The 209,893-nt window shown below is 53.8% G+C and overlaps 5 protein-coding genes and 1 long non-coding RNA gene across 16 annotated transcripts in view; 3 read left to right on the plus strand and 3 right to left on the minus strand.

Annotated features, from left to right (window-relative positions):
- The first annotated feature begins 21,788 nt into the window (after positions 1-21,788).
- Positions 21,789-112,188, plus strand: AGRN (agrin). 6 transcript variants are annotated; one of them, XM_048326524.1, is made up of 38 exons: positions 21,792-22,342; positions 28,278-28,539; positions 49,135-49,155; positions 61,007-61,054; positions 67,968-68,183; positions 69,335-69,559; positions 71,307-71,531; positions 72,674-72,880; positions 77,653-77,874; positions 80,019-80,213; positions 81,037-81,237; positions 82,709-82,854; positions 82,965-83,070; positions 83,410-83,523; positions 85,023-85,187; positions 85,559-85,702; positions 86,315-86,439; positions 86,710-86,815; positions 87,346-87,729; positions 87,851-87,985; positions 89,329-89,456; positions 90,978-91,092; positions 91,403-91,522; positions 93,008-93,352; positions 94,389-94,581; positions 95,067-95,282; positions 95,948-96,177; positions 97,008-97,142; positions 97,255-97,351; positions 97,557-97,721; positions 97,833-97,944; positions 98,830-98,841; positions 99,680-99,796; positions 100,911-101,100; positions 102,966-103,053; positions 107,480-107,704; positions 108,287-108,390; positions 109,602-112,188. In XM_048326524.1, exons 1-38 carry the CDS (start codon positions 22,148-22,150, stop codon positions 109,757-109,759), a joined length of 6,192 nt encoding a protein of 2,063 aa, XP_048182481.1. In that variant the 5' UTR covers positions 21,792-22,147; the 3' UTR covers positions 109,760-112,188. The 6 variants fall into 6 exon arrangements, with proteins under 6 accessions (XP_048182485.1, XP_048182481.1, XP_048182482.1 ...); XM_048326528.1 differs by lacking the exons at positions 107,480-107,704; positions 108,287-108,390; positions 109,602-112,188 and adding exons at positions 103,701-103,724; positions 106,185-106,863 and having other exon boundaries at positions 21,789-22,342; XM_048326525.1 differs by lacking the exon at positions 98,830-98,841.
- Positions 112,189-113,982: 1,794 nt separating this feature from the next.
- LOC125337163 (tyrosine-protein phosphatase non-receptor type 11-like) lies at positions 113,983-139,777 on the plus strand. Its single transcript, XM_048326530.1, has 16 exons — positions 113,983-114,055; positions 122,058-122,180; positions 127,746-127,940; positions 129,074-129,266; positions 129,347-129,466; positions 129,770-129,883; positions 130,912-131,008; positions 132,755-132,834; positions 133,310-133,465; positions 133,961-134,092; positions 135,432-135,586; positions 136,141-136,208; positions 137,458-137,609; positions 137,852-137,952; positions 138,473-138,568; positions 138,881-139,777. Exons 1-15 carry the CDS (start codon positions 114,042-114,044, stop codon positions 138,555-138,557), a joined length of 1,785 nt encoding a protein of 594 aa, XP_048182487.1. The 5' UTR covers positions 113,983-114,041; the 3' UTR covers positions 138,558-138,568; positions 138,881-139,777.
- A 941-nt stretch (positions 139,778-140,718) lies between these two features.
- RNF223 (ring finger protein 223) lies at positions 140,719-146,671 on the minus strand. 2 transcript variants are annotated; one of them, XM_048326532.1, is made up of 3 exons: positions 145,388-146,671; positions 143,257-143,362; positions 140,719-142,945 (listed from the first exon to the last, which is right to left on the minus strand). In XM_048326532.1, the coding sequence occupies exons 2-3, from the start codon at positions 143,306-143,308 to the stop codon at positions 142,098-142,100; spliced, it is 900 nt and encodes a 299-aa protein (XP_048182489.1). In that variant the 5' UTR covers positions 143,309-143,362; positions 145,388-146,671; the 3' UTR covers positions 140,719-142,097. The 2 variants fall into 2 exon arrangements, with proteins under 2 accessions (XP_048182489.1, XP_048182490.1); XM_048326533.1 differs by lacking the exon at positions 143,257-143,362 and having other exon boundaries at positions 145,388-146,665.
- A 10,274-nt stretch (positions 146,672-156,945) lies between these two features.
- Positions 156,946-169,083, plus strand: C22H1orf159 (chromosome 22 C1orf159 homolog). 5 transcript variants are annotated; one of them, XM_048326535.1, is made up of 12 exons: positions 156,946-157,010; positions 158,215-158,323; positions 160,028-160,156; positions 162,791-162,899; positions 163,148-163,267; positions 164,223-164,298; positions 164,733-164,837; positions 165,175-165,240; positions 165,997-166,131; positions 167,482-167,507; positions 167,836-167,866; positions 168,380-169,083. In XM_048326535.1, the coding sequence occupies exons 4-12, from the start codon at positions 162,873-162,875 to the stop codon at positions 168,463-168,465; spliced, it is 672 nt and encodes a 223-aa protein (XP_048182492.1). In that variant the 5' UTR covers positions 156,946-157,010; positions 158,215-158,323; positions 160,028-160,156; positions 162,791-162,872; the 3' UTR covers positions 168,466-169,083. The 5 variants fall into 5 exon arrangements, with proteins under 5 accessions (XP_048182492.1, XP_048182491.1, XP_048182493.1 ...); XM_048326534.1 differs by having other exon boundaries at positions 156,952-157,010; positions 158,212-158,323; XM_048326536.1 differs by having other exon boundaries at positions 156,952-157,010; positions 158,212-158,323; positions 163,148-163,238.
- Positions 169,084-202,035: 32,952 nt separating this feature from the next.
- The window catches only part of TNFRSF18 (TNF receptor superfamily member 18), a 21,813-nt gene continuing 13,955 nt past the window's right edge, over positions 202,036-209,893 (minus strand). Inside the window, exon 7 of the mRNA XM_048326541.1 lies at positions 202,036-202,202. Coding sequence (XP_048182498.1) covers positions 202,183-202,202 — 20 coding nt within the window. The 3' untranslated portion in view covers positions 202,036-202,182. The remainder of the gene's footprint in view (positions 202,203-209,893) is intronic.
- On the minus strand, positions 203,517-203,626 carry LOC125337168. The gene is made up of 2 exons (XR_007207985.1): positions 203,579-203,626; positions 203,517-203,546 (listed from the first exon to the last, which is right to left on the minus strand). It is a non-coding gene; the product is annotated as an uncharacterized LOC125337168 (long non-coding RNA).

Raw genomic sequence — 209,893 nt, forward strand, 5'->3', positions numbered from 1 at the left:
AGGAGCAGCCGGCGTTCCGCAGCCGCAGAGCCCCGCACGGCTCTGCCGGGGGCTGGGGAAGGTGGGCGGGATGGGACTTGCACGACCCGGAGCCAGCAGAGGCGTGGGCAGCAGCATCCCCGGGATGATTAATGCGGGGGGAGGCGGAGAGAGCCCAGGAGGGAGGGAGGGAGGGATGGCGGAGACAGCGACAGTGACAGCGAGGACCCGCCTGTCACTCACGGCGACAGTTCCCCCCCGCCCCGGGAGATGATAAATCGGGTTTGCCACCGGCTCCCACCTCTGCTGACTCCAACCATGGGATACCTGCGCGGCCGGCGCTCCCACTCGGAGATTTTCCAGGGTTTATTTGTTGGAGAATGGTAATTCACGGGAGAAAATGGAAAACCTCTCGCGGCGCCTCTCCCACCGCAGCTGCCTCTCAGGTCCTGGCAGCTGAGGGGTGAAGCGCGCCAGGACCAAGCTGATCCCTAAAACCTCGCTTCCCGAGGCTCTGGAGAGCCGGATCCTGCAGAATTCCCTCTGCAGCCCCCGGGATGAGCGTGGGGGGCAGGAATGGAGAAGGGGAAGTGTGGGATGAGCAGAGGGGGAACTCTGCAGGGAGCAGCTCTGGGGTGCTCTGGGGATGCTCCTTCTGGTCCAGGACCTGGCAGGACCTGGCAGCTCAATTAAGTGACTCATCAGCAATCAGTGGTTCCTCCCTTCTCATTATGGCAGGACCTGCTGCCGGCCCCACAGGCCGGGAGCCTCCGTGGGAGCCTCTGTGGGATCGGCAGAGGAGCTCCGGTTCCTCCCGGGGCTCCACGAGCAGATTCCCGGGTTGGGATCTGCGGCCGCCCCCTCCCCACCGCTGCCTGCGTTTGGAATATCAGGTTCTCAGCGACTGCTGACGGTCTCACCCCCCAAGCTGAGGGGGAACAGGGCCCCCAGTGGGGCGGGCAGGGACCCCCTGGGAACCGGGGTTTTTCCCCGGGGTCGGCCACAGCTCATTCCCGGCCTGCGGGGGGATGGATTCAGCCCGGGACGGCGGGGACAGCCGGGGCTGTGAGGTCGGGCTGGGCTCTGCGGGGCTGCCCCAGCCCACGAGGAGTCCCGGAGCCGTCCCGGAGCCATCCCGGAGCCATCCCGGAGCCATCCCGGAGCCATCCCGGAGCCGCGGCCGCTCTGCGAGTGCCCCCGCGCGGTGCCGGGCTCGGGATGGGGATGGAGCCGGGAAAAAAGGGTGGAGATGCGGGTAGGGATGAAGCCGGGCTGGGCTCCTCATTTGTCTTCCCGTTAATTGGACCGATCCCGCTGCTAAACGGGCAGCTTGAGCACGAACAGCCCGGCCCGTCCCCTCCTAGGGTTGGGAAGTGCAGGAATCACGGAACAATCAGGCTCTTCCTCTTCCTCGCTCCCTCGACCCTTCCCAGCCCTTCTGCCAGATGGGAATGGGGCCCCCCCAGTGGGGTTCGCCCGCCGGCCCCGTCCCCATTCCCTGCCCCTTCTCCTTCCTCTCCGCCCGGCCTTTGTGCCAAGCTGGGAAAGCCGAGCACGGCCTGGAAATCCCTCCCTTAACGGAGAGGATTGGGAATTCTTGGCTCTTTATCCCATCCTCTGCTCGCCTGGATTTCCCTCCTCCACCCTCTCTCGTTCTTTGTTTTTCAGTTTAGGATTTTTTCCCCCCAATTTTTCTCCCTCGTGCTCCTCATCCCCGTTTTTCCTGCGCCTTTTTCCCTCCAAAAAATCCTTTCCTGTTCCCCTTTGGTGGCCACCAGGGGCCGGGTTTTGGCTCGACAAAACTTCTCAGTCCCGGGGGAGGGTGTGTGAAGCAACGGGGCGCCCATGCATCAATTAATTGGGAAACGATGCACAAATTAATTGGCCGACATGAATAAATTAATTCCCGTGCATGAGTTAATTGGGCGCTCATGCACGAAACAGTTGGGCGCTCATGCGTGGCATAATTGGGCGGCCGTGCAGAAATTAATTTGGCACGCGTGAATGACGTCATCGGGCGACCGTGCATGAATTAATTGGGTGACCGTGCATAAATTAATTGGGTGACCGTGCATAAATTAATGAGCGCCCAGGTGTGATGCCAAGGTGGTCCTGGCTGGGAGCAAAGAGCTCCCACATGAACTCATCGAGCGCTCGAGCACGGCCTAATTGAGCAATCAAACATGAATTAATTGCGTGGGGCTCATCAGGTGCTGTGCACGTGCTAATTGGGCCCTCGTGCATAAATTAGCGGGGTGGGGCTGGATGGATTTGGGATCCCCCTAGGGATGCTCCCCAAAATTCCCTTCTTGGGGCCAGAGGGGTTTTGGCAGCGGGAGATGTCAGCTGGGTGAGCTCAAGCAAGAATTCCCAAGCATTCCCTTCTCCAGGCTGCATTCCCGAGCTGTCCGTGGGATGGGGAGGTCAGGGCTCGGCTGGAAGTTTGGGAATCTCTGCTTCACTAATGGATCCGTAATTCCTGTGTCAGGACACACCCACAACCTCTGGAGACTGCCCTGGTTTTGGGAATCTGAACCAAACCCACCCAGGCCGTTCAAACCAACTCAGAGGCACTTGGGGGATCCAGAGGGGAAAAAAAAAGCTCAGTAAAGTACGCTTAATTAACATTTAATTTATGCATTTGGTGGCTTTCCGTGTTCCCAGGCAGCGCCCCGGGTCTGCCTCGCACGACAGAAGCAGAACTCGTGGAGGTGGAAATCTGGGAACCTTTCCGTGCTTTCCAGCAGGGATGGATCCCCTTTTTCACCTTTCCCATGGGATGTGAATCCTGGGATAGCAGGAGATGTCCCTACCCGTGGCAGGGGGTGGGAACACGAGGGGCTTTAAGGTCTCTTCCCACCCAAACCAGTCTGGGATTCTGGGATTTTATAATCTCCTGGAAGCCTGGGATTTTCCTGCACGTCCAGAGGTCTGGAGAGAGGGACTTTGCATGGGCGGAGCGAGGCTGGGAGAGGTGGGAGAGCTTGGAGAAATCCTGACTCCAAGTCCTGGGACACTCCCGGCGCCACCTGTGACAATTCCTGGCGGAATTCTGGCCGGTTGGAATCCTGACCGTGTGCTTCCTGCTGGCTCCTCTTCCCCAAAAAAAAACCCCACAGATCACAGACACGATCTGACCTACGGGAATTGTAACAACTCCCCAGCACAGCACTGGGAATATTCTTATGGAATTCATAGAGAAATTCCCGAGCCCAGTTCCTCCCCGTGGGACACTGGAAGTGCATCCCAGCCTCTCCAGGCTCGACCTCCCTCTCCAAACAGCTCACGAGCGCCGGGGTTTGGGGTTTTTTTTTCCCCCCTTCCCTTTCCATATGGTGTCCAGCCCACCTTGGGCCAGATTCCCGCCTGGCAGACAGCTGGGAACAGAGGGAAAACAGCAGCCGCCGCTCCTGGAGCTTCCAAAGGGCCACAGCAGGACGGGAGAGGGATGCAGCGCCGGCAGCGTCTCCCTGGAAACCGCAGCGTGGGAGACACAATGCGCGGGGTCCCTCCCTCCTTCCCTCCGCCTGCTCTGTAATTCCTTCCTCATCTTCCTTTGGATGAGGCCGAGGAGTCCCCCCCCAGCCCCAAAGCCCGGCCTTTTGTGGGTTGGTGACACCCGGCCTTAGAAAAGCTCGGGTTTAAGGCAGCTGCTGCCGTAAGTTATGGAGAGGCCTCGCCGGAGGGGGAGGGAGAGGGAAGGAGGTCATGGAAAGGGTGCCGCGTGTCCCGGAGGGGATCCTCGGGAAAAGCAGGGCGGGAAAAAGTCCTCGGATCCCGTTTCCTGCTCTTTCGGCTCTTCCCAAAAATAAAAACGGTGTTTAAGTGATGTGTTTGAGACGGGGACATCCAAAGGCGCTCCAGGACGGCTCCACGGGCTGGAAAACCGGGATGTCCCCAGCCTCCAAAGGCAGATCCCAACCGGTGGGTTCGGGGAGAGGAAGGACAACAGCCCCGAGGTCCCCGAGGAGGGCGAGCTCATTGCTGCTCTCGAGCCTGGAGCTGCACCCTGGGAGAAGCTGGGAGTTGGAACCAGGAGGGAATTCTGCCCTGGTGCCAGGAGAGCCGAGGAAATCCAGCTCCATCCCTGGGGGATCCCTGGGAGGTGGAACCTGGAGGGAATTCTGCCCTGGTGCCAGGAGAGCCGAGGAAATCCAGCTCCATCCCCGGCGGATCCCTGGGAGCACCTTCCCGGGGCTGTGGTGCTCATTCCTGGGATAACAGCATTCCCAGGACATCCTGAACCCCCTGTTCTGGCCCTGAGCCCCATGTCCTGCTCCTCAGCAGCGAGGATGGAGGGAGCCGCCTTTGGAATCCCACTCCAGAGCTCTCCGGAGGGGAAGGAAAAGCTCCTGCAGCCTCCTGCCCTCGGGAGCAGGGACAGGCTCGGGGTGTCCCGGTGTCCCTTTGGAGCCCGGCCCTGTCCTGCCTTGTGGTGCCTCAAAAAAGGGGAAGTGGCCACCAGCATCTCCTACCCCCCAAAAACGGGGAGAAAAGGTTGAAGTAAAGGAAAATATTCCTGGCAAAGTGGGAGAGAGTAAGGCCGTGGCTGTGGCGGGGCGGTCGTGGCCCAGTCAGGGGGCTCAGCAGAGATTTGGGGTCTCAGGGGGCTCAGCAGAGATTTGGGGTCTCTGAGTGACTGGGGCTCTTCCCCTACACCCTGCAGGTCACTGCTGACCCCAAGGCTGGACAATGACCTCCCCTAATGCCAGGCCTGCTCCTCTCCCCCGTTTCCCTGTTGGATAAACCTCGGAGCAGCCCGGGGGGAGCAGCCAGCCCCTCCAGGCTGGAATTGCTCGCAGGGAAGAGCATCCAACCTCTTTCCCAGAAAAAACGGACCCACCCCTGGAGCTCAGCCCAGCCCCATCCTTTGCCTGCTCCCTTTTTTTATCCTTTCCCCTTCTTTTTTTTTTTTAATTTTTTGTTGTTGTTTTTATTTCAGAAATGAATCTTAAAACCTGGAATCACTTTTCCCTTCGGGGTGGGGGATTAAAATCCTTCAGCATTCAAGCTCCCGGAGCAGGAAGCAGAGGGGATTTTTTTTTCTTTCCCATCCGTTTTCAGCTCGGGAAACCGCGGCACTGAAAGCCCCCGGCTCTGAATGCCCGCGGGCCCTGAATGAGGAGCCTCTCAATTAAAAGTTTCCCATTGATGCCGCCTGAATGGAGACCTCGCTGGGGAATTCTCCGACCCTCAATGGCCCCGGCCCTCATCAAATCTTGAGGGGCCAAAAGATTTCCCACAATATTTGTACACCTCCCTTTGTGGGGATTTTTCCCTCCGCTGAACCAGAAACCTTTAACACATCCGCTCCCAACGCGCTGCTCATTAGGGCCGGGCTGGCGACAGTGCCACCCCCGCGGCCACCAGGGCCAGCCCGCGGGGCACGGGAGTGGCCACCTGCTTGCATTTATCCCAGCCGAGCCGGGAATTCCATGGAAAAACGCGAGGTGGGGTAGGGGGGGAAAGATGGGAGCGTCATCCCAGGGCAAAATCCCGGCGTTGGGAAGGGTTTGGTGGCATTTTGGTGGCACTTTGGTGGCGTTTTGGTGGCCCCAGGCAAAGCAGAGCTTCCCCTTCCACTCCCGCCCGGCACAAAGGGGACTGAAATTGGGGACAAAAGCTCCGGGACGCTTCAGGGCCCGGCTGACAGCTCTGATTGTCACAGCCTCATTAACGATGCTAATTAGCGCCCACGCCGCGCGGCCCGGCGGGGGTGGGCGCGGGCAGCGAGGGGTGGGCTCTGCATAATTTATTCTCAATTAATCTCATTAAAGGGGGATAAAAAGAGGAGGAGAAAGGAGGGTGGGGATGCGGCGCGCCGGGGGAGAAGCTGCTCCGGCCTCTCCTGCTTCCGTGGGACTCGTCCCGGTGTTCCAGGTGGGGACAGGAGGGGTTGGAGGAGGGAGCTGAGGCGGCTCGGGGAGAGCTGGGAATGAGCCCAGGGTGTCCCCACATCCTCACGCCTTCTCCTCAAGCCGCTTTCCATCCCTGCCTTGCTCCAGAGCGGGATTGGAGAGGCTCCGTGGGCTTTTCCTGGTGCCTGGAGCAGGATTTCCTTGCCCTGCCTTCGTGGCCAGCTGGTTTGCAGCCTCAGATTGGCGTGGATGGGAATAACTCCATGATTTCCTCCCCCCCCAGGATGGAAATAGTTCCGTGATTTTCATCCCCAGGATGGAAATAATTCCATTATTTCCACCCCCAGATGGGAATAACTCCTGGATTTCTGCTCCAGGATGGGAATAACCCCTGGATTTCCCCTCCAGGATGGGGATAACCCCTGGATTTCCCCTCCAGGATGGGAATAACTCCTGGATTTCCCCTCCAGGATGGGAATAACCCCTAGATTTCCACTCCAGAATGGGAATAACCCCATGATTTCCTCCCTAGTGTGGGAATAACCCCTGGATTTCCCCTCCAGGATGGAAATAACCCCTGGATTTCCCCTCCAGGGTGGGAATAACCCCTGGATTTCCTCCCTAGTATGGGAATAACCCCTGGATTTCCCCTCCAGGATGGGGATAACCCCTGGATTTCCCCTCCAGGATGGGGATAACCCCTGGATTTCTGCTCCAGGATGGGAATAACCCCTGGATTTCCCCCCAGACTGCGGCCAGACAAGCCCCTGCCCCACTCCGGTCTGAGTGAGGGGCGCAGGGGGTGTGACCTGGATTAAATTAGAGTTTAAACCGACTGCCCAGAGCCTCAGGAATCCCAGGAAATTCAGACATTCCGGCATAAATCGGGGTCAGAGTAAAGCAGAGTGAGGAAAGGGAATCCTAGCTGGGTTTCTCTGCCTGCGTTTTCCCCCTTCTCTGAGAACCTTCCCTCTGCTCCACAGGGGCTTCGTTCCACGAGCTCGGCTCCGGCCGTGGCAGCTCGAGCGTGAGGTGGAAAGAGCTTTTCCCGAGGGCTCCGTGGAGAGAATTTCCCGGAGAAATCCCTGGAGAGGGACGGGGCATGTGAAGGGTGGGAGCAGCAGCTGGTGCCTGACGCCCCCGAGGTGCCGCTGGGGTGGGTGGGAGCATCTGGACATCAACTGGGAGGTCTTTAAGATCCCTCCCAACCCCGATTTTCCCATGATTTTATTGTTTTCTCTCTCTTTTTGCACCGCTTTTCACCTGCTCTGCCCCGGGCCGTCGGGAATGTGGGGCCTTTCCCACCTGGAGTTTGTGCTCCCACCTGGAATTCGTGCTCCCACTCAGAGGTGAGGAGGGATCTGGCTCTCCTCGGGCTCAGAGGGAAGGACAGCACCAGTGCTCCCTGACTCTGCCTCCTGGGCAGTGCTGGGGGCCAGGAAAGCCACATTCCAGTATCCCTTGGAGCAGAAGGAATCGCCATTCCCGCCCTGCAGTGACCGGGAAGTTGGGAACAGTGGCTGGAAACTGGGAACACCTTCCTGAAGCAGCAGCAGCAGCAGCAGCGCTGGAGTCACCGGGATTTATTGAGGGGATCAGGCACCTGTTCCCGGCCCTAATCCCGTGCTGATCCCACTGCCGGCTCCACGGATGCGGGAAAACCTGGGAATCACCTGGGCTTGGAGACAGGGAAGGGAGTTCAGTCGGGAAGGGGGGAGCAGAGCCAGGCCAGTTCAGCAGCTCCGCTCCCACCCAGGAATGGGGTGGGACAACTGGGGGGGCTCATCCTGGAGAGGGAAGCTCCAGGGAGACCTTGGAGCCCCTCCCAGAGCCTAAAGGGGGCTTAAAACCGGTGGGAAGTCCCTTTTTCCAGGGGCAGATGGAGATAGGACATGGAGAAAGGGTTTGAACTAAAGGAGGTGAGATTTAGATGGATTTTTAGGAAGGAATTCTACGCTGGGAGGGCGGGGAGGCTCTGGCACTGGTTATTCCATGGAAGCCCCATCCCTGGAAGTGTCCAAGGCCAGGCTGGATGGGGCTTGGAGCACCCTGGGATGGGATAAGGGGATGTTTAAGGTCCCTTCTGACCCAGCCCATCCCTTTGCCCGCACCATCCCAGCTGGGATTTAGGAGCCTGGGGATGGAAGCCAAGCACAATTCCAGGCTGGGAGTCCCTCCCAGCCCATCCCGGGGCCGCAGCGCTGCTCAGGGAGTCCAACAGTAGCCCTGGCAGAGCTTCCCAAGCCTTCCCGGCCTGCCCTGCCCTCCCTGGGGAGCCATCCATACGGGGGGCGTGAGGGATTCCCGGTTCCATGTGCTCCGCAGATGTCTGCAGCACGTGGAGGGGAGGATTCCGAAGCCAAGGGAGGCAAATAAATAAATAAATAAAATTAATAAAATTAATTAAATTAATTAAATTAATTAAATTAATGCCCGCGTTGAAAAAGCTTTAATCAGCCCTCTCGCTCCCAGGCTTTGATGCTTTCCTCAGCCTCTGGAGCTTCCCTTGGGCTGCGGGATGCAGATGGGGCTGAAGCTTTGAGGGATCGGGCTCGGAGCATCCCAGGAAGACCCAAGGGTTTGTGGAATTGGATATCCAGGCTCCTGCCTCAGGGGGAGGTTGGGAAGGATGGAGAAATCCCGGTGTCTCCATCTCACCCACGGAGAGGGTCAGTGGGAGTGGGAAGGGATCCACAGGGATCCGAATCCAACTTTTATCCCTGCCCAGACACCCCAACAACCCCACCCTGTGCCTGGGAGCGGTGTCCAAACGCTCCTGGAGCTCTGGCAGCCTTGGGAATGTCCCCATTCCCTGGGGAGCCCAGTCACCCTCTGGGGAAGAACCTTTCCCTAAAATCCATCCCAGCCTCCCTGGCACAGCTCCAGCCCTTCCCTGGCTCCTGTCCCTGCCACAGAGAGCCGGGATCGGAGCTGTCCCTCCTCTTCCCGTCCTCAGGAAGCTGCTCCAAGGGCGCACACGCCAACATCTGCGAGCCAGGAGCTGCTCCAGCGCCCGGGAAGGCGCCCCGCGGCTCCATGGATCGGGAACAACCCCGCTTTTTATGGAAGCACACGGCTGACAGCTGGGGGAACGGCGAACAGCGTTGTCCCAGCAACGCCTCGTCCCCGCGCCGGGTGTCCCGCTGGGAATGCCATGGGACCGGCGGAGCTCGGGAATTCCGAGGCCGAGCCCTGATGGATGGGCCGGGCTCCTGGGGAGGACGGGATTAAGGAGCGCCGTGGCCCCGCTGTCCCCTGGCACCGAGCCCCGAGGGACGCTCCGATGGCTCCGTGCCAGCAGCCGCCTCCCCGAGGAATCCCGGGAAGCTGCGGGATTTTGGCTCCCGGCTTCCTCCTTCCCTCGGACAAGAGCGGGGAGCTGAGGTTTGGCTTTTCCCCGTTTCCCCTCTTTTCCCACCGCATCGCTTCCCTCATGGGGCCGCGGTGCCTCATCCCTGTGCCAGGGGAGGAGAGGAGGGCAGGGAGTTGTGGCTCTTCCTTGGAGATGGGGCTTCCAGGCTGGAATGCCGAGGGCAAAGGAATTCTTTGGGGCAAATATTCGGCGTTTTGGAGGCACCCGATGTGTTTTCTTCGGGCGCCGTGCGCCCCAGCGAGGGGCGGGCGCGTGGAATCGTGGAATGCTTTGGGTTGGAAGGGACCGTGGGATCCCGTCCTGCCACATTTCCCACACCTTCCACCATCCCAGGCTGCTCCAGCCTGGCCTTGGACATTCCCAGGAATGGGGCAGCCACGGCTTCTCTGGGAAATCCATCCCAGGGCCTCCCCAGCCCCCCAGGGAAGGATTTATTCCCGATATCCCACCCGAACCCCTCTCTGCCAGCCTGACCTGGCGGTGCCCTGGGAGCTTTAAGGGGCTGGAAATTGGGAATGTGCAGGACCTGCCCTGTGCCCTGGCCACCCTCTCACATCTGGGCTTCCCGGGGGGCTTTTTGGGAATGGGAATGCTGCCAGTGGATCCCGTCCCCTCGCCGGTGGCCGCTCCAGCTCCTTGCTCTGTGACAAGCAGGACCCGCGCCAGCGGGAATCTCCGGAATCCCTTCCCAGAGCTCTTCCCGCTGCTTGGGACAAAACAATTCCCGAGTGCAGAGCTCAGCCGTGTCCTGCTCCTGTCCCCTGTGGAGCGGCCGGGAGCTCCGGGAATGCGGCGATCTGGGAATGCGGAGGGAGGGAACCCCGCTGGTTCCTGTCCCGGCTGATGTTTCAATAACGCTGCTGCCTGAGATGAGCTGAAGCCGGAGCTCCGTGTGCTCCAAAGGCAGCGGGAGTTTGGTTTACAGCCGCTTTTATCCAGCTTGGGGACAAGGAACAATCCCAGGGATGTGGCGTGGATCCATGGCCGGGCGGCCGGAGCCGGCTCCGGGCAGGGATTGGGGTCGGTGCTGCGGAGTGACCGCCCCGTCCCGCGGGGCTCCCCCCGGCTCCGGGCAGCCGCGGGCCGCTCGTGCCCTCTGCCGGTCCCTTCCTGATGATTCCCGGTGATTCCCGGTGATTCTTGGTGATTCCTGTGCGCTGCTCCCCGGGGAGCGGGGATGGATCCCCTGGTCCCGCCTGTGGCTCCCTGATTTATTAAATCCCGCTTGGCTCGGCCCTGCCCGTGCTCCGGGTGCTCTGCGGAGCTTGGGAGAGCATCGGGAACGTCAGAGATGATCCAGAGGGGATCGGGGCTGGATTGGGATGCAGGTGCAGCCCAGCCGTGGGAATGCTGAGTGACAGAATCCTGGAATGGTTTGGATGGAACGAACCTTAAAGCTCATCCCATTCCAGCCCTGCCATGGGCAGGGACACCTCCCACTGTCCCAGGCTGCTCCAAGCTCCGTCCTTGGACACTTCCAGGGACGGGACAATTTCTGGGCATCCTCACAGGGGAGGTTTTCTTCCTCGAATTCAACCTAAACCTCCCAATCCACGACCCTGTGGTTGTCCCATGGATCTGCTGGAGTAGCACTGCCTGGAACTGCCCTTTCCCAGCTCTCCTGCAGCTCCTGCTCCGGGATGGGGATGGACACCTTGGAGTGCCCGAATTTCCCTGCTCACATCCCTCGCTGGCTGCTGCTGGCAGGACCTGTGTGCCGCGGTTCCCGGGGCGCGGTGCCCGCCCCGGGGTCCCTCTGCTGCTCCACAGCTTTTTTCCAGGCGCGGCGCAGTTTTCCTGCGCTTTTTCCTGGAGCTGCAGCACAGTTTCCATCCACGAGAGGCCACTTTCCCCTCGCGTTTGCTCCTGCGGCGCCAGGGAAAGGTTGGGAAGAGGGACCTGGAGGTTTCTCCCAGTTCGTGGCTGGTTGGGCTCTCCTGCCCGGCTCCTTCCCGGCTTTTCCTCACTGCTCCATGCCAGGAGGAGAGGAGTTGGTAAGAAACTCCTCCGGAGTTTTTCTTGGGGTTTTACCCCCTGCCCGGCTTCCTTAAAGAATTCCTTTGGCGTCGCAGAGCAGTGAGAGCCAGGTGGGACCAGAGAACCCCTGGAGGTTTTCATCCCTGGTCAGCAAATCCAGCGTCTCCCGCCGTGGGAAAACCTCACCTCGGAATCCCGGAATGGTTTGGGTTGGAAGGGACCTTACATCTCATCCCATTCCAGCCCCCTGCCCCTTCCAGTCCACGCTTCTGGAAGCATCTGGACACGTTGTCCTCGCGGATGGCCCTGCAGAGAGCTTGGAGCAGATCCCAGATCCACTGCAGTCCCTTCCAAGCTTTCCCAGCCCGTGATTCCCACTATGCCCTGCTGGAATGACCCGGGGAAGGAGGGCAGGAGCCCCTTCAGGTGGCTTTTTGTGCCCAGGGGAGAGGAGGGCACCGGGAGTCGGAGTGGGAAGAATTCAAAGCTTCGGGGGGCGGGAGGGAGAACTTCCCTGGGCAGGAGGGAGAAATTCCCTGGGCAGGAGGGAGAACTTCCCTGGGCAGTGCCCAGCCCCGAGCAGAGACCAGAGAGGGGTGGGGATATTCCAGAGCCAGCTGGGCACCATCCCGTGCCCTGTGCTGGGGGATGGCCCCGCTGAGACGAGCTCTGGGGTCCCTCCCAGCCTGAGCCATCCCGGGATCCTGTGAATCCCGCTGGGGAGCCGAGGGAGGCTGGGCTGGTCTCACCCTCCCCATTCCTTCTCCTCTCCCGAGTGTCCCCCCTGTGCCAGCACCTTCGTTATCCCAACCCCCCCCCCCATTTCCGTGCCTATCCCAATCCCTGGGAGTGGAACCCTCGCACGTCTTGGCACTGGGGCTGTTCCCACTGCTCAAGGTTTATGGGATTTCGCTCCACTCAGCTCTGCCGCCGCCAGGGGCCCCAGCCAGCCCTTCACTTTAGCTCCATTAAATCTCCTGGCTCAGCCCCGTGCTGATCCTTAATTGAACGTTCTCTGCCCGTCTCCCTGCTGCGCATCCAGCCTTGGGCTGCTTCCAGGGCTGCGAGGAAGGGGAAGGATGGAAGTGGCACTGGCTGAGCCGGGGACAGCGCCTTCGAGAGGGACCCACCCTCAGCGGGGCTGGAGGAGGGGAGTGAATCCCTTTCACTGAGCTCCTGAGGAAAACGGGATCAGGTGACAGATCCTGATGGCACTGAACAGGTTTCCCAGAGAATCTGTGGCTGCCCCATCCCTGGAAGTGTTCCAGGTCAGCTTGGGGCAGCCTGGGATAGTGGGAGGTGTCCCTGGAAGGCAGGGGTGGAGTAGATGATCCCTAAGGTCTTTCCCAACCCTACCCATTCCCTGATTCCATGAAAACAAGTGAGGGGATTTCACCTGGAGAGAGCTTTGCCTGCTCCGCTCCGGGGCCTCTTCCCTCAGATCGCTCTGGCACATCGGACTTGATCCCTTCTGATCCCAAATCCAGGCCCAGCACCGGGATTGGGTGCATCCTGAGGCATCTCCTTGGCTTTGGCAGAATTTCGGGAGCAGGGGAGGGGGCAGAGATGCTGCTCCCAGCTGCCTCCAGCTCCTGCTCTGTCCTGGAGTGACCTGGACCACCCAAACTGGGAGAAAACCAGTTCAGGAAGGATCAGCTCCGCTTTAAGCTGGTTTTTGGCTGGGGTGGAGCAGGATATCAGAGAGTTTCTGTGCCGGGCCCAGCAGCAGCAGCCAGCCTGGTTTGGCCATGCTTGCTATAAAAAGCAGAGGTATAATTTAATCTTTGCTCCCTGCCAGCCTTTCCCAGGCCGAGCTCAGCCCTGCTGCTGCTTCCCTGGGAGCAGCATCCCTGCAGCGGCCGCCTGCCCCTTCCCTGGCGATTCCCAGGCCGCTCCTGCTTTCCAGCAGTGGGTTGGATTGACTGGATTACAAAGCCAGAGGAGAGAGGGAGCTGCTTGCAGCAAATCCGGCCTGACTGGACTGGGAGCAAGCCCTGGGCAAGGCTTTGGTGCCAGGCTGAGCTTTGATTCGAGCTCAGCAAGGCCGGATTTGTTTCCCTTTCCTCCTCCCATCAAAGCCTCTGGATTCAAACCTCTGCCTCTGGTCCATGCTGGAATATTTTCCTCTGTTTTTTTCCCCTTCTCGGCCATCCAGTGAGTGGGATGGGACCACTCCCAGATCCGGCAGCTCTGCAGGACAGGATCCTATTCCCAGTCATGGGATGGGTTGGGGTAGAAGGGGCTTTTGAGATCATCCCATTCCCACGGGCAGGGACACCTCCCACTGTCCCAGGGCGCTCCGACCTGGCCTTGGACACTGCCAGGGATGGGGCAGCCACGATTTCTCAAGGAAATCCATCCCAGTGCCTCCCCACCCTCACCTAGAGCTCTTTTAGCCCTCGAAAACGGGGGGGGGAAGCGATCCAGAATCCCTCCTTGGAGTGGGAGCAGAGCTCCAGTGGCTGCCATCAGCTCACCCGGAGCCTCCCTCCTGCCCCAATCCCCTCCTGTGCCCCCCTGGCAGCAGCGGCAGAGCCCGCGGAGCTCCCCGGGCTGTGAATGGTGCCACTGTCCCTGCCCGGGCACGGGGACACGGGCGGGGCCGAGGAGCTGCCCCGCTCCCAGCGCCGGGAATGGCCCGGCTCGGCTCCGCAGCCGGGATTATGTGTCTGGACAAGCCCTCGGCAGCTGTTTTCCAGCTCTCGCCTAACAAAGAGCACTTTCATGGACAAGAACAGGACCGGGCTTTGCAGCCGAGCCGGGAGCAGAGGGGCTCCGGAACCCCCCGCGCTGCCCCTCGGGGGGGTGTGGGCACTCGGGGTGGCACCCACGGGCAGAGACAGGCTCTGTCCCCCTGGCATCCCCCTCGCTGCCGGCCCCAAAACATTCCCGAGCTTTCCTGGACGCTGCACCAGCCCCGCTCTTGCTGCTAAAACCGAGCCCAGCCTGCCCGGGGCTGGGAAATTCGGGTGCTGCCGGGTGGGCTCAGCTTTTCCCCCTCACAGCCTTCACCCTCCCCTCTCCCCGCCGCCTGTTCGCCCCTTTCCCAGCTGGAACACCCCAGCGGAGGGGGAGAAGGGCCAGTCTGGAGGGGCTGAGTCAGAGCAGCCCTAATGGATGAGGCTGCAGCTCCCTGGGAGCACTTTGGATAATTGAAAGGCTCTGCCAGGATGCGCTGCCCTGACAGCTCCTGAGCAGCTGACGCGGAATCCGGAGGCTCCGGCACTGCTGGGCTCGGCTCTTGGCTCCTCTCCCGCTCCCTGCAGCAAACTCGGTGGCCTTGGTGGGACCGGGGTGCTTTTCCAGGTGGTTTTTAGCTCAGCTGGGAGTTTAGGGCAGGTTTGGGGACTGGCAGGGGTGAGAGGGCTTCCCTCGGGTGCGGCAGCGGAAGGAAAATTCTCTCCCGTGCCCCAGACTGGATTAGCAAAGGAGTTTTGGAGGGGAAGGAATCAGAGAATCATGGAATGGGTTGGGCTGGAAGGGACCTTTAGGGGTCATCCAGTCCCACCCCCCTGCACTGAGGTTTCCCCCGGATTTTTCCCGTCCTCTCCCGCCGCTTTTTGTAAAATTCGGATTCAGCACTTTACAGCGGATCCAAGAGGCAGATCCAGGGAAAGGAGGGTTCTGGGAAGCCCACTGGGCACCAGCCAGGGAGGATATCCTCATCCCTCCATCCCTCCACCCATCCCTCCCTCCATCCATCCATCCATCCATCCATCCATCCCTGTGTCCATCCATCCCTCCATCCATCCATCCATCCATCCATCCATCCATCCATCCCTGTGTCCATCCATCCCTCCATCCATCCATCCATCCATCCATCCATCCATCCATCCATCCCTCCATCCATCCATCCCTGTGTCCATCCATCCATCCATCCATCCATCCATCCATCCATCCATCCATCCATCCCTCCATCCCTCCATCCATCCCTCCATCCCTGTGTCCATCCATCCATCCATCCCTGTGTCCGTCCATCCATCCCTCCATCCATCCATCCATCCCTGTGTCCATCCATCCATCCATCCATCCATCATCCATCCCTCCATCCATCCATCCATCCATCCATCCATCCATCCCTGTGTCCATCCATCCATCCATCCCTCCCTCCATCCCTCCATCCCTCCATCCATCCCTCCATCCCTGTGTCCATCCATCCATCCATCCATCCATCCATCCCTCCATCCATCCATCCATCCATCCATCCATCCATCCATCCATCCCTCCATCCTTCCCTCCCTCCATCCCTCCCTCCATCCCTCCCTCCATCCATCCACCCCTGTGTCCGTCCATCCATCCCTCCATCCATCCATCCATCCATCCATCCATCCCTCCATCCATCCATCCATCCATCCTTCCCTCCCTCCATCCCTCCCTCCATCCCTCCACCCTCTCTAACCTCCCTCTGGCCATTCCTTGCCTTTTCCCGACACTGCTGCATCCCTGCAGAGGGGATTCCTCCCCAAATCCCGCTCATTCCCAGGCCAGCAGGTGCAGAGCACCCTCAGCTCCCATTTTCCTGCTCCCTGCACGGCCTGAGCTGAGCCAGGAGTGAGGCTGGCAATGATTCCCGTGCTTTTGCTGCCCTCCCAGTGGAATTTCAGCCTCTCTGGGACAGCACCCTCGGCGCTGTCCCCATTTTAACCAGGAAAAAGCAGGAGGAAACCGGCCAGTGCCTGGCCCAGGGGCAGAATCCTGGGAAGAGCAGGCAGGAAGAGGTTAAACCCCACTCCCCACTCCGTGTGTGTGTGGAATGACGAATGCAGAGCCGAGCTTTGGGCAGGCTGAGATCCCCGGCAATGAAATATTCCCTGGTCATTCCCGGTGTGTGACTCACAAACTGATTTCAGAGAGAGAAGAAATCTTTTCAAAGCTCAGTTTCGATTCTTTTTTCTCTTTTATTCCCCTCCCTTCTCTCTGTTATTTTTTTTTTTTATGCCCACGCAGCAGCTGCAGGAAGGGTTTTGGATAAAATTCCGCACAAAAGCCTCGATCTCCTGGAGAGCCTGGCCCAATAAATCCTGCTTGGAGTGCGGAATGGGGTTAGGGGAGTGTGAAACCACGGTTTGGGAGGGTTCAGTCCCTCCGTGCCCACCCCTGGGCATTCCAGCCCTGCCGGGAGAGGCTCCAGCAGCTTCCCAGGGGTTGCCAAGCGCCCTCGGAGGGACTGGGAAAACCTTGGCTCCTTCACTCCTCCAAAAAAAAAAAAAAAAAAGAGGGAGAAAGGGAAAATCTGGATCCCTGCATGCTCTGAATCTTAATCTTGTCTCTTTCAGGTCGATTCCTGCTTCCCAGCACGCTCCGTGTCTTCCATCGGGGAGCTCCGGGAAGCTTTGGGGGTCTTTATGGGATCAGCCAGGGCCAGGGATGGCTGTGCCCGCTTACCCCACAGCCCTGGGCACCCAGGAACCTCCTGGGATGCCCCCTGCCAGCGCAGGGAATGCCACTGGTGGGAACTGGGACTGCCCTGGGTGGGGCATTTCCCAGATTCCCGTGGTTTTAAAGAGCTGGTGGCAGAAGGAAATCAATGGGATTTGCCCGGAGGAGCTGTGGCTTCATCCCTGGAAGTGTCCAGGGCCAGGCTGGAGCAGCCTGGCACAGTGGGAGGTGTCCCTGGAAGGCAGCGGGTGGGATGGGGTGAGTTTTAAGGTCCCTTCCCACCCAAACCATTCCAGGATTCCCCATTTCCCCGGGACAAGATTCCATGGAGGAGCAGGGCCGGGTTCTCGGCTCCTTGGGATGAATTTGAGCCAAATGTGACATTCCAGCCATCTCGGAGATGGTGACATCCTCCAAGTGTCCTTGGCATGGCGTGGCCAGCCGGGAAATCCAAACCCAAACAGCTGGGAACACACTGGGACAGGCCAGGGAATTCTGGGGTGGGATGGGAGCAGGGCTGGGAACGTCCAGTTCCAGCTGGAGAAAATTCCCAGTGCCCCTTACACCGAACGTGGGGTCCCAAATCCTCTGGAATTTAAAGCAGGAAAGGTTTTAGGTGTTCTACTGCAGATATTCTTCCTCTCTGCATCCATGGCCCCCACATCAAATCCAGGGAATTCTGGGGTGGGATGAGAGCAGCGACTGAAGATGCCCAATTCCAGCTGGAGAAAATTCCCAGCGCCCCTTACACCGAACGCTGGGTCCAAAACCCTCTGGAATTTAAACCAGCAAAGGCTTCGTGTGTTCAATTCCAAATATTTTCAGCCCCACCCCTCTGCATCCATGACTCCCACCCCAAATCCTGCTCCATAGCCCTGCCCCAGGGCTCTCCCTCACCCCCTGAGCCTGGAAGAGCTGAATTTCCCCCTTGCTGGGAAGGCAGAAGTGCTGCGGCTGCACTTTCCCTGCCCAGCTAATCCCATTTGTCTTCCTTGCTGCTCCCGAAAACCTTTTAAGGATTCCCAGCACTGCATCTGAGAAATCCATTTGCCGGCTCGAGGCAGCCAGGAGGGGAATTTTGATTTCCCAGTTATTAGTGGATGACAAGGTGAGGGAACCGGGGGAAGATTGATCGCCCAGAGAAGCATTTTCACTCTCCCCAATTAATCCTGGCCTGATTGTAATCAATCCAGGGAGGAATTAGGTGGGAACGCTTCCCTCTGCTGCTGCCTGTCGGGGTGGAGGCGGGGGGGAACGGATGGAGAGACGTCTTTCTCCTGGAAGTGGCACAGGGAAATCCACTCAGCTGGGATTTCTGGGTGGGAAAAATGGCTATCAGGGGCCAGGAAAGGTTTTTCCTCTCTTCTCCCTGCACCCAGAGCAGATTGAGGCCATCAATCCACATTAGGGAGGCTCCGTGGCCACGGAGAATTCCAGCAGGAGGAATTCCACCGGCCCCCAGGCGTTGTTGAGGATGGGATTTGATCCCGGGGCATCCTTTGCCCTCAAGTCCACGCTGGATTTTCCTTCTGCTTCTTTGCCTTCTCCCCTTTCCGTTGTGGTTCACGGAGCCCTGGTGCTTTTGTCCCCAAGCTGGGGTTAAGTTCTGAACCCTGCCGGAGGTTCAGCCCTAAACTCAGCCCTAAAACACCTGCAGGGGCGTGGAGAGCTCTGATCCTCAGGATTTGGGCCCAAAAGTCCCCCAAATCCCTGGGGGACCCCAGCCCTTGATCCCAGCCCAGGCTGGATTGCTCCCACCCTGTCATTACAGCCCAGAACCCGCCGTGGTTTGGGGTTTTCTCCCGGAGTCCCGGCAATTTGGGCACATTCAGCACAATTCCCTGCTTTTCCTGCCTGTGCAGCAAAGCCTGGATCCCAGTGGCTCCCATCTGGCATTCCAGGAGATCAGCCGGGAATTTTTAACCCCGTTTTTACCCCGCTTTTCACCCAATCCAAGGCTGCCAGCCCCATTTGGGGAGGAAAACGCTGAATTCTCAAATCTGCCTCTCCAGGATGTGACAGACCCCTGGGTGTTCCTTGATTTTTTTGTGGAAAAGGCCCAATTTTCCTGTCCCCCAGCGCAGCAGAGGGACAGAGTGACCCCTTTGGATGCTGCAGGGGCCGAGGTGAAGCTGCTGTGGGGTGAAACCCCCGCGAGCGGGGCCTGGCCCAGCCCTCAGCCCCGCTCCAATTAACAGATTTACTAATTTAGGAATCATTACCCGGGCAGACACGGAGCATCCCAGGAGCAGCCGCTCCGGAGGGACATCCAGAGGGTTCCTAACAGGGCACAAAAGGAGCTTGGCAGCAGCAGGAAGAACCAGGAGGGATTAAACTTGAAAGAAGGGGAAAGGGGGGGGAAAAAAAAATCACATTAAAACACGTCTGGGAGCTTATGGAGATGGAGCAGGAGGGAAGGGAAGCTCATAGGGAAGGAAATCGGGATGGGGACGCTGGAAATTGGGGATGGGGATGCTGCTGTCACCCCTGGGGCCGGGTTTTGCTCTCTGGGACTCCGAACCCTGAGGGGTTCCTGCTCTGACCTGTGGGCAGCTCCAGGCCCTCCCTTCCCTTCTCCCCTTCTCCCCTCTCCATTTAGCCCCCACTCCCTCCAAAAAAACCTTGGAATCCCCACCCCAAAATCAAGCACAACCGTGAGGAAGCAAACCCTGCCTGATTCCTTGCGGATTTTCCCAGGATATTTTGATTTTCCACAGCCAGACCCAGCCGCCTCCAAACACATTCCCGGAAGTTTTCCTGAGCCCCAGGTTCACCAGGAAGAGCCGGGACAAACCCCAGTGTTTTGTGTATTTTTGGGAGCTGCTGTTTATTTGTTCTGGGCTCTGATTTGCCGAGGAATTCGCCTCAGTTTTCCCACAGAAACGTCCCAGGTTGGTTTTTTTTTTGCCTGTTCCTCCTTTTATCAGCGTGAGGTCCAGCGGGAATGTGCTGCTCCCCAAAAGGGTGCTCGGGGTGATTTTATTCTTTTCCTGCCTTTTGGAAAATCCTCCTCCTTATGAACCCCATAACCCTCCACGATCAGAGCGAGCTGCTCACATCTCACCTCCACCAAAAACCACCCCTCGAGGCCCAGTAATTCCACTGCAACCACACCAGATTGGGGCAAAAACATCAAAACAACAACAACAAAAAAAGCTGTGAAATCCATTTCTCTCCTCACAGCCCAGCCCTGAAAGCAGATGGAGGGGTGGGGCTAAAAGGAGACAACTCAAAACCACAAAATTGTCCAAATCCAGCAGAAATAATTCCTGCCCTCTCCTCCCCACGAGGTGCTGGAGCAGGGAGTCCCAGCTGGTTCCTTCCACCTCGAGCTGAGCTTGTTCCTGGGATTTCCACTCCAGCAGAGCTCAAGGAATACAATAAAAATTAATAATTAAAACAGCAGGGGAAAAAAGAAAATCAGCTGCCAGGGCAGTGAAATATTTTTAGCTGATTGCTGGAGTTTATAACAACAAAAGAAATGGAGTAATGGAGCTCCTCTGCCAGGATTTGTGGGGCCTGGGCTTGGCTTTGGGGGATGGAGGCTTCCCGGTGCCCCCCATCCAAAAATCCAGGCTTTTTGGGGAAGTTTTCTGGTGAGAAAATGGGATGATGTGGATTTTCTTCGAGTCACTTTGTGCTGGAGCTTCTTGGGGTTTTACAGGAGCGGGAAATCTGGCAGGTTTGGAAGTTATTCCCTACTGGGTTTCCTGCACACCTGAGCAGGCTCTGGGCCACTTTTTTTTGGGAGGGAAAAGGATCTCCCTGAAAACGTTTTCGATAGGGCCTGAAGCCACCACTGGTAAGGATTTTATCCCTGAGGTGATCAAACCCTGCCTGCTTCAGATCAGGAGCCTTCCCTCGGCGCTGGGCTGGGGAATTCAGATTTCCGGGGGAGAAATGGAAGTTTTGAGTGGAAAGAATCCTGGGAGGAGCTGTGGGGTTACCAGAAGAGCCCCGAATGACTGTGGGAACGCCGCAGAAAATGTCCAGGGTGCCTTCCCTGCAAACCCCACAGGAACTGGGATATCTCCAGGCAGATTTATGGGATCTCTGGCGCTCCTTTTCAGGGAGCCTTTGGAACACTCAGCAAGGTTCATTTGTTTCTAGAAATGAAATAAACGAGAGGAGGAGAGGGAAAGGGAGCGCGACATCCACAGGGGCAAACAGCACGGAGCGCTCGGGATAATTTAGGGGCGGTTGGGGAATTTCGGGAGGGACGGGATGCTGCTGCTGGTGAAGCTTGTTCGTGGCGGGAGGACACGGGGACACGCCATGTGTCACATCCTGTGCTGGCAGGTGCCACCCGGCGTGGTTAAACTTCACCCTGGGATCAGCAGCTCGGCCCGGGTCACACGCGGGGCTTGTTTAGGGCGAGCGAGTGGAACAGCCTCGTAAAGCGCCTCCGGGGCCGGCTGATTTATGGAGGGCACGAACAACATTCCCTCCCCCGGTGCCACTTAACTCTTCATTTATATCTGCCCTAATTGCTCGGGACATCTGGGGAAATCGGCCCGCAGCCCCCGAGGGGAGCCGGGGCACGAGGTCGCGGTGCTGCGGGGGACGGACACCCGCAGTCCCTGCGAGAGTCCCAGGCCAGGCTGGACGCGGCTTGGAGCAAGCTGGGGTGGGGAAAGGTGTCCCCGCCCAGGCAGGGGGTGGCATGAGGTGGTTTTTAAGGTCTTTTCCCACCCAAACCACGATTCCACGCGGGGCACAGCCCCGGGCACCGCGGTGACAGCGATGTGCCCCGGGATGGAGCCGTGGGGTCCCTGCGGAGCAGGAGCAACCCTGCCTCAGTTTCCCCGCAGGGAAAACCCGGGAGTGGAACTGGGGGTGTCCGGGAGGGAAGCGCCGGGGTGCGACCCCTCTTTGAGCATCTGTGGGGTGCGGGATGGAGGGGACGGGGCTGGGGACAGCTGCTGCTCGGGCTGGGGGGTGACAGGGAGGCAAAGGCCGGGGTGCCACCCCTCTTTGAGCATCTCGGGGGTGCGGGATGGAGGGAGGGACAGCCCGGGACAGGGTTGGGGACAGCTGTCGCGCAGGGCTGGGGTGGCGGCGGGGCCGGCTGCGGTCCCTACACCTTTAAAAGTCTCCTCACGTTGCGGCGCTGATTATCCATTAACCGAGGCGAGCTCCTTTCCTGGGGGCGGCGTTCGCACCGAGCGCTGCCAGCAGGGCGGGCGGGCGGCCGCGCTGCCTTCCTCCCTCCCTTCCTCCCTCCCTCCTCTCCCCCTAACCCCCGCTCCCTCCTTATCAGCAATTCAGATTGCATGCAAATCTGCGCGCTTTCTTCCAGGGCCACGGCAGCGAGCGCCGAGCGCTTCTCGGGGAGCCAGATCCCTCCTCCTCCTCCTCCTCCTCCTCCTCCTGGGATTTTCCTCCTTCTCCCCTCCCCTGCTCTCCCCTCCCCTCGCTGCTTCCCTCCCTCCTCTCTTTCTTTCCTCCTTTTCACCTCCTGGAACAAAAGTGGCCCTTTCGGCTGCGCCAGCGCTGCCTGCGAGCGGGGCCGCTTTGTCTGCGCGCAGCGCCGGGGCACCGGCACCGGCACCGCCACCGGGCCGCCACCGCCGCCGGGACCATGGGGACACCGCGGGCGGCCGGGGGCCGGGCGCTGCTGGCGCTGCTGGCGCTGGGAATGGCACTGGGATTGGGATTGGCGAGCTGCCCCGAGCGGGAGCTGGAGCGCAGGGAGGAGGAGGCCAACGTGGTGCTCACGGGCACGGTGGAGGAGATCATGAACGTGGACCCGGTGCACCACACCTACTCCTGCAAGGTAAAGCCGCGGGGGGGAACTTTGGCCCCGTGCGGTTTGGGGTGGAATTGGGGGTTTTTTAGGCTGCGGAGCGGCTCCCGCAGCTGCGGCCGGCGGAGGGGGGGGGGGGAATCTCCGGAGGTTGCTTTTTATGGGCATTTCCCTCTTAGGCGAGATGCGGAGCTGCCTCCCAACTTTCCGTGCCCGGCTGCCGGGAAGGTGCTGGGAGCCTCTCCTGCCTCCAGCCGCTGCTCGCTGTTGACTTTAGCAGCATCTCGAGTTCCTGCAGCCCGAGCTATTGTTTAACCACCAACCTGGCCTCGGGCTATGGGGTTTTGTTATCTCCCCCCGAAGCTACGAGGCGGCGAAGTCCCGAGCAACCTGAAATCCCACCCGCCCGCTTGACAGAAAACGTGCCGGGCGCCTTAACCCTTGCCGGGGCAGGAATCTCGCCTGCAAGGACACGCTCTTCCCTTGCCTTCTCCTCTTCTCCCCATTCCCCTTTTCCTCCAAAAAAAACCCCGCGGTTGGCGCCGAGCAGGGCCGGGGGTGATGCTGTGGTGGCAGAGGGGAAGGCGAACTTTCCCTGGAGCATCCCCCGAGCATCCCCCAGCCCCTGCCCGCCCAGCTGGTGCCCGGTGCCCGCTCCCAGCGCCCCCCGACCCATCTGCACCTCGCGGATGGGATCGCAGCCCCTCCAGGCGAGAGCAGGCACCGTCTGTTTGCAGTGTCTGGCACATCCTGGGTGCTCCGCGGAGAATTAATGAGCTGCTGCCAGCAGCGGGGCACAGATGCCTGTGGCCACCTGAGGCCGGCGCGAGGTTGCCACGCTGGTGGCGAGGCAGAAATGCCCGGCTGAGAAAGAAAATCCCTTTTCTCCCACCGCAGACTCGCAGCGAGGTGTCTGCCTGGCAGAAAATCAGCCTGCAGCAGCAGGGCAGGACTCTGGGCCAGGGAAAGCTGGGATGGGGAAAGCTGGGATGGGAAAAGCTGGGATGGGAAAAGCTGCCTGCTCAGCAGCTCTGCCTTTGCAAGGTGCAATCCAGCCCCATCTGGAGCAGCCGGGATTGGAATGGAGCTGCCCATGGTGGCTTTGTGAGAAGCACAATTCGTATTCCTGAAATTGGGAAGGGAATCTCTTCCCAGCGTTTCCCTGAGCAGTGCCCAGGAGAGGTTCGTGCTGCTTGCTCTGGAGTTTGGGATTTTTGCTCCTGCCCATTCCTGGTCTCCTCAGAGCACAGAAGGGCCGGGATGTGCTCCTGAGACACCATTCCAGCCCTGGAGTCGTGTAAAAGGGAAAGCAGGAAAGCTTTCTCACCATCCCATCCCATCCCATCCCGGCAGTGCTGTGACATTCGGGAATTTCCCCAGGACAGTGGTTCCCTGTCCCTTTCCCTGCCCTTCAGCCCATCCCGTGGCATTTTTAGTGGCGTCTCACGGTGTCTTTGCAGGGAAAAAAGCTTTGGAATGGGATTTGGGGTGTCCCAAGGAGCTGGACGCAGATAAATCTCCCGTCACTGCAGTGACTTGGGGATGTGCAGCTTTGCAGCAGCTCTTGGCTTCTCGCCCTCCTAACATCTCCCAAACTCTTGGAATTGTGTGGATTTGGCTGGATTGGCCACCCCTACCGTTTATTTTGTTGCGGTTTTGGGGTTTTTTTAACCAAACACCTAAATTCCAACAGCAACTCGGGATTAAACCTGACCCCCGGCTCCTGCTGTCCTTGCACTGCCCCTGCAGAGCTGGGATAAATCCAGGACCTTGCTGCTGAGGAAATTCCTGCCCCAATCCCCGCTGTCCTGCCCTGGTCGCTGCTCCCCAGACCCCGCCGTTATCTCCTGTCAGGTTCTTCCTTATCAGCAGAGGAAAGGCGAGGGCCCAGCATGTGCGGGGAGTTCCACACCCAAAATCCCGAGTATTCCCGGAGCTGGGTGGTCCGGGAGGGAGCGGGCACGTGGGGATCTGTGAATTCCTCACTGGGGCATTGTTCTCCCCAGCTCGGCTCCCAACCCTCCCAGCTGAGGGCTTTGATGGACGCCGATAAGCGCGAGGAGAAACGTGAAGTTAAGGTTAGATAAACACCCCGAAATCGCTGCCAGCCGTTCCTGCGCTGCCAGGGGAGCTGGGGAAGGCTGACAGCATTCCCAAAAAGTGGCTGCCGTGCTGTTTTTCCAAGGGATTTGACACTCCTGACTGCAGCTTCTGACTTCTTCCCAAAGCTGCTGCTGCGGCTCGTCTGTGCTGGCATTGTCCCTCCCTGCTCTGACCCCCTGAAGCGCCTTTTTCTGGGCTATCCCGATGTGTAGGAAGGCAGCTGCTATTTATAGGACAAATCCAGGTTCTGTGAGTGCTGTAGGAAGCGTGGAAAAGGATGTGGATCCTGTTCCGGACAATAGAGGCCAGGTTTTGGGGGGTTTTTGTCGGGAGTTGCTGGGTCCTGGGGAACGGGCAGGGAAAAGGCCCAGAGAGGGACAAAAAAAGGGAGAAGGAAGGGCTGGAAGCGGAGTGGATTCTGGCTTTCATCTCCCAAAACTGCCAAAATTCAGTGGCGACCCCGAGTGACAGCTCCTCCAGAGGGGACTTTGCTCCAGCTTCTCACCCGGCTTTACAAAGCCAAGCCTGGCATTTCCCGCAGCGTATTCCCGGCGGGAATGTTCCTGCACAGGTGGTCCCCTTCCCCACCATGGGATACACCCCGTGGCACGTTGGAAAATCCTTTCATTTCTGTTTATTTCATTTGTTTTCCTGCCCTTAAAACCCGCCCGTGCAAGGATCTGCCTGGATAAAGTTGTGGCTGCTCTTCCTCTGCCTCCCCGGCGCTGCAAAACCCCCTCAAAATCCAGCGTTTTCTGCTCTCCCTGGAAAAACAGAGCGCTCCGGGGAAGGGTCCTCCTCCAAACAGGTCCCAGCCCCATTTTTTTCCTCCCTCTCCCTTCCTCTTCCCCGCGATCCTCGCTGCCGCCGGTGAGTCAGCGGTGACAAAGTCTTAATTGTGCGGCGCTGATGAATGGGATGCCCGCAGGTAACTGCGGGGCTTTGGTGCCTGCGCATCCATTCATTAGGGAGCAGGGCGGGGAGGAGGCCGCCGGACTCTTGATGTTCTCGGGGAGTGCTGTGGCCTGGCTCGGAGCGCAGCAGCCACGCCAATTAACGCCAATTAACGCCAATTACCATCTGCTGCTGAGCTGGGGGAGAATTCAGCTTTTTTTTTTTCCCCCCCCTCCCAAAAAGAAAAAACCCAAAACCGAGCTGTGAGAACGCCCCGCGCGCGCCTTTCAGCGCCAGCCTCGGGCTGTGTTTTCTGCCTGCTGGAGGAGGTTTTTCCCTCCTTTTTCCTCCTTTGTCTGGCAGGTTTTTCGCCCTGGTTTGCTGCTCACCTCCTCCGGAGCCTGCCCTGGGGCTGGAGCAGCAGCAGGAGGAGGTGGGGCTGCGGGAAGGTGTCTTGACTTGACTGCGGGGAGAGAACAGCTCCAGCCCGGGGAGGAGGCTGGAGGAGCAGCTGGGGAGGCAGGAGGGGGTTGTGCGCGCAGGATTGAGCCCTTCACAGCTTTTCCAGGCTCACCTGGGCTGCCACGGCCGCTGGTGGCCTCGGGAGGGGCTGTCCCCTGCCACGGATGTCGCTGTGGGTGCTGCGATCCCTGTGGGATCAGGGAAGATCTCCGAGGCTTCTTCAGGGAGTCGCGGGATGGTTTGGGGCAGGAGGGACCCGCAGGGAGCAGAGTCCAACTTTTATCCCCGCACAGTCCCACCCTGGGCATCCCTGAGCGCTCCTGGGGAAGCTCCAGTGCCCCACCACCCTCCGGGGGAAGAAATGTTCCTGCTTTCCACCCCTAAACGTCTCCTGGCACAGCTCCAGCCATTCCTTCAGGTCCTGTCGCTGCTCCCAGGGAGCAGAGATCGGAGCCGCCCCTCCTGAGGAAGCTGGAGCCTTTCAAGACCCTCTCATCCCACCCCCCTCCGCGGCTTTGCAGGAGGTGCAAAACCTGTCCTTGGCCCTTGTCCCTTCTCTGCAGCTTGGATTTGGGCTGTGCGGGGAGGGACACATCCCAGGGAGGAATTATCCCGTGTGTTTTGGAACTGGGGGGCCACCCCCGTTCCTGCTGGAGGATGAACGGGTGTGGGGAACACGTGGCTGCCCCGAACGGGGCCGAGCTCTCCACGCCTGGGAGCAGCCGAGGCATGTGCGGCTGCTGTCACAGCCCTGCTTACACCTGGGCTGCTGGTGCAGCTCAGGTATGCAGGGGAGAAGGGCAGGGTGCAGTTGTCGGGGTCATAATTGGGGTAATTTATTGCCTTTTTGGGATGGCTGCGCTGCCTGGGAGCTCAGACCCCCCCCCCCACCAAGGCCGGGGTTCCGCTCCAAATGTTTCACCAGAGGGAGAAAGTGTGAGGAAAACAGGAGAAATAAAGGCCTAAACTTGGTTCTCAGCCTTGATTTGTGCCTGCAGGGCACAGGCGGTGCTGGATTCGTTCCCTTTTCCTGCTCAGCAGGTGAGGCTGGCACAGAGCAGGAGGCTCTGGCCCCGTCCTGTGGCTCCTGTGGCCACAGGGAATGTGGGAATGACCCTGTTCCCGTCCTCCCAGTGCTGCCAGGGACGCTGTGCAGGAGCTTGGCTCAGGGTGAACTTTGAAGCCTCTTCGATCAAGGCTGAGAGCTGGGCTGAAATTCAGGAGTCAGGGCTGCAAAAAAAAAATTCCGGGATTGATGACGGATCACAGGATTTGCATTCCCCAGAGCCCCCAGCGAGGCTTCAACCCCTGATCCGAACTCTGGAGCCTCAGATCTCGCCTGGAGACGCCGAGGGAGGGGATGGGGAGGAATTTGGCAGAAAAGTCTCTGTGTCTGAACAGCCCCTCGGATCCAGGGAGGGGACACCTGAAGGGCCACCGGGGCAGAGGCAGAAAACCAGGAATGGTTCCTTTTCCAGCGGGATTAGATCTGCTCTGGATCTAAATCCCCTCCTGGCCCGTGTCACCACCGCCACCCCCCAGTGTCCCCCAAGGGTGGGGGATGCCTGGCTGCCCAGCCGTGTGGGAATATCCATTCCCTGCCCCTTTTCCCTCTTGGGAATGACACTCTGGAAGCAGGGACGGGTGTCCTGACTTGGAGAGGGGCTCCAGAGCCCGTTATCTCGGAGCCACCCGTGTTATCTCGGAGCCACCCCCTCCCTGAAGGCCTTGGGTGCTGAGGTGCCCTCGGGGCTGTGGCAGGAGGGACACCTGTGGTGACAGCGATGTCCCAGCACAAAGCCCCGGTGAGCTGCTCCCATTCCAGGGATTCTGTGATTCCCTGCTCGGGGGACCCTGAGCTGTTCCCATTCCAGGGATTCTGTGATTCCCTGCCCGGGGGATTTCTGACCGGCCAGGACAGGATGGGGACAGGATGGGGATGTGTCCCCTGTGTCCTGTGTGCCCTCAGAGCCACGTGGCAGCTGCTGCTTCCTCTGTGTGGGGTGGATTTCTGGGCGCAGGTGGACGAGCCAGTCTGGGGACACTGGGAACACTGGGAGAGGGGACTGGGAAGGGCTCCTGTGGCCAGGATTTATTTCTTAAGCCTGAAGTTTGGATGGATAAAGGGAGAGGGGCTCCCTTGGCTGAATCCTCCATGGTTTGGGACAGGGAGGGGAAAGAGGAGCGCAGAGAGGGGAAATGGGAGCCCAGGAAGGGGAAATGGGAGCCCAGGAAGGGGAAAGAGGAGCCCAGGAAGAGGAAATGGGAGCCCAGGAAGGGGAAAGAGGAGCCCAGGAAGGGGAAGTGGGAGCCCAGGAAGGGGAAAGAGGAGCCCAGGAAGGAGAAGTGGGAGCCCAGGAAGGGGAAATGGGAGCCCAGGAAGGGGAAGTGGGAGCCCAGGAAGGGGAAAGAGGAGCCCAGGAAGAGGAAATGGGAGCCCAGGAAGCAGAAATGGGAGCCCAGGAAGCCCAACAACCCCGTGACCTCTCTCCCCTTCCCCTTCCAGGTGCGGGTCTGGCGCTACCTGAAGGGCAAAGACATCGTGACCCACGAGATCCTGCTGGACGGGGGCAACAAGGTGGTGATTGGGGGCTTCGGGGACCCGCTGATCTGTGACAACCAGGTGGCCACGGGCGACACGCGCATCTTCTTCGTGAACCCCGCGCCGCAGGCGCTGTGGCCGGCGCACCGCAACGAGCTCATGCTCAACTCCAGCCTGATGCGCATCACCCTGCGCAACCTGGAAGAGGTGGAGCACTGCGTGGAAGGTGAGGCTGTTCCCGGGATTTTCCCGGGATTTTTCCGGGATTTTTTCCCCTGCTCTGCGAGGGGTTGGGTGGTTAAGGGGCGTCCTGCTGGTTTGGGTGTGTTCGGGGTGGGGGTGCTGGCACTGATTTTGGGGTTGGTGGGGATTTAGGGTCATCCTGCTGTTCTCTCTGTGTGTGTTTAGGATGGGTTGCTCTGGGCTTTGGGTTCTGGAACAGACTTTGGGGTCAGAGGTTGATGGGCAGGGGATTTAGGGTCATCCTGCAGTTTTATGGAGGGCCCTAATGGGATTTTGGAGCCCCCAAAGCCTTTGCTGAGTGTGTCCTGAGAGCAGAGGAGTGAACAGGGCCAGGAATGCAGGAATTCTGCTTGGACAACAGAAAAACCCCAGGACTGGCTCCCTCCTCCCCTCGGATCCACGGCAGGGAGGCCATAACCCCTTTTTCCAGCTGGGAATGCTGACGGGGGGAATGACCCCGCTCTGGGTCAGCAGCTCAAGAGAGGCTGCCCTGGATGGGATTTTGGGAGAGGGAAGGAGAATTTTTTGTTATTTATGAAAAAAATCTGGGGCTATAAATACAAAACACCCATAAAAATAGGGATCTAAAATTCCGCACTATCCGGGGAAGCGCCAGTCCTGCTCCTGCCTCGCTCCGAGGGAGGAGTGTGAGTGTGAGTGGGGCTTTTGGAGCAAATTTAGGGGAGGTTTCTGCCCTCCCCGCTGGGATTTGGGGTTTTTCGCACACCCTGCTGGGAGCTGGGGTGGTGCTGAAGGACGGAGCAGGAGAGGAAATTCCGTGGAGACCTCGGAGCAGCCTCCCAGGAGCTGGAGGATCTCACAAGGAGAAGGGTTCCTCAGCAGGGCAAAGAGCGAAGGGTTCAGGCTGGAACAGGGAATTTAGGCTGGATATTGGGGGAAAAACCCTTCCCTGCGAGGTGGGGAAGCCCTGGAAGTCGGTATTCCATGGATTCCCCGTGCCTGGGAGTGTCCCAGGCCAGGCTGGACAGGGCTTGGAGCACCCTGGGATAGAGGGAGGTGTCCCTGCCCGTGGAATGGGATGATCCTTAGGGCCTTTTCCAACCCCAACCATTCCACACCGTCCCTTCAGGCCCTCAGGAGCTGAGGAGGGATCGGGATCCATGGATTTGGTGTGGGATTGGGACAGGTGGCTGGGGCTGGCCCCAGCCCTTCCCTCCCATCCAGCATGTTTTGGGAAGGGTTCTGCTGCTGCTCCTGGGCATGTCTGGACTCTTCCCTCCGAGCTTTAATTCCCAATCCACAGGGATACAAAGGATTTCTTCTCATTCCCTGCCCTGTGCCAGCCACTGATTCCTCCCAACAATTCCCGGGATCATTTCCTGCAGACTTTGTCCCTTCAACTCAGCAATTCCCCCTTCCCCAGGATGCTGCTGCCGTGCCAGGGGGGCTGCTGTGGGAATGTGGGAACTGGGAAGGGCTGGAAAAGCACCTGGATACCCCACCCGTGCCGGAGCTGATTTCTCCCAACCGCTGGAATTGCGAGAAATCCCAAAACCGGGGGGACTTCGAGTCGCTCCCACCCCAGGGAGCTCTGGGTGCTGCTCAGGGCAGGTGGGATTTTTATTTTGGCATCCAGCTGACTCGGCAGCCGCTCCACTCTCCTGGGAAAGCCATTCCTTTGGGTCATAATTCCATGGATTTCCCACTCTTCCCGCACCTTGGAAGTCCCGTTCTCGCTGTGTTGAGTCCCCTCCCCTTGAGCCCTCTGCAAAATCCCTTCCAGCCCACCCAGCTCCTGGAAGTCTGGGAAAAGCCAGGCTTGAGGAGCTGCTCCTGCCACCCTGGTGAGCATTCCCGAGCTCCCAGGCTGGGAATTCAGCTCCAGGACTCGCTTTCCCATCGGATCCTCCAAGCAGAGCTGCTCTTTGCTGCACTTTGGAGTTTCCAAACAAACCTTGGAGGGCTTTTCGCAGAAGGAATTGGAGGAATGGAGGCAGCTGAGTGGAAAAACGCGGATGTTTGGGAGTTTATCCTCGTGTCCTGTGGCTCCAGCTTGAAAAATCCGAGACATCTGAGTCTTGTCTGGGAAGGGAGGTCAGCCCCAGGGCAACCCCTGGGAGGGCAGCGCAGGTTGGAGGGGAGGCAGAGGGGTTCCAGGAGGTTTAATCGTGGGTGGAAAGGCCTGAGGGGAATTTTTTGTGGGGGTTCAGGGCGACCGGGAGCAGCTCTGGGCTGGTTGGGGGACACGAGGAGCAGTTTTGGGGCTGGTTGGGGGACACGAGGAGCAGTTTTGGGGCTGGTTGGGGACACGAGGAGCTGTTTTGGGGCTGACTGGGGACATGAGGAGCAGTTTTGGGGCTGACTGGGGACATGAGGAGCAGTTTTGGGGCTGGTTGTGGGACATGAGGAGCAGTTTTGGGGCTGGTTGGGACACGAGGAGCAGTTTTTGGGGCTGGGTTGGGGACACGAGGAGCAGTTTTGGGGCTGGTTTGGGACATGAGGAGCAGTTTTGGGGCTGGTTGGGGACATGAGGGAGCAGTTCTGGGGCTGGTTTGGGACATCAGGAGCAGTTTTGGGGCTGGTTTGGGACATGAGGAGCAGTTCTGGGGCTGGTTTGGGACATCAGGAGCAGTTTTGGGCTGGTTTGGGACACGAGGAGCAGCTCTGGGGCTGGTTTGGACATGAGGAGCAGTTTTTGGGGCTGGTTGGGGACATGAGGAGCAGCTCTGGGGCTGATTTGGGACATGAGGAGCAGCTCTGGGGCTGGTTTGGGGACCATGAGGAGCAGTTTTGGGGCGGGTATGGGACATGAAGAGCAGATTTGAGGCTGGTTTGGGACATGAGGAGCAGTTTGAGGCTGACTGGGGACATCAGGAGCAGTTTTGGGGCTGGTTTGGGACATGAGGAGCAGTTCTGGGCCTGGTTTGGGACATCAGGAGCAGTTTTGGGGCTGGTTTGGGACACGAGGAGCAGCTCTGGGGCTGATTTGGGGACACGAGGAGCAGCTCTGGGGCTGATTTGGGACACGAGGAGCAGCTCTGGGGCTGATTTGGGACATCAGGAGCAGCTCTGGGGCTGGTTTGGGACATGAGGAGCAGTTTTGAGGCTGACAGGGGACATGAGGAGCAGTTTTGGGGCGGGTTTGGGACATGAGGAGCAGTTTTGGGGCTGGTTTGGGACATGAGGAGCAGTTTTGAGGCTGACTGGGGACATCAATAGCAGCTCTGGGACATTCTGAGGACACTGTGGGCGTTTTTGGGGCACTGCTGTGACCACAGTTCAGGAGCCTTTGAAATTCTGCTCCATGAAAAAACTCGGGATGTGCTGCAGGTGCTCCACAGGTGGAAAAAAGTCCCTTTCCTTGGAACTGCAGCCATTCCAGAGCCTTTCCCCGATTCCCATCCCTGTGGGAAGAGCTGCCCCTTCCCCGCTGCCTCTTTTCCCACTTTTCTCCTGCTTTTGCCCCTGCACAGTTCCCATTCCAGGCTCCTTCCCGAGGCTCCCAGGAGTTCAGAGGGCTTCTCTCTTCCCGGGAATTTGGGAGAGGTGGCTGGGGCTGTGCTCGCTTCCCGTGCTCTGCTCGCCCTTTCCACCCCTGCCATTCCATTGAATCCATCCCTGGCATCTCCCTGTGCTCCGGAGCAGGCAGGGAAGGGGTTGATGTGTGGGTTTTTTCCCTCCAAAAAGTGGTTTTTCCTTTCCTTCCTCCTCTCCCCGGCTCTGTTTTCCATCAGAGATAACGAGAGCAGCATCAACACTTCCATCCCAGGAGGGCCATGGAGTTCTCCAGCAGCTGGGAAATGTGGGAAACAGGGAAAAAAAAGGAGTGGAGAGGGGAAAATCCAGCCCTGGGGGTCCCTTCCTGCCGCCTCCTCCGGGGGCTGGAGCAGGTTTCCTCTCAGGGATGCCATGGAAAATGCTCTGGGAAGAGCCTGGAGGATGGAGGAGGAGAGGAAATTCCGTGGAGACCTCGGAGCGGCCTCCCAGGAGCTGGAGGATCCCACCAGGAGAGGGGGTTCCTCAGCAGGGGCAAGGAGCGAAGGGTTCAGGCTGGAACAGGGGGAATTTAGGCTGGATATTGGGGGAAAAACCCTTCCCTGCGAGGTGGGGAAGCCCTGGAAGTCGGTATTCCATGGATTCCCCATGCCTGGGAGTGTCCCAGGCCAGGCTGGACGGGGACTGGCCGCAGTGCTGGTGTCTCAGTGCTGCAGAGGCCACCCAGCCCTGTCCCAGCCCTGTCCCCAACCCCAGGGTCCCTCCCCTCCGTCTCTGGCGTGGCAGAAATGTGGAACATCCCCCGGGCCTGTGGCAGGAGCCGGGAAGCTCCATTTGTTTAGCAAATTCCTGAGGAATTTTAATCCGGAGTGGGAGTGGGAGGCTGCGGCTCTGCCACGGCTCCTGGGCCCTGCTCTGGCACATCCCGCTGCCCTTCCCTGCAGGAGCAGCTGCAGGGCCAGTGTCTCCCTGCCCAGTAGCCCTGGACTGGTCAGTGGGTGCCCAGTAGCCCTGGAATGGCCAGTTTTTATCTGCCCGGGAGCTCTGGACTGGTCAGTCTCTGCCCAGTAGCCCTGGGCTGACCAGTGTCTCCCTGCCCAGCATCCCTGGACTGGTCAGTCTCTGCCCAGTAGCCCTGGGCTGACCAGTTTCTCCCTGCCCAGCATCTGTGGACTGGTCAGTCTCTGCCCAGTAGCCCTGGAATGACCAGTTTTATCTGCTCAGGAGCCCTGGACTGGTCAATGTTTGCCCAGTAGCTCTGGGCTGACCAGTTTTTATCTGCCTGGGAGCCCTGGACTGGTCAGTGTCTGCCCAGTAGCCCTGGAATGACCAGTGTCTCCCTGCCCAGTAGCCCTGGGCTGACCAGTTTCTCCCTGCCCAGCATCCGTGGACTGGTCAGTCTCTGTCCAGGAGCCCTGGAATGACCATTTTTTGTCTGCCCAGGAGCTCTGGACTGACCAGTCCGTGCCCAGTAGCCCTGGAATGACCAGTCTCTCCCTGCCCAGCATCCCTGGACTGGTCAGTCTCTGTCCAGGAGCCCTGGACTGGTCAGTGTTTGCCCAGTAGCCCTGGGCTGACCAATCTCTCTCTGCCCAGCATCCCTGGACTTGTCAGTGTTTGCCCAGTAGCCCTGGGCTGACCAGTCTCTTCCTGTCCAGGAGCCCTGGACTGGTCAGTGTTTGCCCAGTAGCCCTGGGCTGACCAGTTTCTCCCTGCCCAGCATCCGTGGACTGGTCAGTCTCTGTCCAGGAGCCCTGGACTGGTCAGTGTTTGCCCAGTAGCCCTGGACTGACCAGTCCCTGCCCAGCATCCCTGGATTTGGGAACCCTTAAGAGTGTGAGGGAGACTCAGCTGCTTCTCCGGCCTTTCCCCCTTTCCCTTTTCCAGCTCTTCCCCCTTTCCCTTTTCCAGCTCTTCCCCCTTTCCCTTCTCCAGCCTTTCCCCCTTTCCCCTTCTCCGGCCTTTCCCCCCTTTCCCGAGCCCTCTCTCCCTGCCCCTTCCATGTTTGCACAACCTGTCCTGGCACGGCTCCTGCCCTGCCAGCCTGGAATTCCAGCTATGCATCCCTGGAGCGCCCCAGGATCCGGGGCAGCCTCCCTTGGGAAAGGAGCCAGGAGCTCCCAGGCGCTTCCCGGCCTCTTCCAGGGAATTTGGGCAGTGCCAGAGCTCGCCGAGGGCTGCGAGGGGAAATTTGGGGGGGGGTGCCACTGCTGCTTTTTCCAGGGAATTCGGGCAATTTCCAGGGGTGTGAAGGGAAAATTGGGGAGGCAGCACCGGTGCTTTTTCTGGGGAATTTTGGTAATTTCCAGGGGTGTGAAGGGAAAATTAGGGGAGGCACCGGTGGTGCCTTTTCCAGGGAATTTGGGCAATTTTGAGGGAAGTGAGGGGGATATTGTGGACCCCCACTGGAGCCTCTTCCAGGGAATTCAGGGCGATTCCCAGCGATGTGAGGGCAATACTGGGGAAGCACCTGCCTTGCCCAGAGCAGCATTTTTTGGGGGATTTTCCCCAGAATCCTGGATTTTTGGGCTCTGCTGCTGTGCTGGGAGTGGAAAACAGCTGCCCTGTGGTTTTTCCACGGAGCTCTCGCAGCCGTGCCCTCCACGGGCATGGAATTCTTTCCCACTCCGTCTCCCGGATGCGTCCCGTGGCGAGGTTTGTTTGGGGTTTTTTATCTCCCGTGGCCCAGCTTTGTTTTGGAGCCGCTCGCTCGGTGCAACATCAAAGGCTGGATTTTCCCACCCACTTCACTCGGGAAGAGCACGGGAAGCTGGGCTGGGTTTGGATGTGGGGAATCGCTTTGGACACCACAGGGATTCTTCCATTTGGAAGCCATGGGGGGGAAAAACCGCCGGGAGCTTTTTGGGGAGGGGATGCCCGGCGGCAGCAGCAGCATCCCTGCCACATTCCCTTTGAACTCCAACTGCATCCCAAGGCTCCTCCCGCCTCCAGCTGATCCCACCCCGAGCTCCTGCGGCTCGTGAGAAGCCCGGAGCTCAGCGCTGCTGGCCGGGCCCCAGTTCCCAGGCTGAGGCAAGGGACAGCAATCCCAGCTGGAATTGTTTTTCCAGACTGCTCCTTTCCCCTCCCCGGCAGCTCCCGCTCAGGCTGCAGCCCTGCTCACACCCTGCACTTGCACTTTCTTTGCCCCAGGGAGCCTTTTCCAGCCTCTGGAAGCGCCCTGGCTCCCTGGAGGCTGCCAGGGATGCCTCGGGAATGTCCCATCCCACAGCTCTGCCTGTGGATTTGGGGTTGGGGATGCTGTGGGGCTCCCTCTGGATTCCCTCCATCCCAAATTCTCCTTTTCCATGGGGTTTTTGCCCTTCAGGCTGGGCTTTTCCCAGCCTGGAAAAGGAGGAGTGCCGGAAGCCAAAGGGGTTTGAAGAGGGTGCTGGGACATTCCTGCAGCTGCAGCCTGTGGATTATTCCTGCTCCTCCTCCTCTCCGGGAGCATCCCACTGGGAGCCTCCCGCTGGCCAGGGGCACTGGGAGCACTGGGCCCTGGCGTTTCCACGGCCTCTGGGCAGCAGCCGCAGTGAGTGACCAGCGCTGCTCCAGCCCCGGGGGAGGATGTTGGACGTTCCAGCCCCTCCGCCCGGCCCAGGCGTGGGAACCCTTTGGAGAAGCGCTGGAATCCATCCCGAGAAGCAGCAGAGGGGGCTGGAGCTGCTGCCTTGGGGATCTTGGGGACCCTCTGGCTGCCACGTCTGTCGTGATAAGAGAAGATCCAGCTCTGAATCCCGTTCCTCAAGCAGAATCCCGTTTTTCACACACAGTCCGTGCCTTCTGCTCCGTTTTCCAGTGGGAATTTTCCCTGGGACCTCTGAACCCTGGCCCCGTGCCCTGGGATCTGCAGGACGGACGCTTCCCGGCTGTCCAACAGTCCAGAGGGCTCCCAGGGGGGTGGCCAGGGTAGGACAGGGGTGGCACTGAGGGGTGGGGACTGACCCCTCTGGCTGCTCCAGGGGCAGGGAGGGGAGGTCTGGGAGATTCCTGCTGGAAGCAGGAATTTAGGGATGAGGAAGGGTGCTGCAGTGGCTGTGGAAGGGAATTGGGATTGGGATTGGAATTGGGATTGGGATTCTCTTGCTGCTTGATGCTCATAGAGGGCCATGGTCAGGACAGGAGGGAGGGAATTTTTCCTCCTGTGGCATTCCCTGGATCCCAGTGTGGGATTCCAGGGCTCTGCTCCCTGCTCTGCCAGGTGCCGCTCCCGGGCTGGCCCAGGGCTCCCGGGATTGTCACAAACCCACTTCCCTGTGGAAGTGGCATCGCTGCTCGTGCCCCGTGCCCGTTCCTGCCGCCCCTGTGCCACGGAGGAGGAAAAGCGACTTTAAACCCCCCAAGGAGCAAAGGAAATTTCAGGAGAGGCCACACGGGTTCCTGGAGGGAAACTGGGACACTGGAAAGGCTCTGGAGCTGGGCAGGAGGGGTTTTGGGAAGTTGGGATGTGCTTCTTGGGGCAGTGTCCGTGCTGGGAATGTGGGCTCACAGAATTCCCACTGGGAGCTGATCCCGTTCAGTTCTGTGCCAGCAGCAGGAGGAATTTGGGGTCTCCGTGCTGGAATGGTGGAGGCAGGGATGAATCCTGGATCTGGCCTGGGGAGGGAAGGGTTTGTGGGGATCCCAGAGCCTGCCCGTGGCTCTGTCCCTGCGGGATAACGTCACACCTGACCCCGGACTGGCGCCCTTCTGCCTCCGGCCTGTGGGATCCGCGTGGGAATGTGGGAATGTGCCCGGCCCCGTGCGTGTGCCAGGAGGGAGCTGGGAGCAGCTGGCACTCATTTGGAGCCTGCTCCAGATGAAAGCCTTTCCCTTCCCAGGAAATCTCCCGTGTCCCGCATCTCCATGTGTCACATTCCCTGCGCCCTGGGGGAGCTCAGGGTCACCCTGGGTGCCGATCCCTGGAATCCAGGCCGTGGGTGGTGGGGTCAAGGGGGTGGGAAAAGTCACATCTCGCCTCTGGAATGGGCGGAGAATGGATAACTGGCTCCACTGGGTCCTTCCAGCTGCACCGCAACGAGGCGTTCCGAGTGAAAGTGGGGGAATTTCGGTGGGATATCGGGAAGAAATCCTTCCCTGGGAGGGTGGGGAGGCCCTGGCACAGGTTATTCCATGGATTCCCCATCCCTGGAAGTGTCCAAGGCCAGGCTGGAGCAATGTGGGACAGAGGGAGGTGTCCCTGCCCACGGCAGGGGTGGCGCTGGCTGGGATTTAAACCCCATCCAAGCCATTCCATGATCCCATAACTCATCCAGGGGGTCGGTGGCTGCTCCGATCCCAGCTCCAGCCCCGCACCTGCAGCTCCAGGCAGCTGAAATCCCGGGAACGCTCCAGGGGTGTCCAAATACAGCAATCATTGTTCCCGGGCCCAGAGCCGCCCACGTGGGAACCAACACCCCAAAATCCATCAGAATTTGTTCAGGAGAAGCCTGGATGAACAGAGGGAGTGTGCAGTGGGGTCCCTCCCGTGGGGAAGGGGCTGGGAGAGGGATGGGGCTGCAGAGGGGATGTTTGGGGATATGGGAGGAGCAGTGCGGCCTGGCCGGGGTGGTGGGGACCAGCTCCAGCTTCCGGGGGCTTTTTCCTGGAAAACGAAGGGGAAAGCAGCAGAATTCCAGGGGGAGAAAGCAGCAGAATTCCAGGGGGGGAAAGCAGCAGAATTCCAGAGGGGAAAGCAGCGGGATTCCAGAGGGGGGAACCAGCAGGATTCCAGGGGGGAAAGCAGCAGGATTCCAGGGGGGGAAAGCAGCAGAATTCCAGGGGGGGAAAGCAGTGGGATTCCAGGGGGGAAAGCAGCGGGATTCCAGAGGGGAAAGCAGCAGGATTCCAGAGGGGAAAGCAGCGGGATTCCAGAGGGGAAAGCAGCAGGATTCCAGAGGGGAAAGCAGCAGGATTGCAGAGGGGAAAGCAGCGGGATTCCAGGGGGGAAAGCAGGAGGATTCCTCGAGGCACTGGCTGTGGGATGTGGATACGGGATGTGGATACGGGATGTAGATATAGGATGAGGATATGGGATGTGGATATAGGATGTGGATATGGGATGTGGATATAGGATGTGGATATGGGATGTAGATATAGGATGAGGATATGGGATGTGGATATAGGATGAGGATATGGGATGTGGATATAGGATGAGGATATGGGATGTGGATATGGGATGTGGATACGGGATGAGCACTGGGGATGCTCCCGGGGAGCAGCGAGGCAGCTCCGGCAGCGCTGTCCCTCCTTCCCTGGCAGAGCAGAGCCGGGCACATTCCTGGGCCCTGACTTCAAAGGCTGTTGCTGGATAACAGAGCCCGGCAGCCCTGGCAACCCTGGCACGGCCCTTGGCAGCAGCTGCTGCCGCTGTTCCGGCCTCGGCCAGCCCCCGGTGTCCCTTCGGCCTCAGATTTTGGGGGCAGGAGCTTTTCCCTGTTTTTCCTCGATCCTCACTGCCCCTTTGGCCTCAGATTTTTGGGACAGGAGCTTTTCCCTGTTTTTCCTCGATCCTCACTGCCCCTTTGGCCTCAGATTTTAGGGACAGGAGCTTTTCCCTGTTTTTCCCTCGATCCTCACTGTCCCTTCGGCCTCAGATTTTAGGGACAGGAGCTTTTCCCTGTTTTTCCTCGATCCTCACTGCCCCTTTGGCCTCAGATTTTTGGGACAGGAGCTTTTCCCTGGTTTTCCTCAATCCTCACTGCCCCTTTGGCCTCAGATTTTTGGGACAGGAGCTTTTCCCTGTTTTTCCTCGATCCTCACTGCCCCTTTGGCCTCAGATTTTTGGGACAGGAGCTTTTCTCTGTTTTTCCTCGATCCTCACTGCCCCTTCGGCCTCAGATTTTAGGGACAGGAGCTTTTCCTTGGTTTTCCTCGATCCTCACTGCCCCTTTGGCCTCAGATTTTAGGGACAGGAGCTTTTCCCTGTTTTTCCTCGATCCTCACTGTCCCTTCGGCCTCAGATTTTAGGGACAGGAGCTTTTCCCTGTTTTTCTCGATCCTCACTGCCCCTTTGGCCTCAGATTTTTGGGACAGGAGCTTTTCCCTGGTTTTCCTCAATCCTCACTGCCCCTTTGGCCTCAGATTTTTGGGACAGGAGCTTTTCCCTGTTTTTTATCGATCCTCACTGCCCCTTTGGCCTCAGATTTTAGGGACAGGAGCTTTTCCCTGTTTTTTCTCGATCCTCACTGCCCCTTTGGCCTCAGATTTTTGGGACAGGAGCTTTTCTCTGTTTTTCCTCGATCCTCACTGCCCCTTCGGCCTCAGATTTTAGGGACAGGAGCTTTTCCTTGGTTTTCCTCGATCCTCACTGCCCCTTTGGCCTCAGATTTTAGGGACAGGAGCTTTTCCCTGTTTTTCCTCGATCCTCACTGTCCCTTCGGCCTCAGATTTTAGGGACAGGAGCTTTTCCCTGTTTTTTCCTCGATCCTCACTGCCCCTTTGGCCTCAGATTTTTGGGACAGGAGCTTTTCCCTGGTTTTCCTCAATCCTCACTGCCCCTTTGGCCTCAGATTTTTGGGACAGGAGCTTTTCCCTGTTTTTTCTCGATCCTCACTGCCCCTTTGGCCTCAGATTTTTGGGACAGGAGCTTTTCCCTGGTTTTCCTCGATCCTCACTGCCCCTTCGGCCTCAGATTTTTGGGACAGGAGCTTTTCCCTGTTTTTCCTCGATCCTCACTGCCCCTTTGGCCTCAGATTTTAGGGACAGGAGCTTTTCCCTGTTTTTTCTCGATCCTCACTGCCCCTTTGGCCTCAGATTTTTGGGACAGGAGCTTTTCTCTGTTTTTCCTCGATCCTCACTGCCCCCTTCGGCCTCAGATTTTAGGGACAGGAGCTTTTCCTTGGTTTTCCTCGATCCTCACTGCCCCTTTGGCCTCAGATTTTAGGGACAGGAGCTTTTCCCTGTTTTTCCTCGATCCTCACTGTCCCTTCGGCCTCAGATTTTAGGGACAGGAGCTTTTCCCTGTTTTTCCTCGATCCTCACTGCCCCTTTGGCCTCAGATTTTTGGGGACAGGAGCTTTTCCCTGTTTTTCCTCGATCCTCACTGCCCCTTTGGCCTCAGATTTTAGGGGCAGGAGCTTTTCCCTGTTTTTCCTTGATCCTCACTGCCCCTTTGGCCACAGATTTTTGGGACAGGAGCTTTTCCCTGGTTTTCCTCGATCCTCACTGCCCCTTTGGCCTCAGATTTTTGGGACAGGAGCTTTTCCCTGGTTTTTCTCGATCCTCACTGCCCCTTTGGCCTCAGATTTTTGGGACAGGAGCTTTTCCCTGTTTTTCCTCGATCCTCACTGCCCCTTTGGCCTCAGATTTTAGGGACAGGAGCTTTTCCCTGCTTTTCCTGGACCCTCACTCCCCCATCAGCTTTTTTAAGGACAGGAGCCTCTCCCTGGCTCTGTCAGGTCCTCGTTGTCCTTCCCACAGGGAATTTTGGGTTGTGGTAGAGGGGAAAAGGGGCTGGGCTGTAGGGAACAGGCCTTGGGGGGGCTGTGGGGTTTTTGGGGTGAATTCCTCGGGGGGCTGCAGCTTTTTTGGGGTGAATATCTGGAAGGCTGCAGCTTCTTGGGGTTACCCTCTGCTCTGGGGGACTGCAGATTTTTTGGGGGTGAATCGCAGCTTTTTGGGGTGAGGGTCCAGCTCCTCCCCAGGCCCTTTTCCCAGCAGGATTTTCCCTGGTCTGATCCAGCCTTTTTCCCTGTGTTTTTTTTTTTCCATGTGCTGCCCCGTCCCCCGTGGATCGTTCCTTAGGTAAGAACGTCGTTCCTCTCCTCTTTTGGGGCCGGCCCCACAAGGATGCTTTTGTGGGATTCCCAGCTCCGAGGGCGTGTGTGGGAGGAGGATTCCTTGGATCTTGGATCTGCCTGTTCCTGGCAGGTGGCAGCAGGGCATGGAAGGCGCAGAAAGAGCTCGTCCCTTTTGTCCCCTGCTGTGAGAAAAAAACCCCCTCTGTCCTGGTTAGGGTGTGGATAAAAATTCCCTGGCAAAAGCGGGATGTGCCCGAATCCCAGGGATCGTGAGGGTGGAGATTGGGATACCTGGAATGTTTTAAAGCAGGAGTGTTTGAACAGTGCTGCTGCCACCCGCACCGGGCATCCCTTGGGGATGGATCAGACTCTGTTCGGCTTTAGAGCTTCTTTTTGGGGAAAAAAGAATTCAAATTTGGCCTCCTCAGCCTCCCGTGAGGATCGTTAATTCTCCCTGATCCTGCTGATCCTGGAAAAGATGCCAGCTCCTCTTGCCGACCCTCCTGCAGGCAGGAATGGTGCTGATCCTTCCTGATCCTGCAGAAGTTTTGCAGGAGAGGGACAAGGAAGGGAAATTCCAGGAGCTGCAGGATTCTGGAGCAAGACAGGGAGATCCTGCTGCTGGGCACTGCCAGCCTTTTCCTCTGTGCCGCTTGCAGCCGTTTTTAACGGGCTTTATTTGGGATTTTTCCATGTTTTCCCCCCAAAACCCCGGAGTGGGCAGCTCCGAGTCCTTCCTGGAACCTCCCAGCCATGCTGGACCCTGTGGCTGACCCCAAATCCATTCCCACCTCCTGCTTTTCCATGGCTTTCGTGCCAGGCACTCTCCCAGCTGCTTCCTCATCATTCCCTTAAAAAGGCCCTGATCCCTCTGGGAGTTTCATATCCCAGGATCTGCCCCTTGGATTTTGCTGTTCGGGATGGACCTGGGAAGGGCTGGGAAGCTCCCCTGGATCCCAGCCCTGCTCCAGAAGATCCTGTGGCAGCAGGAGCTGTAGGGGGGGGGGGTGGGAGACGTGCTCCCACCTCGATGGATGAGGGAGGAATTGCCCTGGGAACGCATCCTCGCCCTGTGTTCCGTGTTTTCCTTGGATTCCCTCCGTAAGCCCCGGCCTCGGCGCTGCCTGCAGTTGGTCCTGGCTTGGACAGGGCAAGAGGAAACGGCCTCGAGCTGGTGCCAGGCTGGACAGCAGCAGGAATTGCTCCATGGGAAAGGTTGTGGAACTTCGGAATGCGCTGCCCAGGGAGGTTTGGAATCCCCGTCCCTGGAGGCGGCCAAGGAATGCCTGGACGTGGAAGCGCTCTGGGGATGGGGCAGAGCTTGGACTCGATGGGCTGGGAGGGATTTCCCAGCCTGAATGATTCTGGGATTCCTTGTGGAAGTGGGAATGTCCGGGGTGGGAGTTTGGGGTTGGATTCGAGGATCTTTGTGGGTCGCTTTTAGCCCAGGATATTTCCCATCCCATCCCATCCCATCCCTCTGAGCCTGCTCTGAAGCCCTTGTTCCTTTTCCAAGAAGGGAAAAAAAGACTTTCCTGCTGCTGGAAAGGGAAGTGTGAGCTTCCCTCCCAGCATCCCCTGGTAATTCCCTCCTGGAAAACAAACCCCACGTGGCTTTGGGATTTATGGAGCCTGCTCCAAATCCTCGGGATCACTTGGTCAAGGGGAGGACATTGGGAGAGCTTTGCCCAAGGTTGTGACACTTGATTAACTCCAGGAGTTCCGTGGGAAACCTGAGCCTGTCCCAGCAGCCTCTGGAGAGCTGGGAAGCGGCTGGGAAGCAGAGGAAAGCTGGGAACAGCTCCCAGAAAAGGGTTTGGTGGCCTTGGTGGCATTTTAAGAGCGCTAAAAGCAGCTCAAACTTTCGTTTTTTTACTGTTTTCCTGATGCTTTGTGATGGTTCCCTTAAGTTATTCCTTAGGTTATTCCTTAGGTTATTCCTGAGTTATTCCTCCCATGTCACAGATGCTCCAGGGAAACACAGTTTTGGCCTTTTAATGACAATTTGGAGGGATTTAGGAATATGTTCCTAAATCCAGGGCCATCTGTCCTAAACTTCCCAGGCCAGGGTTCCTCTCTTCCTGGGAATTTTAATGGGATGCGATGGGTCAGTGTTAGGAAGGGGCCAGGCAGGGAATGGGCCAAGCCTTTTATGGAATCATGGAATCCTTAGGGTTGGAAAGACCCCTGGGATCACAGAACCCGTGCAGGTTGGAAAAGACCTTTCCAATCACGGAACCATGGAATGATTTAAGGCTGGAAAAGCCCTCCTGGATCATGGAATCCAACCCTTAACCCAGCACTGCCGTGGTCGCCACCGAGCCACGCCCCAAGTGCCACCTCCGCGGGATTTTGGGACACCTCCAGGGATGGAGACTCCACCAATTCCCAGGGCAGGATTCCCTGTGAATCCCACACTTCTCCAAGGCCATGCTGCTCCAGGGATTAGCTTTGCCTGGATGCTCTCCCCCCAGCGCTTCCCAGTATTCCCAGTGTGCCAAGGACCATGGCCACCAGCACTGGGCATCCTGGAAGGGACCCTGGATGGTTTATTGGGATTTCTCCTGCTGGGATATCCCAGACCTCACTCCCAGGCTCAGGGAAGATGGGATGTGAAACAGAAATAGCTGGGGAAGAGGGATTTTGGGAATCCCACCCCAAATTCCGCTGAGGAAGAGGACGAGGGGCTGCAGTCCTGGATCAGAGCAGGATCCCATTATCCTGCCATGGGAATGCTGAACGGGTTGGAGGAGGCAGAGCTGCGGGATCGGTGCTGGAATCAGGAGGGAATGGGATGAGCAGGCTGCTGATGGAGAGGGATGAGGGATGTCATTCCAGGGTCTCCATGGAACAATTGACAGGGAATTTTCTCCGGAGTTAAGTCCCGGGAAGGAAGGCAGCTGCCCTACATGGGACTCCGGCAACGGCAATTCTCCGAAGGGAAAGGGAAATGAATTTTAATGGGATCTTGAAAGACTTTAAATTTTCATGTCCCCGTCAATTATTCAGGAAAAGCGGAAAAGCGACTTAAAAGCGGCGTAAAGAGCAGAGGAGAAGGAGAGGCCGCGTGGATTCCTGCAGGGGATTTGCCTTTCGCTCCAGTGCAGGGAAACTGGGACACCGGACACGGGAGTTTAGGGCTGAGGAAGCATGCTGCACTGGCATTCCAGGATGGGCACTGGGATTGGGATTGAGAAAACAGGAGAGTGGGAGCAGGAAAAAGCAGGAGAGTGGATAAAAAACCAGCGAAGCAGGCGCGTGGATAAAGGCCTGGCAAAGCAGGAGCAGGGACAAAGCAGGGCACCCTCAGGAGAGCCCTCCGGCCGTGCCCCCCTGCCCGCGGCGGCCACCGCGGCTCCTCCCCGCTGCTCCCGGGCTCGGGGGGCTCCTGGGGGGCTGCCCAGCGTCCTGCCCGTGGCACAGCTTTTCCTCGGCCAAGGCTGGCTCCCGTCCCGCTCCGTGCCCGCTGTCCCCCCGCTGTCCCCATCTGTGCGCGGGGCTGCGTCGCTGTCCCCGGCCGGCTGCTCCGGCCTCGCCGCCCTGCGCGGGTGCCCCAGCGCTGCTCGGGGGGCTCGGCAGCACAAACGGGGCTTTGATTCCCGCTGCCGGGAGCTGCCAGGCCTGGCTCCCTTCCCAGGAAACAGCGCCGGGCTCCAACAGAAGCGGCCTTTGTGTGAGCGCCGGGGCTGCGCTGGGGACAGGGGACACCGCTGGGAATGGGGGGACACCGCCCCACTGGGGACAGGGGACACCGCCCTGATGGGAATGGGGGACACCGCCCCACTGGGAATGGGGGACAGCGCTGGGAATGGGGGACACCGCCCTGATGGGAATGGGGGACACCGCCCCACTGGGAATGGGGGACAGCGCTGGGAATGGGGGACACCGCCCTGATGGGAATGGGGGACACCGCCCTGATGGGAACGGGGGACACAGCCCCGCTGGGAACGGGGGACACAGCCCCGCTGGGAACGGGGAGCCCCGCTGGGGACAGGGGACACCGCCCTGATGGGAACGGGGGACACAGCCCCACTGGGAATGGGGACAGAGCCCCGCTGGGAGCGGGGAGCCCCGCTGGGAACGGGGGACACCGCCCCGCTGGTGGCACTTGAGGAGCCCGGGAGATCCGCGCATCGCCACTGCGCCGTTCTCACCAAAAATAAAGCGGGTGCAGCTCCTCCTCTGACCCCAGCCCGGCGTTGTGCCCGGCAAAGGCGCCTTTGTCCCCAGGGCTGCGGGAGGAAACGGGGCCAGAGCGGCCGGGGTTGTGCCCCAGCCGGGATCGGGGTTGTCCCGGTGTCGGGAATGGCGCTCGGGACACGGATGTTGCTCAGGGAGGTGCCGAAGTGATGGCACCACAAAGGGCTGGTGCGGCTTTGTGTCCTCACAGCTCGGTCCTGTCCCTGAGGGATGCGTGGAGTGAGATTCTGGTGGGATTTAGGATCCGGGGAGCTGCTTCCTGGGATTTGCTGTCTGTAATCACCTCCCTTGGAGCCCTCAGTGGGCCTGGGGATGGCTCAGCCTGCCGGGATCCAGCACCGGGGGGACAGCAGGATGGCTCTGCTTCCCTCTGCTCCCCGAGGAGGGATCAAATCCAGCGCTGGTGGGGTGCAGGGAGGAAAATCGTGGAGAGGTTTGTGCCATAAATTGGGAATTCTGCGGTGGTTTTCTGTGGAGAAGTGGGAATTCAGCACGAGAACCAAGAGATGATTTAGGGAAGAGGTGGAAAATCGCCCCTGGTGTGGGGAACTCGTGCAGCACAGGAAAATCTTGGCTCTGGATGCCACAGGGCCTTGGAAAGGTCTTGGATCTCATCCAGTCCCTGCAGAAATTGTGAAACCTGCCTTGCTTTGGGTCTCCCTGCTCCGAGCCTGTTCCCTGCAAGGATCTGCCAGCTCTGATCTCTTGGATTTGTCCGCTCCAGCCCTGCAATCCATGGAAAACCGCTCCGCAGGTGGAGCACGGGGATGGCTGGGGTGGGGAAGCCTGGAGCTGCTGCCACGTCCCCGACCAGCCCCGGGCTGTGGGGCAGGAGCTCCCGGAGTGCCCCGTGCCCGTTTTCCCCCTCTGGAAGCCGGGAGGGTGCAGGGCACGTAACTGTGAGCCCATTTCACGAATCATTTGGCCGCGATGAGGCAGGAAAGTGGGATTTAGGCGGAGTTTTTCCAGCTTAATCTGCCGGGATGGGATCAGATCCCTCAGCCCCCGCTGAACAAACTTTCCCTGCCGCCAATCCCAAACGTTTGTGCAGCTCAAACTCTGCCCTGAGGAGTTTTTTTTTCCCTTGTCCCGGACCCACGGCAGCTCCTTCCGAGTGTTTTTGGTGGTGGCAGAGAGGGGAAACCTCAAATCCTCGCGAAGCAATTACCGCTAATGAGACACTTCCTACACATCTGGTTCCAATCCTGGCGGCATTTCGGGGACTTTCGGAGCTTGGGAAGGGAGGAAGGTGGAGGAATCCCGGCCTCTTCCTCTCCCTCCTTCCCGGCGTGGCTCTGGGGATGCTCCCATCCCAATCCCAATCCCAAAATCGCGGCTCTGCGGGGAGGCGGGCTCGCAGGACGCTGATGCGCTGCCAGTTGATTGATCTGTGTCTGAGAGCGGGTGTAACGTGCTTAATTAGTGTGTAATTAACAACAGCGCGGCCCCAGACTCCCGAAAATTCCTGAATTCATTGCCGAGCGCCAGGAAAAGGGAGGAATTCGCGGGCTGCGTTTGCGGAGGGATTTCAGTATGAAGTTGCTGGGAGCTGCTTGTGGCTATCCCGACTTTTCCCAGCCCCTGGACACTCCCAGGTGAGGAACACCCACCCCAATCCCATTCCCTGGAAGGCAGCAGCTTCCCTTCCGAAGGAAAACCGGGAAAGGGGCTCTCTGCCCTGCCCATGATTGCTCTGAAGCCACTTCCCAGAGCCTCCTTTCCAGGCCGGGGATCTCCAGGCAGGGTTTTCCCAAGGAACAACGTGCCTGGCTGAGCTTTGCCCCGTGCTTTGGCAGGGAAGTGGCCCGGGAGAAACGCTGGGAGTGACTCAGGAGCCGCCTCCGGGGGGTGGCCACACGTGGCTTCCCAGCAGTGCCACTTGTCCCAGACACCCCGAGTGACTCAAAGGCACATCCTGGGTGCCTCGGGAGGGAAGGGAAGGGAAGAGCAGGGAAGGGCAGCTTTGTTCCGGCACCATCCTCCTGCCCTGCCTCGCTTCCCAGGAATATTCCCTGCTCCGAGCGTGGAAGCGTTCCACAGGCGAGTGCCTGACCTTGGAACGGAGCCTCCCGCTCTCCTTTCGGGTTTTGTTTTATTTAATCCCGAGTAAAACAAACTTCTCTGCCTCTCCTTGATGTTCTCAGCGGCCTCGCGGAGCCGCAGCTCCGTGAAGGGGAAAATCAAAGCCCCGGGAATTCTGCTGGAGTTGAAGGGAGGGTCAGGCTCGGGGGTGGCTCGGCTCAATTGCACTTTTGTTCTGAAAATCAGAGGGGAACGTCTGGGCCCTGCTGGGCTGGGGGGGCTCCGAGAGACAGGGATGAACGGGAATTGTGTGGGATGGGGCTGGAATGTCCATCCGGAGCTGTGGGGGGATGTGGCTGAGCACAGGAGAGGTCTGGAGTCACCCCCGGCTTGTGGCTCTGTGGGGTCAAGTGTCCAGTCTGGCTGGGAGGGTCTCCTGAGGGACAGGGAGCCATGGGATGGATGGGAATTGTGTGGGAAGGGGCTGGGATGTCCATCCGGAGCTGTGGGTGGATGTGGCCGAGCACAGGAACGGTCTGGAGTCCCTGTGCGTGACCCCTGGCTTGTGGCTCCTCAGGGCCAAGTGTCCAGTCTGGCTGTGGGGGCATCCCAGGGCCCTTCTGGGATCGTGTCCCGCAGCCCTAAATCAGCGCCAGCAGAAAGGAAGAGAGAGGGGAAAAAAACAGCTGGAAAATATCCCAGAGCAGCCCAGGTTATTTTGGGATTTTGGATTTATAAAAAGAGGAAGGAAAACAGAAGCGAGAGCCGAGCCCCCGTGGCCTGGGGCAGGTGGAATATTTGTGGCCGGCTCGGAGTTCCAGCTCTGCCTCCCTCAGCTCCGGCCCCTCTAAATTCAAATTATGGGGATGGTGCTGCCTCCATCCGTGCTGCTGTCACCTGGCAGAGGAGGTGGCACCTCTGGCCCATCCCTCCATCCTTCCATCCCTCTACCCTTCCCTCCCTCCCTCCATCCCTCCCTCCATCCATCCACACCCCTGGGGCTCTGTGAATACAAGAGAGGGGCCAGGGGTTGGATTCCCCCCGTGGGACGGGGACCCCGCTTCCACAGGCAGCATTCCATGCTGGTCGCGGGAGTTCCCCGATTCCCTGGATGGACAATCCAGGCTCCTCAGGGCTGTTGAAATGCTCAGCTGCCAACCCTGGCTCTGCTCTCTCGTCACCTCTGCCGAGACCTCGTTTCATCCCCTGTTCCACTTCCCTCAGCCCCAAAAGTGCTTCCAGCCCTCTCCTTCAGAGGGGAGGGATCAGGCTGGGATGGGAGAGGGAAACATTTGAAGCCGTGACAGCTGCAGGTTTAGCTCCTGACTGTGGTTTGCTTTCAGAAATTCATCCCTTTGCCCAGAAAATCCGTGGAATTTAATGGTTAATGGGAGTTCTGCACCTGGGATATTCCCCAGCAGCTCCTCGAGTGCCAGCTCCTCGTGGATCAGATCCAGCGTGGTCAGGGTGGTCAGGAGTCACTGCTGGGACGCTCCTGGTGGGATTTGTGCTGTGCTTGGCGCGGTTTTGGTGTCCCGGAGCTCTTTCCCCCTCGTTTTGCTGAGCAGGATTTGTGTGTGGGATCATCGGGATCAGCAGGATCCGGCTGTTTCCCGGCTGCCGGCGGATTTGGGAGCTCCTTGTGCCACTCAGACGTGTTCAAATCCATGTGCTTGGAGGGTGGGGATGGGAATGGTGTCCTGAAGTGAGGGCTAACAGGGGGAAGAGCTGGGGTTTTCTGGGTGAGTTCTGGGGTTTTCTGGGTGAGCTCTGGGGTTTTCTGGGTGTTGCAGCTGAAGGCGGCAGTGCCAGTCCTGCTGTCCCTCTGCCCCTGGTCCTTCCCAGCTGGATCTGGACCACGTGGATGTCCCCAGGGCACAGCTTGGCCTTGGATTCCCTTCCAGGGCCTGCTGCACGTGGGGAAAAGAACCCAGGTCTGTTCCCTGGGAGTTCCTTTTCGCCTGTGAGATTTGGATCGCTGGGAAGAGGGAGAAAGAATTCCTCGATCCTGCCTGGATGTGGGGCAGGATCCAGCCTGGAAAGGGCTGGGAGAGACACCTGGAAGCACCTCAGGTGGTGGAGGGGGCTTGGGGAGGCGGAAAGCTTGGGGGCCGCTCCTGTTTTCCTGCTTCTAACTGATTTCTTCTCTCCTTTTTCTCCTCCCCTGCTTTCTAAAGAACATAGGAAGCTTCTCGCCGGTAAGTGGTGGGGGTGTCACACCAAAAAAAAAAAAACAACCCCAAATTCCCATTTTCTCCATCCACTGGCTTAGTCCCTGTCATCCCCATCCCTCGGGATGTGCTGGAGCAATAGGAGCCTCCCGAGGTGTGCAGCACCCCTGGCCCCTCGGGGCTGTGCTCACACCTCCGAGCCACTATTGCTGTTAGATCACAGTTTGGGGAGCTCCCGGCTCTTCCCTCCTTCCCTCTTTGGGTTTGTCCCCGGTTTGTCCCTGGTTTGTGGTGGTGGCACCGATCCCCCGGAGCGCTGGGGGTGTGGAACTGTGATCTAAGGACTCCTCACGTAGCGCTTGCCTCATCTTCCTCTCCATCCTCAGCCTCTCACCTTCATCTGCGGCCTGGGGAGGGCGGGCGGAGCTCTCGGAGCTCGAACTGGGGCAAACTGGGAGGACTGGGCTGCCGAGCTGGCCTGGGAGGGGGGGGGGAGGGTGGTTTGGAAGGAGGGAATTCCTGTCCTCGTCCTGGCTGAGCTGGGGAGCTCCAGGTGTGGGGCAAACGGAGCAATTCCTTGGGAATCTCCCAGGAAAAGCGAGGGAGGTGTGGCAGGACCAGCGGGGATGGGCTGGAGCTGGAGGAGGGTGGGCTCACACCGCGTACGAGGAAGAAATTCTTACAATGAGGGTGGCAAAACGCTGGCACAGGGTGCCCAGAGGAGCTGCCCCATCCCTGGAAGGGTCCAAGGCCAGGCTGGACGGGGCTCGGTTGCCAGAGGAGCCGAGGAGAAGAGATTGAGCCAGGAGTGCCCCAGATTCGGGCTTGGAGCTGCTCCTCTTCCCACTTTTCTGCTCACCCCAGGACCTTTAGGACCGCTGCTGACCCCAAAGCAGCTTTTTGGGGTGGTGTGGGGTGGGGCAAAGCTGTGCCAGCTCAGCTGCCCTCGGGTGCCAAAGGAGCCGGGGAGAAGGGATTGAACCAGGAGTGCCCCAGATTCGGGGTTGGGGCTGTTCCTCTCCCCACTCTCGAGCTCCTGTGCTCACCCCAAGACTTTCAGGTTTGCTCCTGACCCCACAGCAGCTTCTGGGGTGATTTGAGGTGGGACAGAGCTGTGCCAGCCCAGCTGCCCTTGGGCTGGGCATTGTGCTGGCAGTGCCAAGCCCCTGGAGCCGGGGAGAAGGGATTGAACCAGGACTGCCCCAGATTTGGGTTCGGGGCTGTTCCTCTTCCCACTCTTGAGCTCCTGTGCTCACTCCAGGACCTTTAGGATCGCTGCCGACCCCACAGCAGCTTTTTGGGGTGGAACAGAGCTGTGCCAGCTCTGCCCCCGAGTGCCAAAGGAGCCGGGGAGAAGGGGTTGACCCAGGAGCGCCCCAGCTGTGGAGGGAGCTCCATAAAACCGCTGCTCCTGGGTTTTCCACCCAAATTTCCTGGGAAGCCGCACGCTCCCGGCCGCGGGAGGAGCACGGGGAGCTTTTCCGAGCCGACAGCATCCTCTGCTGGCTGCCGCTTCCCGGGCCTCCCGCTCCTCAGGGATGCAGGGAATCGATCCTGGTGCCCCTGCTCGGCTCTGTGCGGGTGCCAGGTGAGGCTGGCAGGGGCAGGAGCTGGGGGTTGGCTGCTCCCGGCTCTCCCGGAGCTGGTGGGCAGCTGGAAAAGGGTCTGGATTCCTGCGAATGCTCGCTCTCCTTGCTGTGCCCCATCCAGCGCCCAAACGCCTCTGGGGGCGATTTCCCAGCTGCTCGGGAGGGAAGGGGAAAGGGTTTTTCCCCCCTTTTATCCCACTTCCCCTCCCCTTTTTTCCCCCCCTTCTCCCCTTTTTCCCTCTTTTTTTCCCCCCTCCTCTCCCTTTTTTTCCCCCCCCCTCTCCCTTTTTTTCCCCCCTCCTCTCCCTTTTTTTCCCCCCTCCTCTCCCTTTTTTTCCCCCCTCCTCTCCCTTTTTTTCCCCCCTCCTCTCCCTTTTTTTTCCCCCCTCCTCTCCCTTTTTTTCCCCCCTCCTCTCCCTTTTTTTCCCCCCTCCTCTCCCTTTTTTTCCCCCCTCCTCTCCCTTTTTTTCCCCCCTCCTCTCCCTTTTTTTCCCCCCTCCTCTCCCTTTTTTTCCCCCCTCCTCTCCCTTTTTTCCCCCCTCCTCTCCCTTTTTTCCCCCCTCCTCTCCCTTTTTTCCCCCCCTTTTTCCCTTCCCTGTCCCAGGGCAGGCTCAGGGGTGAATTTGGGTCATTTTTGGGCTCTCTCCGATGCCCGTGAGAGGTGCAGGGAGAGCTCTGCCCCTGCCCAGGGGTGGTGGCCACGGATCCAGGGACAAATCCCCTTGGCTCAGGGATGTGCTGGGCATTCCTGTGTCCCTCCACCCCTTGAGCCCCCGGGGGACTGGAATTGGGGGATTTTGCCGAGCTCCCTCTGCTTTATGGTCTGGGTCTGTGGCAGGAGGAGTTTTCTCACCAGCTGGGCTTTTGGGGCTCTACTGATGGGATTTTGGGGCTCTGCTGATGCGGGTTTAGGGTTCTGGCAGCCCCCCCAACCTGAGCCACTCTGTGGCTGCGGGATGTCACTCATTGCTTTCCCGCTGGGAAGGGATCCGGAGCGCCAGGGACACATCCTAATTTTATCCCGCCGGGGCTTTGCTGCAGGGAAATGCCCCGGGGTGGTTCCATCCCCGTTTTCTGCTGGTTCTTCCTATTCCCACCCACGACATCCCTCACATCCTGCAAGAATCCTGCGCTGCCGGCTGATCCTGGCAGCTGAGCCAGCTGGGAGGGTTTGGGAGAGGTTTGGGAGAAGGGATGGCTGAGCTCCGCGCGGGGAGAGCCTGAAGGCTTGGACCAGTCGCTCCCAGTCACTCCCAGTGGCTCCAGTAGCCTCACGAGGCTCTCTCTGGTGGAGGGAAACAGCAACCACCAGATAATAAAAGTTCAGGGCGGGTTGAAGTGTTGGAAAGGTCCCGTTTGTCCCTGTTTGTCCCCCTGTTTGTCCCTTCCTCCGTGCGGGTCCCCGGAGCTGCCCTGGGCCAGCCCATCCCTGTCCGGGGAGCTGCTCCGGGCTCTGCCCCGCTCCCTTTGGAGCTCCCTGCGGCTCGGCTGGAATTCCCGGCGGCAGGAGAGGGTCGGGAAGGGCGGCAGGTGGCGGTGTGAGCCCGCGGAGGAGCCGGAGCACGGCCGGGGACCGGGGGGGAAGCACTCAGGGCTTGTCCCCAGCCGCGCCCCGCTGTTCCCCTCTCCTGGCGCTGATCCCGGGAGCGGTGCCCGCTGAGGGGGTGAAATCCTCGCTCGCTCCGCACAATCCTCCTGGGAATGGGCTCCCAGCGCTCCGTGTGAGCCGCGCCCAGGGCAGCAGCTCGGCTTTGGGAAGGCACCGCTGCCCGGGATGCGCAGAGTCCTTGGAACAGCGGGAATTGCGCGGCTTTAGCTCGGAGCTGCTTCCCCTCGCTCGGGTGGCTTTGGCTTTGCTCCGTGTCCCCTTTGGGGCAGCGTTTTGTCCTTCCAGACCTTCCAAGCTCCGCGGGCGAACCTCGGTTTGAGTTTTCTGGTTTAGGGTTAAGGGTTCTGCTTTTTTAGGGGCGAGGCAGAGCCATCAGAACCTTCCCCCGGCTGGGTGGGATCTGGGGGGTCTCGCTGGGGACATCGCAGTGACGAGGCAGCAGGAGCACAGCTCTGGGGAGCACGGAGGGGTCTGCAGGGCTGGGAGAGGGGGACCTGGAGTCCCCAGGCACCAGATGCATGGCCCACTCCACGCTGGAGCTTTTTCCATCCCTTTCCCAGGCGTCTTCCATCCCTGAGCGCATCTGGAAGGCGCTGCCTGGTCCAGTGCTAGATCAGCTTCCAGACAAAGTTATTAAGTGGGGAAAACCCCTTTTTTTCAGAAGAGGCCGCGCTTATCCAGCCCTCCCTGGAGCGGCAGCGTTCATTGGGAATGTTTATTGGGAATGTTCACTGGGAATGGCGTGAATGAACATCCCCATCCCGCCCCGCACACGCCAGCCCCGGATCCCACTCCCGCTCGCTCCTCTCCCGCGGAGAGCCTTTAAAAGCTCTTTATTTCCAAGCGCTGCTCAGCGGGGAGTCAAAGCTGGGTCCTGCCAAGTGTTAAATGAAATAATTAAAATCCCCGCATTTCTCCCCCCCGTCCCGCTCCTCTCGCCGGTAATTAGCCGGGAAAACTGCGGGAGGGGATGGGGAAAGGAAGAAGGAGCAAACGCCTTCTACAGGCTCCCTCCTCCTCCTCCTCATCCTCCTCCTCCTCCTCCTCCTCCTCCTCCTCCTCCTCCTCCACCTCCCCAGAGGAAGCAGAAAACGGCTCTGCAGGCCCTGGGTGCTGTCAGATAAATCCTAATTAGCTCCCTGCCAAACAGGATTAGCGGGAAGGGAGCCAGGTGGGGAATCAGCCTGGCAACAGCAGGAGCTGGGTGAGGAGGGGGTGACTGACAGCTGTCAATCATCTCCCAAAGCAGCTCCGATTTTTTTTTTTGCGTGCTTCAGGCTGGAATCTGGGGAGGCAGAAATGGGAAGGAATTTAAGCCGAGGCCGCTGCTGGTGCCGTCCCTTCCCGAGGGAGCGGAGCGTGTGAGGCTCCCGCTGCTCGCAGTGCCCGGGGAGCTGCGTCTCCTGCCAGCTCCAGGCTCCGGGAACAGCGGGATAATCCCTCCCCTCTGCCCGGCTCCTCCAAGCCAGCTGCCCCCAGCCCCTCCTGTGCCACCCTTGGCACCCCGGCTGTGACAGAAACGCAGCCAGGAGTGGCACCAGCTCTGAGCTGCCCGCTGGCCACACGCAGCCCTGGGTGCACGGAGCACTTCCACGAAAAAATCCGGGCAGGGGGATGTGGATTAGCTGGGAGATGATGGATTTTTGCCCGGAGCAGGGGAAGAGAAGCTTCGTGTGAGGGGTTCAGTTGGCACCTGGCCCTTGTCCCTCCCTCCTCCCTCCTGGCAGCCGCGGGGACTTTGTGCCTCCTGTCCCTCAGCGGTCCCCTGGACAGCCGGAGGCCACTCCTAGGAGGAGGAGGAGGAAGGAGAGGAAGGCTGTCGGTGCAGGGGGGATGATGAGCAGTGGCTGAGGGATGAGGGATGAATCCATCCCTGCTCCATCCAGAGATAAATATCCAGGTTCTGGGCAGGCAAACCGCCCTGGATCCCTGGATTCGCTGTCCCCAGCTGCCCTCTCCGGAGCCAAAGGTGGCTTTTATGGCTTTTTTTTTGTTTTTATGGCCCTTTTTTCTGTTTTTATGGCCCTTTTTTCTGTTTTTATGGCCTGTTTTTTGCCATTATGTCCTTTTTTTTTTTTTGCTTGGCCGGCTCTTGCTGAGTTTTCCTGCCTGGCCCTTCATTCCCCACGGACACATCCCAAGCTGTGGGAAGGGCTGGATGTTCCTGGCTGGCCGAGGGAGCAGGTGGCACATGGGGTGTCCCTGCTGTCACTGTCACCAAAGATGTGGCCAGGACGTGGCAGCTGGACAGGGGCTCTCCAAGCAGCCGGCTCTGGGGACAGGGACACTGATGGACAAAAATGCCACCCCACACGGACAGGCCAGGCAGGTGCGGGGTCACCCCAGGGCAAACAGATTCTCGGATTGTCAAATCCCATCCCAAATCCTCGCAAGGGGCGCGGTGTTTGTCTTTCCTAAGAGGATGAGGAGCTGGAAGCTCCGGGACACAAAGGCTGCTCAGATCCACGCGGGGCTGCCCCTAAAAGCGGCCCCGCAATGGCTGGAGGGGACAGAGCCCCGCAGACCTGGGAAGAAAGGGCCGCCTGTGCCGGGGTGATTTGCATGTGAAAACACGCGCGGGGAGGATGCAAATGCCCGCGCTTCCCTTTGGGAATTGTTCAAAGCCAGGCCTTGGGCCCTATCCTGGATTGCTGGGGGAGCTCTGAAGCCCTGCCCGGATGGAACAGGGATGGTCCCGGAGCGGTGGCAGCAGGGCAGGGCCCGGGTGAGGGCATCGGGCAAGGAATTCGGCAGCTGTGTGCCAGGAAGGATGGAGGAGCTGGGAGTGGAAGGATGGAGGAGAAGGGAATGGAAGGATGGAGGAGAAGGGAATGGAAGGATGGAGGAGCTGGAATGGGAAGGATGCAGGAGCTGGGAAGGGAAGGATGGAGGAGGTGGGATGGAAAGGATGGAGGAGCAGGGATGGGAAGGATGGAGGAGCTGGGAATGGAAGGATGGAGGAGCTGGGGCTGGAAGGATGCAGGAGCTGGGATGGGAAGGATGGAGGAGCTGGGAATGGAAGGATGGAGGAGCAGGGATGGGAAGGATGCAGGAGGTGGGATGGGAAGGATGCAGGAGCTGGGAGTGGAAGGATGGAGGAGCTGGGGCTGGAAGGATGCAGGAGCTGGGAATGGAAGGATGGAGGAGCTGGGATGGGAAGGATGCAGGAGCAGGGATGGGAAGGATGGAGGAGCAGGGATGGGAAGGATGGAGGAGCTGGGAATGGAAGGATGCAGGAGCTGGGAATGGAAGGATGGAGGAGCTGGCATGGGAAGGATGCAGGAGCTGGGATGGGAAGGATGCAGGAGCTGGGAATGGAAGGATGCAGGAGCTGGGAATGGAAGGATGGAGGAGGTGGGATGGGAAGGATGCAGGAGCAGGGATGGGAAGGATGGAGGAGCTGGGGCTGGAAGGATGGAGGAGCTGGGGCTGGAAGGATGCAGGAGCTGGGGCTGGAAGGATGCAGGAGCTGGGAATGGAAGGATGCAGGAGCTGGGAATGGAAGGATGCAGGAGCTGGGAATGGAAGGATGGAGGAGCTGGCATGGGAAGGATGCAGGAGCTGGGATGGGAAGGATGCAGGAGCTGGGAATGGAAGGATGCAGGAGCTGGGAATGGAAGGATGCAGGAGCTGGGAATGGAAGGATGCAGGAGCTGGGAATGGAAGGATGCAGGAGGTGGGATGGGAAGGATGCAGGAGCAGGGATGGGAAGGATGCAGGAGCAGGGATGGGAAGGATGGAGGAGCAGGGATGGGAAGGATGGAGGAGCTGGGATGGGAAGGATGGAGGAGCTGGGGCTGGAAGGATGCAGGAGCTGGGAATGGAAGGATGCAGGAGCTGGGAATGGAAGGATGCAGGAGCTGGGATGGGAAGGATGCAGGAGCTGGGAATGGAAGGATGGAGGAGCAGGGATGGGAAGGATGGAGGAGCAGGGATGGGAAGGATGGAGGAGCAGGGATGGGAAGGATGGAGGAGCAGGGATGGGAAGGATGCAGGAGCTGGGATGGGAAGGATGCAGGAGCTGGGATGGGAAGGATGCAGGAGCTGTCATGGAAAAGATGCAGGAGCTGTCATGGAAAAGATGCAGGGGCAGGCTGAGCTGGCTACCAAGTGACCAAGCGGAGCAGAGGAGCAGGGCTCGTTTTTTGGGAATGTCTCGGATCCTTGTGCGATGCTCCAGGAGCTCCCAAGTGGTGCCTGGGGAGGCCTCTGGAGCCGCGACAGGGATTGGAGTTCCTGCTTGGAAAGGCAAATGTGAGGGGGGCTCCAGCCTCTCCCTGGCAGAGGGTTCTGAGGGGGCTCCTGCGGTGGATCCCGGTGGGAAGAACGGCTTGGAGAGAGTTTCCTGCTGAGCCCTCGTCGCTCCTGGGCTCTCCGAGGCTCTCCCAGCCTTTGTGTGAGTGTGAGGGGAACTTCCCAGCGGTTCACACCTCTCTGCGCCCGGGGCTCTCTGGGTGTTTGGGATGCAGCCCGTGCCTCCCAGTGCTGGGATCATCGGGATCGTGTTCTGCCAGTCCCCAGGGAGCCGGGCAGGTTTAAAGAGGAGCAACCTTGAGGTTTTTTCCCCTCTTTCCTCTGCTTTTCTTCTTCCTTGGAATTGCACCTCGGGACCGCCAGGATGCTCCCAGCCCCTGGAGAGGAGTGGGGCCGCTTTGTGGGGTGGCCGGGGAGCAATTTGTGTCCATCCCACAGGAAGCTGGAGGCTCCTGGAGCCAGGGGTGCCCTGATAAGGACCACCCAGTGTCCCCCGCGTGTGGGAGGGGAGGGTGGGTGGGTGGATTCCGTAATGTTTGTGTCCCTCGGGCTCCAGGCGCATTGCCAAGGTGAGGGGAGGATCCTTGGAAGGGCTGGGAGGGGAAGCTGCCCCTGGCAAGGGTGATCCTCCCAAGTTGTTGCCTTTTGGAGGGGTGGGAAGCAGGAATTCAGTGGGAAGCAGGAATTCAATGGGAAGCAGGAATTCTGCGTTCTCTGTGACCCCAGCACCTTCCTCCTGAGGGGTTTCGTGCTGCCCAGTTCCTCCCTGCTGAGGAAGAGCTCTGAGAAATGACCCAGCAGGTCCTGGTGGCCCAAATGTGGGCTGACAGCGGCAGGGAACGGCTTGCGGGGCGCTGTGTGTGTGTTTTGCCAGGAATGCTGTCCTGGTAGAGCCTCCACTCGAAGGGAGGGCAGAGTGAGCTCCTGGCAGCCTGGAATTGGCATGCGGACACCAGGAATCCCTGCCCGGGGCTGTGGCACGGCTCTCACCCCATTGTCGGACCTTCACTTTTGGCCCTGACCTCCCTCTGGCTTTCACCCGGCTCTGCTGGTGGCACCTTTCCCATCCTGGCTGGCAGCGTCCTGCCCGAGGGAAGCAGGGAAAGGGCAGGAACCCGCAGGGAGGGGACAGTTCATTCCCTGCGGTCCCAGCACTGGGTCCTGGTCCTTCTTCCGGCTGCTTTTGGGCAGGCTGTGCCCAGTCCGTGCCCCTCTCTTGCCAAAAACGTCCTAAAAAAATCATAACGGGGGTTTTTCTGCTCTCCCCGCGGCTCTGCCGTCCCCGGGGGTCTCTCGGGGGGCGATGCCGGCCGAGGCGTGAGCGCTCTCTCCGCCTCCCGGCATCTCGAATGCGCGGAGGGGCTGGGCCGGGGCGCTGAGCCCCCACCCCCTCCCACCCCCCCGAGCCCTTCCACCCCCTCCCACCCTTCCCAGCCCATCCCGGGGGGCTGCCGGGGGTCGTGGGGGGGGGTCCCCGGCGGGGCGGAGCCGCGCTGCCCGCGCCGTGTCCCGGGGGAGCGGCTCCTGCGCGACCCCCGCCGCCCCCGCTCTTTGTCTGCGCCGCGCCCCTGCGCCCCCGCTCCCCTTTGTTGGCGCTCGGAGGGGCTCGCTGTGCCCCCCCCTCGCCGGGGTCGAGCCGAGGGGCGGGCGGAGGGAGGGATGGAGGGAGGGGGGGCAGCTCCGGGGCGTGGGGCGGGCGCTCCGGGCTCGCTCCGCGCTGCCGCTCCCTTGTCTGACGCTGCGCGGGGGGCGCACGGAGACCACCGGGATTAAGGATCCACCCTCCCATCCACCCTCCCACCCACCCAGCCAGGCAGGGCGGCCGCCGCTCCCAGCGCTCCCCCGCCGCTCCATGCCGGGCTCCGAGCGGAGCTGGGGTCTCGCCGGGAAGGGCTGGCATGTCCCAGCGGCGTGAGGCGGGCAGCTGGCCCCCTCCGGCGAGGGTGCCCGTGCCCAGCGGGCCCAGCCGGGCCCCTTCCCGCTGGCCGGAGGGTTGGGAAGGTGCCGGAGAGCCGGCGCTGGGCTCGGCTGGGCAGGGGCGGCGAGGGAGCGGGGATGGAGCTGCCGCGGCTCTGAGCGGAGCCTCGGAGGGGGAGAGGGAGCGGCTGCCTTCGGCTGGAGCGTGGCACGACTGAGCTGCACCTCGGGCTGCTCCCGGAATCCCGGGGAGTCTTGGGCTGCTCCCGGAATCTTGGGTTTCTCCGGGAATCTTGGGTTTCTCCGGGAATCTCGGCTGCTGCCGCCTGCGAGGACCTGCGGAGGGTCAGAGGCTGCCGGAGCTGTCCCGCAGGAGCCGCTGGACAGCGGAGGGAGCTCCGCGTTCCCGGAGCGAGGTCGGCGCGGATGTGAGAGGATATCCCGGAGGATACGGATATTCCCGAGCCTGGGAGGGCTCCTGTCCCAGCGCTGCCGCCGGGAACGCGTCGCCGCCGTGACATTCCCACCGTTCCCACCCCAGCAGCGGCTCGTCCTTGTCCTGGTGGGCTCGGCCGCGGATTCAGAGCTTTCGGCGCCGGGATTTGCGTTTGCTTTCTGCGGGCAGGTGTGGATTGACACCCTCCGGGCTGGACCAAGGGCTCGCTGAGCCCTCCGGAGCGGGCTGGGAGCTGTCCCCGCGGCTGCGCCACTGCCATGGCAGCGCCGGGCACAAACTCCTGAAGGTGCCCTCAGCCCGGCTGCGAGCCGAGATGGGAACCTCTGGGACAACTTAGGCTGCCGAAAACCAGCGGGGAGGGGGGGAAAGGGATCCATGCGAGCCTCGTGGCGACCCTTCTGGGCTGGCTGGCCGGCGGGCGGGCTGTGACACCGAGCATGACAGCGTGCCAGTACCCCATGGCGCCGGGAGCCCTGGAGCGGGACCGGCTGTACCAGCACAAGGTGTCCCTGGTCGTGCGCTACTTCATGATCCCCTGCAACATCTGCCTCATCCTGCTGGCCACCTCCACGCTGGGATTCGCCGTGCTGCTCTTCCTCAATAACTGTAGGTGTCCCTGGAGCAGGGGAGGGCGAGGCAGGTGGCGTTTGGGGGGCTCCCGGTGCTGCCAGCGCGGCTTTTCCTGGAGCTCCTCACTCCGTTGGGGACAATCCAGGGATTGCCAGCTCCCTGCGTGGCTCTGCCCCACTTTCCCCTGTCAGATGCTGGCCCAGAGCTGTGAGGGCGGCTGTGCGTGGGCCAGCCCAGCTCCCGCCCGCTGCTGCTCCCGGCAGGGTCCCACCCCAAATCCCGGTGTGCTGGGGGTGATGATCCGGGGGGATGTGAGGATTTGGGCAGGGCTGGTGGGAGGTGAGGGGCAAAATGGGCTCCTGCATGGAGCCCTGCCCTGGCTCAGGAATTCTGGTGTTCCCTCATTCCCAGCAAACTGCTGGACCTTGGAGCCCTACAAGAGAGTGGGAAGTGTGTCTCCCAGGCTGCTCCAGGATCCTTGCTCTGAGGAATCCGCAAACAGGGGTTTTTTTCCCCCTGAGGTTTGGCTGTTAATCTGATCCCTGGTGCAGCTGAGTAGATCCCACCCTTGGGTGTGGATGCATCCAGGTATTCCTGTCAGGCTCCGTCACCTCCTGCCGGCACGGCTGCTCCCCTTCCCGACGCCTGTGGAGGAAAATTCCATCATCCAGGGCTGGCTTTGACCTCCCTGAGCTGGGAAGTGCCGAACACCTGCTGTGGGAAAAGCCCACGGAGGGCAGGCAGATCCTCCAGCCCAGCTTTGGGATGCGCTGCCGCTTCCCTGGGTTGGGAATAAACGCTGGAAAACACACGGATGGCTTCAGGGAGCCGGGCAGGAGCAGGGCCAGGTGATGGAGCGTGGTGGGGCGGGGTTATCTCTGCACGGCCTGGCTCTGCTGCCCTGGGTACATCACAAATCCCAGGCTTTGGGTGTTTCCCGTTCAGGATTTTGGAGCCTGAGTGGAGCTCAGCTCCCCCCTGCACCCCCAAACACAGAGGGGTGGCAGGTGACAAGGTGTGACCCTTGCCTGGGCCCTGTGGTCACACCCACGGCAGCTTTCACCTCCTGCCACCCCTCTCTGCCACTTTTTGGAGGCCTCAGCATCCCCGCTGCGCCCTGCTGGGGGATGACCTGCTGAGTCGGTGGCCAGGGGTGTGTTTGGGGTGACCCACAGCAGGATCGGCCTCACAGCCCCCGGGAGCTGGGGCAGGACAGGCCGAGGGCACATCCCAGCCCTGCCAGGCGCCGGGGGCTGCTCCCACATCCCACACCAGAGACGCTCCATCGATACCTGGGCTCCCAAACCGGCTTTTGGTGAGCCCAGCTCCCGTTCCTGCCGCTCCCTCCCGGCTCCAGCACCTCCTGGGAGTCAAACCTGCTCAGGAAGGGAGGAAACACCACCTCAAGAGAGGGCTGGGGGCAGGAGAGGAGGGGTTGTGCCCAGGAAGCTGTGACAGCTCCGTGTTTTTGTTCCCTTGCAGACAAACCCAACAGTTACTTCACGCAGACGCCGCCGCCGCCGAGGGATGGTGAGTGCAGAGCTGTCCCTGTGCCCGGGGGGATGTTGGGGACAGCGGGAGCCTCTCCAGCGCTGCCCTTTCCCTCAGGGAAAAGTCTCCCGAGCCCCCGATCCGTTTGAGCCCCCCAGCACATCCCTGCCAGCGCTGAGGGACGCGGGGTTTGGGTGCGGAGCGAGGGCAGGAGTCCCTCAGTGCTCCCTTTCTCCAGGGGTTTTCCCAGCTGGAAGCAGGGGGAGGCTGCAGAAGGTCCTTCCCTGGAAGCCCCTGCAGGCTTCCATTTGCCCTGAGCCATCGTTGCCTCTGGAATTGCCTCTCCCACCTTTCCTCTGGTTTCGCAGAGGAGGAACTTTGGTGGGTTTTTATTTTTAATAATGATGCTCTTATCAGCTTCAGGAGCTGCTGGATGCAGGGCAGGCAAGCCCAGGCTGAGATAAAACCATCACAGGAGCTTTGTTCCCTTTAAAAACCAGGCTTAAAACCCCTGCCTTTGCTGGCAGGCTCTGCCTCCACCTCCACGTGCACAGATAAGAGCCCAGCAGAAATCAGCAGCCAATTAATAACCCCGTTGTTGCCTTTTTTTGCTTTTTTTTCCCCCTGCCTCCCCTGCCGGGGGTGGGGAAGGAGGCGGGGGTAAAAAACGGATGCGAGATAAAAATGTGATTAATCTAAAATTGGCCCGGGGAAGGCATCTCGAGCGCAAAATAAAAACCTCCGTGGGTGGAACTCCTTGCTCAGGGCTCCGAAATACGAACGGCCCGGCCCAGCCAGATGCCAGACTCCCAAAAGATCCCTGGTGCCCCCACAGGAGATGGAAAAAAAAAAATATCCCACTTTTGGGGGGCTGCTAAGGCTCCCGGGGAGCAAATTCCTGGTGTGGGGTGCAGGAGGCGTTTTGGGGCAGAGGGGGACAGGGGACACGGGAAGAGGGTGGGGAAGGGGATGGGTTTTGCTGGTTCTGCTCGTGCTGGTGGTGCTCTGATCGTCCCTGGGGTGGATTTGATGTGGTTCTGAGTGTCCTCGGCAGGCTGGGACAAGGCTGAGCTTGGGAATGGTTGGGATTGGGCTGAGGTGTGCTCGGGAGCTGGGATCTCCTGGCCTGGGTTTGCTCTCAGGGTGCGATAAAGGGCTGTGGGAGCCAGAACTGTGCCCGGAGGTTTGGTGGGGCAGGGTCACTGTCCGGCATGGCAAAGCCAGAGCTGGGGTTTGGGGTGAAGGAAGGGGCTCCCTGCCCCGAGAGAGGCAGTGGGTGAGGATCAGGTGGGTCCTGGCAGGCAGGGAGTGCTTGGGGACAGCCAGCAGGGCCCCCTGGGCTTCTTCTGGGCTCCCCGAGCGTCGTCACCTCTCGATTTTCTGGGCCAGGTCCTCACCTTCCCCCAGCCTGCCCAGCTCTGCCAGCTGGGGAATCCCCAGTTTGGGATTTGGGATGGCTCTTTCCCCTCCCAGACGGGGCTGCAGAGCTGGGCAGGGTTTTTCCCTCCCTCCCTGCCCTGGGCTCTGGCTCTGTGAGGAATTTTGGGGCTCTCTGCGTGTGAAAACCTCCCAGGTTCAAACCTCCCTCCCACGTGGATTGTCCTGGTTTTTCCCTCCCTTCCTGACCCGGCCTTTCCATGAGCTGCCTCCCTGCTTTTGGTACCGTGAGGAATTTGGGGCTGTTTCTGTGTGTGTTGGGGTGCAGGCAGGTGGGAGCAGCTTCAAACCTCCCTCCCAGGTGGGATTTTCCTGGCCTTTCCCTGCCTCCCTGCTCTTGGCTCTGTGAGGAATTTTGGGGCTCTCTGCGTGTGAAAACCTCCCAGGTTCAAACCTCCCTCCCAGGTGGATTTTTCCTGGCCCGGTTTCAGCAGGAAATGGGTGAAAACGAACAAAACCAGGGCTTTGGGGACGTGGGGCCGGCGTGTCCCCGAGGGAGCAGAGCCCAAGGAGCGGTGCCTGGGCTCAGCTTTGTGCCGCGGGATCCGGCGGCTCCGAGCTTTTCCTGCCGCTGATTTCGGGCGCCGGTTGATGTCGGGAGGGGGGATGCTCGCCCAGGGATGAATTCCCGGCTCTTCCCGTGGCTCTTCCCAGCGCTCGGAGAGGGATTGGGCGGCTCGTCGTCGCTCCCCGAGGCGCGATGAATATTGATGGCAGCAGGGCTGGGCTGGGCTAGGCTGGGCTGGGGGACAGGAGCCGCCAGCGCCAGCCCAGCCGCTCTCCATGGCAACGGGCACCTCGCTCAGGCGGAATTAATGCCCAGCCCGGCCATTCCCGCTGCCCCTCTGGCACAGGGAAAGCCCCAAAAAGTGCCCCCCGCTCATCCCTGGGGAGCAGCGCTGGGCATGGGGGGAGATGCATCCCCTGCTCCCGGTTTGTGTTCCCGGCTGGAATGCTTTCCATGGCTCCGGCAGGGGAGCTCCCCGCGTTTTCCCCGACGGTTTTTAATCCGTGGAACAGCGCGGGGTTAAAGGGGTGTTTGTCACAGGCACGGAATTCCTCGGTCCGGGCTCTTCCTGGGAATTCCCAGGGCCGGCAGGGAATGCTGTGGATGCTCCAGCAGGTCCCAGGGGTGCTCCAAGGGGAGGTTTCTCCACCCCCTCCCTGTGCGGGATTTGGGGCTGTGCCTGGCAGCGTCATTCCTTGGGATCCTTTGCCTGCCTTTTCCCTCTCCCGGTGACACCCGGAGCCGTGGAAGCCGGTCCATCCCACCCTCCCACCCCTGAGCCGTAATTAAGCTCCCAGCTGTGCTTTCCTGATGGTTTTCCTCCAAGGGCTGGGATCCCGCGGGATCTGGAGCTGGGCCAGGCTGGCAAATGCCCACGGTGCCTCCAGCAGGCAGGAATTGCCTCCCTGTTTTCCCAACTTCCCCCTCATCCCTGAGCGCTCCGGGCCTTCCTCAGCCCTTGGCAAGGCTCCTGCTGAGGGGGAAGCTCGAACCGTGTGGCCACCAGAGCCCCTCTGCTGTGCCATTCCCAGTGCCCAGGCGCTGCTGGGATGCTGGGAATACGGGACAGACCTGGCAGGGAGCTGTGAGCAATCCCCAGACCGCTCCAGGAGCTTTCTTCCCCTCTTTTCCGTGCATTGCAGAAGAGCAATGTTGCCGTTCTACTTGTGATTGTTGTTATTAAGCTGCAGAAACATTTGAGTGGGAGAGCTCGGGGCTTCATTAACTCGAGCTCCTCGAGAGCTTGGAGCACTTGAAGGCAGCTTGGAGTTAATCCCTCCTCAATCCGAGCTCCTTCCCGGTGACCTGGGGGTTGTTTCCTATGGGATTTGTCGAGGGAGAGCCCAGCATGGGGAATGGAGCCGCTCTCCATCCTCCCTGCTCTGCACCAGGGGGCTCAGAGGCTGTTTGGGATGGGGAGGGATGGAGGAGCTGCTCTGCCTGGAGCTGCATTTGGGGAGGAGGGCACTGGGCAAGGAGCCTTCTCCCTGTGTCCGCACAGCAATTCCTGCATCCCCACCCCAAATCCTGCATCCCCACACTGACTCAATTCCACCATCCCCACACCAACTTCAGCATCCCCAAAACCAACTCCTGCATCCCCTCACCAACTCCTGCATCACTATTCCAGCCTCCCCACCCCAATTCCAGCATCCCCACCCCAATTCCAGCCTCTCCAGACCGATTCCTGCATCCCCAAACCAACTCCTGCCTCCCTACCCTGACACAATTCCAGCATCCCACTCCAATTCCTGCCTCCCCACCCCGGCTCCCCCCTCCCTGTGCAGAGCAGAGCTGTGGGTGGCTCGTGGCCATTCCCAGCGTGGCTCGTGGCCATTCCCAGGCTGGCCCTGCCCTTCCCCTCTGCCACGACAGCTCCATCCCGTTCCCAGCTGTCCCTCCAGCCCTGCTGGACATCTGCAGGCGCCGTCGGACGCGGGGAGGTGGAGCCGGTGCCATCTGCCCTGGCAGCTCCTGCAGAGCCCCAGCACCTGCTCGGAGAGAGGCCGAGCTGCCCCTTTGCAGAGGCTGCCCTGCTAACGAAGGTGCGCTAATTAGGGGTGTCTGAGGGGTCAGGTTTGAGGCTGGGTTGGTGTCACTGCCCTGGAGCTGTGGGGTGTTGTTCCTGCAGGAGCAGCTCGACTCTGGCGCTGCAGAGGGCCTGGATGGGGCCCCAGAGGTTCCTCTCTTGTCTCCTCCCTCCTTTCCCCCTTTTCTTGTGCCAGGGGAGGTTCAGGTTGGATTTTAGGGAAAGGTTCTTCCCCCAGAGGGTGCTGGGCACTGCCCAGGCTCCCCAGGGAATGGTGACATTCCCGAGGCTGCCAGAGCTCCAGGAGCGTTCGGACACCGCTCCCAGGGATGCACAGGGTGGGATTTTAGGATGTCGGTGCCCTTCCTTTTGTCTGGGCTGCTCAGGGAGAGGCCTGGGTGCCTTTTCCCAATTAGCCAGAGGACAGGAACCCCTCATTAACCTCATCGACCTCCTGCTCTGCTCTCTCCCTGCGGGATCAAAGGTGGATCCTCAGAGCTCCCCTGAGCTGCAGCCGGGGCTCTGAACCCAGGCAGGATTTTCCCTGAGCCTCGATCTCTTCCCAAAGCCCTTTTTGCTCGGGAAAGCTCAGCCTGGGGCTGGGGCAGAGCAGAGGAGCTGCTTTCCCTGCCCATGGAATCGCTCTGGATGCGAACACCGCCGGCAATTATTTCCAGCGACACCTTTGGCTTCCCCTCCCTCCCCGGGAGATGTTTTTATTGTTATTGTTGTTGTTATTTATGATCCTGTCCCTGCTCCAGCACTGCCGAGAGGCTCGGCTGGAGGGGGACAATGATCCCTCCTTTTATTCCCTGGCTGCTCCCCCTCATCCCTGGCGGCTCAGGAGCTTTGGGAAAGGGCAGCTCCGAGGATTTTTTTGGCTGCAGACGAGCGCAGATCTTGCTGTTTGCCAAACTCCTCGCTGTGCCCTGAGCCTGTGGTGTGGAGATGATGGATCCAGAGCTCGGGTTTGTGTCCAGAGCTCGGGTTTGGATCCAGAGCTCGGGTTTGGATCCAGGCCCTGCCCTCACCTCCTCCGTGGCCCTGCCGGGCAGCTCCAGAGCTCGGATTTACAAAGGGGAAGGGGTTTAAACAAAAAAAAAAGAGGTTTAGGTGGGATCTTGGGAAGGAATTCTTTCCTGGGAGGGTGGTGAGGCCCTGGCACAGGTTATTCCATGGATGTTCCCCCCCTTTTTTGTCCCATTTCCCCCCCTTTTCCCTTCCCCTCCCCTCTAAGGCAGCTCCAAGCCCACCTGGTGATGCTCCCCAGCTCCATTCCCGCTCCCCAGCCCCATTCCTCGGGATAAATCCCGCAATTCCCATTCCCCCGGACGCCTCCCCTGCACCCTCTGATTTTTACAGCTCATCTTTATTTTAACAAAAAAACCCCACAGAGGGGGAAAGAGCAGCGCCGGGAAGTGCGGGAGAGACTCCAACTCCACCCGGAGCTCTTCATAAAAACGATGAATCCCTTCAGATACCGGGCGGGAGAGGAGGAGAGTCCTTTTCCCTTTGATTTCCCGGGATTTATCTCGTGCTGGGTTCGCTGTCGCCGCTCCGGAATCTCCAGGCAAACGCTTGGGAATTGAAGTGTAAATGAGGCGCCGCCGAGCGCTGGATTTCGCCTTTTAGGATTCCTCTTTTCCCTCGTTATGTGGGTCAGGCTCTGTTTGTGGCCTGTGGGGTGTCCTGGGAGGGGGTACTGGCGATGCTGGTGCAGGGAACGCCTCAAGGAACGGCCGGAGCTGTCCCAGGGAAGGGGGAAATTGGATTTTAGGGAAAGGTTTTCCCCCCCAGAGGGTGTCGAGCACCGGAAAAGGCTCCCCGGGAATGGCCCAGAGCTCCAGGAGCGTTCGGACAACGCTCCCAGGGATGCAGGGCGGGATTTCGGGGTGTCTGGGCGGAGTCCCCTTGGACTCTGATCCCTGTGCGTCGCCTCCAGCTCAGGATATTCCATAATTCCACCGCTCCCTGATATTCCCCTGCCCACAGCGCCTGCTGTGGGTGCCAGGCTGTGCCCTGGGGCACAAACCTCTCACTGTCACCCGTGTGGAGTCACCCGTGCCCGCTCCACCGGCAATTCAGCTGCGCTGGCTGCGCTGATCAAGAGATTCCCGCATCCCTGATTTCCTCGGGAGGCTCCGGGCACGCGGTGCGGCTGCTCTTGGTAAGCAGCGAGCAATAAATGACTGAACTGAGCGCTGGGGGAAGGTCTGGCCCGCTCAGGTGAGGACGTTTCTCCCTCCCGTGACTCCCCTCTCGCTCGCCGGGGAGCAGAAAACGCCGCTGGGGTGTGGAGAATGCCAAAAAAAGCTTAGGATGGAGCGTTCTGGAGTGCTGGGGATGCTGCTCTCCGGTCCTCTGGGGCAGCGTGGTCACCCGTGTGGTCACCCGTGTGGTCACCCGGGCCACTGTGTCTCATCTGTGTGGGCAGTGTGCTGCCCTGGGGCTCTGTGCCCACCTGTGTGGGCCCTGTGGTCACCTGGGCCAGTGTGCCCATCCGTGTGTCCTTGTGGTCACTCATCTGAGCCCTGTGCCCCACTGTCTGTCCCCGTGCCCCTGCACATCCCCCATGTGTCCCCACGTGTCCCTGTGCCCCCTGTGTGTCCCCACGTGTCCCCATGCCCCCTACATGTCCCCTGTGTGTCCCCACGTGTTCCTGTGCCCCCTACATGTCCCCCATGTGTCCCCACGTGTCCCCGTGCCCCCTACATGTCCCCCATGTCCTCCATGTGTCCCCGTGCCCCCTACATGTCCCCCATGTCCTCCATGTGTCCCCGTGCCCCCTGCATGTCCCCCGTGTGTCCCCATGTCCCTGTGCCCCCACCATGTCCCCCATGTGTCCCCACGTGTCCCTGTGCCCCCTGCATGTCCCCCGTGTGTGTCCCCATGTGTCCCCGTGCCCCCTGCATGTCCCCGTGCATCCCCCGCCCACCCGTGCATCCCCGTGCCCACCGTGTCCCCGCGTGTGCCCGCAGGCTGCCGGGGGATGCTGTGCGGCTTCGGGGCCGTGTGCGAGCGCAGCCCCTCGGAGCCGGGCCAGGCCTCGTGCGTGTGCAGGAAGGGTCCCTGTGCCCCGGTGGTGGCCCCGGTGTGCGGCTCCGACCACTCCACCTACAGCAACGAGTGCGAGCTGGACAGGGCCCAGTGCAACCAGCAGAGGAGGATCAAGGTGGTCAGCAAGGGAGCCTGCGGTGAGTGGCGGTGCCGAGTCCCCAGGGCGGGCAGGGACACCCGGGATGAGCTCAGGGGGTGGGGACAGCGCTGGGGACACTGAGGGGATGGTCAGCGCTGCGTTGGGGGACAGCAGAGTGTGGCAAGGAGGGAAAATGATGGAAAAGGAATGGAAAAGGGATGGAAAAGGGATGGCCAAAGGCTGGGCCAGGGGTGTGTGACAGCCCCGTGAGGAACAGCCCGTGCTGGGACACCTCTGATGTCCTGGGGATGGGGACAGGATGGGAGGGGACACTGAGGGAATCACCAGCTCTTCCTTGGGGGTCAGCAGAGTGTGATAAGAAAGGAAAATGCTGGAAAAATGCTGGCCAAAAGCTGGTCCAGGGGTGTGTGGCAAATGCCGTGGGGACCGACCCCCTCTGGGACATCCCCGCTGCCCCCCAGCACCTCTGCAGGGCAGGAAACATCTGCCACAGCTGGAAGTGGGGCTGATCAAAGCCCTTCCCCAGGCTGGCATTCCAACTGCGAGCCCGGAGCTGTGGGAATGAGCCCTCTCCAGTCTCCTCAGCTCCCAGGAAATGAGCCTGACCTTTCTGTGTGGCTGTGCAGTGAATCCACACCCAGCTCCTGCTGGGGCTCCTGCGCAGGGGAGGGAGCAGGGAGAGACGGATTCCAAGTAATAATTAATAATCATCAGAAAGCCACAAATAAAGGGGGGAAATAAAAAGGTGGCAAACGAATTTGTCAGCGAGGGAATTGCTCCTGGAGCTCTTGCTCTGACTGGGGATTGCAGGAAGGGCCTTGAGGACCCTGGAGCTCTCAGGGAGCATTTGTAGGGAAAAGAGACTGCAGGAGAGGTGGAGAGGGTGGGAAAGGAGAGGAGAGAGGGGCCAGGAGGGGAGGGAGCTCCTTCCTCGTGTGCCGAGGGTTCGGAATGATCCTACAGCCCCCGTGGTGGGTGGGCACTGGGGGGGATGGACTCGCTGCTCAGGAGCAGGGAACAGCTCTGCCTCTGGCATCTGCTGGAACTGGTGGAAAACGATCCATTGCTGCTCTTTTTGGGGCACTCAGAGGGAATGGATCCAGGGGATATCTCGGGGTTATTCCATGAGAGGAATGAGACCGCGACCTTTGCCGTGCTCTCACCCGTGTCCCCTCCTGTGTCCCTCAGGCTCCAAGGACCCCTGTGCAGAGGTGACCTGCAGCTTCGGCAGCACGTGTGTCCCCTCCCCCGATGGCCAGGTGGCCAAGTGCGTGTGTCCCTCGTCGTGCAGCGGCGTCCCCGAGAGCCCCGTGTGCGGCAGCGACGGCCGCGACTACCGCAGCCAGTGCCACCTCAACAAGCACGCCTGTGACAAGCAGGAGAACGTCTTCAAGAAGTTCGATGGCCCCTGTGGTGAGTCCCCTGGCACCCCCAGGGGCTTGAAATATCCCGGGGATGAGGGGGTTAAAAATGAGTCCAGCTGAGGTGGGAATGTTGGAGGGAAGAGCGGTGGGAAAGAGTTGAGGAGAAATTTGGGTGGGTGCTTGCTGTCAGCTCAGAAAGGGCGGTGTGGGCAGGAAAAAGTCGGTTTGGACAGCAGAAAGGTCAGGTTGGGCACAAATAGGTCACTCTGGGCAGCAGAAGGGTCAGGTTGGGCACAAACAGGTCACTCTGGGCAGCAGAAGGGTCAGGTTGGGCACAAACAGGTCAGTCTGGGCAGCAGAAGGGTCAGGTTGGGCACAAACAGGTCAGTTTGGACAGCAGAAGGGTCACTCTGGGTGACAGCTGCTGACACTGAGACCAAGGCCCCCGCTTCCCTCGGGGTGTTTGTGCTCCAGCCCCACTGACCCAGAGAGCAGCTCCAGCATCTGTGCCACCTCCTGTCCCTCCTGCTGCTCCCTGGAGGCCCCTGGCTGTGCTTTTGGCACAGAGCCTCCGGGGTTTTTAGGGTGCAGAATAAGATTGGAGCTTCCAGGAGCTCCTGGTTTTAGCTGGGAAGCAGCAGGAGCTCAGGGAGGGCTGTAGGATCTGGAAGTGCTTGGAGGAATTTGGGCTCCTGGGTGAGCTGAAAGGTTTGGGATGTGCTTTGGGACAGTGGAGGTCACTTCATTTCTGTGCTAAAAGGGACAAATCCAGCTGGAATCCTGTCCTACACCATTCCCATGGGGTGTGGGGATGGCAGACAGGGAGGTCCCGATTACTGTTGTTGTTTCCTGCCCTTCTCAGTGCAGGGATTCCAGGGATTAAAGGGTGGGAATATCCCATGGTGCTTCTGGAATTGCAGACAAGGAATCAGCGCTCCCCAGGTGCTTGGCAAGGGAGGGAAAATCCTTCCGGATTAGGAGCAGTCAGCACCTGTTTTCCCCGTGGTTTTGGTGTGCTGAAGTGAGCTCAGCTCATCGGAGATGGGCATCCAGATAAACCTAGATTGGAGCCTAAACCTGGATTAGAGATGTGGGGCCCTGGCTGCTTCCAGGGCTCTCCCAGCACTTTGGGAAGCTAGGGAAGGATAAAGAGCAGGATGGGAGTCCCAAGCACCCTGCAAACATTCCTTGGATTCAGAAGGTTTGTGTGGGTCAGGAGAGAGGCAGAGGGGTGTGAGGGCAGCTCGGGATGGGGGAAAGGCAGAGTTTATCCCAGGAAAGGGGCAGAGGGGTGAGAGGGCAGCTCGGGATGGGGAAAAGCAGAGTTTATCCCAGGAAAGGTGCAGAGGGGTGAGAGGGCAGCTCGGGATGGGGAAAAGCAGAGTTTATCCCAGGAAAGGGGCAGAGGGATGCGAGGGCAGCTCGGGATGGGGAAAAGCAGAGTTTATCCCAGGAAAGGGGCAGAGGGCTGCGAGGGCAGCTCAGGATGGGGGAAAGGAAGAGTTTATCCCAGGAAAGGGGCAGAGGGGTGCGAGGGCAGCTCGGGATGGGGGAAAGGCAGAGTTTATCCCAGGAAAGGGGCAGAGGGGTGCAAGGGCAGCTCGGGATGGAGGAAAGGCAGAGTTTATCCCAGCGCTGTTCCCTTTGGAAAGGTCAGGTACCCTCAGTAAGGAACGAGTCCTTAGGGGCACAAGGGGATCTTTGAGGGGCACTTGGAGCCATGCAGGGAAGGAGCAGAGCCTGGGAAGCACCGATTTGGGCAGGGAATGACTCCCTGCTCCCACCTCCCTTCCCAGACCCCTGCAAGAGCGTCCTCTCCGACCCGAACCGCGTGTGCCGGGTGAACCCCCGGACGCGGCAGGCGGAGCTGCTGGCCCGGCCCGAGAGCTGCCCCCCGAGGAGGGACCCCGTGTGCGGCGACGACGGCGTCACCTACGACAACGAGTGCGTGATGGGGCGCTCGGGGGCCGTGCGGGGGCTGGACCTCCAGAAGGTGCGCTCAGGGCAGTGCCAGCAGCAGGGTGAGTGCCTCGCCATCCTCCTCCTCCTCCTCCCTCGCAGCGCTCGGGGCAGCGGGAGCATCCCCTGACCCCCATCCCGCTGTGCCCAGGGCGGGTGTGAGCGCTGCTGGCCTGTCCCTGTTGCCTTTTTCCCAACCTGGAAATGAAACTGGAGCTAATTGTAGTAAGGAGGTAAATTAAAAGTGGATCTTTGTTTGGAGGCCTCCGGGGGCGCTTACGGAGAGGGCTCACGAAAGCCCAGCCCCCACCGGGGGTGCACACAGTTTGATAAGTTTGGTGAATTAGCATAATTGACTAAAAAGCACCAATTAGGAGCACAAGTGGTGATGCAATTCCCCTGCCCCGGGTCAAGGCCCTTCTAAGTCTTCCCCCCCTCGGATGGGACTTTACTTTTGATGCCTTAGGTTTTAACTTTTCTATTTTTCAAACCCCGCGCTGCCTGCTGGGTCACTCTGACGTTTCCTGTGGCCTCTCAGCTGCTGTTCTCTCGTGCTGCTCAGCCATAACAAACTCTCTTTAGGTTTGCTCTCCAAGGACCCCCGGATTGTCCCAGGCCCCAAAATGTATAAACCAAAAGCCTCTGAAGAGCAGGGGCAAACTTGGGGTAATGACATCATTAACTGAGGTTATAATTGGAGAATTAACCCTGATATGCAAATGGACCAAATTTATAAAAGTGTGAAGGACCCGTGACCCAGGGTCTGTCTCAGGTGGAGCCTTTGGCCTGCCCAGGGTGCACCTTTGAAGGCCCTTCCAATAAACACCTACCTTTATTCCCTTGTTCTTGCCTGGCCTCTGTTTTTAGGTGGCCACCTCAGGCACCAGTTTTTTGGCACCCCAGATGGGACAACGAGGCTTCCAGAAACCCTCTGTGACTGAGAAAGATCCAGCTCAGCTGGATCAGCATTTTGTTGCTGGAAATGTGTCTGAAGAGCTGGTTTTGAGCCTTGGTAGCCAGGGAGAACCGAGACAGGATAGGGGCTTTGCAATATGCTTTGTCATTCCGCCTAGGGAAAGGGCATGGAAAAATGCTGGGAAAACCAGCCACCAGCACAACAGGCTACAAGTAAAGAATACAGACGATATACACAAAAGAAAAAACGGTACAAAAACCCCCAAAACGGCTTCATCCTCCCCCGCAGACAAATGCAAGGACGAGTGCAAGTTCAACGCCGTGTGCCTGAACCGGCGCGGCGCCGCGCGCTGCTCCTGCGACCGCCTCACCTGCGACGGCGCCTTCCGGCCCCTGTGCGGCCGCGACAGCCGCACCTACGGCAGCGACTGCGAGCGCCGCCGGGCCGAGTGCCAGCAGCAGGCTGCCATCCCCGTCAAGCACAGCGGGCCCTGCGGTAAGGACGGACTGCTGGGAGGGAGCCCATGGGAGTGCTGGGCCCTCCTTCCCACGGGGGTGCTGGTCCCTCAATCCAGTGGGGATCTTGGCCCCCAAATCGTCCCTCAGGGATGCTATTCCATGGGGATGCTGGTCCCTCTCATCCTGGGATGAGGGAGGGATGCTGATCCCCAGATCATCCCACAGGAGTGCTGGTTCCCCCCTGTCCTGTGGGAAATGCTGGTCCCTTGATGCCATGGGGATGCTGGTCCCTCACCCACCCCGTGGCGCTTCCCATCCCTCTCCAGGCAGGGTGGGATGCTGGGAAGCTGCAAATGGGTGCCCGCTGAGCAAGGCACGGGCTCAGCCTTGTGTCCAGCCAGCCTGGAATGTCCCTCGTTCCGTGTTTCTGTCCTTCCAGCAGCCCCGGTGTGTGCCCGTCTCGCTGTCCGTGGTCTGTCTCTGTCTGGTGTGTGACACGGGGGACACTCCGTGTTTGAGCCACGTGTCTGTCACGTCCAGCTGGTCTCTCTCACTCCCCACCACATTCCCTGCTGTCCATGCCATCCATTCCCGCTTCTCCCAGGGTAGTGCCAGTCTCCAAACCCCTTCCATGCCCTCCCTTCCATGCCTGCCTGCTTCTCTCAGCTCCAGGTGCTCTCCGCCGGGAACTCCTCCCACTGTGCTCTCTCTGGAGCTCTCACTGTGTCTTTGTCTCGTCTCTAGGAGAAGCTTCCCCATGGACCTTTCTGAGGAGGATGGGATAGGATGGGGCTTTGGATCCTTAGGATGCTGGGAATGTCCAGCGTTAAGATTCTCCCCCAGGAAGTGAAGGAGGTTAAAGCAGCCACTGGATTGATTTGGATGAGTTACAAGTTGTTCATTTCAGCTCAGTTTGGTTTTTCCCACCTCTGGAATCGTGTCCTGTTCTTTTGAGCTGATGTTTTATCAGGTATCAGCTGGATTGAACCTCCTGAAGTACTCGGGAATTAGAACTCCATGGTGGGGATGGGTTTTGTTGGCTTTGTGCTCCTGCTGGAGGTTTTCGAGGCTGCCAGACCCAGCTGCTGGAAAAGAGTTTGTCAGGCTCCCAAAATCCCACTCGGAATAACCACAGCTGTTATTTTTAAGCATCCATTTCCCCGTGTTTCTGATGGGGGAATGGTTGGGAGTCAATTCCCTGAGTTTTCCCTGTGGGAAGGGCTGTGCTCCCAGGAGGGGGATTTTTTGCAGCCCTGGCTCCCTGGGCTCTCTTCAAACCCTCCCCTGTGCCTCCTTTAGAGGCCAAAACTTCCCAAATTTCTGGGAAGAGCAGGGAATTCACGCTGCCCCTGAGCACCAGCCACTCATCGTTTCCGCCGTGTTCCGTGGCACAAGGCCAGGAGCTGCAGGATGTGCTCCTGCTGCACCTGCCGTTCCTCTCTCCATCTCCCTCTCCTTTATTTCAGCTCCCTCCCAACTCCCCTCCCTCCAGGCCAGCACACATCTGCTTCCAGGAGCTGCATCCTGGTGGGATAGGAGCAAAAAAGGGGGGGAATGAATCAAAGCCAGGGCTCTGTCTGCCAAAACCTGGGATTGCAGCGTGCCCGTGACAGCTCCGGGCAGTCCTTTGCCCGTCCCTGGGAGGTGTGAGCAGAATTTTGATCTCCGTCAGCTCAGAAAAGGAAAAGCTCTGAGCTCAGTGCTGGGGTGCTCATCCATGCCTCGATGCTGTGGGAATGCAGAGGATGCAGGGAGCTGGGAAAGGCAGGGAATGGGAGGGGCTGGCAGCACTTGAACCCCTCACAAGCAGCCGTCTGACAAACCCCGAGCTCTGCTGCCTTTCCCAGCAGCCAGGCCAGGGAGACAAAGCCAAACAAAGCCATCCAAGCCAAACAAAACCATCCAAGCCTTGGTTTTACCTCTCTCAGCGCTGTGATGGTGCAGCTGGGAAAGAAGGGATGGGATGAGGCCGATGTGGACAGCAGGGAAGGAAGGAAGGAAGGTGTCTGTAGTTGCATCTGTCTTTTCCTCCCTGCCTCTCTCTGCTCTCCTCTCTTCTCTTCTCCCTCTTTCTCTCTTTCTCTCTCTCTCTCTCTTTCCTGTTTCGTCTGTGTCTTGTGTTTTACAGTGTTGCCTGTGTGGAGGAAGGAATTCTGTCCTGCCACCACCCTCCTGCTCCCTGCCCGGACATCTCTGCTGGGAGCTCGCCTCTGCCCCTCCTCCGTGGCCAGGGCCACTCCTGGCCTCCTCTCACTGCTCCCACCTCTCTCTAGTTTGGCCTGAGAGCCCCCCAGGACGGAGAGGTTGCCCTGGGGTTTGTCCCATCCCTCGCCCCAAACTCTTCCTGCTGGAATGGAAATTGCTGGGCTCTTGTCCGATGCTTCCTTCGAGGCAAAGGAGAGTGGGAGCAGAGGTGGGTGCTGGGAGCCCTCCACTCCTCGGCCGGCCCCCCCGGGCTGCTGCATCACTCCGGACTGCTCCTGGTTGATCTTCCCTCTCCTCCTGCTCCCGACTAACCCCCCTGGCTTCCCCACCTCCTCCTTCCCGGAGTTCCTGCCTGCCCGGGGCTGTGGCGCTTCTCCCCGTGCTGTCCCAGCTGTGTGTCCTGCTTGTCCCTGCCAATCCCAGCTCCACAGAGATCCCGGCTCCCTCTCCCAGGCTCTGAGGAGCTGGCTGTGCTCGGAAGTGGTTCTATTCCGGGAATATTTACCCGTGGAGCGGTGCCGGAGCTCACTGCGTGTCCCAGGCGTGGATGGATGGGTTCCAAGGTGGCTTCAGTGCCTCTTCTCCATGGGCACCCCCAGCTGAGCTGGCAGGAGAGCTCGGTATTCCCTGGATATTCCCAGAATCTGGGATTCCCGATCCCTGGGCTTCATTAGGTGTCTGCTGGGTTGGAAGGGATCATAAATCATCTAGGTCCAGCCCCCTGCCACAGGCAGGGACACCTCCCGCTATCCCAGGTTGCTCCAAGCCTGGTCTGGAGCACTTCCAGGCTCAGCAGCAGGTAAAGGATCACGCGCTGGAATCACCCAGGGTGCACAAAGAGCGCTTTGCTTGCCCCGTGCCTCAGTTTCCCTCCCTCCAGGATGGGGAAGGGCCAGGAACCAAAGCAGGTCTTGATTAAAGCCCAGCCCAGCAGGTCCTCGTTGCTCCCACCCACAGCAAAGTTGGTGCCAACCCCCCCAGAGATGCCTGGGGGTGGCCCATGGCTGTGTGTGACGTATTCCAGGCTGGGATTTGGGAACTTTGTGTGCTGCATCTCTGCAGGTTTCCTGCTGGAGAAGGACAGGGAGTGTCAGGGCCGGGTTCCCCCATCAGGGCTGGCCTCTCCCTGTGCTCCCACTCCCATTCCCGTGCTTCCCGAGGCAGGAATGTGAGCCTGGATCTCAAACCAGGGATTATCTTTGCTTCATGCCCAGAAAAATCATGTCCATCGGAGGGAATTTCTCCATGGAAGCTGTGTCAGCGTGTTGGGGGGACGTGGAAAAAAGGGAGACAAACAGATGGGAGCAGCACCCCAGGGAGCAATTCCTGGTCCTCGGGAAGTGCTCAGAGCTGCCGGGAAGTTGGGGAGAGAGCTGGAGAGGGGCTGGAGCCGTGCCCCTGTGCCTGAACTGTCCCCCTTTCCCTGTTCTTTGCAGACCCTTGGCTCTAGGCTGTGACTTGGTAGGTGCTTCCCAGAGAGGCAGATCCCGATCCAGGCCCTTCCCGGCGGCTGGCACAGGGCTTCTGCCCGGCTCCTGCCCTGCAGAGGTGCCACCGCCGTGGTGCCAGCCGGAGAGGTGCCCTGGGCTGCTCCAGAGGGACCTTTCCCAGCTCACGGCTCCGTTCCTGCCTCGCTGCCGGGGCTGCGCTGTGTCTGCTGCTGCTCCATCTCCTCTGGGCTGCATTGTGTGTCCCCACCCGTGTCCTTGTCCTGTGTCCTTGTCACTGTCCAGCACAGATGGAATCCCTGGTGTCCCTTCCCTGCCCCAGCCCCTCGGGGCCGTTGTCCGGAGGGTCACTGGGCAGTGCTGGCTCTGTCCCCACTCCTCCCTTGGCTCCTGGGCGGTGGTGGGGGGGGATTCCTGGAGGGAATTTCTGGTTGGGAATAGGGAGGAATCCCTGGGATTTCCCTGCCAGCAGGGAGTGGGACACGGCCTGTGCTCTCTGCTGGCACTTTGTCACCGCTGAGCATCCCCAGGGGAGGTGCCACTGCTCGCCCGGGGTGGTAGATCCAGAGGGAATGCTGCTTCTGTGGGATTACCAATCCCTGGGAGCCTCAGGGCTCTGCTGGAGTCATTTCCCGAGGGCTGGGATGAAGGAAGGGCATGGGATGTCCCCATGCTGCCCCACAGCAGCTCCCTGGGGGATGAGCAGTGTGCTGGAGCTGCATGTGTCCTCTCCAGCCGGGTCCTGCTGGCGAATCCCACAAGGGGTGCCAGCATGAGTTTTCCAGTGTGATCCCAAGGGTGTGGATCCCAGGGAAGGGAGCTCTCCCTGTGGGAGCTTTGTGGAAGGTTCTGCCCAGGATGTAGGGGACAGGGGGGTGGGAATCCTGTTCCTGGCATGCGGGGAGACGATCCCATGCCTGCTGCCCATCCCTAACCTCCGCCACGCATGGAGACCGTGCTGAGCCGGGCATGGCGGGGTGGCATGGAGGGGATGGGGCCTGGGGGTGAGCCCAGCAGCTCTGTGCTCGTGCCACGGCTCGGGGCAGGCGGGTGGCCCCGCGGCTGGGGACGCTGGCACGTCCTGCTCCGCTCAGCGCCCGCCACCCGCGCCGGCACCCACCCGAGCCACCCGCGCCTGTCCCTGTCCCCTCTGCAGACCTGGGCACACCCAGCCCCTGCCTGGGCGTGGAGTGCTCCTTCGGGGCCACGTGCGTGGTGAAGAACCAGGAGGCCGTGTGCGAGTGCCAGCAGCAGTGCCAGGGCCGCTACGACCCCGTGTGCGGCACCGACCAGCGCACCTACGGCAACCCCTGCGAGCTGGACGCCATGGCCTGCGTGCTCCAGAGGGACATCAGGGTCAAACACAAGGGGCCCTGTGGTAAGACTGGGGGGTTCTTGTTGTTTTGTTGTGGTTTATGGCGTGTGCGCTCTCAAGAGGGACTCTGGGGTCAAGCACAAGGGGCCTTGTGATGAGATTTGGGCTGGGGGATTGTTTTCTTGTTGCTGTTTTGTTGTTGTTGGCCTGTGACCTCAAAAGGGACGTGAGGGTGAAGGTCAAGGGGTCCTGTGGTGAGGTTTCGGGTGGGGGTTGTTGCTTTGTTGTTGTTGTTGTTGGCCTGTGTCCTCCAGAGGGACACCAGGGTGAAGGACCAGGAGTCCTGCGGTGGGATTTGGGCTGGGCCTTGTTTTGTTGTTTGGTTGTTGTTGTTTGGTTGTTGTTGTTTGGTTGTTGTTGTTTGGTTGTTGTTCATGGCCCACGACCTCAAGAGGGACACCGGGGTCAAGCATGAGGGGCCTTGTGGTGAGATTTGGGCTGGGATTGGTGTTGTTTTGTCATTGTTGTTTTGCTGTTGTTGTTCCTCCTCCCTTCGCCCCAGCCCGGGCTGGCGCACAGGGACAGACAGTGACCCAAGCACAGAGGTGGCACTGCCCGTGGGGACAGAGAGGTTTGGGTTGTGTTTCAGCTCAAAGGAGGGTGCTGGGAGAGGATCCAGGCTCCACCCTGGGTGCTCCTTCCTCACTGAGGGATGTGAGGCAGTGGGAAAGCTCGGGATGAGCTGGGAGTTGTCCCTCCGTGAACACCAGGCCTGGCACTGTCCCCTGACCCAGCAAACCCTCCCCGAGCTGCCCTGCAGAGAAGGCTCTGCCTCAGGGGTGAGCTCAGCGGGCTCCATCCCGATCCCAAAGGAGAACCCACCACGGAAACGCAGTTCAGCCCTTCCCACGGCACAGAGCCACGGAATGTCCGAGCTGAGCGAGACCCGCAGGGATCCCTGAATCCACCCCAAAAATCCCACCCTGGGAGCGTTGTCCAAACACTCCTGGAGCTCTCAGGGCCGTGCCCATTCCCTGCTCCAGGCACTTCCATCTGCTCCCTGTGCCAGCACAGCTTTGCCAGTCAGGGTTTGCAGCCGGGCACAGCCTGGGCTAAGCTTGGTTCTCCCAGAACCAAATCTTTGGGATGTTCAGGCAGAGCTGGGCTAATTGCAGATTGATCAAATACAGATTTTCTGCCCCAAACCCTCTGGCTGGGAATGAGGAGCTGGCTGCCCTCAGCATCCCCTGGAGCTGCAGATCCCATACATGGCTCGGGATTTGTGCCACGGATAAAAACCTCCAGGCCACCAGCACGAACCGAGCAGGGGGCTGGTGCCTCCTCCTCCCCCATGCCAAGGCAGCAGCTGCTGTGTGGAGGAGAAAAAGCAGGAAAAGCACCTTGGAGCCAAATTCCTGGCAAAATGGAGGAGGCATGGGGCTGGCAGGGAGGGAAGGGAGGTGCTGGAAGGAGAGGATGAATCAGTGAACACCCAGGAGTCGGGGGCTGTGCTGCCTGGTGTCTCCTGCGAGGAGGGAGAGCTGCTTGGAGAGGGAATTTTTACCAAATAAAGGGGTTTTTGTGCCCTCAGCCTGGTTGTCAGCGTGTCAGGTGTGATATTCCACCTGCAACCAGCAAAGGAATCGAGCTGGAGGTGGAATCCCCCTTCCCACCGCCTCTTCCTGTGGGAATCTGCTGCCTCTCCTCCCCCCTCCCCGGAGCCCGTGGCTGATTTATTGCTCCCCGTAATTGTGCTCTCTCCCACCTCTTTAGCTCTGAGAGCCACAGCGACAGTGACATTTCAGCCCCTTTCTCCTGGCCCTGATGGTTTTTAGGAGGAGTTCTTGCTTTTCTTCCAGCCTCTCCCTGCTCCTGCATCCCTTCCTCGCCCTGGGGACATGCAGCGGGAGGAGGGTGCAGCGAGCTTTTCTTTCTGCCTTACTGGGGTTTAGAGCTGCGTGAGGAGGCTTGGATGGGATTTTGGGACTCGTTTCTTCGCTGGGAGGGTGGAGAGGTTGCCCAGAGAAGCTGTGGCTTCCCCATCCCTGGAAATGTCCGGGCTGGCCGGGGCTTGGAGCCAGCTGGGACAGCTCAAGGTGTCCCTTAAAAAAGATGAGCTTTGCTTCCAGACTATTCCACAGCTCCACCACGAGCCAGCAACGCCTTCCCCGCTGTTTTAACGCCGCTTTTGTCCTTGCTGTGCCCAGAGCGCTGCGGCAAATGCCAGTTCGGGGCCATCTGCGAGGCGGAGACGGGGCGCTGCGTGTGCCCCACCGAGTGCGTCCCCTCGTCGCAGCCCGTCTGCGGCACCGACGGCAACACCTACGGCAGCGAGTGCGAGCTGCACGTCCGAGCCTGCACCCAGCAGAAAAACATCTTGGTGGCCGCCCAGGGGGACTGCAGTGAGTGTGCCAGCGTCCCCTTTGTCCCCCGCGTCACATCCCGCAGGCAGAGGATGCTCGGCCCCGCTCTGGTCATCCCGCAGCGTGGTTATCCCGTGGGTTTGGTCACTCACGAGGTTTTTTCCCTCCCCTTGCCTGGGTGATTTTAACTTAGGAATGGTTGGATATTTTGAGGCTCTCCAGCAGCTTTTTAGCCCCAGCTGGTTGGTGATGCACAGAGGGGAGTGCACCCCGTGTTATTTGTCTGAGCCGAGCAAAGAAATTGGATTAATGTCCGTGGGGCCGAGTCGGGAATTAGGCTGAAAACGTGTTAACAGCCAGCGGCAGAACGGAGAGCACCAGGCTCCGTTTGATCCTTCCCTGCCTTTCCCTCCCCTCCATCCCCTGGGGTTAATTCCTCTTTGTTCCTGGTTTCCTCCCCACTCCCCAGCCCAGGGAGCCGTTTGGGCTCATTTCTTAATGAATTAAAAGCCCCGCTCGGCTTCTTCATTAAGCCAAAAGCTGCGGTGATGATTGGAGCCTCATAAATACCTGTCCAGCTGGGGCTGGGTGTTCCAGGGGTGAGAGATTCTCCGGGGGTTTGGGGAAGGAAGGATGGGTGAGGATGGCAGCTGACTTCCAGAGTAAATGCTTAAATGGGATTTATTTCACCAGAAGGAGCTGCTGGGAATCCGAAATGCTCGGGGTGGGCACCCGACCCTCGTAGAGCTCGCGTGGATTAAATAAGGAATAACGTGGCATTGGTGTCCCCAGCTCTGTGACACAGCACTGGTGGCCACGGGAGCCGCTCGGGTGGCTGAGCCTGTCCCTCCCTGTGCCCCAGAGTCGTGTGGCAGCTCCGTGTGCTCCTTCGGCAGCCGCTGTGTGGGCGGGCAGTGCCTGTGCCCACGCTGCGAGCGCCAGCCCCCGGCCCCGGTGTGCGGCACCGACGGCGTCACCTACGACAGCCCCTGCCAGCTGCAGGTGGCCTCGTGCCAGCTGCAGAAGAGCATCGAGGTGGCCAGGATGGGACCCTGTGAGGACGGTGGGTTGGTCCTGCTTCTTCGTGGGTCGGGGGAAAGGGAGGGAGGGCCGAGGGTTCCATGCGCTGAGCTTCCCTCGCTGCCCCGCTGTGCCCGGTGAGACCCCAAAAGCCCCGAAAGGGCAGGTCCTGTGCCAGCCACGCTTCCCTGCTGCCCCTCTGTGCGCCATGGAACCCCACTGTGCCCTGTGAGACCCCAAAAACCCCCTGCACAGCAGCTCCTGTGCCAGCCCCCTTCGAATTCCAACCCCCATTCCACCATCCCAGTTTTTTCCAGTCCTATCCAACCTATCCTTGGACGCTTGCAGGGATCCAGGGGCAGCCACAGCTTCTCTGGGCACCCTGTGCCAGGGCCTCCCCACCCTCACAGGGAGGAATCAGTTCCCTATATCCCACCTAAATGTCCCCTTTCTCAGTGTGAAGCCATTCCCCCTTGTCCTGTCTCTGCATCCCTTGTAAATATTCCCTCTCCAATGCCATCCCTGGCATCCTGGCCCCTGGCAGGGGTTGGGACTGGATCTTTAAGGCCCCTTCCAACCCATCCCGTGGCTCTGTTGACTCAGAAGAGCCCCAGGGAAGGTTTTGAGGTCGGCTGCACCTTGCTTGGTGAGCCTAAAAATAGAGAGCCCGCTGAGTTTTCCCACTCTGGGAAATCTCTGGGAATCTGCAGATTCCTGCTGGCACAGGGAGGGAGCTGAGGTTCCCTGGCCCACGGCACACATGGTAAAGGAGCTGGGAAGGACATCAGAGAGGGGGAGAGCAGACAGAACAGGGTGTTTGATCCCAGCCCTCCCCGGGGGATTCCAGGTTGCTGTCCCTCCGGAAGCAGAGCCTGAATAATTCTCTGTGTAATGCCAAAGCGCAGCCTTTGATCACTCCAGAAAAAGGGCCAGGTTCCCCTTCCCCCCTCTGCTTTTCCCCTTCCAGCAGCCTTTGAAATCAGCCACGTCTCTGCCGCTGCTGCGGCTCGGAGCATCCTGCAGAGCTTCAGGGATTTCAAACCTCTCCCTACCCCAACGTCCAAACCCAAATCCCAGCTCCACACCATCCACGATCTCCCTGTGCGTGGAGGGTTTGGGATGGAGGCAAGGAGCTGGGTCAGAGCACGGAGTGCAGTTGTCACCAAAGCAAGTGGCAGCTGTCCCTCCTGGCAGCTGGGCAACCACAGGGCCCTGGTTTGGCTCCTGCTGCGGGAGGAGAAGCTCAGGCCACCTGCCGAAGCCCCTTTGCAGTGTGATTGGCACAACACCGTGCCAGCAGTGGGACATCTGGGATCCTCCCTGTAGCCCCGGCATCAGATCCCACCCCGCGTGGGGCCAGGATTTTGGGGCTGAAAAGTGAAACCCGCTGAGGTTTGGGTGTCCTGGGCACATCCTCGAGCCAGGAGAGGGCTTTGTCCCCGTGCCCTGCGCGTCCCCCCGGCTCTGCCCCGCCGGGAGGGAGCCCCGTGTCACCGTGGTGTCCTTGTCCCCAGAGTGTGGCTCGGGGGGCTCTGGCTCGGGGGATGGCAGCGAGTGCGAGCAGGAGCGGTGCCGGCAGTTCGGGGGCTGGTGGGACGAGGACGCCGAGGACGAGCCCTGCGTGTGCGACTTCACGTGCCTGGCCGTGCCCCGCAGCCCGGTGAGCGCTGCCCTCCTCCCGTCCCCTCCCCGGGCAGCACAGCCCGTCCCCGGAGCGGGCACCCCGTGCCAGGGGCTGCGCTGAGCCGTCCCCTCGCTGTGCTGGCGCAGGTGTGTGGCTCTGACGGTGCCACCTACGCCAACGAGTGCGAGCTGAAGAAGACGCGATGCGAGAAACGCCAGGAGCTCTTTGTCACCAGCCAGGGAGCCTGTCGGGGTGAGTCCCCCCGGGGAGCCACCTGTGTGAGTCCCTGTGTACCCGTGTGTGTCCCCTGAGGGCAACCACTCCTCCCTGGTGGCTGTGTGCCCGGCTGTGTGCCCGGCTGTGTGCCCGGCTGTGCCCTCTCCCTGGGAACAGCAGGAACTGCTCACTGGGGACACCCCCCTGTCCCTGTCCCTGTCCCTTTGCTCTTCCCACTCCCGCGGTCCCTGGCCGAGGGTTGGACCTCACCTCCTGTCCCCAGCACCTCCACGAGGATTTGCGGGAATGCCGCTGGATCCACGCGCACGTGGCGGGTGCCAAAGTGACCCGTGTGTCCCTGTCCTCCCCCTGCAGCCCTGGCCACCACCCCGCCGCCTCTGCTGGTGCCACACTGCAGCCAGACCGTCTACGGCTGCTGCCCGGACAACGTCACCCTGGCGCTGGGTGTGGGAGCGGCCGGATGCCCCAGTGAGTGCCACCTCGGGGGGCACCGAGGGACCTTCGGGGTGGGCTGGAGGAGCAGCTAGAGGGAGGGTTTGGGGTCCTGTCCCAGGGGAGGCGAAGCTGGACGCTCCCCAGCTGCAGAATCGCGGGATATTAAAGTCGGAAAAGCTCTCCCAAGTGGCAGCACCGCTGTGGTCACCGCAAAACCGTGTCCCCGAGTGCCACATCCACAGGTTTCTTGACCCTTTCCAGGGATGGTGACTCCACCACTTTCCTGGACAGCCCGTTCCAATGCCTGGCTACTCTTTGATTGAACAAGTCTTCCCAGATATCCAACCTAAACCTCTCCTGGTGCAACTTTTCCTCCGCTTCTGTCCCTTGTCCCCTGGGAGAAGGGACTGACCCCACCCGGCCACAACCTCCCACTGCAGGTGATGCTCCCGTCCTTCCAAAAGCCCTGAGCCAACTTCCAGGCCTGAATCCCTTTGGAATGCAGGAGGACAGGGTGGTGGAGTCCCCTTGGGATGTCCCCAAAGGTCCCTCCAGGGCCACGCTGTGCCCTCGGTGCTTTCAACCCGTGGCTGGGCTCGGGGATTTCCACCTGCCTGAGTGACAGGAATATTCCATGGTGGGAAATGCCTCACCTGGGGACCTCCCAGAGGCCACCCCAGGCTCGGTGACAGGGGGGTGACCTCCTGTGCAGGAAGCTGAGCTGGCCAGTGGCTCATTAATATTTATTCCATAATTATCTGAGCATTTTAAAAGGCTCTGGACAGCTGAGGCTGTGGCTGCCTGGTGGGGGAAATACATCAGCCCATGGAGACACAATTCCTCGTGTTCCTGGGCTGGGATAATGGGGAAAGCAGCTGGATAATGGGAAAAGCAGCAGCTTGGGATGGCCTGCGTGTGTGACTTCAGCTTTGGGGGCTGTGTGGGGTGGGCTGTGGGATGGGCTGGGAGCTGCAGGGGTGTTGCCCAGGGGGATCCTCCAGGTGACAGGAGCATTTCCAGTGACGATCCTCAGGGTTTCCCATAAAAATCCTGCCCCCCCATCCATGGACTCAGCTTCCCAGCTGCCTGGAGCCCAGATCCCACCAGTCTGTGTCCCACCTGTGTCCCTGGGTTGGCAGCAAACATCCCTCAGGGGATGATCACCACTTAAGGAGCAGCTGGAATCCCCTGGGACAGGTTTATCCATGGACATTCCCTTTCCCTGGCCCGGCAGCGCTGGGATGTGCTCAGCCACCCCCTCCCTGTGCTCCCCAGGTGTCCCTCGCTGTCCCTTTCCCACTGGGACCAGGACAGCGTCTCCCTGTCTGTCTTTGGCTGCCTCCCCTCCATCAAGCTGCTCGTTAATGAATTAATAATCAGCCTCTAATGGCTTCCTTGCCTTTGATGTAAATGAGAGAGGAGCTCTCCATGACAGCGGGTTCAGCCCTAGGAGCTGGCACGGAGGAGAAGCGCTGGCAGCGGCGGGTGGCACCCGGTGACCACAGGGGTGTCCCTGCTCTCGCCGCCCCCAGGCACGTGCCAGTGCAACCCCTACGGCTCCTACGGCGGCTCCTGTGACCCGGGCACGGGCCAGTGCTCCTGCAAACCCGGCGTGGGCGGCCTCAAGTGCGACCGCTGCGAGCCCGGCTTCTGGAACTTCCGCGGCATCGTCACCGACGGCCGGAGCGGCTGCACCCGTGAGTGACCCGGGGGGCACGGGGACAGGGCTGGAACACCCCCTGTGAGGGTGGGCAAGGACAGGGCCACCACTTGTGAGTGGGACAGGGGTGGGACATCACCACCCCCTGAGCGGGGCAGGGGTGGCAGCAGCTCGGGACATCCTGGGCTTCTCTGGCCCCTTCTCCTCGCTCTTCCCTTGGATTCCTGAGGGAATCCCTGGCTCCACAAATCCACCAGCAAAACAGCGGGGATGTTCCCTATTTCCCACTCTGTAACTGTGGGGTTTTCCCCCTTTTCAATCCTACAGCTCCATTTTCTCCCTTTCCCACCCTGTAACGGTGGTTTTTCCCCTATTTCCCACCCTGTAACTGCATTTCCCCTCTCCCAGCCTGTAACTGTGACCCCGTGGGCTCGGTGCGGGATGACTGCGAGCAGATGACGGGGCTGTGCTCCTGCAGGACGGGCATCATGGGCATGAAGTGCAACCAGTGCCCCAACGGCAGCAAACTGGGCACTGCTGGCTGTGAGAAAGGTCAGGGGGTCCTGCATAACTGGGATTTTGGTGTCTGAGTAACTGGGATTTTGGTTCCTGCATAACTGGGATTTTGGTGTCTGAATAACTGGGATTTTGGTTCCTGTGTAATTGGGATTTTTGTTCCTCTCCTTGGGATTTTGATTGTATAACTGGGATTTTGGTTCCTGTGTAATTGGGATTTTTGTTCCTCTCTTTGGGATTTTGATTGTATAACTGGGATTTTGGTTCCTGTGTAATTGGGATTTTTGTTCCTCTCTTTGGGATTTTTCTTCCTCTATAACTGGGATTTTGGTTCCTTTGTAACTGGGATTTTTCTTCCTGTATAATTGGGATTTTGGTTCCTTTGTAACTGGGATTTTGGTTCCTAGAATTAGGATTTTGGTTCCTAGAACTGGGATTTTGCTTCCTGTACTTGGGATTTTGCTTCCTGTATAACCGGGATTTTGTTTCTGCGTGTTTGGGATTTTGGTTCCTGTACAGTTTGGATTTTGGTTCCTGTACAGTCTGGCTTTTGGTTCCTGTACAGTCTGGATTTTGCTTCCTGCATTTGGGATTTTGGCTCCTGCACAACTGGGATTCTCACTGCTCACCTCCTTTCCCTCCCCGCAGACCCCTCAGCCCCTACATCCTGCGAGGAGATGCGCTGCGAGTTCGGGGCCTCGTGCGTGGAGGTGAACGGCTTCGCCCACTGCGAGTGCCCGTCCCCACTGTGCTCCGAAGCCAACACGACCAAGGTTTGGGGACAGCACCCTTGGGGGGCTCAGGGACATTTGGGGGTGTTCTCATGTCTCTCCCCCACAGAACCAGGCAGGGGATTGTTCCCTGCTGGTGACATGCAGGTCACACGTGTCCCCCAGCCGGGGACGCTCCGTGCCCCGCTGGCACCTCCGAGCTGCTCTGTGCCCCACAGGAGCCCCCCCAGAAACACTTCCAGCTTTTAGGGCCCTGTTCCCGCTGCTGGGAGGGGCCCAGAGGTGCAGCTGCGGTGTCCCCTGTGCCCCCAGGTGTGTGGCTCCGACGGTGTCACCTACGGGGACCAGTGCCAGCTGCTGACCATCGCCTGCAGGCAGGGCCAGCACATCACAGTCAAGCACGTGGGGCAGTGCCACGGTGAGTGTCCCCTGGGCAGTGCCATGCTGAGTGTGCCCTGGAGAGTGTCCCCTGGGCAGTGCCATGCTGAGTGTGCCCTGGAGAGTGTCCCCTGGGCAGTGCCACGCTGAGTGTCCCCTGGAGAGTGTCCCCTGGGCAGTGCCACGCTGAGTGTGCCCTGGAGAGTGTCCCCTGGGCAGTGCCATGCTGAGTGTGCCCTGGAGAGTGTCCCCTGGGCAGTGCCACGCTGAGTGTCCCCTGGAGAGTGTCCCCTGGGCAGTGCCACGCTGAGTGTGCCCTGGAGAGTGTCCCCTGGGCAGTGCCACGCTGAGTGTCCCCTGGAGAGTGTCCCCTGGGCAGTGCCACGCTGAGTGTCCCCTGGAGAGTGTCCCCTGGGCAGTGCCACCCCCTTGTCCTGACACTGACCCTTGCCCCCTGTGCCTCTGGGACACCCCTGGCACAGCCAGTGCCCTTCCTGGGGTTTGTCACCCCCTTCCCGGTGCCATCCCAGCTTTTTCCCCCTCCTCACCTCCTGTGTCCGCTCCTTGCAGAGTCCATCCCCCACACGAGCCCCCCCGTGCCCCCCACGCCGCTGCCCACGCTGCCCCCGGACCGGCTCCTGCTGCCTGCACCCCCTCAGGCCACCACGCGGGCCCCGGAGCCCACAGGGGTGGCCACCAGCTCCGTGCCACTGGAAGCCAAGCCCACGGAGCGAAGCCACCCCACGACGAGGCGCGTGACAACAGCCAGGCCGGCCACCACGCCCTGGGTCACCCACGGGGTGCACAAGGCCACCATTCGCCCGCTGGCCACCGCGCCCGTGGTGGTGGCCACCAGCCAGCCGGGCTACGGCGAGTCCGGCAGCGCTGAGGGCAGCGGGGACCAGGACATGGGGACCAGCGGTGACCAGGAGTCCAGCGGGGCGGGCTCTGCCGGTGAGTGCCACCCCTGCGGCTCCGGGGGGCTCCAGCCAGCCCTGGGTGTCACCGCGGGTGGAGCCGGGGCGTCACCGGGGCGCAGAGGTGTCACTGCTGATGTCCCCTTGCTGTCCCCCAGGGGAGGAGGAGCTGGAGGAGGGCCAGGTGACATCCGTGCCTGCCATCGAGAGGGCCACGTGCTACAACACCGCCCTGGGCTGCTGCTCCGACGGCAAAACCGCGGCTGCCGACGCAGAGGGGAGCAACTGCCCCGGTGAGCTCGGGGCTGGGGAGGGGTCTGGGGTCGCTTTGGGGTCAGGAGTTGGGGATCTCTCAAGGGGAATGACACAAAGAGCTGCCCGGGTGAACTGGGGATGGAGGAAGGGTCTGGGGTCACTTTGGGGTGAGGAGTCAGGGATCTCACAGGGGGGATGCCTGAGTTGCCCAGCACGGTGCTGTGCTTGCCCAGGTGGTCTTGTGCCCACTCTGGTGTCCCTGAGCATGTCCTGAGCCCCAGGAGCTGGCAGGCATTGTCCCCTCTGCCACGGCCAGCCCAGGTGCCCAGGTGGGCACTGCTGGTCACCCCAAGAGCCAGAGCTCTGCCCCTCTCTCCCCTCAGGTGCCCACCCTGTCCCTGGACTGCTCCAGCCCTAAAACCCTGACCAGGGCTTTGCCCAGGCTTGTGCCCAATCACCACGGGCACCAGGGGGGATGAGGGAATTCCTTGGATTCCCTGTGTCTGTGAAGGAACTGGGATCGGGACCAGTTTGGTGCTGGTGCGGGCAGGGACAGCAGCTGGAGCCCTAATGTCCCCTCTGGGCTTCCTGGGGTTCCCACCGGTGTTTCCTGCTCCCTGATCCAGCTGGGATCTCCTCTCCTTTCCACAATTTGAGGAAGCACAGCCACACCTCTGCTCCGTTAGAACATCCTCGTTATCCTGAAAATTGTTCCTCCAGGGCCGTGTCCCAGATTTTTCCTCATTGAAGTCTTTCCTTGTTCCTTGGGGTTTCCAGCAGGACATCCCCTTTTCCTCTGGGAAAACGGCACTTTCCTCTTTTAACCCAACCTGTGTGAAGGGAGAGGGAAAAGGAAAATGGGAAGGGAGAGGGGAGGGGAAAAGAGAAAGGGAAAGGAACTTCCTGTGTGGTTCCCACAGCGGGATCTCTCCGTCCTCTGCGTCCCCAGGAAAGGATCCACCCCTGGCATTCCTGGTGCAGTTCCAGGCTGGTTTGGCAGGCCTGGCTTTCCCTGTGCCAGGACTCCTCCTCGCCCCCAGCCCCGTTTGGCCCCGCTGTGCCCCGTGCATGCCCGTGGGTGCCCCGGGCCGTGGCGTGTCCTCTAACGTGTCTCTCTTGTCACCCAGCGGTGCAGGGGGGCCGCTCTCGGGGCCGGAGCTCGCAGGATCCCGTCTGGTAAAAGCTGCCACGTCCAGCCTGGTCTTTGCCATCTGCTCCAGCACTAACCCTCCATGGCTGTCCCGTCCCATCCCGACTAACCCGGCACTGGCACTACCCCCACACTGCCATCCCCCTTCCCAGGGACTCTGGCGCTCTCCCAGCCCCTCGCCCCCCCCTGCCCAGCTAAAGGGCTTTGTCTTGTGTTCCCTCCCTCCTGCAGCCACCAAGGTGTTCCAAGGAGTGCTGATCCTGGAGGAGGTGGAGGGCCAGGAGCTGTTCTACACCCCGGAGATGGCCGACCCCAAGTCGGAGCTCTTCGGGGAGACGGCGCGGAGCATCGAGGGCGCGGTGAGTTCTGCGCCCCTCGCCGGGGGCACAGCTGGGATCTGGAGGAAAAAGGGAATTCTGGAGTCAGGGAATCGCAGGATCGAGGTTGGGAAAGCCCTCCAAGATCACCAAACCCAGCCCAGCGCCGCCACTTCACCAAACCACGTCCCCAAGTGCCACATCCTCACACTCCTGGAGCTCTTCCAGGGATGGTGATTCTACCACTGCCATGGAGAGCTTGTGCCAGTGCCTGAGACCCAACCTAAACCTCTTCTGGTGCAACTTGAGGCCCTTTCCTGTCATCCTGTCACTTGTTCCCTGGGAGAAGAGCCTGACCCCACGTGGCCACAGCCTCCCTTCATTCCATGCTGGGTCAGAAATCCTTTTCCAGCTTGGCCTCGATGTTGGGACTGTTCAGACACCCCTGAGATGCCCAAAGTGTTTTACCTCCAGGAATAAGCCCTGAGACAAATCCATCCAAACCCCCTTCTCCCTCCAGTTCAGCTGCACAACTTTGGGACACTCCTGGTGTAAATCCACTCTCCCACCTCTCAGGAGAACCCCCTGCACTTCCAGCTGTGGGAGCAGGTGGATTTTGGGTGGGAATTTGTCCGTTTGGGGATGCTGAGGCAGTGCTGGGTGGCAGAGCAACCACAAACCATCTTTGCAAGGGCAGGAACATCTTTGGAGCTGATTCCAAGCCCTTTGGAGCAGATGGACAGGGCCCAGATGGCTGCTGCAGTCCCCGTGACAGAAACAGCGTCCCCAGGTCACTGCCGTGTGCCTGAGGGTGGGAATGCTCCCAAAATCATTGCCTCACTCATTCCGGGACTCTGCTGCTTTCTGGTTTTCCATGGAAACACAAAACCATGGCACAAAAGCCACCTGTGGCTGCAGACCCCTGTCCCTGGTGCCACCTGCCTGATGCCACGGGTGTGATGTGCCCTTGGACCCCTCTGGCCGCTATTCCCGCTTGAAAGGGGAAAACTAAACCGCGGGGTCATGAATTAATTAATTCCAGCCTCAGCCAGGGGAAGGTTTGGTGGCCCTGGCTGTGCCAGAGCTGGCAGCGCTGGCACCGTGTCCTCCAGACAAATCCTGCAGCGTCCCAGAGCCAGCTCGAGAAGGCAGGCGGGTATTTAAGGATGCAGAGCAGGGCTCTGTGGGGTTTTCCCGAGTGCCTGAGCAGCTTTAGGTGGATTTGGGAGAAATCAGGAGGACTCAGATGCCACACAAAGGAAAATCCCAGGATGAGCTGCGAGGTGGCTCCGCTCTGGCTCGGTTCTGCTCCTGCTCACCTCAGGGGTGGTTCCCTGTCCCGCTTTATTTATGGATCCCGCTCTTCCCTTGGCCATAAGGAACAGGGACCAGCTGGAATTGTCACAGCACAGCAGCCCCTGTTCCCTCCCTGTCACCGGGATGCCTTGCAAGGGCTTGGAAGCAAATCCAAGGCTGGCTGAGAGTCAGGATCTTCCCCTGGCGGGATCCCCATCCCAGGTTTCCCCACTGACCAGGATGTTCCCTTTCCTCCTTCCCCCACAGCTGGATGAGCTTTTCCGTGGCTCTGAAGTGAGGAAAGATTTCAAGAGCATCCGAGTGCGGGACCTGGGGCAGAGCAGCGCTGTCAGGGTCATCGTGGAGGCCCACTTTGACCCAGGTAGGGCCATTCCCTGGGGCATTCCCAGTGGGAATTCCGGCTGGAGAACCCTGTGTGGGGAGGAGAAGGAAAGAACCATCCTAAAATTCCCTGGGGTTGTGCCTTCTGTCCTGAAAAACTTCAGTGTGAGCAGAGCTGGGAGGAGCTGCTCCCCTGAGGAAGCTGGGAGCATTTTCCTTGGGAAAGGAGGATTCTTTTCCTTGGGAAAGGAGGATTCTTTTCCTTGGGAAGAGGGATTTGGGAGGGAAATTCCTGTTGGAATCTTCACTCTTCCTTCCCTCCCTCCTTCCCCCCTCCTGGCTGGGATCAGCCACGTCCTACACGGCCGCTGATATCCAGGGGGCCCTGCTGAAGCAGATCCGAGCTTCCAAGAAAAAAACCATCCTGGTGAAGAAGCCCCAGCAGGAGCACATCAAATTCATGGATTTTGGTGAGTCCCTGGGGCTGTGCCGAGTGCCCCTCACTTGGTTCAGGCTTTCAAAATGCCGAGGGAGCTCTGCTGGTCTTGCCAGGGCTTTGCAGCTGTGGCACCAAAAGCTTCCCCAGGTGGTGCCAGGGGGCAGAGGAATCATGGAATTATGGAATGGTTTGGGTTGGGAGGGACCTTAGAGATTATCTGGACCATGGGCAGGGGTCTTCCACTGTCCCAGGGTGCTCCAGCCTGGCTGTGGATGCTTCCAGGGATGGGGCAGCCTCAGCTTCTCTGGGAAATCCATCCCAGGGCCTCACCACCCTCTGGGTAAAATCCCTGGGCCTGGAATTATTTTTCCCTCAGGAAAACCATAAAAGGGTTAAAATTACCCCCTTTTCCATGGAATATGGTCAGTGCCACTCAAGGACATGCAGCTCTGCCCTGGAAAGGGAGCCCATCCTGGAATTCCAGAGGTGGTGGCCAGTGTGGGAATGCACACACCGCAGAATTCCCAGGAAAAGCAGGGACACAGAGCCTGGAACAGGCACAGCCCTCACCTCCAGCATTCCAGCTACATCCCAAAAAAACCCCGAGTTTTGTCTGCTTTGAGGCCACTTAGGCTGCAAATTCCCCTTCCTGGTGTCCTGCCAGGAGCACCCTGGCTGCTCAAAATCCATCCCCTAAACCACGCCTAACCCAAACCCACACCTGACCCTGCTCCTAACCCTAACCCTAACCTACACCTGACCCTAACTCTGACCCTAACCCATAACTGACCCTAACCCTAACCCTGACCCTGCTCCTAACCCACACCTGACCCTAACCCATAACTGACCCTAGCCCTGACCCTAGCCCATAACTCACCCTAACCCTAACACAAACCCACACCCAACCCTAACACACGCCTGACCTTGCGCCTAACCCATCCCTAATCCAACCCTAACCCTAACACACATCTGACCCTAACTCTAACCCTAACTTACACCTGACCCTAACCCTGACCCTAACCTGTAACTGACCCTTACCCTAACACAAACCCATCTGTAACCCTAACCCACACCTGATCCTAAACCTGACCCTTACCCATACCTAACCCTAACCCACACCTGACCCTAACCCTAACCCTGCCTCTAACCCACACCTGACCCTGGCCCTAACCCACACCTGACCCTGGCCCTAACACAAACCCATACCAAACCCTAACCCTGACCCACACCTGACCCTAACTCTAACCCACACCTGACCCTAACCCTGACCCTAACCCATAACTGACCCTAACCCAAACCAGCAGCTAACCGTAATCCTAACCCACACCTGACCCTAACCGACGCCTGAACTTAACCCTGACCCTAACCCATAACTGACCCCAATCCTAACCCACACCTGACCTTAACCCACACCTACCCCTAACTCTAACCCACACCTACCCCTAACCCCAATCCTAACCCACACCTGACCCTAACCCAAACCCACGCCTGACCCCACCCCTCTGCCGTGTTCCAGACTGGATCCCCCGGCTCTTCACCACCACCGTCACCACCACCACAGCCACCACCATGGCCCCGGCCACCACCATGGCCCCGGCCACCACGGCCCTCGGCCACCGCCCGGAGCCCGTGGGCAGAGCCGGCCCCAAGGCTGTGGGCGTGCTGAGCACCAGGAGGCCCAGCTCCACCAGCCCTGGCAGCGGCAGGAGGAAGCCCACCCGGCAGCCCCCTGGCACCACCAGGAGACCCCCCCGGCCCTGCGAGTCCCACCCCTGCCTGCACGGTGGCACCTGCGAGGACGACGGCCAGGACTTCACCTGCAGCTGCCCGGCGGGGAAAGGAGGGGCTGTGTGTGAGAAACGTAGGTGATGCTCCCAAAAATCCCAAATTTAGGGCCTGAAGAATCATTTGCCAGCCCCTGCCTTGGGCAGGGATGCCACCTTTGGACATTTCCAGAGATGGGAAACAGCACAAAACCACTGAGCAGGGACAGAGGGATGGGGGGGACGTGCAAACCAACCCCAAAATCGGCCCTGGCACGGCAGGGGTTGGTGTCACCGGCTGTCCCAGCTCTGCCACCGCAGCTTGTGCGGGTACAAGTGGGTGTAAAAGGTGAGCAGAGAGGTTGCAAAGAGCGAGGAGCAATTCCTCCCTGGCTCTGTCCTGATCCCAAAGCACTGGGAGGTTGGGAGCTGCTGCTTTGTTGTCCCAGCTCGTGGCAGCGTCACCCAGCGTCACCCAGTGCCACCCAGCCAGGCTCTGCCCACCCTCCCCAGCACCAGGACGGGGGTGCTGCTGATCCAGGCTCGTTTCCCAGCCCTTGGAGAAGCTCGGGAAGCAGCTGGATCCTGGCAGCACTGCTGGTGTTTACTGGGAGCTCCCCCAGGCGCTTTGGGGTCACACCAGGGGCTCTGGGTGGGCTCATTCCTAAAAAACTTTGTCCCTAAAGCCGTCACCTGGAGCTCTCCAAGCCCTGGGTGTCCAGGCCTGTTGGTTTTAACGGGATTTGGCCGCCCAGATCCTTTGGAAAACGTCGGCTGCAGTGAGGAAAAGCCAGGAGTGATGGATGGGAATCTGTCAGGTTTTTGGGGAGGAGAGAGGAAAATTAAGGAGCAGGGAAGCTGAGTTTGGAGGAGCTGTGGGAGCAAGGCATGGGAAGGACCAGCAGCGCTGATTTTGAACAGGGAGGAACTGGTAGGGAAACTTCTGGATGAAGTAATCCCAATTTTTGGGGGAAATGGCGTCACCAGAGGGGTCTGTGGGCAGCACTGGGAGTGTTCAGGGGGATCATTTCCCAGGAATGTGGCCACAGAGGGGCCTTCCTGGCAGGAAAACATTCCCGGGTTTGTGCCAGGCGCTCACTGCTCCGTCCTTGTGTCCCCTCCCCGGCCCCGCAGCCATCAGGTACTTCATCCCCAGCTTCGGGGGCAAGTCCTACCTGGCCTTCAAGATGATGAAGGCCTACCACACGGTGAGGATTTCCATGGAATTCCGGGCGCTGGAGCCCAGCGGGCTGCTCCTCTACAACGCCCAGAACCACGGCAAGGATTTCATCTCGCTGGCGCTCGTGGGCGGCTTCGTGGAGCTCAGGTGAGAGGCACAGCCAGGAGGGGGAATTTGGGTTGAATTGAGCCAAAGAGGCCTCAAAGTGGACAAAAATCAAGGGGGTTATTTTTGGGATGTAGCTGGAATACTGAGGGAGCTCGTTCCCTCTTCTCAGCACAGTGAACTCACTTGGCTCCCTCTGAATTTCAGAAAGCTCCGAGGTGTGGGAGGTTGGTTGTTTTGGGCGAGCGGGAGATCTTTTTTTGGTGGGTTTTTTTTTTAGCTGGGAAAAGAAATGCAGAGAGGGGAGGGGGGGAAAAAGGAAAGGGAGAAAAGCAGCGGAGTGGGGTTTTTTTTGCATTCCAAAATCCAATGGGATGGCTTTGGAATGGGGGGATAGGGAGGGCAGAGGTGGAGAGGGAGAGAAGGAGAGAGGGAAGGAGAGGGTCCCCAAGTGCTCCCAGTGCCGCACCACCCCTGGCATGGCCCAGCTGGCACCTTTGGGCACAAACAGCGCTTTTTCCCCCCAGGTTTAACACCGGCTCCGGCACCGGCACCGTCACCAGCCGGGTGCGCGTGGAGCCGGGCCGGTGGCACCAGCTGGTGGTGACGCGGAACCGGCGCAGCGGGGCCCTGGCCGTGGATGGGGAGCCCCACGTGAGCGGGGACAGCCCCCCGGGCACCGACGGCCTCAACCTGGACACCGACCTGTTCATCGGGGGAGCGCCCGACGACCAGATGGCACTGTGAGGGTGGCACTGGGCCTGCGGGGTGGCACTGGGCCTGGGGGAATGGCACTGGGCCTGTGAGGGTGGCACTGGGCCTGCAGGGTGGCACTGGGCCTGTGAGGGTGGCGCTGTCCCCGTGAGGGTGGCGCTGCCTCATGAAGGTGGCACTGTTCCCATGAGGGTGGCACTGGGCCTGGGGGGGTGGCACTGGGCCTGTGAGTGTGGCACTGTTCCCATGAGAGTGGCACTGCCCCATGAGGGTGGCACTGTCCCCATGAGGGTGGCACTGCCCCATGCGGGTGGCACTGTCCCCGTGAGGGTGGCACTGCCTCATGAGGGTGGTACTGTCCCCGTGAGGGTGGCACTGCCCCATGCGGGTGGCACTGTCCCCGTGAGAGTGGCACTGCCTCATGAGGGTGGTACTGTCCCCATGAGGGTGGCACTGTTCCCATGAGGGTGTCACTGTCCCCATGATGGTGGCACTGCCCCGTGAGTGTGGCACTGTCCCCTGAGTGTGGCACTGCCCTCGTGAGTGTGCCAAGGCAGGGACAACTCCCACCTTGAACTCGAGCCTGGAGTCTCTCCCAGCCCTGGCACTGTGAGGGCAGCACAGCCCGACCCCGCTGCCCGGCCCAGCTCTCCGCTGTGCCGTGGGCACAAACCCCCCTCGTGCGTCCCCTCAGGGTGGCCGAGCGCACCACGGCCACGGGCGGCCTGCGGGGCTGCATCCGCGTGCTGGGCATCAACAACCGCGTGTACGACCTGCGGGACGGCGCCGGCGACGTCCTCTACGGCAGCGCCGTGGGCGAGTGCGGCAACGACCCCTGCGAGCCCAACCCCTGCCACCACGGCGGCATCTGCCACGCCAAGGAGGCAGAGATGTTCCAGTGCCAGTGCCGCGACGCCTACACGGGTACGGGGATGGGCGCTGCGGGGTCTTCACCCCACCCCCCTGGGATCCCAGAACCTTTGGGATCGTCGTGGAGGGTGAAGCCACGTCCGGTGAGGGTGATAAGGGTCAGGATCGGGGTGTTCTCGTGCCCCAAATAAAGTCCCCTTTAGAGGCAGTAAAATGACGTCCCCATAAGGTGTTTTAGGGGTGTGGTGCCCTGCTGTTTGTGGGGTTCACTGTGGGGAAATTCCTCACTGGGCAGCTTCGTGGAGCGCAGGTGAGCGCCAGGGCGAGGAAAGGCACAGCCAGGAGGGGGAATTTGGGTTGAATTGAGCCAAAGAGGCCTCAAAGTGGACAAAAATCAAGGGGGTTATTTTTGGGATGTAGCTGGAATACTGAGGGAGCTCGTTCCCTCTTCTCAGCACAGTGAACTCACTTGGCTCCCTCTGAATTTCAGAAAGCTCCGAGGTGTGGGAGGTTGGTTGTTTTGGGCGAGCGGGAGATCTTTTTTTGGTGGGTTTTTTTTTTAGCTGGGAAAAGAAATGCAGAGAGGGGAAGAGGGATGGGGCACTGGAATGGGCTGCCCCGGGAGGGCTGGAGTCACCGGCCCTGGAGGGGTTTAACAAAGCCCGGACTGGCACTCAGTGCCGGGGTTTGCTTGGTGAGGAGGTGTTGGGTCATAGGTTGGACTTGATGATCCCAAAGGTTCGTCCTGGTATTCTGTGGGATTTCCCAGCTCGTGGAAAGCCACCTGAGCCAGGAGGGGGGACACTGGGGACACTGGGGGCACTGGGGACACGGCTCTGTGCTGGTGGCCGTGGGTTGGTGCCGAGCTGCCTGTCCTGCCGCAGGGCCCACGTGCGCCTTCGAGAGGAACCCGTGCGAGCCCTCGCCGTGCCACGTCTCTGCCACCTGCCTGGTGCTGCCCGACAAGGGGGCCCTGTGCGCCTGCCCCATGGGCCGCGAAGGGGAGTTCTGCGAGCGAGGTGGGACGGGGCATCCCCTGGGGCAGGGCGGGATCCCGGTGCTGATGTCCCCAGCCTGGTGAGGCTCTGGGGCCGTGCCTCGTGTCGCTCACCTCGCCCCCTGTGTGCCCAGTGACGGAGCAGGACCACTCCATGCCCTTCCTGCCCGAGTTCAACGGCTTCTCCTACCTGGAGCTGAACGGGCTGCAGAGCTTCGTGCCTGACCTGCAGTAAGTGCCAGGGATGGGCAGCAGAGGGGGAAATCCCCACCCCACAGCGCCCTGAGCGCGAGGGGCATTCCTCACCTGGCAGGGCTGGCATCCGTGCCATGGCCACGGTCCCAGGCTGGCAGGGTTATCCCAAGGGAGACAGGGATGGAGAAACCGAGCGTGAGGGCGGCTCGAGGGGAGGGTATCCATAATCCTTGTTTGTCAGGAACAAGATGTCCATGGAAGTGGTGTTCCTGGCCAAGAACCCCAGCGGGATGATCTTCTACAACGGCCAGAAGACCGATGGCAAAGGGGACTTTGTGTCCCTGGCGCTGCACGAGGGGCACCTGGAGTACAGATATGACCTGGGCAAAGGGGCAGCCGTGCTCAGGTGAGCTGGGGTGGCCCTGCCTGCTCAGGGCAGGTTTCCAGTGGTGTCTTTGCGGGTTCTGAGGGCAGAGCTCTCACCTGGGAGCCTTCTTTTCCCCTTTTTCCCCGCCAGGAGCAAGGAGCCAGTGCCCCTCAACACCTGGATCAGCGTCCTGCTGGAGAGGAGCGGGCGCAAGGGCGTCCTGAGGGTCAACAACGGCGAGAGGGTGATGGGGGAGTCCCCGGTGAGTTTGGGGGTCTGGGAGGGGGATTGGGGGAGTCCCCGGTGAGTTTGGGGGTCTGGGAGGGCTCTGGGCATGTGTGGGAGGAGTTCCCCAGGCTCTTGGGTTTTCAGTCATGGTTTTGAGGGTGGAGAAGTGGCCAGGACCCGGGCAGGGAAGGATCTCCTGCCAGACAGGAGCTTCCAGCCCCTTGTCCCTCCCTGTCCCTGCACACAGAGCTCAGCCAGGTTTCAGGAATGCCTTTGATGAGCCCCCCACACTCGCACGGAGCCCCCATCCCTTATTTCAGCTCCCTGTGTTGGGACAGGTACGTGAGGCACCCGTGGGGAAATGATTCCATCGTTAATTAAGGGGTGTCAGGAGCCCCCCAGCACGGGGAGGAGCTCATGGAGCAGGGAAAGCCTCGTGGTGCTGCTGCTGCATCCATGGGCGCTTCCTCTCCTCTTGTCCCAGCTGGAGCTTCCCTCTCCAACTCCAACCTCTCCCCACCCCGTCCCTCCACGCTTCTGTCGCTGCATTCCTGGGGGTCCCTTCCCTGCCCCTTTCCAGCCAGGAAGCTGAGAAGGCAGGAAAAGCCCTGCTTGCCACTGAACTCATCCCCAAATCCACCCGGAACCGCAGCATTCCTGCAAAACCAGGGATTTTTCCTCCCCTCACTCTGCTCTTTTGAAGCTCCTCTCCGAGCGAAGCCGCTCCCTGGGTGGCAGTGACCCTCCTGCCACCTCCTGCCAGCCCCTGAGCCACCCAGCCAGGGTGGCAGCAGGGTTTGGCAGCCCTGCCTGTTGCCATGTCACCCCACTGATGTCCCTTTTCTCTCTCTTTTTTTTTTTCTCTCTCTCCCTTTGATTTTCCTTTGTATTTTTCCCTCCCCTGCTGTCTGGATCCCAGAAATCCCGTAAGGTACAGATAAGTATGACCCCCCCCACGCCTCCATCTCATCTGCCATTGGCACCTCGTTCCTTTTTTTTGTGTTTTCCATCCCGATCTCAGTGTTCCACCCCGTCCCTTGCCCATCTGATTTAGGATCCCTGTAGTTTAGAGCCGCTCATTCCCTTTTCCTCCCTCATTCCCAGCCAGTTGTTGTGTTCTGTTTCGGGAGCATTCCAATTAATCCGGTCATTTTTTTTCTGTTAATCCCATGGAACATTCGTTAGTGATCCATATCACCCCGTCTTTGCTGTGGCCCTGGCTCCATCCCAGAGAATTCCCAGGAATGGGCATCGCTCCTGGGGCTGGAGCCTCACCTGGGATTTTCCAGCAGAGCGACAGCAAGGAGGGAATTTCCTCCTCCAAAAACACCACGTGGGGTGCAGGAGAACCTCCTCAAGCCATGGGGTGCAGGAGAACCCCCTCAAACCTGGAGCAGCCAGGATGGATCCCTCTGGAATGTGCTGGGATTGAGCTCCAGCCCTGCAGAGGCTCGGAGCGATGTTTGGGTACCCGAGTTTTGGGGTCGCACGAAACCAGAGCCCCCCTCCAGGCCTGAGGGCATTGGGACAGCCCCTCCCCAAAATTCAATCCATGGGAAACCTTTCCCAGGTGCCCACCGGGGGTGGGACCTCGCAGTCCTTGGCATGAGGAGGTTTCCTGAAGGCTCCATCCGTAGAACCATAAATAAAACATCATAAAATATCCCAAATTAAGGGAGCCACGAGGATCCTCAAGCCCAACTCCTGGCCCCGTCCAGGACAACCAGGGACACCCTGACACCTTCTCCATGATTCTCCTGTTTCCCCAGATGCCTCACATGGTGCTGAACCTGAAGGAGCCATTTTATGTGGGGGGAGCCCCGGATTTCTCCAAGCTGGCTCGAGCAGCCGCCATCTCCAGCGGCTTCGAGGGAGCTGTGCAGAAGGTGAGGTCCTGGTGGCCAGCCCAGTGTCCACTGAGAGGTGTGAGTGGCCAGCCCAGTGTCCACTGGGAGCTGTGAGTGGCCAGCCCAGTGTCCAGTGGGAGGTGTGAGAGGCTGAGGTCCTGGTGGCCAGCCCAGTGTCCACTGAGAGGTGTGAGTGGCTGAGGTCCTGGTGGCCAGCCCAGTGTCCACTGAGAGGTGTGAGTGGCCAGCCCAGTGTCCACTGGGAGGTGTGAGAGGCTGAGGTCCTGGTGGCCAGCCCAGTGTCCACTGGGAGCTGTGAGTGGCCAGCCCAGTGTCCAGTGGGAGGTGTGAGAGGCTGAGGTCCTGGTGGCCAGCCCAGTGTCCACTGAGAGGTGTGAGTGGCTGAGGTCCTGGTGGCCAGCCCAGTGTCCACTGAGAGGTGTGAGTGGCCAGCCCAGTGTCCACTGGGAGGTGTGAGAGGCTGAGGTCCTGGTGGCCAGCCCAGTGTCCACTGGGAGCTGTGAGTGGCCAGCCCAGTGTCCACTGGGAGGTGTGAGAGGCTGAGGTCCTGGTGGCCAGCCCAGTGTCCACTGGGAACTGTGAGAGGCTGAGGTCCTGGTGGTCAGTCCAGTGTCCACTGGGAGGTGTGAGTGGCCAGCCCAGTGTCCACTGGGAGCTGTCCCACCTGCCCTGGGATGGAGCTGGGAGCTGTCCTGGCATGTGGAGCACACCTGGTCGAAAAGTGGCACCAGTGGGGGCCAGGAGGGGAACACGAGGTCACAGGAACATGTGGGAATTGGGGATGGATTCCCACCTTAGGGATGGATTCCCACCTTAGGGACGGATTCCCACCTTAGGGATGGATTCCCATCTTAGGGATGGATTCCTGTCTCCTCTTGTCCCCAGGGACACTGCCTGGTTCCCCCACGGCACCAGAGGTGGCAGTGAAGGACCATCAGAGAGTCCCAGACTGGTTTGGGTTGGAGGGACCTCAAAGCTCACCCTGTGCCATGGGCAGGGAACGCTTCCACCATCCCAGCCCCGTCCAACCTGGTCTCGGACACTTCCAAGGATGAGACATCCACAATTCCTCCTGGAAATCCATCCCAGGGCCCGGGCAGCTCGTGACTGACTCTGTTTCTCCTCCCTGCAGATCTCAGTCCAGGGGGTGCCCATGCTGATGGAGCACAACATCCGCAGTGCCATGGAGATCTCCCCGTTCCGGGGCCACCCCTGCACCCAGAAACCCAACCCCTGCCAGAACGGGGGCTCCTGCAGCCCCAGCATGGAGGGCTACGAGTGCTCCTGCCAGAGGGGCTTCTCTGGGGCCCACTGCGAGAAGGGTGAGGGGCCACGGGGGGCTGGAGGTGGCCATGGGGACTGGAGGTGGCCATGGGGGGCTGGAGGTAGCCATGGGGGCTGGAGGTGGCACAGAGGGCTGGAGGTGGCACAGGGAGCTGAAGGTAGCCATGGGGGCTGGAGGTGGCCATGGGAGGCTGGAGGTGGCCATGGGGGCTGGAGGTGGCACAGGGAGCTGGAGGTGGCCATGGGGGCTGGAGGTGGCCATGGGAGGCTGGAGGTGGCCATGGGGGCTGGAGGTGGCACAGGGAGCTGGAGGTGGCCATGGGGGCTGGAGGTGGCACAGAGGGCTGGAGGTGGCCATGGGGGCTGGAGGTGGCCATGGGAGGCTGGAGGTGGCCATGGGGGCTAGAGGTGGCACAGGGAGCTGGAGGTGGCCATGGGGGGCTGGAGGTGGCACAGGGAGCTGGAGGTGGCCATGGGGGCTGGAGGTGGCCATGGGGGGCTAGAGGTGGCACAGGGAGCTGGAGGTGGCCATGGGGGGCTAGAGGTGGCACAGGGAGCTGGAGGTGGCCATGGGGAGCTGGAGGTGGCACAGAGGGCTGGAGGTGGCCATGGGGGCTGGAGGTGGCCATGGGGGGCTAGAGGTGGCACAGGGAGCTGGAGGTGGCACAGGGAGCTGGAGGTGGCCATGGGGGGCTGGAGGTGGCCATGGGGGCTGGAGGTGGCACAGGGAGCTAGAGGTGGCCATGGGGGCTGGAGGTGGCACAGGGGGCTGGAGGTGGCACAGGGGGCTGGAGGTGGCACAGGGAGCTAGAGGTGGCCATGGGGGCTGGAGGTGGCCATGGGGGCTGGAGGTGGCCATGGGGGGCTAGAGGTGGCACAGGGAGCTGGAGGTGGCACAGGGAGCTGGAGGTGGCCATGGGGGCTGGAGGTGGCCATGGGGGCTGGAGGTGGCACAGGGAGCTAGAGGTGGCCATGGGGGCTGGAGGTGGCCATGGGGGCTGGAGGTGGCACAGGGAGCTGGAGGTGGCCATGGGGGGCTGAAGGTAGCCATGGGGGGCTGGAGGTAGCCATGGGGGGCTGGGGGTGGCCATGGGGGGCTGGAGGTGGCCATGGGGGCTGGAGGTGGCACAGGAAGCTGGAGGTGGCCCCTCACCCACATGGCACTGGAGCTGTCCTGGTGGCAGCAGGACAACATGGAAGCCAAGCTGGAATTCTTGTCCTTCCTATAATCACGGAATGGTTTGGTTGGAAGGGATTGAAAGCTGCTCTCATCCCATGGGCAGGGACACCTCCCACTATCCCAGAGATCCTAAATCAGATGGAAAACCTGGAAAAGCTCCTGCAGAAGTTCAGCGCATCCAGCAAGGGTTAGGGTGAAAAGGAGCACAAATCAGGATGTTCTTTGAGAGAAAAACTCTTGGAGAGCTGGGCTAGGGAATCATGGAATGGGTTGGGTTGGAAGGCGCCTTAAATCCCATCGTTTCCCACCCCATCCATGGGCAGGGACACCTCCCACTATCCCAGGTTGCTCCAGCAATCCCAATCCACTTCCAGGGATGGGCCATCCACACTTCTCTGTGTTGGTGCCTCCCCACCCTCCCAGGGAAGAATTCCTTCCCAATATCCCACCTAAACCTCCTGTCTCTCCATTTAAACCCAATAAATCAAAATTCCAGTTCAAACCGACCTTTCCTGCCTTCCAAATGGGGCAATGCTGCAAATCCCGGGTTCTAAAGCCGCTCAGACCTCTCAGGGGGTGACATTTCGCAGGGGACACAGCTTTGGGTGTGTCAGGGATGCTCAGTGAGGAAAGGGGGATTTTCCCAGAGTCCCAGCATGGACAGGAATTATCTGCCTTTCCCTGGCAGCTCCTTTTCCCACCTCCCTGTTCTTCCCCCCTCAGTGATCATTGAGAAGGCAGCGGGGGATGCCGAGGCCGTGGCCTTCGACGGCAGGACGTACCTGGAGTACCACAACGCCGTCACCAAGAGGTACCTTGGCTGCTGGCCTGAGCCGAGCCCCAAACCAGGAATTCGGGCTGATTCCAGGAGGAAAAGCTGGGATCCAGGAGCTCCAAACCAGGGCCGGTTGTTCCTGGTCCTTCCCTGCAGAGCTGCCCTGTTGGCAGAGTGTTTTCCCCCCAGATTCCCAGCTCCAGGCCTGGCTGTGGTTCTGCTGCCTGGAGGAAACTCCAGCCTGGTTTGGGAATGGGATGGAACTGGATCCTTCATGTCCCGGGCTGGATGGTGCTGCCAGCAGGATGGGACATCTCTGCTTTGGGACACGTGTGACTGTCCCGACCTCTGCTCGTCCCCCGTGCTGGGGAGGACCCTGTGGTGTCCATGGCTGTGCTGGTCCTTGGGAATTCCCTCTGGGAATGCTGCCTGAGGTCCTCCAGGCTGCAAATCCCTCCTTCAGGAGACTCCTGGGAGTTCTGCTCAGTGCCCTTCCTCCCTCCCCACTGGGGTTAATTCCCACCTCCAGGACGCTGGGAGAGGGTCTTGGATGGGATCCCATCCATCTGCCTGTCCCATTCCCAGTTTCCCAGCCCTGCGGGGGGGGTGTCCGTGTGGAGCTGTTGTCTGTCCCTGTCTGTGTGTCTGTCCCCTCTCAATGTCGCTGTTTCTCTGTTTTCAAGCCACCTGAGCAATGAGATCCCAGCGTAAGTACGGCCCCGCCCACCCTCACCGCGTCCCCACTGCCACCCCAAACACCGGGGCAGCTCCGGGCAGGAGGAGGGGGAGGAATCTGGGGCTTCTCCCTGCATCTTTTGGGGGAAAATATTCCCATTCCAGAGGGGAGGAGGACTCGGGTGCTGACGGCAGCTCGTGGGGCTGTACAGGAGCTGCTTTACCTGGATGTGTCACATCCAGCTGTTGTCCCAGCCCTGCCACACCCAGCTGTTGTCCCCCCGGCATGCCTTAATTTAATTAGTAAGCACGATTTGAACAGAGTTTAAGGACGAGCACAGGGAAGGAAAACTCCTGTGGCTCCCTGCTCCGGCAGCAGCTGAAGGTGTTGGAGATGCAAACTCAGGGTGCTGATCCCGCCCTGATTTTTCCAGCATGGATGTGGCTTTGGAGGAGGCCGGGCTGGGCACTGGGAACCCCTCAAAACATCCCCGGTGTGGATGAGGGGTCAGAAAAAGGGTCAGGGCAGGCGGATGGGGAGAAGTCCAAATGCCTGGGCAGCTGAGATGTGCTGTCTGTGTGTCTGTCCTGCACCGAAGGGAAGCCCTGCTCCATGAGGAGCATTCCCTGCTGTGGGAAGGGGGAATCTGGGGGGATCCCTGCCTGCCCCATCCCATCCCATCCCACCTCATTCTGTGCCCTCTGGGCGTGGGCAGGGCCGTGGGGGCTGAGCTGTGCCTGTGCATGGGGGGCTGCAGGGCCATCACCTGCATGCTCACAGCACCGGGAGGGGCTGGGAAGGCTTTTTTAGGATTTTTAGGATTTTTAGGATTATCCTGAGTGTCCTCCTAAGCTGGGCAGTGCCCTCCAGCACTGTGGCCTCACAACTGTCCCTGTGCACCCCCCCCGCCCCGAGCCACAGCCCTGCCAGTGACCCTGCCTGGCCCAGTGCCCTGCAGAGGGAATGTCACCATTCCCAGCCTTTTCCCAGCCAGTTTGGGCTGTGCTGCCCCATCCTGGGAGGGATCTTCTCCCAGTTCCCCCTGCTGGGCTTGGCTAGAGCCCTGCCAGGCCGTGGGCTGCCCATAAAAGTGGATTTTTTCTCCTCCAGGGCGTGCCCAGGGCAGGACCAACATTCCCATGGCTCCTCCAGCCCTGACATGCCCGTACTGGTTTTTACTGGGACATCCATTTTTATAGTTTACGTTTATTTAGGGCTGAATGAGCAGGACCTGGAGCCTGTGACACTTGCAGGGACAGCTGCGCTCCTGGATTTCCCCTTTTCCCTGCACTCCCTGTCCTCCGAGTGCCCCAGGGCTGACTCAGAGGCCACATGTGACAATTCCACGTCCAAGAGGGGAGTTCATCCCGAAGCATCCCAAGGGCAGGAGGAGGAAAAACGGCCTCAAGCTGCACCAGGGGAGGTTTGGGTTGGATATTTGGGAAAATTTCTTCTCTGGAAGGGTGGTCAGGGATTGGAAGTGTTCAGAAGTTGTGTGGATGTGGCACTTTTGGATGTGGTTTTGTGAACACTTCCATGTTCCACCCCAGTTCCAATGCCTGGCAGCCCTTCCAGTGAGGGAATTCTCCCAAATATCCAATCCCAACCTCCACTGAGGGAATTCTCCCAAATATCCAATCCCAACCTCCGCTGAGGGAATTCTCCCAAATATCCAATCCCAACCTCCGCTGAGGGAATTCTCCCAAATATCCAATCCAAGCTTCCAGTGAGAGAATTCTCCCAAATATCCAATCCCAACCTCCACTGAGGGAATTCTCCCAAATATCCAATCCCAACCTCCGCTGAGGGAATTCTCCCAAATATCCAATCCAAACCTCCACTGAGGGAATTCTCCCAAATATCCAATCCCAACCTCCACTGAGGGAATTCTCCCAAATATCCAATCCCAACCTCCGCTGAGGGAATTCTCCCAAATATCCACTCCCAACCTCCACTGAGGGAATTCTCCCAAATATCCACTCCCAACCTCCACTGAGGGAATTCTCCCAAATATCCAATCCAAACCTCCACTGAGGCCATTTCCTCTCCTCTGTCCCTTGTCCCCAGCCCGCCCTGGCTGTCTCCTCCTGCCAGGGAGTTGTGGAGAGCAAAAAGGTCCTTCTTGAGCTCCTTTTCTCCCTCAGCCCCTCCCGAACCTGACTCCGTGCCCAGCACAGGTTGGATATTCCCTCCTTGCCGTTATCCCGCTCTCCCTGCCCCAGCTCCCACTTCCACAGGTGTTTCCATGGCTGGAGGAGGCTCACCCAGGGGACAATTCCCGGCTCTCCTGCTCACTCCAGGCAGTTCCTGCTTGGAAGCTGCGTGGGGTGAAGAGCTGTTCCCAGCGGGGTGGGAGAGGGAAGGAAGGCAGGGAAGGAGGGAAGGCAGGAAGGGAAGGCAGGGAAGGAGGGAAGGCCGGAAGGGAAGGCAGGGAAGGGTCTCCTCGCTGCCCCGCGCTTATGGCACGCTCCCCTTTTTTCCCCCATCCGAGTCCCGAGGCGCTGGATTTCTCCTCGGAGCCCAGGTGAGTGTGCCAGGCTGCCGCTGTCTCGTGCCGTGCCCGTGCCTCAGCATGTCCCCGTGTCCCTGTGTGTGTCCTGTGTGTCCCCATCCCTGCTTTTTATCCCTGAGGGATGAGCTCTGCAGAGGGGGCGCCCAGGCTGAGTGATCCTGCAAGGACATCAGGCCTTGTCCTGCCCTCTGGATGCAGCTTCCCGTGGGGATAAAAAGCTCTCGGTGGTGTCTCTGTTGTCCAGTCTGTGTCTCTGTGCCAGGAGCCTCGTGCCTGTTCCAGAGGCAAAAATCGGGATGCAAATATGGGGGAAATCCCATCTTTCCTTCCTTCCTCCCTTGGGAAAAGACCTAGAGAAGGTTTTGTTGCCTCCATCCCCTTCCTGTCACCGTCCCAGAGTGCCAAGGCTGCCGTGGCACAGCTGGCGGGGATTGTGCTCCATGAGGACAAAAACAAGGAATCTCCATCTGGATCTTGGGGAGAATCCCAGGAGAGCTGAGCAGCCCCGCTCAGGGCAGCAGGAGGATGGGGATTGGTGTTCCCAAGAGTGGCAGCTGGGTCAGAGACCTCCAGGGCTGCTCCTTGGATCCTCTGGCCTGGTTTGGAGCTTCCCATCCACTCCCACAGGAATTCTGGTAGCACAAAATCCGCCACCCTTGAGGTGTATCCCAGGAGTGGGGTGGAGGTTATCCCAAAATCCGCCACCCTTGAGGTGTATCCCAGGAGTGGGGTGGAGGTTATCCCAAAATCCGCCACCCTTGAGGTGTATCCCAGGAGTGGGGTGGAGGTTATCCCAAAATCCGCCACCTTTGAGGTGTATCCCAGGAGTGGGGTGGAGGTTATCCCAAAATCCGCCACCCTTGAGGTGTATCCCCGGAGTGGGGTGGAGGTTATCCCAAAATCTGCCACCCCTGAGGTGTATCCCAGGAGTGGGGTGGAGGTTATCCCAAAATCTGCCACCCTTGAGGTGTATCCCAGGAGTGGGGTGGAGGTTATCCCAAAATCTGCCACCCCTGAGGTGTATCCCAGGAGTGGAGGTTATCCCAAAATCTGCCACCCTTGAGATGTTTCCCAGGAGTGAGGTGGAGGTTATCCCAAAATCTGTCACTCCTGAGGGCAGCAGGTGGGGACAGACCCCATGGATGTATCCCAATCCCAGGAATGGGACGGAGGCTATCCCAGCTCCCTGGGAGGAGGAGGAGGCTGCTCCAAGGAGCTGCTCAGGAGCCGCCTGTCGCTTTTCCAGCCCCGTTCTCCCTCTGCTCTCCCCGCAGTGAGAAGGCTCTGCAGTCCAACCACTTCGAGCTCAGCATCAAAACCGAGGCCACGCAGGGGCTGCTCCTGTGGAGCGGGAAGGGGCTGGAAAAGTCGGATTACATCGCCCTGGCCATCGTGGATGGCTTCGTGCAGCTGAGCTACGACCTCGGCTCCAAACCCGTCACCCTGCGCTCCACAGTCCCCGTCAACACCAACCAGTGGATCCACATCAAAGCCTCCAGGTGAGGGGGGACAGCGGGATGGGGATGGGGATGGGGATGGGGATGGGGATGGGGATGGGGATGGGGATGGGGATGGGGATGGGGATGGGGATGAGGTGGCTGAGTCACGGCGCGGTGATCCCCAAGGATCTCTCCTTGGATGAGAACAGAGGGCAGGCCCTGCCCTGCTGGGACATGCCGCGAAATGTCAGAGGGGACACGCAGGAGGTGTGGAAGGGCCGTGCCTTGGATTTGGGATCTCTGAGGGTTTCACATTCTGTTCCCGGTGGGAGCAAGCCGGCCCTTTTTTATTTTTATGGGAGGTGGGAGCGGGCAAGGATCACGCCCCTGGAGTGCCAGGGATTCCTGCCACGGGATCTGGCAGGGCTGGGGTGGCTCTGTGGGATGCCACAGGGGTGCTGGAGGGGACAGTCCCCGCGGCTGGGTGGCACTGGGGCAAGGATTGTATCCAGAGGGATGCTCAGCTCTGCAGCTGGAAAAGCACTGGTGCTTCCCAGTGTTGGGATTTGCAGGGAACAGCTCCGGGCCTTCCCTCTGGGGCTGTTCATTAATTGCTGGTTTTCCTCCCTCCCTCGGGAGCAGGGTCCAGAGGGAAGGCTCCCTCCAGGTTGGGAATGAAGCTCCCATCGCCGGCTCCTCCCCTCTTGGGGCCACCCAGCTGGACACGGACGGGGCCCTGTGGCTGGGTGAGTCCGGGGGAAAGGAGAGCATTCCCGTGTCCCTGGCTGAGGATTCAGAGCTGGAATGGGATGGGGATGTCCCTCCCTTCCTCCAGCACCACACCGTGGCCTCAAAATTCCTACAAATGCTGAGGGACCAGTGCCTCTCCCTGCCATGGCACCGTGAGGGGGTAACTGGGAATTAGAGTCATCACTGGTGTTGGAAGGGACCTTAAAGCCCCTCCAGTGCCATTCCCAGGCACATCCCACTATCCCAGGGTGCTCCAAGCTGGCCTGGCACACTTCCAGGGATGGGGCAGCCACAGCTTCCCTGGGAATTCCATCCCAGGGGCTCCCCACCCTCACAGGGAAGAACAGGGTTGGATTCTACTCACACTTTCTGGAAGCATCTGTGCTTATCTCCCTGGTCTGAGCCTGTAGTTCAGGTCTAACCTGACCTACAGGGAGTTCATATTCCAAAATTTCTCCTTCTGAAGCCCACCTAGAAGTTACCTGGAAAGCAGGATTTTTTCCACGAGGAATTTTTCTTGGGCTTCCCCAGGCTGTGTTTGCAGTCAGTCCTTTGTAACTTCAGCGTGTTTGATGGGCCACCATTGGCAGTGCAGTCACTGAACCAAAATGCAGCTTGAATTTGGGGCCAAATTCCAAGGAGACGAGACTCGGATCGGTATTTTAGAGTAGAAATAGAACAGTGTTTTCAACAGAAATACCAGTAGAAAGAAGTCAGTGGTTTAAGTGTCCTCAGGAAAGCGACAGGCATTGGTTGGAACTGACGTGATTTAAGTGGAAACAACGACTTAATTTTTATAAAATGAATTCATTTAATTGATATTTATTAATGGGCAGGGAAGAGGGTTTTCCCTGCTGTTGGGAGGCAGTGCCTGGGGGGGTGAGTGTGTGACAGAGTGTGTGACAGCACCGGGGACAGTCTGTGTGGGACTGTGAGCGTGTGCCACCACTGGGGCTGCTCTGGCTGTCCTTGCACTGTCCCCAGTCTGTCTGTCTGTCTGTCTGTCTGTCCCCTGTTCCATGTCCTTGCACTGTCCCCAGTCTGTCTGTCTGTCCCCTGTGCCCTGCCCTGTCCCCAGTCTGTCTGTCCCCTGTGCCCTGTCCCTGCCCTGTCCCCAGTCTGTCTGTCTGTCCCCTGTCCCCTGTGCTGTCCCCAGTCTGTCTGTCCATCTGTCCCCTGCCTTGACCTGTCCCCGTGCCCTTTCCAGGGGGGCTGGACAAGCCGAGCGTGCCCCACAGGCTGCCCAAGGCCTTCAGCACCGGCTTCATCGGCTGCATCCGGGACGTGCTCGTGGATCGCCGGGAGCTGCACCTGCTGGAGGACGCCCTGAACCAGCCCCGGATATTGCACTGCTCGGCCAAATAGAGCCCAGGGACCTCCCTCCCTCCCCCTCCCTCCTGCCTATTGCTGTAATTATTTTCTATTTTTGTAAACTTATTGCTTTTTATATTTTTGGGGGGGGGACAGGGAGGGCAGGAAACCCCTTTTTTCTTTCGGGTTCTTTGGGTTGCAGCCCGTGCGGGGCGGTGAGGCTCGGCCCGAACTGCAGCGACACAGAACAAACCTCGAGGCTCCGAGAAGCGACAGAAGAACTCTCCCACTGCAGCGAAAATCTTCTTCATACTTGAAGCTTCTTTTTTGGGGGGGTTTCCCCCCTTTTTCCTGGTGTTTTTGGGGCGTTGTTCGTGCCCCTGTGGGGGAAACGCTGCTGGGTGCTGGCGAGGCCTTCACGGATTCACTGCCTGGCCCCGACCCCTCCCGTGTGGGGAATTCCCGCCCTGCTCCGGGGTCTGGCTCTTCCAAACCTTCTCCTGGCGCTGTGTTCACCCGATTTCCTCCTGCCCCCCGTTCCTCTCACTGTAATTTATGTGTGTAAGGATCTCAAGTGCTTTTCTCCTTCGAGCTCTGCTCACATCAGGGATGCCACGCACTGGAAGGGAGAGAGCCGGGCCTGCTCCGGCCAGGCGGCCAAAGCTTCGCTCTGCGCTTGTCTCGTGACTCTTTGCTGGACTGAGAGGTGCCGGGAGGGGGAAAAATGTGGATTTTTCCAGCGGTTCTCCTCCTCCTCTTCCTCTTGGACACGTGCAGGAGCAGCTGGGAAACCTCATTCCCACACTTTGTGTTCATCCGGACGTGTCCCGACCCTCCCCGGCTGCTCTTCCCGAGGCCTCCAAGCCTCGGCCTCCCTCATGCTGGGGATCACTTGGAGTTCCTCTCCCCGAGCTGGGAATGCTCTGCCTCTTCCAAAGGGGCTGGGAGGATCCCTTTTCCCTTTTCAGACACCTCTTGGATGTGTCCTTCCATGACCCACAGCATTTTCCAGCCTCTGGCTCCCAGCCTGGGAATGCAGAGCTGCCATCGGAGCCTCTCCCACAAAGAGAATTTGGAATTTTTACCTTGGACTTGGAGTTTTTGGGTCTTCCACGCTCCTCTGGATGCTGCCAGCCCAGCAGGAATGGCTCCAACAGGGATGGGAACAGGGCTGGAGAGTGTTTGGGGGGATTTTTAAGCATTTTCTTCCTGGAAAGGAAAATTTTGAGGCCAGTTTTGAAGTTTCTGGGGTGGGATTGGGAGTGGCAGCACCTCTGCCTGGAGCCTCCGGATCTCCTGGAAGCTGGAGAAGAACAGATGGATCAAAGCTCTGGAAGAAATGATCCCATCCTCCACTGGGATTCCTTCTCCATGGGAAGGATTTCCTGGTGTTTTGGGGCCTCTCTGTCCCCTTCCCACCCTCAGCTGGCAGCTGGGATTGCTCCGTGGAAAAACAACTTTAGGGAATTCATTTGCAGGATCCCACCGGGTTTTGGGTGGTAATTCCCACCCAAGGTGCCAGAATTGGGCACTTTTCCCCTAAATTTCTACCAAAAATGGGGGTTTTGGCACCAACTTTTGAGCCAGGAAAAGTGAAATTTCTTTTCTCAGGGTGAGCTCTGAACAAAGATGGAACCAAGAGGAAAAAACCTATGGAAAAACCACTTGGATCTGCTTTTATTTTGTTTAATTTGATTTAAAAAAAAAATAGAATTCCCAACCTGTGACATTCCTGTGGAAAATCCAGGGGTTAAATATTCCCAGGGGGGGCTCTGCTGTGGCTGGGGGGGTCCTGGGGGGTGCCAAAATCCCCATTTTTGGTGGCTGCTGGCTCCAAATTGGGATTCCTGGTGGGAAATGCTGGGCTTTGATCCCAAGAGGATGGGGTGGGATGGGAGGGAGGGAGCTGGGAGCTCCCAATCCATGTTTTGGGAATGAGATTCCCAGCTGGGCTCAGCCAGGGCTGGATGTGCCAGCTCCAGAGGGACGGGGAAGCTGCTGATTTTCGGGAATGCCGCTGAAATGAAGCCAAGAAACGACAAAAAACCCAACACAAAGCCCACAACCGAACAAAAATAAATACAAAAACTCCGTCTGCTTTCGCTGGGGCTTGGAAATGCCTTAAACCAGGAATTTTGTGTCCTCGTGGGGGAGCAGCCGGAATTTTCAGCAGCGCCCTTAGGGCCGTGGGCTTTTTTTTTTTTCCATAACATTATATCCAAAAACAAAACCACAAAAAGAAAAAAAAAAAAAAAGGATATTGAGGTCGTGGGGGTTTTTTTCCACATTTTTTTCGGGGGGGGGACTTTTTTCTTTAATTTAACACCCCCGAGATGTCCGTGTGGCTTCAGGAATTCCTGACTTTGGGAGCTGCTGGCTGAATTCCGAAGGGCGATGCACGGTAGAGGAGCAGCATGATGTAACCATTACTAACTCGTGTCTTTCGTCGAATCACCCAGAAATAAAGTTTGGAAACGATTAAAGAGGTTTTTAAGGGGCCTGGTGCTTCTTTTTTTCCCTGGAAAAAAAGGAAATTTCTGCTTTTTTTTTGGGTGCTGTTTGCTGGGCAGAGGGGGGTGAAGCAGAGGGGCTCCTTCAGGTGCCTCCTAAATTCAGTTTTTCCACAAATTCCAACCCCAATCCCAGGGTTTTGCAGGATTTTTGTGCCTTTCCTTCCTCTCCTCTGGGGTCAGGGAGTGGTTTCAGCTCTTGGGAGTCTCCCCTTTTCCCTCTTTGTCTCTTTTACTGGCGTTTTCCAGGGAATTTTTGCATCCTATGGATCTCACAGCACTGAGGTGCTGCCCCTGGGGGTCGTTCCTCATGGATGGCAGCATTTTCCCTGCTGGAAATCCATGGAAAATCAGCCTTGAGCAGGACATGGTTTGAGATGAACATTTCCAGGTGGGATTTCTGGGGTGTCCCGTGCAAGGACAAGGAGTTGGATTTGAATGATCCCCCCCAGCCCAGGACATTCCAGCATCCACATTCCAGCTCTGACCAGCTCTTCCTGCTGGAATTGCTGTCACCTCCCTGCCAGAAAAGATGGGAATTGGGGAATTCTGTCCAGCAAAGAGCTCAGCTCCATCCAGGCCGAGTGAAGTGAGGCAAAACCATGGAATTCCTGCCATTTGGGAGCTGCTAATTTGGGAAAAGGCGTCATTGGGATGCTGGCAGTGATGGAGTTGTGTCCCCACCGGCTCTGGAGGAACCTCAATGGACAAAGAGGCACCCCCAGGCTCGTGGTGACAATGACCCCATTGTGCCACCCTTGCCAAGCTTCTCCCTCTTCCAGGGGCGTTGAAAAAGCCCGTCCTTGTCCTGGGAAAAGAGGGAAAAGACAGCTGGAGGGGGGTTGAGTACAGGCTGGCCCAGCTCGTGTCAAATTTATGCTGCTTCCCATAAAAGCCAGAAATTCCCCCAAAGAAATGCCCTGGAGCCGGCATCTCCCACGGATTCTGGATGACAAAACCAAGCCAGCCAAGATCTGGGAGAAGCTCCCAGGACTGGGAATCTCAGTGCCAGGAACACCAGGAAGGGCAGGACAGGGGGCACCATTGCCAGGGTTGTTATTTGGCCCGGGAGCGATCCAGGGAAGCTGTGCCACCCTCCAAGCCCTCATCCCTGAGGAATGAGCTGGCTCCTGCCCTGGCAGCTCCCTGGGGATTCCCCGAATGGACACAGAATCCGCTGGGGCTTTTTATAGTTCCAAACCTGCTATTTTTGACCCGCTGGGGACACTGGGGGGGGTGTCAGTGGCTGTGTCCTGGTTTTTATTCCCTCTTGGACAGCTGGCTTTGTTGTCTCACCCAGGATTCGTGGGAGGTGCCAGATTCGGGACATTTCTTTGGGAGGATTTCTGTCTTTTATGGGGTCTTTCCCAACGCTAACAATTCCATGACTCCGTTCATAATGGGAACTCTCCGGTGCTGCCGAGCCCCGCGTGGGATGGAGCTGGATACCGGGAACACGCGGGGCTGGACGGGGAACGACTTCAGGGAGCCGGGAATGCGTTGGAGGCTGCGGGGATGGATGCTCAGGATTCGGGGATGGGATGGAAGCTGCGGGGATGAGCGCTCAGGATTTTGGGGTGGGCGCTCGGGCACCGGGATGGGTCGGAGGCTGCGGGGGTGGGCACTCGGGATGCGGGTGTGGGCGCTCGGGATTCAGGGATGGGTACTCGGGATTCAGGGATGGGCGCTCGGGATGCGGGCGGGGCGGAGGGCGGGGATTCCCTCGCGTCACAGGGAGGGGTTTCCCCGCCGGGCCGGGCCCAGCGCCCGCCGGGCGCGGAGCGGGGCAGTCGCGGCGGGAGCGGCGCCGGGAGCGGGACCGAGCCATGACCTCCCGCAGGTGAGGAGCGAGCCCGCACCCAGCCGGACACTCCATCCCATCCCATCCCATCCCATCCCATCCCATCCCATCCCATCCCATCCCATCCCATCCCATCCCATCCCATCCCATCCCATCCCAATTTATCCCGTCCCGACCCGCGGCGAGCGCGTCCCGCACCAGCGGCCCCCGGGCACCGCTGGCACCGGCTCGGAGCTGCCCCCGCTCCCCCGGCAGGGTCGGTTCCGTGGTGCCCGTGTTCCCGGTGTTCCTGATATTCCCGGTATTCCCGGTGTACCCGTGTTATCCGTGTGCCGATCGGTGCCCGGTATTCCCGGTATTCCCGGTGTTCCCGGTGTCGCCGCTCGGGGCTCGGTGGCCGTGCTGAAGTCGCAACCCCGGCGGTTTCTCCCCGGAGCACCCCAAAACCTCAGGAAGCTCCAAGCATCCCATCCCACAGGCTCGGGATGCTGGAGCGGGGCCGCCAGAACGGCACCGAGCTCCCAAAATTCCTGGGAATCTCCTCGTGGGCCGCGAGCTGGGGGAAAAAAGAGACTTTGGAGCATCTGTTCTTTCGTTTCCTCGGTTGTGGCAGGAGCCGGGGGCACTTGGGATCATCATTCCCTGCTCGCTTCTCCTTCCCGGCCGTGCTTTCCAAAGGGATGGATGGATATCCAAGGGATGGGGTTTTCCCTCCGTGTTGCTGCATTCCAGGGGGGTTTCCTCGAGCCGGTTCGGGGCTTTTGGGGGATTCCTGGCTGTCCTTTCCCACCTCAGGATGACCTGGAAAGCCCTGGGGAGGGAATTTGCTTTCCAGCTGTTTTTCCTGGGATGCTGTGGCTGGAATGTGACGCTGGGAGCGAAGGGAGTGAATTTCCAGGTTTTTGGGATAATGCCACCAGTGTTCCCATTTCTGTCAAGGACTTCAGGGAATCCCAGGCTGGATTTGGGATTCTCCCAATCCTGGATTTGGGTTGGAAGGGTCCTTAAAGCCCATCCAGCTCCAACCCCAACACATTCCCCTATCCCAGCCTGGCCTGGGACACTTCCAAGGATGGGGCAGCCACATTTTCGCTGGGTTTTTTTCCCGGTTTTTCCTCTGGGAAATCTCTTCCAGGGCCTTTGTGACCCCAGGAGCAAACCTGGTCCCCCTCCAGAGGGGCCTGGGAGTGGGAACCCGGAGCTGGGAGCTTTCCTGTCCCGGGTCACTGATTTATCCCTGGTTTATCCCTGATTTTCCTGTGATTTATCCCTGATTTTCCTGTGATTTATCCCTGATTTCTCCCTGGTTTATCCCTGATTTTCCCGTGATTTATCCCTTATTTATCCCTGATTTTCCCCTGATTTATCCCTGATTTATCCCTGATTTTCCCGTGATTTATCCCTGATTTTCCTCTGATTTATCCCTGATTTATCCCTGATTTCCCCCTGATTTATCCCTGATTTATCCCTGATTTCCCCCTGATTTATCCCTGGTTTATCCCTGATTTTCCCGTGATTTATCCCTGAGTTATCCCTGATTTTCCCCTGATTTATCCCTGATTTATCCCTGATTTACCCCTGATTTATCCCTGATTTTCCCCTGATTTATCCCTAATTTTCCCGTGATTTTCCCCTGATTTTCCCCTGATTTTCCCCTGATTTTCCCCTGATTTATCCCTGATTTATCCCTGATTTCCCATTCTCCGTCCCTGCCTCCACAGCATCCCTGACCCTCATCCCTTGGGCTTCCCAATCCCTAAAAACTTCATCTCCCAAACCCTGCCGTTTGTATTTCCACCCCAATCCCCATTCCCAGCCTCACACTCCGGGATATTTGATGGGAAGAAACATTCCCAAGTTCTTTAAGGATGAATGAAGTCTTTCCCTGCAGTAAAAAAATGTTTCATTTCGGGGCTTTGGAGCAAAAGCAGCGCCCTGGGGAGGGATGGAAAATGGAAAATGGTTCCTTCAGTGCCATTCCCGGCTCCAGGAAATGTGTGGGATCACATCCCAGAGCTGCTTCCTGCACGGATCCGAGGGAAGCAGGAAATTCTTGGCATGAGCCAGGGCTGGAAATCAGGAACTGGGACTTCCTGGATGTGGATTTTTCTCCTGTGGCTGCAGTTTGATCTCAAATCTTCTTTGCCACGGGCAGGGATGGACCTGGAATCCTGGAATTCCCTCCTGGGCTGTTGGAATTCCCGTGGCTGTCCCGGTGTCCCGGGCAGGTGGGAAGGATCCAGCTGCAGGAAAAGGATCTCTCCGGGGTTTTTTGGGAATTGGGACTGGGAGTGGCAGGATTTGGGGGGGCTCAGAGGAGTAGGGGGCTGTTCCTTGTAGGAAAATTCATGGAATCGTGGAATGGTCTGGGATGGAAGGGATTTAAACTCATCCAGGGACACCTTGACTGTCCCAGGGTGCTCCAAGTCCCATCCAGGGATGGAATATTCTGGGGGGGGATATTTTGTGGATGGGATATTCTGGGACATTCCGTGTGTGGGATATTTTGTTAATGGGATATTTTATGGGATATTTTGTTGATGGGATATTTTATGGGATACTTTGTCGATGGGATGTTCCGTGTGAGGGGTATTCCAGGATATTCCGTGTGTGGAATATTCCGTGGGTGAGATATTCCATGTACAGGATTGTGTGGGATATTCCAAGCCTGGGATATTCCGTGTGTGGGATATTTTGTTAATGGGATATTTTATGGGATACTTTGTTGATGGGATGTTCTGTGTGAGGGATATTCCAGGATATTCCATGTGTGGAATATTCCATGGATATGTTCCGTGTATTCTGTGTCTGGGATATTCCGTGTGTGGGGTATTTTGTTGATGGGATGTTTTATGGGATATTTTGTTGATGGGATGTTCCATGAGGGGGGGATATTCCATGTGGAGAGGATCCCACCGGATCCTTGTTGTGGCTGCTGCCTCTCCCCCTCTTCCCAAGGGAATTGGGATTGTGGATTTGGGATTTGCTGTGCTGGGAGGAAACCCCTGGCAGCAGGGAAAGGCACATCCCAAAGGAAGGGGATTTTAAGGTGTTTTAAACATTAAGAAGGAAAACCCAAGTGAGCAGCAGCAACATCCCCTGGAGATGTTCCCTCCAGGATAAATAATCATGGAATTACCCCCAGGACAGGAATTGGGAACCTCCTCCAGCTCCAAACACCTCAAAAATTGGGATAATTGTGACTCTCTACCCCTTGGGATGTGTCCTTTGGCCATGGGAGATTTCCAGAGGGTGGGAAGGTGACAAAGATTTGATTCCCAAGCAACAAAAAATTCCTGGAGCAGCATCCCTGCATCGGATCTGATTTGTTCTGGGAGGTGTTTATTTATTTGTTTGCTGCTCCTGCTTCCTCCCACCCTCCCAAAATATTCCCAGCAGCCTCTGGAATCCCTGATTAAATTCCAATTATAAATTCTAATTATAACCACGGAATTTCTTCCCCCCCCCCTTCTCCAGTTTTTCCCGCTGCAGCCAGGTTCAAAAATAGCCCTGGCCGCCCTTCAAAGGGGACGGGAATTTTTTCTCTGGGATTTTTGTCCCCTATTTTTGGTCCTGTCACCCTGCCCAGGGCCGGAATAACACTCCTGGTTTTTAATTAGCTCCTCAGGGTTATATAATCCTGGGATTTGAGGATTCCTGGGGCACAGAGGGTTCACAGGGCAGGGATGACCCTGCAGGAACGTCCCGGCCTCTCTCTGGCACCGGTGCCAAGTGGGATGAGCTGGGATGCTCCAGCCTTGTTCCCTCAGCCAGGGATTTCATTAATTAATCAATGAATGAATGAATGAATTGGGATTTGAGGAGGAACCTGCTCACAGCCTGGTGGCTGCTCAAAGCCCCTCTGGGATTTTGCTGCCCTTGGCATCATCCTAAAAATAGGGTTTGTGTGGTTTTCATGTGGGGTTTTTAACATCGTTTTTTTTTATTATTGTTTTAATAAGAAGAGTAGGCACAGGCAGGATTAGGCAGGAGGGAGATACTGGATCAGTAGGGCTGGGATGATCCCAAATTTCCTGGGACTGGCCGAGCCACGAGAGGGGCTGGGTTTGGAAGTTTGGGGTTGTCCTCGGTCACTTTTGGCTTCTTGCAGGGCTGGGGACATGGGTTCTGCCTGTGTGTCCCCCCAAAATCCCTGTGTGTCCCCAAAAAATCCCTGTGTCCCCCTCCAAAATCTCTGTGTCCCCAAAATCCCTCTATCCCCCCCAAAAATCCCTGTGCCCCTAAAATCCCAGTGTCTCCCCAAAATCCCCGTGTCTCCAAAAAATCCCTGTGTCCCCCTCCAAAATCCCAGTGTCCCCAAAATCCCTCTATCCCCCCCAAAATTCCTGTGTCCCTAAAATCCCTGTATCCCCCTCCAAAATCCGCGTCCCCCCAAAATCCCTCTATATCCCCCCCAAAATCCCTGTGTCCCCCCAAAATCCCTGTGTCCCTAAAATCCCTGTGTCCCCCTCCAAAATCTCTGTGTCCCCCTCCAAAATCTCTGTGTCCCCCCAAAATCCCTGTGTTCCTAAAATCCCTGTGTGCCCCAAAAATCCCAGTGTCCCCAAAAAATCCCTGTGTCCCTCTCCAAAATCCCTGTGTCCCCCCCAAAAATCCCTGTGTCCCCCCAAAATCCGTGTTCCAAAAATCCCAGTGTCCCCCTCCAAAATCCCTGTGTCCCTAAAATCCCTGTGTCCCCTTCCAAAATCCCTGTGTCCCCAAAACCCCTCTATCCCCCCTCCCAAATCCTCCCAGAGCAGAGGGAAAGGCTGGATCCCCGCTCAGGGGAGCGAAGGGAGGGCCCTGCAAACCGAAACTAAAACCCCAAAAAGCCACCAGGGAAGCCGGGATGTTTTAGGAAACCCCCGGAGGATTGGGGGACAGCTGGATCAGCACATCCCAGCTCAGCTCTTCCTTGGTTTTCAGCGTTTCAGCTCTGGAATGACACGAGAGAGAGGATTTTATTCCTGGCATGGTTTGCTCCTTGGAAAAGCTGGATAATCTCAGGAGAAATCCACGTCCCCCTCGTGTTCCAGGGATGAGAAGTGCTGGTTGCAGGAGTGGTTTTTAGGTTCTTTCTCCTTTTCCCCCAGCCCCAGGAGCTGCTGTCACCTCCTGTCCCCTCCTCAGCGCTCAGCTCACAGCTCTGAGACCGAGATAAGAGACCCAGAGCTTCCTTTTCTTGTCCCCACCCCTGTCCCTGCCACCACGAGCTGCTTTTTGGGGCAACAACTCGCTGCCACCTCGCTTGAAAACTTTGCTGCCACCGTACCCAAAAAAAAAAAAAAAAAAAAAAACCAACCAAAAAACCCCCCAAAACACCAAGGAAACCCAGGGAATCCCAAGGAATCCCAAGGAAACTCGCTCCTGGGGGATGCTCGATGTCCGCAGGAAGCAGCAAATTTCCTCCTGCATCCTAAGGCAGCTCTGCCCCCCTCCAGATTTTTGGGGTTCCCCCGTGGTTTTCCGTGGATTTGGGAGCCCCTGAGGCGTGCCCGGGGATGGTGAGGTAGGAGCTGCTCTCTCTCTGTGTTTCTGAATTGCGTTTTTCGTTCATTTGATTGCTCTGAGAAGGGGGGAAAAACCGAGGGGACCGAGTGGGGAGGTTGTGGGGTGGCACAGGGAGGTGACACTTGGGCAGAACGGGAGCACATCAGGGAGGGCTGGGAGTTTCAGGGGTGGAAACTGGGATTTACTGGGCTCCTCAGCATCACTGGTGAATTCCCTGCGTGGTTCTCCAGTTACAAAATTCCCTCTGGGTGCTGCTTGTGCTGGGAAAGGGGGTGCTGGGATTAAGGAATGAATTCCTGGGAGTTTCGGTGCTGCTGCAGCCCGGCAGAGGCGATCCCTGCTCCGGCACGATGTTACTCGATTTTTATCTCTGCCCCACCTGAGCGTCCTTTTATGTGCTGAGAAATCCCTCGTGGGGTTCCACATCCTGATTTTGGGGGGTGCTCAGGCACCCCTGGGTGGGATTTGTAGCGAAAAAGTGGAAGAAATGACGATATTGGATCAGCGGGGAGGTGTGGGAGGTGCTGAGGGCTCTGTGGGGCCCGAACTGCAGGGCAATGAGGTTTTGTGGGGTGAGAGCTGGGAAAGGCTCTGCTGGAGCAGGGAATGGGGTGGGGAACGATCCCTTGGCCAGGCTGGGAGGGGTGAGGGCTGAGGAAAACTGGGAAAACCGGGAATGGAGCCAGGGCAAGGTTTGGGCTGTGGCTGAGGCCTCGTTTGAGGCCTTGGGGCTCTGTTTGAGTGGAAAGAGGAGCTTTCCTTCAGTATTTGTTCCCTCCTTCCCTGGCCCTGCAGCACTCCCAGGGATTCAGAGGATGGAAATATTGGCATTTTACATTCCCCTTTACCTCCAGAGCATCCCAAATTCCTGCACTACCCTCATTCTCAACAGCTCCTCCGGTTCTGCTCTCTCTGGGGTTGTTCTGCTCCACTGGACCAGAGCAAAGCAGCTAAAAAATCTCAAAAAACCCTTTTTTTTTTTGCCCCAGGAGGAAGCCTGGCACTCACACAACACCTGGGCTGCTTTTTGGGGTGGTGATTTAATGCTCCAGCTGGGCCTGCAATTGAATTTTAAATTGTTTGATGAGAATAAAATCATCTGTAATGCACAGGCTGGTAATTGCATTGATTAGAGGGAGTTTTAAAGGATTTTTTTCCCTACTTTTAGGGCTTTGGAGAGCAGTGGGAAAGGCTGAGGTTAAAGTGGAGTGCAGTGAGTAGAAAAGGGGGATTTCAACAGTTGGATTGAGGGAATTAAATCAGAACATTTGAAAAACGAAGGCAAAAAATTGCCAATCTCCCACTCCTTCGGGGCTGAGGCATCCAGACCACCTCGAGGGCCTGGGCTGCACCTTTTTAACGGGGAGAACCTGGAAAGAAATCCTCAGGGAGAGCCCCACTGGGAATTTCCTGCTGCAGGTGCCACCTCTGAGCCCCTGTGGGACACCCCGGTCACACCCTCACGCTCTGGGGCCTCTGTGCTCTGGTTCTGTGTGGCCTTCCTGTCTGCACAGGGGATTTTTGGGTCATGGTGATGGTTTTTTTGTGCCCTGGTGATGATTTTTGTGTGTTCCTGTGAGGTATTTTTGTGTCCTGGTGATGCTTTTTGAGTCCTTGCGATGGTTTTTTGGGCACCCTGGTGAGGTATTTTTGTGCCCCGACGATGCTTTTCATGTCCTGATGATGCTTTTTGTGCCCTAGTGATGTTTTTTTGTCTCCTGACGAGGGTTTTTTGTGTCCTGGCGATGCTTTTTGTGCCCTGCTGATGATTCCTCCCCTTCCCTGGCTGCTGTTCCTGACAGGAATTTTTCGTGCCACTCGCCCCTGCAGTGATTCCTGCCTGTTCCGTTGTCACCCACATTGAACAAACTTGAATTTCCTGGGCAAAATCTTTGCTTTGGACACCTGAACCACCTTTTTCTGTGCCAGATCCTGAATGTGCTGCTGCTTTTCCAGGAGAGGAATGAATGGGAAGAGGGGTTTGTGCCAGGGGCAAGCGTGGACTGGAATAATTGAGATAAAAGGGGCTGAATCACCGGGAGTGGCTGAGTGCAGACTCCTGCTTGTGTCAGATGTGAATTTATATTAATTAACAATTAATGCCAGCTGAGGCTCCAGAGCCTGGAAATGGAAGTGGCTGCTCCAGGTCCCTGCCAGGAGGGTGGTGCCTGCTCCTGTTTCTGGAAGGAAAAAGCTCCTGGAGTGCTTTTCCTGCTCTCCCTAGGGTTTGGATGTGCACTCTGCTCTTCCTGAGGCTCTGGCCAGCACCTCCCTCCTGTCTCCAGGGATGGGATTGAAGCTGGAATTCGATGACAGGGTCCTAAAACTGATCTTAGCAACATCGTTTAGTTAATCCCTGCCTAAACCCAGCTTTTGGGTGGAAACCACCCTGCCCAGCCTCCATTTCTGCATTTCCCTCTCCACTTCCCTTTTCCCCACATCCTGCTCCCTGGCAGGGGGTGAGGAGCCGGGCAGGGCTCCGTGCCTGCAGGAATCCCTCATTTCCCGTGTCCCTTTTTGCATTTTCCAGGTGGTTCCACCCCAACATCAGCGGGATTGAGGCCGAGAAGCTCCTCCTGACCAGGGGTGTCCATGGCAGCTTCCTGGCCCGGCCAAGCAAGAGCAACCCCGGGGATTTCACCCTCTCTGTCAGGTGAGGAGGAGCTGCGTGGAGCTTTCCAGGTATTCCTTGGAATAAAAGGATCACTGTAGGATCTCCCCAGAAGCCCCCCAAATGTCTCAGCTTGGATTGTCCATCCCTGTGCTCCTGGCAGTGATCCCACGCTGATGCCAGGGCAGGGAAGAGCATCGGCCCCGTGGTTTTCTGCTCAGTGCCAGCAGGGATGAATCCCCTCCCTGAAATTCCAAAGGGCCTAAAAGTGGCTGCTTTGGGCTTTGTTCGCTGTGTCCGTGAGGGATCCCAGGGAGGGGAGGAGGAGCTGGATCACCTTTCACTCCTTTCACTTTTCTGTTATTTTTTTACCCCTTTTCTGTTATTTTTTTACCCCTTTTTCTGTTATTTCTTTCCCTCTTTCTGCTATTATTTTTCCCCCTTCCTGTGATTATTTTTTTACCCTTTTTCTGTTATTTTTTTGCCCTTTTTCTGTTATTATTTTTTCCCCTTCCTGTTACTATTTTTCCCCCTTTTTTATTATTAATTTCCTTCCCCTTTTTGTTATTATTTTTCCCCCTTTTTGTTATTATTATTTTTCCCCCTTTTTGTTATTATTATTTTTCCCCCTTTTTGTTATTATTATTTTTTCCCCCTTTTTGTTGTTATTATTTTTTCCCCCTTTTTGTTATTATTATTTTCCTCCCCTTTTTGTTATTATTTTCCTCCCCTTTTTGTTATTATTTTCCTCCCCTTTTTGTTATTATTTTCCCCCTTTTTGTTATTATTTTCCTCCCCTTTTTGTTATTATTTTTCCCTCCTTTTTTGTTATTATTTTTTCCCCCTTTTTGTTATTATTTTTTCCCCCTTTTTGTTATTATTTTTTTCCCCCTTTTTGTTATTATTTTTTCCCCCTTTTTTTTGTTATTATTATTTTTCCCCCTTTTTGTTGTTATTATTTTTTCCCTCTTTTTGTTATTATTTTTCCCCCTTTTTGTTATCATTTCCCCCCCTTTTTGTTATCATTTTTCCCCCTGTTTTATTATTAATTTCCCCCCCTTTTTGTTATTATTTTTCTCCCTTTTTTGTTATTATTTTTCTCCCTTTTTTGTTATTATTTTTCTCCCTTTTTTGTTATTATTTTCCTCCCCTTTTTTGTTATTATTTTTCCTCCTTTTTTGTTATTATTTTTCCCCCTTTTTGTTATTATTTTCCCCCCCTTTTGTTATTATTTTTCCCCCCCTTTTGTTATTATTTTTCCCCCCTTTTTGTTATTATTTTTCCCCCCTTTTTGTTATTATTTTTTTCCCCCTTTTTGTTATTATTATTTTTCCCCCTTTTTGTTATTATTATTTTTTCCCCCTTTTTGTTATTATTATTTTTTCCCCCTTTTTGTTATTATTATTTTTCCCCCTTTTTATTATCATTTTTCCCCCTTTTTTATTATTATTTTCCCCCCATTTCTGCTCTCTCTGGGGCAAAAAGAAGAGAGGAATGAAAGGAGGGAGAATCACATTTCCAGAGGGAGGTTGGAGCACTTCCTCCTCCTTCAACATTTTATGTTTAATAACATTTTGATTACAAATGGAGCCAATTAATGCCCTTAATTAACGACGAGATGCAAGTCAAGAGCCGAGCAGCATCAGCAGTGGAAAATCTGACCCAGTTCTGAGACAAAAAGTGTCCCCAGAGCGGTGACACCTTCCAGGAAAGGACATTTCACGTGGCCCACGCACTGTGTGGAGCTTTTGGTTACAAAAAAGGTCATTTTTTTACCCCTTTCTGTCATTATTTTAAAAAATTTTACCTCCCAAATCCCTGCTTGAGGGTTGCTCTGTAGTTTTGGGCGTGGAAAATTTCCTTGCAGGTGCTCACTGCTTATCTGGCTGAAGCTGCACCAGTTTTGCTTCTATTTCATTCATTTCCCCCGCTGATTATGGCCCCAAAAAGGGCATGAATTCTGGAAAATTGAATAAAAACTGAGAGCTGAGAGCTTGGGCAGCCACCTTCTCCCCGGCCCTGTTGCACACATGAACAATGTGTCATTATTCCCTCTGGAATTGTATCCTGACAGGGCTCTTCCAGGGGTTTTTATCTCTGAACTGGCCAGCTCTCCCCCTCTCCATTTCCTCCTTTCTGAGAAATCAAAGCCTTTCAGAGGAAACAATTCGGATATCTCGGAAAATAGAGGTGGCAGGAGGAGAAAGTCCCTTCAAGCAAACAATAAATCCTCTTCCTGCTCCTTTGAAACCCCTCCTTAGGCTGCTCCAAGGCCTTGGGAAAGGCAGGGAAAGGGAAATGCAGGAAAGGATGGGATTTGGGCTGCCCAAATTCCATCCCACGTCCTGCTGCGTGTCCAGAGGAAACAGCAGTGCAGGAATCAGGAAAAGCTTTGCCCTGAGGCTCTGGGGCTCCTTTCTCTTTCCCTTTTTTCCCCCTCCCTCCTCCTTTTTTTCCTCCCCTCTCCTCCTCTTCCCTCAGCTCTGATCCCACACTGCTGGCAGGTGCTCAAACCATGGGTGCAAATTGGGGTTTTTTGGGGCTCCTTTGAATTTTTGGGGCATTTCTTTGGAGGGAGGGAAGGGGTCTGGCAGCTTCAGTGCAGAGTAGGGGTGGAGCAGGCACTGTGAGTAAAGCTGTAGTAACCTCAGCTGATTCTACAGGTGACTTGTGTGCTTCCCTGCAGGTGTTTTAGTGTTTATTTACCCAAAATAAATATTTAGGAGCCCTTCTGGGTGCTGGGAGCAGAATTTTTGGGAGGATCTGAGGAATATTTCTGTGCCCATTGCGAGCAGAAACATCCTCACTTATCTTTTCTGCTAGGTCACATCTCTTTACCTCCAGGGACCTGGTTGTGAGTTGGCTTTTCCAGGGAATATCCCCAAATTTAAGAGTGATTTGTATCCCAAATCCATTTAAAGTGAGGGCTGCAGGGGCAGCAGTGTGGGAGCCCACTCAGGGAATGCCCCATTTCTCCAGCTCTCCCGATTTTCCTCACCGGGATCTGCCAGAGCTCCTTTGCAGAGCCCAAATATTGAGAATGATTCCTGAAAAAAAACCAGGAGCAGCTTCTCCCAGAGCCAGGGAAAAGCTGGAACCAAGGAAAAGGCAACGCTGGGAGTTGGCCTGAGCGGGGCTTGGCCCGTGGCCACCACAAATGCCAGGAGCTGAGAGCCACCCCTCAGAGCTGCTGTTAATTTGATAATTGGGATGTGTTTTATGGGAACAGATCCTCTCCTGGCTCCTGGATGTGCACAGAGAGCTGCTGGGAAGAGAATTCCCTGTGGATCTCAGCCCTGGGAGTGATTTCCCCATTAACACAGAGCATTCCTGGAGCTGCCAGGGCTTTTATTTCGTTTCTTTTCCCAAAAGTCCTGTGCAAACCCGCTCTGGATGCAGGTTAGGAATGCAATGAGGGCGATTTTGTAGGATCTGGGAATGGTTTGGGGTTGGAAGGGATTTCAAGCTCATCCTGTTCCACCCAAGGGACAATTCCCACTGTCCCAGGGTGCTCTGGGACACTTCCAGGGATGCCACAGCTTCTCTCTGGAAATTCCGTCCCAGCAGCTCCCAGGGAGGAATTTCATCCCAATATCCCATCTCACCCTACTCTCGTTCAGTTTGGGATTAGGACTGTGCTGATGGGCTCTCTCACAGAGCCCCAACTCTCATTTAACCAAACATTCAGTGACATTTCTAAACCCTGAGGGAGAATTTTCTGCTTCTGAGGTGTTTTCAGCTGCTTTTTGCAGCTTCTCAGAGCCCTCAGCTCTGCCTGGACGGAAAAAATCCTTCTGGGGCCACAGCAAGCAAAGATATTTGGGATTTCTGAAGTGGTTCTTCTGCCTTTAGGAACAAAAAAGGGTCTGTTTGGGGGTGTTTTGTGAATCCTGTTTTACTGCTTCTGCTCTAAAGCAGGCAGGCACTGCAGCATGGACTGCAATTCCCACGTGGGAATATTTTATCCAGGAAAATTCTCCTGGATATCAGTGCTGATAGTGGGAAGGAGTTGAGCAAGGAATGAAGGCAACTCCTGAAAAAAATATGGGATTTGCTGTTCAGGAGCTCTGATTGCTCCCAGCTCTGAGAGCAGCTCAGGGCTTTGGGCACCTCCTTTGTGCTTTATTCCCCCTGCCAGGGATTCCAGGCTTCATTCCCGGGATGTGCAGCCCAGCTTGGAAGAAAATGGGAAGGAAATGGGGATGGATCAATGTGCTTTGTGTTCAGGGTGACCTCCAGGGCTCTGGGATAAAGGATCTCGATTATTTCCCTGATTTCCAGCCCTGGAGGGCTCCAAGGCCTCGGGGCCAGGGCTGTGAACGGAGCCTTTGTGGGCTGGGATGGGGCTGGGAAGGGAAGGGAGCATTGGAAACTCAGGGAAAAACCAGATTGTGCTTGGAATCCGTGAGTGGCAGCAGCTCTTGGAGTGCCAGTCCTCTGGGAGAACAGGAATTGCCACGGGACTGGGATGGGATGGGCATTTCACAGCCAGGTTTCATCCCCAGCCACGGAGGGAAATATTGGCAGATTTGGAGGTCCCTGCCTGTGGAAGAGCTGGATTTGGGGTGGAAGAGCTGGATTTGGGGTGGGAGGCCAAGTGGGATGTGCCAGGAGGAGCTGTCCCTGTCTCCTTGACCACCCAGAGGTGCCACCCCAAGCTTTCCCCTATTGCAGGTGGCTGGGTTCAGTCTCCAAGGCCTTGTTCTCCAGGATCCAGCTGCAGCTTTTCCCATTTTTCTGTGTTTCCCTGTTCATCCCCAGATGCTGCCCCTGTCCCTGCTCAGCTGTCACTGAATTGTGACCAGCTGGAAATCTCCTCAGTGCCAGATAAAACATCCCAGAACAAACTAGGATTGCTGATCCTACATTGGCAAAATCCTCTGGAGCAGCAGGGATGGAGGCAGTGGCTGTTCCTACTCTGTGTTAGATGGGAAAAATCCCTACAAGAAATTCCCCAAAAGGTCTAAACACCCAAAAAAAAAGCCTCTAGGAAACCTAGGAAATCAGAGGAACTTTGGCAAAAGGTTTAGGGCAGCATTAAATCCACACAAAACACTTCCCAAAGCTTTAATTTGGGAATTTCATGCAGCTTTGCAAAGTCGAATGATTCCCTGTTCCCTCCCGCTCAATTTTAAGTTACTCCAAAATTCCAAGAGGAGGGAATTAGAAGAAGAGAAAGACAGAAAAGGTATGGAAAAGCACACATGGAGCTACCAACTCCTGGAGATTAAAATTCCAAGAGGAGGGAGGATAAAATTCCAAGAGGAGGGAGATAAAATTCCAAGAGGAGGGAAACCAAGATGTGATTGCCCTGTGTTAGGCCTTAAATCCCCCTTGGCCTTCCTGGGCCTTTCCCCCAGGTGGGAATTCTGGGAATTTGGCTACTTTGGGGCTGGATTTGGGTTCCAGGGCTGGGTGTGGTGGTGGAATTCCAGGGATATGGGATAGAGGCTGTGGGGATGAGAGCTGCAGGGCAGGGCAAGGCCCTTCCCACACACCCCCAAATGTCTCCAGCCATCAATTTCCCCCAGCCTCCCCCAGGATTAGCTGCTTCTCCAGAAGGCTGGAATTGCTTTTCCCTGCTCCCTGACCTCTTCCCCTGCCCAGGAGGAACGAGGAGGTGACGCACATCAAGATCCAGAACACGGGGGATTACTACGACCTCTACGGGGGCGAGAAATTCGCCACCCTGGCCGAGCTGGTGCAGCACTACACCGAGCAGCAGGGCCTGCTCCGCGAGCGCAACAGCAACGTCATCGAGCTCAAGTACCCCCTCAACTGCCAGGACCCCACCTCCGAGAGGTAAATCCCTGCATTCCCAGCTGGATCTGGGCGGGAGGTTGGAATTTGGTGAGGTTTGGGGTCCGTGAGTCCCTCGGATGATGCGGTGTGGCCACGCGCGCGCGCGCGGAGGTGGAGCTCGGTGGGTTTGGCGGTCTTGGAGGGCTTTTCCGGCCTCCAAGGAATTCAGGGATTCTGGGATCAGGAGCTGGTAAGGCTCAGGAGCTGCTGCTTGCTCAGTGCTAGTACATCCCAATGAGCTTTCTCCAGCTTTTAGGGAACAGGGGATTGTGGAATGGTTTGAAAGGGATTTTTGTGTGTTTAAGCCCAAGGATAATGCTGGAGAAGCCACAAGCAGGAATTCCCAGGTTATTGTGAGTTCAACCTAAAGGATGGAGCAGGAGAAGCAACCCCCAGGGAATTCCCAGCTTATTGTGAATTTAACCCCAAGGATAGAGCTGGAAAACCCATGCCCAGGGAATTCCCAGGTTATTGTGAATTTAACCCCAAGGATAGAGCTGGAAAACCCATGCCCAGGGAATTCCCAGCTTATTGTGAATTTAACCCCAAGGATAGAGCTGGAAAACCCATGCCCAGGGAATTCCCAGCTTATTGTGAATTTAACCCCAAGGATAGAGCTGGAAAACCCATGCCCAGGAATTCCCAGGTTATTGTGAGTTCAACCTCAAGGATGGAGCAGGAGAAGCAACCTCCAGGGAATTCCCAGGTTATTGTGTGTTTAAGCCCAAGGATAATGCTGGAGAAGCCATTCCCAGGAATTCCCAGGTTAATAACTCCAGTGGGATTGGGAGTTGGGAATGGGTTTCCAACCCTGGCCTGGGGACATTCCCAAGGGGACCTTGGCTCCGAGGCTGCTCCCAGGTGGGACCTTGGCTCTGAGGCTGCTCCCACAGGCACCTGGAAGTGTCCTGGTCAGGAAAATTCCTGGCTTCCCCTTCTCTGGATTCAGCCAACAATTTCCCAGTTTCCCAGGAAAGAACCAGGGGAAAAAGGAGATGGAGAACACCATGACTGGACCTCTCCACCCTCTCCTAAAATAACCCCAGTGGCACTGGGAGTTGGGAATGGTTTTCCAGCACAGCCCCAGTCTGGGGACATTCCCGAGGTGACCTTGGCTCCGTGGCTGCTCCCAGGTGGTACCACGGGCACCTGAGCGGGAAGGAGGCGGAGAAGCTGCTGACAGAGAAGGGAAAACCGGGAAGTTTCCTGGTCAGGGAGAGCCAGAGCAAACCCGGAGACTTCGTGCTGTCCGTGCTCACCAGCGAGGACAAGACAGAGAGCGGCGACCGAAAGCCACACGTGACCCACGTAATGATCCACTTCCAGGTGGGAATAGGGCTTGGAGGGGATCCCACTGGGAGCTGGGAATCCCAAAATCACCCTGGATTTGGGGGTTTGTCCCCCAGCTGGATGGGAAGTACGACGTGGGTGGAGGAGAGAGGTTCGACACCCTCACGGACCTGGTGGAGCACTACAAGAAGAACCCCATGGTGGAGAAATCGGGAGCTGTGGTTCACCTGAAGCAGGTAATTCCTGCTCCTGTGGGAATTCTGCCTCCTCCTGGGCTCACCCAAACTCCCAGGAGAGGGCTTGGATCACTGGGTTTGGGAACTTCCAGCAAATCCTCATCCTGCTGCTCCCTGCTCCTGCAGCTGCAGGAATGACCCCAGCTCCTGCAAACACCCCCAGGGATTTGGGAACAGCTTTTTCCGAGGGAAAAACTCCCTGATTTTCTCTGCAAACACCCCCAGGGATTTGGGAACAGCTTTTTCCGAGGGAAAAACTCCCTGATTTTCTGGTGCTGGCAGTGATTTGTGTCCATTTTCCAGCCCTTCAACGCCACCCGCATCAACGCCGCCAACATCGAGCACAGGGTGAGGGAGCTCAATAAAATGGCAGATCCCAGTGAGAGGGCCAAGCAGGGATTCTGGGAAGAGTTTGAGGTATGGGATGCTCCCATATCCTTCCCCAGTTATCCCTGTGGGTGAGGAACATCCTGGTTGGGTGGGAATGTCGTGGTTTTCCAGCTCTCTGCTCAGCACTGCTTCTCCTTTTCCCTGTTTTCTGTGTTGGCTGAGTTCATTCCTGCTCCTTTTCCCTGTTTTCTGTGTTAATTCCTGCTCCTTTTCCCTGTTTCCTGTGTTAATTCCTGCTCCTTTTCCCTGTTTTCTGTTAACTGATTTAATTCCTGCTCCTTTTCCCTGTTTTCCATGTTAATTGCTACTCCTTTTTTCCCAGCACTCTTTGCTCAACACTGCTTCTCCTTTTCCCTGTTTTCTGTGTTAATTCCTGCCCTTTTCCCTGTTTTCTGATTTAATTTCTGCCCTTTTCCCTGTTTCCTGTGTTAATTCCTGCTCTTTTCCCTGTTTCCTTTGTTAATTCCTGCTCCTTTTCCCTGTTTTCTGTGTTAATTCCTGCTCTTTTCCCTGTTTCCTGTTAACTAATTTAATTCCTGTTCCTTTTCCCTGTTTTCTATGTTAATTCCTGCTCTTTTCCCTGTTTCCTGTGTTAATTCCTGCTCTTTTCCCTGTTTCCTGTTAACTGATTTAATTCCTGTTCTTTTCCCTGTTTTCTATGTTAATTCCTGCCCTTTTCCCTGTTTTCTGATTTAATTTCTGCCCTTTTCCCTGTTTCCTGTGTTAATTCCTGCTCCTTTTCCCTGTTTTCTGTTAACTGATTTAATTCCTGCTCTTTTCCCTGTTTTCTGTGTTAATTCCTGCTCCTTTTCCCTGTTTTCCGTGTTAATTCCTGCTCCTTTTCCCTGTTTTCCATGCTCCTTTCAGAACTCCTTTCCCAGGCAGTTCCTCCCGTTATTCCCTGCAGGAATTTGTCCTTTCTCCCCCCATGAACTCTTTCCTCAAGCTGCTTCTCGGCTCCCTCTCCCTTCCTGCCAGCTCTTCCCAGGACTGGCAATTCCAAGGAGATTTTCCTTTGCCTCAGGCACAGCTTTTCCCCTCTGCTGTCCCCACAGATGCTGCAGCAGCAGGAATGCAAGCTCCTGTATCCCAGGAAAGAGGGACAGCGGCCGGAGAACAAGGCCAAGAACCGCTACAAGAACATCCTGCCCTGTAAGGAACCACCAGAAACTGCTTTGGGGTTTAGATCCCAATTCCTGCAGTTTTTGATGGGGTGGGAGGAGGTGGAATGGTCCAGTCGTGGTGTTCTCCATCCCCTTTTTTATCCTGGGAACTGGGAAATTGTTCCCTGAATCCAAAAACGCTTCAGAGCTCAAGTGGAGCTGAGCCAGGGCGGGTTTAGGGTGGAATGGGCACGGCCCCAAGGCTGCCAGAGCTCCTGGGGTGTCTGGACAACGCTCTCAGGGATGCCCAGGCTGCGAATTTGGGGTGGCTGTGCAGGGATAAAGGCTGGAATCAATAATCAGGCGCAGGGTGGGATTTTGGGTTTAGGGTTAGGGTCACCCCAGCCCCCCCTGTGTGACCCCAGCCCCTTCTGTGTGACCCCAGTGTGACCCCAGCCCCTTCTGTGTGACCCCAGCCCCTTCTGTGTGACCCCAGCCCCTCTGTGTGACCCCAGTGTGACCCCAGCCCCCCCGTGTGACCCCAGTGTCACCCCAGCCCCTCTGTGTGACCCCAGTGTCACCCCAGCCCCTCTGTGTGACCCCAGCCCCTCTGTGTCACCCCAGCCCCTTCTGTGTGACCCCAGTGTCACCCCAGCCCCCCTGTGTGACCCCAGCCCCTTCTGTGTGACCCCAGTGTCACCCCAGCCCCTCTGTGTGACCCCAGCCCCTCTGTGTGACCCCAGCCCCTCTGTGTCACCCCAGCCCCTTCTGTGTGACCCCAGTGTCACCCCAGCCCCCCTGTGTGACCCCAGTGTCACCCCAGCCCCTTCTGTGTGACCCCAGTGTCACCCCAGCCCCCCTGTGTGACCCCAGTGTCACCCCAGCCCCTTCTGTGTGACCCCAGTGTCACCCCAGCCCCCCTGTGTGACCCCAGTGTCACCCCAGCCCCTTCTGTGTGACCCCAGTGTCACCCCAGCCCCCCTGTGTGACCCCAGTGTCACCCCAGCCCCTTCTGTGTGACCCCAGTGTCACCCCAGCCCCTCTGTGTGACCCCAGCCCCTCTGTGTCACCCCAGTGTCACCCCAGATCCCCCTGTGTCACCCCAGTCCCCTCTGTGTGACCCCAGTGTCACTCCTGTCCCCTAGTGTCACCCCAGCCCCCCAGTGTGACCCCAGTGTGACCCCAGCCCCCCAGTGTCACCCCAGTGTGACCCCCAGATCCCCCAGTGTGACCCCCAGATCCCCCAGTGTGACCCCAGTGTGACCCCAGTGTGACCCCAGCCCCCCAGTGTCACCCCAGTGTCACCCCAGATCCCCCAGTGTGACCCCGGTGTGACCCCAGATCCCCCCGTGTGACCCCGGTGTCACTCCTGTCCCCCAGTGTGACCCCAGATCCCCCTGTGTGACCCCAGTGTGACCCCAGCCCCCAGTGTGACCCCAATGTCACTCCTGTCCCCCAGTGTGACCCCAGCCCCCTGTGTGACCCCTCTGTGTGACCCCAGCCCCCCGTGTGACCCCGGTGTCACTCCTGTCCCCCAGTGTGACCCCAGCCCCCTGTGTGACCCCAGATCCCCCTGTGTGACCCCAGTGTGACCCCAGCCCCCCGTGTGACCCCGGTGTCACTCCTGTCCCCCAGTGTGACCCCAGATCCCCCTGTGTGACCCCTCTGTGTGACCCCAGCCCCCCGTGTGACCCCAATGTCACTCCTGTCCCCCAGTGTGACCCCAGCCCCCTGTGTGACCCCTCTGTGTGACCCCAGCCCCCCATGTGACCCCGGTGTCACTCCTGTCCCACAGTTGACACCACGAGGGTGACGCTCCGGGACGTGGACGGGGCCGTGCCCGGCTCCGATTACATCAACGCCAACTACATCAAGGTATTTGGGGAAGGGAATCCCCCAGGTGGGAAATCTGAGGGAATAAACTCTCGGGATCAGCCCAAATCTGGGGTTTTTTGGGGATCCCAAAGGATCTCAGTTTATCTCCATCCCCTCCTTTCCTGACCCATTCCCAGAGCCTTTCCGTGATGGAAAATTATCAAAAGTGGGATTAAATTGGCATTGGGATTCAATCTGTCAGCCAAGAGCTGCCTGCAGCTGCATTTCCAGCAAGGCAGCTCTGGAATTTACACCCCATCCTTTGGGAAGCCACGAAGGCGGCTTCATTCCAGCCTCATCCACCTTTTGGGAAGGCTCTGTGGCACAGGGACGTTGTCCAGCAGCACAAATGCCCCTGGAGAGGCTGGCAGAGCATTTGCTGACAGCTCTGGTGAGGCTGGTGCTGAGACTGGAGGAGGATTTAGGGCATCAGGAAGTTTGGGAATGCTGAAGGTGGGTTTTTCCCGTCTCTCAGAGCATCCCCGAGGACGGGAGGAGCTCGGAGCACTGCAAGGTCTACATCGCCACCCAGGGCTGCCTGCAGGGCACCGTCAACGACTTCTGGGCCATGGTGCACCAGGAGAACTCCCACGTCATCGTCATGACCACCAGGGAGGTGGAGAGGGGCCGGGTGAGCTGCAGGGAATCATGGAATGGGTTGGGGCTGGAAGGAATTTAAAGCCCATCCCACCCCATCCCACCCCATCCCACTCCCACCATGGGCACAGGCACCTTCCACAATCCCAGGCTGCTCCAAGCCCCGCCCTGGACATTCCCAGGGATGGGATATCCATGGAATAACCTCTTCACCCTCAGAGCCAAGAATTTCTTCCCAATATCCGACCTAAACCTGCTCCTTGTCAGCGTGAGCCCACTCCCCCTTGTCCTGTCACTCCATCCCCTGTGAAAAATCCCTCTCGAGCTTTGGGAGCCCCCGTTACACACCAGAAGCTCTCCCCAAAAGATTCCCACAGGGATACTTCCCATAGGAACGGCCCTTCCCAGTTCATCCCAGTTCACAGGGAACACCTCCCTGCTGGAGCTGCCCCCTCCAGATCCCAGGGGCTCAGATCCCCCTCCAGCTCCCCAATTTTGGCTGAGGATCCCCTCCCTGGTGTCCCTGCAGAACAAATGCTTCCGGTACTGGCCGGACAAGGGCTGCTCCAAGGAATTCGGGGCCATCCGAGTGCGCCACGTGAGCGAGCGCGAGGCCCAGGGCTACCTCCTGCGGGAGCTGGAGATCCTGCGGCCAGACAGGGTGAGTCCGGCCAGGAACGGGCTGGCATCCGCAGGGAGGGGGCTCTGGAGCTTCCCCTGCTGGGTTTGCCCACTGAAAAGTCACCCTGGTGGAGTTTTGGGGTACTGGGAATGAGCTGGAGGGGAATGAAGGAAGGGGAAGCATCCCAGGAGATCCCTGAGTAGGGAAGGGGAAGCCCCTGGAAGGAGATTCCCTGAGCAGGGAAAGCGAAGCATCCCAGGAGGAAATCCCTGAGCAGGGAAGGGGGAAACCCTTGGAAGGAGATTCCTGAGCAGGAAAGGTGAAACCTCCCAGGAGGAAATCCCTGAGTAGGGAACGTGGAGATTCCTGAATAGGTAAGGTGAAACCTCCCAGAAAGAGATCCCTGAGCAGGGAAAGTGAATCCCCTCTGGATGGAGATCCCTGAGCAGGGAAGGAGGAGATCCCTGAGGAGGGAAGGAGGAGATCCCTGAGCGGGGAAGGAGGAGATCCCTGAGGAGGGAAGGTGAATCCCCCCTGGAAGGAGATCCCTGAGCAGGGAAAGTGGAGACCCTCGAGCAGGGAAAATGAAATCCCCCAGGAGGAGATCCCTGAGGAGGGAAAGTGAATCCCCCCTGGAAGGAGATCCCTGAGGAGGGAAAGCAGAGATCCTTGAGCAGGGAAAGTGAAATCCCGCTGGAAGGAGGTCCCTGAGGAGGGAAGGAGGAGATCCCTGAGGGGGGAAGGAGGAGATCCCTGAGGAGGGAAAGTGAATCCCCCCTGGAAGGAGATCCCTGAGTGGGGAAGGAGGAGATCCCTGAGGAGGGAAGGTGAATCCCCCCTGGAAGGAGGTCCCTGAGTGGGGAAGGAGGAGATCCCTGAGGAGGGAAGGTGAATCCCCCCTGGAAGGAGGTCCCTGAGTGGGGAAGGAGGAGATCCCTGAGGAGGGAAGGTGAATCCCCCCTGGAAGGAGGTCCCTGAGTGGGGAAGGAGGAGATCCCTGAGGAGGGAAGGTGAATCCCCCCTGGAAGGAGGTCCCTGAGTGGGGAAGGAGGAGATCCCTGAGTGGGGAAGATGAATCCCCCCTGGAAGGAGATCCCTGAGCAGGGAAAGTGAATCCCCCCTGGAAGGAGATCCCTGAGGAGGGAAGGAAGAGGTCCCTGAGGAGGAAAGGTGAATCCCCTGTGGAAGGAGATCCCTGAGGAAGGAAGGAGGAGATCCCTGAGCGGGGAAGGTGAATCTCCCCTGGAACGAGATCCCTGAGGAGGGAAGGAGGAGGTCCCTGAGGAGGGAAGGAGGAGATCCCTGAGCGGAGAAGGTGAATCCCCTCTGGAAGCAGATCCCTGAGGATGATTTCCATGGGATTGGCTCCCCCCTGCAGGACGAGCTCCCACGGCTGGTGAGGCACTACCAGTACTTCAGCTGGCCCGACCACGGCGTTCCCAACGAGCCCGGGGGGGTCCTGAGCTTCCTGGAGCAGGTGAACCGGGCCCAGCGCAGCATTCCGGGCTCGGGGCCCATCGTTGTGCACTGCAGGTATGGAGCACTGGGATACTCATGGAATTATCCCTCTTTTGCTGTGTTCCACCCAAATTTGGGGGATAAAAACAGACCTGGGAAATCCCAGCCCTTCTGCAGAGCCTCCCTGGAGCCCAGGGAAGAGCTGGGCTGGGTGAACCGGGCCCAGCGCAGCATTCCGGGCTCGGGGCCCGCGGTTGTGCACTGCAGGTAGGGAGCAGTGGGATGCCCATGGAATTATCCCATGGAATTATCCCTCTTTTTCTGTGTTCCACCCAAATTTGGGGGATAAAAACACACCTGGGAAATCCCAGCCCTTCTGCAGGGAAAAGCAGCCCCGGTTTGGAGTCGGTAATTCTCCTGCAGCCTCACAAATTCTGATTTCCTAAGGATTCTCCTTGGAAAGGAGAGGAGGAAATGGATCCTGACTTTTAGGGAATAATACCCTGGATCCTTGGCTCTGGATCTCCCACCATCCATGCCAAATCCAGGCACCTGGAGGAGTTTGGGAGCTGAACTAAATCTGGGAATGTTTCTTCCCACAGTGATTTTTTTCCCTTTTCTCTTCCCAGTGCTGGCATCGGACGCACAGGCACCATCATAGTGATCGATATCCTGGTGGATATAATCCACAGGCAAGGTGTGTATCCCTATCCCTGGCCCTCTGGAAAGGGAGCTGCTTCCAGCACCTCCAGGGACTCTCCTGGTGGCATCAGCAGGGCCAAGATTTCAAAAGGAATCCCCCAAATTCTTCTCTGTGGAAGGGTTTTGTCACCCTTTCCTGGAAGTTGTGGAATTCTCTGTGGAATCCTGGGGTCTGCTCCAGGAGTCCTGAGGCAGCAAGGGTTGTGCCTATTCCAGGAACTTCCCAAGGGTGGGAACTCTGGATTTGGAGGAAGTTGCTGCAGGACAGACCCAATTCCCTTATCCTCCTCCTGCTCTAAGCAATCCTACCTCAGCCATTCCCATTTTTATCCTCTGGCAGGGATCAAAAAATCCTCTTGGACACCGAGATTCCCCAAATCCTTCCACAATATTCCCAGATAGGGATAAAAAATCCTCTCATGGACACAGAGATTCCCCAAATCCTTCCACAATATTCCCAGATAGGGATAAAAAAATCCTCTCATGGACACAGAGATTCCCCAAATCCTTCCACAATATTCCCAGATAGGGATAAAAAAATCCTCTCATGGATACAGAGATTCCACAACTCCTTCCACAATATTCCCAGATAGGGATAAAAAATCCTCTCATGGACACAGAGATTCCCCAAATCCTTCCACAATATTCCCAGATAGGGATAAAAAAATCCTCTCATGGACACAGAGATTCCACAACTCCTTCCACAATATTCCCAATATCCCAGGGCTTCACAGCAGCCAGATCCTGAGAGCTCCCAGATCTGCCTTAGGAAAACAACTTTTCCAGGTGAATTCCCACTCCATGACCATTCCCAGTCCATTTTTATCCTCTGGCAGGGCTAAAAAAAATCCTCTTGGACACCGAGATTCCCCAAATCCTTCCACAATATTCCCAGATAGGGATAAAAAAATCCTCTCATGGACACAGAGATTACCCAAATCCTTTCACAATATTCCCAATATCCCAGGGCTTCACAGCAGCCAGATCCTGAGAGCTCCCAAACAACTTTCCAGGTGAATTCCCACTCCATGACCATTCCCAGTCCATTTTTATCCTCTGGCAGGGCTAAAAAAATCCTCTTGGACACCGAGATTCCCCAAATCCTTCCACAATATTCCCAATATCCCAGTGCTGCACCATCACTGTGTGCACCCACATCCTGAGAGCTCCCAGAGCTGCCACGGGAAAACACTTTCCCAGGTGAATTCCCATTCCCAAACCGTGATCCCGTGGGATTTGGGCAGGTCTGGACTGCGACATCGACATTCCCAAGACGATCCAGATGGTGCGGAGGCAGCGCTCGGGCATGGTGCAGACGGAGGCTCAGTACAAGTTCGTTTACATGGCAGTGCAGCAGTTCATCGAGGCCGAGCAGAAAAGGCTGGAAGAGGAGCAGGTGAGCCCTGGATTCCTTGGAAAAAGCCACTCCCACCTTCTCCCTGGAATTCATTCCAGGATCGTTAAAATCGGCAAAGTCCAAGCTGGGATCGATCGCTGCCACGTCCTTGAGCATCTCCTGAACACACAAAAATCATCCCCCTCCTGGCATTTGGGATCTTGGGAAGCTTTTGGGATCTCGGGAAGTTTGGTTTGGACCTGTTTCCAGTGGGATTTGTTTGGCTTTGCTTTCTCTTCCAGAGGAATAAAAGGAAAGAACGGGATTACCTGAACATCGGATACTCTGCCGCGGAAAAGGGCAGAGCCAAAGGGCAGCCCCCAGCCCCACGGAGCCAGCCTGGGTAAGCTCAGGGTTTCCCCAGGATTTTTCCCTTTTCCAGCCCTGAATCCCATCCTGAGCAGTTGCTGGATATGGTGTGGGAAAGGAGGGGAGGAAATGGATCCTGACTTTTAGGGAATAACGCCCTTGGCTCTGAAAAATCAGCTGGAGAGGGAAACTCTGTCACTTTTCCAGCAAAATCCGAAGGAAGATGAGACAAGGGTGGGGAGAGGTGGATTTGCATCCTTGTGGAAGGGGAACGTGGGCTGAGGAACGGGAATTCCTGACAAGAGCAGGGATAAATGATCCCAAATGGTGGTTTTTTCCCTTTCCCTAAGGAATGGGATATCTGAGAGGGGGATGGAGTGGGAGGAAGTGTCATTTACAGGCTCCACTCCCAAGGAGGGAGGGGAAACAGGGAATGGGAGCAGTGGGAGCTGCTGTTGCCTCATCCACGAGGTCAGGGCCATTCCCACTTCATCCCTCTGGGAAAAGCTCTGGAGTGGGGAGGCTGGGAATGCCAGGGCTTTGCTCCTGGACAGGCTGGAGGAGGATTCTGCTTCTGTCTACGAGAACCTCAACATCCAGAGCCCAAAGGTTCCGGGAACGAGCAGCTCCGGGCAGTAGCGGAGCTTCAGGTGAGCTGGGCAGGGATATCCAGGTGGGAATGTGGGAATGTGGATGGATTCGGGTGGCACCACCCTGCTGGCACCATCTGGGCACATCCCAGAGTGGGATGGAGCTTCAAAATGTGGGAGAAAGGGAATGGGATCTCCACAGGGAGGGGGGAATTCTGTTTTTTGAGGGATTCTGGGAATGAGGCTTTGCTGGGAGTGCAAAAAAGCAGGAGACAATTCCCTCCCTGGGAATATCAGCTCTGGAACCCCATCCTTGCACTTCCCTCCCACTCCTAATCCTTCCCTCTTCTTCCTCCTCCCGCTGGAATGCAGGAATTCCAGTGTTTACATCCACCCTTCCCAAGTTCTGCAGCCGAGGACGATTTCTTTGCCTTCCTCGCCTTCCCCAACCCCTTGGATCTGGCCAGGAGGGAAGAACCCACCTGGGAATCTGCCTTATCCTAATTTATTCCTGAGAAGGATCTTCTCCCAAAGGATCTGCAGGTTGATATTTATATGGAAGTGCCTCTGGACGTGGATTGGAGCATCCAAGCTCAGCTTCAGGGTTGTTTTGTTGTTGATTTTTGTTTTTTTAATTATTATTAATTATTATTTTAATTTAAATCCGTATTTTTTACACTCGAGCTGTTGAAAGGAACAGGAACAGCTTTTTGCTTCCGAGCTTTCCCAGGGTTTTCCACTCAGGGATTTAGTAAAATGTTGGGAAACTCCGTGCGCTCCTCAGGTCCAGCATTTCAGAGCTCCAAGTGGGATTTTAGCCCAAATCCTGGAGCAGTTTTGGGGCTGAAATCCAATCCTGAACCCCCAGAGCAGTTTTGGGGTCAGAAATCCAGAGCTGGAACCCCCAGAGTGGTTTTGGGTTTGGGTCCCAGTGCCTGAACCCCCAGAGCAGTTTTGGGGTCCCAGAGCTGGTCCTGAACCCCCAGAGCAGTTTTGGGGTCTGAGGGACAATCCTGAACCCCCAGAGCAGTTTTGGGGTCCGAAGTGCAGCCTGAAGCCCCAGAGCAGCCCCAGGGCTGGTGCTGAATCCCTCCTGCATCCCTGGAATGGGATGGAGCTCGCATTTGTGGGATGTCAGTGCCAAAGCCAAGGGCTGGACACCCCCCACATCCCTGGGCTGGAATTCCTGGCTGATTTTCCCTCTCCCTGCTCCCAGGGTCAGAACTGTTTGTTTTTATTGCACTTTTAATAAATGTCAGATATTCCCAAGGGGTTTTTTTTCCCATTTCTTTGAAGTAGGTTGGGTTTTGGGATGGGTTTTTTCCCCATGCCACATCCTGGATGTCCCCATGGCCGAATTCTGCTGTCCAGGGATTTGTTTTCCCTCCTTTTCCCCCTTCCCTGGACTCTCCAGGAGTGGGAGGTTGAGCTGAACCTCCAGCCTTTATTTCCATGGACGTGGAAAGCTGGGAATGTGCAGAGACACAACATCCCTGAGGATGCTGTGATGGAAAACTGGGAATTGTTGGAATTGTGAGAACACCACAGCCCCTTTTCCATGGGAAGATGGATTTGGTGAGGCTGGGATTGTTCCTTCCCTCTCCCCTGGTCTCCTCAGAGGGAGGTGCTGATGAAGATGGAATGATAAATCCCTCCCAGGGATTTGGGCTGATCCCAAATTATTGAGGAAAAATGGAAGTGCCTTCTCCAGCTGAAGCCTCGGTGAGTTCCTTTTCCCACTGAATTTGGTGCTGGGAATGCTCCCTTTCCTTGGGAAGCACAGGGAATGGGTGGGATGATACCCTTCAGGATTCCTGGCAAGCCCAGGGATTTTGGCAGGAGATTTTCCAGTGCCTGGAGCCATTTCTGTCGCTGACACCTGCCCAGTTTTCCACAAAAATTCCACAAAGCACCAACTCGAGCTACTCCTGCCATTCCTTCAGCCCTTTTTTATCCCAGATTAGATTTTTTTTTTTTTGCTGGAAAAGGAGACTGGAAGCATCAATCAGCTGGGAAAGGTGAAGAGGTTTTGCAGCTTCTCGTTTTCCAGGTTAAATTAGGGAAGCACAGAGGGAATTCTCAGTTGGGACAACGGGAGAAAGTGTGAATTTTCAGGATAAAGCTGCAGGCTCACAGTGACCTGGGAATGCAGCTGGAATTGCAAGGGAAAAGGGATAACAGGGAGTCATTCCACACAGGGACACCTTGAATTGTAGAAAACATAATTTAATCCATCCCAGTGTGGTCCTTGCACACAATACTGCATAAAAACATGGAATTGGGAGCCAGCATCACCAGGAATTCTCTGGGAATCACTGGCACATCCCTGGTTCAATAAAAAGGAATGTCAGCCACTGGCCTGGTCCCAATACTGACACTTTGGAAGATGAGGAAGGAAAAGCTGTCCAAAAAAAAAACAAACATGGAATTTTTTGGCAGCAGTGAGAAGTTTGGGGGAGGTTTGGTGATGTGGTGACTCCAGGCTCTGCTGGGTTTGTGCCTCTCAGAGCTCAGCCCTGGGTATAAAATCACCTTCCAGCTGGGAATGAGGGATTTTTAAGCATCTTCTTGGGAAAAACGAGTGGAATGGGTGCTGGGTTCTGTGGGAATGCTCGTGGGGATGGGTCCGGGGCTGTCAGCAGGAGGCAGCAGCTCCACCTCCAGCAGCACGGGAACCTTCCCAGCCTGTGGAATGCGGGTGTTTCCCTTCTATTTATCCAGCTCGGACGTGTCCTCGCCCTCCCCATCCCAGCTCCTCACGGGAATAATCATGGAGCTGCTCCAGTTGGCAGAAAATATTCCTTTATTCCCTCGGGAGCTCGAGGAACGGCGCTTCCCACTGCCACGGGGGATCCAGCTCTGTGCCACTCCTGGAAAAAAAAAACCTCTCCGTGCATTTCCCAGCCCCGGTTTCCATGGAGAGGTGGCAGCGGGATGCGGAGGGAACCTTCCAGAGGCACAGGAGTGTGGGGAGAGCGGGATGTGGGGTCTGCCAGCAATCCAAGGAATGCAGCAGCTCTTGTTCGTCATCCCCGCGGTGGGGATGGAGCCGGGCAGATCCAGGAGCTCCTGGTGCTGCTGGAAAGGGATTCTGTCACAGGTCCTGTCAGGGCAGCAGGTCCTGTTCCTCATCCTGGAGCAGATCCAGAGGCTCCTGGCCCTACTGGAAGGGGGGCTGTGTGACAGAAGCTGTCAGAGCAGCAGGTTCTGTTCCTGTTCCTCATTCCTGAGCAGATCCTGGTGCTACTGGAAGAGGGTTATATCCCAGATCCTTTCAGGAGAGCAGGTCCTGTCCCTATTCCTCATCCCTGAGCAGATCCAGGGGCTCTGGCACTACTGGAAAAGGGTTTTGTCCCAGAAGCTGTCCAGAGCAGCAGGTTCTGTCCTGTGTCCCCACTGAGCTGAGCAGATCCAGGGACTCCTGGTGCTGCTGGAAAGGGGATTTGTCACAGTTCCTGTCCCAGCAGCAGGTCCTGTCCCTGTTCCTCACCCCTGAGCACATCCAGGGGCTCTGGCACTACTGGAAGGGGATTTTATCACAGGTCCTGTCCCTGTTCCTCACCCCTGAGCACATCCAGGAGCTCTAGCACTACTGGAAGGGCGGCTGTGTGACCGAAGCCGCCGCCGTGGTGGCTTTGGGGGGCAGGTACTCGGGCCTGCTCATGGCCACAGTCCTGGTGAAGCAGCGCAGGTTGCCCGTCTTGAGCGCGCACTGCACGGGCCACAGGATGATGCAGAAGAGGATGATGATGAGGGCCGAGAGCAGCACGATGCGCTTCCAGTCGTCGCACAGGTCGCAGCGGGACAGCCTCCCCGCCAGCCCCGTGGGAGGAGCCTCCGTGCTCTCGGGTTTGCTCATGGCCACGTCGATGGAGATGCACGACTCGGGGTTCTCGGGGTCGTCGGAGGCGCGCCGGCAGCACAGCTTGGTGCCCTCCATCCACAGCACCTTCTCCTGCTGCAGCTCCGGGGGCAGCGTGGCCAGCAGCTCCTTGCTGGTCTCCAGGGCTGGAGCTCCTTCCTGGGGGATGTTGGTGAGCTGCCTGCAGAAGGGGCAGGGCAGCAGGTCCTCGGGCTGGTTGGGCGGCAGCCCCGTGCTCAGGCGGGCCACGCATTCCAGGCAGAACACGTGGGAGCACTGCAGCAGTTTGGGGGTCTTGAAGGTGTTGTCGTAGGTGTTGAAGCAGATGGAGCATTCCACGGGCGAGGTTGGCTTGGGAGAGGTGGGATTTGGAGAGCTGGGAGAGCCCGTGGGGGATCTGCCCTTCCTTTTGCCATCTGTGGGGGAGGTGACGACGATGGGGCTGATGGGGATGGGGATTTCTCCTGGAGACGCCGGCACGGGGCTGGTGGGAGACTCCGGAGTGCTGGAGTGCCACAGCTGGGAGAAGCAGGACATGATGGAGCCCCCGGAGAGGAACAGAGCCCTGGGAGACTCTGGAAGAGAAGGAAAGCACAGGATTTCTTTTAAACCAGGTGGAAACACCGGCTCTGGGCTCAACCCCTTAAAGGAACAAAGAGCACTTTGTGGCTTCCACTGCATCCTGAGCCTGGAGCAGAGCTGGGAAGGACACAGGGAACCTCTGGGAAGCTTGGAAGGTGAAGTCAAACCTGCAGAGAGCCAAGGAACCCGCAGAGATCCCCCACCAAGCCCTTCCCACCAGAGCACCGCTGGAATGGCAGAGATGGGAGCGACATTCCCACCACATTCCTCCCTCTGGGGCAGAAAAAACACAAGGTGGACCTACCCCGGGTGGTGCTCCCCGGCACCTGAGCAGAGAGGAGAGCAGAAGATTCCATGAGGGAATCTCTAAGTCTGGGAGGCCCTCAGGGATTATGGAGCATGAGGCAGGCCTAAGAGACAGATAACACCGTTCAGTGGGGAGATAACGGGGGGAAAGGCTCTTTGGGGAGCTTTGTGCCGTGATCCCGGCTCCTGGGAGCTGCCCAGGGCCATCCAAGGATGCTGGAATCCCGGGAGAAGCCCAGGAGAGGGGGAACCACCATTTTTGCCTGCTAAAGATGTGGAATCCTCAGCCTGAAGCCGCAGCTCTGCGCTGTCCCCGTGCCACAGCAAGGAGGAAATGGCCTTGGTGGCAGAGCCGGGGGAATTCTCCGCTGGTTCCTGGTGTGTTTTCCCAAGGGAAACGCGGCTCTTCCCTGTGCCCAGCCCTGCAGCGGAGTCAGCGCCGTGTGCTGGGTGTGCAGGAGCTCCCAATCCCAGAAAATCGGGTTACGAACAACTCCTGTCCCTTCTTCCCCCTCAGGATCACCCGGAATGTGGGTTGTTTTAGACAACACCTGCAGCTCCAGCTGCATCCAGACCCAACTTTTCAGCTCCTTTACCCGAAAGCAGGAGGAAATTCCTGGTGACAGCCCCGGTGCTGGATGCCCGGGGAACATTTTTTTGGGATGTGTCACGGAACGAGCCCGGCTTGATCCTCCCTGCCGGGAGATTTGCCCGTGACAAGGCAGCGATGCTCAGGTGGCTGCTGTAATTACAGCCCTGTGCTCAGAGCCTCCACATGCCAGCATTTAAAGCTTAATTTCGGCGGTCAGAAACACCAAATATCCCCCACATTCCACAGGGAAAAAAAATCCCCATTATTGAAGGATGAAGAGTTCAGCCCCCTCCCCTCAGAGGCAGAGCTGTGCCACCCTTCAGAACTTCCTTTTTTGTGCTTCTCTTCGTTTAAATATGGATTTTTGGGGGGGAGGGGGTGCAGCTTCTCCTGGAGTTAAATTTTGTGCATTTTGCAGCGAGTTTTAATGGGTTTTGATGTTTTTTTTCTTTTTTCCTGCCTGTGTGTGCTGTAGCACAGCCTGGCAGATGCTGATGAATTACAAATCCGAGCCCAAGCTGGCACAAAGATGAGGAAAACCTGTGGGGTTTTTTCTTTTTTTCTTCTCTTTTCTTGAGTATATCTTCCCTTTTGCAGAACTCCACCCCCTAAGCCCAGTTTTTTTGCAGTTCCTGAGGGTTTTTTAGGAATTCTGAGCAGCAAACCAGTGGCACAAGGGAAGCTGAGAAAGGGAGAAGCCTTGGCTTGCTCAAGCTCTCGTTTCACAATCTGAATTATGAAATTAAAGCTGCTCTCACGAGGTTTTTACTGGTCTGGGCTACGTCAGCTCCACCACAGCAAAATCCTGAGAGTAAATTCAAAGTTTACTCCAAAATTTGCTTTTAAATAAAGATCCAAACTTTCCCTCACGTTCCCCATATTTGCTAAATACGATCGTGACCTTACAGAAGCTTCTTAGTTTTAATAGATTGAGATTCTACTTATTTTTATGATTTTATTCTATTTATTCTATTTTACATCTTTTTGTTTCATACTTTGATTTTTGGGATTCTCTGGGCCCTGGATCAGTTGGAACACAGGGATTTGGATCAAACGCGAGAGATACAAAGAGGAGGAGACTTTTAATTCCAGCTCTGCCCTGTGGGACACGTCAACCTTCCCCTTCTGTGTCTTTTTAAAAGAATTATTTGAGGTTCAGGGGGTTTTTGTTTGATTTTCTGATCGTTTTTTTGATTCAGAGCCTGCAGCTCTTTGTCTCCTTTTCCCAGCTCTTTACCCGGGCTTTTCCAGAAGCTTCGGGAACAGCGGGAAATAACAAAACCATTCTGGAGAGAGAGACACAAACGAAGTAATTCAATACTTTTTATAAGTTCTAGAAACATTTTTCCACCATAAAACCAGGCAGAGAGAGGTCACATTTATGAATATCAGGACAGCGGCCACCACTTTTCTTGTCCCAATGATCCCCATTCCAACGATCCCTGTTCCAACGATCCCTAAACGGGATTTTAACTCGCAGCAAGGAACCCCCAGCGAGGGAAGAGGAGGTGGAGAGCAGAGGAAAGGCTGTAAATACCTGTTCAGGTGCTGTTAGAGGGACAAAAGCATCTTCTGATCTCTTGATTCCCACCTCCTCCCCAGAGGACACTCAGGCTCGGAGCCTTTGGAGTCGATAATCTTGGAATTCCAGCTCGGCGTTGTTCCCAGGTCTTTCCAAGGCAAGGAAACCTCGAGGAGCTCCCCGTGCTCGAGTGGCTGGTGCTGCTGCAGCTCAGGTGTCTTTTATACCTTCCTGTCCAGAGGTGACTTTTCCTGCTCCACCTGCCCTTCCCCATCCCACTGAATCATTCCCGGCACGCTCCCGCTCGGGCCGGTTCCTGTGACAAACAGCCTGCCTGGAATGCTCCTGATAAGGGACACCTGCCTGCCCCAGCCACGGGGAAAACAGGGCACAAACAGGGGCTAAGCCCTCCTTTCCAGGCTGGGAAATTCTATTTTTGAGGGGTTTTAAAATTTTCCATGGTTTTGTTGGTAGTGGAGAGGTCGTGGTTGTGTTTTCCTGGGAGAGCAAATCCCCTGAAGGAAAAGTTCCCTAAAAATGGCGTTTGTTCTTCTCTTGTTTCTCCAAGAAACCAAGATAGTTAAGGGATAATAATAATTAACAGATTAATAGATTTTAACAGATAAGCTTCTTGTGATTGGCTGAGGAAAAAAAATGGTTGGGATAGGAAAATCAGGATAATTTAAAAGCCTAGAAAGTGCTTATAAATTAATTAAAACACTCTATAAAATCTGCTTGGAGCTGCTCTACAATGGCCCAGATGAATCCTGTTTAGATTGGCCTGGAAAGGGAATTTCATCCTTTGGAGATTAACATAGAAAATATTATTATATTATCCCACCTGGAATATTATCCCATCCTTTTGTGGGTCAAAGGACACCCAGAAAAAAAAGAAGCAGCAAATTTACATTTGTGGGCAGATAAGGAAACAAAAGAGGGGTGGAGGGAGAGGAAAACGTCCCAAATTTGTCCTTATTTGTTGTAAACATTCCAAATTTGTCCTTATTTGTCGCAAACTCTCCTTTTTGTTCAGTTCCTCAAGGAAAGAAACATCTGTGGATTTTTCCAGGCTTTCCATAAAGTCCCTTCTTAAAATTTGGTTGAGGAGCATCATTCCTGCCACGTATGGGAGTGTGGAAATCTTTTGGGACAGGGAATTGTCTAAATCCCACTGATTTTATAGGGGCAGTCAGGCAGGACTGGCTTTGGATTCAACGTTCCCATACTCCTCAAGAAGCTAAAAATAATGAAATACAAATTTTATGCAAAATAAATAAAATATAAATCTACTCCAGCAAGCTGGAGCTTTAAGGAATGAGAGAAGCGGGTTGGAATTACCAGATCTTTAGGATTAAAAAATTTTTAGGATTCAAATGGAGGTTGTGGGATCCACAGGGACAGGGAGCTGCTTTAGAGCATCATTTCCTGCTGGATTCCCAGGGAAAAGAAACACCCAGGGCAGGGGAAAATGGAACTTTCCCAGATCTGCATCCCACTGGGAATAACAATCCCTGGAGCTCAGGGTCCTCCCCATCTATTTATGAGGGAGCAAACACTTCTTCCCAGGGCTGAGGCAGCAGGATGTTGGATGAGGGATGGAAATGGGAATTTTCGGAGTCCTGCTCCCTGAGTCACCTGCAGCAGCACTTTGGTCACCCAGGCTCGGGATTTAATGACATTTCAGTGACATTTCGGTGACATTTCGGTGACATTTTGGGGCCCTTTCATTCCTTTGGGGCACTGAGGATGGAAATATTTAAATAAAAATTGTAATTTTCAAACTTAGGTCCAGCTGAGGCCATTTTCCCCTGGTGGAACAACAATAATTTAATTTTTGAACAAGACCCAGGCACATTTTAACCCCTTCTCCACTGAGTTTCGGTGTTCCCGAGGCTGTTTTCCCACTGGGAATGGTGACTCCAAGCCTGGGGCAAACTGGGCACCCCACACTCCTCCCTTCCTCCCTCCCTCCCTCCCCAGGATCCACGAGATCTCGGGATGACGAGCAGGGCTTGGCTCCCAAAGTGAGTGGGAGGTTTGGGTTTATTTTTACCCTCCCTTGGAGGAATGGGATGAGCCTGGTAGGAGCTGCAGCCAGGATTGGGTGGATCCCGAAGGATTGGGAGCAGCAACTGTGGGAGATTTCCTTGGATTTGGGTTATTTGGGTGCTTCCCAAAGCCGTTCCCTGCTGCAGGTGTGGGAAAATCCTTGTCCTAAATGGATTTTTTGCCAATCCTGCAGGAATGAGCCTGGAACACTGAGGTGAGGTGGAGGAGAAAGCTGGGATAAGCAATGTGACCTTGAGCAAAACAAGGAATTTTCATGACTCCTGTGGCTCGTTTCCTGCATAAATTGATAAAGAAAATGAAGAAAGGGAATGAAAAGTCTTGGTTCTCCATGCTAATCCTTGCTGGATTCATTTAGATGGAAACTGTGAGGATGGGGTTGCTCCCAGGGGCTCCAGCCAGGGATTTCCTGCAGGATCCCATTTGATGGGAATCACTTTGGTTCAAACATTGACATTTTCCATCATTAAACCCTCCCCACCATCAGTGACCATTCCCACCTCAAGCAGGAGTGTGGGTGCAGGAATGAGATTTTCTCAAAGCTGTGGATCCTTTCCAACGGGGGGATTAGGAAAGCTGGGGATGAAAAAGAAGATTTTTAACAGCTGCTTGAGGGCAGGACCATTAAAAACTTCAAGCCAGCGTTTCTGAGCATGGAGAGAAGCAGAGGAATAAAACCAGAGGTTGAAGCTGTTTCCTTGGCTCGGCTTTCCCTCTTTTCGTTCCCTGCGCACTGAGCTCAGCTTATCTCTGGAGATAAGCTCAAGCCACCAGGTAAAGATGGGTGGAAAGAAAAGGCAAAACACACCAAGGAGCAGAAATTCCTCTGATCCCTCTCTCCCTCATCCAAACCCAGCTCATTCCTCTTTTTCCTGAGCCATTAGCATGTCTGGGGGTGCTGCCTGTTCCATCGGGTTTTGGGCGTTGTTTTACAGCTCGGATTTGCTCCTAAGGCTGTGCCTAAAGCCTGGAAGGGATTTTGTGCAGGGAGAAACCCCAGGGAGCAGTTCCTAAGGAAGGGCAGCAGTGTCAGGAACCAAAATGTTCTGGACTCAGACGGAGCAGGACAAAATTCCAACATCTTTAGAGTGATTCCTGCCTATCCAAGGCTGTAGGCTCATGGATTTTTTTCCCCTGATTTTCAAGGAAAAAAATCCAGATGTGCTGGTTTTAATAGGGCTAGAACCAGCCTATCCCAACCGCGGTGCAGCAGGGAGAGAATTCCCTGCAGGGTTAAATGCTGGCAGCAGGAGAATATTGAGATTTTCTTTTCCACCAGCTCCCACATCCGTGCTCCCCAGCTCCCGAAATCCAGGGAGAACACACATAAACCTCTGTGGGGTTTGAGCCAGGTTTGAGCCGGGTCCGGCTCAGCGGCTGAGCTCTCTCCACACCTCCCTCTTATCAGCTTCTAATCAGCTGCAGGAGAAGTGGGAGCCGGCACCGGCTGGGTTTTCCTGATAAACAATTCCCTGGCCTCCAGCGAGCGCTGCTTTTTGCCCCTGCAGCGTTCCCGGGAGTCAGAGGCCCTGAAGCTCCGGGCAGTTCCTGCTGCAGGCTGTAAACAGCTCCAGCAGGGGATGTTTCCCAGCCTTTTTCTCCTCCCGGCTCCACGTGCAGCCATCTCCCGGCCAGGTGCTGGCTGTGCAGTCCTTGTTCCCCGGGCTAGACTGGGCTGTTTAAATTCCAGTCGGAATTCCAAAGCCTGTGTTAGGTCCTGGCAGGAAAGAGCCGTGGTGAGTCACCAGATAAACCAGGAGCTGGCCGTGGGATGGTTTTAATCCCATTACATTTTATTTTACCCTGCTCTAACTGCTCCTGTCAGACGATCTCGAGACACTTCAGAGAGTGCCTGGAGCCTTTCAGTAATTGTTTATCAGGGCTGTTATCTCCTTGTACAGCTCGGGATCTTTCCCAGCCCAGGAACAGCTGGGAAATGCCGCTGGGACTTCCCAGAGCACAGGGATGAGGATTTAAACAGGGATGGAGTGGGAAACATCATCAGGGTTGGGATAAATCATTGAAGAGGGACCTTAAAGATCATCTCCATCCAACACCTTCCACCATCCCAGGCTGCTCCAACCTGGCCTTGGACACTTCCAGGGACGGGGGAAATCCATTCCAAGGCCTCCCCAGCCTCCCAGGGAAGGATTTCTTCCTGATATCCCATCTGAACACCCTCTTTTCACTCCAAAGCCATTCCCTTGTCCTGCCACTCCAATTCCTGATGAAAATCCCTCTCCGCCTTCCTTGTAGGCCCCTGCAAACCCTGGAATTCCACTGAGCGAGCCTGGCAGAAATTCAGAGGAAAACTGCTCCTGTTAAACACCAACTGGTGCCCCTCAGGTGCCCTCTGAGTGGTGCCAGGCCGAGCCAAACTCTGCCTGTGGATTTAATCTCAGCCCCTGGATCCACCTGGCACCCAGGGCTGTCCCAGGTTTCCTGCAGTGCCCAGGAAAGCAGCAGGATGAGATAATCACTGCAATTTTCCTGGCACTGCAGCCCTCATGTGACCATTACTCCTCAGCAGCTCCAGGCCCTGTGATTCAGCAGCTCAAATAGCCGGAATTACATCCATTCCCTGGACATAAGCTCAGCTCCTTTTCTATTTTTTTTTTTTTTTAATTTTTTCCCCATTATTCCTGAAGGAGAAGTGCCCTGGACTAATGGGCAAGCTGTGGTTTGGAAACCACCGGTGATCCCTGATCCCAGGACCAGGGGATTGGTGGCTTTCCAAATGTTTGTGCTGCTTCCAGAGCAGCTTGGAAGGAAAGCTGGGATACCAACGAGTGGCTCCAGGGGAGGGTAAATCCCACCAGGATTGTCTGTGGAAGCAGGGAGTGGATTTAGTTTAGGGAATGTTGAATGATCCCAGAGCTCCAGCTCTTTAGAGGCTGGAAGTGCAGCTGGAGTTGGGATGGAAAGGGCACAGGAAGTAAAGGAATTCTCCTCCTAAAACAAAGGGAAGGCTCTTCGCAGGGATCAAGAATAGAGCCATTGTTTCCAGGTGGAGAACAGGGATCCAGAGGCAGCTGGAGTCATGGAAAGCTGCTGGTGAGGGAGGAGATCATGGAATCACAGAAATCACGCTGGAAAAGGCCACTGAGGGAATCAAATCCATCACTCCCCCAGCACTAAGCCACGTTCCCAAGTGCCACATTAAATCCCCCCGGGAACGGTGACCCCACCACATCCCTGTTCCAACCCCGACCACTGCTGTGGTGAAGAAATTTTTCCAAATATCCAACCTAAAGCACCTCTGGTGCAACTTGAGGCACTTGGCAGAAAGAAACCTGATCCCACCTGGCTCCGAGCTCCCTTCAGGGAATTGTGGAGATCCATAAGGTCTCCCTGGAGCCCCCTTTTCCCAGTTAAACCCCTCCAGCAGCGAGGGAAGGAGGTGCTCCCAGCTCTCCCAACATTTTAATTGCCCTGGTGATTGTCCCACGCTCGTGTTCCGGTGGAATCACTCGGAATTACTCGGAATTACTCACTTCCCTCCCGTGTGGTGACGGGATGGCTTTGGGAAATGGGCCCGTGATGTCAGAGCTGAGCAGGGAATGGCTCCGGGCCCTCCCGCTTCTCCTCTCCCTGCTTTTTCCTTACGTAACACAAATCCTCTTGCCCTCTGCTGGCAGAATTCCTCCTCTCCAGGTTGGGATCCACGGGAATCTTCACAAAATATTCTTCACCCCACACTGGGGGTTGTTTGCACTGCCCAGAGCATGTCCAGGTAGGAGGGGGGGGTTGGGATCCCAATGCATCCCACCAGGAGCATTTTCTGGTGCACCAGACCCGAATTCCAGCGAATTCCAGCATGTAGATCCCCCAAAAAAAGGAATTTGAGCTGTGAGAATTGAAAGCAAATTGCTCCCAGCTTTAATGGAGAGATCCAGGATCTGCATCCGAGCTGGGCTCAAGTTCTCCACCACTCTGGGAATGCAAAAGTGAGGTTTTTTAGGAGGAGGAATGGCTTTTCTGGAGATTTGAGCTGTGAGAATTGAAAGCAAATTGCTCCCAGCTTTAATGGAGGGATCCAGGACCCAGATCCGAGCTGGCCATTCTGTTCTCGACTTTGCTAAAATCCACAAAAAATCTGCCAGGCTCCCTGTTCTCCCTGCAGCTCCCTGCATGCCTTTGGAATTACGCCGGGAATTTCCTGGCTGTGAGGAAGAGCTTCACAAAGCACCGACGGAACACAGCCCGAGCCCCCAGGGCCGACTGAATAAAGGGCAGAAAACTCAGCCCTGGAAGTGGGAGAGCCACCAAATTCCCCCATTTTGGGGCCGGCCAGGAAATCCTGTTGCGCAAATCTCTTTCCTTGTTGCTTCCCGTGCTGGAATTTTTATTATTATTATTTTCTTTTTCAGGAACAATCCATCCCTTCGAGCTGGGAAGGGCTGCAGGGACTGAGGCGAGCAGGGCAGGGATTGGGATTGGGATTGGGATTGGGATTGGGATTGTCCCTCCGTGCTGAGGCCACACCTCGAGGGCTGTGTCCAGTTGTGGGACCACTGAGGGGGCTGGGAAGGGAATGGGAATGGGGAAGGGCTGGAGAATTCCTGAGGGAGCTGGGAAAGGGGCTCAGCCTGGAGAAAAGAAGGATCGGGGGGGATTTTCTGGCTCTCCACAACTCCCTGACAGGAGGGGACAGCCACAGATGGGACAGGGACAAGGATGAGGGGAAACTCCTCATGCTGCACCAGAGGGGGTTTAAATTAGATATTAAGGAAAATTTTTTTTGCTGCAAAGGTGCTCAGGGATGGGAAGGGGCTGCCCAGGGCAGTCCTGGAATCTCCATCCCTGGAAATGTTCCGAAAAGTGTGGCACAGGGGTGACCACATCCACACTTTTCGGAGGGAATGGTGGGACTCGATGATCTGTGGGCCGGGGGAGGCTCAGGCTGGACACCAGCAGGAATTTCCCCATGGAAAGGGTGGCAAGGCCTTGGAATGGGCTGGATGTGGGTCCCCATCCCTGGAGGTGGCCAAGGAACACCTGGAGGTGGCACTCAGAGCTCTGGGCTGGGGACACGGTGGCGATCGGGCGCAGCTTGGCCTCCATGAGCTGGGAATCCTTTCCCAACCTCAGGGATTCTGCAGGAATGGTGGTTTTCACATGGATTTTTCAAATACAACAAATTTTCTGACGGCTCAGGAATATTCTCATGCTCCTGCCCTCCTCTGCTGCTCCTCCTGCCCAGATTCCTCTTGGATTTTCCATCCCCAATCCATGGGGGACACCTGTGCCCTGCCCTGCTCCAAAATCCTCTCCCTGCCGTGGGTTTTTGTGCTGATCCAGGCAAATGAGAACTCCTGGATGCAATTTCCTTTTTAATAAAGCTGAAATGGAAGTCAATCCATTACTGGGAAGCTCTTTTTCCATGGGAGAGTAATTAAAGCCATCTATTACTGGCAGCATTAAAACTTCCACATGTGTTTATAGGGTTTATATTTAATTTTGGAGCCTCAGGAGTGATTCCCCACCTCCTTTCCTCCCTCATTCCTTTTTTTTTAAAGTACAGAGAATATTTGCAAAGCCGTGGAAATGGAGCAAGATTGAAACCTCATTAGCTGTAATTCGTATAATTATCATATTTGATGAATTTACCTTCAGCTGAACATCCAGGAATTAGGGGTTCATTAAAAATTATGAATATTTATGGGGTTTTTCACCTCCTAACTTTACAAATATTTGCATTTGAAGACAGTTTGGCTTTATAACAAAGAACAAGCAGACAAAACCAATCCATATTTTGTGTAGAATTTGCAATTTCCAATACTAAAAAAGTTTAGGGAAGACATCAAAAACCTCCAGGAATCTTTTCCATGTTTATGGAGGAATAATTTAAGTGGAAAAGCGGATTTTCCTCGTGTTCAAACCAGCAAAATAAAGGTGAGGAGCAGCCCCAAATTTGTCGAAATGAGACCTTTGAGGTTTTGAAATTTGCACCCCACAACCCTTTTGTCAGCAAAACCCCTGAGGAAATCAGGAGCTGGCTTGGAAATGCCAAATTTGAATGGATTTGTGCTCCAGAGAATGAGGAAAGCTCTGGGATTGTGGAAGGTGCTGCTCCTCATCCCCATGCAAAATAACAAGGAGTTAAAAGGGGAAATAAACCACATAAAAAGGAGATTTTTAATTCTTGCAGAATTATCTCGCAGGGCTGTGGTTTGCACCTCCCTGAGATTCCTGACAAAGGATTTCCACAGTGTTTGCCTGAGGAAAATAAAGATATTTTCTCCCCTGCAGGAATTCTCCGTAAAGGACTTTTTATTTTTTCCTCCTCCATCAGAGGAAAAAAAATAAAAATAAAAATAAAAAAAGGTTCAAAGCACTGCTCAGAGGAAGTTTTGAAGCTTCACTCAGCCCCTACACCACGAGTAGTGGAATTACTCAAAGGCTGGGTGCTCTCACAGCACTTTGCTTCTCCCAACTGTCAACAAAAACCACAAACCCCGCGAGCGTGGCAACAATTTTACAGTAAAAAGAACATTTTTTCCGTGTTCTGAGCAGCAAAAAAGGTTTCCCATCCATATTCTGGCGCTCCGAGCTTGAAGTTTTGGGGTTTTTGGGGTTTTTTAAGCAGCAGCAATTCGTGTCTCGGTGCAAGTTTTGTATAAATTTGGGATTTCTTGAGGTGCTTTTTGTCCTCGTGTGGTTTTTGCTGCAGCTCTGGGGATAAAAAGTTGAATTTCAGCTGGTTTAGCTTTAAAAAAAAACCCCTCACAAAGTATGAAAAAGGGAAAAGCACTGCTAAGTTTGTGCTGTGAAATGAAGAGGAGGGAGGGAACAGCTCAGGACTTGAACTTTGTCACAACTCGGAGCAGCCTGGGCCAGAAAAACAATTTATTGTTGTTTTTTTAATGCCTTTTCTTCCTTATCAGACTACAAGAGCTGTGAATTGTTTATCTCATTCCCTCCTGGAGCCCACTCAGCTCTAAAATCCATCTGTTGTTTTCTTTTTTCTCATCTCCTCGATGCTTTGAGTCTGTGGCTGCTTTTTATTTCATTTTCTCCTTTGAAACCTTCGGGATTAACCCCAAAAATCAGCTGGGATTTCATTTGTCTTTCTGAAATATCAAGAAAACCCATTTTTAAAGGAATTTTGGCTGCACATGCCAGCTGGTGAGGCAGGTGACGGGCAGTGCATCCTGGTGGGATTGAACTTTTTAGTTTATAACAAAAGTAAAGTGAATTCTTTGGATGGAACTGTTTTAAGTTCCAAGGTGTCCGTGAAAATTGGGAGTCTGGAATTGCCTTGTGTCCCTAAAACTTGGAAAAAAACAGGTCTGGGATTGCTTTCCCTCCCTAAAAATAAGCAAAGGGAAGAAATTGGGGTCTGGAATTGCCTTGTGGCCCTAAAAATTGGGGAAAAAACAGGTCTGGGATTGCTTTCCCTCCCTAAAAATTAGAAAAGGGAAAGGAATTGGGGTCTGGAATTGCCTTGTGTCCCTAAAAATTGGGAAAAAACCTCAGGTCTGGGATTGTTTTCTCTCCCTAAAAATTAGAAAAGGAAAAGGAATTGGGGTCTGGAATTGCCTCCTCTCCCTAAAACTTGGAAAAAAACAGGTCTGGGATTGCTTTCCCTCCCTAAAAATTAGAAAAGGGAAAGGAATTGGGGTCTGGAATTGCCTTGTGTCCTTAAAAATTGGGAAAAAACAGGTCTGGGATTGCTTTCTCTCTCTAAAAATTAGAAAAGGAAAAGGAATTGGGGTCTGGAATTTCCTCCTCTGGCAAATCTTGCCCTGCAGGTGTTGGAGAGGAAGAAACTTGAGTTTTGTAGTGGAGAAACGTCAATAAATTTGTATGAGAGGCCCTAAATGATTCGTTCAGGATTTAAACCACAAACCCTTGCAGGCATTGGATCCTTTAGGCAAGAAAAATCCCACCAAAAAAATAGTGGAGCGCTGCTAAAAGGGGCGGGAAAGGATCACAAGAACCTTAAGGAGCTGCGGAGCGAATTTCAAGCGACGCTTTTATGGAATAAAGCCAAGGAGGAGATAAATTTGTTTGCCTGGCTCTGAATTTGACAGCTCATGAGCAGGATAAAAAGGCAAAAAAAAAAGGGGCTTAATCCATAAAGAGATAAAGCTGAATTTTATTTTGAGATGAAGCAGCGCTTTTAACTCCAAACCCTCGGTCACAACTCAATTTTCTGGGTGGTTTTGGCACCCAGAACTCACTGGATTCGGAGGCCTTTGAGAATGAAATGCTCAGTGAATGTGCAGAGTAAATGAAACCAATTCTGATCATTCTCTGCACTTTCAGCACTTTCCCCACCCTCTCTCTGTGTTTCTCAGAAGCTGCATTTTGCTTTCATCTCTCTTCAGCAAAGAGGGGATTCATTTAGACCAGAATTATATCCTAAATCCCCGCTTTGGAGGAAAAACTCCCCAGCTGCTGCATCCAAAAGTTATTTCCTGCTGATTTCTTCAGTCCTCCTCTCAGGGTCAAGGTTCTGCTTTGAAACATTGAAATTACTTGGGAAAATTTTAGAAAATCGGAGTTTTCCTGCAGGACCAGATGAGATTTGTGAAGAGCTGCTTTTAGTGTTCCTCTGCACAGTTATAGAAACGTGCAGGGAAACTGTTTCTTGGAAAATAGTTTTATTCTTCATTACATTCAACGAGTTTCTTCCATTAAGTGGCCCAGGAACTATCAAAGAATTTAAATATGACAAAATCTTTAAAAAAAACCCCAGGCATCTTTGCCCAGATGATGTTTGGCATTGTTTATATCTTTAATTTTGTTTTTTTTACAAAAAACTTGGGACAAATTTTAATTCTCCTCTTCAAAAGGAGGCAACTTTTTTGCAGAAAGGTGAAGATTCGAGGTCAGAAGTGCAGTTTTTATGCTGCCTCCCGCTTCAAATCTTAGTTTTGCTGAGAGATCCTGCTCTTCCTAAAGGAAAATTCCCGCAGTGGTTTCCTTCATGGAATTATGGAATGGTTTGGGTGGGAAGGGATTTTAAATCCCATCCAGTCCCACCCCTTGCCATGGGCAGGGACACCTCCTACTATTCCAGGTTGCTCCAAACCCCGTCCAAGCTGGCCTTGGGGACTCCCAGGAATGGGGCAGCCACATCTGGGCCAGCTGTTCCCAATTTTCCCCGAATTTCCAGGGGCTCCCGAAGGATTTTCGGGCGCAAAGGCCTCGACCCCGCCGCCGCCGCCTCCCTCCCGCCGCGTCAGCGTTGCCAGGCAACGCGTAAAATGGCGGCGCCCGCGCGGGGTACGCCGGGAGTTGTAGTGCGGAACCTCGCCGCCCCCGCGCCCGGCCTGCGGTGCGGGACTCGTTTTCCCAGCAGGCGCCGCGGCGCCGCGCGAAAAGGCTGAGAGCGCGTATTTACCTGCGGGGAGCGGGGCGCAGGTGGGGCGCGCCGCGGGGGCTACTGGGATTTGTAGTTCGAGGCGGAGCAACCTCTCGCCGAAGCGGCGCGGCGGGCGGCGGCCGCCGGACTACAACTCCCAGGGTGCCGCGGGGCGCAGCGGGCAGGGCGCCGGCGGAGGGCGGGGGGTACGAACGGGAACCTCGGCGGTGCCGGGGGGATGCTCAGGGGAGCCCTCAGGTGAGGAGGAGGGGACTGGAGTGGGAACGGGAACGGGCGGCGACTCTCGGGACGGGCGGCGAGCGCTGGGTGGGGCCCCATTGTTCGCGGAGAGCAGGGGTGGGCAGTGGCGGCTGATGGATCCACCGAGTTCTCCAGGGAGAAGTCCCCGATCCTGGCGCCAGGGGGGTCGGAAGGGGTTTGGCTTTAGGATAAAAAAATCGCCCCTCGTTCCTTCTCCTTGCCCAGCGCTTTTGGGGCCAGCTGGTTCCTGGTGCGTTCGGAAAGGAGTCCTCTCCTTCTCATGCCCCCACTGAAACTTTGGGTGCTTTATTTCCTAATAAATTAACTCGGTCTAATACAGTTTTTTTTACCAATCTCAGATTTTTGGAGTTGTAGGTATTTGGCGTTATTGTTTTGGTGTGTTTTTCTTGGCTAAACTTCCCCCAAACACATACCCCAATAATACGGATTTTTGGTGCACCGCTTAGGGGTGAACCCCCCCCCCCCCCAAATTTGCCATAGAAACACTGGGATTGTTCAGCCTGGAGAAAGAAAGTTTTGGGGTGACCTCACTGAGGCCTTCCAGTGCCTGGAGGAGCTGCAAGGAGAGCTGGAAAGGGAGTATTTCCAAGGGATGGAGTGACAGGACAAGGGGGAATGAATTCAAAGTGAAAGAGAGTGGGTTTAGGTTGGATGTTGGGAAGAAATTCCTCCCTGTGAGGGTGCTGAGGCCCTGGCACTGGTTATTCCATGGATACCCCGTCCCTGGCAATGTCCAAGGCCAGCTTGGTCGGGGCTTGCAGCCACCCGGGTCAGTGAAAGGTGTCCCTGCCCATGGCACTGAATGACCTTTAAACCCCTTGCAACCCAAACCATTCCCTTATCCCATTTCCACAGCCCTTTTCCCTGGAGAACATTCCCTCCTCCTCCCGATTTCTCAGGCTGCACCGAGTGCTGGAAGAGCAGAACGTGTCCCAGCAGCAAATACTAATTAATGTTTGCTCAGGGCAGGTGTGGAGCAGCTTTTGCAGCAAAGCCTGGCTTAAGGTGGCTCTCATTGTCTGCAGCACTGAGGTTTTAATTGCTGGCTGCTGTTGCAAAATCCCAGCGCTGGAAGGGCAGGATCGGAGCTCTGCTCAAAGCTGGAAAAACGAGTCCTCCTCGAGCTGGGATTGATAAAAGATTGTTTTGTTCCAACCTTTATCTGTCTCTGGCACAGCAGGTTCATTGTGAAACAGCTGCAGAGGGGAATGAGCAGCAAACCACAACCCTCAGGTGTGTGCTGGGAGCTGGGCAAGGTGCAGAGGGCTCCTGGGAGCCTGGAGGAGCTGGTGAGTGAGAGTTTCAGCTTTGGAAACCCCTTGGATTCTTCAGCTTTTACACCCCCTCTGGTTCTGCTCTCAGCTTTGTCACCTCAGAGTTAAGAAGGCTTCGGGTGCGATGCGGTTTCAAACCCAGGGAATTATGAAACCACCTGGAATTCAGGCAGAGTTTCTCTTCACTTCCATCCTTTCCCAGCTGCTGAAGTAATTCCCAAGCTCCAGCAACACTTTAGGCAAGAAAGATGCTGATATTGCAGCAGAAAGAATGGAAAGTGTAAAGATCAATGAAAGCATTTTGCTTCCAGGAGTGGGAGGAAAAAAACCTCGGTGTCGCTGAGTTGGTTGTGTTGCTTTTGAGATGCAACAAGAGGCAGGATTCCCTGAGTGAGCCTCGATGTGGTTTAATTGCAGTGTTTTGTGGCACTGGGGATCCGAGCTGACAGAGATTCGGGATTTGTTTCAAACGTGACACTCAGGGTGTGAAATCCTTGCTTGAATTCCGGCGTCTGCCTTCCCCAAACGGTGCTGGCAGGAAAACACCGAGGCAGAAATATTTTCTAATTTGGGCAGCAGCTTTTGCCTGGCGTTCTGTCTCTTTTTATTTTTATTTTTTTTTTTGCCATTATCCGCAGGGAAAACGCTGCCAAACGTGGGACATATTTTAAGGGGGGGAAATGGTTTTGCTGTGGGTGTTTGATCCTGATGGGATTTGTGTAGCACAGAATCGTGGGATGAGATGGGTTGGAGGGAATTGAAACTCATCCAGATCCGCTTTCTGCCATCCCAGGGTGCTCCAAGCTGGCCTGGGACACTCCCAGGGATGGGGGCAGCCCCAGCTTCTCTGGGAATTCCATCCCAACCCCTCACAGGGAAGAATTCCTTCCCAGTTTCCCATCCAAACCCCACCTCACACCTCATTTCAAAGCTAAACCTTCCCCTCCTCTCTTTAGCGTTAGTGGCTCCTGAATCTCTTGAAGGTTTTAGGGCTTTTTTTCCTCTTTCAATTTCAAATTATGAGGTAAAACCTCGTCCAGGATGGCAGCAGAATGTTGTGTTTGACCAGAAAACACTAAAAGGAGTGGTTCCTTCTGTGGTTTTGAGGAGTGAGACCCATTAAAAGCCGAAATCCCTGCTGGAATTTGCTGTCCTGGAAGTTCCATGCTGGATTTATTCCCTGTTAGAGTTCACAAGCTCTTCTCAGCCTTCCTGAGGTGTGATTTGAGGAATATTTGATATCTTTTTCCACATTATTGCATTTTAAAAATACAGATACTTGAATCTGTCTGATTTTTTTTATGGGCATGACCCTAAAAAATCCGATCTTTAGTGTCCCATCCCTGGCTTGAATTTCTGCCTCATCCACAGAGATTTAATTTGTATAGTATGTAAATAAGCTGCTAATTATTACTGCCTGATAGAGAATCCACCAGGCTGTGAAGAAATAATTGTGGGGCTTGGAGTAAAATGTAAATTAAGTAAAAAATAACAAATATTTTCTGTGTTCAGAAGCTTTACAGCAGCTTTTTGAGCTCAGCTTTGCTTTAAACCGGGTCAATAAAAACCCCAACAGCTCCAGATCAATAAAATGTTTAAATATTGTCTCTGTCTAATGGAAATAAAAATTATTGGCTGCTGCTTTGATCCAGTAGCTGGGACAGCTGCAGGGCCAAAAATCATCAATGCAGCTCTTGATTGTGTCCTGATTTATTTTAGGGATGGAAATCCAACCAATGTTGAGCTGATTGAGCTGTTTGTCTTCACCAGGAGGAGGATCTGGCATTTAAAAGTGATTTTTTTCCCACAAATATTATTATGGCTTGTTCCTCAGCGTTATTTTTCTAGGTAAGAGCAATCTATTGTTTAAACAATAATTTAATTTTAATATCTTTTCTAATAAATACTCCTTCCTCATCTGTGTTTTCTTGCTCTTCCCAGCTATTTTAATAATCAGGTATTGACAAAAATCTCCTCAGAGCCTCCAAATCAATGAGAAGTTTATTAAAAATATTTATAAAACATTTTTACCCACTCCCAATTGTTTTCCCCCAGAGGAACTCTTTCATCTTTCATCTCATTCCTGAAGATAAATGATGGAAAACGGATGGAGAACAAAGCAAACTCTGTGTGTGGTTAAAATGCACCCATCCCTGAGCACATCCTGCTTTAAATTGAGATCATAATTAACATTATTGGGCTTCAGTTGGGAGGGATGGTGGCAGTGCCAGCTTTCCCTGTTCTGCCCCGATTCCCACTGGAAAAAATCAGTTGGAATTGTGAGTTTGGAGTAGGATTTTTCAGGAGCTTGGAGCTTTCAGGGAGAGCAGGAGATCATCCTAATTTCCCCCCACCGAGCTGAATAATCTGATTTTGAAGATGGGGGCGGGGTGGAAATGATTTAATAAAAAAAAAATCAGTAAATTAATTATAGGAGCTGCTCCATGATTTTTTTTTTCCTTCAGAAAAACGACTTGCCAAGGGCTCAGGACACTTCTTTGGCAGGATTCTAAAAACTCCTCCGGTGCATTTTTATAGGAACCAATTTTTGGGGTGTGAAACGAGGCACTAAAGGAGTTCTCCAGTTAAAGGCTTTTTTCAGGCACTTCCCCCTTAGAAAAAAGGATTTTTTCAGTCCCCATGTTTTATTTATGATATAAAAAATACATTTTTTTTTCCTAAATGCTGGTTTTTGGAGGAGTCAATCCAAGCCTGGAATGCCTTGCAGCATTATTTCCTGGAGGACAGGCAGGTTTATTTTGTTGACACAGGGAGTGGCTCAGCAGCTGCAGATCAAGTGGGAGGTGGTGCCTTTTCCTTGGCTTTTTCCCTTTTCCCCCTTATTCCCCCCCCCCCCCTTATTTTCCCCCCCTTTTATTAATAAATAATTTGAATTTCTTCCTGATTTTTATCCAGACCCGTGGTTTTTCCCCCCCTTTTTTTTTCCCCCCCTTTTTTTTTCCCCCCTTTTTTTTCTCCCCCTTTTTTTTTCCCCCTTTTTTTCACCCCTTTTTTTTCACCCCCTTTTTTTTCACCCCCTTTTTTTTTCACCCCCCTTTTTTTTCACCCCCTTTTTTTTTACCCCCTTTTTTGTTTTTACCCCCTTTTTTTTTTCACCCCCTTTTTTTTTCACCCCCTTTTTTTTTCACCCCCTTTTTTTTTCACCCCTTTTTTTTTCACCCCTTTTTTTTTTTCACCCCCTTTTTTTTTCACCCCCTTTTTTTTTACCCCCTTTTTTTTTTCACCCCCCTTTTTTTTTTCACCCCCTTTTTTTTTCACCCCCTTTTTTTTCACCCCCTTTTTTTTTCACCCCCTTTTTTTTCACCCCCTTTTTTTTTTCACCCCCTTTTTTTTTCACCCCCTTTTTTTTTCACCCCCTTTTTTTTTTTCACCCCTTTTTTTTTCACCCCCTTTTTTTTTTCACCCCCTTTTTTTTTCACCCCCTTTTTTTTTCACCCCCTTTTTTTTTCACCCCCTTTTTTTTCACCCCCTTTTTTTTTTTCACCCCCTTTTTTTTTCACCCCCTTTTTTTTTTCACCCCCTTTTTTTTTCACCCCCTTTTTTTTTCACCCCCTTTTTTTTTCACCCCCTTTTTTTTTCACCCTTTTTTTTTCACCCCCCTTTTTTTTTCACCCCTTTTTTTTTCACCCCCTTTTTTTTTCACCCCCCTTTTTTTTTCACCCCCTTTTTTTTTCACCCCCTTTTTTTTTCACCCCCTTTTTTTTTTCACCCCCTTTTTTTTTTCACCCCTTTTTTTTTACCCCCTTTTTTTTTTCTCCCCCTTTTTTTTTCACCCCCTTTTTTTTTCACCCCCTTTTTTTTTCAACCCCTTTTTTTTTTCACCCCTTTTTTTTTCACCCCCTTTTTTTTTTCACCCCCTTTTTTTTTCACCCCCTTTTTTTTTTCACCCCCTTTTTTTTCACCCCTTTTTTTTCACCCCCCTTTTTTTTTTTCACCCCCCTTTTTTTTTCACCCCCTTTTTTTTCACCCCCTTTTTTTTTCACCCCCTTTTTTTTTCACCCCCTTTTTTTTTTACCCCCCTTTTTTTTTTCACCCCCTTTTTTTTCACCCCCTTTTTTTTTCTCCCCCTTTTTTTTTTCTCCCCCTTTTTTTTTCTCCCCCTTTTTTTTTCTCCCCCTTTTTTTTTCTCCCCCTTTTTTTCTCCCCCCTTTTTTTCTCCCCCCCTTTTTTCTCCCCCCTCTTCCGTTTCCCCCTTCCCTTTTCATTTTCTTCCAATTTCATGTAAAAACCACAGAACTGTGTGGAATTCTCTGTCAATTTAAAGGAAGAAAAACCAGGATTTGTGACAGACAGGCCAGGAATTTCCATTCCAAATGGAAAAGTTCCCTTAAAAACCAGCCAAATCCATTCAATCTCCGTCCCAAGGGTGAATTAATTGCAGAATTCCCTTTTCCACGTGCTCCCCCATCCATGCCAGCCCCTCGTGGTGACTCCTCTCCTACAATCCCGTTGATTTTCCAGCTGCTGGGATTGTCCCTGCATGGCCCAGTTCGGAGCTCTCCTCGTTCCTTAGCAACCACAGAGGCAGCAGGGAAAATCCTGGATGTCTCCAGCTGGGATCCTGACCAAGGTAAGCCCTTCCCTCAGTGCTTAATTCCACTCAGATCCAAGGAATGGTTCATTCCGAGAAAAAGGATGCGTTGGCAAAACTTCCTTAACAAAGGGAAGCAGAATTTAGGTGCCATTAATCAGTAATTTGAATTTCTTCCTGATTTTTATCCAGACCCGTGTTTTTCCTGGGAATGGAGGTGCCCTGTGGGAAGCAGAATTCTTGTGTTATTAATCAATAATTTGAATTTCTTCCTGATTTTTATCCAGACCCGTGTTTTTCCTGGGAATGGAGGTGCCCTTTGTGCTTCTCCTAACGAGGCTCGTGGCAGAAGTTGCCGGCAAATCCACGGAAAACTCGGTGGGTGCTCCATGATTTCTCCAATCCAGGTTATTTTCCTCTCCTCCTGCACTTCCTAAAAGCCTTCAGAATTCCAGGAATTCCTGCTCCAAACTCAGCATTCCCCTGAAACTTTCCCGTTTTCCTCTGATTCCTTCTGAAAGCAGGGAATTCTCCCTGCCTGTGTGGGGTAACAGGGATGCAAAACCATGTGGGAAAAGCACCTCAAGAATCCAAAAAGAATCCAAAAAGAATCCTTTTTTTAAAGATATTGATCAATTTAACCTCAAACCAACCCCAGAATTTCACTTTTAATGCCTGAGCTGCTCTAAAACTTCAAAGGACCAAAAAAAATCAGAAGTACAAAGTACAAAATTCTGGTTTTTAAAGAATCCCCCCACTAAAACCTCAAAAAAACCCTGATTTTAATTTTTTATCTCTAAATATTTTTTGCTTTTTCCTGGTTTTTTGCTGTAATCCAGTAAAATTTACTAATTGCTTCCTGCTAATTTCAGTTTGAACAGCCCCAGCTGCTGCTCCTGATATCTTTGATTTCTCACCCTCACATTTGGTGATGTTGCTGATAAACTGAATAAAATTTGCTGGTTTTTCTCAGATTCTATTTCAATTTTTCCTATGGCTGAATCCAGATCAGGTCTCATTATATTCATCCAAAATTACTCTCTTTTTATTTTAAGCCTGATTTAAGGATTTTTTAAGGGGATTTACCCAGAAAATTTTCAATTTTGGAAGTTCTGGTTGATTTTCCTTGGAGAATTTGTAAATAATTTGGGCTTTTATAACAAATTTTCTATATTTATTTCTATTCTAAAAGAAAAATAAAATGCATTTATAAAACAAAAATAAAAATTAAAACAGCAAAAAGAAAAAAATCCAGCAGGTTTGAAGTGAATTATTCCTCAATTTCTGTGGAGATTTTTTTTCTTTGTTGGAGCATTCTCCTCGATGGAAAAGTGGGAATTGCACTGGAATTCCTCTCCGTAGGTCTCAGAGCCGGAATGTTGTGTGGATGTGTTGGATTCCAACAGCTCCTGCCCCGTCACCCACCAGTGCAGCCCAGGTATGGAATTAATTGGAATACAACCATGGAATTTTGGGATGATTTGGGTTGGAAAAGACCTTCAAGCTCATTTACAGACCAAGCCCTGCCCAGCCTGGCTCTGGACACTTCCAGGGATAAAAAATTCCCAGATTTTCTGGACTTTAGCACCAAAATCCAGCAGCTGAGGAGTGAAAATAAATAATTAATCTTATTTCCTTGGAATTCCTTTCTCCTTTTGGCCTCATGGAAAGTTTTTTTTTTCCTGGGATAAACATTGGGAATAAAACCTCTTTTGTGTGGGAGAAGAGGAAGCAGGAGCTCTTTGTAACCCTCCCAAAAAAGGGAATTTCTGCTGGGTTTTCCCTCTGAAAGCTGGGAATGAGCAGAAAATTGGGAATTCTTGCTGTGAATTGTTGGTTTTATCCCTTTTTTCCGTGTTTTTTTTGGGGCAGGATGCTACAGGAGGTGGAATGAGGATGGGAGCAGCAGCTGCATTAAATGCAGGAATGAAACCCTGCCCGGCCCCTCTGGGCACAACCTCAGCGAGTGCAGAAATGGTGAGTTTGGAATTCATTTAAATTCATTTAAATGCCATTAATTTCAACTGATCGGAATTCAATTAATCTGAATTCATTTCAGTCATTTGCATTCATTCATTCACATCGATTCCTGCAGCAAAAACTCCTCAAAAATACCTCCAAAAATGGAGGTTTTTATCCCACGTCGTTTAAAAAACTTTCCCAAAGTCCTCGTGGGACTTGGAGCTGCAAAAACTGTGGAAATTTGGGAATTTGGTGGGCAGGAAGTGCAGTGGGATCGTTTGCAGGAAGGGCCAAATGTCCAAATTGGGGATGGAAATGGATTTTAGTGGGAATTCCATCCTTTTCTTTACAGCTGGGAGCAGAGGGCTGAATTCCCAAATGAACGTGAGCACTGTCACTCCTTTCATGCAGAACTTTGGTGAGTAAATGGAATTTTGGGCAGGTTGAGGGATTATTCCCTCTGCTCCAGGGATTTGGGGTTGGTGGAAAAAAGGATTGGGAGTTTAAAAGAAGGGATTTAATGAGTTAAAAAAGTGATTTGATGAGTTTAAAAAGTGATTTAATGAGTTAAAAAGTGATTTAATTTGTTAAAATGAGTTTAAAAAGTGATTTAATGAGTTAAAAACGATTTAATTTGTTAAAATGAGTTGAAAAAGTGATTTGATGAGTTGAAAAAGTGATTTGATGAGTTAAAAAGTGATTTAATGAGTTAAAAAAGTGATTTAATGAGTTAACAGTGATTTAATCTGTTAAAATGAGTTTAAAAAGTGATTTAATCTGTTAAAATGAGTTTAAAAAGTGATTTGATGAGTTTAAAGTGATTTAATGAGTTAACAGTGATTTAATCTGTTAAAATGAGTTTAAAAAGTGATTTGATGAGTTTAAAGTGATTTAATGAGTTGAAAAAGTGATTTAATTTGTTAAAATGAGTTTAAAAAGTGATTCAATTTGTTAAAATTTTTAAAAAGTGAATTAATGAGGAGCCCCTGGGAGCTGCTGCTCCCTCTCCCATTTTTATCCTGCCCATAAACTCAGTTTTAGGCACATGGGATTATCCAACACCACCTGAAAATGAGGGATTTGCTCTGTATTTTTATTTAACCCTTTTATTAGGAGGGGTTTTGGGTGAAAACCAGACTTTTCTCTCTCTTTTTTTATGATTCTTTTCTCTCAGGGGGCCCAGAAGTCGCAGCTTCCCTCATTTTGGGGACATTTTTCATCAGTTTATTCCTGATCCTCTCCGTGGCTTCTTTCTTCTACCTCAAACGAGCCAACAAACTCCCAAATATTTTCTACAGAAGAAACAAAGGTAAAAAACCCCTTTAATTATCCAGTCCTTAATGAACTTTGCTGCGTTAATTGATTGAAAGTTGAATTTTGTGTTGAAATGCCCTCACGGTTGGGTTTGAATTCCATGGAGCTGCTGGATTTTCCTGATTATCCCGAGCAAATGTAAAGCAGGGCTGGATTTTGTGGGGATTTTTGATTTTGTTGGTCTTTATCTCTGCTATTCCTGCATGGAATAAAAACCATGGAATAAAAACCATGGAATAAAATAATGGATAAACTCATGGAATCATGGAATGCTTTGGGCTGGGAGGTGTCAGGGACACCTTCCATGATCCCACATTTCTCCAAGCTGGCCTTGAGCACTTCCAGGAATGGGCAATCCACAAATTCTCCTGGAAATCCATGCACTGACCTTCCTGGCAAAGCAATTCCAGAAAAAGTAGGGAAAAACACTGGGAATTTTGCTCCCCCACAGGGCACCAAGCCTTGAAACAGCAATTCCTGGGATTTCTGTGTGTCCACATTTGCAATTCCTGGGAGTTGCTGAACAAAACACATGGAAGGGGATGTCTCCCACATTTTTCCCTGTGTTTTCCATGGGTTTGGGGTTGATTTGGGATTGATTTTAAATCCCATGGCAACCTCCAGCCCGGACTTTGCTGTGTTAGAGCTCTTTCTGTTGAAATAAAGCTGATTTTTGGTTCAGTTCCTTCATGTTTTACTGCCACACCTGGAAAAACTCCCCAAAAAATCCAAATTAAGGGGTGGATGGAGCAGAAAAAGTCCCAGGTTTTGGCTAAAAATGCTGGATCTGTTCATAGGAATTTCAGGGATCCTCCCATTCCCAGTTTCTGTGGGACCGTTTTGCATCCAAGGCCCCAAAAATGGCTCTTTGAGGCCTGAATTCCCCATTTTGTGGAGAAAATTCCCATTTTGTGCTCATAAATCCCCATTTTGTGGGGAAAACTCCCATTTTGAGCTCATAAATCCCCATTTTGTGGGGAAAACTCCCATTTTGAGCTCATAAATCCCCATTTTGTGGGGAAAACTCCCATTTTGAGCTCATAAATTCCCATTTTGTGGAGAAAATTCCCATTTTGAGCTCATAAATCCCCATTTTGTGGAGAAAATTCCCATTTTGAGCTCATAAATTCCCATTTTGTGCTGATAAATTCTCCAATCTTGGGAGTCCTACACCCAATACATTCTATAAATGGGATTTTTGAATATTTTGGTTGGATTTTAGGACAAAACTCCTTTTTTAACAATCAAATGATTCCATTCATGGATGTATTTTTGTAAAATTAGCCATTCCAGCCTTCTAAATTAATAAAAATAATCTAAATTAATCCCTTTTTTTCTCTTTTAGCATCTGTTCTCCAGCCCAGTGAAACGGTGAGTGAATTCTTTTTTTATGGGAACAAGATAAAACATTAAAATTTCAACTTTGTTAAACAATAATTTCGATTTTAATTAACTAAATTGCAACTTTATTAAGCAACTCCTTAATTGATAAATGAGACTGAAATATCAAAGATATTTTGGGGTTTTTTGTATCCAAACTGGGACAAAAACTGAAAAATAATGGATTGCATTGAGTTGTTTTTCCAAGAACTCTCTACAGAGTGAAAATTGTTGGAATCCTCAAAAAAATTCCTGGATTTTTAAAGGAAAAACTGTTAAAAAGTTCTTTTTTTCCCATTATCCTTCTCCTGTTCCACAGGCATCCATGATCTCTCCTCCAGCTTCTTCAGGTGAGGAATTTTTCCCTGAAATGTGCTGTTTCCACCTGTTGCCTAAAAGACAAGGAAAACTCCATGTGGAAATGCTAAAAATAAACAGAAAATCCAAATAATTCTTGGGATAAAGCTGTGGAATGTGTGGAGGGGACGGAAATCCAATGGAATCTGGTGAAGGTTTGGTTTTGTGGGTTTCATTTTGGGCTTTGTGGTTGAGTGTTCTGGGTTTGAGTTCGCTTTTGGGGTTGTTTGTGGCTTCGGTCCCTCAGGAATTGCTGGATGGGGTTGGGAATTCTCAACCAAGGAATCCCGGGATCCTTGAGGTTGGAAAAGATCTCCAGGATCCAAATCCAACGATTCCCCATTTCCACCTTGCCCCGAGTGCCACACCCTTGACCCACCCCATGCTTGTGGGCGCTCCAAACCTCCCTGGGCAGCAGCTGCCACATTCCACCTCCTTTTCCCTGCTGGAATTCCGGCTGGAATCCCATTTTCCAGCAGTTTTGATGCCGCTTTTGTGCCTTGCAGTGCGGAAGCCGCGCTACGTCCGCCGCGAGCGCTCCCTGGGCCCCTCCGGCCTGGCCCCGGCCGACAGCAGGGTCAGCAACGTCTGAGCCCTTCCCGAGAGTGTCCCAGCCCTTTTCCTGACTCCATGGAAAACTCTGGAAGCTGCTGATCCCACAGGAAGCCGAAGGGTTTGTGCCAAATCATCCCAAGCGAGAAGGTGGCACCAGCTCGGTGACATTTGGGGACTTTGCAGGGCCCTGTCCCTGCTCCGGGGGTTCCTCCCTCTCCTCCAGAGGCTGTGGGGAGAATCCTTGAGGAATTTGGGGGACTTTCCCTGTTTGGGGAGAATCCTTGAGGAATCTGTGAGGAGAATCCTTGAGGAATTTGGGGGACATTTCCCTGTTTGGGGAGAATCCTTGAGGAATCTGTGAGGAGAATCCTTGAGGAATTTGGGAGACTTGCCCTGTTTGGGGAGAATCCTTAAGGAACCTTGGTGCATTTTCCCTGCTGTGAGGAGAATCCTTAAGGAATTTGGGGGACTTGTCCTGTTTGGGGAGAATCCTTGAGGAATTTGGGGGACTTGCCCTGCTGTGAGGAGAATCCTTAAGGAATCTTGGTGCATTTTCCCTGCTGTGAGGAGAATCCTTGAGGAATTTGGGGGACTTGCCCTGCTGTGAGGAGAATCCTTAAGGAATTTGGGGGACTTTCTCTGCTGTGAGGAGGATCCTTAAGGAATCTGTGAGGAGAATCCTTAAGGAATTTGAGGGACTTGCCCTGCTGTGAGGAGAATCCTTGAGGAATTTGGGGGACTTGCCCTGCTGTGAGGAGAATCCTTAAGGAATCTTGGTGCATTTTCCGTGCTGTGAGGAGAATCCTTATGGTATTTGGGGGACTTACCCTGCTGTGAGGAGAATCCTTGAGGAATCTGTGAGGAGAATCCTTGAGGAATTCGGGGGATTTCCCCTGCTGTGAGGAGAATCCTTCAGGAATCTGTGAGGAGAATCCTTGAGGAATTTGGGGGATTTTTCCCTGCTATGAGGAAAATCCTTAAGGAATCTTGGTGCTGTCCCTGTGGTGTGACCCCAAAACTGGAGGTGACAGCGCTGCAGGCCTCAAAATCCTGGGATTGGGGTGTGGATCCACTCCGGGATGGGGAATTGGCAAAGGGATGCTCTCGTTAAGTGCCACTGTAGGACAGTGTGACAGTGATTAATTATGGCAGTGATTAATTATGGCAGTGATTAATTATGACAGTGATTAATGATGACTAATTAATTACAACAATAATTAGGATGCAGAATCCTTTGGAAGCAAAGCCCGGAGCCTCCTCAGAGCCCGGATCCCCTGGGATCCTTGTCCCGCTCTCCAGAGCTGTCCTTGGTGCTCAATCCAGGCCCCATCCCAGATCTGGGAATCTTTGGGGGAGTTTTTCCAGCTCAGTCCTTGGATAAAGAGTCCTGCAAGGATTGGCCCTGCTGGCTTCATTCCCCGTGGAAGGAAAAGCAGAATTCCTGGGTTTAGAGCAGTCGGGGATGTTTGGGATGAGCTGGAGGGATCAGGATGACTCCTACCACTGCAATCATGGGATTTTTTTATGGTCAATCCCTGGAATTTGCAGGGCAGGACTGAGCTCCGCAAGCATTCCCTAATTCCAAACACCAGCCTCAACCTCCCCCAGCCTGGATCTTGTTCCTGCCTGAGCAATTTCTCTCTCTGGAAGTTAAAAATAGCTGGAAAATGACTTTTTTTTTTTCTCCTGGCCACGTCTCCCTCCAGCAGGCAGGGGTGGCTCTGGGATCCATCCTAAATCCATGGAAATGTCACTGTCACCACCTGGAATTCCAGCTCTGCAGCCTGAGCATTCCCACCTCCCTGTGCTGCTCCCAAAATAAATCCTTTGGAAGCTCTCCCTCAGCAGCCCCTGGCAGGGACAGGAATGGGAACAGTTGGTTCTCCTGGGTTTTTTTGGGAAAATGAGGACAAAGCTGTCCTGGAGCTGACTCCCACATGGAGAGTCCACATTCCCTTTTCCCTGGGGTTAAAACCTTCCAAGAGGAAAAGCTGGGATAGGAAGAGATCAATTTATCCTATGGAATAATCCTATTTTCTGGGAATTTTGGGGCAGTTGGATTTGCTTTTATCTCCTTATAAACAACGCGATTTTTGTGGCATCCACAGGGATAAACCCCAAATCATGGAGGCTCCTGTGCCAAAAAAATCCTTGGAATTTAAGATTTTGCCTCTCTATTATGATAAATAAAATTATTTTCCTTCTGACCGGGCAATTCCAGTTGAAACCCTTCCCATATGGAATTACTTGGAGGGTTTGGGAAAATCCAACCTGGATTTTGTTTCAGTCTCTTTTTGTGCTGCTGAGATTTTCTTTTTTTCCCCCCCAAGCAGAAATCATGGAGGTTTTATCCCAAAATCAGGAATTCCTGAGGATTTTCCTAATTCCTGAGGGGGGAAAAAGGAGTAACTATGCAAATAATGCCAAGAAAGTGCAGCTCTGGAGCAGGGAATTTCTGTGTGTCCATGGATTCTTGTCCTGCTTAATTCCTAAAATTTAATTTATTGAAGGATTTTTCTGTGTCTTCTCCTCGAGTGGGATTTGATTTAATTGTTGTCTAAAAATCGAATTTTGTGTGGAATTAAAATCGAGTTTTTCTCAGTGATAATGCCCAGAAAACTTCAGAATCCCAAGATTTTTACCCAGAAAACTTCAGAATCCCGAGGTTTTTACTCATTTTTTGTGTGTGGTTCAGCTTTGTCAGCGCTGGGAACTCCTGGTTGGGTTTTGTGGGGTTGGGGTTGGGTTTTGGGAGTTTAAATTCAGGTTTTGTGGTTGAATTTTGGGGGTTTGGTTTTGGCTTTGAGGATTGAGTTTTGGGGGTTTAGGTTTGGTTTTGTGGTTGGGTTTTGGGGGTTTAGGTTTGGTTTTGTGGTTGGGTTTTGGGGGTTTAGGTTTGGGTTTGGGGCTTGACTTTTATGGGTTTAGTTTTGGGGGTTGAACGTTGTGGGTTTGGGGTTAAGATTTGGGTTTTGTGGGTTTAATTTTGGGTTTTGTGGTTGAGTTTTGTGCGTTTGGTTTTGGTTTGGGGGATTGAGTTTTGGGTTTGGGGTTAAGATTTGGGTTTTGTGGTTAAAGTTGGGGTTTGTGGTTTAATTTTGGGTTTTGTGGTTGAGTTTTGTGCGTTTGGTTTTGGGTTTGGGGGTTGAGTTTTGGGTTTGGGGTTAAGACTGGGTTTTGTGGTTAAAGTTGGGGTTTGTGGTTGAGTTTTGGGGGTTTAGTTTTGGGTTTGGGGTTAAGGTTTGGTTTTGTGGTTTAATTTTGGGTTTTATGGTGGAGTTTTGGGGGTTTAGTTTTGGATTTGGGATTAAGGTTTGGTTTTGTGGTTTAGGGTTTATGATGCAGTTTTGGGGGTTTAGGTTTTGGGTTTGGGGTTAAGGTTTGGTTTTGTGGTTTAATTTTGGGTTTTATGGTGGAGTTTTGGGGGTTTAGTTTTGGGTTTGGGGTTAAGATTTGGGTTTTGTGGTTAAAGTTGGGTTTTGTGGTTGAGTTTTGGGGGTTGAGTTTTGGGTTTGGGGTTAAGGTTTGGTTTTGTGGTTTAATTTTGGGTTTTATGGTGGAGTTTTGGGGGTTTAGTTTTGGGTTTGGGGTTAAGGTTGGTTTTGTGGTTTAGGGTTTATGGTGCAGTTTTGGGGGTTTAGGTTTTGGGTTTGGGGTTAAGGTTTGGTTTTGTGGTTTAATTTTGGGTTTTATGGTGGAGTTTTGGGGGTTTAGTTTTGGGTTTGGGGTTAAGATTTGGGTTTTGTGGTTAAAGTTGGGTTTTGTGGTTGAGTTTTGGGGGTTGAGTTTTGGGTTTGGGGTTAAGGTTTGGTTTTGTGGTTTAATTTTGGGTTTTATGGTGGAGTTTTGGGGGTTTAGTTTTGGGTTTGGGGTTAAGGTTGGTTTTGTGGTTTAGGGTTTATGGTGCAGTTTTGGGGGTTTAGTTTTGGGTTTGGGGTTAAGATTTGGTTTTGTGGTTTAATTTTGGGTTTTATGGTGGAGTTTTGGGGGTTTAGTTTTGGGTTTGGGGTTAAGATTTGGGTTTTGTGGTTAAAGTTGGGTTTTGTGGTTGAGTTTTGGGGGTTGAGTTTTGGGTTTGGGGTTAAGGTTTGGTTTTGTGGTTTAATTTTGGGTTTTATGGTGGAGTTTTGGGGGTTTAGTTTTGGGTTTGGGGTTAAGGTTGGTTTTGTGGTTTAGGGTTTATGGTGCAGTTTTGGGGGTTTAGTTTTGGGTTTGGGGTTAAGATTTGGTTTTGTGGTTTAATTTTGGGTTTTATGGTGGAGTTTTGGGGGTTTAGTTTTGGGTTTGGGGTTAAGATTTGGTTTTGTGGTTTAATTTTGGGTTTTATGGTGGAGTTTTGGGGGTTTAGTTTTGGGTTTGGGGTTAAGATTTGGGTTTTGTGGTTAAAGTTGGGTTTTGTGGTTGAGTTTTGTGCGTTTGGGTTTGGGGATTGAGTTTTGGGTTTGGGGTTAAGATTTGGGTTTTATGGTGGAGTTTTGAGGGTTTAGGTTTGGGTTTGTGGGTTTCTCCTTTCTTTGCACTGGCAAATTCCCTATAAAATGGGATGGTTTGGGTTCCATCTCCCTCGAAAATACCACTGAAGCGCTTTAAAGCTCGGCTTTGACACCCCTGATGTTCAATGTATTTGTATCTTTTTCAATGGTGCCAAAATAAAGAGATTTCAGCTTTTTTTTTTTCGGTTTTGAGCTCTTTTTTTGTTTGGTTTTTGGTGTCTCTGGAGGTCGTTCTGTGTTTCCTTTTTAAGCCTGGGATGAAGGGAACAGAATTAACACCCAAGGAGCCCAGATTTCAGCTCATCTGGGGCCTCCCTGCCCCCAAAACGGAGGGAGAAGAAATAAAAATCCCTTTTTCTGCTGCTTCCTGCCCGGTTTAAAGCGGGGTCACGAGGCTGGGCTGGGTTTTTACACCTTAAAATTGGATTTATTTGGTCAAAGCCAAATCTTTGCACGTGTCAGCAGGAAAATTCCACGTGGAAATGGTGAAAATAAGCAGCGAATGCTGTGGATGAGGCTGTGGGAACCCAGCAGTAAAAAATGCCTGCAGGAAATGAGGATTTGCAGGGGTTTATTTAAGGTTCCTTTAAAGAAGAGCAGGAAAACTCTAAGATAGGATTTTAGCAGGAATTGGGATAATGGGAATTATTGATTATCGATTGATGAAGGGGATGGGCTGGGGTTGAGCACTGGTTCCTTTTTCCATCCAATTCTTTTTTGTTTCCTTTTCTTTCCTTCCCTGAGGATTTGGGATTCTTGGGTTTCTTCCATTTCTTCAGCTGCCCAAACAACCCAACCTATTTGGCCAATAATAATAATAATCATCATCATCATCACTATGATAATAACAAATTATTATTGATAATAATGAAAATAACGATAAAAAATAATAAAATAATTATAATAAAATTAAATAATAACAAACATTTTTAAATAAATAAAAATAATAATAGTACTAAATTAAGAAATTTTTAATTTAATTTAAAATAATAAAAATCGTAAGTAAAATATTAATAAAATTATATAGAAATAAATTAATTAAAACTATATTATTATAAATTAAAACTAATAAATATTATTAATAAAAATAATGAAATCGTAATTAAAATAATAAAATGGTAACAAAAAAGAAATAAAAATTATTATAATTATACATCAATAAATAATAATTAAAATGATAATAAAACTATTATAAATAATAATAAATAAAATATCATTGAAGTTTAATCAAGTAATGAGAATAAAAAATGAAAATAATCACAATTAATAAAACTAGGATGATAATGATAATTTTAATAATAATAATTTCTCCATTATAACAGGAGCAGACCCAAAAGAAGTGGGGCTGCCGAGCCCCCACAGTTAAACTTTTCCCTCATAAATCCCCAAAAGGGGCTGATTTATGGGAAAAATCCTGCCTGGAAGTGCTGCTGAGGAGGGGCTTAAGGAAAAGGGAGACCTGGAAAAAATATTTGCAATATCTCTATATATTTCAAGAGACTTCTTTCAATATATTTCTATTTATTCTATTTAAAATCTCTTTCTGGAATAGAACCATGCAATGCTTTGGGTTCATCCCAGGTTCTTCCAAGCCTTCCCTATTTATAAATCCACATAAACACACCCAAAATAAAGCGAATTTTAGCTGCTCCAACTCCTTTTGGCAGAGCTTAAAACAGCCCCAGAAACGTTTTTTGGAGCCAGAGATAATTTAGGACTGAGTTTAAGTGCGGAGAAGCGTCTCATTTGCATATGCAAATCAACCCATTGCATAACGAGCTGCTGGGTTCTGATGTGAGGGGAGTTCAGCACCTCGCCCGGCTGAGGAGATTTTGATAAAATCTCTTATCAGCACCAGGGAAAAGTGATTCCCACCGGGATCTGCTGCCAAATCCTATCCAATCCAAACCATTCTTGAGGAATTGCATGAGTTTGGCAGAGAATTCCCAACCCAGGCCTCCAAATCCGGGATATTTGGCGATTGGGTTGCTGTTCCACGATGGTTTTGGTGCTGATCCTTTCCCCTGGGATTGTTTTCAGGGATAAGGGGGGGATTTGAATTCCCACCGCCCCTTCGGGTGTGAAAACAGAGCTGGAAAAAAATCCCCGAACAATTCTAGAAGTGGCTCCCAGTCCTCCTTCCCTGGTGTGGGGCGGCTCGTGGCTTTGGAAAATAGGAACAAACCTGGATCCCAGTTCAGGAATCTTCGTGGGATCTGCAAACTGATCCCTGGCTCTTGTTCCCTTCCCAAAAAACCTGCTCCAAACTTTTCCCGCAGCGATTTCCAGGACACTCGGCGGTGGATGGGTGACACCTGGTGGCACCTGGGATCCTCTGGAATTCCACTTTTCCATCCCTGTGCCTCCAACCTGACGGATTTTTTTACCCCAGTTTCCCTCTTTGCTCCCTAAAAACCACAATGGGAGCAGCTGGTGGAGTTTTTCCCCTGCAGGAATTGGTAAAAACTGGGAATCCCAATTTTTTTGTAGGAGCTGGGAGAAATTCCAGAGTTGCTCCTTTGCAATTCCCAGCTGGGAAATCTCGGCACACAAAGTGTTAAACAAGCCCCAAAGTGTTAAAAAGCAGGGAACTCCAGATGGAATTTTCATCTCAAGAACGAATCCAGCAGAAATATTGGACGTTTTAATGGGAATAATTGGGAATAATTGGGAATAACGGCAGGGATTGCTTTACTTTAAATTCCAGGTGATTTCCTCCTTCTCCAGCACAATTTCAGGAATGAAATTTATTTCTGATGAGGACAGGCTGGAAAAGAGAATCCCATTATCCGCCACGAGGAGAGGAGAGGGATGAAGTGGGAAAAAATTCCTTAATATTCCATTTTATTTTCGTTTGTCAAAAACCCCCTGGCAAATAAAACTGGAGAACAAGGCGGGAAATGATGTTGGAAAATTCAAATTCCAAGCCTCTGCTGCCCTCAGGGAGAGCTGAGCTGGCTCTCCAGGGAAATTTCCTTTAGGAGACTCCATGAATTTAGGAGAATTCCATGAATTACCCCCATTCCTGAAGGAAGTCCCAGCCTAAAAGGAATCAGCGGAATAACCTTGGGAAAGCTGCTGTGGGAGCGGAAAAATCCCTGAATTCCGACCGCTGGGCAGGTGAACTCCAGTGACCTTCCAGGAGCTGCAATTCCAGAGGGTCTGGAATTGGGAGGGCTTTAATTAAGAGCGAACAGCTGCAATTAGCACGAGCGCCTTCATTAAGGTGTTTACATCGAGCTCTGAGCAGGCAAAGCCTCCCTGGCTGATAAAGCCGGGCTTTAATTCCCTTTTTCCCTCCCAATTCCCCACCGGGAGCTGATTTAGGGATCCAGGATCGGGACTGGGGCACTGATTCCCTTTCCCAATGACGTCATTTCAAGCAGCGAAGTTGCTTTTTAGCTGATTTCTTTTCATTTCATTGATTTCCTTTAATTTCATGCATTTCTTTTGATTTCATGGCTGGGGATGTTTGTTAATCCCAGACTCTTCCTTCCATGCATAAAATCCTCTTTAATTCCCTTTATTCTGGCTGGAGCTGCTTGATTTTCCCTAAAATCCAGGGATTTTTGGCAGCAGGATCGTTTTCCCCCCTCTGCTGGATTCTGCACTTCCAACCCAAATCCAGAGGAGCGGGGTCTGTCCATGGAAATCCCCGGAGCTGGGAAATCCCTGGAGCTGCGGCCACTTGGGGGGAGTAGAAGGCAAGGAGTGCCCTGCTCACGGATTTCCTGGGAAAAGAGGGATGGGAATGGGGGGAATTCGCTGGTTTGGGAGTTATTTCAGTCGGTTGCGTTGTCTGGGTCGAGTTTGCGAGGGTGAGGAAATTGGTGGTTGGTGGGAAATACAAAACTGGTGAGAATAAAATAAAATCAATCAGAATAGAAGAAAGTAAAATAAAATCAATTAAAATAAAGTAGAATAAACTAAAAGAAAAAGAAAATAGAATACCATAAAGCAGAATAAAAATAAAACCGAAAGGAAATAATCTCAGTAAGGGAAATGACGTTTTCTCCCTCTAAAAGGCCGGGATTTCTCCAAAGAGGGCTTGAATTTGGAATTTTGAAATTGGCTTTTGAATTTTGGGCTTGCAGCACTAATTAGTGGTGGGATAAGAATCCCAGAATCCCACCTGGGTGGCAAAATCCCTTCTCCCGGGTGTCCCAGTGGCTCCCAGTACAACCAGTTCTCCATCCCTCATTGGGCAATTGGGTCCCACTGAAGGCAGCGGGAGAAAAAAACCTAAAAATTGGTTAAATTTTTGAAATTCGGTGCCGTTCCCCGCTTTCCCGAGAATTCCCATTAATTACAGACATCGAGGAGGGGTGGGGGGAGAATAAAACCTCGGCTTAAAAATCCTCTGTTAAACTTTAAACCCGGCCTGGCCGTGGGCGGGAGGAGCACGCAGAGCTCTCCATCCCCCCGGCAGCCTCTGGATCATAAAAATCCCTGGATTTTGACCCAGGGAAGTTGCGCTGGGACCGCGCCTTTCCCGTAGCAGGTGAATCCTCCCGGAGCTGCTCATCCCGCTCAATCACCCGGGAAAAGCGAGTTCGTTAATTGCCGCTGCCAGGCCGGGCTTTAATGAGCCGAGCCCAACCTCTCCTATCTTATCTGGGTCCTGATAAGCACAAAACGTTCCCGGGGCGTTGCCAGAAATCAAATAAAAATTATAAAATTTTATGGATGCGGATGAAAAGCCGTGCTTTGGTGGGGGCGGTTTGCTCGGGCAGGACAAACGCAGCCCCGAGGGATTCCTGGCATAGGGAAAAGGAGTTTCCCGAAGTCCTAAAAGCCTTAAAAAAATACCTTTAGTGGATTTAAAAACCGAGGATTGCCCGCTTGTTAAATCGTGCGAGGTTATTGTTCGTTTTGAGGGTTAATTTGAAGTGAAATTATGATTTTTTTCCAATTTTCCTTCCTCAGGACTGGATAAATTTCGCTGGATAAACCAGGGAATTCAGCCTCGTGGGTAATCGGCTCCTTGTGTCCCATTCTGCTGTCACCAGAGGGCATTTAAGGTCACGGAATTCCAGGATTAAGCTGGAAAGGACCTCAAATCTCCTCTCACCCCACTTCTTTCCACCTTCCACCATCCCAGGTGGATTTCCAATCTCTTTTTGGAGTCTTTTGGAGGGATTAATTCCCCTTCCAGAACCACAGAATTTTTGGGGGGAAAGACCTCCAAGATCCCTGAGAGCAAGCGTTTCACTGCTGCATCAACCACCTGGAAAATTCCACGTTTTTCTCCTCCACGTTCTGCTTTTCCTGCTTTTTGGGGATATTTAAGCCATGGAATCTGTATCCCACCTTCCTGCATCCCTTACCCACGTGTTTGCTTAAATAAATTGTGCAATAAATGCCCCAATAATGGGACAACACTCTGCATAAACACTGAGCAGTGATAATCTGTATTTTGAGGGAATATTTCCCTTTTTCTCTGGAATATCTCTGTTTATTCCCTATTTCCAGTTCATTTTTGAGGACAAACGCTTCCAACCTGCTGAATTTCACCTTCACTGCAGCAAGATGGGAAGGAAACAGGGAATTTTTGCTGCTTTCTGACCATCTCCAAGGCTTTATCCAGCTGCTTTTCCTGCTCCAACGACCCAGAGGTAGCAATTTCAAAAGTCGCTTTTAATGAAGCTTTAATTGTGCAGGTGCTCAGCAGCTCTGGGAGCGACTCCCCAGCTCCCAGGGTGGAAAAGGGCAGGTGCTGAGAGGAGAAAAAAAGGGATAAACCTGGGTTTAACAAGGACAAACACCATAAAAACACGGGGCAGGGCTGGGGTGTTTGTGGTTGGGCTCAGCTGGCACTGCCAGCTTTGGGGTTTGTATGGCTGCAGGAAAAAAAAGGGAGTTTTCCTACTGGGATTTGGTATGGGAATAAACATTTCTCACCAGGAGGGAGCTCAAATGAACTTGAGGGCAAAAATGGGGATGGGGGCAGAGATTTTTCAAGCCTTGAAGCGAATATTTTGTTGTGGTTGAGGGGTTTGCTGAGAGTTCCTCACCCTGGGAGGAGGAAAACATCCCTTGGAAATCCTATGTTTTCATGGAATGAGCCATGGGATTCCTCACAGAACTGAATCCTGAAATATCCTGAGCTGGAAAAGCCCCACAAGGATCACCCAGCCCAATTTTCCACCTCTTTCCTCAGTTTCCCGTTGCCGGATGGGAAAACACTGGGATAATTCACTTTACACCGAATTATTTCCACCTCAGTTGGTTTAAAAGCTGCTTTTTGAGAGGTCTGGGTGCAGTCTGGGTCTGATCCCGACTTTCCCACTTTGTGTGATTTCCTCAGGGAGCTGAGGAGATTTGGGCCTTTTTTCTTGGCCTGGATTTTTTAATTTCCTTTCTGTTTTCAGGTGATCTCTCCCAGTTTCTGTGGGGAATGTGCCTGAATTTCAACCCCCTAAGAGGTAAAAATAATCAAAATAACAGTAAATTGGTATTTTTAACAATTTCAGTGATCAGAATTGGTAATTAATCTTGTTTTGGCCCTTCCAAGGTGATTTGGGTCTTTTTTCTTGGCTTGGATTTTTTCAAATTTCCTTTGTGTTTTCAGGTGGTCTCTTTCAGTTTCTGTGGGGAATGTGCCTGAATTTCAACCTTCTAAGGGGTAAAAATAATCAAAATAACAGTAAATTGGTATTTTTAACAATTTCAGTGATCAGAATTGGTAATTAATCTTGTTTTGGCCCTTCCAAAGTGATTTTGGCCTTTTTTCTTGGCTTGGATTTTTTCAAATTTCCTTTGTGTTTTCAGGTGGTCTCTTTCAGTTTCTGTGGGGAATGTGCCTGAATTTCAACCCTCTAAGGGGTAAAAATAATCAAAATAACAGTAAATTGGTATTTTTAACCAATTTCAATGATCAGAATTGGTAATTAGTTTTGTCTCAGCCCTCCTGAGGGGATTGGGCTGCGTCAGCCACAGGCCAGGAAAATTATTTATATTTTAAAACAAAGGGAGAAAACAAATGGAGATCACATGATTAAAGTTCCTGAAGATCCCCTCTCCCAGCTCTGTTATCTCCTCATTTTTCCAGGAAAATTGTGCTAATCCCTTCCCCTCATCCCCTCCACCCCTGGAAGCCGGGAAAGGCCAGGAAAAAGGGGAATTTCCCCACTTCTCCCTCATCAATTCAGACTACTCTCCCCACGAAATAAATAATAAAACAAACCCAACCAAGCAGAGCCTTGGAGCCCCTGGATTTTCCTCGCTGGGAGCTGAAGTTAAAAATTATTCAAAGTAAAAATTCCTGGCCTGTGAAGCGGAGGCTCTGCACTGTACCAGGCAAAGATTTCCACCAGCATTCCCTCGCTCGGCCAAGGCCGAGATAACAGAGCAGGAAGAAATCCACACTTCCCAGATTCCATCGGCAGCCTCCATCTCCCACCTCGTTTTCCCTCTGCTTCCCTCTGCTTCTCCATTTGGGATGGAGATTCGGTGTCTTCTCCTCGGTGGGGTTTTGCTGGAGTTTAAAGGACGAAGAGGACGGGGCACGACAAGTAAGTGTTGGACTTTATCCTCTCCTAAGGAAGGATTTTTTTTCCTGAGGGATTCTTGGATTGGGTTCTGCCTGTCTTGGGGCAGTTTTGTAGGAGCAAAAAGGGTAAAAATTCCTGGATTTTGAGGTGCTGAAGGGTGAATTATAACAGGGAAATTTCTTGAGGCATTGATTAGGGACAAAGGGATTAGAAGAGGTATTTCCCAGTGTTCTGGTGATTCTGGAAAATTCCCAGCCATGGATGCAGTTGGTTAAGAGGCAGGAGGGGAATTACTATTGGAAAACAAAAATAAAAAGAAAATTAAAAAAAAGTTATACCGCTTATTTCCTAATTTTTTTTAACCCCAGGGATCTGTAGTGGTTGGTGTTGTCTGGGATCACTTCTTGGATGTTTTCCAGGGGATGGGAACTTCCATGGCCGGAATATTCCCAGTTTCAGCCCTCAGCATTTCCCACTCAGAGGGATCCCAGAGCTGGTGTAAAGTGTCAGCAGTGGAAAATCAGGGATTTACACCCTGGTGAGAACCTGGAACAAAGGAGGCCTAATCCCAAATCCCTGCTCTTCCTGAGGAGTGCACAGCCCCAAAAAAAAGTGGGAATCTTCCTTAAAATGTGGCTGGAGAGAAGGAATTTTATTAAAATCTAGGGAATCCTTGGAGTTTTGGGACTGCTTTGAAAGCAGTCTTTGCTGAAAGGGCTGAAAGCTCAGGGATGAAAATAAATAATAATAATTATTGTGAGCTCTGGCAGCGTTGAATATCCCCCAAATCCTTGATTTTCCCTCTCAGCCTGCCCTGAATCCCAGATATTTGTTCTGCCTGTTAGGAAGGGCCAGAAATGCCCCAAACCAAGCGAATTGAAGCATTTTATGGATTCCCTGCAGCCCATGGAGGAGGTTTGGATTCTCCCATCAGCACAGAGACACGAGGCCTGGCTCAAGCCTCTGAGTAGGAAGGGAAATTTTTATTTCTCTGGCTAAAACACATCCCTGGAATAATTCTCAGGTCCCTAGAACCATCAAAAAATCCCTAAAATCATCCAAAGACTCTTAAAATCATCCAAAGGTCCCTAAAATCATCCAAGGGTCCCTTAAATCCTCCAAAGGCTCCTAAAATCATCTAAAAATCCCTAAAATCATCCAAAGATCCTTAAAATCATCCAAAGGTCCCTAAAATCATCCAAAGATCCTTAAAATCATCCAGAGGTTCCTAAAACCATCCAAAAATCCCTAAAATCCTCCAAAAAATCCCTAAAATCACCCCCAAATCCCTGAAATCCTCAGTCTGGCCGTAGCTCCAAGCCTGGCCCTCGGCCCCTTGTTATTTATCCAGCACAAACCCCTCTAATCCATCGGGATAAGGAATGCAGCCGGTGGATTTCTTTGGGAATTCCAGGATAAAGCTCCAATCAGGATGAAACAGCCAAGCCAGGGGTTAATGGGCTGCAGGTCAAGGGGGTTTTTTATCCCCCAGTCCAACCCAAACCGCCACTGGATCCGCTTCCAAAGCTTCCTAGAGTTCCTGATTGAGCAGGAAAAACCTGTGGATTCCTGGCGCCGGATCCTGGATGAGGACCGGGAGTGCTTGGATGATTCAGGGTTTTGTTTCAATTTAAACTTCGGAGGGAAAGGGGGGAAAAAAAACCGGGTTTTTCTACAAGGGAAAGGTCTGATCTGTTTCCAGCCCGCATTCCTGACGTTCCTTTGGAAATCTGCTCCTATAAAAAAGCCCGCTCCCACCTCCAGCAGATCCGTGGAGCTGCAGAAAAGCTGGAGTTTTGCTGTAGATGTGCCGTAATTTGATTTATTTACACGGCAGCACATGGAAATTGGGATTATTTAATGCTCTGGATGCATCCTGGTTTTCCTTCTGAGGGTAAAGCCAGGGATGTGCACTCATTGTTCCAAAAATTCTCCTTTCCCAGGGGTATTTGGAATATGAAGCACAAAGGGTTTGAGGGCTTTTTGTTGGTTTTTTTTTCCTTTTGTTTGAATTCGATGACTCAAACTTGGGGCAAATCCAAGGCAAATAAAAGGTGCAGGCCTGGGGTTAACTCCTGAATTGCTGGGATTTGGGCATCAGGAAGGAGCCTAAAACTGCTTCCAGTGGTGTGGGATCCAGCCTTTCCCAGTTTTTTTAGGTTGAATCCCTCTCCAGGCTGATGGGAGTTGAAAATTCCTGATTTTCTGCTGCTTTGGTTGTTAAATCCTCCCCTCCTGGCAGGGTTAAACAGCACCTGCTTCCCAAGATTCCCTGGAAATGCTTTTTTTAGGATGGAGCCGGATGTTTGGGGATTTTTTGGGATCAATCCACAGCGTTGTGCCAGATCAGGAGCCACGGAATGGGCGTGGGATGATAATTCCTGATCATTCCTGCACCGGGATAGGGTTTGAAAGGATGGAAGAGAAGATTTGGGAATGGTTTTGGGGTGTGGGGTGATCATTCCTGATCATTCCTGATCATTCCTGCACCAGGAGAGAGTTGGAAAGGATGGAAAAGAAGATTTGGGAATGGTTTTGGGGCATGGGGAAGGGGCAGCTCAACCTTGATCCAGCTTGGAAAATATTTGGAGCAGCCCCCAGGCCCTTGGGAAGGGGGAGATGCAGATTTAAAGGTTGAGATCTCGAAATTAATGATTTTTTTTTAATCCCCCAGCTCCATTTTCATGGAATTTTGCTTCCTCTGCTCCATTTTCCGGCTATCCCAAAGATAATTGGGCAGGAAAAATTCCCAAATCCCTTTTCAGCAACCCTAATTCCATTATTTGAAAGTCAATAAGGAGTTTTATCTGTCTTAAAACTCATGGGGGGAAGAGATCAAACTTTTATTTTCACTAAAAGGACACAAATCAGCCACATTTCCTTCCTTTTCCCGGGACTTTTTAACTTGGCTTGGGAAGCAGTGGAAGGAATCAGTGGCTCCACTAATTAACATCGGAAATCAGGGTGAATTTTGCATAATTAAACATTAATTTTGGCAGCACGTGGCAAAAAAACCCGGCACCAGAGCAGGGGCAGCTGCCAGGGATGAGCGTTTTGTAAGCAAAAACTGTGGATTTGAATAATTTAGCCCGGAATTCCATCTTCCTGCTGGCATTTGCAGCTGCCCTGATTTCATTTGCAAACGCTGGCAATGAGCACAGCGATGTTTATTTGGATATTCAAGTGCTCCCTGGAAAATAATGGGATAAATCCGATATTTATTTGGATATTCAAGTGCTCCCTGGAAAACAATGGGATAAATCCTCGAGGTGTTTAAGGAAAAAAAGGGGAACAGAATGAAAAACCCTCTGGAATTCTGGGCAGCTCAATCTTGTGCCAGTCGTGGCTTTTTCCTCCTGTTGTGTTTCCCTTCACAATTCCCATAAAAATCCCCCCAAAATCCCACAAACCTTGTTCCTTCTGCACAAATCCTCCCTGAAATTCCCAGTGTTGTTCCTACTGAGCTGTGACCTTTTCCAAGAGCTCCTTCTTCTCCAGAAAAAGCAAAAATAAAAACACTTGGAATTATTAATTAAGATGATTAATTAATAAATCCATGCCTTTAAATCATTCCCTTTTGGATGCCAGAGTTGGGGAAAAAACCTGGTTTTAAAGGCTGCCCCATCCCCGGGAGTATCCAAGGCCAGGCTGGGCAGGGCTCGGAGAAATTTGGGATGGTGGGAGGTGTCCCTGCCCATGGAATGGGATGATGGGATGAGATTTAAGGTCCTTTCTACATAGGAATTGATTCCGTGAATCCATGAACTCGGTCCTGGGGGTCAGAGCAATTTTTGGAAGCTCCTGAACAAACTGGGCTGAGCTCAGCTCAGTAAATCCCAGCCTAACTAAGCTAAGGAGCATTTAAACCCAGCCCTTTGCTGCCGCACTGTTGCGGGGCTTGTTATTTTTATTCCCCGCATTCCCAAACTTTGGGTTTTCCTCCTTCTCTCCCTCTTTGTGCTGCAGCACAGGAACCATTCCAGCATTTTCTGTGGGAAGTTTGAGGTCACCAGGTGGGGAAGCTGCCGATTTTTCCAGGTAAAAACACCTGGAATTGGCTCCCCAGGGAATGGTCACAGTCCCAAAGCTGCCAGGGGTCAGGGAATGTTGGGAAAACGCTCCCAGGGACAGGGGGAAAATTTTGGGGTGTCAGACTGGGGGATCCCTGGGGATCCCTTCCCGTTCAGGATGTTCTGGGAATGTGGGGAGGTGCCAGAGCTGGGGAGGGGCTGGTGGCTGTCACAGCGGTGTCACAGAGGGCTCAGAGCTGGGGGACTCTCGGGGACAGGGTGGGATTTTGGGCTGTCCTGGGCAGGGATAAGGCTTGGATCCATGATTCCCTTGGGGATATCCCACTCGGGATATTGCGTGGAAAGGTGGCAGAGCTGGGGGGCTGGGCTCGAGAGCTGCGGGGCTGGGCTCTCTGAGGAGGTGCTGGCCCGTGTCACAGCGGTGTCACAGCGGTGTCAGAGCTGGGGGACTCTGAGGAGGTGCTGGCCCGTGTCACAGCGGTGTCAGAGCTGGGGGACTCTGAGGAGGTGCTGGCCCGTGTCACAGCGGTGTCAGAGCTGGGGGACTCTGAGGAGGTGCTGGCCCGTGTCACAGCGGTGTCAGAGCTGGGGGACTCTCTGAGGAGGTGCTGGCCCGTGTCACAGCGGTGTCACAGCGGTGTCAGAGCTGGGGGACTCTGAGGAGGTGCTGGCCTGTGTCACATCAGTGTCACATCAGTGTCCCAGAGGTGTCCCAGAGGTGCCAGAGCTGTGTCAGGGCTGTGGCTCTCTCTGAGGAGGTGCTGGCCTGTGTCACATCAGTGTCACATCAGTGTCCCAGAGGTGTCCCAGAGGTGCCAGAGCTGTGTCAGGGCTGTGGCTCTCTCTGAGGAGGTGCTGGCCCCTGTCACAGCGGTGTCCCAGAGGTGTCACAGCGGTGCCAGAGCCGCGGGACTCTCTGACTCTCTGAGGAGGTGCTGGCCCGTGTCACATCAGTGTCACATCAGTGCCACATCAGTGCCACATCAATGTCACATCAATGCCACATCAGTGTCACATCAGTGTCACATCAGCGGCACCGCCCTGGCCCAGCCCCGGCTCCAGCCGTGCCTGGCACACCCCGCCCTGCCCGGGGCAGCCCTGCCCAGCCCCGGGGACGCAGCAGGGGCTGCCCAGATAAGCCGGGGGTTAACGAGGGACAGAGGCACCGGGAGGGGACATCACCGGCCAAGGCAGCCTCGTGGTGGCCCAGTGCCACCCCCAAAATTTATTTATTCATCAATCTGAGGGGAGATTCTCCCAAGCTCCCCCCAAACTCCCCATAAAGGGATTTTTTTTGGATATTTTTTGAGGCTGTGACCTCCCTTTCCTTGGTTGTTGTTTTTTTTTTTTTTGCTGGTGAGTCACCAAATTGTCACCTGATACTTCCTCCTCCGCTGGGCTTGGGCTGCAAAGGGCCCAGCCCAGCTCCCAGCCTGAGACTGGGGCTTTTCCATCCCAAATCTCAGAGGATTTGGGGATAAATTGGGATCTCAACCTTTCCCACCTCAAATCTGAGAGGATTCAGGGAAAAATTTGGCTCTCAGCCCTCCCCAGTTGGTGCATTTTTGGTTCTTTAGGGGTGTTGGAGAGCACTGAAAATGCTTTGCAAGCCCAGAGAATCCTCAAAAATCGAGCTGAAAATGCTCATAAATTGGTCTGAAAATCACCAAATAATGCTGAAAATCCTCAAATAATCAGAATTAAACCATCAGAACCTGATTTTGTCCACCCGAGTGGCAAAATTTCCGCTGTTCCTCCAACTTTTCGGTCTTTTCATCGCTGTTATTTGCATTCCAATTAATTCAATTACAAAGGGGCTCTCAATTTTCACATCTCTGCCTTCAATTGGATCAATAATTCCTGCCAGAAAAGGAGGATTTTCCAGGAGGAGGGAGCAGGGAGGAGGAGCAGCAGCTCTGGAGGAGTTGACCCAAGGTTATCCAGGTACGGCTGTGACTCATCCCAGAGCTTCCCACCTTTTCCCATGAAATTCCCGCTGGGAAGGATGACTCAGGAGCAGCTGCTGTGCTGGGAATGCTGCTCCAGAGCTTTCTCCAGAGGGGCTCCCGTGGAGGAGGGAGAAGGGAGAAGGGAGAAGGGACAGGTCCCGACTCGTCGGAGTTTGGTGGTTTTGAAACAAAGATTGTTTGTCCAAGGATGGAAAATAAACCAGGAAGTGCAGAGTTAAGGACATGGCTTTTTCCTGGTCTGAAAAAGGGGGATTGGGCAGAATTCCTGCATCTCCACAACTCCTGACAGTGTGGGACATCAGCAGGAATTTCCTCATGGAAAAGGTTGTTAAATATTGGGATGTGCAGCCAGGGTGGGTACGGCTCTGGGACAGGACCCCAAACGCACCAGGAGAGGTTGAAGCTGGACATGAGCAGGAATTCCCTCATGGAAAAGGTTGTTAAATATTGGGATGTCCTCTGGGACAGGACCCCAAATGCACCAGGAGAGGTTTAAGCTGGACATGAGCAGGAATTTCCTCATGGAAAAGGTTGTTAAATATTGGGATGTCCTCTGGGACAGGACCCCAAACGCACCAGGAGAGGTTGAAGTTGGACATGAGCAGGAATTTCCTCATGGAAAAGGTGCTGCCCACAGCGGGGTTTGGAGCGCCCATCCCTGGAGGTGTTCCCAGGGAACTCCTGGATGTGGCTCTGCATTGGGGATGGGGCACAGCTGGATGATCCTGCAGGGATTTTCCCCCCTCAGCGATTCCATGGTTCTCTGATTCCATGGATAGCTGTTGGATCAGCCCGAAAATTCCACGGGATCAGTGGAATTGGAATTTCCTCCTCAGCACAGCGTGGACTGGAAATATATTTTGGGTTCTGCTCTCTCTGGATCCCAATTTCCCGAGGGAATCCCCTTTTTTTGGCTTTGTTCCTGGAATTCCAGTGATGGGAGCCAATCCAGGAGAGAAGGGTCATAATTAGGATTTAAAATCCCATAATTAGGATTTAAAATCCCATAATTAGGATTTAAAATCCCTTTTTCTTTTTTTTTTTTGGTGCTGGCTGCCGATTTCCTACCAATCCTGCCCCTCCTCTGGAATAAAAATCTCCCTCTTTTTTGAACTCAACACCATTGGGAGGGCAGCTGTCAGGAAAACCCGATTTTATTCCTTTTTTTTTTCCTTGAAAAAACCTTTTTTCCTCCTCTTTGTTTTGTTTTGTTTTGTTTTGTTTTCCCTGCTCCTTTCCCTGATGGAAAAAAAAAAAAAAAAATCCCAAACCAGAGCTCCAAGCTTTGCCAGCTGCAGTTGGAATTTGCTGCCATGAGGAAATCTTGGGATTTTGCATCAATTCCATATGAAATGAGGTGAAACGTGGCCTCGGCCCCTCTTTTCCCTGCCATCCCACATCCCTGTCCCTTGGGATTTGCATGGATAATTCCTGATATTTGTTTCCAGGCAGGTGGCCCCGATCCGCTTTAATCCCACATTCAAATAGGGATGGAAATTCAGGGAAAGGACCTGGACATCGCAAACCCGTCAGGAAAATCCCCTGCCTGGATCCCAGCAGATTGATGGGATTCGTGGAATTGGGAAGGATTGATGGGGAAGGAGAATTCATCCCGTAATTTTGGGTTTATGTTAAAGGGAAATTCAGATCAAACTCCCCGGAAAAACTCTGGGAAGTTTTGGCTCCTGCCCCAAAGCGGGGCTGGATATCCTGGAGAATTCCCACCTTAAACCCCCATGGACTGAGGAGGAATTGGGCAAATTTGGGCTGGAATTGAGAGTGTTTTTGGGATAATCCTGGCTCAAATCTGGTGAATGTCTGCCCATAAATGTGCAGGAAAAGTGGGAGATTCCACAGCCTGGAACGGGATGTGCAATGCAGCGGGGTTGGAACAAAATCACTTTTTAAGGTCCCTTCCAACCCAAATGATTTGATGATTAAAATGATGATTTTATTGTTAAAATGATGATGTTAGGATTAAAACGATGGGTTTAAGAGTCAAAAGATGATTTTAGGATTAAAACGATGGTTTTAGGAGTCAAAAGATGATTTTAGGAGCAAATTGATTATTTTAGGATCAAAACCATCACATGATTTTAGGATCAAAACCATCCCATGATTTTAGGATTAAAATGATGGATTAATTATTAAAATGATGATTTTAGGATTAAAACCATCCCATTTAAGACTAAAATGATGGGTTTATAATTAAAATAATTCTTTTATGATTTTAGGATTAAATTTATGATTTTAGGATCAAATTGATGATTTTTGGATCAAAACCATCCCATGATTTTAAGGATTAAAATCATGGGTTTATGATCAAAAATTATGATTTTATTATTAAAATGATGACTTTAAGATTAAAATGCTGATTTTAGGATCAAAACCATCCCATGATTTTAGGATTAAAATGATGGATTTATGATTAAAATGCTGACTTTATTATCAAAACCTTCCCATGATTTCATGATTAAAATGATAGGTTTAGGATTAAAAATGATCACTTTATTATTAAAAGGATGATTTTATGTTAAAATGATAGGTTTAGGATTAAAAATGATCACTTTATTATTAAAAGGATGAACTTATGATTAAAATGATAGGTTTAGGATTAACAATGACGATTTTATTATTAAAAGGATGATTTTATGATTAAAATGATAGGTTTAGGATTTAAAATGATGATTTTATTATTAAAAGGATGAACTTATGATTAAAATGATAAGTTTAGGATTAAAAATGATCACTTTATTATTAAAAGGATGATTTTATGATTAAAATCCTGACTTTAAGACCAAAACCACCCGGTGATTTGATGATTAAAATGAGGATTTGAAGATTAAAATGCTGCGTTTATAATTCAAAATGCCAATTTTATGATTTAAGTGATGATTTGATGACTAAAATGACAATTTGATGATTCCAACGCCGGCTGTCCTTTGCCACTAATCCAAACCCCACGGCTTTTATGGGGTTTTTCAGTGGTTTTTGGGATTTATCCCACATCCTGCACCTGCCCTGCACCTGCTGCCGTGCTTGGTGTAACCCTACCCCAGCTGCGAGCCTGGAGTGAAAATTACCCCATTGTTGCCTGGTTTTGGGGGTGTTCCCACTCTGATTCCCACTTGGAAGCGTGGATCTGCTGCGGGAGAGCGTTCCAAAGGCGAGGTGTGTCCCATCGGAGTCACCCGACCCTGAACAAACAGCTCCTGACCTGCATTTCTGTTCCTTTTATTGACTCAATATTGAACCTCCCCAGTTGGGCTGCAGGAAGTTGAGGTTTTAACCATTTCCTCCCTCATTCGGGGTTTTCCAGAGGGTTGGGGGTGGATTTGGGATGATTTCGCTGTGGGGTTGTGGGGTTTTTGCCTTCCTGGGTGTGGGATTTGGAGGAGGAAAACCCAAAGCAGTTCCAGCCATGACCTGGATTTCTGTTCCTTTTATTGACTTCATCCAGAACCCTTCCAATGGAGCTGCAGCAAATCCAGATTTTAACCATTTCCTCCCTAATTTGGGCTTTGGGGTTGGATTTGGGATGATTTCACTGTGGGGTTGTGGATTTTTTGCCTTCCTGGGTGTGGGATTTGGAGGAGGAAAACCCAAAGCAGTTCCAACCATGACGTGGATTTGTGTTCCTTTTATTCACTTAATCCAGAACCCTTCCAACAGGGCTGCAGGAGGTTGAGTTTTTAACCAGTTCCTCCCTCATTTGGGGTTTTCCAGAGGGTTGGATTTGGGATACTTGGGAATTTTGCTGTGGAGCCGTGGATTTTTTACCCTTTGGAGCAGGAAAACCCAAAGCAGTTCCAACCCGCCGGGGCAGGAAAGGAAGGTGCTCGGTCATGACCTGGATTTGTGTTCTTTTTATTGACTTCATCCAGAACCCTTCCAAAGGGGCTGCGGGAGGTTGAGTTTTTAACCATTCCTCCCTAATTTGGGGTTTGGGGTTGGATTTGGGATGATTTCACTGTGGGGTTGTGGATTTTTTGCCTTCCTGGGTGTGGGATTTGGAGGAGGAAAACCCAAAGCAGTTCCAACCATGACCTGGATTTGTGTTCCTTTTATTCACTTAATCCAGAACCCTTCCAACAGGGCTGCAGCAAGTCGAGTTTTTAACCATTTCCTCCCTAATTTGGGGTTTGGGGTTGGATTTGGGATGATTTCACTGTGGGGTTGTGGATTTTTTTGCCTTCCTGGGTGTGGGATTTGGAGGAGGAAAAGCCGAAGCTGTTCCGACACGCAGGGGGAGGAAGGGAGGGTGACTCAGAGCAGGCAGCACCTGGCACAACCTGAGTGCCCAGCTCCTGTTCCTGCTCCTCCTGGCACCGTGCCAGGGGAAGCCGGGCTTGGATTTGCTCTGTCACGCGATGCCAGGAGGGAATCTGCTCCCTTAGAGGAGAAATTCGGGAGAAATCCTTCCCTGGGACACTGAGGAATCCCTGGGATGGAAGTCCCAGATGAGTGGGATTCATGGGCACAGTCGGGCTGGGAGAGCAGGGCAAACTCTCCTGGTGCCGCTGGAATTCCTGCTGGAGAAAAGAGATGTAAATAATTCCTCTTGATCCATGGATTTTCTTGGAGTGTCTCTTTAGTACAGAATTATCCAGGTTGGAAAAGCCCGGGAAGATTTCTGAGTCCAACCGCTCAGAACTGCTGGAAAAGGCAGGAAAATCCTTCTGGAATTCTCAGCTCTTGCCTTTATTCCATCGTGGCTCTCTGGGGCTGCCCTTTGTGCATTCATGGCCCTGTCCCAGCGCTAATCCAGGGTCTAACTGGGCCAGTCTGTGTCTGGGCCCAGCCTAACTGACCCGATTTACCCCCAGCTCTGCTAAAGTCTGGTTTAAAACTGTTTTAAAAGCAGTTTTAAAACTGTTCCAGCAGCTCTGAGCGCAAGGAACCGGCTCTTACCAGCCACCAAATCATCCTAAAATCTAAGCCCGGCCTAAATCAGAGCTGAAAATCTTTGAGAGACAGAACTTCTGCCCAGCTCTGAGGGCTTTGTGTTGGTTTGGGATTAAATTTGGGTTTTGCTGCACTCCAGCTGCTCCTGGAGGAAACAAAGGGCAGGGAAAGGATGGGCTGAAAAACACGGGATGGGCTGAAAAACACGGGATGGGCTGAAAAATATGGGATGGGCTGAAAAATATGGGATGGGCTGAAAACCAGTCTGGGATTGAATCTGATTTTTGGGGGTGTTTTGGCTGTAAAACAGAAATCTGTGCAAATTTGTGCTGCCAAAAATCAGCGCTGTCCCGTTTGGTGAGTGCTGCTGTGGGAATGATGGAATAAAAGAATCCCAGTGCTTTTTCTGGGGATGAATTCGGGATCCTGACACATTCCATGCTGGATTCACGCCCCAGAGCAGCTCCAAACCTCCAGTGCCCTTCAGAAATCCTCATTTTCAGAGCAGCGGGGCTGCACGAGGATGAATTGTGGGGAGGAAACAAAGGTGCTTGGAGATGGAAAAGGAATTTCCAGGGAAACACCTGCTGCACTCCAACTGCTCCAGGAGGAAACAAAAGGCAGGGAAAGGATGGCCCAAAACCATGGCATGGGCTGAGAACCAAGCTGGAAAATCAATCCCTAACCTCAGCCTGGCACTTGGCAGCCCCCAGCTTTTGAAATCTTCCTGCTCTGAAGATGAAAGGCTGTGTTCCCTTTGGGTTGGCTTTTTCCCCCTTTTTTTTCCCCTTTTTCTTTTCACTCCCCTTTGTCCAGACGGGAGCTCGGCGATCCCAGGTGCTGCTGTGGGGGACAGGGCAGGAAGGAAAGGGCAGGAACGGCTGGAATTCTTGGAAAGGAGGGGATGTGGTGCTTTCTGGGAATTCAGGGAGGCCTGGGCCTCCAGGAAGGGTTTTAAACTGGATCCTCAAAATTCAGTGCTGAGCCCAAGGTTTTAAATCAGATTCCCAAATTTCTGTGCTGAATCCAAGGTTTTAAATCAGATTCCCAAAATTCGGTGCTGAGCCCAAGGTTTTAAATCAGATCCTTAAAATTCAGTGCTGAGCCCAAGTTTTTAAATCAGATTCCCAAATTTCTGTGCTGAATCCAAGTTTTTAAATCAGATTCCCAAATTTCTGTGCTGAATCCAAGGTTTTAAATCAGATTCCCAAAATTCGGTGCTGAGCCCAAGGTTTTAAACTGGATCCTCAAAATTCAGTGCTGAGCCCAAGGTTTTAAATCAGATTCCCAAATTTCTGTGCTGAATCCAAGGTTTTAAATCAGATTCCCAAAATTTGGTGCTGAGCCCAAGGCCTTAAGGACAGCTTTTAAATTGAATTCCCAAAATCCTGTGCTGAATCCAAGGTTTTAAGTTGGATTCTCAAAATTCTGAATCCAAGGTCTCAAGGACAGTTTTTAAGCCTGATTCCCAAAATTCCGTGCTGAGCCCAAGGGTTTAACTCAGAGTCTCAAAATTCTGAATCAAAAGTCTCAAGCCCCGTTTTAAAGTCAGATTCTGGAAGTTCTGTGCCGAGCCCAAGATGATTTCAGAGATGACAAAAACGCTCTGAACAATCATTATTTAAGAATTCCCCCCTGCCTGAGCCGGGTTTCATCCAGAACCAGGGATTAAGCTCAGTTTAAGGGCTCTCATTTCCCTGTGTTTGCTTTGCTTGTCCCAGGGACGCTGCTCCACAAACATCCCCTGGGGGTGTTGGGCGCGGCTTAATGGGATCCTGATCCCCCTCCTGGGAATCCTCTGCTTCCCGAGCTTTGGGAGGGATCTCCCCTTAAACTCGAGCCCAGTGCAAACCCAGCCTGAAATGAGAGAGAAGGCCTTAAATGGGTAAAATTCTGAAATTTATATATTTTTATAGCTATAGAAATTTATATATTTATATAAAATTATATATTATAATTTATTATCATTTATAGAAATTTATGTAATTCATACAATTTAAATAAAGAAATAATTTATAGAATTTAAATAACATTTCTAAAATTTAATTTATAAAAATTAAATAAATTTATTATAATTTATATATTTATATATAAAAATGTATATATTTATATATAAATATATATTATAATTTATTCTAATTTATAGAAATTTATGTGATTCATAAAATTTAAATAAATAAATGATAACATTTAAATAAAATTTCTAAAATTTAATTTATAAAAATTAAATACATTTATTATAATTTACATATATATAAATATAAAAATTATATATATTTAGGGTTAGTTCAAAGATTTTAAGGGGGTTTTTAGAGCTTTTGAGGGGGTTTTATTAATGCTTTTCGATTTTTTTTCCAAAGCTTTTGAGGTGTTTGGGAAGATTTTAAGATTTTTCCAAAGCTTTTGAGGGTTTTGGAAGATTTTAAGGTTTTTCCAAAGCTTTTGAGGGGTTTTTTTGGGAAGATTTTAAGGTTTTTCCAAAGCTTTTGAGGGGTTTTTTTGGGAAGATTTTAAGGTTTTTCCAAAGCTTTTGAGGGTTTTGGGAAGATTTTAAGGTTTTTCCAAAGCTTTTGAGGTTATAAAACTTCATTTTGGGGTGCAAATAAGCTCTGGCTTTGCTTCCCATGACATCAGGGCAGGAAAAATCAGGGATTTAGCGGTGACCTCCCGACCTGAAGATGATTTCCCTGTGCCCTGGGAAGGGTTGGGAGCCTCCCCTCTGGGTTATTGTGCAGAAAAATTCCCTCCTCCCCTCTCCTCCACTCAATTTGTCGGGACAGGGGAGGTTCCTCGGCTCTAAATCCTGGTCCTCACCTGCCAGCTGCTGCCTGGGGCTCAATTTTGCTCTCCCAGAGGAAAATCTGGGCTTCAGGTCCTTGAATGAGGCAGAGTTTGGGGTTTCTGGCGGCCACACAGAGCAGGACTTTGTCCTAAAAAACAAAAGAAAATTCCACAGGGTTCATCCCAAATGAATCCCAAATGAATCCCAGTTTTTCACCCCATGGATTGGGCAAGCAGGTGGGGAAATGGAAGAGGTTGAGGTGATGGAAGCAAGAAATCCCTTTCTGGAGCTGAGATTCCTTCTGGGAATGAGGATTTGTGATCTTGGATCAAACCTCCAGGGAGTTCATGGAAAACAAACAAAAAGCCAAAGAACAGAGGGAACGATTTCGGTGGGAATTGGGATCGTTAAGGGAAAGATCCCCAAGAGAATCAAATCCCATTTGTGCTCCGGGATTGAGGCATCCTCCCTGTCCCTACCCAGCCCGAGGCCATGGACGTTCCCCCACATCCACTTCCAAGGTTTTCCTTGGATCTTTGGTTTCCTTTTGGTGCTGTGGTTACCCTGAACTCTCTCTGGTTTTGCTCTTTTTTTTCCTCCTTTTTTCTCTTTTTTCCCAGCTTTTCATCCCAGGTTTTTTTTTTTTGGGTTTATATTTGGCCATTCCCTGATTTTGACAGCAGAATTCCCTGGATTCTGTATTGTGCTGCTGGGAAGGTTTTTTATTTCATCTTTATTTATTGAATAGAATAAATTTTTATTTCGTATTTCATAATTCTATTTCATCCTTCTAAATTTTCACGGAAATCCTGCAGTTTTCACCCAACTTTCCCTGGAATTCTTCTTCCCTTTAATTTCTTTTTCACCTCAGGAACGTGGGGGTTGGTTTGCCGTGGCCCAGACACAGCTGAGTTGTTCTGATAACCACAAAAATGAACATTTTGGCAGCAAATGTCATAAGTTACACATTAATCTTAAAAAAAACAATGACATTAATCAGGTTTTTCCTGCTGGATTTAACGGGGTTTTATCCATGCTGGGCTCCACCTTCACCCTAAATCAGTGCAGGGCCCCATAAATGAACCCTAAAAGATCTCAAAGCTTGAAAATTCTCTGCAAAGAGCAGAAAAAAAAAGCTCTTGATGATTTTTATTTCTTTCTTAGCAAAGAAACTCCAAGGAGGTTTGATAAGGCCCAGGGAGGTTTTGTAGGGCTGGGTCATCTCCTCCTCCAGATCCCCCAGGAAATTTTGCTGCTGTTTCATGTTCTCACCCTGTAAATCATCCCTGAAACACTTGGCTCCCTCTGAGGCCAGCAGGACAATTCTTTCATAAAGTTATTTTAAAGGTATTCATTGTTAAAAATGATGAAAATATTGAAAGGAATAATTGTTTTCCAATAAAAATTCCTTTCTTTTGAATCTCCCAATGGGATTTTGAGCAGCTCAGGGTTTTGATCTGCCCCCTTCAACCCCTTCAATCGAAAGCAATTTTATTTGTAGGGGTTTTTCAGCTGCATCCTGACCTTGCTGATGAAAAAATGCAGGTTCTAAGTGAGGCTTTTCCCAAGGACAATCCCATTCCCAGGTTTTACGTGGAGATTTAGGGACATCAAAAAGCTTTGGAGCCAAAATTACCCAAATTTTTGGGATAAAGACACCGGAAAAGTCTTAAAATGTGCAAAAATTGGGCTGCTGGGCTTGGTTTGGAATGAGATCCAAGGGATGGGGTGGGTGGGATAGAGAATATTTGGGATTATCATCCAGCAGGGATGTTCTGGGGGAATGTTCTGTGGGAATGTTCTGCCTGGGCCACCAAAGGGTTCCAGGTATGAACCCAGCCACACAAAAATAAATCCACTCATTCCAGGCACACATTTATTCCCTAAAATCCTGTGGATTAAGCTCATTCCAGGTAAAATTTGTGTCTGGAAGTGGAGATGAGGAGGAAGGGGAAGCTCAGGAGCTCAGCTGGTGCAGCTCAAATCACTCTGACACATCCAAAGCTTCCCAAGGGATCTCTGGAGTCACTTCTGAGGAGAAGTTGGGTCTTGTGGGAATTCTGAGCTAATTAATGGGATAATTGGAGCCAGGAGCTGCATCCTCCTTGGGAAATCTGAGTGCGTTTCCTTCTTAACAAGGAGAAAACATTTGGTGTTTTTGTTTTATTGTCAGGGCGCCGAGGGGAATTTCCTGACAACTCCTTTGGAAAAGTCCTAAAATGTGCAAACATTGGGCTGCTGGTCTTGGTTTGGGACAAGGTCCCAGAGATGGGGTTGGTGGGGGTAGAGACTATTTCGGATTATCATCCAATTGGAATGTTCTGTGGGAATGTTCTGTGGGGTTGATGGGGGAGAGATGAGAAAGGTCTGGGGGGAGCTCAGAGCCCCTTCCAGGGCCTAAAAGGGCTCCAGGAGAGCTGGAGAAGAACTGGGACAAGGAAGAAGAGATGAGGATGGCTTAGTGCAGAATGAGGGCAGGATTAGATGGAATATTGGGAGGAAATTGTTCCTTTTGAGGGCAGTGAGGCCTGGAATGGATTTAGCAAAGCTTGAGGGGGGTCAAGGAGGAAGGTGAGAGCTGAGGGGGTCCAGCTTGGAAAAGAAAAGGGTCTGGGGAGAGCTTAGACCCCTTCCAGGGCCTAAAGGGACTCCAGGAGAGGGACTTGGGACAAGGGATGGAGGGACAGGACCCAGGGAATGGGTTTGGTGCTGGATAAGGTCAGGTTTGGATGGGAAATTGGGAGGAAATTGTTCCCTGAGAGGGTGGATTTGGCAAAGCTTAAGGGGGTGGAGGAGGAAGGTGAGAGCTGCGGGGGGTCCAGCCTGGAGAAGAGAAGGGTCTGGGGAGAGCTTAGACCCCTTCCAGGGCCTAAAGGGACTCCAGGAGAGCTGGAGAGAGACTGGGACGAGGAATAAGACAATGGGGAATGGTTTGGTGCTGAATGAGGGTGGGATTAGATGGGAAATCGGGAGGAAATTGTTCCCTGTGAGGGCGGCGAGGCCTTGACCCGAGAAGCCCCATCCCTGGAAGTGTCCAAGGCCAGCTTGGAGCACCCTGGCCTCACAGGAAGAGTCCCTGCCCACAGCCCTGGATCTTTAATGTCCTTTCCAAGCCCAGCACCCCACACCATCCCCTCACAGCTCCCTGAATAACCCAGCCTTTGTTAGGCCGGGCCCAGCCCCGCGCTCGGCGGCCACGGCTCCCGAGGCGGCTTCTGCGGCCGCTCCCCAAGGCCAGGACACACCTGTTGGGAACGGGAGCGCCGGGATTGGCTGCGCCAGGAATGCACCTGCGCAGGGAGGGGTGAAGGGCTCCATGTAAGACGAGCCTTGGCCTCACTCCCCATCCCTCCTCAATTCCAGCTCCAACACGCAGCTCCTCCGAGGCACCGCGCTCGGCCGAGCCCTTCCCGGCCTTTTTTTTTTTTCTCCTGTCTTTTTTAGGCTCGGTTTGATTTTTTTAAGCTCCATTTCAGTAGCCTAACGAGGTGTAGCAGTGTTGTTTTTCCAGGTGTGCTTCTGCTTTTGCCTCCGTTCGCTCGGCGCCAATTTCCCCGCGAAATCCTCGCGCTCCAAGGTCGCCTTTTCCAGGACGCGGAAGAGGAAAACTCTCCTGGCCTGCTGATCCTTCCAACCTTTTCCTTCCCCACCTGGAGGCTGAGCTGGCTTTGGGAGAAGGTGTTTGTGCTTCCAGCACTGAAGTTTTTCCCTGTGTTTGGTGGTGGTCCTGGTAAGAGCCAAAGTGTCCAGGTACAGCGGGAAAAAGGGATTTACGGAGCGCAAAGAACGACTTCTTTAAGGCTTTTCCTGATTTTCCATCGATATTCCCCCTCTCCACTTCACTTTCTCCGTGACTCTGCCCTCTTTTCTCTTCCTCCTTCTCCTCCCAGGTGGATTCAAGAGGGTTTTGTTGGACAGATCAGGTTTTGTGCGCTCCGAGTGCTGGGGGAGGGGAGGGCAGCACATGAATCCAAACGTTCATTTTACAACCAGTCAAACCAGTCAGGGCAGCTCCGAGCAGATCCAAGGGCTTGGAAAGGAGGGAGTCGGAGGGGGAAAAGCTCCTTTCACCCAGGTGTCAGAGAAAAGTTGGGGAAAAAAAGGAGTATTTGGAGAAAATTGATTAAAATTCGAATAAAATCGATATAAAACAAGCATCAAATTTAAGGGGTTCTTCCAATATTTCGGGATTTCGGAAGATTTGGATTTAAGGGAGGATTTCCCACGTTTGGGAATAAAAGTGAGGATTCTAAATCCGAGTCGGCTGCTGGCTCTGAGTAATGATTGCCATGTTTTAATTACTTCTTTAATTAACCAGCATTTTAATGAGTTTTCTTCACCCTGCGAAACGCCCGATCCTCGAATTTTAGTTCTTCCTCCTATCCCGACCCAAATCGATTCCTCGGGTAAGAGCAGTGAAGGGAAGAGATTGGGAATTTTCCAAACAGAAACAAGAAAATTTGGGAATTTTTATGGGATCCAAGTGGACGTGGAGGAAAACTGGGGCTCTGTCGGAGCCGTCGGCTTCCGCTCATGGCAGGAGGAGCCATTTTGGGTTGGTTTTGTTTATTCTTTTCTTACCTGGGGCTTTTTTTTGTTCTTTTTGGTGCCTCACCAAATAAAAATCATGGAGTTCCATCTTCATTCCGGTGCTGGATCCAGCCAGGGTCGGCCATTCCTTGTTTTTCCTTAACTTTGGAGAGCTGGGCTGAGAAGGGAGAAGACGAAACAAAGTGGTTTTATTTCATTTTTGGAGGATGAAGTCAGGCCTTGGCTTTTTCCCAGCCTGGAGGAACCTCAAAATCCCCTTTTTTTTGATTAGAATCCCATTGGAAAGGAGGAAATTTTGCTGGCTGGGGAGAATTTGGGAGAGGGGTTTTTTTATCCAGGAGGGTTCTTGGGGGAATTCTGCCGGATTCGGGGATCGGGATCGGGATTTGCGGACCTGGAGGGAGTCAGCACAAAATGTTTGGTCACTCCTTCACCCCGTGAGGAAAAACCTTCTGGAAAGTTCTGTGGGGCACAAAGAGGGAAATTATCCCAGATTTTGGCCCAAAGAGTTTCAGGGGATGGAACTTTTCCCAAGACCCGATTCAACGCTCTTGGATTGATTTCATTCCAAGCTCTTTAATGGCTCTTCCCTAAAAAACACCAGCGATTTATTCCCCCCTCGTTTTCCCAGAACTTAATTCCTGATGAATTTTTTCCTGATTTATTTTTTCCCCCCTTTGGAATCACAACCATTTCAATCCATTTCTCCCTTTCATGAATTAATTCTGCTTTATTTTAGCCTCCCCAAAAAAAGAAATGACTTTAACATCCAAAAATTCCCTCTCCGAACCCAAACTCCTCGAGTTGGAGCAGCGGGGCCGAATTAAAGTTGGAATTTGCAAATTTTCCTTGCTTTGATGCCTTTTTTAATTGGAATTTCTGCTGCAGCTGCCACAGGTGGGTGCCTGAAGGTGCCCACACAGGGCTGGGGTGACGTGAGCAGAATTTCGAAAGCACCTTTGATTTTTTGGCGTTTCAATCGCTCTCCAAATTCACTTTTTTCAACTATTTTTGATTATTATATTAATTATTTTTGAATATTATATTTCTTAGTTTTATTTGAATTGTATTTTTATTGTATTTATTTTTATTATATTTATTTTATTTATTTTTATATTTATTTTTTATATTTATTTATTATATTTATTATTATATTTATTATTATATTCATTTATTATATTTATTGTTTTTAATTTTTATTATATTTATTGTTTTATTTGTTTTATTTATTATATTTATATTTATCATATTTATTATATTATATTATATTTTTATATTTTAATATTTGTTATATTTGTTATATTTGTTATAGATTATTATTATTATTATTATTATTATTATTACTATTACTACTATTATTATTATTATTTACACAGAATTAATTAAAACCTAGGCTTTTCAGGCACTCTTTTTATTTTATTGATTTTATTTAATTTATTGAATTTATTTTATTTAATTAATTTTATTTATTTTATTTAATTTATTGATTTTATTTAATTTATTTACTTTCTTTAATAAGGTTGGGAAAAGCCTTCGAGTTCCTCAAGTCCAACCTTTGAATAAAATAATAAACAAAATTAAAATGAATGATAAAATATTGCTGTCAAAAAACTGAGCAGAGCTTCTTTAATTCAGAAAAATCAGAAGAAATCAGGAAAAAATCAGAAAAATCAGGAAAAATCAGGAAAAAGTTCAGAAAAATCAGAAAAAATCAGAAAAATCAGAAAAAATCAGGAAAATTTGGAAAAATCAGGAAAAAATCAGAAAAAGTCAGGAAAAAAATGAGAAAAAAGTTCAGAAAAATCAGAAAAAAATCAGAAAAATCAGAAAAAAACAGAAAAATCAGGAAAAAATCAGAAAAAACCAGAAAAATCAGGAAAAAATCAGAAAAAAGTTCAGAAAAATCAGGAAAAATCCTCTCCCAAACAATGTTTTTAATTAAATACAAATTAATGTGAATTAAAATATTAAAATCCTATCAGTTCTTGAAACACCAAAAAATCACTTCAATGTGATAATCACAAAAATCTCAAATTCTTCCTGGGCTTCCCCTTTTCCTGCTGGTTTTTTAGGTAGGAATTAGGGATTTTTTTAGGGGGAAAAAAAAACCCTGGCAAAGTTCTGGAATGATCATTTTCTCCATTTTAACAAAAGGCTAAAAATCTCCATGAAATTTAGGATTGCAAAATTGCAAAGTGACCCTAAAATCTCCAATTTCCTTTCTCAGAAATTTCCTTTCCACAATTCCTTGGAATATTTCTCCCGTTTCAGGCAGGGAAAAGCGATCCCAGGAAATTCCATGTTCCACTTGGGAAATTTCACTTTCATTTCATTTTGGAAGCGGTTCTAATTTCTCTTCTTAATATTAAACCCAAATAAATCCACTTTAGGGTCTGGATTTTCTTTAATCTCAGCTTGTGGCTCAGTTAAGCCGGGTTTAAGGAGGGGTTTGGAGCTTCTTTGGATGTTTTTAAGTTTTTCCTCCTTGTCCTTCTCAGCTCCAGGTCTGGATTTCCTCCCATGGAGATGGGAAGGCTTAAATTTCCCAGGCTTTGTTCCTTCCCTGCCTGTGAGCCTTGATTAAGGCTCAACCTCCAGCTTAACTTAATTTCGGACTCCTTTTTTTTCTGTCCCCTCTCCTTGGAGCTGGAATTTTTTCCCAACTCTCCAATCCCACTTTGGGATCACCGAGGGAATTTTTGAAGGCTGCAAATTTGGATTTGAGGAGGAAAAGGGAAAGGAGGGAATGCACCTACAAAGCCGGGCTTAAAATTTAGGAGAGCTTGGGGGTAGATCCCGTGTTTTCCACTCCTCTCAGCCATTCCTGGCTTTTCCTGCAGGAAATAAGTGGGAATAGCAGTGATGATTAACCCAAGGCAGGAGGTGACCTGGGTGACCCCGGGGCCGGCTTTAGATTCCCTGGCTATCCAGGAACGCCCGGGAATGTTCTGAAAACAGGGATTTCGCAGGGATTTTTCCCTTTTTTTTTTCCTTGGCTTTTCCCTCGTTTTTCCCTTCCTTTCCTGCTGCCTCGAGGTCTCCCCATGGGAGGTCCAAGCCACCTCCTCCCATTCTTTCTTCCCTCTTTCCCAATCCTTCTTTTCCTGCCACTTTGCCAAAGATCCTGCCAAAAACGAAAGAATATTTGATTTATTTCCCCTTTTTTGCCAAGCTGTCCATAAAAAAACGGAAACCAGGGAATTCTCAGGGATTTTTCGTGGGTTTTGCCTTGTTTTCCTTGTGGTTTTCCTTGGTTTGCCCTTTTTTTTCCCCACTCCTCACCTGGTGCCTCCTTCTTTTCCTGCCACTTTGCCAAAGATCCTGCCAAAAACGAAAGAATATTTGATTTATTTCCCCTTTTTTGCCAAGCTGTCCATACCAAAATGGAAAACAGGGAATTCTCAGGGATTTTTCCTTTTTTTTCCTTGGCTTTTTCCTCGTTTTTCCCTCTTTTTTTTTTTCTGCTGCCTCGAGGTCTCCCCATGGGAGGTCCAAGCCACCTCTTCCCATTCCTGCTTCCTTCTAAAATTCACTTCTGGACTTGTTTTCCTATTGGGAAAAAGCACAACAACATTATTATTTTTTTTTTTTTTTAATTATTTTAAAAATTATATTTATATATATATTTATATCTATATATCTATATCTATATTTATACGTATATTTATATTTATTATTAGGAATTCTATTATTAAATTTGTTATCAAATTTATTATTCTTAAATGTATTATTATTAAATTATTTATTATTATATTCTTATCTTAATTATTAGGCATTTGTCATTAAATTTATCATTAAATTTATCATTAAATTTATTATTCTTAAATGCACTATTATTAAATTTATTACTATTTTTATTATTATTATTATTATTATTATTATTATTAATTTTTAAACTCTTTAAAAGTCCCAACAAGATCCCTATGAAGGATTTGGGGTTTCCACGAAATTATTCCCTAATTTTTTACCTGGTAAAACGTTCACTTTGAACATTTTCTTCCCGTTTTTGCACCCTTTTATTCCCCATTGCACCACGATATTTTTATGATCTTTTTTTTCCCCACAAAAAGCTTCGTTTTTCCAGGAGAGGGAGGAAAAGTTGGGAAAAGGAAATTCCCCAGGCACTGGGAGCTCAGTAACGATTAACAAAGGCCAGAAAAAATGGGATTTTTGAGGCATTTTCCCATTCCCAGCCTGGATCTGAACCCAGCCACGAGGGAATTGGGAAAATCGGGGCAATTTGGGGCAATTTGGGGAATTTTGGGGCTGTTTTGGCTTTTTTCAGGAGTTTTTTGTTGGTTTTGTTCTGGGATTTGGCAGCTTTTTGTTGTTATTTCAGGGGTTTTGGGGTTTTTGGGTTATTTTTGGTTGTTGGTTTGGGGGTTGGGGGTGTTTTTTGGTGTTTATTCAGTTTTGGGGTGATTTTTGTTGTTATTGTCGGGGGTTTTGGTGGTTTTTTGGTTGGTTTGGGGTTTTTTGGTGGTTTTGGGTTTTTTTGGTTGCTTTTTTGTTGTTGCTTTGGGAGTTTTTGCTTGTTGGGTTTTTGGGGAGTTTTTTGGTGTTTATTGTTGGGGTTTAGGGAGTTTTTGGTTGGTTTTATTGTGATTTTTGGCAGGGTTTTGTTGTTATTGTTGAGGTTTTTGAGTATTTTTTCAGTTGTTGTTGGGTTTGGGGGGAATTTTTTGGTGTTTCTTGAGTTTTTCAGAGGTTTTGTAGGGTTTAACTCCAAGTTCAGATTCCCCTGGTGGATTTAACCATGGATTTATCCAACACAAGGCCTCAGTGAAGCACTGGGATGCAGTTCTGAGAAACTGGTTTTTAACTGGTTTTTAACTGGTTTTAACTGGTTTCAACTGGTTTCAACTGTTTTAACTGGTTTTTAACTGGTTTTAACTGCTTTCAACTGGTTTGAACTGGTTTTCAACTGTTTTAACTGGTTTTAACTGGTTTTTAACTGGTTTTGATGGGTTTTAGTACTCTCTTCCCGAGCTGTCCTGGTGTAAAATTCCACATTTTCCCTGGGAGCAGATTTTTCCCTCACGGTCCCATTCCCAATTAAAACATCCTTTTTTGGGGTTTGTTTTTTTTTAATTCTTTATTTGAAAATCTCAGCTTTTCAAAGCTCAGCTCAACAAATCCCTTTGGGACCAGGAAAATGGGATTTGCTTGGAAATAAAGGAGTGGGGGGAGGTTGATTTTAAAACGGGATTTGTTGGAAATGAGGAATGTGGGGAGGTTGGTTTTGAGGTGAGTGAGGAACATCCCAACCCCCTGAGCTCCAGATTCCCAAAAAAACCTCGGCTTTTAAGGATATTTGAAAGGATATTTTTGATCCAAGGCCTTGCAGGAGCTCCAGAGATTTTTGGGGATGCTTTTATTGATGGAATAAGGGTGGCTCCAGCAGCTCCACAACATTCCTTGGAGGAATTGGTGTCCTGGGAGCCAAATCCCACTCCTGGAACATCCCTGCCGTGGCCAGGACTTGGATTTTTGGTTTTCCCAATCCGTGGGCAGGATGGAACTGGAAAAACCTCCTCAGTTTAGAGCTGAGATTTAAAAAAATGGGATTTACCTCAAGGGAGGTGAGGCCTGGGATGGATTTTCCGGGGAATTTGTGGCTGCCCCATCCCTGGAAGTGTCCAAAGCCAGCTTGGGATAGTGGGAAGTGCTGTGAAGAAATGATCTTTGAGGTCCTTCCCAATCCAAACCATCCCAAATTTCTGTGCTGTAGGAAATCAAACAAACTGAAGGGACTTGAACCCAGCCTGGAGCGTTTTTTGGGGGCCTTCCTCTCAATTTTGGGGGTTTTTTTGGGTCTCTTTTCCTCAATTCACCAAAGGGAATTCATGGATCTATCCCGGTTTCTTTTGCAGCAGGGATTTTGTGCAGCCCAGAGCCCTCAGCCTTTTGTTTGGTTTGTAAAATGTGAGCTAAGAAATGAAGGAGTTTTATTTTAAGATGGAAAAATCGTTGGAAAAGTGCCTGGACACCTGAAGTGTTGGGTGGGACTGAGGGAAAAGGGCCATTCCCACTTCCTATTCCTTGGGATTTGGGATTTTTGCCATGATCCCGTTAAATGTCCTCCCTTTAGGAAGAAATTTTATCCTTCCAAGCAGCTTGAGTAGAAAAAAAACCCCATTTCTTGTGAGAGCTGAAATGGGATTTTCCTCATCACAAAATGTGTCAAAGGCAGGAAAGTGAAGGAATTTTGAAAGGAAAATTCCCCAAAAATTCCTCATTCCTGATCCCTTTTGCCTTTCCCTTTTGCCCACACCACTTACAGAAAAAAAAATGGTTGAAATCTTCTTTATTTTAGGTGTTTTCCACCCAAAAAGAGATGCTGCAATATTGTCCTGACGCTGGTTTATTGTTTTGGACACAAAAGGAAGGATCCTGATGGATCTCTTGGTGAAATTTGGATTTTCAGGATGAATTGAGGCATTTCTGGACAGGTTTTAGGGATTGAAATGTGGCTGGGTCAGTGCAGCAGCTCTGAAAATTCCAAAATTGGGGAAAATTCCAAAAACAGCTCCAAACCAAAAAATATTTCGGGAAAGATCCACTGACAGTCATCCGAAATAATTCATCCCGGAAAAATCCCTTTAGGCGGAGCTTAAAAAGCTCCTCAGCTGGGTTTAAAGCAGGAGCTGGGAGCTCAGGGATTTTTTCCAGCTGGATTTGGAAAATTGGGATGCACCAGCTCACATCTCCCACGCAGGTCTGACACTCCAGGCCACCAAAACACCCCCAAAAATCCCCTTTGTGTCCTCGAGGAATGCTGCCATTCCTGGAATTCCCTGCTCCAGGGGATATTCCCGGGTCTCCCTCAGTGGCAGGAACGGGATCTGGAATTTTGGGAATTGCAGGGATGGAATTTGCTGCCATTTGCTGAGGGAATTCAAGGTGGTTTTGGTGGATAAATCCAAGCAGAGGATCCCAAATTCCCTCTAAATGATGGGATCTCTCACATTATTGTGCATTTAGAATTTTGGCTTTTCCCTAAAATTCCCGAATTTTTTACAGCTGGATAGTATTTCTTAAGTTATTAAGGATTTGGATTGTTTTGCTCTAATTATTATTAAATATTGGGGTATTTTTGTGCATAATTATTTATTATTATTGTTCATTATTCCTTATCATTATTGTCATTATTATCATTATTAATTACTCGCCATGGTGATCACATTTATTATTATTTTCATTATCATTATTAATTCTTAATTATTTATTCTTCTGGGTTTATTCTATCATTTTTATTCTTTTTATCCCCATTCAATGGATGACAGAGCTGGTTTTAATTGTTAAAACAGAGTCTAACAAAGCCAGGTTTTAGTCTTTAGTAAGTCTCCACCTCCTTTTATAAGCAGGGCTGGGTGTCAACACAATTTTGGGGTGATTTTTCCAGATTTTTCACTGGAAAATCCCCAAAAAAGCTCAAATCCCAACAGAGGACCATTCCCAGGTGACATTTTTCCCAAATCCTTTCATTTTTTGCTCCAAAAAAAATCCAGTTTTGGAGCCTTGACCCTGAGATATCCTCACCATCTTACTGGGCAGCATTGGATGATTTCTGCTTTTCTAATACTGCCTGGTAATGATGATGATGGTGTTTCCTGCACTCCGTGGAAAATCCGGCACAAAAGTTGGGAGCTGAGCTTAATCCCCGCTCAAGAATTCCAGGTTTGGCCCCCAAATCCCTGCCAAGCACGGAGGGAGTTCAAATGGAAGCTTGAGATTTGGGGATAAAGGGTGAAGCTCATGGAAAACAGCTTGGGTTTATCGTGGGTTGGGAAATCTTATTTATGGATGGATCAAATCCTGTTGGGATGGATAAGCCTGGATCGGGAAAAATCCATGGATCAGATGCTGCAAAAATAGGAATATCCAAATGGGAAAATGGTGTAGGGACAAGAGAAATGTGGGAATTCTGTCCCCAAATGTTCTTTTCCTTCCCTCTTAAAGCCCTGGAGCTGCCCAGAGAGTGAAAGTGAATCTTTTATTGGAATTTCCTTGTTCATCTGTATTAAGTTGGGCTTAACCTCCTTTTTCTGTTTTAGATCTGGATTAAATCAGGTTTAACCTCATATTTCTCTTTTAGATCTGTATTAAACCAGGCTGAATTTCATCTTTCTCTTTTAGATCTGGATTAAATCAGGTTTAACCTCATATTTCTCTTTTAGATCTGTATTAAACCAGGCTGAATTTCATCTTTCTCTTTTAGATCGGTATTAAATCAGGTTTAAACCCCCTGTTTCTATTTCAAACCTGTATTAAACCAGGCTTAACCCCCTGTTTCTGTTTCAAACCTGTATTAAACCAGGCTTAACCCCCTGTTTCTATTTCAAACCTGCATTAAACCAGGCTTAACCTCCTGTTTCTCTTGTAGATCTGGATTAAATCAGGCCTAACCTCATCTTTCTCTTTTAGATCTGTATTAAACCAGATTTAACCTCATATTTCTTTTAGACCTGTCTTAAACCAGGCTTAACCCCCTGTTTTTCCTTTAGACCTGCATTAAATCACCTTTTTGTGCTCTTTTCCCTCCTGAAACCCCCCACGAGTTCAAGCTCTCCTTCAACACCACCCACCCTCCTTGTGCCCACGGTAAATTCCTGACGCTCCCGATGAAATACAGCCATTCCTTGGTTTTTTTCCTGGAATTGGGGCCTCCTGAAGAACATGGAATTATTGATTCCTGCAGCTGCTGGACACGCTGGTCCTCTGTGGGCATCTTACTAGACAGTGCTGGATTTTCTGCCTCTACTCTAACACTGTCTGGTAACGATGTTTAAAGGGTGAACCAAACCACTCCAGGCCCAAATTCCACCCAGAGCGGAACTTTTCCACAGGGTAAGGATGGATCTCGGGAAAACGGGGTGGGATTAGCCCTGGGAAATGGAAATAGAGATGGAAATAGAGATGGAAATAGAGATGGAAATAGAGATGGAAATAGAGATGGAAATAGAGATGGAAATAGAAAGAAATAGAAATAGAAAAATAGAAGGAAATAGAAATAGAAGGAAATAGAAATAGAAATGGAAATAGAAATAGAAATGGAAATAGAAATAGAAATGGAAATAGAAATAGAAATGGAAATAGAAATAGAAATGGAAATAGAAATAGAAATGGAAATAGAAATAGAAATGGAAATAGAAATAGAAATGGAAATAGAAATAGAAATGGAAATGGAAATAGAAATAATATTCACTAAAAATCGATGGAACCCCTCAGAGGTGCTGCTGGGTATTTAGGTCAGGTCTAACATCCCAAATCCACTTTTCTCCCCCAAATTTGGTTTGCACGGCCCAGATCTCGCCCAGGACACCAAGATTTCCCTGGGATTTTGCCATTCCTGCCTGTGGAAGGTGATAAAGGGCAGGATCCCGCTTGGAAAGGTCGTTGTCCCCAATTCCAGCTCAGTTAAAGCTCCACGGCTGAACGGCTCCTGAACTCCCAACCTTTCCACCCTGCCCTGTCCCAGGGGGGTTGATTGCTCCGAGCATTCCTTAGGAAAGCCAGGAATTCCAGCCAGGCAAGGAACAGCTCCTGAAGCAGCTGGAGGAACATTGGGAGCTCCAAGAATTCATCCCAAGTGAGCAGGAGCTCGTGGAGAAGGGATAAAGTTGGGGTGGAAGCTGGAATTCCCTAAGGAAATCGATTCTTCTCCCCCTACGGAATAAAATTCCAATTAAATCCGTTGCTGGGGTGACACAGGACACCTCATCCCACAACAATTCCATCAAATTTGAGCCCAGCTTTAGTAAAAAATCCCAAATTTCAGCCCTGCTGGAGCTGCAGTAAAGATCAAGCAGGCTTTGGGGTCACACAGCTAAAACCAGGCCTAACTTGGGGCCTAATTAAGCTGCAAGTCTCGCCCTGCTCCGGTGATGTTTCATTAATTCCAGGTTCATATGCAGGACGTGTCTTTGTTCACCTTTCAGGACCTTCCTTGACAGAATCACCCACATTGGGGGTTTGCAGGTGGGTTTATCCGTAGGGGATGAGAATTCCTGTCAGCAGCCATTCCTTCTGATCCATCCTCACACAAGGAATCCCAGAATTCCAGGATCATTTAGGCCGGGATCTGAATCCAACCAGCGCCCAATCCCCACCTTGTCACTGCCTGCCTTATCCAGGAATTCCTTGGATCCCTCCAGGGATGGGGACTCCTCCCTAAGGACCCATTCCCATATTTCACCCCCTTTTCCCTGCAGATTTTCCTCCCAGTCCCAAATTTCAGCTCCTTTCTGGGACAACCAAGGCAGTTCCACACATTCCTCACCCCAGAGCTTTCTGTGGGATTCCAAGGATTTGATCTGGGATTAAACCACAGCCCCACGAGGTTTTCCCTCAGCCTCATCCTGGTTTTAACCCCTTCCCTCACTCCACATTCCAAATTAAAACTGGTCTAGCAACACAAAAACGCTTGGAATTAGATGATTTTAAGGTCCCTTCCAACCCAAACCAGCCTGGAATTCTCTTCCCTTATCACTATAAATCTTTAAATCCTTTTTCCCTGCTTTGCACTAAGCCAAGCCTAAGACTCCTTGCCCCAAATTAGTGGATAATAAAGGAAAAGCAGGAAAAAAAAATGGATCAATTGATCCATAATGAAACTTATTCCCATTTCAACGTGGAGATCTCGGAAGGAGCTGCCCTAAATCCACACCTGACCCCCTGGAAGGAGCTCTGCTTGCCCTTGGAGGTTGAAATTCCCAGGAAAAGCAGAGGAGGAGGAAGCAGAGGGGTGATTAAGGCGTTAATGAGTAACTGCTCCGGGAGCCCTGGAGGAAATGGGGGGAAATTGGAGGAATTCTGGAAATTGGATTTTAACCAGGCCTTAAATCAGCGGGATTGGGGCCCAACCCCCTCCCACCCATCCCCTCTTCAAACAAAGCTGGAATTTGTGTGGAATTGGGTCAATAAATAACAATAAAAAAGGAGATCATTCCAGCTGGGCAGCCGTGGGAATGTGGCCCTGGAAAAAACCAAACGGAGACAGGGAAATCCCACTCCTTCCCACCCTACTGATGGTGGGTGCTTAGGGAAGAATCCATCCCAGCTTTTCTCAGAGCCAGGAAAATTCCTGCCTCAATTCCCTCCCTTTTCCCACAGATTCTCCCCTTCCTTAAATCCACTTCACCACCAGTGCTGGGTTTGGGGTGGTTTAGGAGCTTTTTGGGGCAGAATCCTAAAAATCTGCCTCAGCAAGTGGGATTTATGGATGTGGGGCAGCTGGA

The sequence above is a fragment of the Corvus hawaiiensis genome, chromosome 22 (assembly GCF_020740725.1).
Source record: "Corvus hawaiiensis isolate bCorHaw1 chromosome 22, bCorHaw1.pri.cur, whole genome shotgun sequence".
NCBI lineage: Eukaryota > Metazoa > Chordata > Aves > Passeriformes > Corvidae > Corvus > Corvus hawaiiensis.

What these genes read in the sequence shown, in the direction of transcription:
- AGRN (XM_048326524.1), top strand. Translation starts at nt 22,148, where the DNA reads ATGGGGACACCGCGGGCGGCCGGGGGCCGGGCGCTGCTGGCGCTGCTG. An exon ending in ACATAGGAAGCTTCTCGCCG is followed by an intron (nt 49,156 to 61,006) that starts GTAAGTGGTGGG and finishes GTTCCCTTGCAG; the next exon opens with ACAAACCCAACAGTTACTTC. An exon ending in GGTCAGCAAGGGAGCCTGCG is followed by an intron (nt 68,184 to 69,334) that starts GTGAGTGGCGGT and finishes TGTGTCCCTCAG; the next exon opens with GCTCCAAGGACCCCTGTGCA.
- LOC125337163 (XM_048326530.1), top strand. An exon ending in GATTTCACCCTCTCTGTCAG is followed by an intron (nt 122,181 to 127,745) that starts GTGAGGAGGAGC and finishes TCCCCTGCCCAG; the next exon opens with GAGGAACGAGGAGGTGACGC. An exon ending in CCCATCGTTGTGCACTGCAG is followed by an intron (nt 135,587 to 136,140) that starts GTATGGAGCACT and finishes TTCTCTTCCCAG; the next exon opens with TGCTGGCATCGGACGCACAG.
- C22H1orf159 (XM_048326535.1), top strand. Translation starts at nt 162,873, where the DNA reads ATGTCTCCAGCTGGGATCCTGACCAAG. An exon ending in TCCTTTCATGCAGAACTTTG is followed by an intron (nt 165,241 to 165,996) that starts GTGAGTAAATGG and finishes CTTTTCTCTCAG; the next exon opens with GGGGCCCAGAAGTCGCAGCT. An exon ending in TTTCTACAGAAGAAACAAAG is followed by an intron (nt 166,132 to 167,481) that starts GTAAAAAACCCC and finishes TTTCTCTTTTAG; the next exon opens with CATCTGTTCTCCAGCCCAGT.
- RNF223 (XM_048326532.1), bottom strand. Translation starts at nt 143,308, where the DNA reads ATGGAATCTTCTGCTCTCCTCTCTGCTCAGGTGCCGGGGAGCACCACC. An exon ending in GCCGGGGAGCACCACCCGGG is followed by an intron (nt 142,946 to 143,256) that starts GTAGGTCCACCT and finishes CTTCTCTTCCAG; the next exon opens with AGTCTCCCAGGGCTCTGTTC.